Here is a 288,358-nt window from a genome sequence, read left to right as displayed (position 1 = left end):
TCTGCAGGTACTCTGAAACTGCATGAAAAAATTTCAGCACTGTTCTGCTAACCTTTCGGTCGCACTTATGCTAAGCTTATATACACTCCCAGAGGGCGGCGGCTTAGCGTTTGCACTGCTGCTAAAAGCAGCTAGCGAGCGATCAACTCGGAATGAGGGCCATCGTATGGTTCCCTGAGGTTTCAATACTAGCACACGTTTTTGTGCACAGAAATGTCTTTATTGTTCATAATTTGTATCTAAGGCGGTGAGGGTTTTACTCCTCAGTCATATATGCTCCTGGACATTGTCTCTTTTTCTTTCTTTTTTTAACCAGCTGAACTGCATAGTTTTTCTTATGACTACAACTCTGATGCAATATTAATGTGCATCCTAACTGCTGCACAGTTGCTGATTTGTAGGAATTGGGTGAAAGCCAGAACGGTCTGGACTCCGGAATGTTGGGTCGGACCAGCTCCCTACACGGACCTTTGCCACTGTGGAGCTCTCTGTGCCCATCCCCATGTATGTGACAGCAGAGCCGGCCATAGGCATAGGCAAACTAGGCAATTGCCTAGGGCATTTGATATGCCTAGGGGCATCAGCAGCTTCTGCTGATTAAAATGATATGCGGCATGCCTATATTCTGTGTGTAGCATTTCTTATGCAGATACAGCCACAGTCTCACACAATGGGGTAAATTTACTAAGATTCGTAATTTTCCGTTTGAGGTCAAAGTTCAATCACGAATGACATCGAAAGTGTAAATATGCAACTTTTTGAATTTAGGGGGTCATTCCGAGTTGTTCGCTCTGTAAAAATCTTCGCATCGCAGCGATTTTCCGCTTAATGCGCACGCGCAATGTTCGCACTGCGACTGCGCCAAGTAAATTTGCTATGCAGTTAGGAATTTTACTCACGGCTTTTTCATCGTTCTGGCGATCGTAATGTGATTGACAGGAAATGGGTGTTACTGGGCGGAAACAGGCCGTTTTATGGGCGTGTGGGAAAAAACGCTACCGTTTCCGGAAAAAACGCAGGAGTGGCCGGAGAAACGGAGGAGTGTCTGGGCGAACGCTGGGTGTGTTTGTGACGTCAAACCAGGAACGACAAGCACTGAACTGATCGCAGATGCCGAGTAAGTCTGAAGCTACTCAGAAACTGCTACGAGGTGTGTAATCGCAATATTGCGAATACATCGTTCGCAATTTTAAGATGCTAAGATTCACTCCCAGTAGGCGGCGGCTTAGCGTGAGCAAATCTGCTAAAATACGCTTGCGAGCGAACAACTCGGAATGACCCCCTTAGTACGACTAATTTACTAAGCTGCCGTATTCTGCATTTTCGGTTTTACCGATGTCGATGTCATTCGTTTTTTTGGCAGTGTTTTACGTGAGTGACTTGTAAAACACTGCCGACTTTAATACAATGAATCTCGGCCGGATCTGAGAGATCCGTGCTGGGCTTCATTGTGCACTTAAAAAAAAAAAAAACATCAGTGTTAAATTTAAAAAAAAAATGCGTGGGGTCCCCCCTCCTAAGCAAAACCAGCCTCGGGCTCTTTGAGCCGGTCCTGGTTGCAAAAATATGGGGGGGGAAATGGTAGAGGTTCCCCCATATTTCAACAACCAGCACCGGGCTCTGCGCCTGGTTCTGGTTCCAAAAATACGGGGGACAAAAAGCGTAGGGGTCCCCCGTATTTCTGAAACCGGGCTCCACTAGCCAGATACATAATGCCACAGCCGGGGGACACTTTTATATAGCTCCCGGCGGCCCTGGCATTACATAACCAACTAGTCACCCCTGGCCGGGGTACCCTGGAGGAGTGGGGACCCCTTCAATCAAGGGGTCCCCCCCCTCCAGCCACCCAAGGACCAGGGGTGAAGCCCGAGGCTGTCCCCCCCATCCATGGGCTGCGGATGGGAGGCTGATAGCCGTTGTGTAAAAAAATGAATATTGTTTTTAGTAGCAGTACTACAAGTCCCAGCAAGCCTCCCCCGCAAGCTGGTACTTGGAGAACCACAAGTACCAGCATGCGGAGGAAAACCGGGCCCGCTGGTACCTGTAGTACTACTACTAAAAAAATACCCCAATAAAAACATAAGACACACACCTTAAAAAGTATAACTTTAATACATACATACACACCTCCATATACACATACTTACCTTATGTTCACACGAGGGTCGGTCCTCTTCTCCATGTAGAATCCATGGTGTACCTGTGGAAAAAATTATACTCACATACTCCAGTGTAGAAGCCTCTTCTTCTTTTAATCCAGTTGTAATCCAGGTACTTGTCAAAATAAAAAAACGGACACCCGACCTCGCACTGAAAGGGGCCCCATGTTTTCACATGGGACCCCTTTCCCCGAATGCCAGAAACCCCCTCTGACTGATGTCTAAGAGGGTTTCTTCAGCCAATCAGGGAGCGCCACGTTGTGGCACCCTCCTGATCGGCTGTGTGCTCCTGTACTGTATGACAGGCGGCACACGGCAGTGTTACAATGTAGCGCCTATGCGCTCCATTATAACCAATGGTGGGAACTTTGTGGTCAGCGGGTGACCGAAAGTAACCTCACCGCTGACCACAAAGTTCCCTCCATTGGTTACAATGGAGCGCATAGGCGCTACATTGTAACACTGCCGTGTGCCGCCTGTCATACAGTACAGGAGCACACAGCCAATCAGGAGGGTGCCACAACGTGGCGCTCCCTGATTGGCTGAAGAAACCCTCTTAGACATAAGTCAGAGGGGGTTTCTGGCATTCGGGGAAAGGGGTCCCATGTGAAAACATGGGGCCCCTTTCAGTGCAAGGTCGGGTGTCCGTTTTTTTATTTTGACAAGTACCTGGATTACAAATGGATTACAAGAAGAAGAGGCTTCTACACTGGAGTATGTGAGTATAATTTTTTCCACAGGTACACCATGGATTCTACATGGAGAAGAGGACTGACCCTCGTGTGAACATAAGGTAAGTATGTGTATATGGAGGTGTGTATGTATGTATTAAAGTTATACTTTCAAGGTGTGTGTCTTATGTTTTTATTGGGGTATTTTTTTAGTAGTAGTACTACAGGTACCAGCGGGCCCGGTTTTCCTCCGCATGCTGGTACTTGTGGTTCTCCAAGTACCAGCTTGCGGGGAGGCTTGCTGGGACTTGTAGTACTGCTACTAAAAACAATATTCATTTTTTTTACACAACGGCTATCAGCCTCCCATCCGCAAGCCCATGGATGGGGGGGACAGCCTCGGGCTTCACCCCTGGTCCTTGGGTGGCTGGAGGGGGGGACCCCTTGATTGAAGGGGTCCCCACTCCTCCAGGGTACCCCGGCCAGTGGTGACTAGTTGGTTATATAATGCCAGGGCCGCCGGGAGCTATATAAAAGTGTCCCCCGGCTGTGGCATTATGTATCTGGCTAGTGGAGCCCGGTGCTGGTTTCAGAAATACGGGGGACCCCTACGCTTTTTGTCCCCCGTATTTTTGGAACCAGGACCAGGCGCAGAGCCCGGTGCTGGTTGTTGAAATATGGGGGAACCTCTATCATTTTTCCCCCCATATTTTTGCAACCAGGACCGGCTCAAAGAGCCTGAGGCTGGTTTTGCTTAGGAGGGGGGACCCCACGCAATTTATTTTCAAAAAATACACACTTTCCCATCCCCTTCCCACTGATAAACATGCACGGATCTCATGGATCCCTGCATGCCTATCCAAACACGGGATAAAAAAGCAGGTCTGGTTTTTTTTAGCACTTTTTTTACTAATTGTATTTCTGCACGGCGGTGTTTGGCTATTGTCGGCAGTGTTTGTGATTTGCACTTTTTAGTAAATTACCGATTTCTACCAAATTGCAGGCGTATTTGACCGATGGTGTATTGATTCGTGATTTTTTCCTAGGACTTCCAAAATATTACGAATGCCCTCATCACTGCCGAGATTTTTGCTTAGTAAATTACCGAAATGACACTTTGAAGAAAAAACGGCATCTCGGTCAAAATCGGGACCTTAGTAAATATACCCCAATATATAGGCATGCTGCATATCATTTTAATCAGCAGAATCTGCTTGTGCATCCTAGCCACATAGCAATGCAAATAAGATGCATTTTCATAAAAAAAGGCGCCCGACGTTAGCATTGAGGCAAGATTTCTGAGGACACATCTGTATCCAAGCAGAGGCAGAGGTCAGAGTGTTAGTGGCAGTGTGAGTGCTGTGTGCATGTGAGTGGGTTGGTTGTACAGTAGTGTTCGGAATATGTGTAAGGAGCATTATGTGTGTTATGTAAAAATGCATTAATAATGTGCAACATATGTGTAAGGGGCACTATGTGTGTCATTATGTGTATAAGGGCATTAATAATGTGCGGCATATGTGTAACAGGGTACTACTGTATGTGTGTCATTATGTGTATAGGGGCACTAATAATGTGCAGCAAATGTGTAGGGGGCACTATGTGTGTCATTATGTGTATATGGGCATTAATAATGTATGTAAGGGACATTATGTGTAAAAGGGCATTAATAAAGATTGTCATAATGTGTAAGGCGCATTATGTTTATAAGGACATTAATAATGTGCAAGGGGCATTACTGTGTGGAATTATGTGTATAAATGCATTACTAATGTGTGGCATTATGTGTATAAGGTGCTCTACTATGTGGCGCTGCGTATAGAAAGGGCACTACTGTGTCGTCTAATATGACTAAAGAGCAATAGGGTGTGGTGTAATGTGAATAAGGAGCAACTCAGTGTGATGTAATGTGAATAAGGGGATCTACTGTGAGGAGTAATGTTTATAAGGTAAAGTAATACTACTGTGGGATGTAATATGAATTATGGACACTATCGCATGATCAAATGTGAATACAGTTGCAGTACTGTGTGTTGTAATTGGAATTGGGGTTACTATTGTGTGGCCATGCCCCTTGCCAGCAAAAACACACCAATTTTTGGGCTGTGCGCCAAATGTGCGAACTGTTCCTATTTAAAATATAGGGGGTACAAACACAAAAATAAGGACTGCTATGGTTGAGGGGTGATGGTGCTGGGAAAGAGGTGCACTGTCAGAGGCGGAACCAGCGGTGGTGCTAGGGGGCACCAGCCAAAATCTTGCCTAGGGCATCATATTGGTTAGGGCCGGCTCTGTGTGACAGTAGTCACACAACAAATGGTGCAGGGAGATATGCTCCACAGCGGCCGAGGTTGCTGCAGGTAGCTGGTCTGGGCTGGAGTTCGGACCATGGCTTTCACCTTATACCTGTTTCTCTTACGTCCTTGAGGATTCTGGGGTCCATTTAGTACCATGGGGTATAGACGGGTCCTTTGGGAGCCACTAGCACTTTAAGAGTTTACTGGTGTGGGCTGGCTCCTCCCTCTATGCCCCTCCTACCAGACTCAGTTTAGAAAATGTGCCCGGAGGAGCCAGTCACAGCTAGGGGAGTTCCTAGGAGTTTTTCTAGTTCTAAGAGTTGTTAGGTACAGGAAGGCCGCTGGCAACATCCTCCCTGCTTCGTGGGACTTAGGTGGGGAGTAGGAACCAACTATTGAAGTTAATGGTTCTCTATCTCCGCTGACAGGACACTGAGCTCCTGAGGGTGCTGATCGCAAGCCCACGAGGCGACCGCTCACTCCAGCAGCACGGCCGCCATCCCCTAACAGAGCCAGAAGAAAGAAGAGTGGTATGTACAGCCCCGGCGGCCTGGTTAGCGGGGTCGCCGGCAGGAATGGCGGCACAAGGGTGGGAGTGCAGCTCTGACAGGCTGCGCTCCATTATGGCTCAGCAACATGCATATGTAGATGTTGCTGAGGGGCGTCCTCGGCCAGCGCGATCACACTAAGACTGGTAAATATAGCTAACAGGGGCTAATCCCGCTATTAGCATCAAAGACCTCAGCCCAGTATAATCTAATTGTGTGGGAAGCCGCGCGCCATTAGAGGGGGCGGTGCTTCTCCTCAGAGCGGATCCAGCACTCACCAGCGTCATTTTCTCCCTGCAGATCACTGAAGCAGGACGCTGACAGGGAGCGCTGACCCCCACATAACTCCAGTTATTCTCTGTGGTACCAGGGTGTTATAGACAAGGGGGGAGAGTGCAGAGGCAGAACTCTGGGAGGCAACGGAGTCAGCTGCCGCCGGGCTCCTGCTTTGAAGGGGGGCACCTATACTCCTGTTACATGTGTTCAGCGACATTAATCAATTAAGTTAAATGACAGCAGCCGGTATCTCTTCGGTAGCCGACTTCCCCACTAGTCACTACACTTTACAAATCACACCCTCTTTATTATAGATACACCGAAAGCAGACAACTTACTGATGAAGCTATTTGCCCCTATAAAGGAAGCATGAGAATTCTAACTATATGAAGTTATTTCTCAGACAATTACAAGTAACTTCATATACTGTAGTTAGAATTCTCATACTTCCTATGCAAGAGCAGATATCTCCATCAGTAAGGTGCATGTTTCCAGTGTAATAGGTTGTGGGTTCTAATTAGAGATGTGCACCGGAAATTTTTCGGGTTTTGTGTTTTGGTTTTGGATTCGGTTCTGCGGCCGTGTTTTGGATTCGGACGCGTTTTGCCAAAACCTCCCTGAAAATCTTTTGTCGGATTTGGGTGTGTTTTGGATTCGGGTGTTTTTTTACAAAAAACCCTCAAAAACAGCTTAAATCATAGAATTTGGGGGTCATTTTGATCCCATAGTATTATTGACCTCAATAACCATAATTTCCACAAATTTTCAGTCTATTCTGAACACCTCACACCTCACAATATTATTTTTAGTCCTAAAATTTGCACCGAGGTCGCTGGATGGCTAAGCTAAGCGACACAAGTGGCCGACACAAACACCTGGCCCATCTAGGAGTGGCACTGCAGTGTCAGGCAGGATGGCACTTCAAAAAAATTGTCCCCAAACAGCACATGATGCAAAGAAAAAAAGAGGCACACCAAGGTCGCTGTGTGACTAAACTAAGCGACACAAGTGGCCGACACAAACACCTGGCCCATCTAGGAGTGGCACTGCAGTTTCAGACAGGATGGCATTTCAAAAAAATAGTCCCCAAACAGCACATGATGCAAAGAAAAAAAGAGGCGCACCAAGGTCGCTGTGTGACTAAGCTAAGCGACACAAGTGGCCGATACAAACACCTGGCCCATCTAGGAGTGGCACTGCAGTGTCAGACAGGATGGCACTTCAAAAAAATTGTCCCCAATCAGCACATGATGCAAAGAAAAAAAAGAGGCGCACCAAGGTCGCTGTGTGACTAAGCTAAGCGACACAAGTGGCCGACACAAACACCTGGCCCATCTAGGAGTGGCACTGCAGTGTCAGACAGGATGGCACTTAAAAAAATAGTCCCCAAACAGCACATGATGCAAAGAAAAATGAAAGAAAAAAGAGGTGCAAGATGGAATTGTCCTTGGGCCCTCCCACCCACCCTTATGTTGTATAAACAGGACATGCACACTTTAACGAACCCATCATTTCAACGACAGGGTCTGCCACACGACTGTGACTGAAATGACTGGTTGGTTTGGGCCCCCACCAAAAAAGAAGCAATCAATCTCTCCTTGCACAAACTGGCTCTACAGAGGCAAGATGTCCACCTCATCATCATCCTCCGATTCCTCACCCCTTTCACTGTGTACATCCCCCTAGAAACATAGAAACATAGAATTTGTCGGCAGATAAGAACCACTTGGCCCATCTAGTCTGCCCCTTTTTTTTTTTTTTATATTATTTTTATCTCTAACCTTATTTGATCCTTATTTCTTTGTAAGGATATCCTTATGTCTATCCCATGCATGTTTAAATTGCTCTACTGTCTTAGCCTCTACCACCTCTGATGGGAGGCTATTCCACTTGTCCACTACCCTTTCTGTAAAATAATTTTTCCGCAAATTTCCCCTGAACCTCCCCCCCCCCCTCCAGTCTCAGTGCATGTCCTCGTGTCCTATTGCTTCTCTTCATTTGGAGAATGTTTCCCTCCTGGACTTTGTTAAAACCCTTGATATATTTGAAAGTTTCTATCATGTCCCCCCTTTCCCTTCTCTGCTCCAAACTATACATATTGAGATTTCTTAGTCTTTCTGGGTATGTTTTGTGATGTAGGCCATGCACCATTTTAGTTGCCCTCCTTTGTACAGTTTCTAATGTATTAATATCCTTTTGAAGATATGGCCTCCAGAACTGAATACAGTATTCTAGATGAGGCCGTACCAATGACCTATACAGTGGCATTATTACTTCTTTCTTTCTGCTGCTGATTCCTCTCCCTCATTGCCTTGTTACATTGCTTACCTGCCTTTAAGTCATCTGAAATAGTGACTCCTAGATCCCTTTCCTCCTCAGTAGTTTCCAGTATAGTGCCATTAATACTGTATTTAGCTTTAGGATTTTTGAGACCCAAGTGCATGATTTTGCATTTTTTGGCATTAAACTGTAATTGCCAGACTTTTGACCATTCCTCTAGTCTACCTAGATCCTCAATCATTTGTTTTACCCCACCTGGTGTGTCTACCCTGTTGCATACCTTTGTGTCATCTGCAAAAAGGCATACTTTCCCTTTAATGCCATTTGCAATGTCACCAATAAAGATATTAAAAAGCACTGGTCCAAGGGGGTCATTCCGAGTTGATCGCTCGCAAGGCGATTTTAGCAGAGTTGCTCACGCTAAGCCGCCGCCTACTGGGAGTGAATCTTAGCATCTTAAAATTGCGAACGATGTATTCGCAATATTGCGATTACACACCTCGTAGCAGTTTCTGAGTAGCTTCAGACTTACTCGGCATCTGCGATCAGTTCAGTGCTTGTCGTTCCTGGTTTGACGTCACAAACACTCCCAGCGTTCGCCCAGACACTCCCCCGTTTCTCCGGCCACTCCTGCGTTTTTTCCGGAAACGGTAGCGTTTTTTCCCACACGCCCATAAAACGGCCTGTTTCCGCCCAGTAACACCCATTTCCTGTCAATCACATTACGATCGCCAGACCGATGAAAAAGCCGTGAGTAAAATTCCTACGTGCATAGCAAATTTACTTGGCGCAGTCGCAGTGCGAACATTGCGCATGCGCATTAAGCGGAAAATCGCTGCGATGCAAAGATTTTTACCGAGCGAACAACTCGGAATGAGGGCCCAAGTACAGATCCCTGGGATACTCCACTGGTAACATTTCCCTCCTGTGAATGCACTCCATTTACCACAACTCTCTGTTTTTTATCCTTCAACCAAGATCTTATCCATTCAATAATCCTAATATCCAATCCCAAACTTTCAAGTTTATTTAGCAGTCTGCGATGTGGAACTGTGTCAAAAGCCTTACTAAAGTCTAGATAAGCTATATCCATGGCTCCACCTTTATCCATCACTTTAGTCACACAATCAAAAAAGTCAATAAGATTTGTTTGACATGATCTCCCCCCAGTGAATCCATGCTGTTTGGGATCCAGTAAATTGCCGGATTTGAAATAATCTACAACTCTTTCTTTTAAGAGTGTTTCCATCAATTTCCCTACTACTGATGTAAGACTCACTGGTCTGTAGTTGTTTGCCTCTTCCTTGCTTCCACTTTTGTGCAGTGGGACTACGTTTGCTCTTTTCCAGTCCCCTGGAATTACTCCTGTAGCTAATGACTGGTTGAATAATTCTGTCAATGGTGCTACCAGCACCTCTTTAAGTTCTTTTAGTATCCTTGGATGTATCCCATCTGGCCCCATAGATTTGTCCACTTTCAGCTTTGAGAGTTCTGTTAGGACCTTCTCCTCTGTAAATGTACTTGTTTCATATTCCTGAATATCCCTGCAACTTAACTGTGGCCCCTTCCCCTCTCTTTCAGTAGTAAATACTGAGCAAAAATAATCATTAAGATGATCTGCTATTAAATTGTCTCCTTCAACAAGACTCCCAGTGTCCGTCTTTAGTTTTATAATTCCGCCTTTTGTTTTTCTCCTTTCGCTTATATACCTAAAAAAAGTTTTGCCTCCTTTACCCACTGACTGGGCCATTTTCTCCTCAGCTTGTGCCTTTGCACATCTGATTACCTTCTTTGTCTCCTTCTGTCTAACAAGATATATCTTTTTGTCTTCATTATTTTGTGTCTGCTTATATTTCCTAAAAGCCATCTTTTTTGCTCTCACAATATTTGCTACTTCTTTTGCAAACCACACTGGCTTCCTTTTCCTTGTGTTTTTCCTAACAGTTTTGATACAAATTATTAATTCGTCCCCACTGGAATCCACCATCTCAGATCCCTGTGTACTTTCTGGAGGCAATTGCTGGTGAATGTCTCCACGGAGGAATTGATTATAATTCATTTTGATGAACATCATCTTCTCCACATTTATTGGAAGTAACCTCGTACACCGATTGCTGACAAGGTGAGCGGCTGCACTAAACACTCTTTCGGAGTACACACTGGAGAGGGGCAACTTAGGTAGAATAAAGCCAATTTGTGCAAGGGCCTCCAAATTGCCTCTTTTTCCTGCCAGTATACGTACGGACTGTCTGACGTGCCTACTTGGATGCGGTCACTCATATAATCCTCCACCATTCTTTCAATGGTGACAGAATCATATGCAGTGACAGTAGACGACATGTCAGTAATCGTTGGCAGGTCCTTCAGTCCGGACCAGATGTCAGCACTCGCTCCAGACTGCTCTGCATCACTGCCAGCGGGTGGGCTCGGAATTCTTGGCCTTTTCCTCGCACCCCCAGTTGCGGGAGAATGTGAAGGAGGAGCTGTTGACGGGTCACGTTCCGCTTGACTTGACAATTTTCTCACCAGCAGGTCTTTGAACCTCTGCAGACTTGTGTCTGCTGGAAAGAGAGATACAACGTAGGTTTTAAATCTAGGATCGAGCACGGTGGCCAAAATGTAGTGCTCTGATTTCAACAGATTGACCACCCGTGAATCCTGGTTAAGCGAATTAAGGGCTCCATCCACAAGTCCCACATGCCTAGTGGAATGGCTCTGTTTTAGCTCCTCCTTCAATGTCTCCAGCTTCTTCTGCAAAAGCCTGATGAGGGGAATGACCTGACTCAGGCTGGCAGTATCTGAACTGACTTCACGTGTGGCAAGTTCAAAGGGTTGCAGAACCTTGCACAACGTTGAAATCATTCTCCACTGCGCTTGAGTCAGGTGCATTCCCCTTCCTTTGCCTATATCGTGGGCAGATGTATAGGCTTGAATGGCCTTTTGCTGCTCCTCCATCCTCTGAAGCATATAGAGGGTTGAATTCCACCTCGTTACCACCTCTTGCTTCAGATGATGGCAGGGCAGGTTCAGGACTGTTTGCTGGTGCTCCAGTCTTCGGCACGCGTTGGCTGAATGCCGAAAGTGGCCCGCAATTCTTCGGGCCACCGACAGCATCTCTTGCACGCCCCTGACGTTTTTTAAATAATTCTGCACCACCAAATTCAATGTATGTGCAAAACATGGGACGTGCTGGAATTTGCCCAGATGTAATGCACGCACAATATTGGTGGCGTTGTCCGATGTCACAAATCCCCAGGAGAGTCCAATTGGGGTAAGCCATTCTGCGATGATGTTCCTCAGTTTCCATAAGAGGTTGTCAGCTGTGTGCCTCTTATGTAAAGCGGTGATACAATGCGTAGCCTGCCTAGGTACGAGTTGGCATTTGCGAGATGCTGCTACTGGTGCCGCCGCTGCTGTTCGTGCTGCGGGAGACAATACATCTACCCAGTGGGCTGTCACAGTCATATAGTCCTGAGTCTTCCCTGCTCCACTTGTCCACATGTCCGTGGTTAAGTGGACATTGGGTACAACTGCATTTTTTAGGACACTGGTGACTCTTTTTCTGACGTCTGTGTACATTTTCGGTATCGCCTGCCTAGAGAAATGGAACCTAGATGGTATTTGGTACCGGGGACACAGTACCTCAACCAAGTCTCTAGTTGCCTGTGAATTAACGGTGGATACCGGACACACGTTTCTCACCACCCAGGCTGACAAGACCTGAGTTATCCGCTTTGCAGCAGCATGACTGCTGTGATATTTCATCTTCTTCGCAAAGGACTGTTGGACAGTCAATTGCTTACTGGAAGTAGTACAAGTGGTCTTCCGACTTCCCCTCTGGGATGACGATCGACTCCCAGCAGCAACAACAGCAGCGCCAGCAGCAGTAGGCGTTACACTCAAGGATGCATCGGAGGAATCCCAGGCAGGAGAGCACTCGTCAGACATGCCAGTGACATGGCCTGCAGGACTATTGGCTTTCCTGTGTAAGGTGGAAATTGACACTGAGGGAGTTGGTGGTGTGGTTTGCAGGAGCTTGGTTACAAGAGGAAGGGATTTAGTGGTCAGTGGACTGCTTCCGCTGTCATCCAAAGTTTTTGAACTTGTCACTGACTTCTGATGAATGCGGTCCAGGTGACGTATAAGGGAGGATGTTCCTAGGTGGTTAACGTCCTTACCCCTACTTATTACAGGTTGACAAAGGCAACACCCGGCTTGACACCTGTTGTCCGCATTTGTGTTGAAATAATTCCACACCGAAGAGGTGATTTTTTTTGTATTTTGTATTTTTGTATTTTTTGCATGTCAATGGCCATATTCGTCCCACGGACAACAGGTGTCTCCCCGGGTGCCTGACTTAAACAAACCACCTCACCATCAGAATCCTCCTTGTCAATTTCCTCCCCAGCGCCAGCAACACCCATATCCTCATCCTGGTGTACTTCAACAGTGACATCTTCAATTTGACTATCAGGAACTGGACTGCGGGTGCTCCTTCCAGCACTTGCAGGGGGCGTGCAAATGGTGGAAGGCGCAAGCTCTTCCCGTCCAGTGTTGGGAAGGTCAGGCATCGCAACCGACACAATTGGACTCTCCTTGGGGATTTGTGATTTAGAAGAACGCACAGTTCTTTGCTGTGCTTTTGCCAACTTAAGTCTTTTCATTTTTCTAGCGAGAGGATGAGTGCTTCCATCCTCATGTGAATCTGAACCACTAGCCATGAACATAGGCCAGGGCCTCAGCCGTTCCTTGCCACTCCATGTCATAAATGGCATATTGGCAAGTTTACGCTTCTCATCAGACGCTTTCAATTTTGATTTTTGGGTCATTTTACTGAACTTTTGTTTTTTGGATTTTACATGCTCTCTACTATGACATTGGGCATCGGCCTTGGCAGACGACGTTGATGGCATTTCATCGTCTCGGCCATGACTAGTGGCAGCAGCTTCAGCACGAGGTGGAAGTGGATCTTGATCTTTCCCTATTTTAACCTCCACATTTTTATTCTCCATTTTTTAATGTGTGGAATTATATGCCAGTATCAATAGCAATGGCCTACTACTATATATACTGCGCACAACTGAAATGCACCACAGGTATGGATGGATAGTATACTTGACGACACAGAGGTAGGTAGAGCAGTGGCCTTCCGTACCGTACTGCTATATATACTGGTGGTCACTGTCAGCAAACTGCAAAACTAAAATGCACCACAGGTATAGAATCTAGATGGATAGTATACTTGACGACACAGAGGTAGGTAGAGCAGTGGCCTTCCGTACTGTACTGCTATATATACTGGTGGTCACTGTCAGCAAACTGCAAAACTAAAATGCACCACAGGTATAGAATCTAGATGGATAGTATACTTGACGACACAGAGGTAGGTAGAGCAGTGGCCTTCCGTACCGTACTGCTATATATACTCGTGGTCACTGTCAGCAAACTGCAAAACTAAAATGCACCACAGGTATAGAATCTAGATGGATAGTATACTTGACGACGCAGAGGTAGGTAGAGCAGTGGCCTTCCGTACCGTACTGCTATATATACTGGTGGTCACTGTCAGCAAACTGCAAAACTAAAATGCACCACAAGTATAGAATCTAGATGGATAGTATACTTGACGACACAGAAGTAGGTAGAGCAGTGGCCTTCCGTACCGTACTGCTATATATACTGGTGGTCACTGTCAGCAAACTGCAAAACTAAAATGCACCACAGGTATAGAATCTAGATGGATAGTATACTTGACGACACAGAGGTAGGTAGAGCAGTGGCCTTCCGTACCGTACTGCTATATATACTGGTGGTCACTGTCAGCAAACTGCAAAACTAAAATGCACCACAGGTATAGAATCTAGATGGATAGTATACTTGACGACACAGAGGTAGGTAGAGCAGTGGCCTTCCGTACCGTACTGCTATATATACTGGTGGTCACTGTCAGCAAAACTCTGCACTGTACTCCTCTTATATAATATTATACTGGTGGTCCCCAGTCCCCACAATAAAGCAGCACACTGAGCACAGATATGGAGTGTTTTTCAGGCAGACAACGTATACTGGTGGTCACTGTCAGCAAAACTCTGCACTGTACTCCTGCTATATAATACAGCTGCTCCCCAGTCCCCACAATTAAGCAGTGTGAGCACAGATATATGCAGCACACTGAGCACAGATATGGAGCGTTTTTCAGGCAGAGAACGGATAAAACTGGTGGTCACTGATCAGCAAAACTCTGCACTGTACTCCTCCTATATAATACAGCTGCTCCTCAGTCCCCACAATTAAGCAATAAGCACAAATATTTGCAGCAACATTAATAAACGGAGAGGACGCCAGCCACGTCCTCTCCCTAACATTTCCAATGCACGAGTGAAAATGGCGGGGACGCGCGGCTCCTTATATGGAATCCGAATCTCGCGAGAATCCGACAGCGGGATGATGACGTTCGGGCGCGCTCGGGTTAACCGAGCCATACGGGAGAATCCGAGTCTGCCTCGGACCCGTGTAAAAAGGGTGAAGTTCGGGGGGGTTCGGTTTCCGAGGAACCGAACCCGCTCATCACTAGTTCTAATATGTCACTTGCAAATTAATTGTCAGAGAAATAGTCAGCATTGTGAGTGACTGAGCAGACCTTCGTAGTGTGTGGCTGGACCCATACATAGATCTGCCTAGTTGCAACGGTTTTGTAGGCTTGCTATGCAGGAGCAAATATGTGTGTATATGTGTGTGTATATATATATATATATATATATATATATATATGGGGCACCAATATTTTTCTTGCCTCCGGGCAAGTGGGACAAACTTACGCCACTGGGAGAGTGTAGTTAGTACTAATTAACCTATTAAGGTTAGTTAGTCAGAGCCGGTCTTTTCTCATAATAACTGCCCACAGGGGCGTTGTGTGGCTGGCTCCTTATACTCTGTGACTCTCTGAAGGTACTCTGGGGGAAACTGTGTCTGACATTTTCCTGTATGTGTGTGTAAGTGTATATAGCCACATTACCATGTCTAAGGGCTCTGTGTCATGTGCTGCAGAGTGTGTATCTTCTCCTGAGGAGTCTATTCCATGTACTCAGAACTGCAATGTGATTTCCCAGCCTTCTGAATCCGAATCCCCATGGGTGGATTCTTTAAGGGGAATGATATCCCAGATTTCATCAAGGATGTCACATAATGAGAAAGAGACGCAGTTTTTGAGAAAATCTGTAGAGGGGTTGCAGCATTCAGCTCCCACTACTTCCTCAAATACCTACATATCCGAAAAAACGTACACTTGCACAGATAATGCAAGTTGACACTGATACCGACTCTGATACAGGAGACGGTGATGGGGATATGCAGGGGGGTGATGCATCCCTTGCTCAAGGGGTGCAGCTAATGATTGAAGCCATTAGAGATGTTTTACATATTTCTGAGAAGGTACCTGAACAAGTAGAGGAATCTTATTTTCTGCTGCAGGGTACACTGGGCTCCACAGGGAATGACATTGGGTGTAGAGTAGGATCTTGATCCGAGGCACCAACAGGCTCAAAGCTTTGACTGTTCCCAGAATGCATAGCGCCGCCTCCTCTATAATCCCGCCTCCGTGCACAGGAGCTCAGTTTTGTAGTTGGTGCCATGCAGTAAGCAGGCATACAACGGGGGGCTGCTCCAGCAGCCCTGAGCAGAAGCTTTTAAAGAAAACTGAAGACTTCAAGGGCTGCAGCAGAGACACTGACTGTGTTAGATGTCAGTCAGACATCTCCTGCTGCAGCTCCATCACCTCCCCCAGCGGCGCTGTACACTCCCGCACCCTGGTTGCCGGGTGCCTACAGCGGAGGCTCCGATTTTCTTCCAAATTAGTCACACCCACGACCGCTGTTCTCCTGGATCACGTGGCTGCACGCAGGGAGGAGGTAAGTGGGTCCCCCCGGCGGGACCCGCTGTAAATCGCGATCCCGTGTGGCTGGTGGGAGGCGGGCCGCGCATGCTGGCATGGACACTGTGGCAGTACAGGGACCCGCACTAGACCACCAGGGCATGGGTACAGGTCGGTTTTATCTCATAAAACTGTTTATTTAAGCCCCCTGTACCCGGTGGTGAAGTCCAGCAGGGGGATAAGGCTTTGACCTGTAGCCCCTCCCCCAGCCCCAGGGCGCCATTTAGTGTAAATGTTCCCACCCTGGAGCTGCATATCTCTCTATCCCTCACTCCCTGTCAGCGTTTGGGCGCCATTAGGACAAGCTGAGCTGATCCTGGGACTGTTTGGGCAAATCCTCCTCTGTAAAGTCGCCTGCCTGTCAGCGCTGTTCATTTTACAGGACACTTAATTATTCTACATGTCTGCTGACAGTGTTCGTTAAGAAAATGTGCATTTAGTCAGTGTTATTTAGTACAAGTACCCTGTGATATACATACAGTCTTTACTGTGCATGTGCAGTTTTATTGCATGTCATAATTTCTGCATTGTACAATTTGTGACTCTGTGTGTGTGCATATAGCTGCTGTGTGACCTCCATTTCGTGTATCTCACTCAGATTGCTATCCCTATATTCTATAACCTGAGGGGGCTAGGTGCGTCAGATTTATCATTTAATATAGGTAGTTCACAGGATATACTCAGTGCGTATTTTACTCTGTGATTTTTAGTCACCAAGGGGGTAATTCTGAGTTGATCGCAGCAGCAAGTTTGTTAGCAATTGGGCAAAACCATGTGCACTGCAGGGGGGGCAGATATAACATTTGCAGAGAGAGTTAGATTTGGGTGGGTTATTTTGTTTCTGTGCAGGGTAAATACTGGCTGCTTTATTTTTACACTGCAATTTAGATTTCAGTTTGAACACACCCCACCCAGATCTGACTCTCTCTGCACATGTTATATCTGCCCCTCCTGCAGTGCACATGGTTTTGCCCAACTACTAACAAATTTACTGCTGCGATCAACTCAGAATTAGGCCCCATATACCTCTAGAATTCCCTGTTTGTGCTGAAATACACTGCACAGGGGGTTCTTGTCGGGTACTGTGCTGCTGATATTGTACAGTGTTGCCTTGCATTGAGCTTTTGACTATGTCAGCTACAAAGGGCAACGGTGCTGGGGCTGATCCCACACTGACACCTTGATAAAGACCATACTGGTTGAAACGCGTTGGTGTTTCCTCCGGCCCAGAACTCGGTGAAGGTAAAAGCTTAATAGGGGAAGCTTCTGTATTACCCCTATTCGCCTATTATTGTGCCTTCCACCGAAGGTCACTTAGGGTACGCATGCTAAGTCTTTTAATTGTAAACGTGTTTAAATAAACTTTTATAAGTCTGCACTATGATTCCCCAATATTTGTCTTTCATGTACCACTGCTTGAGGACAGAGACAAAGAATTGAAAAACGGTTGGGTTGACTGAATTCAAGTTTTATCACGTTTACTGTTTGGTTGGAGGACCCAGGACGAGGCCAGATAAGAGAATCTACATTTGACTGTTAAAATTAATTTTATTGGGACATTGCTTCAAACTATTGGCCTGATCTTCTATATTCAAAGATCTGCTAAAGGATTGACTGTAGTATATATATATATATATATTTTTGAACTTTAACCGTCTCTGAAATTGATCCACTGAGACTGTTCTTTCATACCCATTCTGAACGCTAAACATAGATGGTTTTTTTTCATTTACTGACATCTAATAGAGTGTCTTATACCCTTGATCAGTGCGCAGGAATTGTGTTTTTTGTGTTTATATTGTGTCTTAGTGATTGGTGCGAGTCACGTTTAATTTCTGCAGCCAGACTTTAAGCAAGGAGCGCAGTTGATTATTCATTTTTTGCACACACTGCACAGGGGGTTCTTGTCGGGTACTGTGCTGCTGATATTGTACAGTGTTGCCTTGCATTGAGCTTTTGACTATGTCAGCTACAAAGGGCAACGGTGCTGGGGCTGATCCCACACTGCGTGGTGTTGACGCTGCAGACACATTTGAGGATGACATAGCAGCTGAGGGTTCAGGTTCTGGGGGTTCCTTACCCCCCAGTGGGACTGTAGCAATGAGGGTTCCAAATGACCCACCTTGGGCTACCTTCTCCACGCTATTGAATACGCTGGTAACTAGAATAACGCCCCCTATGGGACCTCCTGTGCCGGTACAACCGCTTATGGTCCCCGCGGTTAACCCGCCGTGGGCAGATCAACTGTCCAATCAGTTACAGCAATTGAACCAATCACTGACTACTCAGAAGTCTAACCCTCGCCCGCCTAAGACCAAGGGGTCCTCTAAGCAGGCTATTACTTCTTCACAATCCACCAACGTCACAGATTCTGATCCCGATGCTTCTGATGGGGAAGCTGTTTCACAGATGGATGTTCCTGACTTGTTGGAGGCTATCAGGCTCATTCTTCAAGTTGATGATGACCCGGAGCCTGATGCTGCTCCTAAGAAACCGGACAGGTTTAAATGTCAGAAAGTGGTTAAACAAGTTTTACCTCACTCTGACCATTTAGTCAACATATGTCAGGAGTCCTGGGGAAATCCAGGAAAGAAATTCACGTCTCACAAGAAGATGTTGGCTCGCTACCCCCTCGCTGCGGAGCTAAGTAAAACTTGGGAAACACCCCCGCCAGTGGATTCGCAGGTGGCGCGGCTGTTGGTATCCTCAGCTCTGCCTGTAACTACAGTCACGTCTCATAGAGAGAGCCGACGGATAAGCATGTGGAGGGTTGTTTAAAGGCAATTTACACCCTAACTGGTGCTGCGCATAGGCCCACCATTGCAGCGACATGGGCTGCAGAAGCTGTGGAAGCATGGGCTCAGGAGCTGGAGGCGGAGTTGCCTTCCAACGCTTCTGATCATGCTAGACAGTGCTTATCATATATTGTCACAGCGTCTCATTACATTAAGGAGGCAGCTTCTGATGCCGGTATTCTGGCGGCCAAGGCTTCTACTACGTCCATTTTGGCTCGCCGGATTCTCTGGTTACGGTCCTGGTCAGTGGACATGGACTCTAAGAAAACCCTAGAGTTACTCCCTTTTAAGGGAGATATTCTTTTCGGAGAAGACCTCAACAAGATAGTGGCTGACTTAACTTCTGCTAAAACAGCATGTCTGCCTAGTACTGCTCCTTCGGTGCCGAAGGCTAAGAGTACTCCATTTCGCTCCTTTCGTCCTTCAGGGAAAGCAAAAGGTCAGGCGTACCCGAAACAGGTTCGCACTTCCAAACCCAATAAGCCCAAACTCAAACGGGCCTGGGCTGTCCGTCAGCCTGCTTCCAAAACTGACAAGCCTGCCGCATCACGGGGCGGGCCTCCCTCTAGGGGATCCCAGGGTGGGGGGCCGACTTCTAGGGTATACCCAGGAATAATTGAAGACCACTTCCGATGCCTGAGTATGGGAAGTCGTCACTCGAGGTTACGCCGTTTCCTTCAACAATCGTCCCCCTCATCGATTTTGCCTGACAGACGTCACTTCGGATCAGTTGAAGGCAAAAACTCTTCATTCGGTGGTACAGCCCCTCCTGGACACAGGAGTGGTAGTACAGGTGCCTCTGGCTCAGAGAGGCAAGGGGTACTATTCACCACTGTTCCTAGTCCCGAAACTGAAAGGGTCCTCCCGGCCCATTCTCAACCTCAAGTCCTTGAACAAATTTGTGAGGGTCTCCAAGTTTCGTATGGAAACTCTTCGCTCTATTGTTCTAGCCTTGGAACCTGGGGATTATATGGTCTCCCTGGACATACAGGATGCTTACCTGCATATTCCCATTGCAGTGTCGCATCAGCAGTATCTGAGGTTTGCGGTTGGCAACCTCCATTACCAATTTCGGCGTTACCTTTTGGTTTGACCACGGCTCCGCGAGTCTTCACCAAGGTCATGGCGGTAATGATGGCTGTGCTCCGTCGTCAAGTGGTCAGGATCCTACTGTACCTGGACAACTTGATGATCCTGCCAAATTCCCCAGAAATTCTCCTACGCCATCTGGATCTGACTATCCAGTTTATGCAAGCCCACGGGTGGCTCATCAACTGGAAGAAATCTTCCCTGGTCCCTGCTCACCTGGGGGTGTTGTTGGACAATCACAACCAGCGGTTGTTCTTGTCTCAGGAGAAAGTCCTGAAGTTTCAGGACAGGATTCGATGCTTCCTATCTCGTCCGCAAGTGTCGATACATTCGGCAATGCAAGTGCTAGGTCTCAGATTGGCTTTGACGGCGTGGCTCTTGAAGCTGCCGTCTTAAGAGCCAAAGGATTTTCTGAGGCGGTCATTCAAACCATGTTGAAGGCCCGGAAACCGGCTTCTGCTCGGATTTACCATAGGGTCTGGAATTCTTACTTTGCTTGGTGCACATCTAACAATCATCATACTTACAAGTTTAGCACGGCCAAACTTTTGGACTTTCTACAACAGGGCCTGGACTTGGGCCTTCATCTGGCCTCCATCAAGGTTCATATTTCTTCCTTGTCGGTTTGGTTCCAGAGAAAAATTGCAACTTTGCCTGATGTTCATACATTTACTCAGGGTGTGTTGCGGATTCAACCTCCTTACGTCCTGCCGGTGGCTCCTTGGGACTTGTCGGTGGTTCTGGAGGCGTCGCAAGGGTCTTCGTTTGAGCCTCTTGAATCGGCAGACCTTAAGTGGCTTTCTCTTAAGGTGTTGTTTCTGCTGGCTATTGCCTCTGCCAGACGGGTGTCGGATTTGGGTGCTTTGTCCTGTAAGTCACCATATCTGATTTTTCACCGTGACCGGGCGGTTCTTAGAACACGTCCCGGGTACCTACCTAAGGTGGTATCTTCTTTCCACCTTAATCAGGAGATTGTGGTTCCGGCCTTTGCCTCTCCTGAATTATCTTCCAAAGAGCGGTCTTTGGATGTGGTACGGGCTCTCTGTATTTATGTGAAGAGGACAGGTCCTATCAGGAAGTCTGATTCTCTCTTTGTACTGTTTGGTTTTCACAAACGTGGCTGTCCTGCTCAGAAGCAGACCATAGCCAGATGGATTAGAATGGTGATTGCACATGCTTATGTACAGGCTGGTCGTCCAGCTCCTGCTACTATTAAGGCCCATTCTACTCAGTCGGTTGGACCTTCTTGGGCGGTCCGCCGTGATGCGACCCTTGAACAATTGTGCAAGGCGGCTACGTGGTCCTCAGTGAACACATTCATAAGGTTCTATGCCTTCGATACATCGGCCTCCCAGGATGCTTCCTTAGGACGCTGGTTTCTTGTGCCCACTACATTGCGTCCCCTCCCATGAGGAACTGCTTTAGGACATCCCTGATGTTATTCCCTGTGGAATACCAGTGTACCCCGCTGCAGAAAAGGTTTTTGTGCCCGCTACAGTGCATCCCCTCCCCTCTGCGAGGGACACTGGGCTCCACAGGGCGCCCACCCTGACGCACTTAGCTTCTTTGGGTTGGTATAACATTAGCGACTGACACTTTCTCCTGTCGTGAGAATGTGGTGTATGTGGCTACTAACAGTTGTCGTCTCTTTTGCCTGCTACTGCATTGGACTGGTTAACAAAAACTGAGCTCCTGTGCACGGAGGCGGGGTTATAGAGGAGGTGGCGCTATGCATTCTGGGAACAGTCAAAGCTTTGAGCCTGTTGGTGCCTCGGATCAAGATCCTACTCTACACCCAATGTCATTCCCTGTGGAGCCCAATGTACCTCGCAGAAAGAGATTTAACAACGGTAAGTTCTTACCATAAATCTCGTTTTACAGAAAATAGGAAATCCTTGCTTACCTTCCCTGCTTCTAAGGAGTTAAACTCTTTATATGAAAAATCCTGGGAAAACCGAGAGAAAAAATTCCAGATCCCTAAAAGAATTCTCATTGCTTTCCCATTCCCTGAAGAGGATAGAAAGAAGTGGGAAAACTCACCTATAGTAGACAATTCTGTATCTAGGTTGTCTAAAAAGGTGGTTTTACCTGTCCGTGGTTCAACCACCTTAAAAGAGCCGGCTGACCGCAAGATTGAGACTACGCTCAAATCACTATACACTGCTACAGGTGTGGCTTTAAGGCCCACTATGGCTTGTTTGTAGATTTCTAAAGCCATAGTAAAGTGGTCAGGCACATTACTAGAGGATTTAAATACAGAGGGAAGTGCAGAGGGTGTTTCTACAGGTAGAGAAAGCGTTGGTGATCCAATCAATGGTACGGGATGTCCTGAAGCCAGCCCGGGTATCGGTTCATCAGTGCATTCGCCTTCTGGGGAAGATGGTAGCCTCCTACGAGGCTCTTCGGTACGGTAGATTCCATGCGAGGTCCTTCCAACTGGATCTCCTAGACAAATGGTCGGGATCACATCTTCACATGCACCAGCGGATACGCCTGTCGCCGAAAGCCAGAATTTCACTCCTCTGGTGGTTGCAAACTTCTCACCTACTCGAGGGCCGCAAGTTCGGGATTCAGAATTGGATCCTTCTAACCACGGGTGCAAGTCTCAGAGGTTGGGGAGTGGTCACCCAAGGGGAAAACTTCCAAGGAAAGTGGTCAAGTCTGGAATCCATCCTTCCGATAAACATTCTGGAGCAGGCCATTCAGGTTCAGTCGGACAATGTAACGGCAGTGTCCTACATAAACCGACAGGGTGGAATGAAGAGCAGAGCGGCAATGTCAGAGGTAACAAGAATCCTCCTCTGGGCAGAAAAGTACGCGGTGGCACTATCAGCAATCTTCATTCCGGGAGTGGACAACTAGGAAGCGGACACCCGGAGGTGTTCACAGAGGTGACAAGCTGATGGGGTGTACCTCAGGTAGACATGATGGCCTCACGCCTCAACAAGAAGCTTCGGAGGTACTGTTCCAGGTCGATAGACCCACAGGCAGTGGCGGTGGATGCACTGGTAACTCCGTGGGTGTTCCAGTCAGTGTATGTGTTCCTTCCACTCATCCCAAGGATTATCAAACTGATAAAAAGAACAAGAGTTCAGGCGATCCTCATTGCTTCAGACTGGCCAAGGAGGGCTTGGTACGCGGATCTTCTGGAATTACTGCTGGAGGATCCAAGGCCTCTTCCTCTTCGCGAGGATCTTCTGCAACAGGCGCCGTTCGCCTATCAAGACTTACCGTGGCTATGTTTGACGGCATGGAGGTTGAGCGCCAGATCTTAGCTCGGAAGGGTATTCCGAAAAAGGTCATTCCTACGCTGATACAAGCTAGGAAGAGGTTTACGTCTAAACATTACCATCGGATTTGGATAAAATATGTGTCTTGGTGTGGATCCAAGAAGTTTCCTACAGTGGAGTTTCAACTGGGACGGTTTCTCCTTTATCTGCAAGAAGGTCTGGATGTGGGCCTATGCTTGGGCTCCATAAAGGTCCAGATTTCGGCCTTATCCATTTTCTTCCAGGAACAATTGGCTGCCCTCCCTGAGGTTCAGACATTCTAGAAAGGGGTTCTGCACATCCAACCCCCTTTGTGCCTCCTACGGCACCTTGGGATCTTAATGTGGTGCTGCAGTTCCTGCAATCGGATTGGTTGGAACCTTTACAGGAGGTGGACGTCACGTTTCTTACTTGGAAGGCGGTCACACTGTTGGCATAGGCATCTGCTAGACGTGTGTCAGAATTGGGGGCATTGTCATGCAAGAGCCCCTACTTGATTTTCCATGAAGATAGAGCTGAGCTCAGAACGCGTCAGCAATTTCTTCCGAAGGTTGTGTCAGCTTTTCATATCAACCAACCTATTGTGGTGCCAGTTGCTACTGTCTCCTCAATTACCTCAAAGTCCTTGGATGTGGTGATGGCTTTGAAAATTTATGTGAAGAGAACTTCTCGTCACAGGAAATCGGACGCTTTGTTTGTCCTTTATGATCCCAACAAGGTTGGGTGTCCTGCTTCTAAGCAGATGATTTCTCGTTGGATCAGGTTTACTATCCAGCATGCTTATTCGACGGCAGGCTTGCCATGTCCCCACTCTACTCGTAAAGTGGGTTCTTCCTGGGCGACTGCCCGGGGTGTCTCGGCTTTACAGCTTTGCCGAGCAGCTACTTGGTCTGGGTTGAACACGTTTGCTAAGTTCTACAAGTTCGATACTTTGGCCTCTGAGGACCTAAAGTTTGGTCATTCTGTTCTGCAGGAACCTCAGCACTCTCCCTCCCGTACTGGGAGCTTTGGTACATCCCCATGGTACAAAATGGACCACAGCATCCTCTAGGACATAAGAGAAAATAGGATTTTAATTACCTACCGGTAAATCCTTTTCTCGTAGTCCGCAGAGGATGCTGGGTGCCCGTCCAGTGCTTCGTATTCCTGCATTGTTACTTGGTTCAGTGTTGTTGTTTCAGCCGTTGCTGAATTGTTCCAAGTTGGTTAGCTTGGCTTTCCTTTTTGTTATGTGTGAGCTGGTGTGAATCTCACCACTATCTGTGTGTTTCCTTCTTTCGAGGTTTGTCCGTCTCCTCGGGCACAGTTTCTAGACTGATTCTGGTAGGAAGGGCATAGAGGGAGGAGCCAGCCCACACTATTAAACTCTTAAAGTGCCAGTGGCTCCCAAAGGACCCCTCTATACCCCATGGTACTAAATGGACCCCAGCATCCCCTGCGGACTACGAGAAAAGGATTTACCGGTAGGTAATTAAAATCCTATTTTATGCATTATGTTCTGCAAAGTTCTGTACAGTAACATAAGTCATCTTTTCTTGTTTTGTTCATACTGTTTTTGTATTTTGTAAGATGTGGCAGACCCTTTGTGGTGCCATATAAAAAAAGGATAATAGTAATGGGTGTGTGTGTGTGAATACAGCTGTAGAGTGCTAAAGTGACTTACTCTCCTGCAACTTACCATTGTTCTACAAGTGTAGCAAGGCGCACATTGGGGGTAATTCAGTCCTGATTGCTGCTGTGCGTTTTCACACAGCGGGCAATCAGATATGAACTGCGTATGCACCGCAATGCGCCGGCGCATCAGTGCCTAGCAACGGGATGGAGCAAAAAAAAACGATTGCACAGGCAATCGCAAGGTGATTGACAGGAAGTGGTCGTTTGTGGATGTCAACTGACCGTTATGCAGGAGTGTCTGGAAAAACGCAGGCTGGCTCAGGTGTTTGGAAGGAGGGTGTCTGACGTTAGCTCTGGCTACGATCACCAGGAATACAACGCAGCGGCCGAGTAAGTCCTGGGCTGCGCAGAGACTGCACAAACTAATGTTTGTGCAGCTCCGCTAAAGAAGTGAATGCACACTTGCACAGACTTTACACCTCCCCCTGTAAGTGTCGACTATCTGATCACAGGGCTGCCTAAAATGCACCCTAGCATTCAGGTCTGAATTACCCCTACTATGCGGTAGGTGCTGATAAACGCTACGATCCGACAAAGCAATTATTGGATTGGTGCGCATACATACACACTGAGCAATTTCTTGCTCTCTTGAACAGGATCGGTCAGATCGGGTGTGCAGCTAATAAGATGCGACCTTCCAATCGGACCGTTTGCAGCCGTTTATTGGCTAACATCGTTCCTGCACACACATCTATCCTTGCAAAAAATTATTCACAGATTTCTGCAGCGGGTTATACTGGTTTCCACAGGGAATAACATCGGGGGTTGTAGAGTTGGATCTTGATCCAAGGCACCAACAGGCTAAAGCTTTGATTGTTCCCAGGATTTACTGCACCGCCTCCTCTATAGCTCCGCCTCCAGGCACTGGAGCTCAGTTTGTAAGTTGGTGCCTGCAGTGCAGGCAGCTAACAGGAGGGGGGCTGCGCTAGGCAACCCTATTAAGAGCTTTTTAAGAAAAAAGAAGACTTAAAGGGCCACAGCACAGGCACTAGATGCTGTGTATGTCATGCTGACATTCTGTGCTGCGGCTCCATCCCCTCCCCCAGCGGCGCTGCATACTCCTGCACCCTGGTTGCCGGGTACTTGCAGCGGAGGTGCTCCGGTCATCAGGCACATATCACCGCTGCTGCTCTAATGGATCGCGTGGCCACACTTCAGGGAGGAAGTAAGAGGGTCCCCCAGGTGGGACCCACTGAAATTGCGATCCGGTCGCGGTCCCAGGAGAAGGGCCGCACTGCTGGCATGGACACTGTGGCCATGCAGGGACCCCACTATATCCACCAGGGCAGGGTGGATTTACTAAAATCCGTTTACTATAGGCTCCATAGTACCCGGTGGTGAAGTCCAGCAGAGGGGATTAGGCGCTGACCTGTAGCCCCTCCCCCAGCTCCAGGCGCCATCTACAGCAAGTGTTCCTGCCCTGGTGATGCATCTCTCTCTCTCCCTCAATCCCTGTCAGCGTTTGGGCGCCACTACACAGAGCTGCGCTGATTCTGGGACTGCTGGGCTCTGTCTCCTCTGTAAAGCCACCTGCCTCATCAGCGCTGTGCATTTACAGGACACTTAAGTAATCTACATGTCGTTTAGACCATGTTAGTTAAGAACAAGTGCATTACTACAGGAATATTTAGTACAAGTATTCTGTGATATACATCCAGTATTTACTGTGCATTGTTATATATGTATACATACATAGCTTTACGTAGTATTGCTAGTCCAGTGCTGACCTGGGGTAGCCGACCTGTCCCGACGTGATGGGGTCCTGCACCCCGGACCCATACCTAGTATTCAGGACCCCCAATGATGGAGAAGCCTTGTCGATCGGCCTGGGGGCTTAACCCTATATCTGCAGATATACGCAACTAAGATCTCCGTATTATCTGATTATTATGTAGTATTATTACTCACTCGGTGTGCATTAGGGAACACAAATTGTTTTTTCTTCCACAGAATTACCCCTCCCTTTTAGCACCTGAGTGAAATTACAATCTGATTGAGCAGCTCACCATCATATGTGCATTGTACTTAGAGAGGCATGGATGGGTCAGCATTAGGAGGGATTGCTGACTCCAGAGTGCCATTGGAGAAGCCAGGGGTGTCTCCAGGTAAGCTGGCTCTCAGATACTGTAGGAGCCATTATCATGTGGCCTTACACTGGGAATTTAGACCCAGACATATGTGTAATTATTTATGGGGTGGGTGTGGGGTGCGGTGGCCCCTGTGTCGGTATGGCTGGGCGGCTTCAGGTCAGCACACCCTAACACTTTATTAACACTTATGATTTCCCCTATCACTTTGTATATAATTTTGTATTATTTTAATCACACCACTTACATAGCACTTCTGTGCTTCTTATTAACCCTTATTAATTTTCACCTGTGTGCTGACCTGGGGTAGCCGACCTGTGCCGACGTGATGGGGTCCTGCACCCCAGACCCATACCTAGTATTAGGGACCCCCAGTGACGGAGAAGCCTTGTCGATCAGCCTGGGGGCTTAACCCTATATCTGCAGATATACGCAACTAAGATCTCCGTATTATCTGATTATTATGTAGTATTATTATTTTTCACTCAGTGTGCATTAGGGAACACAAATTGTTTTTTCTTCCACAGAATTACCCCTCCCCTTTAGCACCTAAGTGAAATTACAATCTGATTGAGCAGCTCACCATCATATGTGCAGTTTTATTGTTGTTTGTAATAATTTCTGCATTGTACATGTGACTGTGTGTGCCTATAGCTGCCGTGTGGTTCCTATTCCGTGTATCTCACACATATTGCTATCCCTATTTCTCATACATCCTAGAGGATGCTGGGGACACCATTAGAACCATGGGGTGTAGACGGGATCCGCAGGAGACATGGGCACTTTAAGACTTTGAAAGGGTGTGTACTGTTCAAGTACAATCAGACAACGCCACCACGGTGGTGTACATAAATCATCAAGGCGGCACTCGAAGCTGCTTGGCAATGATGGAAGTGTCAAAAATTATTCAATGGGTGGAACGCCATCTGCCAGCAATATCGGCAGTGTTTATTATGGGGGTCCTCTACTGGGAAGCGGACTTCCTCAGTCATAAGGACGTACACGCCGGGGAGTGGAGTCTTCATCTGGAGGTCTTCCAACTCCTTCTGGACAGGTGGGGTCTACCAGATGTAGACCTGATGGCGTCTCGTCACAATCACAAGGTTCCAGTTTTCGGAGCAAGGACAAGGGATCCTCAAGCAGCGTTCATGGACGCACTGACAATTCCATGGATCTTTCGGCTGCCATACGTGTTCCCTCCAGTGTCACTCCTGCCCAGGGTACTACGGAATTTCAAGCAAGAAGGAGGAATACTGCTTCTAGTCACTCCAGCGTGGCCGAGACGGCATTGGTTCTCAGACCTGCAAAGTCTCTCGATCGAGCGTCCTCTTCTACTTCCTCAATGTCCAGACCTCCTCGTTCAGGGCCCTTGTGTTTACCAGGACCTGGCAAGACTGGCTTTGACGGCGTGGCTCTTGAAGCTTCACTTCTGAGGGCCAAAGGATTTTCTGAGGCAGTTATTCAAACTATGTTGAAGGCCCGCAAACCGGTTTCTGCACGGATTTATTTTAGGGTCTGGAATTCTTACTTCACCTGGGGTGCTGCTAAGAATTACGATGCATACAAGTTTAGTACTTCCAAACTTCTGGCTTTTTTGCAACAAGGCCTGGATTTAGGACTTCGCCTGGCCTCCCTCATGGTTCACATTTCTGCCTTGTCGTTGTGGTTTCAGTGAAAAATTGTATCTATTCCTGATGTTAATACATTCACTCAAGGCGTACTACAGATTCAGCCTCCCTATGTCCCTCCTGTGGCTCCATGGGATTTGTCTGTTGTCCTTAATGCCCTTCAAGAGTCTCCGTTTGAACCTCTTGAGTATGTGGACCTTAAATGCCTTACACTTAAGGTAATTTTTCTGTGGGCTATTGCCTCTGCTAGGAGGGTGTCTGACTTAGGCGCTTTGTCCTGTCGTCCACCCTTTCTGATTTTTCACCGTGACCGGGCAGTTCTTAGAACTAGCCCTGGTTATCTACCTAAGGTGGTGTCATATTTCCACCTTAACCAAGAGATTGTGGTTCCGGCCTTTATCACTCCTGGTTTGTCCTCCAAAGAGCGGTCTTTGGATGTGGTACAGGCTCTCTGTATGTATGTAGAAAGGACTGCCTCTATCAGGAGATCAGATTCTATTTTTGTACTTTTTGGTTTTCACAAACGTGGCTGGCCTGTGAATAAGCACACCTTGGCCAGATGGATTACAATGGTGATTGCACAAGCTTATGCGCAGGCTGGACTCCCAGCTCCTGCTGCTATCAAGGCCCATCCTACTTGGTCTGTTGGAACTTCTTGGGCGGTCCACCGTGATGCGTCCGCTGAACAATTGTGCAAGGCGGCTACGTGGTCCTCAGTGAACACATTCATCAGGTTCTATGCCTTTGATACTTCCGCCTCCCAGGATGCTTCCCTTGGACGCTGGTTTCTTGTGCCCACTACATTGCGTCCCCTCCCATGAGGAACTGCTTTAGGACATCCCCGATTTATTCCCTGTGGAATACCAGTGTACCCCGCTGCAGAAAAGGAGATTTATGGTAAGACTTACCATTGTTAAATCTGTTTCTGCGAGGTACACTGGTTTCCACAGGGCGCCCACCCTGACACACTTAGCTTCTTTGGGTTTGTATGGCATTAGCCGCTAGTCCCTTCTCCTGTCGTGAGAATGTGGGTCTATGTGACTAACATCTACCGTCTCTCTTACCTGCTACTGCATTGGAATGGTTAAAAAACCTGAGCTCCAGTGCCTGGAGGCGGGGCTATAGAGGAGGCAGTGCAGTGCATCCTGGGAACAGTCAAAGCTTTAGCCTCTTGGTGTCTTGGATCAAGAGCCAACTGTACACCCCCCGATGTTATTCCCTGTGGAAACCAGTGTAACTCGCAGAAAGAGATTTAACAATGGTAAGTCTTACCATAAATCTTCTTTTTTACAGACAGTATTTTTGTGAATTTGTATGCTCTTATGGTAAAGCTTCAAACTCCTAATTCATTATTTGTCTGCAGACTAAAGAAAAAACTAAAAATGTTGCTTGCTCCAGGTTTACCTATAGGACCCTATTCAGAACGTTAAATCGTTAAATTGAGAAAATGCAATCCGTGCAATTAGTTAACAACTACGCATGCGCACCATTTGCATTGCTTGTGTTTACCCGCGTATTGCAATTATTTCTGCAAACGCATTGTGCTTCAAAGCAATCACATTTTGATTGACAGGAAGACAGCGTTTAGGGGAGGAAACATGTCGTTTTGTAGGTGTTTTTGTAAATACGCAGGTGCGGCAAGGAGTTTTTCGGGTGGGTCTCTGATGTCAGCGATGATAACTTTAAGCCTCTTGTGTATGTCAAATTGTGGACGACCTTGCCTGGTGCCTGGTGCAGATGGAAAAACTCGTTGATGTTCCGGTATTTGCGTATGGTGATGTGTTCGTATTGCGATGCATTTGCAATTTCTGCAATGGACGTTTTTTATTTGTGGTCGGGAACTATTTGGGTAAGGCTGCAGGAAGGCAGGGTTAGGCTTAGGCTGCGGGGGGCAGAAGATTAGGGCTAGGCTGTGGGAAAGGAGAGTTAGGGGGAGGGAGGGGATAAGGTTAGAATACTTACCCTACAACTGTCAGAAAGCCGGCATTGGTCTTCTGAACACCAGCATTCTCAGTCCCAGGATCCTGTACCCAACCCGCCCTAACAATTGACTTTCAAGTGCTTGGACATCCCAGTGAGCACTGTTGAGATCAATTGTGAGGAAATGAAAGCTGCATCATGCCACCCAGACACTGCCTAGTCTCAAGTAAAAAATATACAGAAAATGTGAAGGCACTTATTAGATCTAAAGGTCCATACACACTTAACGATATAATGAGCGACGTCGCTCATTTTCCCCCTCCTTGAGCGACGTCGCTCATTTTATCGTTAAGTGTGTATGCCGCCAGCGACGACCGATGCGCGGCCCCGCGGGTCGGCAACGATCATCGCTGTCGGTAGGGCATGCATGAAGGATGTGGACTGTCGTCCACGACCTTCATGCAGGGCTGGCGGGGGCGTGACGTCACTGAGCGATATGAGCGGTCATATCGCTCAGTGCGTACAGGCGGCCGCCGACCGGCCGGCCCGGGAGGGGGAGACGTTAGACGATGTCGCTCACAGAGCGACATTGTCTAATGTGTATGGGCCTTAATGCTTTAATCAAATCTAAATCTAAATTTAAATGAAATCAAAATATTACCAACTAACCCTCATGAATCAAAACACAGACATCAGCTTTACAGGCTCTGAGAAAGGAAGAGGTGAGGGGGGGGGGGGGGGGGAGAGCGGGGGGACTCACTTTACTGCCTGTCACAGCCTGTCAGTTTACGCTGCCCAAAGCACTCTACTCTGAGGAAGGAATCGGAGGAGGTGAGGAGGGAGCGGAGGAGTCACGTGATGCCGGCGCTCTCAGATGACGGGCTCTGAGATGACGGCAAAGCAGCAGCAGCAGACAGGACCCGCCGCTACCCGCACCCGATAACTGCTGCCTCTCCCACCCAGTGCGCTCCCACCCAGCGCATTGAGAGCGCTCCATAAGGTCTTTATTGCTCTATTCGGACCATAAGACGCATGTACTTTTCCCCCCACATTTTTGGGGAGAAAAAGTGCGTCTTATGGTCCGAAAAATACGGTAACACTATTTGTTTGTAATCAATTTTACTTACATTATTAAATGTAAACACATAAAATCAACAAGACACATATGTGCGTATAAATAATACCCCTTTCAGACATGCTCCAAATTCCCGGGATTTTTCACATGAACGTGCATCATCCCGGGAATTTGGCATGTGTGAAAGGTCCCAACACGTCCCGAGTTGCCGACCCTGCAATTGACCAGGGTTTTTCCCGGGACTGAGACAACCCGGCTTAGGTCTGAAAGGTGCAACCCGGCAATTTGCTCTCGGCTTGCACCTACACACCTCTGATTGGCGCTAGACTGGAAGGGGCGGAGCTGTCTGGAGGGGGCGTGCGCCGGCTGCTGTTGTCCGTGCTGCAGTGTAGTTGAGCAGCCGGCGCAGCTAACAGAGGCGGGCTGTTGTGGTGAGAGTGTGTGTGTGTGTGTGTGTATGAATTTGGCATGTGTGTGTGTATATCACATGTATGTGTGTGTTTGAGTGTGACATGTGTATGTGTAAGACGTGTGTGTGTGTGTGTGTGTGTGTGTGTGTGTAACATGTATGAGTGTGACGTGTGTGTGTGTGTGTGTGTGTGTGTGTGTGTGTGTGTGTGTGTGTGTGTGTGTGTGTGACATGAGAGTAGCCTGGTCTGCCCTGGCTGTCAGGGCAATCCAGGCTTATGTCTGAAAGGGGTCGACTCGGGAATTTCCCAGGTCTCAGGTTAAGTGTGAAAGGGGGTCCCAGCAAAAACCCGGGATTTTTCATAGGTGAAAATCCCGGGTCTGAAGCAGGGAAATTCCCGGGTCCTATGTCTGAAAGGGGTATTAGAATAAATCTTAAAATTTCACCAGATTGGGTAAAAGATTCCCCTAAAGACAATCATAAATAAATCAATAAACCACTAAACTTTGGTCTATTACAGAGAATATAGGAAAACCAAATATAACATACAGTGATGCTTGAAAGTTTGTGAACCGTTCAGAATTTTCTATATTTCTGCTGAAATTTGGCTTAAAACTACCTCAGATTTGATGTCTTCTCTCTTCTGTAGCTCTTTGCTTGCTCTCTGTTGATGAACTGCCCACTCCCTACTCATGCTGCCTAATAAAAGGTGCAGCGTGGGGGTAAAGCTTGGTTGTGAGGATGCTTCTCTTGCGGCCAGCTGCAAATGCCAAATGCCGTATTTTCATTGGCTGCTCTTTAATTTGTAAGGATTCAAGCTTCCCGATGCCGGAAGACAATGCATTCTTACCAGACTTGCAAAGGATATTTTGATAGAAAAAAAATTCATAAAAGTTTTAAGGCATACCATCTCATAAATAAATATGTCAGGTGGCACAAATTTGCATGTGAATATTCCTATTTGGTGGGCCGGACATTACCTACATAAGGCCCCACAAAAAATATTTGGGTGGAGGCACTGAAACACAGTAAGAGGGTATGAAGGTATTATGTCTAATAAAATGCACTTCATTATCTCTAGGACACCAGGTAAAGGGGTGTTACATTAGTGAGATACAAAGACATACTGGGGGAGATAAACCTTAGAGCAGTGGTCTCCAACCTTAATTGGGGTGTGAGCTACTCAAGAAACCTCCTGAGGAGCTGCTAAAGTTTTTTTTTGTTTGTTTTTTTATTGTGTACTAATGGTTACATTAGTACATCAATGATAATGGTTTTTGGCACTCCCTCAGTGTTAAGACTGGACTTGTGTCCAGTGACGTAGCTATAAACTTTGCACCCTCCTGCCAAAAAAGGTTCTGGCGCCCCTCCCATTGCTATATTAAAAGTAAAGAATCAGTGCGTGCCATGGGCATGCGTGTTCCAAAAAGAGGGTGTGGCCTTTGCAAGGGATGTGGTATTGCAGTAAATGACTACCTTATACCTCAGATTTGCAACCTGCACCCCAGATATTGGTCACAACAGGAAAAAAAATCCTGATTCATGCCTGTTACATTATTTGTAATTTTTCCTCCTTATGGTAATGCCGTTACACATTATGCTACAAACCGAAATGCCCGTGACACATACCACATACCTTAATGCCACTTACACAATATGCCACACACCGTAATACCCGTTACACATTATGCCACACACCACAGTGCTTTTGACACTTTATTCCACATACTGTAACGCACATGACACATTATACCACACACCGCAATGCCCATTATACATTATGCCACACACTGTAATGCCCATTACACATTATATCACACACCGCAATGCCCGTGATATAGTATGCCACACATCGTAATGCCCATTACACATTATATCAATATGCTTATTGCCAGGGGTCTTGTTGCCGGTGGTGTAATGTTCGTTGCCATGGTGCAATGCTCTGCGTGTCATGCTTGTTGCCAGGGGTGTAATGCTCTGCATGTCATGCTTGTTGATAGGGGTGTAATGCTCTGCGTGTCATGCTTGTTGTCAAGGGTTTTGTTGCCAGGGGTATAATGCTTGTTACAGGGGTGCAATGCTCTGCGTATCATGCTGGTTGCCAGGGGTGTAATGCTCTGCGTGTCATGCTTGTTGCCAGGGGTGTAATGCTCTGTGTGTCATGCACATTGCCAGGGTGTAGTGCTCTGCGTGTCATGATTGTTTCCAGGGTTGTAATCTGCGTGTCGTGCTCGTTGCCAGGGGTGTAATGCTTTGCGTGTCATGCTCATTGCTAAGGGTGTAATGCTCTGCATGTCATGCTTGTTGTCAGGGGTCTTGTTGCCAGGGATGTAATGCTCATTACAGGGGTGTAATGGAAGTGCCAGGAGCGCTAGCGCTGAGTGCTCCCAGCACTTCTGGGTAGCTATATCGCTGTGCTGCCTGACAGACGCTAGAGGTCAAGTACGACCTCTAGTGTCTGTCTTCTCCATGACAGAGGAGTGCTACGGACTGGCAGGGCGGAGTCAATTATGATTCCCCCTGAAGTTGGGCAGCGGCAGCAGCCAGTACGGGTCGAGCGACCGGGATTGCGGCTGCAAGCTACCCATCGCTCGAGAGCGACGGGTTGGCGACCGCTGCCTTAGAGAGAGATAAAGTTCCAGCCAATCAGCTCCTAACGGCCATGCTTGCTCCGCCAAATAACTGGCCCACTAATAGATTAAGTACAGATTACGTCAGTGCATGGTCTGGAACATGACCCATAAGGGAGTAGGAAGGGCCCACAGAAATTGGGGCCCATTGAGAATTCCCTTGCTCCCCTGTGGGCAAGTGCAACCCTGCACATGCGCATAGAACTGAGAGAGAACAACACCCAGTATGCAGAAACTTGGCATCAGGAGAAAAGATGAAGTCCAGGATTACCTAAAAGGACATAAAAGCTTTTCTGATTGTTCCTAATTGGACCTTCTAATTTTTCTAATTGTTTATGGACTTTTAGGGCGGGATTCAAATCTTTTATTGCCCCCGATCTCCCGTCTAAAGTGACAGTAGATCGCAGGGCGATATTCTATGGCCCCGTTATCACGCTGATCGCGCCCATAAGAGACGGGTTTAGCCGCGTAAAGCATCTAAACCCGACTAAAGTCATGCGCGCGATCGTGAAAAGCCCCGTTTGGGCGTCCAAACGGGTCACTTTTCGTGCATTTCAGCTCACCACCCCAGGGGGTGGTGATCTGAAATGCTGATATTGCGCCCATCGACAATAACATTTGAATACTGCCAGCGGGCGCGATGGGGGCGGGAGTGAAGCTGCAAGATTTGAATCCCGCCCTAAATGTGGATACTGCAAAGATACGAGGGGGTACCCAAAAGAAACTAGGAATCATGTTCTAGAGCAGGGGTGTCAAACTCAAATTCATCGGGGGCCGCATCAGCAGTTTGGTCCCCATCAAAGGGCCGGTTGTATCTGTAGGTCTATCCAAAATTTACCGCTCCACCTGCCTTATATGTGCCCAGCCATCTGCCCCCTTTTAAAGTGCCCAGCCATGTGCCCCCTTTTATAGTGCCCAGCCATGTGCCCCCTTTTATAATGCACAGGTCCCCATTTTACACATTGCGGCAGGCACAGGTCCCCATTTTACACATTGCGGCAGGCACAGGTCCCCATTTTACACATTGCGGCAGGCACAGGTCCCCATTTTACACATAGCGGCAGGTACAGGTCCCCATTTTACACATTGTGGCAGGCACAGGTCCCCATTTTACACATAGCGGCAGGTACAGGTCCCCATTTTACACATTGTGGCAGGCACAGGTCCCCATTTTACACATTGTGGCAGGCACAGGTCCCCATTTTACACATAGCGGCAGGTACAGGTCCCCATTTTACACATTGTGGCAGGCACAGGTCCCCATTTTACACATAGCGGCAGGTACAGGTCCCCATTTTACACATTGTGGCAGGCACAGGTCCCCATTTTACACATTGTGGCAGGCACAGGTCCCCATTTTACACATTGTGGCAGGCACAGGTCCCCATTTTACACATAGCGGCAGGTACAGGTCCCCATTTTACACATTGTGGCAGGCACAGGTCCCCATTTTACACATTGTGGCAGGCACAGGTCCCCATTTTACACATTGTGGCAGGCACAGGTCCCCATTTTACACATAGCGGCAGGTACAGGTCCCCATTTTACACATTGTGGCAGGCACAGGTCCCCATTTTACACATAGCGGCAGGTACAGGTCCCCATTTTACACATTGTGGCAGGCACAGGTCCCCATTTTACACATTGTGGCAGGCACAGGTCCCCATTTTACACATTGTGGCAGGCACAGGTCCCCATTTTACACATTGTGGCAGGCACAGGTCCCCATTTTACACATTGTGGCAGGCACAGGTCCCCATTTTACACATTGTGGCAGGCACAGGTCCCCATTTTACACATTGCGGCAGGTGGTGGAAGGAGGGAGAGAGAGAGAAAGAGAGGAAGGGAGAGGGCTGACTTACATTTGAAGCGGTTCTCGCCGCTCTTCAGCCGCCTCTCCCTCCTTGTCTGCGCGGCTCCCTTCTCCCTCCTCCGACGGGGTTTCGTTGAATGACGTGTTTGCGCCGTGATGTCACGACGCAATCGCGTCATTCCGCGAAACCCCGCCCCCCCCGAGCTGGGCACTCGGGAGAAGGGGGTTTCATGGCGGCGGCACCGCGGGCCATCAGACGAGGTCTGGCGGGCCGGATTTGGCCCGCGGGCCTTGTCTTTGACACCCCTGTTCTAGGGGGTGGGGTGCTTGTAGTATGGGCTTCTGCCGCTAGGTGAATGTTTGTGGAACCCATCTGAGCCAGTTACCCCGCTGATGTTGTGGGGAAAGGTAGTGTTTGACTGCAGTGATTATTTTTCTCAATGAGTTATTCACTCTTTCACCTATTTTTGTGATGTCTACTTTAAAAGTAGAATATAAGGAGGAAAAATTACAAATAATGTAAGGGGAATAAATCAGGAATGAAAATATAGTGTTATGGATTGTTTGAGGAAGGAGGGCCCCAAATCGGTGTCTTGCTTAGGGCCCCATTAGATCTAAATCCGCCTCTAGTGCTCGGGAAAGGAGGATTCCGTTATTGTGGCACAAGGGGGGTCATACCAGATATTGAAAGCAAAGGTTCACATACTTTTGCCACACACATATGTGATATTGGATCATTTTCCTCAATAAAAAAAATGAGCACATCTAATTTTTTTGTCCTATTTGTTTGATTTGGTTCTTTTTATCTACATTTAGGACTGTGAAAATCTGAGATAGTTTTAGGCCAAATTTCAGCAGAGATATAGAAAATTCTGGAGAGTTCACAAACTTTCGAGCACCACTGTATTGTGATCCTTAAGAATAACTGGTTGCTAGATCAATGCCAGTCAATGTTAGTTGTTTAGTGACATAAAGTGCATGAAGTGACAAACCATATGCTCACCATTGCTGTTAGTAGGCACAAGGGGCTCAGGGGCTAATTCAGAGGTAGATCGAGACGCGGTTGCGTCTATTGGTGGCTGCCCATCTGCGACTTTATGCAAATAGCGCTACAAAGTCTTCCCTGGTGTACATCTATGCGTCTCAATGTGCAAGTACTGAGATACCCAGGGGTAAATTTACTAAGAATCATATAGATCAAACATTGGTGATATCGATAAGACACGGGTACTTTTTTAAAACTAAAACAGGGGAATTTACTATGTTCCCATGTTTTAGTTATTCATGTCTTCTGATGGTTCATTTGCTTGTGTTTGGCTGGCCGGATTTTTCCAGGCAGCCAAACACTCCCATTCATGAAGACTGCACAGATCAGTAAGAATTGTGCAGGCTTTTCTGTGTAAATCTGTAAAAAAAAAAGAGTTAAAAAAATAGATTCCCCCACCCCCCATAAGTATAACCAGCCCCCCGCTCTTTGAGCCAGCCCTGGTTCAAATGAAAAATTCAAGAGGTCCCCCCTGTATTTAAAGAACCAGCACTGGGCTCATGGATTGGTCCTGGCTCCAAAGATATGGGGGAGAGGGGGGGGGGGGGGGAGTGGAGACGTAGGGCTTCCCCGTATTTTTTAAACCAGCACTGGGCTCCACTAGTCAGGGAAGTAATGCCACAGCCAGGGGACGCGCTTATATTGGTCCTGGTGGCTGTAGCATTACACCCCCCACCCACAGCTAATAGGCCATGGCTGAGGATTCCTGGGCAAATGTCAACCCCCCAATAAAGGACCCCCCCCCCCCCCCCTCCAGGGCACCCAAGCCAAGGGCTGAAACCAGAGGCTATCCTCAACACTTTTGGGCAGTGCGACTGCGTGCTGAGTTGATAACAATTCAGGTGTAAAAAATAGAATTAATATTGTCTTTTACAAGTGGAGCTACAGATCCCAGCAAGCCTCCCCAGTCTGCTTTGCTTTTGCTAGACATGAGTTTTTATAAGTGTACACGCACAATATGGTAATTGCAGAGTGTAACTGGAGCAGTTTGTGACAGAGAACCTTCACGAATACAATGTAATGTGTGGCAGAGTAAGCCAAAACACACCAAGATTCAAGGGTCACTTAATATGAGTGAAAGTACAGGGAAAGCAATTAGAATGTACAGTGAGAAACAAAGAAAAGTTCAAGTAGCAGCACTAGCATAAGTCACATACAATGCAGAAGTACATTTTTAACTGCAATGGGCACTGACATCAACTACTCAGCCATGTGAAGAAGGCTCGTAGGAGTCAGTGCTGTATACAACAGTGAGGAAAGGTATACAGGAAGACTAAGCTCAACACTCCTGGACACCTGCATAACCAAGCGACTCTGAAGGAGGATGAGGGAGAAGCAGCCCAGGGGGGTTAAGATCGCAGTGGAATGGCGCCCTGGGCTAGGGGAGGGGCTGCTGGGGAAGTGCTGACCTCCCCTGTGCTGACTTCAACCACCAGTACTCCTGACCTGTAAAGGGTCCCCAGTGCCCATATATATTTATACCCTGGTGGTCTAGTGCATCCACAGGGTGCGCCATGGACCAGGAGCATGTCAGCAGTACAGGTCCATCTCCCAGGACCAACAGCATAAGGACTGTGCAATGTGTGTGTCCCGCAAGTAGGAACCCACCTTACCTGTCCCCCTATGCGTCTGGTGCATTTCCTTGGGTGTCCCCCATGCCTCCGGCAGTATGCCAGGGGTGCCGCCAAAATCACCGACACACTCATGGTGTTGCAGCCCGGAGGGGTTGTAGGAGCATCAACGATGGCGTTCCTTGAACTGCCAGTCACTGAATGCTCAAAAAAGAAAAATCCAAAGCTTGGGCTCCATTGCTGTAGCCCCTGTACAGTGGTGACCAGCTCCTGCTGGCACAGAAAAAAACTGCCAGAGCATGGGGGCAGAGTATTAAGCGAGAGAGGAGCCCAGTGCATCTTGGGTGGCTTACAAGCTTAAGCTGTTTGGTGCCAGTCCTGGTCTCCCCCAGCCATATCCAAGGTATTCTCTTTGGAGACCATGGACCCCAAAGAAGAAATATGGCATCTAAATTGTTTGGCATATGGAACAATTTGATAGATTTCTACTTGGTACTAATTAAGGAACCTGGAAGACAATCTCCAAATCCAATCCTGACTTGTCAATGATTCTATCAGGTTTGGGTGGCTGGTCGGTACCCTTGTGGCTCTGCTATTCTTTCCTCATCAAAGTGATGGAACAACTTAACAGTAATGTCAGCGCCGGTGGCTGTACATGTCCGAACGGATCAACACTAGAATTGCTCCATCTGGCGCCATCTAGTGGCCGCTGACATGCAAGACACTGGAATTCCCCCCCATAGAGGTGAGGAGCAGTGTTAGCCTTTCATTATATAGGAAATTCTGTACCCTGATCACAATGTTATCTGCCCAGCAACTCAATCATAATATTTACAATGTTAACTTTAAATGCTCTTGTATTTAATCTCTTATTGATCTGCTGTACCGCTATGGCTCATTATTTATAAAAAAATCTGTTTAAACAAAAAAAAAAAAAAAAAAAAGGGAAAACCCTCTTATAAATGAATTGTATAATTATATATATAAAATATAGTTAGACTTGGCCAAAAGAGGTCTCCTTTGCGAGGAGGTGACAAAGGCCAGACTGGAGTGGGTTAATTAAAGGAAGCTGGTAAAGCTGTTATAGACAAAAAATGTATAGGTCAAAGGGAGGAGAGAGATTGGGCCAGATGTACTAAGCTTGAAAAGTGATAAATATCACTGTGATAAAGCACCAGCCAATCGGCTTCTAACTGTCATTTTTCACACACAGCCTGTGACATGGCAGTTAGGAGCCGATTGGCTGGTGCTTTATCACAGTGATATTTATCACTTTTCAGGCTTAGTACATCTCCCCCATTGTGAGGTGGGTAAAGGGAGAAGCATTTACAATGGATGAGAGGAGCATGTATAAAGGAATAGTGGAAGATGTCTGCACATAGAAAGTTGAAAAGGTGGGCAAGGTGGAGGAAGGCAATGGGAGAGAGGAATTGGAGAAGGTAAAATGGATAGGGTCAAGGGAACAGTTAGAGGGTGGATAGGATGAGAGAAGGGCAAGGACCTCATTCTCCTGGAACCCTGTCCTCTCCATTGGCACCCAGTCTTTAGGCACTATGGTCTCTCTTCCCTGGGATCCTGTCCCTTGACACTCACTTCCGGCCTGACATCCTTACCCCATCCATGGAACCCTCCACTCTCTCCCCTGGATCCCTTCACTTGTAACCTTGTGCCCTGAATTCTGTGTCCTGGGAATCATTTCAGGTCCACTGACATATTCCCACACCCTGTGGCCCTCTGTTCCCTCAAGTGAGATTTTGTCGCCCAACTCTCCCCTCTCATGTGACATTCTCTCCTCCATTGGTATTACGTTTATTAACACCATCCATTTTCTCTTTTAAAATAAAACTAAATAAATAAAATAAACATCAAATTATTTAAAGTTTTCATTTTGTATTATATATTTATTCATTAATATTGAAAAACACTGATTTTTTTGCATGTGAAAACAAATCCCAGAAATAATAAACACCAAAAATCTCCAGAAAAGAAACACTGAAAATTGGAAACACTACTCATAACAAACTGCAGTAAGTTCTCTATCAGTGTCTTTGTTGCCGTGTATATCTATCTATAAGGCCTCTGCATTATCACCGTTATCAGCAATATCTTCCTACAAGATTGGTTTCAAATAGCATTTTTCATATAGACATAATTCTCCATCAATCTTTTCTGCCATCCCAAACCCTTTAAAATTCACTGCTTTGAACTTAGTTTAGTTAATGCCCTCTATATCATAATCCAAGTGCAACAGCATTAGTTATAGCTCCCCCTAGCATTTGTGACCGTAAATGTTATAATTAATTCTCAGAATCTTTATCTGTCGCGTAGTTATCATTATACCTTCCAATGCCTCCCTCATTTTTCTTCAGTTAGGCCCTAATTCCGAGTTGATCGCTCGCTAGCTATTTTTTGCAGAGCAGCGATCAGATAGTCGCCGCCCACGGGGGAGTGTATTTTAGCTTTGCAAGTGTGTGAACGCTTGTGCAGCCGAGTGGGACAAAAACGTTTTTAGCAGTTTCTGAGTAGGTTAGCCCTTGCGATCACTTCAGCCTGTCCGATCCCGGAATTGACGTCAGACACCCGCCCTGCAAATGCTTGGACACGCCTGCGTTTTCCCTACCATTCCCAGAAAATAGTCAGTTGACACCCATAAACGCCCTCTTCCTGTCAATCTCCTTGCGATCGGTTGTGCGAATGGATCCGTCGCTAGAAGCCTTGCACAGAAACAATGCTGTTTGGACCCGTACGACGCGCGTTCGCATTGCGGTGCATACACCTGCGCAGTAGTAGCCTGATCGCTGCGCTGTGAAAATCTGCAGCGTGCAATCAACTCGGAATGACCCCCTTCATCCCTTTCCCAGTTCCTACTGTAGCATTAAATCTCCTCCAGCCTTTTCCCCAGCACAGCTGCACCCTTCCTGACTGAGCTACAGCTGTCACTATTGCAGAGTCTGAAGCTGTGAGAAACAACCAAGACCTTCCTTCCTACACCAACACGTCTCAGTTAGTTTGTGAGGACTTTCCGTCTGCCCTACCTTTGTAATAATCACGGATATGCACCACAACAGCCGGGACCTGCCCAGTACCCATTCCCACTAACAATCTACTAGAACCACAAGATGCTGAACATTAAGTTCATATATACATTGTAGTCTAATGGTCCCTTTCTTCCACCTGATGCTCACAGCAGCCTAATAATGTATAGATGCACACAGTATAGTTGCATCAGATGAGAGGGAAGCAGGGCCTTTCTTACAGCTGATGGTACAGTGCACTACTAGTAGCCAGCGACGTGACTCTTGAAGAATACAGCATAGTGGCTTCAGTGAAAAGTGTCAGAAATTATAATAGCTGTCAGTGTCAACCTCATAAAATCCTGTAACTAGTGGCACCTGGGCACTTCATGCCACTTTCTCCCTCCCTTCCTGGGCACAGTAAAGGAAGCCACAGTACATTGCAGATTATTGCACATCCCAAGCTTACATCAAAAACAGTTATTACAATATTAAAATTAAAACATGATGAATAACAGTTTGAAACTTTGTAATGTAAGTACTGTGCTGTGTGTGGCATTGAATTCAAAGTGCACCGGCTCCTTTGGACCCCATCTATACCCCCATTGTACTAAGGGGGTCATTCAGACCTGATCGCTCGCTAGGGGTTTTTTGCACTGCTGTGAGCAGATAGTCGCTGCCTATAGGGGAGTGTATTTTTGCTTTGCAAGTGTGCGAACGCATGTGCAGCCGAGCTGTACAAAAAAGTTTTGCGCAGTTCCTGAGTAGCCCAGGACTTACACATCCACTGCGATCACTTCAGCCTATCCGGGGCCGGAATTGACGTCAGGCACCCGCCCTGCAAATGCTTGGACACGCCTGCGTTTTTCCAAACACTCCCAGAAAACGGTCAGTTGACACCCACAAACGCCCTCTTCCTGTCAGTCTCCTTGTAATCGGCTGTGCGAATGGATTCTTTGTACAATCCATCGCCCCCAGCAACGATCCGCTTTGTAGCCGTACGACGCACCTGCGCATTGCGGTGCATACGCATGCGCAGTTCTGACCTGATCGTAGCGCAGCGAAAAATCCTAGTGTGCGATCAGGTCTGAGTGACCCCCTTAGTGACCCCAGTATCCCTTATGGATGACAGAGAAAAAGTTATAACAGATATGTTAGTCCATCTGCAATTGACGGATCAGATATGAATTAAAGGCATAGACTAAGAGCATCACCTTATCAGCTGATATCCTACCTAGGAGACCTCCATCCAGGTTTTCCCTGCTCCTAACAATCTGCCTTCTTTGCTATGGCCTTGTAGAGGTGTAGGAAAGCAGGGTATACAATGCAACAGTAACAGAACCACTGTATACATAAGAAAGGCCTCAGCCGGCGACTAGATTACTCCAGCCCAGTGCTCTGGGTGTCTGCAAGTTGCATTTATATAACCCTGAATCCGGCCTGCTAATTACAGGAATAACACTATACATATGTTCAGACTTAGGGGTTTATTTACTGAGTGTTGTGTTCTAAAACCCGGCACTTATGATCATGTTTATGCCCATAATTTAAAAGGACAATGATTTTACTGTGACATGGCAGTTAGGAACTGATTGGCTGGTACTTTATCTCCATCCAAGGCTTAGTAAATAGACCCCTTAGTAAATAAACCCCCAAGTTTGGTGGACATCTCTCCAGTGTATGCATATCCTGTATATATACTGATTCAACCAGTCCATGTTTACTATACATGGCTTAGTATGCATGTGCACTGTTGAGATTTGCCGTCATTAAGTGATTCGATTTTAAATAGTAGAATACGCTGGTTTCAAACCAGTGCAGTGTATTAGTAAATGTGTTGATATGTCGCAGCATTGAGGGACTCCTAGATCCTGATAAATGGGGCCACACTGGTGACTACAATATAGAGCCCATTCTGAAGAACTGTATATCCATATAATGATAGGAAAGTAATTTCTGATGGCAATTGCACAATGCAGAGCCTATTCTGGTGGTTAGCATATACATTAAAATGTTTGCAGCTAGAAAAGTGCAATACTCCCAGCTGCTCGCCTGCTCTCGCAGTAACAGGCAGAAGTGAAGGGTAAATGCTATTCCCATCACATGAGAGCGATTACGATAAAAAAATGTCAATCAGCGCTTAAATTCTCTTTTGTGACAGCGGCACTTCAGGCTAATGTGTTAAAACTGACCTTGATTTTTAAATATTCTCAAAATTATTGAGAATGTTGCTTTTATTTTATTTTATGACTATACTGTATGTTATTATTAGTATGCAATGATAAATGAGCCATAGGGCAAGGTTGGAACACCATTGGGTTACTGGTTTAGCTTGAATTCAAGAATGCATGGGGCAAATGCTGTTGTTAGGGCTTAGATCTAAAATATAATAAACATAAAGAAAAACAACTAACAAAACCCCCCACAAATAGATTGTACCTGTATCAGATGCTATCTGGAGTCTAGTGATACAGGGTAATTGCAGTGGAATGATGTGAGATGGCCAATACAGGTTGAGTATCCCTTATCCAAAATGCTTGGGACCAGAAGTATTTTGGATATCAGATTTTTCCATATTTTGGAATAATTGTATACCATAATGAGATATCATGGTGATGGGACCGAAGTCTAAGCACAAAATGTATTTATGTTTCATATACACCTTATACACACAGCCTGAAGATCATTTAATACAATATTTTTAATAACTTTGTGTATTAAGCAAAGTTTGTGTACATTGAGACATCAGAAAACAAAGGTTTCACTATCTCAGTCTGACTCAAATAAATCGGTATTTTGGAATATTTGGATATGGGATACTCAACCTGTATTTTTAAAATGTTATGGGAGTGCTGTTCTTGCAATATGTAGCTGTAGGACAGCTGGCTATACGGTGCAGCAGCTGTGGTGTCAGTGTTATAGCTCCATGTCTGTGGAGGCCAGAGTTCAGCACTATAAAATATGGAGTAGTTCATGGTAGGTGGACATTGGACATCAATGAAATTAGGCTGCAGCCTGAGGCATCACATTTAATTGAGAAGCCTCGTTTGTTTTATTTTTCCTTTTCACTTTATTATCAACCACCAGGTATGACAGACAGAGGTTTATAAAGTATACATTGAATTTAGGGTATTAAGTCAAAATGCCTGCAGCAGTGTCACCTATAAATATAACCCTGTATTTGATGAACACAAACAATAGCATTGTTAGATTTCAGAATTTCCATAGTTTTTCAAGACAATTTCGTATTTCCACAAGGCCTGTGTAATGATTAATAAGTGGGCACATATTGGTTAATAATGGTTCATACGCACAAGGGGGTCCTCAATATAATGGCCAGCTGTTGTCTATATCCCCTGGTGTTGCAGCAATTACTGTATGCACTCAGCATTTCATATGTAGAACAGGCAGACAGGGCATGCTGGAATATTTAGTTCTACAAAAGCTGAAATAGTGAAAGAATTCTTCAGTAAAACTAATGTAACATCATAGGCAAGATTTTACCACCAAGGTTAGTATTCAATTTATTGGCTGCTCTATCTGGGGATAAATGTGAAAAGACTGACAAGCACAATAAGGAAAGAGTCACATGTCACACTGACTTTGTTTTTATTGGCTATAGAGCTGTGATCATGGTGCAGGGAAGAGGAGGGACTGGGGGAGAGCACAGCATTGCAGTGGGTCAGGCCTCCCCCTGTACCATATTAACTCTTTCACACACAAAGCTCAACCTATCCCCTAACTAGCAGGGACATCTTCTGGTTCCACAGCCGGCAGCGAGTGGGTTAATTGTGCACAAAGTCCTACTGGCCGGGTCCAAAGATCTGTATGCAGACATTATTAGAAAACCTTACTTTACTTCCATTCCCCATATTGCTAGCTGTGCAGGGCAGGAATTCGGAATACCAGAGAGACTAAACGAAAACAGGGTTGATTGACATCCTATTATTAGAACAGACTCAACTGCTGTAATTCTACCTAAAGCAGAGTAAAGTCTTGACTGCAGATTATTAGGACATGATCAGACAGCACTAAGTATCTATATCAGAGATTTCCTGGATGAAAGTCATCAGAGAAGGATGAGTTCATGATAAATTGTTAACCCTTTTGTTGCTGGAGTCCTCTGTAGCGCGTTAAGGGATTACGTTCAGAGGACACGTTAGTAATTCAAATCACAAATTCCTTAGTAGAGCAGATAAAATGGACCCTGCAGATGCCACATGCATTCACGCATTGCTAGGCATGCTTCTCAGAAGAGGAGCTTTGGGGTGATGCAGAAGAAGGAAGTGTCTTATTGTTCTCTTCACTCTTAAGAGACGTCATTCTGCTCACTGAAAGGATAACAAGTCTTTCTCTCTCTTTCAGGGAATGATGTCAGAATGATTTCAGATGTCCCTTGCCGGTTTAAGGTTTTGCAGCTGGCGTGTGGTGTAGGATCAGGGAAGGGAGAGGCAGTCCTTATTTTATGAGACAGAGACAGGGAGATGTATGGGAGGATTTGCATCCAAAATCCAAGGTCAAGATTGCTAGAGGATGACAAAAAGAAGTATTAATATGTATATATATATATACATATATATATATACATATATATTTATATATCCTTTTTATACAGATTCAGAACTAGACTTTCTCGTTAATAGGCATGATCTCACCTGTTCTTTCTCTCCAGGTTCCTCAGGAGAAGGCTCTGTCTCACAGTACACCACTGCCTTGGTGACCAGCATATCTGGGTGTTGCAACTTTGCTTCCTTTATAGCCATGGCTAGAGCCTACAGTGCAAGAAAACAGGCAAACATTAGGTCAGTAGCAGTCATGACATAATTGCTACTGGAGGTCTGGAGTGTAAAGCTGTGTGCCCTGCTCTCCACTAACGTCTGGTAATCTCCCGTTTACTATTATTAGTTTTTATTAGGCATCATGAAGTGTACTCAGCGCTGTACACGAGGTAGACATAAATATAGGTACAGCAAACAGCATAAATGCAAAGGACAACAGTAAACAATCGCATGATTACAAAGCATGAATAAAAACATTTCAATAAAACAATAGACGGGGCTAAATGGAATAATCTGCGAGCTGCCGGAAGTGCAGGACTTTGCGCGAGTCTGCCGGTATCTTTAAAGCAGCAATCGTTACAAGACAAAACCAGGTTGAATTTTGCCTTGTAAATATGGGCTAACATGCACAAAGTCCCACAGCTCTGGCTGCTCGCAGGCTATTACATTTAGCTCTGGGAATGAGAAGTACAGGGGAAGGGATACACATGGATTGTCAACAGTAATGCTGTCAACAACATTTTGTAGACCGAAGAGGGCCGACACAGTTGTTATGCTACTTGAGGTATTTCTAACATGTGTAACAAACGTGTTTAAAGTTATAATGCCAACACAGTTAAAATGCTTTAAATAATATTACAACCATGTCAACAATCTCCCGTCGACATAATGATGAGGTCAAGATAAGGGGGGAAGGAAACTCACTGTAGCTAGAATCAGCAAGCAGTGGTAAATGGTACAGTAGCTGGAAAGCTCTCACTGATCCTGTACCCACTGTATGTGCAAGAGCACTGAGCATGTCTAGCCTGTCACTATCACCCCCCATCACTCCTTGTCTGCCCTATCCTTAACTCTGCCCCCTGCTCCCACCTCTATCCTTCTCCCCTAGTCTCCTACATTTCCTCCTCTCCCCTCCTTTGTCTCCCATCCACTCCACTGCCTCACTTCCACTCCTCCCCTGACACCCCACTTTCATTCACCTCTACCCTACCTTGGGCCCAATCGTCCACCACTCTGCCCTGCTCCCTCCCTCCCCCCACCTACCTCACCTCATACCCCTCTGTACCACACTATACTCCCTCCATGCTCAACTGCTGCAGAGTCCCTTCCTAGTCCAGCAGACAGCACCCTCACTACACCCTCTGTATCTCTGTCTTCTAAAGCCATCTCACCTCATTGCTACAGCAACCCTGATAATCTCATTCACATCACTCCCTCAGACTCTATCCCTCTCTCCTGTGCCCTCTGGAATGCCAGATATGTCTGTAATACCCCTTTCACACTGCCCTTGCCGGATCCCACCCGGGAATTGGAAACGGGTCCTTCCCGGGTGGGATCTGGCATTGGACGCTGCTGCTGGCTTCCCTGACCTGGCAATATGCCAGGCGAGTTGCCATAGCGGCGGGGGGCGGGGCCGGCAGCGGAGGTGGAGGCGGAGCTTGGAGATGAGATTATCTCCGCGCCGCCTCTCTCTGTTGTAGTGAATGGGTACCGGGTCGTATCGACCCGGGAGCCCGTTTACGCTGCCATTGACCCGGTATTCAACCCGGGAATAAAACTGCTTTATTCCTGAGTTGAATTGCCGGGTCAGGCGACCCGGGATTTCGGCTATGCCCCTTTCACACCGCACGCTGACCCGTGTCGAGCCGGCAATATGCCAGGTCGATACTGGGTTATTTGTGCAGTGTGAAAGGGGTATTATGAACTGGTCCCCATCCATGACCTTTTCATCTCAAATTCCTTGCATCTCCTAGCCATCACTGAAACTTGGATTACCCCCCTCTGACACAGTTTCTCCCGCAGCTCTCTCTGCAGGGGGTCTCACATCCCCCCCCCCCCCCCCCCTCGACCTGGGGGTCGCCACGGTGGTGGTGTTGGGCTCCTACTACCCTCAAGCTACTCATACCACCAGAACCATCCCTTACATTCTCTAAATTTGAGGTCCATGCCATACGCCTCTTCCAACCTTTTCATCTTCGAGTAGCTGTAATTTACCGCCCCTCTGGCATGCCCTCCAAATTCATTTACAACTTTGCTTCCTGGCTTCCTCACTTCCTCTCTTCTGACATTCCCTCCATTATCCTAGGTGATTTCAACATCTTTATCGATAACCCCACAAAATCATCTGCCTCTAAACTCCTTAACTTCACCTCTTCTCTTGGTCTCTCCCAGTGGACCTCCTCCCCCTCCCATGTGAGTGGAAGCTCACTGGATCTGGTTTTCACTCACCGCTGTGATCTTTCTGATTTCTCTAACTCCCTGTTCCCCCTCTCTGACCATCACCTGTTCACTTTTAACCTATCTCTATCTGCTTCTCCATCTTTACCACCTAAGACTACCATCACTAAGTGTAACATTGAGGCTATTGACACCACTTCCCTATCTTCCCTGTTTGACTCACTGCTCTCTCCTATTCTCTCTCTTTCCTGCCCTAAACAAGCTACTTCCCTTTACAATGCATCCCTTACCTCTGATCTTGACTCTGTCGCCCCACCAACCACTATTCACCCTCGCAGATCGACAGCTCAACACAGGCAAACCAAATGCACCAGATATCTGCAAAAATGCTCACGTACTGCTGAGCGACAATGGAGGAAATCACGCAATAAGGCCGACTTCCTCCACTACAAATTTATGCTCTCATCCTACTTTGCTGCCCTTACCCTCTCTGAACAATCTTACTTCAAATACCTCATCTCCTCCCAATCCTCAAACCCCAGGCGCCTCTTTGCCACTGTCAACTCGCTCCTCTGCCCACCCCCACCTCAACTCCCCTCTACACTTTCTGCTCTTGACTTTGCCACCTACTTCACATCCAAAATTGACTCCATTCGTCAGGACGTAACATCCCACCAGAACCTGAGCAACCCCCCATCTCCATTTCTCAAACCCCCCTCTCCTTCCCTCCTACCAACTGACATCTTTCTTCCCTGTATCTGGAGAGGAAGTCATGGTCCTCATCCGGCCCTCACTCCCCTCCACCTCCCCACTCGACCCTATTCCCTCCCGCCTTCTCCGCTTCCTCTCTTCTTCTGCCTGTTCCCATCTTGCCCAGCTATTCACTCTCTCACTCTCATCAGGCACTGTCCCTTCTGCCTTCAAGCATGCACTTGTCTCCCCTATTCTTAAAAAACCTACCCTTGATCCAACCAATCTTTCCAACTACCGACCCATCTCTCTTCTCCCTTTTGTCTACAACCGCCTGTCTTTCTTTCTTCCCACTCACTGCTTGACCCTTTCCAGTCTGGTTTCCATCCTCAGCACTCCACTGAAACTGCCCTCACAAAAGTCTACAATGACCTCCTTGCTGCTAAATCCAGGGACCACTACTCTCTGCTTATTCTCCTTGATCTCTCTGCTGCTTTTGACACTGGAGACCACCCTCTCCTCCTGCAAATCCTTTACTCCCTTGGATTGCGTGTTACCTCTCTCCTGGCTGTCCTCCTACCTTTCTGACTGTTCCTTCTCTGTCTCCTCTCATGACTTCACCTCCTCCCCACTTCCTCTATCAGTAGGAGTCCCCCAAGGTTCTGTTCTTGGGCCTCTCCTTTTCTCTCTCTACACATCCTCATTAGGTGAGCTCATTAGCTCTTTTGACTTAAAATATCATCTCTACGCTGACGATACTCAAATCTACCTTTCCTCCCCTGACCTCTCCCCTGCTCTCCTCACTCGTATCTCCAACTGTCTCTCTCCTGTCTCCTCCTGGATGTCCCAGCGCTTTCTTAAACTTAATATGTCTAAGACTGAGCTGATCATCTTCCCTCCCTCCCGCATAACCTCACCTCCCACAATTTCATTATCCATTGATGGTACAACTATCTCCTCTAGCCCCCAAGTGCGATTTCTTTTTTTTTCTTTTTTTTTAATTCAATCATTTTTATTGGTTTTTCACTTTACAGTTAAACAATACAACAAAACTACTAAACATACAGTGTTCCATATAAGGGAATGCGCAGATTCCCATCCAAAAAGTTTCAATCACAGCGTGTAAGATGTGCAGGCTCCACTCATGCATATACATTTATAAATCAGGAGAAGTGACATATAAGGAGATACCTTAGTCAGCTATAATAATCATATATATCTCAAAAACTAATCAACCACCTCTATTCGTACAACACATAACCTCCAACCCGGGCAAGTGGGTGGCCGGCCGCGGCCCCATGGGCGATACTCGAGAGGGAAAACGACGCCATCAGTACAGACCCACCCACACACCTCCACACAATCCCCATGGTACATGGCCCATCCCTCCATCCCATCAACATATTGGTCACATTGTGGCAAGTAATCAGTCACTATGGTTTGTTGAATTAGGAGAGCTGAGCCATCTGCCCCATAGGTTGTGATACTTTTTCCTTGCTTTTCTAGCCATGTATACATATTTTTCGTGAGCAGCTGTTTCATTAACAAGCGAAACCCATGACTGTACTGTGGGAGCATCCTTAGCCAACCATAATCTAGCGACACACACCTTGGCTAAAGCACACAGATTAATCAGATATCATCTGCTAGGAGCATCCAGGGTCTCTTCCTCCAAAGCCGACAACACACATACCACCGGAGTACACACATCCAATGGAATACCAGTCGACACCATAATACTAATAACACCAGACCAAAACACTGCCATCCTGGGGCAAAGCCAAACAATGTGCCAAAAATCAGCATCCAGACTGCCACATTTAGGACATCTGGTAGTATGAGTACCGCCCATGCGGGCCAATCTCACTGGTGTCATGTACACTCTATGTATAATAAACAATTGGATTTGCTGATATCTAGTGGTGGTGGTAGATAACCGTGGGGAGCAAAGAGCATTCTCCCATACCTCGTCAGAAATTGTTCCCAGGTCCGATTCCCATTTATTTCTAAGAGAGGATAATGGGTCAGAGTAGTGAGACCGGAGCATATTTGTATAAATACTGGATACCAAATGCCCGTTACCCAGATTCTGTAAGAGCAACTTGACTGGGGAGGCCAGAATCTTCGGAGGGGTATTAGAAAACTGTACATTAATCGCATGTCTCAGTTGCAAATAACGATAAAAATAAGAGGAGGGTAAATTATAGTCCTGTTGGAGCTGCTGGAAAGATTTCAATATATCGCCATTATACAATTGCCCCAGGGATGTAACCCCCCACCTACCCCACACCGCCCTAGTATGCAGCGAGGCCAGTTCTGGGAGACCAAGGACATTATCTAACGGAGTGTCTGGGTCTATACCCTGGCCCAGCAATATATTATGTACCCGCTTCCACACAAGAGTGGCCTGCCTTATTATAGGGACCTCAGACAATTTAGCGTTCCCACAGAGTAACAACTGCAACGGCGTGCCATCAGGATACTCCTGCAGAAACATTTGTGAGTGTAAGGTGAGTCTGTCGGAGTCAGACATCCACTCCCAAATATGCGCCAACTGCGATGCATAATAGTAGAATTTAAAGACAGGGAGGGCCAGTCCTCCTGACAGTCTTGGTCTAGACAGGGTGTCAATCTTCAACCGTGCTCTTCTGCTAGCCCAAATCAAGGAAGATAGTAGGCTGTCAATTTGCCTGAATATTTTTAAGCCAATATATATAGGTGATTGCTGAAGTACATAGAGGAGCTTAGGGAGGTACACCATTTTCACTAAGTTGACCCTACCAGTAATAGTCAGAGGCAAAGCCCCCCAAACTTTAATTTTGGAGCGGAGAAAAACAATCTGCGGCGTAATATTAAGAGAAACATAAGTACAAGGGTCATTCGATACCCAAATACCCAGATACTTAAAGGAGTCTACCCACTTAAGCGGGATATGGATCAATGGGACTACCGGGATTGGACCCTTAAGTGGAGTGATGTTGGATTTATCCCAATTAATTTTGAGCCCAGAGAATTGTCCATGGGTGTTGATCATATCCAGAATTACTGGCATAGAGGAGACATAATCCTGAACAAATAGCAGGAGATCATCAGCATATAATGCTATTCTATCTTCTCTTGCGCCCACCTTAATACCCATAATATCGGGACTAGCTCTAATCAAACATGCCAATGGTTCAATAGCGATGGCGAACAATGTGGGGGAGAGCGGGCAACCCTGTCTCGTTCCCCTGGACAAGGGGAAGGAATGTGATACGTATCCATTCACCGAGACCCTGGCCATGGGCAGAGAATAAAGCAATCTAACATATTTGATAAAATTGGGACCCATGCCAAATCTACTCATGGTTTCCCACAAGAAGGCCCACTCCACCGAATCAAAGGCCTTTGCGGCATCTAAGGAGGCTACAACAGAAGAGCAGGCCTCCCCATGAGAAACCTGAAAATGGGTGAACAAGCGCCTTAAATTAACAGCAGTGGACTTACCAGGCATAAAGCCTGTTTGGTCCGGGTGAATGATTTGGGTTATAACCCGATTGAGTCTAGAAGCCAGGACCTTGGCCAGGATTTTAATATCCGTGGGTAGCAGAGAGATAGGTCGATATGACTCAACCCTCTTGGGGTCCTTATCTGGCTTGGGAATCACTATAATCAATGCCTCCGCCATAGAAGGGGGAAGCCTATTTTGCTCAAATATAGTATTAAATAGAGTAAGCAACTGAGGGGCGAAAAATCTAACGTGCTTCTTATACAGCTCCGACGGGATACCATCAAGGCCAGAGGCCTTGCCATCTGGAGATGCGGTGATCGCAGCCTCTACCTCCTCCAACGACAGAGGAGCGTCAAGAAGGGCTCTATCCTCACTGGAGATACAGGGCAACTGGATTCGATCCAAGTAATTACACAATTCTATGGGGGAACATGTTAGTGTGGAGCTATATAACGCTTGATAATATGATACAAATTCCGTGACAATTTGGGGGGTGCGGTCTAATACCGTCCCGGCCGAGTTCACAACCTCCAGTACCGTATGAGAGGAACGGTCCCCCTTTGCAAGATTAGCCAAATAAGAGCCCGGTCTATCCCCTGTAGCGTATTGAACATGCGAGGAGAATAGAAGCCTGTGCTGGGTTTTCCCCCATAGATACTCCTTCCATTCTTTCTGAGCATGGAGCCAGTCTAATTTAGAGTTGTCCAAGCCATCCTGTATGTATATCATCTCAGAAGCAGTAACCCGAGCCTCCAGCTCAGCCTCATGTTTCTTAAAGGAGGATTTAAGACTACCCACTCTTTTGATCAAAGTCCCTCTCATGAAAGCTTTAAAGGTATCCCACAATAAGGAGATGTCGGTAGTGTCCGCATGTGAATTAAAAAATTCTAGCCAGTTAGCTTCCAATTCGGATCCCGCACCCATATGCGTGAGCCAGAAGGGGTTAAATTTCCATACTGCTTGGCCCCTCTGAGAGCTTAAGTCAATATGTACCGATACAGGGGAGTGGTCCGAAATACCCCTAGTCTCATATTTAACACCATGTATCATAGGCAGGAGCTCCCGAGTGAGGAGAGCCAAGTCTATCCTAGAGAAGGAAGTGTGGGAATGTGAGAAACATGAGTATTGCCTCAGGTCAGGATATTTCAATCTCCAGGGATCGACCAAGCCCAGCTCAGAGACAGTATCTGCAAATGGAGACCGCTTCGGCTGGGGGTTGGAGGGTGCCATGGATAACCTATCCAGTTCATGGTTTAAGACATTGTTAAAGTCCCCCTACATATGACAGCCACCCCCGGGGACGCAGCCATGAAGGTAGACACCTTTTTAAGAACGTCAGGCGAGTAAGGTGGGGGCACATACACAGCTAGCAACAGTAAAGGAACGGAGTTGATTTTACATTTTAGAAACACATATCTCCCCCACTGATCTGTTTGTACACCATCAAGCAAGAAAGGAACAGACTTTCTAATCAGAATCGACACTCCCCGGGATGCCGAGGTATGCGTGGAATGGAAAGCCCACCCCACCCACGGCTTTTTAAGGGACAGAAGTCTAGTGCTTACCAAGTGGGTCTCCATTAAACAGATTACATCTGATGCATATTGTTTGATCTGCCTAAGTACCAAGGAACGCTTGATTTTGTCATTGATCCCCCTCACATTCCAGGACAGTAACCTGACCAGAGCCATAACAGAGCATTTTTAACGATGAAGCAGATGACCCGCGACCAGCCACCCCCAGCACATATCCACTCACCCATACCCGTGTGCAGCTGCAAAGGAAGCACATCTGAAACAAACACACTGCATATCAGAGAATAAAAACAAAACAATACTTTCGTAACATAACCCCCACCCCCACCCCGTATACCACTAAAAACTTGCAGCATACCTGATTCCCTAACAAACAACTCTCCCAAAAAGCGAACACTAACAACTAAGGCAAGAAATACCCTTACACATTTTATAAAGTCAAATAAAACAAAAGAGAGACCCAAAAAGGGGGGCCAAGAATTCAATGACCTTGCGGCAGGAGTAACCTCCAGCTAAACTCATGTCCCCCCTAGGGCCGTCAGAACAGCCCCATCTAAAGAACCACTTAGAACCATACTTCGGGACAGGGATATACCCAGGCAGGCCTGAGAGTAATCTATAGAGCTGAACAGGATGCTAGTTCAGGGCAATATGAGGCAGATATAAGGGCATAAGTAAGCACCGTAACATATTAGTGAAAGTAGAATAACAGTTTTAAAGATATCCCAGCATTTACCCCTACACAATGAGCACACATCCCTCCCAGAAATCCAATGCTTGGGTTCAGTCAGCGGCCATCGCCCGCCGTGCCGGAAAGTCTCTGTCCAGCCACACCGAAGCCTCACGAGGAGTCAAGAAGAATTTAGTTTCTCCATCCGAAACCACCCGCAGTTTAGACGGAAAGAGCATGGCATAGGGGATGTTCAGGTCACGCAGCCTGCGTTTCACAGGGACGAACTGAGCTCTATCTTTTTGCACGTCAATTGCGAAATCCGGAAAAACTGAAATCGGAGAACCGTTCCACTTGAGGGGGCCCCTAGTGCGGGCCAATTTCAGAATCACATCCCTATCCCGGTAATGAAGCAGCTTGGCAATGAACGTACGGGGGGGTGCCCCTGGAGGTAAAGGACGCATCGGAACTCTGTGAGCGCGTTCCACCGCAAAATGTGGGGTGAATTCCTCCGCTCCAAACACGTCCAACAGCCACTTCTCAAGAAATTTTTCAGGGGCGGCACCCTCCTCTTTCTCAGGGAGGCCGACGAAGCGCACGTTGTTCCGCCTCAATCTCCCCTCCATATCGATCATCTTTTTGTTTACCTCCAACATCTGCGACTCCAGGGCAGAAGTACGTCTGCCGATTGGCGTAATCGTGTCTTCCAACGTGGATACGCGCGTCTCAACTTCACCGACTCTCTCTCGCACCCGCTGAAGGTCTTGATGAATAATGGATAAGTCCGCTTGGACCTGACCGATCCTATCGGCCAAGCGGACTTCGCTGGCTGTGACCGCATCCAGCACCTTTTGCAATGCCGCATCCGTAGCCTCCGCAGAAGAGGAGCCAGCCGACGGAGAGGGCGGCGATGAGGCGACTGTAACTCCCCCCCCTGTTGGGACCGTGTCGGAGGGTTTCTAGCAAATTTCTCTAACTTCGCCGCAGCCGCGGCAGATTGATGTGGTTTAACCATTGCAGCCAAGCCGGTAATAGAGAGCCAGAAATTATAGTATATCAGAACTGTCCAGGTGCTACGTGTGTAACTGTGAAGTATATCAGAACTGCCCAGCTGCCGCCTATGGACACATAGTATATCAAAACTGTCCAGTGGATGTGTATGGAGAGGGCAGTATAGCAAATCTGTCCAGGGACAGCCTGTCTAAATGCTGCCCGGAAGCATCTGCTTGAGGGCCAACAGGATAATGTATAAATTTTTATTTATTCCCCCCCCCCCCCACACTGTGTCCAGTATATATCAATAAACCATAGGGGCAGCCCAGCCAAGGAGTCACTATTAGTTTATATATAGTCAGTGCAGGGAGATCTGTAGACACAGATGCTCCCACACGTCTCCCTCCAAGGCCAGCTCCGTCCTCCCAGCAGTGTGACCCAGCAGTGTAAGTGCCTCTCCGGAGGCAGACAGGGGAGTAGAGCAGAAGCCGCAGTGGTGATCAAGTGCGATTTCTTGGCGTAATCCTTGACTCCTCACTCTCCTTCAAACCACACATTCAGTACCTCTCAAAAACCTGCCATTTCCATCTCAAAAACATCTCCAGGATCAGACCCTTTCTCACCCAGGATGCTACTAAGACCCTCATCCACTCACTGGTCATCTCCAGATTGGACTACTGCAATCTCCTCTGATCTGGCCTCCCTCAAAAATGCCTCTCTCCACTTCAATCTATCCTCAATGCTGCTGCCCGTCTCATCTTCCTCACCAAAAGCACTACATCCACATCCCCTCTCTTGCAGGACCTTCACTGGCTGCCCTTCCCATTCAGAATCCAATTCAAGCTTCTCACACTCACCTACAAAGCCCTCACCCACTCTTCTCCCTCTTACATCTCTGACCTTATCTCTCTTTACATTCCCACTGTTATGTTTTCTGTACTTGGGACGAAGTTTAGCAGTTACCCCTAAGAAGCCCTGACTCCGTTATCCCACCCGCGTGGTTAGTCTACGCCTGCAAGACTATGTTTTCTTGGGCCCACGGCAGCCGCGTTTGAAGGGCGGATTAAGTCTGCCCAACTCCGATGCCCCCCGGTCTTAATTGGAGACAAGGCGTAAACTGAGATGGGGCGAGAACAAGGGGACCTCTAACTAAATAAAACACAGAGCTAGGGGCTACTATAGAACTAAAACAAAACGTATGTGCGGCACGGCCGCCAATGGAAAAAGAGAACAAAGGTAATTCTGTCCACACCCTACACGGCACCGTCGTGTACCGGGGAGGACAGCTAGGGCGGAAAACCTCCGCAAAAGCACCATCAACAAGTATAACGAAAATACTACGGCCTAGGCCGCAAAACACGGCAAAAGCCGCTACTCACAACACCGGAGGGAACAACCGCAGGTGCACAAGAACCCCGAGATCACAGACACAGGTTTCTACCGACTGGAGGGCTGGAAGGACTCCAAAGACAGGCTTCCGAACACCAGGACACAGGACCACTGGAACCAGGTAGACCAGATCACAGAACACCGAACAGGGAATTCTCCAGAGCAGGAACAGCTCACAGGAAGATATCACCGGCGTCTGTGTAAGGCACTGAGGGAGAATATAACAGGTATCTGCACCAATAGCTGCAGAGAACCTATGTCACACTCGCTGCGCTGCGGCTGCCGCGCTTACCGTTCCGGGTGCGCTGGGTCTCCCGGCGGTCGTCGCCCCCGGTGGGCTCCGGGTCGTCGCGTCTTGCTGGCGCTGCCTCCGGTGGGTTCCCGGGGTGTGGGCGCCGCCATTGCGCCCGGCTGCGCCCGGCATCCACAAGAGTGTGGTGAGCGGGTGACGTCATCGGCCCCTTCCGCCAATCGGGAGAGGGCGGGAAGTTCAAAGGCAGACGCCGTACAGAGCCCTGGCGCCTGAGTATCGTCTTTTCCAATGATCACCAGTGCTAGCAGCGTTCAGCGTGTTCTCAAGCTGAACGTCTTCTGTGTTCCAGCACTGCAGAGTATCTTTCAGTGGGACATTCCCTGTGCTACCAGCGTTACAGAGTATCTCTCAGTGGGACATTCCCTGTGCTACCAGCGTTACAGAGTATCTCTCAGTGGGACATTCCCTGTGGTACCAGCGTTACAGTGTATCATTCAGTGGAACCTTCCCAGTGCTACCAGCATTACAGTGTATCACTCAGTGGAACCTTCCCTGTGCTACCAGCGTTACAGTGTATCACTCAGTGGGACATTCTCTGCGTTACCAGCGTTACAGTGTATCTCTCAGAGGGACACCTCCTGTGCTTCCAGTATTACAGGGTATCCCTAAGTGGAACGCCTCCCAAACTTCCAGAGTTACACTGAATCTCAAATCCTCATTTATTTCTTCAGCATCACTCACAAGTTCTTCATTCTTCTGTGTGCTTCAACATCGTTCTCAAATCCTCATTAATTTCTTCAACATCGCTCACAAGTTCTTCATTCTTCTGTGTGCTTCAACATCATTCTCAAATCTTCATTCATTTCTTCAGCATCGCTCACAAGTTATTCATTCTTCTGTGTACTTCAGCATTGCCCCCAAGCCTTGACCACAACTAATTCTTTAGCATTACACGTTGGTTACAACGGCTAAGTTCTGCATGAGGAAAACCTACATCCGGCCATCCCTGCTCCGGCCCAGCTGTGGTTCCTCTTCCCTATCATCGGAAGAACCCCCGAGTTCTCAACACTCCCAACCCAGGTCAGTGACAGTATACTCAGGCCACATGGACCGGGGGATCGGAACCCAGAGTCAAGCGCCATCCAAAACTTGGCTTCCCGAGTTCAGAGTCAGGAGGCGGCACAGAGCCAGGTGATGCAGTATCTCCAGGAATTATCCGGCCGGCTGGATCAAATTCAGGCTTCCCTGGCTTCAGTAGTTCCGGCTTCTGCTCCAGTACCCGCTCCAGTAGTCGTTTCCAGTAATGTTCAATCCTCGTCTGGAACCAGGTCACGCCTTCAGCTTCCCACTCCCTCTCGCTATAATGGGAATCCAAAGAATTGCCATGGTTTTCTCAACCAATGCGAGGTGCATTTTGAACTTCTCTCACACAATTTCCCCACGGATCGGTCCAAAGTGACATACATTATTTCCTTGCTTGAAGGTTCAGCGTTGGATTGGGTGTCTCCATTGTGGGAACGATCTGACCCATTGGTTTCCAGTTACACTAATTTCATCGCGTCATTCCAAAGGATTTTTGATGAGCCCGGCAGAACGACCGCTGCTTCCTCGGACCTGCTCCGAGTCCGTCAAGGCTCCCGTTCTGTGGGACAGTATGTGGTTCACTTTCAGACCATTGCCTCAGAACTACGCTGGTATAATGATGCTCTCAGGGCCGCTTTCTGGTACGGGCTCTCTGACCGTCTGAAGGACGAGCTGGTCACTAGGGATCTGCCGGATCCTTTAGAAGAGTTGATCTCACTCTGTGTCAAGGTGGATCTTCGCATGCAGGAACGAGGTGGCGAATGTAGTCGGTCAGATCGATCCAGATTCTGGCTTCTCCCGCCTAAGCAAACAGTTACCCCGAATCCAGACGAACCCATGCAAATCAACTGATCCCGGCTGTCCCCGGAGGAACGACAGCGCCGTTGTGAGGGTAAACTCTGCCTCTACTGTGGAGCCGCGGATCACTTTATCAAGTTCTGCAAGTTCCGTCCGGGAAACGGGCAGGCCTAGCTTGTTCCGGAGGACTCAAGTTAGGGGTTACATCTAAATCTTCTCCGACAGTGGATTGTTTACTCTCCGTGTCTCTGTTTTTCTGAGTCTATAGCCAAACCTGTTAAGGCCCTGCTGGACTCTGGGGCTGCAGGAAATTTTGTTTCTCTTTCTTGTGTTCAGAGTCTGGGTTTACAGTTACAGTCTGTCAAACGACCTATAACGTTGACTGCCATCAATGGTACCAAAATATCTAATGGTCTTATTACAAGTCGCACAGAGCCAATCAAGCTGCAGGTCGGAGCTCTGCATCAAGAACATTTGGAGTTTCTAGTAATTCCGGAGATGCCTCACGATCTTGTTCTTGGTCTACCTTGGCTTAAAATTCACAACCCTCATGTCGACTGGAAGTCGTCACAAATATTGTCCTGGAGTTCGTTTTGTCACTCTAGTTGTCTCACTCCTGTTTACCCGCTCCGTGCATCTTCCAAGTCGGATGAGGAGCTCATTCCGGAGGCCTATCGGGAGTTCACAGATGTGTTCTCGGAACAGGCGGCCGATCAGTTACCACCCCATAGACCCTGGGACTGTCCCATTGAGCTTATCCCAGGGAAAATGCCACCCCGGGGACGCACATATCCCTTGTCATTACCCGAGACCCAAGCTATGTCGGACTATATCAAATCTAATCTACTGAAAGGATTCATCGCCCCTCTACCTCCTCGGCTGGAGCAGGTTTCTTTTTCGTGAAGAAGAAGGACGGGGGGTTAAGACCATATATTGATTATCGTGGCTTAAACGATATCACCGTTAAGAACAAATACCCTTTGCCGCTAATTACTGAGCTATTTGATAGGGTTCGTGGAGCCCACGTCTTCACTAAGCTCGACTTAAGAGGAGCCTATAATCTGATACGTGTCACGATCCGGGTATCTGGACGCCATTTCTTACCTATCAGATGCCTTCTAAGGCTGGCTCAGCGCTCCAGGACCGGATCCCATCTGTCATCCTGATGTGCACATTCCCGCATCCTCTCCTGTCTCTCTGGACGCAGTCACAGTAACGCCTTATACATCTGGCATGGCGTCTCCCGCGGCCTCCGCCGCCGTCCCTGAGCTTCTGCATTCAGAGTGGCGATTACGTCAGCCGCGGCCTCCGCTGTGTCCGCGTGGTCGGATGTGCATCTGTCAGCCTGACGTCTCCTGTCTCCGGTGGCCGGCGCCGCCATTACTGTTTTCCAGACCACATGGATTACAATCCAAACTTCCCTCCAAGTGTCTGCATGGGCGCAGCCATCTTGAATTCTGTCAGCTGATCTTTCCTACCAATCCGTTGTCAGTATTATTAATTTGCATAATTGCCTAGCCAATGCCTTCCTTGCTGCAGGTATAAATAGGTTGTGCCTGAGCAAGGAAGGCGTCAGTGCTTTGGTTGTCAAACCTAGTTCCAGTTTGTCTCTTTACTGTGATTGTCTTCCAGGTTCCAGCTCCTGTCTCCAGACTTCTGCTATAGAGACCAGCACCAGCATTCCATCTGCGGTGTAGCCTGACTCTCCGATCCATTCTGGACTCACCTGTTTCCAGCTACAACATCACCTGCTTCCAGCTCAGCTTCCAGCAGTGTACAGCTTCTCTTAAAGGGCCGGTGTCCTTTCTGCAGTTTACCACTCTCCACCGGTATTATTATTTCTCCGCTCTCAAATTCTACATTTCATCTATATTGCATCGCTCTCAAGCTTTATTTATTATTTAACTGGTTCCAGCCAGTATCCACTCCGTGCCAACACCTGTCTGGTTCTAACCAGTACCCACAGCAGCATTTTATCTACAGCAGTCCAGCTTTCCCTGGAACACCAGCTGGTACGACCCTGGGCTTTCCTCATTGCTACAGTTGAGCCTGGTAAGGACTTTCCAACTTGCAGATAATAAGAACTGTCTCATACCACCAGAGCTCTGTGGCCCCTGCCACCCTGTAGTACCCAGGAACTGTATTATTATTTCTCTGCTGATTTTTATGTTACTTTTTACTGCTACTGTGATGCATGGAGTTTGTCATAAATAAATATCATTGACTTTTACTCAAGTTGTCGTGGTCACGCCTTCGGGCGGTTTCTCTTCATGTTACTTACATGTCCAGGGGTCTGATACAACCTCCCAGGTTCCGGTACATCTCAGCCCCTACAACTGAGGCTGCCTTCCGTCAGCTCAGGCCCTCAGTTGTGACAGTAAGCACTGACCTAATGAATCCAGCCGGAGACCAGGATCAAGCGGCCAGGCCGATGCAAGAACTGGCAGCCCGACTAGAACATCAGGAGGCTGCACAGGGCCACATCATCCGCTGTCTCCAGGATCTCTCTATTCGGCTGGATGGGATTCAGACAACTCTCCGTGGATCAGGCGCATCTGGGGCGTCAACCACAGTGACTCCAACTATAACCCCACCCACCTTACCCGTTTCTGCTCCACGTCTTCATCTTCCAACGCCAGCAAAATTTGACGGATCTCCAAGATTCTGCAGGGGATTTCTTAACCAGTGTGAGATTCAGTTTGAGCTACAACCTGGCAATTTTCCCAGTGACCGTACAAAAATTGCCTACATCATCTCACTTCTCAGTGGCTCAGCCCTTGACTGGGCATCACCGTTATGGGAGAGGTCCGACACCCTGCTATCTTCTTACACTGCATTCGTGTCAACATTCAGGCGCATCTTCGACGAGCCAGGCCGGGTAACTTCAGCTTCGTCTGAGATTCTCCGTTTACGCCAGGGATCACATACTGTAGCACAATATCTTATACAGTTCCAGATCCTGGCATCTGAACTGGCATGGAACGACGAGGCCCTGTATGCTGCATTCTGGCATGGTTTATCCGAGCGTATTAAAGATGAGTTAGCTACCAGAGACTTACCCTCCAAGTTAGATGAGCTAATCTCACTTTGTACAAAAGTTGACTTACGTTTCAGAGAGAGAGCAACTGAGCGTGGAAGATCATCTGCTCCAAAATCTTCTGCTCCTCCTCCTCGCCAACTGTCACCAACTAAAGATGAACCCATGCAAATTGGCCGTTCCCGTTTAACTCCTGCTGAGCGCCGAAGACGTCTCTCTGAGTCTCTCTGTCTGTATTGTGCAGCTCCGTCTCACACTATTAATGCCTGTCCCAAACGTCCGGGAAAACTCCAAATCCTAGCTCGCCAAGGAGAGGGCCGGCTAGGAGTAATGATCTCCTCTCCATCTCCTCAAGATTGTAATCTCCCAGTCTCGCTTCAAGTTGCTCAACGTTATCAGAACGTCATTGCCCTCCTGGATTCCGGAGCAGCTGGGAACTTTATTACCGAAGCCTATGTTAAACGGTGGTCCCTACCCACCGAGAGACTTCCTTCCTCCTTTTCCTTAACTGCCGTGGATGGCAGTAAAATTTTTGATACAGTTATTGCTCTAAGGACTCTACCAGTTCGTCTGAGAGTGGGAGTTCTTCATTCCGAACTTATTTCACTTTTAGTGATTCCAAGAGCCACACATCCTGTGGTCCTGGGCCTTCCATGGCTCCGTCTTCACAATCCTACAATTGATTGGACGACTACGCAAATTCTGGCATGGGGTCCCTCCTGTGCTGAGACATGTTTGTTTAAAGTGTTGCCTGTCTGTTCTTCCTCCCCCAGGTCGTCTGATGTTCCACCTCCTCCATATCAAGATTTCACGGATGTGTTCAGTAAAGCTTCTGCTGATATCCTTCCTCCTCATAGAGAATGGGACTGCCCGATTGATCTCGTTCCAGGGAAGGTTCCACCTCGAGGCCGAACTTATCCGTTGTCTCTGCCTGAGACGCATTCTATGGAGGAATACATTAAAGAGAACCTAGCAAAGGGGTTCATTCGACCTTCTTCTTCTCCAGCCGGCGCAGGCTTCTTTTTTGTAAAAAAGAAAGATGGTGGTCTGCGGCCGTGCATCGACTACAGAGGTTTGAACGACATTACCATCAAGAACCGCTATCCTTTACCCCTGATTACTGAGCTCTTTGACAGAGTTAGCGGAGCTACCATCTTTACAAAGCTGGACCTGAGAGGTGCATACAATCTCATCCGGATCCGTGAGGGTGACGAGTGGAAGACCGCATTTAACACCCGTGACGGACATTATGAGTACCTCGTCATGCCCTTCGGATTGAGCAATGCTCCAGCTGTCTTCCAGCATTTCGTCAATGAGATTTTCAGAGACATTCTATACCGTCATGTCGTGGTCTATCTAGATGATATCCTCATTTTTGCCAACAATTTAGAGGAACATCGTTTTTGGGTAAAAGAGGTTCTGTCCCGTCTCCGTGTCAATCATCTCTATTGCAAATTAGAGAAATGCGTCTTTGAAGTCAAGTCCATTCCGTTTCTAGGGTACATTGTGTCCGGTTCCGGACTAGAGATGGATCCTGAGAAACTACAAGCAATCCAGAATTGGCCGGTACCCTTAACCCTCAAAGGGGTCCAGAGGTTCTTAGGGTTCGCCAATTATTACCGAAAGTTTATACGAGACTTTTCCACCATTGTGGCGCCTATTACTGCTTTCACCAAGAAGGGTGCTAACCCGTCCAAGTGGTCTGAAGAAGCCATGCAAGCTTTTCATCTTTTAAAACAGAGGTTCATCTCTGCGCCTGTCCTGAAACAGCCTGACATCGACTCTCCTTTCATCCTAGAGGTGGATGCCTCCTCCGTTGGAGTAGGAGCGGTGTTATCTCAGAGGGCTAAAGATGGCCATTTACATCCTTGCAGTTTCTTCTCACGGAAGTTCTCCCCAGCGGAGCGCAACTATGCCATTGGCGACCAGGAGTTGCTAGCCATCAAGCTCGCTCTAGAGGAGTGGAGATATCTGTTGGAGGGAGCTTCTCATTCAATCACCATCCTTACAGACCACAAGAACCTTCTATATCTGAAAGGCGCACAATGTCTCAACCCTCGTCAGGCCAGATGGGCACTTTTCTTTTCCAGGTTCGACTTTAAACTCCAGTTCTGTCCGGGCTCTCAGAATCGCAAGGCCGATGCCCTTTCCCGCTCATGGGAGCAAGAAAATGAGTCAGAGTCTTCAGACAAGCATCCTATTATAAATCCGTTGGCATTCTCCACGGTAGGGATGGACTCTACGCCCCCATCAGGGAAAAGTTTTGTGAAGCCGACACTAAGGAAGAAGCTCATGCATTGGGCCCATGCTTCCCGCTTTGCCGGACATACAGGTATCCAAAAAACCCTGGAGTTTATCTCTAGGTCCTATTGGTGGCCAACTCTGAAAAAGGACGTTTTGGAGTTTATTGCATCTTGCCCAAAGTGTGCTCAACATAAAGTATCCCGCCAGTCGCCTGCGGGGCAACTGGTTCCACTATCTGTTCCCCGTCGACCATGGACCCATTTGTCGATGGATTTTATTACAGATTTGCCCATGTGCAACAAGTTTAATACCATCTGGGTGGTAGTTGACCGGTTCACCAAGATGGCACACTTCATTCCTCTCACCGGTCTTCCGTCAGCTTCCAAGTTGGCTCAAATATTCATACAAGAGATCTTCCGACTCCACGGTCTTCCTGAAGAAATCATCTCAGATCGAGGAGTTCAATTCACAGCCAAATTCTGGCGAAGTTTATGTCAAGTCCTCCAAGTCAAGCTAAAGTTTTCCACGGCTTACCATCCTCAGACCAATGGTCAAACTGAGAGGGTGAATCAGGACTTTGAGGCCTTCCTCCGCATCTATGTGTCCTCCTCTCAAGATGACTGGGTTCAATTACTTCCTTGGGCCGAGTTCTGTCATAACAACCAGTATCATTCTTCATCTTCTTCAACACCATTCTTCACCAACTTTGGATTCCACCCTAAAGTCCCTGAGTTCCAACCGCTTCCAGCAACTTCTGTTCCCGCAGTGGATATCACCTTGCATCAGTTTGCCAATATCTGGAAGAGCGTACGATCAGCTCTGCTCAAGGCATCGTTCAGGTACAAGAAGTTTGCGGATAAGAAGCGTCGAGCAGTTCCTGCTCTCAAGGTGGGTGATCGGGTATGGTTATCCACGAAGAATTTGAGGTTAAGAGTTCCCAGTATGAAGTTTGCACCTCGCTACATCGGTCCTTTTAAAATTGATCAAGTCATCAATCCTGTTGCTTACAGACTCCAGTTGCCTCCCTTCTTAAAAATACCCAGGACATTCCATGTTTCCCTGTTGAAACCGCTAATCTTGAATCGGTTTCATTCCTCACTTCCTCCAACTCCGAAAGTCCAAACTCAACGAGGCGTTGAGTATGAAGTAGCCAAGATCCTGGACTCACGTCACCGTTACGGTCAACTTCAGTATCTTATTGACTGGAAGGGTTATGGCCCTGAGGAACGTTCTTGGACCAATGCTTCTGATGTCCATGCTCCTGCCTTGGTCCGGAGATTCCATTCCAAGTTTCCTCAAAAGCCAAAGAAGTGTCCTGGGGCCACTCCTAAAGGGGGGGGTGCTGTCACGATCCGGGTATCTGGACGCCATTTCTTACCTATCAGATGCCTTCTAAGGCTGGCTCAGCGCTCCAGGACCGGATCCCATCTGTCATCCTGATGTGCACATTCCCGCATCCTCTCCTGTCTCTCTGGACGCAGTCACAGTAACGCCTTATACATCTGGCATGGCGTCTCCCGCGGCCTCCGCCGCCGTCCCTGAGCTTCTGCATTCAGAGTGGCGATTACGTCAGCCGCGGCCTCCGCTGTGTCCGCGTGGTCGGATGTGCATCTGTCAGCCTGACGTCTCCTGTCTCCGGTGGCCGGCGCCGCCATTACTGTTTTCCAGACCACATGGATTACAATCCAAACTTCCCTCCAAGTGTCTGCATGGGCGCAGCCATCTTGGATTCTGTCAGCTGATCTTTCCTACCAATCCGTTGTCAGTATTATTAATTTGCATAATTGCCTAGCCAATGCCTTCCTTGCTGCAGGTATAAATAGGTTGTGCCTGAGCAAGGAAGGCGTCAGTGCTTTGGTTGTCAAACCTAGTTCCAGTTTGTCTCTTTACTGTGATTGTCTTCCAGGTTCCAGCTCCTGTCTCCAGACTTCTGCTATAGAGACCAGCACCAGCATTCCATCTGCGGTGTAGCCTGACTCTCCGATCCATTCTGGACTCACCTGTTTCCAGCTACAACATCACCTGCTTCCAGCTTAGCTTCCAGCAGTGTACAGCTTCTCTTAAAGGGCCGGTGTCCTTTCTGCAGTTTACCACTCTCCACCAGTATTATTATTTCTCCGCTCTCAAATTCTACATTTCATCTATATTGCATCGCTCTCAAGCTTTATTTATTATTTAACTGGTTCCAGCCAGTATCCACTCCGTGCCAACACCTGTCTGGTTCTAACCAGTACCCACAGCAGCATTTTATCTACAGCAGTCCAGCTTTCCCTGGAACACCAGCTGGTACGACCCTGGGCTTTCCTCATTGCTACAGTTGAGCCTGGTAAGGACTTTCCAACTTGCAGATAATAAGAACTGTCTCATACCACCAGAGCTCTGTGGCCCCTGCCACCCTGTAGTACCCAGGAACTGTATTATTATTTCTCTGCTGATTTTTATGTTACTTTTTACTGCTACTGTGATGCATGGAGTTTGTCATAAATAAATATCATTGACTTTTACTCAAGCTGTCGTGGTCACGCCTTCGGGCGGTTTCTCTTCATGTTACTTACATGTCCAGGGGTCTGATACAACCTCCCAGGTTCCGGTACATCTCAGCCCCTACAACTGAGGCTGCCTTCCGTCAGCTCAGGCCCTCAGTTGTGACAATACGTATCCGACAGGGGGACGAATGGAAGACAGCCTTCAATACCAGGGACGGGAATTACGAATATCTGGTAATGCCGTTTGGCCTCAGCAATGCCCCTGCCGTTTTTCAGGGATATGTAAATGAAATCTTCCGAGATATGTTATACCAAAGTGTAGTGGTGTACTTGGATGACATTCTGATATTTTCTAAGAATCTTGCAGAGCACAGAGTACAGGTCAAAGAAGTACTTCTTCGCTTACGAAGGAATCGTCTCTACGGCAAGATTTCCAAATGTATCTTTGAGGTCCCTTCGATTCCGTTCCTCGGTTATGTCATCTCGGGTACGAAGCTTCGCATGGATCCGGAAAAACTCACTGCCATTCGGGACTGGACTCAGCCTCTCTCCTTGAAAGCGGTACAAAGATTCCTGGGCTTTGCAAATTACTACCGGAAATTAATTAAGGGATTTTCTACCATCGTTGCACCCATTACTGCCCTAACCAAAAAGGGGTCTGACCCAAGTCTCTGGTCTTCCGAAGCTGTAGAAGCGTTTGCCCGGTTGAAATCAGCCTTTATGTCTGCTCCGGTACTCCAACAACCGAATTTCTCAAAACCATTCTTCTTGGAAGTCGATGCTTCCTCAGTAGGCATCGGTGCCATCCTTTCACAGTTCTCTTCTGATGGGAAGTTACATCCATGTGGTTTCCATTCTCGTAAGTTCTCTCCTGCTGAACGAAACTACACCATTGGAGATCAGGAACTTTTAGCAATAAAATCTGCCCTAGAAGAATGGAGGTACTTATTGGAAGGTGCTAAACACCTAATTACTATTTACACCGATCACAAGAACTTGTTGTATATCAAGACGGCCCAGTGCTTGAATCCCCGTCAAGCTAGATGGGCGCTCTTCTTCACTCGGTTCTCGTTCGTTATTAAGTACCGGGCCGGGACTCTTAACGCTAAGGCTTATGCTCTGTCTCGTTCTTTAACGGCCTCGGATGAGGAGAATTCCTTTGAAAAGAGTTTAATTCTCAGTCCAGTCTCTATTTCAGCAGCTCCCACCTCTCTGGGTCCTCCTCCTGGGAGAATGTCTGTACCAGTTGAATTTCGACCAAAGTTACTGCAGTGGGCTCATATCTCCAAGTTTTCCGGTCATCCTGGAGTTCAAAAAATGTGTGAATTTCTACGAAGGTCATATTGGTGGGACACCATGAAGAAGGATATACAAGATTATGTCAATTCATGTCCTCAATGTGCTCAGCACAAAACTCTTCGTCTGCCTCCTGCTGGGTTGCTTCATCCACTGTCCATTCCTAAGAAACCCTGGACCCATATTTCTATGGACTTTATTACCGAATTACCCCTCTCCAAGGGTTACAATACCATCTGGGTGATTATTGACCGCTTTTCAAAAATGGCACATTTTGTTCCGTTGACCGGTTTACCAACGGCTCCCAAGTTGGCTTTACTATTTATTCGTGAACACTTCCGCCTGCACGGGTTACCTCAGGAGATATTCTCTGGTCGAGGGGTACAGTTCACTGCAAGATTTTGGAGGGCCCTCTGCTCAGCCTTACGAATAAAACTCAAGTTCTCATCTGCTTACCATCCACAAACCAATGGGCAAACTGAACGTGTCAATCAAGATTTAGAGACTTTTCTCCGCGTTTATCTCTCTCCGTCACAGGACGATTGGGTGGAACTGTTACCCTGGGCCGAGTTTGCCCATAATCATCTGTACCACTCTTCCACTGGTGAGTCCCCATTCTTCATCAATTACGGATTCTATCCACGAGTCCCAGAATTACCAATTTTTCCTTCGGAGGATGTTCCTGCTGCAGCTTCCACTCTCCGGCACTTCAGTCAAATCTGGAGTAGGGTTCATGCTAATCTCAAGAAAATCTCTGGCCGCTACAAATTCTTTGCGGATAGAAAACGGCGAGCAGCTCCTCAATACAAAGTTGGTGACAGGGTATGGCTCTCTACCCGCAATCTTCGTTTAAGAGTACACGCTATGAAGTTTGCTCCGAGGTTCATCGGTCCTTACCCTGTTGTCTGCAAATTGGGATTGCCTTCCCACTTTCGGGTATCAAATTCTTTCCATGTTTCTCTCCTTCGTCCCCTCATTTTAAATCGGTTTCATTCGGAGTCTCCTAGCCCAACCTCGGTAGAGACTGAAGCTGGAACAGAATTTGAAATCAAAACTATTCTTGACTCTCGTTATCTTCACAAGAATTTACAGTATCTGGTAGAATGGAAAGGTTATGGTCCTGAGGAGAGGAGCTGGGTCAAAGCTTCTGAAGTCACTGCTCCCCGACTAGTCCGGATCTTTCATTCTAAATATCCAACGAAACCAGGAAAGTGTCCAGGGGCCACTCCTAGAGGAGGGGGTACTGTCACACTCGCGGCGCTGCGGCTGCCGCGTTTACCGCTCCGGGTGCGCTGGGTCTCACGGCGGTCGTCGCCCCCGGTGGGCTCCGGGTCGTCGCGTTTTGCTGGCGCTGCCTCCAGCGGGTTCCCGGGGTGTGGGCGCCGTCATTGCGCCCGGCATCAACGAGAGCTTGGTGAGCGGGTGACGTCATCGGCCCCTTCCGCCAATCGGGAGAGGGCGGGAAGTTCAAAGGCAGACGCCGTACAGAGCCCCGGCGCCTGAGTATCGTCTTTTCCAATGATCACCAGTGCTAGCAGCGTTCAGCGTGTTCTCAAGCTGAACGTCTTCTGTGTTCCAGCATTGCAGAGTATCTTTCAGTGGGACATTCCCTGTGCTACCAGCGTTACAGTGTATCACTCAGTGGAACCTTCCCTGTGCTACCAGCGTTACAGTGTATCACTCAGTGGGACATTCTCTGCGTTACCAGCGTTACAGTGTATCTCTCAGAGGGACACCTCCTGTGCTTCCAGTATTACAGGGTATCCCTAAGTGGAACGCCTACCAAACTGAATCTCAAATCCTCATTTATTTCTTCAGCATCACTCACAAGTTCTGCATTCTTCTGTGTGCTTCAACATCGTTCTCAAATCCTCATTCATTTCTTCAACATCGCTCACAAGTTATTCATTCTTCTGTGTGCTTCAACATCGTTCTCAAATCCTCATTCATTTCTTCAACATCGCTCACAAGTTCTTCATTCTTCTGTGTGTTTCAACATCGTTCTCAAATCTTCATTCATTTCTTCAACATCACTCACAAGTTCTTCATTCTTCTGTGTACTTCAGTATCGCCCCCAAGCCTTGGCCACAACTAATTCTTTAGCATTACACATCGGTTACAACGGCTAAGTTCTGCATGAGGAAAACCTACATCCGGCCATCCCTGCTCCGGCCCAGCTGTGGTTCCTCTTCCCTATCATCGGAAGTACCCCCGAGTTCTCAACACTCCCAACCCAGGTCAGTGACAACCTAATTTTAAGTGACTTTGGCAACTGTAGCCAAAAGGCCACTAGATTGACTTTTTTGACAATAAGGAATGGTCCAATAAATCTGGGTCCCAATCTAGCCGAGGGTTGTCGGAGCTTGATGTTGCGGGTTGACAACCACACCTTATCTCCTACCTTAAATGTGCATGGGCGTCGGAACTTATCAGAAAAAAAATTCTCCCGGAAAGCAGCTTTCTTAAGAGCAAGGTGTACCTTCCTCCAAATAACTCTGAGACGGGAGGTTAAGGTCAAAGAAGAAGCTGGATAATGAGGAGTAAAGGAACTGGCGAAAGCCCAGGACCGAAAAGAATGGAGACTCCTTGGTGGATGAATGGCAAAAGTTATTGTAGGCAAACTCGGCCAGAGGAAGCAAATCTGACCAATCGTTCTGAAGTTTGGCAGTATAAAGACGTAAATATTGTTTTAGTGACTGATTCACACGTTCAGTCTGCCCGTTAGACTGTGGATGGTATCCAGATGTTAAACAGAGTTTCATGTTTAACGAGGCACAAAAACGCTTCCAAAAACGGACAATAAACTGTGGTCCCCGGTCTTAGACTATATCCACGGGTAAACCATGAAGCCTGAAGACATGGCGGAGGAACAGAACTGCCAAAACTTGAGTGGAGGGTAATCGGGGTAAAGCAATGAAGTGGGCCATTTTCCTAAAACAGTCTACAACTACCCAAATCACCTGAAACCCGGATGAAAGAGGAAGATCCACCACGAAATCCATGGAAATGTGTGACCATGGCCTGAGTGGAATTGCAAGAGGCATGAGTTGCCCGACCGGCAAGGATCGGGACACTTTGTGCTTAGCACAATCTTGACAGGAAAGGACAAATTCCCTAACATCCTTAGAAAGATTAGGCCACCACACCGAGCGAGAGATTAACTCCAAGGTTTTAGCAATACCAGGATGGCCAGCAACCTTACTATCATGAAACTCTGTGAGGACACTGCCTCTCAAGAACGAAGAGACAACCAACAGGAGTATTACTGGGAGCCTGCTGCTGAACCTGGACAAGTTGTGTGAACAAATCCTGTGTGAGGCCGGCCCGGATGACGGATGTTGAAACAATGGGAGTTGCGGAAGAGTGGTTATTGTGAGCCGGAAGAAAACAACGTGACAGGGCATCGGCCTTGGTGTTCTTAGCACCGAGCCTGTAGGTGATGATGAATTGAATTGTGTAAAAAACAGTGCCCAACGCGCCTGCCGAGCATTAAGCCGTTTTGCTGATTCAATATACTGTAGATTCTTGTGGTCAGTGAATACCGTAATGGTATGCTTAGCTCCTTCAAGCCAGTGCCTCCATTCCTCAAAAGCCCATTTGACTGCCAGCAATTCTCGATTACCAACATCATAGTTGGATTCAGCATAGGAGAATTTCCTGGACATGAAGGCACAAGGGTGTAACACCAGAGACTTGGGGTCTTCCTGAGAAAGAATGGCTCCCACTCCAACCTCTGAGGCGTCCACCTCGACAATAAAGGGAAGATCAGGGTTGGGGTGTCTGAGAACTGGAGCTGAGACAAAGGCCTGTTTTAGAGCCCGGAAGGCAGACTTGGCTTGAGGCGACCAGTTGGAAGGATCAGCTCCTTTTCTTGTTAACGCCACAATAGGAGCAACTAAATCGGAAAAGGCATGAATAAAACGTCTATAATAACTAGCAAAACCCAAAAATCGCTGGATAGCCTTCAAGTTAGTGGGTTGCGCCCAACTTAGGATAGCCTGGAGTTTCTTAGGTCCCATAAAAAACCCTTTAGGAGAAATAATATACCCTAAAAAGGACACCTCAGTGATGTGGAAATCACATTTCTCCAATTTAGCGTACAAATGGTTCTCCCGTAACCTTTGAAGCACTTGCCATACATGGACAACATGCTGTTCAGGAGACTCTGAGTAAATTAAAATGTCGTCCAAATAAACGACCATGAACTTCCCCAGAAAGTCGCGGATGACGTCGTTAATAAGATCCTGAAACACTGCAGGAGTGCATCACAAGATATTCGTAATGTCCGGACTGAGTACTGAAAGCCGTCTTCCACTCATCCCCAGATCTTATTCGGATGAGGTTGTATGCGCCTCTGAGATCGATTTTAGAGAAAATAACCGCAGTGCGGAGCTGATCAAACAACACCGAAATCAACGGCAAGGGGTAGGTAGGTGTTTTTAATAGAAATGTTATTCAAGGCCCGATAGTCTATGCACGGTCTTAGAGTTCCGTCTTTTTTTTTCAACAAAAAAACCCCCTGCACTTAACGGAGATTTCGAGGGCCTAGTAAAACCTTCTTCAGGCTTTCCTGCACATAATCATCCATGGCCTTAGTCTCGGGGCCAGATAGTGCATAAAGTCTCCCTTTTGGCAGAGTGGCACCAGGGATAAGGTCAATTGTGCAATCATATAACCGGTGGGGCGGCAGGATATCAGCGTTACCCTTAGAGAAAACATCAGCAAAATCCTGATATGCCGAAGGTATGAGTTCCGGAGTGACAGCCGCGACCCGGACTGGACGATAAATACATCCTTTAACACAGAAGGAACCCCACCGGGAAATTTCCCCAGACCGCCAATCTATGGTGGGATTATGAAGGGCAAGCCAGGGGTGACCTAAGACGACAGGCACAGCCGGACAATGGGTGAGAAAAAACTCAATTTTTTCGAAATGTAATGCCCCCACTGTCAATTGTACTGGGGCGGTCCGATGGGTTATAACCCCATTAGAGAGTGGACCACCGTATAGTCCGTGCATAGTGATAGGTCTATCCAATTGAAGCTGCGGAACCCCCAGAGCCTGAGCCCAAGCAAGATCTATAAAGTTCCCGGCAGCTCCGCTATCAATGAAGGCTGAAACAAATGAACTGAGACTTCCTGAAGACATTTTTACAGGAACTGACAAGGAATCATTTGAGGAGATTAACTGCAGACCCAAGTGAACCCCCTCACAATTCACTTGGTCAGAGCGTTTCCCTGTTTATTTGGGCAGTTACGCGCAACATGTCCCTTGCCACTACATTATAATTTAGCCTTCTGGCTCTCTCTTCTGGGGACAGCCAGGAGAGACCCACTTGCATGGGCTCCTCCACGTCCTCAGGGAGAGCATACACACATGGACTAGACCTGAAATTAGCCCCTCTTTCAGCCCTCCGCTCTCGGAGATGGCGATCAATCTTGATAGCAAGCTCCATGAGCTTATCTAAAGTCTCCGGAGCTGGGTACTGAATGAGACTATCCTTGATTACTTCTGACAGACCGAGGCGAAACTGACTGCGCAGGGCAGGATCATTCCAGCCACAGTCGTTTGACCAACGGCGAAACTCTGTACAATACGCCTCAGCTGGATTTTTACCCTGTTTAAGTGCACGTAGGTGGCTCTGAGCCAACGCTTTGCCTATCTGGGTCACCATATAAAAGACCTAATGACTTATAGGCATCTACTGTTAGCAAGGCTGCATCATCGGATTTCAACCCAAAAGCCCAGGTTTGTGGATCGCCTTGAAGCAAAGACATCACAATGCCCACCCGCTGAGACTCTGTACCTGAGGACCGGGGCCTTAACCAAAAATAAAGTTTACAGCCTTCCTTAAAGTTAAAGAAATCTTTTCGGTTACCCGAAAAGCGGTCAGGAAGGTGCATCTTAGGCTCAGGAATCATACCTGGGGAGGCTCTTAAAAGATCTTCCTGCGACCTCACCCGAAGGGTAAGATCCTGCACCATCTGAGTGAGTTCCTGAATCTGATTGGCCAAAAGCTGGGTGAGATTCTGTCCTAGTACTGCCGGATTCATGAGGACAGAATTTCAAGGCCACCCTGGTTTGAATATCAGACTTAGTTTTTTTTTGTTTTAGGCCCGTGATAATGTTATGTTTTCTGTACTTGGGACGAAGTTCAGCAGTTACCCCTAAGAAGCCCTGACTCTGTTGTCCCACCCGCGTCGTCAGTCTACGCCTGCAAGACTATGTTTTCTTGGGCCCACGGCAGCCGCGTTTGAAGGGCGGATTAAGTCTGCCCAACTCCGATGCCCCCCGGTCTTAATTGGAGACAAGGCGTAAACTGAGATGGGGCGAGAACAAGGGGACCTCTAACTAAATAAAACACAGAGCTAGGGGCTACTACAGAACTAAAACAAAACGTATGTGCGGCACGGCCGCCAATGGAAAAAGAGAGCAAAGGTAATTCTGTCCACACCCTACACGGCACCGTCGTGTACCGGGGAGGACAGCTAGGGAGGAAAACCTCCGCAAAAGCACCAACAACAAGTATAACGAAAATACTACGGCCTAGGCTGCAAAACACGGCAAAAGCCGCTACTCACAACACCGGGGAGAACAACCGCAGGTGCACGAGAACCCCGAGATCACAGACACAGGTTTCTACCGACTGGAGGGCTGGAAGGACTCCAAAGACAGGCTTCCGAACACCAGGACACAGGACCACTGGAACCAGGTAGACCAGATCACAGAACACCGAACAGGGAATTCTCCAGAGCAGGAACAGCTCACAGAAAGCTATCACCGGCGTCTGTGTAAGGCACTGAGGGAGAAAATAACAGGTATCTGCACCAATAGCCGCAGAGTACCTGATAATTTCGTGCAGCTGCCCTGCTGCGCGACCACACGTTATCATTTAATTATATGGCAACGGGGAACGCGGTCCGCCTGTGGCGTCCCCGTTGCCAAGGACCCGGTGGCTCAGTGCGCACAGCGTCCTGGCGTTGCCAGGCGTCGTGCGGGGAGCAGGAGGAGGCGCGGTGGACGTGACGCGCCGGGACCGTTGCTTAGCAACGGTCGGGCGCTGGCGAGAGCCGCCGCGCCTAACACCCACCCGTCCTCTTCGCTCTGCTAATGCACGCCATCTTTCCTGCCAACTGATTAACTCCTCCTACCTACAAGATTTTGCACGTGCTGCTCCCTATCTCTGGAATGCTCTACCTCTCCCCATCCGATTCTCCACCTCTCTACAAAACTTCAAACGGGCTCTCAAGACCCATTTCTTCACCAAACCCATCCAACTCTCCTCCTAACCCTCTTGTCTATGCTCACTGTCTACCCCTCCTGTGTCACTCCGGTCTGTTAGCCCCTCACCTTTTAGATTGTAAGCTTGCAAGAGCAGGGACTTCTTTCCTCATGTGCCTTTCCTTTTCTTACTTACACTAGCTTATACTCCATACTCCCTTTGATGGCACCTAACCCCGGGTTTTCTATACCTGTCCTATATTGTCCTATATTGTCTTGTACTGTAAGTGATGTTTTTTTGTTTGCTCATTTGATTATGTACTGTGTAATGGGCGCTGCGGATCCCTTGTGGCGCCATATAAATAAAGGATAATAATAATAATAATAATAATGGTGAGGACAGTGCAACAGGAAGAACAAGAAGGAAGAGTGTCCTGCCCGACAGCTTTCATTCTAAAGGAGGAATGATATACTATGTTATACTCTGTGCATTGTGAAGTGACACACTGTAGTATTACCTGCTCTTGATCCACATCTTCGTCCCCAGTAATAATGATCCTCTTCTCTATTCTGGTTTCAGAGAATCCACCTTTCACTGTCTGTACATGGCCAGTAGGTGGAGTGGAGTTGAAATTGGAGGAATAAGTCACAGCAAATGAGAGGGGAAAGGCAAGTAAAATATAAATTGCAAGTACGATTTCACATAAAACAGATATAGATAATGCAATTGCAGATGTAAAGTACCACTGCACTTTTCTGTATGACTCTCAGGGGGATGCAGTTAATATACTGGCTGTCAGGATCCTGGCATTCAGGAGATCGATGCCGGAATCCTGAGAGCTGGTAAAATGCCGCCAGCCGGAATCCTGACAAATGAAGGGTCCACGCCACCAACCGAGTGGGAATATAAATTGGCCCGAAGTGCGACTTACTGACTCGCTGCTGGTATAGTGGCCGACGGCATCCCGTCTGCCGGGATATCATATGTATTCCCTCTCAGGATCTCTTATTAGTATGTATGTATGGATATATGCAAAACAATACTCTTCATGGTAAGACACAAGTCTTAGATCCGAGGGGGTCATTCTGACCTGATCACTCGCTGTGCAGCGATCAGGTCAGAACTGCGCATGCGCCGATGCATGGCTAACAGCCGACGGCTGTCGTTGCCTAGCAATCGCCTCTGCATGATTGACAGGCAGAGGTGGTCGCTGGGCGGGAGGGGGCGGCATGGCTGTGTTTGGCCGCCGTTTTGTGGGCACGGTCCAGCCAACGCAGGTGTGAATGGGCCGTGCGGTGGGGCGGGCTGCAGCGGCTGCGTGACGTCACACGCAGCCGCTGCGACCCGGGCAGCGACAAGTAACTCCCGGCCAGCCGCAGGAGGTGTGCTGGCTGGGAGTTACTCTTCAAGTACAAAAGCATCTCCGCTGTACGATGCTTTTGTACTTGTGCGGGGGAAGGGGGCGGCCTGACATGCAAGGTGGACTAGCCCTGTGCTGGGCGCCCCCCGCATGTCAGTGTAAGTGATCGTACCTGTGCTAAATTTAGCACAGCTACGAACAGGTCGGAATGACCCCCTGAGTTCTCTATAGCTGTATAATTAAAATTTGCTGTACAATTGTACTGTAATAGTGTTCATAGTATAGTGACTAAACATCCTCACCTTGGTCACATGAGTAGTTGTGGAGGAGGACAATGTTTCTGATGTGGCTGCATGGCTGATATTTGCAGTGTAGGAAACCTGAAGAAAGAGTGTAATATTTCATTTTCTTTATTTTTACAGGTATCTGCTGAATCTAAATGAAATACTTTAGATGAACAGACGGGTCTATTTTAAAACTCACGTGTTGGGTGCGAGAGACATCAGCTTGTAGCGGCTCACCAGATGATGCTGCACGTGCTAGCTCCTCACCCACCGTGCCTGTCGCACTCTGCTCAGCCTGGAACACAGCACAACAATGACTGCAGGCAGCCTATTTACAGGATACATGTGCACCCTGCACCAACTACAGGTGATCTACACTCCAACATGTACTGTATAAAAGCTACTGCAACTAAGCCCACAATCATTAGCTTTGGAGCTTTACAAAACTGATAACTCTTCTTTCATACATAACAGTTTTATTGTACTATAACATAGGAGCCATTGTGTCAAATTAATCACATACTTGTCTAAGAGGGAGCTATAACTGGTCTGCTCTTCCATTGTCGCCCCTGGTCACCAGTGGAAACTTTAATGAGTTAATTTTATTTATAATGTATCAACATACAATAATGACACGAAGCATAAGGTAAAGGTCATTTCAAAGCACAAAGCAACTGAGGCTCCTTGGCGTTGATGCCCAATTACATTGTGTATAGGATTACCTAGGAGCAGGATTTTGCGCTGGCCAATGGTAGGAGTTGGGCAGAAAAACACCATTCCTGGGAAAGTACAAAAGTGGCCAACAAACTGCTCACAGGTAACTGCTCTCTACTCATCCTCATTGAACCTCTTGCCACGTTTGATATAATGAACCATCCTCTTCACCTTAACACTCTGCACTCTCTAGGCCAGGCCTGGACAACCTGTGGCTCTCCAGCTGTTGTGGAACTACACGTCCCAGCATGCCCTGCCACAGTTTTAGCATTCCCTAATAACAAAACTGTGGCAGGGCATGCTGGGATTTGTAGTTTCACAACAGCTGGAAAGCCACAAGTTGGCCAGGCCTGCTCTAGGCCTACATAGCACTGTTCTCTCCTGGTTCACCTCTTGCCTCTCCTAATGCCTTTTAAGTGTCTCTACACGTCCTCTGATCTACTCTCCCAACCCATTGGGGTCGCTGAAGGCTCTGCTACGCCCTAGATTTTATACCTTTATACCTTTACTCATGGTGAACTAATATTTTCCTTCAAACTCCACTACTAGCTTTTTATAAAATAACATGCAAAAGTACATCTCCTGCTATTGATTGTTGGAGAGGCAGTTGATAAAGCAAGATAAAAGCTGCCGAAACGTCAACATGTCCAAAAATAGGATTTAATTACCTACCGGTAAATCCTTTTCTCGTAGTCCGCAGAACTTAGCAGACCTGATCAAGTAGCTGCTCGGCAGAGTTGTAAAGCCGAGACACCCCGGGCAGCCTCCCAGTAAGAACCCACCGACCTAGTAGAGTTGGGTTGTACTTTAGGAACCGGCAATCCTGCCGATGAAAAAGCATGATGGATAGTAAGCATGATCCAGCTAGCAATAGAATGCTTTGAAGCAGGGCACCCAATTTTCTTGGGATCATAGAGAACAAACAGTGAGTCAGCTTTCCTGTGACGAGCTGTCCGCTTTACGTAGCCCTCACAACATCCAAGCACTTTGAGGTAGAAGAGGTGTCAGTAAGCACCGGAACCACGATAGGTTGGCTGATATGAAACGCAGACACCACCTTAGGAAAAAATTGCTGACGAGTTCTGAGTTCAGCTCTATCTTCATGAAAAATCAAATAGGGGCTATTGTGAGACAACGCCCCCAGTTTGGACACACGCCTTGCAGAAGCTAATGCCAATAGTGTAACGGTCTTCCACATAAGAAACTTTACATCAACCTCCTGTAAAGGATCAAACCATTCCGATTGTAGGAACTGCAACACCACGTTCGGATCCCAAGGTGCCGTGGGAGGCACAAAGGGCGGTTGGATGTGCAGAACCCCCTTCAAGAACGTCTGAACCTCAAGAAAATGGATAAGGCCAAAATCTGGACCTTCACAGAGCCCAAACATAGGCCTACATCCACACCCGACTGTAGAAAAAGGAAAAAATGTCCCAGTTGAAATTCCACTGCAGGAAATTTCCTGTTTTCACACCACGAGACATATTTTTTCCAAATACGGTGGTAATGTTTAGACATTACCCCTTTCCGGGCTTGGATCAGGGTTGGAATAACTCTGTCCGGAATGCCTTTCCGGGCTAGAATTTGACGCTCAACTTCCTTGCCGTCAAACGTAGCCGGGGTAAGTCATGATAGATGAATGGCCCCTGTTGTAGAAGATCTTCTTGAAGAGGCAGAGGTCACGGGTCCTCCAGGAGCATCTCCAGTAGATCCGCGTACCAGGCCTTTCTTGGCCAATCCGAAGCAATGAGAATTGCTTGAACCTTTTCCCTTTTTATTCTTTTGAGAATTCTTGGGATCAGTGGAAGAGGTGGAAACACGTAAACCATTTGGTAGACCCATTGAGTCACCAGAGCTTCCACCGCCACTGCTTGCGGGTCCCTCGGCCTGGAACAATACCGTTTTAGCTTCTTGTTGAGACGAGAGGCCATTATGTCTATCTGTGGAATTCCCCGCCGACGTGTTAAGGACTCGAACACCAGCAGGTGATGGCCCCACTCCCCCGGGTGGAGGTCGTGTCTGCTGAGGAAGTCCGCTTCCCAGTTGTCTACTCCCAGAATGAAGATTGCCGACAGCGCCACCACGTGTCTTTCTGCCCAGAGGAGAATTCTTGTTACCTCTGACATTGCTGCTCTGCTCTTCGTTTTCCGCCCTGTCGGTTTATGTACGTTACTGCTGTCACATTGTCCGACTGAACCTGAATGGCGTGATTTTGAAGAAAATGCGATGCAAGTAGCAGGGCGTTATATATGGCCCTTAGTTCCAGAATGTTGATCGGAAGAATGGTTTCCTAACTTGACCATTTCTGCTGCGGTGTATACTGGGCTCCACAAGGATTGGACAATGGGGTGTAGAGTAGGATCTTGATCCGAGGCACCAACAGGCTCAAAGCTTTGACTGTTCCCAGTATGCATAGCGCCGCCTCCTATATCACCCCGCCTCCCTGCACAGGAGCTCAGTTTTGTAAGTTGGTGCTGCAGTAAGCAGACACTTAACAGAGGGGCTGCTCCAAACAGCCCTAAGAAAAGCTTTTTATGAGGTAAAAAGTGAAGACTTCAAGGGCAGCAGCGGTGGTAAATGTCTTGTGACATTCACTGCTGCAGCTCCAGCTCTCCCCAGCGGCGCTGTACACTCCCGAGCCCTGGTTGCCGGGTACCTACAGCGGAGGCTCCGGTTTTCTTCACGGTAGACACACACGGCTGGGGCTCTCCAGGATCGCGTGGCCGCGCATCGGGAGGTGGTAAGTGGGTCCCGCTTGCGGGACCCGGTCTTCATCGCGATACGGCGCGGTCAGTGGGAGGCGGGCCGCGCGCGCTGGCGGTGGACACTGTGGATACAGGTGATCCCACTAGATCACCAGGGCATGGTGCAGGTCAGGTTTTCTCTCTAAACCAATTTTTATATCGCCCACAGTACCCGGTGGTTTTGCCAGCAGACGGGATAAGGCTTTGACCTGAAGCCCCTCCCCCAGCCCCAGGGCGCCATTTCTAGCAAGTGTTCCCGTCCTGGAGCTGCATCTCTGTCTTTTCCTCACTCCCTGTCAGTGTCTGCGGCGCCATTATTCTTCAGCTCACTGTTCCTGGGACTGCTTGGGCAAATCCTCCTATGTAAAGCCGCCTGGTTGTCAGTGCTGTGACTTTACATGACACTTAAGTATTCTACGTGCCTTTATTAGTCAGTGTTAGTAAGAAAGAGTGCATTTAGTCAGGGTTTCCTAGTACAATTACCCTGTGATATACATCCAGTTCTTACTGTGTACTGTTATATCTATTGTTATATAGCTGTGTAAGCTAGTCCAGTGCAGTATTATTGTCAGTAATAACCTCTGCATTGTATGAACTGTGACTATCTGTGTGTGCATTTGATAGCTGAGTGTTGTCCATTCGTGTCTTTCACTCAACTTGCTATCCCTATATTCTATAACCTGAGGGGGCTTGGTGCGTCAGGTTTTATCTAATATAGGATTTTCACAAAGATATACTGTATTACGTATTTTTCTCTGTGATTTAGTCACCATATCTCTCCTTTATCTCTGCTAGTGCTGACTACACTGTGCAGGGGTTTGGGTTTAGAGATATAGTGCTGCTGATAATTGTACTGTGTTACCTCATACTGCAAGTTATATCATGTCTGCTTCTGAGGGTAACGGTTCTGGGGCTGAACACACTGCCGGTGTTGCTGAAGCCACAGACCCATATGAGGAGAATATAGCAGCTGTGGGCTCTGGTTCTGGGGGCTCCTTGCCCCCCAGTGGGACTGTGGCAACGGAGGCACATACTGACCCACCGTGGGCCGCTTTTTCCACGCTTCTGCATACGCTAGTTCATAAACTAACACCCCCTATGGGACCCCCAATGCCGGTACAACCGTATGTGGTCCGTGCAGCTAAACCGCCGTGGGCGGACAATTTATCTGCTCAGTTAAAGAAGGTGAACCAGTCCCTGACTACTAAAAAGTCTGACCATCGCTCGCCTAAGTCCAAGGGGTCCTCTAAGCGAGCGCTTGTCTCCTCACAATCCACTGCTGTCACTGACACCTCGTCTGATGAACATGGCACGTATACTGACCCCACAGGTTCTGACTCAGATACGGCTGATGGGTAGGGTAGTTCACATGTGGATGTTCCTGATCTTGTGGAGGCTATTAAGTTAATTGTACAGATTATGGATGATCCCGAGCCATCCGTCCCTCCTAAGAAACCAGATAGGTTCAAGCGTCAGAAGGTGGTTAAACAAGTTTTACCTCACTCTGACCACCTAGTGGATATACGTCAGGAACCCTGGGAAAACCCGGGTACGAAGTTTGTGCCTCACAAAAAGATGCTGGTTCGCTATCCCCTCGCGCCAGAGCTGTCTAAGAATTGGGAAACCCCTCCTCCAGTGGACTCACATGTGGCTAGGATGGTGGTTTCCTCAGCTCTGCCTGTCACTACCGTCACGTCTCTAAAAGAGCCTACGGATAAGCGTGTGGAGGGTTATCTGAAAGCGATTTACACCCTCACGGGTGCTGCGCAAAAGCCCACTATTGCAGCTACATGGGCTGCCGAGGCTATTGAAGAGTGGGCCTTGGAGTTAGATACTGAAATCTCCTCTGACCATGCTAGACAATGCTTGTCATATATTGTTACAGCTTCTCGCTATATTAAAGAGGCGGCTTCGGATGCCGGTATCCTAGCAGCCAAGGCCTCTACTACGTCAGTCCTGGCTCGCCGGATATTGTGGCTGAGATCCTGGTCTGTGGATCTGGACTCTAGAAAAACCCTGGAGGTACTCCCTTTCAAGGGAAATATTCTGTTTGGGGAGGACTTAAATAAGATAGTGGCTGACTTGGCTACTGCCAAAACTGCCTGTCTACCAAATACCGCTCCTTCTGTGTCGAAGGCTAAAGGTACGTCCTTTCGCCCCTCAGGTAAAGCAAAAGGTCAGGCGTACCACAAGCAGGCCCGCACTTCCAAACCTGGTAAGCCGAAGCCCAAAAGAGCCTGGGCTACCCGTCAGCCAGCTTCCAAGACCGATAAGCCTGCCGCATGACAGGGCGGGCCTCCCCCTGGGGGATCCCAGGGTGGGGGGCCGGCTTCTAGGGTATACCCAGGAATGGTTGAAGACCACTTCAGATACCTGGGTACGGGAAGTCGTCACTCGAGGTTACGCCATAGCCTTCAAAAACCGACCCCCTCATCGATTTTGCCAGACAGACGTCCCTTCGGACCAGACAAAGGCAAACACTTTGCATTCGGTGGTACAGACCCTCCTGGATACAGGAGTTGTAGTACAGGTGCCTCTTGCTCAGAAGGGCCGGGGGTACTATTCTCCGCTGTTTCTAGTCCCGAAACCAAATGGGTCCACCCGGCCCATTCTCACCTCAACGCATTGAACAGGTTTGTGAAGGTTTCCAAGTTCCGTATGGAAACCCTTCGCTCTATAGTTCTGGCCTTGGAACCTGGGGACTACATGGTCTCCCTGGATATACAGGATGCTTACCTGCATATTCCTATAGCAGCGTCACATCAGCGATACCTGAGGTTCGCTATTGGCAACCTTCATTACCAGTTTCGGGCGTTACCTTTTGGTTTAACAACGGCTCCGCGAGTCTTCACCAAAGTAATGGCGGTGATGACGGTGGTACTCCACCTTCAAGGGGTCAGGATACTGCCGTACCTGGACGACTTGTTAATCCTGGCAAATTCCCCAGAACTTCTCCTGTGTCATCTGGATATGATGGTCCGGTTTCTACAAGCCCACGGGTTGCTCATCAACTGGAAGAAATCCTCCCTGGTCCCTGCTCAGAGCATGGTGCACCTGGGAGCGCTATTGGACACTCACAACCAGCGGTTGTTCTTGTCTCAGGAGAAAGTCCTGAAGCTTCAGGACAGGATTCGTTGCTTCCTTTCTCGTCCGCAAGTGTCGATACATTTGGCGATGCAGGTGCTGGGCCTCATGGTCTCAGCATTCGACATGGTGGAGTATGCTCAATTCCATTCTCGCCCCCTCCAGAGGCTGATTCTAGCCAAGTGGGATGGCCTGCCTCATCGGATCACGTCTCACATGATCTCATTGACTCCGGAGGTCCGTCTGTCGCTACTTTGGTGGCTCCGGGACCAACAGTTGTTCAGGGGCCGTCCCTTCTGGATATCCAACTGGGTCCTGTTGACGACAGATGCCAGTCTAAGAGGTTGGGGCACGGTGCTGGAGCAACACTCACTTCAGGGTCGGTGGACCAAGGAGGAGTCTCTCCTCTCGATCAACATTCTGGAATTGCGGGCGGTCTTCAATGCGTTGAACCTGGCCCAGCATTTAATTCAGAACCGTCCTGTTCAAATACAGTCGGACAACGCCACCACAGTGGCTTACATAAATCATCAAGGCGGCACTCGAAGCCGCCTTGCAATGAAGGAAGTCTCACGGATTCTACGTTGGGCGAAACGCCATCTACCGGCCATATCGGCAATATTCATTCCGGGAGTCCTGAATTGGGAAGCAGACTTTCTCAGTCGTCAGGACGTGCATGCCGGCGAGTGGAGCCTCCATCCAGAAGTGTTTCAACTCCTAGTGGAAAAGTGGGGTCTTCCAGAGGTAGATCTGATGGCGTCTCGACACAATCACAAGGTTCCGGTCTTCGGAGCAAGAACAAGGGATCCTCAAGCAGCATTCGTGGATGCGCTGGCGGTGCCGTGGAGGTTTCGGCTGCAGTACGTGTTCCCTCCGGTGTCACTCCTGCCCAGGGTAATTCGGATGTTCAAGCAAGAAAAAGGAAATCTGCTTCTCATAGCTCCGGTGTGGCCCAGACGGCACTGGTTCTCAGACCTGCAAGGCCTATCGTCAGAGCGTCCACTTCTGCTTCCACAACGCCCAGACCTCCTCGTTCAGGGCCCCTGTGTCTACCAGGACCTAGCCCGGCTGTCTTTGACTGCGTGGCTCTTGAAGCTTCCGTCTTGAGGGCTAAGGGTTTTTCTGAAGAGGTCATTAAAACTATGTTGTGGGCCTGGAAACCGGCTTCTGCTCGGATTTACTATAGGGTCTGGCATTCCTACTTTGTTTGGTGCGCATCTAATAATTATGACGCTTCCAATTTTAGTACAGCCAAACTTTTGGCTTTTCTGCAGCAGGGCCTAGATTTAGGCCTGCGTCTGGCCTCCCTCAAGGTTCATATTTCTGCCTTGTCGGTGTGGTTTCAGAGAAAAATTGCGACTTTACCTGATGTTCATACTTTCACTCAGGGTGTGTTGCGTATCCAACCTCCCTATGTCCCGCCTGTGGCTCCTTTGGACTTGTTGGTGGTTTTGGAGGCGTTGCAGGAGCCTCCGTTTGAACCCCTGGGTTCAGCTGACCTTAGGTGGCTTTCCCTTAAGGTTGTGTTCTTGCTGGCTATTGCCTTTGCTAGAAGAGTGTCGGATCTGGGTGCCTTGTCTTGTAGTTCCCCATATCTGATTTTTCACCGTGACCGGGCGGTTCTTAGGACTCGTCCCGGATATTTACCTAAGGTGGTTTCTTTGTTCCACCTTAATCAGGAGATTGTGGTTCCGGCCCTTGTCTCTCCTGATTTGTCTCCCAAAGAGCGGTCTTTGGATGTGGTACGGGCTCTCCGTATCTATGTGAAGAGAACTGCTTCTATTCGAAAATCTGAATCTCTCTTTGTTTTGTTTGGATTTCACAAACGTGGCTGGCCTGCTCACAAGCAGTCCCTGGCCAGATGGATTAGAATGGTGATTGCACATGCTTATATGAAGGCTGGTCTGTCAGCTCCTGCTCACATTACGGCCCATTCTACTCGGTCTGTTGGACCTTCTTGAGCGGCCCAACGTGGTGCGACCCTTGAACAATTGTGCAAGGCGGCTGCGTGGTCCTCAGGAAACACGTTCATAAGGTTCTATGCCTTCGATACTGCCGCTTCCCAGGATGCTTCCTTTGTACCTCGCAGAAAGAGATTTAACAAAGGTAAGTTCTTACCATAAATCTCGTTTTTTCTTGGAACTGTTCCCCCTGGGTGACTGCTCCCCAACCTCCGAGACTTGCGTATGTGGTTAGCAGAACCCAATTTTGAATCCCAAACCTTCGACCCTCAGTCAGGTGAGAAGTCTGAAGCCACCACAGAAGAGAAATCCTGGCATTTGGTGACAGACGTATCCTCTGGTGCATGTAAAGATACGATCCGGACCATTTGTCCAGCAGATCCAGCTGGAAGGGCCTCGCATGAAACCTTCCATACTGCAGAGCCTCGTAAGAGGAGACCATCTTCCCCAGAAGGCGAATGCATAGATGCACTGACATCCGGGCTGGTTTTAGGACATCCCACACCATCGACAGGATTACCAATGCCTTTTCCAATGGAAGGAATACCTTCTGTTCCTCCGTATCCAGTATCATCCCCAGAAACGGAAGCCTCCGTGTTGGTTCCAGGTGGAATTTTGGTAAGTTCAGAATTCATCCGTGATCCTGAAGTAGTTGGGTTGAGAGGGCAATGCTGTCCAACAACCTCTCCCTGGAAGGCGCTTTTATCAGCAGGTCGTCCAGGTACGGTATTATGTTCACTCTCTACTTGCGAAGGAGAAACATCATCTCTGCCATTACCTTGGTGAATACCCTTGGTGCCGTGGAGAGGCCAAATGGCAGGGCCTGAAACTGGTAGTGACAGTCCTGTAGTGCAAACCTTAGATAAGCCTGATGAGTTGGCCAAATCGGAATATGAAGGTACGCATCCTTGATGTCCAGAGACACCAGGAATTCCCCCTCCTCCAGACTTAAGATCACCGCTCTCAGAGACTCCATCTTGAACTTGAACACCCTTAAATACGGGTTCAGTGATTTGAGGTTTAAAATGGGCCTTACCGAACCGTCCGGTTTCGGTACCACAAACAGGTTGGAATAATAACCCTTGTTTTGTAGTTGAAGTGGAACTGGGACTTTGACCTGAGTCTGTACCAATTTTTGAATTGCTGCCTGTAAAGTCATACTTGCTTCCCGAGAAGCTGGTAAGCCTGATTTGAAGAATCTGTGAGGTGGGAGTTCCTGAAACTCCAGTCTGTATCCCTGCGTGAAAAGGTCTGTGAAACAGGGATCCTGGCAAGATGTTGCCCAAACGTGACTGAAATAATGTAACCGAGCTCCCACCTGCCTGTCTTCCAGGCAGTGCTGAAGGCTTTGAGGAAGCAGACCCGGAGGTCTGTTCCTGAGAACCTGCAGCTGCTGGCTTTCTGGGTTTACCTCTATTACCTTTGAAGGCTGTAGAAGAACCTTTGGATCTGCCTTTGAATTTCGCTGTCTGAAAGGACTGCAGAGTTGGAGCAGAGTAGGTTTTCCTAGCTGGGGGTGCTGCGGAAGGAAGGTACGTAGACATACCCGCTATAGCCTTGGATAGCCACTTATCTAGTTCATCTGCAAAAAGGGCCTAACCTGTGAATGGTAGGTTTTCCACGCCTTTTCTGGAATCCGCATCTGCAGTCCACTGGCGTAGCCACAAGCCACTGCGTGCTGACACTGCCATGGCAGTGGTGCGTGCGTTGAGCAAACCAATTTCCTTTATGGCCTCCACCATAAAGTTAGCAGAGTCTTGAATATGCTGCAGGAGTAAAACTATCTCCCCCCTGGGTAAGATATCCAATCCGTCAATTAGGTTACCTGACCACTTTGCAGTGGCTTTAGTGATCTATGCGCAAGCAATAGTGGGTCTCTGGGCCACCCCAGCAGCAGTGTATAACGATTTGAGAGTATTCTCAATCTTGCGGTCAGCTGTGTCCTTTAAGGATGCTGCTCCAGGAACAGGTAAGACTATCTTACGTGACAACCTAGATACTGATGCGTCCACTATCGGCGGGTTTTCCCATTTCTTTTTATCATCCAGAGGAAAGGGAAAGGATGTAATTAACCTTTTAGGGATCTGACATTTTTTGGCAGGGTTAGCCCAAGTTTCTTCAAACAGGGCATTCAATTCCTTTGATGCAGGAAAAGTAACTTTGGCCCTCATTCCGAGTTGATCGGTCGCAAGGCGAATTTAGCAGAGTTACACACGCTAAGCCGCCGCCTACTGGGAGTGAATCTTAGCTTCTTAAAATTGCGACCGATGTATTCGCAATATTGCGATTACTAACTACTTAGCAGTTTCAGAGTAGCTCCAGACTTACTCTGCCTGTGCGATCAGTTCAGTGCTTGTCGTTCCTGGTTGACGTCACAAACACACCCAGCGTTCGCCCAGGCACTCCCACCGTTTCTCCAGCCACTCCTGCGTTTTTTCCGGAAACGGTAGCGTTTTCAGCCACACGCCCCTGAAACGCCGTGTTTCCGCCCAGTAACACCCATTTCCTGTCAATCACATTACGATCGCCGGAGCGAAGAAAAAGCCGTGAGTAAAAATACTTTCTTCATAGTAAAGTTACTTGGCGCAGTCGCAGTGCGAACTTTGCGCATGCGTACTAAGCGGATTTTCACTGCGATGCGATGAAAAAGAACGAGCGAACAACTCGGAATGAGGGCCTTAGGATTTCTTTTTTACATTAAAATAACATTCCTCCTCTACCTCCGCCGTCTTGTCAGGAATGTGCAGGACATTTCTGATAGCCTCCATCAGGGCCTGTATTCCTTGTGACAGGACCGCATCCCCCCCACTCGCATCCACTTCACCCTCCTCTGGATCTGATGTATCGTCATCAGTATCATCCTGCATGAGCCGGGCCAGAGAACACTTTTGTGGGCAAATGGCGGGGGTTTGAGGCGCTGGTATGAGAACTAAATCTTTATTCATCAGGTCATCCATAGACTGTCTTAAGAATTGCGTCTCTTTCTCATTATGGGATAATTTAGTAGAAATATTAGATATCATCCCTTTAATGGAAGCTAACCATGGGGGTTCTGCCCCACTAGCCTGAGAATGTGCACTATCCTGAGTACAGGGTAATGAGTCTCCGGGGGAAGAAAGACACTCAGCTGTGCAGGAAACACAGTCCCTGGACATGGTAACGTGAAGGGACACACACACACACACACGCACAGACAGAAGGTGAAAACACAGTTTAATGCACACAGAGCCCTCGTGGGGGACACAGAAATTGGAGCCAGCCACACAGCACCCTTGTAGCCAAGTAAAACTTAGCTGGATCGCCACACTAAGTCCCTTAATAGGGCTTAGTATACTACAACACTCCCCCCCTTCTAAGACCCCCTGGTACCACTGAGGAGACGTGGAGTCTTTGTGGAGGAGCTGTGCTTCCCTGTGATTCCTGTTAGTGTAAGCTGCAGAGCGAAAATGGCGCTGGTGATATGCTGGATCCGCTCATAGTGAAGCCCGCCCCCTTAGTGGTGCTCAGCTTCCCGCCTTTTTATACTGGCCTGAGGTAATTTTTATTCCCAACAGAGGGTTAAAAAGCCTTGTTAGGTATGTTAGCCAGTGTGGGTAATCAGTGATGGCTCAGCGCACCCCTCACAGCAGGACACACATCTGTGTATGTCCTCTGAGCCCCCTGGAGCACAGCCTGCACTCAGAGCTGCGCTCCTACCCTTGTGCCGCCATTCCCGCCGGCGACCCGCTAACCGGGATGCCAGTGCTGTACTCACTACTCTCTATCTTCTGGCTCTGTTAGGGGTGGCGGCGTGCTGCGGGAGGGTACGCTCGCCGTGGTGGGGCTTGCGAATGACTCCCTCAGGAGCTCAGTGTCCTGTCAGTGGAGAAACGGGACCAATAACTCTTTAGGAAGTTGGGCCGTTCTCCCCCCTAAGTCCCACGAAGCAGGCAGTCTGGTGCCAATCAGACCTGCCTGAAAACAACAAACATAAAATAAATGCAGAAAACTCTTCAGGAGCTTCCCTAAGCGTGACTGGCTCCTCCGGGCACATTTTCTAAACTGGGTCTGGTGAGAGGGGCATAGATGGAGGAGCCAGTGCGCACTATTGAATTCTTAAAGTGCCCAAAGCTCCTAGTGGACCTGTCTATACCCCATGGTACTAATGTGGACCCCAGTAACCTCTAGGACGTAAGAGAAATAGCGCTTATCATCTTGAAATTAAAAAAAGAGGGAACATTTTAGGGGCATTTCTTGCTGTGCAGATGGAAGAATGGATATGCTCACTTTGGATGAGAAATGCCTGTGACCATTACCCTTTGCAGTATTCGTCTATACAGATTTTCTGCACACGGGCCTGAGTCAGATGTGGTTGGAGGGACCATCACTGCTGCTTACTTGGAAGCAGCAGCTATGCTCAGATATAGTAATGCAGCAGGAGGAGTCTGGTATAAGTAGACGCCTTCTGCATGCATTTGTGATCCAGTGTTGTGTCTGAGGACCCAGTATCGGATCACCTGCAGCTCCATCAGGTGGCTGAGTGACCCATGGGGTCACACCATCCGGCCACAGCACTTCCTTCTAGAAGGCCGGGAAATCTCCACCAGAAGACAGAAACCCTGGCGTCGGCACTCCCACAAAATGAAGGCGACACGCCTCCGTTATGAGAAAGGGCTGCCTTCGCCACCCCCTCCTCACCCCCAAACATCTGAAGACTGTCAGTCTTCTGACATCTGCAGCCATAGTGCATCTGAAGACATAGGACCCATACGCAAAGTACTGAACATTGGTACTTCGTGTCCTATGTGCCGGATACGTTGAGACCTAAATCAGGCACACAGCTTGGTGCCCTTCTTGTAGTTTGCAGTGACATCTCCTAGTGGAGACTTGGCTTGCACCTTAATGTATGAGGAGGCATCTAGGTACATGGGTGAAAAATCAAGCATAAACTATACATGCTAAAAACTTATTGACTGTTGTGCTGGATGCATTTACAATTAAAACAAATGGTTTGATATGTTGCACCCAATTACATTCTGTAGGTGGACAACCACTTTAAGATGAGATTTCTAATGTTTTATAACACTTTAAAAGAATTCTCCACCTAAAATAACCAATGTGCTGCCTGTGCAGGTGGTGGTGGAACGGAAGATACTACTTCAGTACAATGAGCCTGATGTACAGTATGCTTGTAAGTAAAGCAAAAAAGTAAGCAACTGACCAAAATCATGATGAACTGCAGGTGGGGCAGATGTAACATGTGCAGAGAGATTTGGGAAGGGCGTGTTCAAACTGGAATCTAAATTGCAGTGTAAAAACAAAGCTGTCCAGTATTTGTGGGCTACACGCAAAAGCAGCCAGTATTTACACTGCACAGAAAAAGTATACCCACCCAAATCTAAATCTCTCTGCACGTTACATCTGCCCCACCTGCAGTGCAAAATGGTTTTGCCCAGTTGCTTGCTTTTTTACTTTACTTACAAGCATGAATCTGGCCCTATGTACTGCTCACAGGAAGAACATAGATTTCTTAATATCTATAAGTGGTGAAACCGCTATGACAGCGGATCACAGCAGAGAGTAATCACACCTGCACTGGAGTTACTGTCGGAGAGGTTGCAGTTTGGCTGCTGACAACATCCTTCTTCCCATCCACCTGACCAAAAAAAAAAAGAGAGAGATTTGTGTGAAATAGAAATAAACAAAACGCTTCATTATAAGCTAGGCTCATAAACTGTATATACTGTATGTCTTTATATTCATTTAAGCAAACTAGATAAACGAGTGTATTTCATTTATTCTGTGTACTTTTCTGAAAGACTAGAGCAGTAAGCTATAGATTGTAAGCTTTTGAGCAGAGTCGTCTTACCTCTCTGTCTGTCTGTCTGTTATAACCCAGTCTCTATTTATTATGATTTTGTTCCCAATTGTACACCACTACGGAATATACCGGTGCTATACAAATAACTGTTAATAAATAATAACAAATAAGCAGGGATATCTTTACACCAATGCTGTCGGCAGAATGAAATACCTTTCTGAGGTGAAAAGTCTGTTGTGCTCCTGCTTGACCCTGGTATAGCTTCCTAGTCCTACTAGTCACCCATGAAGGGCCCAGACAACAATATCTTGGTGTATGGAACTCCACTGATCCTACCTGTTCTATACCTGAAATATTTGTCAGCTTTATGCTCAGTTTGATGCCGTCACTTAAGGCCCATACACACTTGAGGATAAAATGAGCGACGTCGTTCATTTAAGCCCTCATCAACGACGTCGCTCATTATATCGTCAAGTGTTTATGCATCCGACGACCACCAATGCGCGGCCCCGCGGGACCCTCGCTTATCTGTGGAGCATGTATGCTCAATTTTCACTATGGTCGTTACCGACCAGAGACGTCGTTGAATGTTTATGGTGTGAACGACCAACGACCAAGCCACTGTTCACCAGCCCTGTTCCCAGCTCATTATTTTAATAAACTGTTCAGCTTGGATGCTTCAACGATGAATGGTCTTTGGTCGTTGGTAGTGTGTATGCTCATGTCGTTTGCTCAGCTGTTCAGGGGAAGTTCAAGGGAAGTCGTTAACGACGGTCGTTAACGACGTGTGCATCGTCAAGTGTGTATGGGCCTTTAGGCTTAGACATTGATCTTCCTGTCCCTGTTGATTTATTTTATTTAAAATAAAGCTATTGCCCAGCTATTTCTACTTCTTGCATAGCTCCAAACAGTGGCAATGATCAACCAGTCTGTTGAGCTAGGCATTTAATGTCAGCTCCCAGACACGCAAACTGTAAAATATAGTGTTATACTTGAAGTCTATATTCCTAATTTTGGAAGCAGAACTGGGGTAACTAGGGAGTCCCACAGAAATCATCATGGCACTACCTGCAAAAAGGGTAGAGCAGCCGTATATAGGGGCTAATTCAGACCTGGACGCAGCCGCGCGTTCGCACGCAGTGGCCGCCTCTAGGAGGTTTGCGCACACGCACAGGCACGACCTTACACATTGTGTGATTGACAGCAGCAGCCGTGGGAAGGGGGGGGGGAGGAGTGGCGGTGGCAGGGGCACGTTTATCCCGAATAGAGCAGGGCCAGTACTGTTTTTTGGGTGGCTGCAAGACATCACACGTAGCCGGTCCGATAAAAAAAAAATTACAGCCAACCGCCTGACAGCCCGGGGTCAACCTTAGTTCCGATGCATCCACTATCTAATTGCCGACGCATCAGGATGGCCGCCTCACACATGCTGGGCAGCCTTGGCCTGTGCTGGGAACCCCAGCGATCTGCGTTCATCTCTGAATATGGTCCACAATCTGCATACCAAAAACAATTATAAATAATCTATTATCACCAAGGAGCAAGAGAGACTTGAAGCAGGTTTTTGACAGTAAAAAAAAATAAGTAAATACATAAAACAAATAGAAAAAAAATGTTGAAATTGCCCATCTCCTGACAATTTACCCGACAAAACATTAAAATAGTGAGAATGTCAATTTACTAAGTGGAGGGCGTAATCTATAAACTATGTACTTTCTTGTTATTTGATGTGTAGTTTGTGTACTAAGCAATTTATTAAAGGTAAAAATAAGATTTTAAACCTACCGGTAAATCTTTTTCTCCTAGTCCGTAGAGGATGCTGGGGACTCCATAAGGACCATGGGGTATAGACGGGCTCCGCAGGAGACATGGGCACCTAAAAGAACTTTCTAGTATGGTGTGCACTGGCTCCTCCCTCTATGCCCCTCCTCCAGACCTCAGTTAGAGAACTGTGCCCAGAGGAGATGGACAATACGAGGAAAGGATTTTGTTAATCTAAGGGCAAGATTCATACCAGCCCACACCAATCATACCATATAACCTGGAATACACATAACCAGTTAACAGTATGAACAAACAACAGTATCGGTCCAAGACCGATTCTAACTGTAACATAACCCTTATGTAAGCAATAACTATATACAAGTCTTGCAGATTTTCCGCACTGGGACGGGCGCCCAGCATCCTCTACGGACTAGGAGAAAAAGATTTACCGGTAGGTTTAAAATCTTATTTTCTCTTACGTCCTAGAGGATGCTGGGGACTCCGTAAGGACCATGGGGTTTATACCAAAGCTCCCAATCGGGCGGGAGAGTGCGGATGACTCTGCAGTACCGACTGAGCAAATGCTAGGTCCTCATCAGCCAGGGTATCAAACTTGTAGAATTTAGCAAAAGTGTTTGACCCCGACCAAGTTGCTGCTCGGCAAAGCTGTAATGCCGAGACGCCCCGGGCAGCCGCCCAAGAAGAGCCCACCTTCCTAGTGGAATGGGCCTTTACTGAATGCGGTAACGGCAATCCAGCCGTAACATAAGCCTGCTGAATCATGTTACAGATCCAGCGAGCAATAGTCTGCTTCGAAGCAGGCGCGCCAATCTTGTTGGCAGCATACAGGACAAACAATGCATCTGTTTTCCTAATTCTAGCCGTCCTGGCTACATACATTTTTAAGGCCCTGATTACATCCAGGGACATGGAATCCTCCAAGTCACTCGTAGCCACAGGCACCACAATAGGTTGGTTCATATGAAATTAAGACACCACCTTGGATAAAAATTGAGGACGAGTCCTCAGTTCCGCTCTATCCACATGAAAAATCAAGTAAGGGCTCTTGTAAGACAAGGCCTCCAATTCTGACACACGCCTCGCAGATGCCAAGGCTAACAACATGACCACCTTCCAGGTGAGAAATTTTAACTCCACCGTTTTAAGGGGTTCAAACCAGTGTGATTTAAGGAACTGCAACACCACGTTCAGGTCCCATGGTGCCACTGGGGGCACAAAAGGAGGCTGGATGTGCAGTACTCCTTGTACAAAAGTCTGGACTTCTGGAAGAAAAGCCAATTCCTTCTGAAAGAATATTGACAAAGCCGAAATCTGTACTTTAACAGAGCCTAACTTTAGGCCCATATCCACTCCTGTCTGTAGGAAGTGGAGAAAACGACCCAGATGGAAATCTTCCGTAGGAGCATTCTTGGTTTCACACCAAGAGACATATTTCCGCCAGATACGGTGATAATGTTTTGACGTCACCTCCTTCCTAGCCTTTATTAGAGTAGGTATGACCTCCTCCGGAATACCCTTCTCCGGTAGGATCCGGCGTTCAACCGCCATGCCGTCAAACGTAACCGCGGTAAGTCTTGGAACAGACAGGGCCTCTGCTGTAACAGGTCCTCTCTTAGAGGAAGAGGCCAAGGATCTTCTGTGAGCATCTCCTGAAAATCTGAGTACCAGGCCCTTCGAGGCCAGTCTGGAACAATGAGTATTGTCTGTACTCTTTTTCGTCTTATGATCCTCAACACTTTTGTGATGAGAGGAAGTGGAGGAAACACATAGACCGACTGGAACACCCATGGCGTTACCAGAGCGTCTACTGCTATTGCCTGAGGGTCCCGGGACCTGGCACAATACCTCCAAAGCTTCTTGTTGAGGCGTGACACCATCATGTCTATTTGAGGAACTCCCCAGAGACCCGTTATCACTGCAAAGACTTCTTGATGAAGTCCCCACTCTCCTAGATGGAGATCGTGTCTGCTGAGGAAGTCTGCTTCCCAGTTGTCCATTCCCGGAATGAAGACAGCTGACAGAGCGCTTACGTGATTTTCCGCCCAGCGAAGAATCCTGGTGGCTTCCGCCATCGCGACTCTGCTTCTTGTCCCGCCTTGGCGGTTCACATGAGCTACTGCTGTGACATTGTCTGATTGAATCAGAACTGGTAGGTTGCGAAGATTCTCCGCTTGTCGAAGGCCGTTGTATATGGCCCTTAGCTCCAACACGTTGATGTGTAGACAGGACTCCTGGTCTGACCATAGTCCCTGAAAATTTCTTCCTTGGGTGACTGCTCCCCATCCTCGGAGGCTCGCGTCCGTGGTTACCAGGATCCAGTCCTGAATGCCGAACCTGCGACCCTCTAGAAGGTGAGCACTTTGTAGCCACCATAGAAGAGACACCCTGGCCCTGGGGGACAGTGTTATTTTTTGATGTAATTGTAGATGGGACCCGGACCATTTGTCCAGAAGATCCCATTGAAACATCCTTGCATGGAACCTGCCGAAGGGAATGGCCTCGTAAGTTGCCACCATTTTCCCCAGAACCCGAGTGCATTGATGAGCTGACACTCTTTTCGGCTTTAGTAGTTCTCGGACCATGTTCTGGAGGTCCTGGACTTTTTCCAACGGGAGGAAAACTTTCTTTTGTTCCGTGTCCAGTATCATGCCTAGGAACGGTAGTCGAGTTGTCGGAACCAACTGTGACTTTGGTAGATTGAGAATCCACCCATGTTGTTGAAGCACTCTCTGAGAGAGTGACACGTTCTCCAGTAATTGCTCTCTTGATCTCGCTTTTATCAGGAGATCATCCAAGTATGGGATAATTGTGACTCCTCGCTTGCGCAGGATCACCATCATTTCCGCCATTATCTTGGTGAAAATCCTCGGGCCGTGGCAGCCCAAACGGCAACGTCTGAAACTGATAATGACAATCCTGTACCGCGAATCTCAGGTACTACTGATGAGAGGGATATATGGGGACATGAAGGTAAGCATCCTTTATGTCCAGTGACACCATAAAATCCCCCCTTCCAGGCAGGCTATCACCGCTCGGAGCGATTCCATCTTGAATTTGAATCTTTTCAGGTACAAGTTCAGGGATTTTAGGTTTAAAATGGGCCTTACCGAACCATCCGGCTTCGGAACCACAAATAGGGTTGAATAATACCCTTTTCCCTGTTGGCTCAGAGGAACCCTGATAATCACTCGCTGCTGACACAGCATTTGAATTGCAGCTAGCACTACTTCCCGCTCTGGGGTAGAAGCTGGTAAGGCCGACTTGAAAAATCGGCGTGGGGGCACCTCTTCGAATTCCAGCTTGTAGCCCTGGGAGACTATTTCTATCACCCAAGGGTCCACGTCTGACTGAACCCAGACTTGGCTGAATAGTCGAAGGCGTGCCCCCACCTGTGCGGACTCCCGCAGGGGAGCCCCAGCGTCATGCGGTAGACTTAGCGGAAGCCGGGGAGGACTTCTGCTCTTGGGAACCAGCCGCAGCAGGTGTCCTCTTGCCTCTACCCTTACCTCTGGCGAGGAAAGAGGAGCCCCGACCTCTTCTGGATCTATGCGACCGAAAGGACTGCATCTGATATTGTGGGGTTTTCTTTTGCTGTTGGGGAACAAAAGCTAAAAAGGTCGACTTACCCGCGGTAGCTGTAGAGATCAGGTCCGCGAGGCCGTCCCCAAACAATACATCACCTTTGTAAGGTAAAACCTCCATATGCCTTTTTGAGTCTGCATCCCCCGTCTATTGGCGGATCCATAAGGCTCTTCTTGCCGAAATAGCCCTAGCATTGGCTCTTGAACCCAGTAAACCAATGTCTCTTTGAGCGTCCCTCATATATAAGACTGCGTCCTTAATATGAGCTAATGTTAAGAAAATTGTATCCCTATCTAGGGTATCAAGGTCAGCTGACAGTGTATCCGTCCAAGCTGCTACTGCACTACATACCCATGCCGACGCAATTGCCGGTCTAAGCAAAGTACCAGTATGAGTGTAGATAGACTTTAGTGTAGTCTCTTGCCTGCGGTCCGCAGGATCCTTGAGGGCCGCTGTGTCAGGAGACGGTAGCGCCACCTTCTTGGAAAGGCGTGTTAAGGCTTTGTCCACTGTGGGAGAGGATTCCCAATGTACCCTGTCCTGTATAGGGAAAGGGTACGTCATAAGAACCCTTTTGGGAATCTGCAGTTTCTTATCTGGAGTTTCCCATGCTTTCACATAACTCATTAATTTCATGGGAAGGAGGAAAGTTTATAACTTCTTTCTTTCCCTTAAACATGTGTATCCTCGTGTCGGGCACCGAGGGCTCATCAGTGATATGTAACACATCTTTTATTGCAATAATCATGCACTGAATACTTTTTGTCACCCTGGGGTGCAATCTTGCTTCATCATAGTCAACACTGGAATCAGAGTCCTTGTCGGTATCTGTGTCCCTTATTTGTGAGAAGGGACTTTTCTGAGACCCCGACGGGTCCTGTGAGTCGGTATAATCCGTAGATTGATTACCTGCCGACGCACTGGACTCTGCTTTGTCCAGTCTTTTATGCAGTGAAGCTACACTAGCATTTAACATATGCCACATAGCCATCCAATCCTGAGTCGGCACCGCCGACTGAGACACACCACTCATCTGTTCCACCTCCTCTTTGGATAAGCCTTCCGTTTCAGACATGCCGACACACGTACCGACACCCCACACACACTGGGATATAACTATAAGGGGACAATTCCCTAAAGAAGGCCCTTTGGAGAGACAGAGAGAGAGTATGCCAGCACACACCAGCACCAACTGACCCAGGAAAAAAAAAAACCAGATAGTGCTTTTATATATATAAATGTATATAGATTTCCCCACTCACTGCGCCTTAATTATGTGCCCCCCTCTCTTTTTTTCAGCCCTCTGATGCTCAGCAGGGGAGAGTCCGGGGAGCCAGCGTTCTCTGCAGCCTCTGTGGAGAAAATGGCGCTGGTTAGTGCTGAGGGATCAAGCTCCGCCCCCTCGCGTGGCGGGCTTCGGTCCCGCTCGTGAATTTGAAAAAAATGGCGGGGATCCGTAGTTTACTGCATCCGCAGCCTAACTACATACTTTTTTGCCTAAAACGAGGTTTATTGCTGCCCAGGGTGCCCCCCCTGCGCCCTGCACCCATCAGTGCCATGTGTGTGTGTAAGTGTCGGAGCAATGGCGCGCAGCTTCCTGCTGCGCGCTTACCTCATGAAGATCTTAAGTCTTCTGCCGCCTGATGTCTTCTTTTGTCTGACATACTCACCCGGCTTCTTTTTTCCGGCATCTGTGAGGAGGATGGCGGCGCGGCTCCAGGACGAACCCCAGGGTGAGACCTGTGTTCCGACTCCCTCTGGAGCTAATGGTGTCCAGTAGCCTAAGAAGCAGAGCCCTTAACTCTTAAGAAGTGGGTCTGCTTCTCTCTCCTCAGTCCCACGATGCAGGGAGTCTGTTGCCAGCAGAGCTCCCTGAAAATAAAAAACCTAACAAAATTCTTTTTACAGAAAACTCAGGAGAGCTCCCTGTAATGCACCCTATCTCCTCTGGGCACAAGATCTAACTGAGGTCTGGAGGAGGGGCATAGAGGGAGGAGCCAGTGCACACCATACTAGAAAGTTCTTTTAGGTGCCCATGTCTCCTGCGGAGCCCCTCTATACCCCATGGTCCTTACGGAGTCCCCAGCATCCTCTAGGACGTAAGAGAAAAGTTCATATCAGATAGCAAGAAATGCTAGGTCTCAAACCGCAGTTTGTAGAACTTAGGGGGTCATTCAGATCTGATCGCTGGTGTGCATTTTCGCACAGGAGGTGATCAGATCTGAACTGTGCATGCGTATGCACCGTACTGCGCCGGTGCGTCGCACGGCTGCAAAGGGGATCGCAGGTCAGTGACGGGATTGTGTGAAGGATCCATTCGCACAGGCGTTCGCAAGGAGATTGACAGGAAGAGGCCGTTTGTGGGTGGCAACTTTCTGGGAGTGTTCGGAAAAACACAGGCAGGCTCAAGCGTTTTCAGGGAGGGTGTCTGACGTCCAATCCGGCCCCGAACAGCCTGATGTGATCGCAGCGGCTGAGTAAGTCCTGGCCTGCACAAAATCAGTTTGTACAGCTCTGCTAAATATGCGATCGCACACTTGCACAGCGAAAATACACTACCCCTATAGGCGGCGACTATCTGACTGCAGGACTGCAAAAATCGCTGCTCAGTGATCAGATCTGAATTGGGCCATATGGCTAAGGCCACACATAGCGGCCAAGCGGGTCCGGCTTGGCCGGGAGGGGGGTTCTTTGTTCACACGGATCCTGTTGTGCACGGATCCTGTCCCGCAGAACAGGATCCGGCCAGTGACACACAGGATTTCAATGTAACACAGGCGGTCATTCCGAGGTGATCGCTCGCTAGCAGTCTTTAGCAGCCGTGCAAACACATTGCCGCCGCCCACTGGGGAGTGTATTTTTGCTTTGCAGAAGAATCTTTTTGGGCAAAACAAGACCAGCCCTGTAGTTACTCTTCGTGTGCGTTGATTCTAACGACGGTGGGACGGCTTTTGACGCATTTTTCTAAGCACTCCCTAAAAACAGTCGGTTGACACCCAGAAACGCCCACTTCATGTCAATCTTCCTACGTTCTGCCGTGCGACTGAAAGCTTAGCTAGAACCTGTGCAAAACCATTGCAAAACCTGTGCAAAAACGTTGTACCCGTACGTCGCGCGTGCGCATTGCGGTGCATACGCATGCGCAGAAATGCTGTTTTTTAGCCTGATTGCTGCGCTGTGAACAACGGCAGCTAGCGATCAACTCGGAATGACCCCCACAATGCGGCACAGCCGCACTGTATGAACACATACATTGAAATGTATGTGTTCACACTGAAATTCCGTTGTCCTGCCGTCCAGTTCAACCGCAGCATGCTGCGGTCGGACCCAGCAGCGGCGGGACTGCTGCACATGTGCACTCTCCTTCCGGCCAAGCGGGTCCCGCTAAACGGGACCCACTTGGCCACTATGTGTGGCCGTAGCCCAACTGTGATACAAACTGTTCCAATTGTACAGCAGTTTGCCAAGCCACATGACAAACTGCTGCTGAACAGTCAATAAACAGATGGCTTCCAAGGAGCACACACTACATAATGACACAAGCTCTGTTGAGCCCGGCTAGTAAATCAGTAGCTTCCAATTATGATTATGTGGTCAAAGGAAGAATGACAACTTAGGTTATGTTTTTATTGGGATAAAAATTCCTAATCCTCGATGGGCTCCACTGCTTGAGGGCCCACCACCTCCTCTAGTGGTCAGGTTACTGACTGTGCACTTCAATGATATACTGTTACTCTATTAGAGGGTCAGATACCTGGTAGAGCAGAACTACTGATGAACATGGCTGCTTGGTTCGCTTCTATAGAAATTAAACCAAGATTCACCCTCCTGCCAATCAAATTCTGTGGTCATGACACAACCCTGTCCTCTCCTCTTGTTTTCTGTCGGCTTCATTTCTCTATTTTTGCCTTTTACGCAACTGTGTTTTATTGTCTTGGACATGTACTATTGACTTTTTGCTATTACCTGTCAATAACATTTTTTGAAAAACATATCAGCACAGTTCCTGCCAGTGACTGGAATCAAATTGTGGCTCTCCATTCATTCACTAACCTATTATGTCATCCCAGTGGTAAGAGCTTAGATAGTTGAATATGTAATATAATGACATGTATTTCACTTTTATTAGACCTAATACAGTTCTCATTGACTTTAAACACTGGCTGGTTAGTACCTGGGTCCCCTATCACACGTACAGTGCACTAATGTGGTATACAGAAGTAGCCATGCTCATCTTTGCTGCGATGTAGCATGCTGCAATACATCTTGCTGCATGGAGTGTGAGGCTGCGAATAGTCGCAGCCTGGCACGCCATGCAGCATGCCATGATGCAACATGCCGCATCGCAGTGAGATGTGCATGGCTACATCTGTATATAGGCAGGATCACCATTATGTGCTTAATTATTATATGTTACAGTATACTCAGTGGTGTCACTGGGGTCGGTGTCACTCAGTTCTCCAAGTAGACCCAGCGTGTGTGTCCAAAAAGGAGGCATGGTCTCAAAAGGAAGGGGCATGGTCTTCTGACACGCCCCTATTTTGAACACACTGGGGGCATGCCTAGCACTCCTGGAGTTGCTGGGTTGCCCCCAGAGATTCTCTCAACACTGGAATCTGTTGTTGAAAGATATTATCACGTCACTGTGAAGGAGCAGGCATTTTGGTGTCACCATCTTAGATGGTGACACCTGCTGTGGTCTGCACCCCCTTAGTGATACCAATGATTATACTGCATTCCTAGTACTACGGTGTACTCATTAAAGTGCATTTCTATATTCATTTCTAAAGAGTTAATGACCATTTACTCTCTAATGATTAGCCAAGCCTCTGTGGTGACTGGCCACACCCCTGTGGTAGCTGGCCACACCCTCAGACCCAGCACCATAATAGGACTTCACAGCGCCATTTGAAATACCCGCACTCCCTGAGCGCATGGCATCATAAAGCGGTACCTTAGGGGGTGGGTTGGTTGGCAGCACCACGACTGAAGCAGCGACGCGCTGACCTAAGAACATGCATGGCCGGAGCATCCAATGTAGGGTCTTAGGACCTGCAATGGTGCCGTAAGAACCCCTAGTTACAACCCTGCCTTAACCCTTTTGTTATGGAGGGCAAGTGGTGCACGTCTTCCAGATATACAGCTAGACTTCGGAGGACAAGCACCACTTGTCCTCCACAGCGAGGGGCTGCATTACAATTTTTTATTTTACCAAAGTCACTTTTGTTCCTGGGTGGTGAATGGGAGGTGGCCTGAAGTGAATGAAAAAATAGTCTGTCTCATGGGCATGTAATGGGAGTGTTGCAGGTGTGTCAGTGAAAGCAACGTTCCAAGATGCCCAGCCACTACCACAGAGACCATACTCAGAGAAACGTCACCTGCCATAGGACTGTCGATGGTGGCGTGATGGTACACCGATGGTGGCGAGCCAAGAATCACCAGCGTTGTTACTGTGTGCACAGACGCTGACAAGCAGGAGGCGTCTACTTATATCAGATACCTCCTGCTACATTACCATATTAGAGCTTCCATGTAAGCAGCAGCAATGGCACCTCCGACCACATCTGAATCAGGCCCCATATTACTTGTACTTACTGAAGAGCAAGATATTATAGAATGAGTCGTAAAGCTCCTTCCACCTACAGAACCTTTTCAAGGGCTACACGTTAAGATAAATGACATAGTAAGTTAATGATGACAAATATATAAATGCATGTTATATTTTCTACCTGGTATCCAATCACATGGATTTTCTTTCCTATACTGTAATACTAGTTTTGCATCCTGGCACTAAAAGCCTTCTTAGTGGTTACTACTAATGTGACAGGGTAGAATGTTGTTACCTGAGTGGTTTGCGTTGTGGTGATCTGTATTTGCGTAATGTTCTCTCCATCCGTCCTGCTTGCTGTAGTCACACTGGTGGTGACCTCTTTCTGCACTGGCTTCAGCTGTGACTGTAATGATGGAAAATTGTTACTAGAAATACTGCGTAGTAGGTGACTATTTAGGTGTGCCAGGCACAGGACAACACTTTATGAGCATATATACATTTTAAGGACACATGTAGTAGCTATGACCATGCACAGGATGAATAAATGACGTTCAATACCATGATGACAAAAATACAATGTACATTCACATGCTACAAATACTCTTGATGTCATGTGGCAGACACATGACATGATTCAGAGCAATGGCCACACACAATGGATGTTGCTAACATGCATATCGGAAGTAACATACTGTATAACGTGGTGACATGCAGTATGAGGTCACAAGCTGAGAACATTATACACACAAACACAGCAGTGGATAAAACATATGCAGATGTCCATAGATACAGCATTTCTAAATAAATGTAATTGAATATATCATGCATTTTCCAGCACCTCCAATGCAACGATGGCACAGGTGATATATTCACTGGTCAGAATTACAACATGGATAAGGGTACGTGTGGATGCTCATTCCCATGCTGTAACTGTGTACCTCCGCTGTCTCCACCTCTGTTGTCTCCTCTTCCAGCCTGTCGTCCTCATGTGCATTCTGGGGAGCTGTTGCAGGATTATTTTCAGGTGTACCGCCGGACCCATCTCCCTGGTCTCTGTGCAACTCGGGTAGGCTGCGGGTGAAGTCTTCAAAGCCTACGTTGGAGTGGTAATCTCCAATGACAGTGAAGTCCACCTCTGCTTCTAGGCTGGATGTAGAGCTGACTGTTATGCTTGAGCACTTCCTCTCAATGCTCAGCTGGTTTTCTTTTAGAAGCCCTGCACTTTGTTCCTCCTCGCCTCCTGTCCGTCCTTCCTCTGCTTCCCTGCTGCTCACTCTCTAAGAGAATTCAAAAAGCCATGATAGGGAAAAGTCGCAGTGAGACAAACTTGAAAGAGGTGGATGGCATGATGCGTTCAGATGGGTTTGTGACTTTGCCCTTCCAAAACAATTTGGAATAATACTTCATACACAGGGCTAGCAGTAAGGAAAATGCACCATATTTGTTTCATGTAAACAAGAAATCTGGCAAGCACATATCCAACTACAACAAGACATCTACTGGCCAACACGAGGATCTTTTCCACTACAGTGACATTTGATGTCTTGTCCACCGAAGAGTAAAGAATAGGTTTTAGTGTACAGTAAAACATGATCAGCAGATCACCACTTGCTTACTATGTCAGATGAGGATCATAAGATAATTACAGTCTATATTTGGAATCCTATACTAAGTAGACACATACTAATGTATCCCATCATGGAGAGTTGACTTTTTAGAACTCATTTCAGTAGACAAGTTGGAGGGATAAATATGAGAGCTCTTTACTATTAACCTTTTTATTCAATTAGTTTTATTTACGAATCAATATGTACAGTAATGACTGCAGTGTATTCACGGCAATTTCATAGATCATGTTCTAGATTTACACAGACATAGACTGGTCTAAATCCCACCAAGTCAGTGAACGGCATTGTGCGAGCAGAATCAGGGCAGGATATGGCCCTGACCTGAAAAAGGACAATCCCGGATTTCCTATAACCCTGGTCCGGCAGGGAGACATCTTTGAGGGCAGATGGGATATCCCTTTCCTCCCAGGATGTTGGTTCGAGAGGTTGACTCTAGAGTAGGAAAGAAGGGTTAGAGCAGTGGTTCTCAACCTCGGTCCTCACGTACCCCCAACAGTTCATGTTTTCCAGGTCTCCTCACAGGATTGCAAGTGAAATAATTAGCTCCACCTGTGGGTCTTTTATAATGTGTCAGTGAGTATTGAGTACACCTGTTCAACTGCTAGGTGACCTGGAAAACATGAACTGTTGGGGGTACTTGAGGACCGAGGTTGAGAACCACTGGGTTAGAGTAAAAGATTCCCAAGGGGCAGACAGCAAGACCTGCAGCACGATGCATGAGACTGATGCTGTGCAGTACAGCATCAAAGCGAGGCCAGAGTGGACCCAGATTCACTAAGCTGTATTAAATTAATGCCAAAGTTCCACATTGGACAGTGTATTCTGCTCTTTTGTCCACAGCTGGTCAGGAAAGGAAAGGAAAGGATGGGAAGAGATAAACTGTGAAAAAAGGGAAAAGAGGGTAAAATGAGGGAGGACATTAAAGGAAAATATTAACATAAATGAATGAAGACAATAAAGAGAAAGACAAGTTGACAACACAATCATGTAATTCTCCATGTGGATCAAGTTGGCCATTATGCCGCTGAGGCTTTTAAAAACATAGTACATACAGTACTATTCCCAGGCTTAATGCAGCCCAGTGAATCAGTGTCCAGATGTGCAGCACAAAAGCAAGAAATCAGCAGCCTCAGTGCAGTGAGTAGGGAGGAGGTGGGATGGAGATTAGTAACCCCTTCATTTCCAGGAGCAAAACACAAGGCTTTTCAATCCACTCATGTATTTAACATGGGGTATGAACTGCAGGCTACCTGCCAAGCATGGATTTTCCCAGTCGAATAAGAAATAGCTGTAGGAGCCAATGAATCACTGTAATGTCACTGAAAACGCCTGATTCCTGGAGAGAGGGAGATGTATTTTAGTGGTGCTACCAGTTTAGTTAAGAAGAGGATGGGGTTGTACCTCTCTCTTTAGCCCTCCTCCAGCTCTCCCTCCCGTCTCCTCTTTTGCTTCCATGCGTTTCGGGCTGATATTTGGGGACGGGGTATTTTAAGCCAGACGGTACTCCAGCGTGAAGCAGATGGTGGGAGAGGATTGGCACAGACAGGCAGACAGATCCCATTATGACACCATGCCCCTCCGTATACACATACAGTGGCCCGGCGTGCTAGCCAAACCACAACACGCCATCGCTAAGCAGATTTGGTGTCATTTTCCCTCCCCCCTTACAAACATGCTGCTCAGGACTGGGCACAGTTACCGCCACATCTGTGAGTGTTATTTCACAGCCAGAATCCGGAGAAGACAGGTCCCCAGGAGTGTCAGTTGTGGATTCAGCTGGACTGATATTTCCTTCCTGATAAGGGGAAGCATGATGCCTCGGATTCGGTTGGAGAAGAATTCGTTCACTCTGGTTACTATCTGCAGCTAACTCCTGATGACCCCGCTCCCTGGGAATGGTCACTGGTAATGGTATAATTGTTGGTAGCATAAAATGAAGCACTGGTGGACCCCAATCTTCCAATGGTAAATCATCTGTGCCCCTTTCAGCTGTCATTTGTACACTTGAAGACAGTGGTTCACTTGGCAATCGAGACGTTCCAGCCTCTTCATCACTATCTGTGCTTGTTGCTTGGCCTTCTTCTATCATTTCTTCAATGTGGTCATCTGGCATCAGAATATCAGTTGTGACATATTCCCGTAACATTTTCTTTGCTGTTTCATCCCGCTGGCTCTCGTCTTTTCTGTCATTATATATAACAGTATGTGATAACCCATGTTTTTGATGGGATAATGCAGCGATGTTCATATCCTCTGGGATTTCTGCTTTCTCAAGCTGTTGGTATCCAGAACTCTCACACCATATTAAAGGCTTCTGTTGCTCATCCCACTGGACCTCATTGTGCCACTCACCTTCTGTATCATCAGCACTGTCTTCAGCTTCTTCTTCTTCTTCACACACAATGACACGCCTGCTGTCCCCAAACGCTACAAAGGTTCTGCTCATGTCATGAGATCTTTCTGATGATTCAAATGCCACTACTCCTCTCCCTATCTTCTTCATGGAGAGTTCTTCTCCTCCTATTTCCTTTATTACTGTTGGATCTGATGCTTCTCCCTTGCTCCGGGCATGGCCTTGTTTTACATTCTCCAACTTGATTGCCCATTCTCTGTTGTCCTCGGCAGGTGCACCATCTGGTGCTGTCCTTGCTCTGTTTTCCACTTTATCCCATTCGCTGGTCACCATCACCAGGCGTTCCTCCCTTTGCGTTAACCTGATTCTTCTCTCCATTCCTTTTTTCACTACCACTGCTTTCTCGCTACCTCGCTCTTCTGTTAGGTCCACGATTTCTCTTTCCTCCCTATCAGTTTGAAGCTGGTCTTTTTGGAGGTGATCTTCCTTTGTGGGGCACATATCATGTCCAGAAATTTGGACAGTCTGGTGTTTTGGCACTTCTTCAAATGATGTATAAGAGTTTTCGGCTGTCCTCTCTATAAAAACCCACTGCTCCATGCCCTGCATGGTAACCAGAGCAAGATGGATTAGCAGCGGACGTACAGTGAGAGTAAGAATGGTCATTATATTACATCTCTCTCCTGTTTTCCTGAACTGGAGATGCTTTGAAAGCAAGATTTGTATACACTGTATGCTAATTACACTACACAGAGAATACTTCTTATCATATTATCTAAGTATAACTGACTATGCTTACTAATGGAGTCTCTATACGTGTATAATAGATGTACAGCACTTTAAAGATATAGGGGGAGATGTACTAAGCAGTGATAAAAGTGGAGAGGTGAGCCAGTGGAGAAGTTGCCCATGGCAACCAATCATCATTGAAGTAACATTTAGAATTTGCATACTATGAAAGTATACAGAGCAGCTGATTGGTTGCCGTGGGCAACTTCTCCACTGGCTTACATATCCATTTTTATAACTGCTTAGTACAACTCCCTCATAGAGGGGCAGATGTACTAAGCCTCGGAGAGTGATAAAGTGGAGAGAAATAAACTACCAACCAATCAGCTCCTAACTGCCATGTAACAGGCTGTGTTTACAAAATGGCAGTTAGGAGCTGACTGGTTGGTAGTTTATCTCACTCCACTTTATCACTCTCCAAGGTTTAGTACATCTCCCCCAGAGCATCTAAGCACTGATAAGTAATGACAACATTGCTCTTTCTTTTAATGGGTCTTATTTACAAAGAAACTATAAACAAAATGTAAATAGCATTTTGAGAGGAATTCACTCAGATTAAAAACAACAACAAAAAACTATTTTTTAGTAACATTACAGCACTGGTGCACACAGGAAAGAAATACTATTGTAATATTTGTGTCCCAGCATCATGGACACCCTATATATATCCTGCGTCGAACCTGGTCTTACTGCGGCTGAGCTGAGACCTGGTAGTCGTCAGTGAGCTCAGTCTGACAGCAAATCAGAATAAATAAAGAAATAATCTGTCTGATCACTGCTAGATTGTCCCCATACAGCTGAGGAGCTGAGTCTCAGCAGGAAGGTAAAAACATGCATGGGGATGTGTTGTTACAGAGATAATAAGTGGAATGTGTTACTACAGAGGTGACAGAGGGGAATGTGTTGCTACAGGGGAAAGTACTATTAGAAAGGGGCTGTGTGGAATGCATTGCTACAGAGGCGATGTGTTGAATGTATTACTATAAAGATGATGTGTAGAACGTGCTATTACAGATGTGACGGTGCACGTGCTACTACACAGGTAATACGTTGTACTACACAGATGACATATGCAATGTGTTTCCACAGAGATGACAAAAAGCTGAGGGGCGATGTTTCTACAGAGGTGACATATGGAATGTGTTTCCAAAGTGGTGACGGAGAACTGAGGAGGGGGGGGGTACTACAGGTGTGACATATGTAATGTGTTGTTACAGAGATCGGGAGGGGAAGGGGGGGGGGGATATTACTATAGAGGTAGTTTGTAGAATGTGCTACCATAGAGAGAATGAGTGGGATGTGTTGCTTCACAGGTAATGGGTGGAATGTGTTACTATAGAGGTGACGGGTAGAAATTGTTACTTCAGAGGTGAGGTGTGGGATTTGCTATTAAAGAAGTGATGGGTGGAATGTTTTATTACAAAGGTGATTGTGGAATGTATTATTACAGAAGAGAATGCGGTGCGGTGTGGTTGGTGCATACTAAGGTGATGTGAGAATTTTTTTTTCACCAGAGGTGAGGGAGGTTAATGTGGTAATATTACTATAGACACAATGAAGAATGTGCATCATGGGAGGGGTGGGAATGTGTTACAATAGATGTAATGGAGAATGTGTGTCGGAGGAAGTATGAGTGGGGGAATGTGTTACTGTAGACACAATGGAAATGTATGTCGGGGGTGAGTGGGGTAATGTGTTACTATAGACATGATGGAGAATGTGCGTCATGGGAAGGGTGGGAATGGGAATGTGTTACAATAGATGTGATGGAGAATGCGTGTCAGGGGAGGGGTGAGAGGGGGAATGTGTTACTATAGACACGATGGAGAATATGTGTTGGGGGGGTGAGTGGGAGAATGTGTTACTATAGACATGATGGAGAATGTGCGTCGGGTGGGGGGGGGGGGTAATGTGTTACTACTATAGACACGATGGAGATTGTGTGGCGGGGGGGGGGGTGAGTGGGGGAATGTTTTACTATAGACACGAAGGAAAATGTGTGTAAAGGAAGGGGTGAGTGGGGGAATGTGTTACTATAGACACAATGGAGAACGTGCGTCGGGGGGGGGGGGGGGGTGAGAGGGGAATGTGTTACTATAGACACAAAGGAGAACGTGCGTCGGAGGGGGGGGGGGTGAGTGGGGAATGTGTTACTATAGACACAATGGAGAACGTGCGTGGGGGGGGGGGTGAGGGGGTAATGTGTTACTATAGACACAATGGAGAACGTGCGTCGGGGGGGGTGAGTGGGGAATGTGTTACTATAGACACAATGGAGAACGTGCGTCGGGGGGGGGGGGGGGTGAGTGGGGATTGTGTTACTATAGACACAATGGAGAACGTGCGTCGGGGGGGTGAGAGGGGGAATGTGTTACTGTAGACTGGATGTAGAATGTGTGTCAGGGGAGGGGTGAGGGGGGAATGTGTTACTGTAGACGTGATGGAGAATGTGCATCAGGGGAGGGATGAGTGGGAGAATGTATTACTATAGACACAAAGGAGAATGTGCGTCGGGAGGGGAGGGGTGAGAGGGGGAATGTGTTACTGTAGACGTGATGGAGAATGTTTGTCAGGGGAGGGGTAAGTGGGTGAATGTGTTACTGTAGACGTGATGGAGAATGTGCATCAGGGGAGGGATGAGTGGGAGAATGTATTACTATAGACACAATAGAGAATGTGCTTCGGGAGGGGAGGGGTGAGAGGGGGAATGTGTTACTGTAGACGTGATGGAGAATGTTTGTCAGGGAAGGGGTAAGTGGGTGAATGTGTTACTGTAGATGCGATGGAGGAAAATATGTGTCAGGGGACCATCAAAAATTAGGAAATTTGCTGTCAGTAATTTCATAACACAAATCTACACATACAGTAACAATGGTATCAAATCTCTCACAAACTGTAATTATTTTCAGGAAATCCAAAGAGATTCAGGTAGAGGATTTTAGGATATGTGGTTTTAAACAACACATACATTTTGAACAGAGGTATAAATAAGTGACTTTTATGCTTGTCAATTGAAAAAATTAAAGTTGATGTGTTCTATTTTTGCTATACACTACTTTGAGAAAAATAAATTGTTTAACGCCATTAGCGAGTAATACATTTTCTAATCACATATATGGTGGGAGTGTTTTTTTGTGTGTGTGTGGGGGGGGGGGTTAGGTAAAAATGAGATGCCACCAGATTTATACCTCAATTTTTAGCTCAGTCTAAGGTCATACCTACTAAATATTGGTCATGTCTAAGTAAGTTACTGTATTAATCAGCCTGTTCAACCATCACACTGTCTGCATCCACTGTATGTGTAGGCAACAGGTGTACTTAATTTGAAAACTTTAAATAGCTCCACTGAATATGCAGTTGTATCATGCACAGTACTGTACCACAATTACCTGCTTATTTGCTTTGACAAAACAATATCATACACTGGTCCTGATTCATGTTTGTAAGTAAAGCAAAAAATCACAAAACTGGGCAAAACAATGTTGCACTGCAGGTGGGGCAGATATAACATGTGCAGAGAGAGTTAGATTTGGTGGGGTGTGTTCAAACTGAAATCTAAATTACAGTGTAAAAATAAAGCTGTCCAACATTTGTGGGCTACATGAAAATGCAGCCAGTATTTACCTTGTACAGAAAAAATATACAAGTATTTGCGCCCCTTGTTTTATTTTTGCTTTACTTACAAACATGTTATGTGCAATGAACAGGTAGTTAATCTGAAGTAACTGGCCCAGAAAACAAGGATCCCCTACACAACAATAACTAAAAAAAAATGTTAACTGTCCTCAGTTATCCCAGAAAGGAACTCATCTAATATATGAAAAAGTAGCCTTAGAAACCCAGCAAGAATCATACAGACGATAAGACAGTGGAAAGGCCTTGACAGGGATGTATGCGTATATACAGACTTTATCACACATTCTATTATCTTTTCTTCTAGAACTGAATATTCTGTGCATTTCCAAATGTAAATAATAGATTAAGATGATGGCTAAAAAAGTAAGGTGAGGCACCTCAGGGGACGAGGCCAAGCTTTTCTCCGTGAAAACATCCGAATCCTGTACAGTGGCAGCATCAGGTTCCTCCTCTTCTCCTTTTCCAGTCTCATCTGTGTCCTGCTCAAGACAGATCAAAGGCAAAATGGAAATCTAAGTGACAATATGGCACATGTACAAGTTCCAAAGAAACATGTATACAATGATATTAATATTATTAATATTATTATTATTAAGGACATTGTACCTACAATTAGACATAAAATATAGTGCAGGCAGTGCCCTTAACACTGGAAATTAGAAGTATGGGATCACTGAGCATCAGGTGAATGTAAAAGAAGGACTTTAAACAGATAACCAATGTTGGTAGTAGAAAATTCGGTGGAACCCCAAGCTCTAGCTATGAAGCCAGATGCACCTCTTTTGTTTGGCTAGTTGTTTCTTTAGCATTTCTCGTTCCGATCTCACTGCATATTAAATCTGGTAACTTATACAATACCTTTAACATTAGAAAACTTGGATGGAGACTTGCAACCAGACATGTTTCATTCTGGCGGGTATCTGGTGACTTCAAGGCCATTCACATTCTGTTACTTCCAGGAGATTTGTAACTTGCCACAAAAATGCTGGAATTGTGCCAGTGTCTGTTAAACAACTCCAGTGTACATTTTCAGAAAGGGACATATTACATGTGAGCTGATAGAAAGCACACAGTAGATGCTAAATCCTAGTGGGCTAAAGGACATCTGATGTCAGGGGGAGTAGCAAAGTCAATAGGATAGCACTTTCACTATCCATGTCAACAACTATTCCCTTTAGTAACCTTGCGGCGAGCGAGGTGAGCCCACAACAGTACATTTTGGGTCCCAGGTGCTGACCTTGCTCCTCTCCCTTCTTGTGGTGGGTGACGTGGTAATGATGCCAGAGGTCCTTTAGCCTTGTAGAATTTAGCCATAACCGAAGCAAAACTACTTTAGATGCCATGGGGCTCACGCTGAGTACACAATACTTGGCTGATAGGCAGCGCTTACCCAATCAGTCGTGTACCCAGCTTAAGCCAAATCCAACTCAGAATGGCACCTCCTGCCTGCTTGTGGGGCCAGTAAATCTGCATTGGAAGACACAGACATTGGTCTCCCCATTCCCAGTAAATGGGGGCCGACGCCATCCCCCCAACCCCAATCAGCAGCAGCAGGTCAATCCTGCTTCAGCTTGGGGGCACTGTGTGCGATCTCACAGGACTCGTTCAGCACATGTGCAGCCCCACAAACATCGGAGATGGTTTACGTACTTTTCAAATGTTTGTGGGTCTGCGGATCTCTGAATCAAGCCCCCAGATCAATAACAGCCATTAAACATGGCCTACAATTTGTGCATGAGCCCAAAAATATCCAGGCCATAAATGGAGTATAGAGGAGAGCATCCCTGGAGAAGCGTGATCTAAGCAACAGACATCATTAAGTCATTGTGCCAAGACACTAACAAGGATACAACAAAATATAGTATGTGGAATCTTCAGACCAAAGCAAACTGAGATGGTTACAGGGGAAAAGGCTCAATTTCCACTTATTCAGTCTAATCAAGACACAGCGAGCTGCTGCTGAGATCTTCGGAAGAGTTACAACCCTTAGGTAAACTCTTTGATAAATCTCTGGGGAAACTAAGAGGAGTAGAAATGTGATCAAGCTGAATTAAGATGTTCCAGACAGAACCTTCAGAAGAAAAGTCTCTCTGGGGTCCTAGATTAATCAAGCAATTGCACAATCTCTCTACCTAGAAGGATAACTGCAGTGTATATTTTAACATTCTGGACATGTTCTAGGAAAAAAATTCTAGTAACCTTAGATATTTTAAAAAAGACACTGAATGATAAAATGTGTCTGCAACATGCCCGGGTACACTGCTATGGTTCACAAAACCCATTTACATAATGTTTTTATGCAACTTTCTAAATGCCCTTTGGGATCCATCTATTTTTCTTTAAAATACTAGTAGTCATTTTTCATGGCGGAAAGCAGCTTCTGTGAAAGAAAAACTCTCGGAAGTGTTTAGGTGATATTTACTTTTAATTCCATTTAAGGCTATGGGTACGTGTTTAGATGGGCTTTAACTAGCATTTAAAAAATGTGGCTGAATCTGAAACGTACAGGAAAAATTACTTATTACTAACACACAACAAGTAACTTGCTTATACAGATGTGTACTCATACATCGAGCCTCAATACGCCACCCAGCGTGAGATGCCTGGCACCAGGGCCCTGGCAGGTACCGAGCAACTCTGCTAGCATTGGGCGTTTTTTAGAAACGAAAAAGATCTGTGTACAAGTGCGCTATCAACAGCAGCTGGTAGAGGGGTGGTCTAAATCCCAAATCGTAATATGATAAATAGATATGGAAGTATACCAGCGCTGGCTGTATTAGTCAATACAAGACTTTTACATTTATGAATATACACATTTATTATCACAATGTAAAATAAATAAATATTATTAAAAGAAACAATAGTATCACAAGTAAATAGGTAAGGTACCAATATTGGTCGGCCACCAGTCGCCCAATAGTCCACTTAATCTGGCTATGAATCTCACTTGAGATTTGTTGGAAAGTCACAATATTAAATAGCAGATGAATATTCCAGGTCAAGAGCTTGGATTACTATTACCAATACTGTTCGTTGGAAAGAGTAGTCATCCCCTTAATGATCAGCTGGGATGTCCTTTAAATGCTGGTGGGGTGTCCAAACTACTGAGGCAATGATGACTGGTTGGGAGAAGGCAATCTCCTGGCTGCTAGCATTTAGCAGGGTATTAATGAGACCCTTCTGACATTGCATACATGCTCCTGATGAAGCTGGATACACTATACACCAGCGAAACGCGTTGAGCCTGATGCCACCTGTGCCCTAACAAAAGGATTATTCCTTATCTCTGCCACTAATTTGGAATCATCACCCCACTTGGAATTATGTCACTGGCACTACCAACAGCAACAGTCAGCATTTAATGGACTTTCCAGTTGACCAGCCAGGAAATTGCCTTCTTCCAACCAGTCATCATTGTCTCAGTAGTTTGGACACCCCACCAGCATTTAAAGGACATCACAGCTGATCATTAAGGGGATGACTACTCTTTCCAACGAACACTACTGGTAATATTAATTCAAGTTCTTGACCTGGAATATTAATCTGCTATTTAATATTGTGACTTTCCAACAAATCTCAAGTGAGATTCCTAGCCGTATTAAGTGGACTATTGGGCGACTAGTAGCCGACCAGTATTGGTACCTTACCTATTTACTTGTGATACTATTGTTTCTTTTAATAATATTTATTTATTTTACATTGTGATAATAAATGTGTATATTCATAAATTTAAAAAGTCTTGTACTTGAATTACAGACCAGTGATGGTGTGCGGAATCTTGGTGTTGTCCTGGATGGTGACTTGACACTTAAACATCAGATATCAGCCACAATCAAATCCTCATTCTTTCACCTAAGGAACATAGCCAGAATCAAGCACTTAATTCCCTCAGATGATCTGCCAAAAGTCATACATGCATTTGTATCATCTCGATTAAACTACTGTAATGCCCTCTCCCAGCAAAAGAATTGCACCGCTTGCAGCTGGTGCAAAACACAGCTGCCAGGCTGTTAACCAACCAGCCCCGTTCTAGCCACATAACACCCATCCTCTACTCCCTTCACTGGCTGCCTGTAAGATGGCGAATCATCTTCAAGATTGGCTTACTGAGTTTCAAAGCACTACATGACCAGGGCCCAAGGTACATGAAGCAGCTTCTGACCCCATACTGCCCCACTCGATTACTGCGATCTGTAGATGAAGGACTTTTAGCAGTACCTAGAATCTCCCGTAATTCATCTGGGGGTCGAGCTTTTAGTCATGCGGCTCTGACTCTATGGAACTCACTTCCCAGCACAGTGCGAAAACCCAACTATAGAATCCTTCAAAAGTAGACTCAAGACTTTCCTGTTTACTCAAGCATTTCCATAATGTCCCTTTTAGTATCTTCATGCTTCTGTATTTTATGAAAATGTACTTCATTATTTTCTGTACTATATTATGCTATGTATCTGTTAAGCGCCTTGAGTCCTATTGGAGAAAGAGCGCTATATAAATTAAATAATTATTATTATTATTGTACTGAATAATACAGCCAGTATTGGGAGTTTATTGTACTGCAGAAAATGCATATACAGATTCAGAGACTCAGCTGCACACAGATATACAAGTTCTGCAAATAATTCAGCACAGTCTCCTGATGCATCCTACCCACATCGCATTGCGACTAAGGGGGGTATTCAATTGAAGTCGGAAACTGCCATCTTGTCGGAAAGATGTCAGTTTCCGACTGTTTTAGGTCGGAAGGGGTTTCGACCTATTCAATGCTGCCCCCTTTTTTCCGACTAGTCGGGAAATCGGACTTGTCGTAAACTTGTCGGAAAGCACGCGGAGCCGTCGATCCACGTGTATTGTTGGAAGCACGGCCAAACCCGACAGGTTTTAGCCCTGTTTCCGACAATGTCAATCCGACTTTAAAAAAAGTCGGATTGGCATTGTTGGGAACAGGCCAAACCTGTCGGGTTTGGTCGGGTATTGAATACTCACATTAATTGAATACACCCCTAAGAAGCATTTTCTGCAAAAAAAAGACACAAAAGAGTTGCAGAGTCTTAGGGGACCTGGCACGCTGAGAGAGGCTGTAAAGTGTGACCGCAGCAATGATGTATGAGGACACATCTGTAGAGGGCTAATTAACACTTAGGGGTATATTTACTGTGCACCACTTTTCATAGCTGCTGCATCTTCTCTGGTTTCCACTGCTAGTTTTAAAGGGGCAATTATATTCAACACAAACCAGGTGAGTACTGTATTAAATGCTGTATTAAATGTAAATACCCCTTTAAATCCAGTAACCAAAACTGTTTAAGACGCAGCAGCGCTACATAATAAATTTACCCCTGAATATTTTCATACACCAGCTCACCACATGGCAGATCATAAATCAATATATAAAGTGACAAATACACAGAACAAGGCCTCTGTAAAGACAAATCCAATTTCCCCTTGTTATATTCCAAATGGAAGGAAATAAGAAATCTAATTCTATGGTAACCTCTCTACCATGTATTTTATTGCTTTCATAAGTAGCAGAATACAGATCCTGAAAGATGCTTATGCTGTGCTATTTACCCGGCTGCCGTCTAGCATTATATTCCACTTAAAACACAGCAATGTTATTTATAAACCAAAAAAGTGTAGGTCACGGATCAAATACCGCTTTGAAATGTTAAATACCTATAGTTGCATGCAAAACATAAGTTTATGTATAGATGCCAACGACCCCAGGGTGCAACATTTTTGTATCCATTAAAGGAAAGAGCTGGGGTAATCTAGGATGTTCCCTGCACTCATGCACCTTGTATTGAGGTCACATACAGAAATTAGAAATCATTTTGCAGAATCAGATCAGAGATTCAAGGTGTAAGGAGGGACATTTACAGGGGTACTCCCTGGATAGAAGAACAGTGTAGAACCTACAAAAGCAATGAAAATGTACATACTTCTCACTAATGAGTGAGACGGGGCTTATATTTTCAATGAGACACCTTATCATCGTCAAGGCACGTCTTGTATCACACAGACCCTTTATAATACTACAAGACCTCAAGCTCTTTGTATCTTTGTTTGGCTGCAACCAGCCTAGGCTACAATGATAGCGCTAATTACACTTTTGGGGGCTGGGGAAACATGAGATTTTTTTTTAATTATTACTATTATTTATCTTATAAACAGCCAAACACACAGGAATAGGACAAGTTTCCCACACATCGCATGCAGTATGGCTATCTCAGCCTCCAAACCATCGACTATTATATTCCAGCCCAAATTAGAAAATTGTGACCACTAGCTGCTGTGGTGCTATTAGGGCATCATTATCCGTCCATCCATACCAACTAACAACTGATGGCTACCCAATTGCATACTGAGATTTGATGTTACATTTATTTAAAATCTACTAATTTTACATCCAAATCATAGCACACATGGGCATATTTATACTGTTACTTCAACAATGTCATATATGCCGCAAGCAAACTGTTTAGTGGTGTTCTTCACAGACCTCTAGTTTAGAAGATGAAGAGGTAGGGGAGGAGGGTAGCCTCTTCTCCCGCCCGCGTTCTCTGTGTACCAGTTTGCTGTTTGGCTGTTTCAGGGTTCTTTTCAGCTCATTAATACTGGCTTGATGCTTCAGCAGGACATCCTCTGACTTGTCCAAAAACTGGAGGGATATAACAAAATGCAGTCAGTACCCAAAATGTAGCCCCTTCACTCCACTACATGCGATAGACCTCTCTAGTGGTGAAGGGGTTCATGTAGTTATAGAACTTGTGACTATGCAGAGTTTCTGCAGTCATATCTGTTACTGATCTTCTAATACATGGGTAAAGGTGTATTAAGAAGGGAAGATATTTGCCGGACAGATGCTCAGGTAGATGGGTAATAACGATTGTAGTTGGTGAGGAGAGGGTTGGGTAAGGTTATGGCATGGTGACTATGAGTACTATGGAAGACATCTAAAAATAAGCAGTGTGAAACATGTTAGGTAAGTAACTAGGTAGGTATGTTAGGTAAGTAACTAGGTAGGTAATGTGTTATAATGTACTTTAGTATATTAGTCTTTTTTATGGATGAACAGCAGATGTATTCAGTAGCTTTAAAATTTAGTGAACCTAATAGAGAACAATCCACAGAAGAGCAGAAATAACATAAGAATCATACGATTAAATTGATGGGGCAAGCTAATTGGGGATGTAGTTCCGTACTGTGCCCCTAGCTGTGGCTGCTATGATGTTGATGAAATCAATAGCTGAGCTGGCGGTTGGTCCTGTCATTTCATCCAGTAAGCAAATCAGTATGTCGTAATACAAGCAGTCATAGTGGCAGCAGAATCAGTAGCAAGGGGAGTCTGTACTGTATTTCAGAGGTTATGCTCGCATGTTGTTAATGCTGGCACTTTGTAGCCTGGCTTTCTACATTTCAGATAAGAAGGGTCCCTTTATAGGGCAAGCTTTGCATCTGACATTAGTGTCACACATTCTAGCGATATCCAGACTATTGGTTGACAAAGAAAAGGTCGACAGCCAATAGGTCGACCACTAATTGTCGACATTCATTAGGTCAACATGGTCAAAAGATCAACATGGACACGTAAAAGGTTGACAGTGCTTGTGGTCGACAGGTCCAAATGGGTGATATGACAATGGCTGAAACTACTTTTTAAGGGTATTTTGCATGTTTCATACTTTACCATCCACGCGGAGTATGATAGGGAATAGTAACCCTCGCTCGCCATGCAAAGGGACGCGGTACTCTAATTGGGGTTCCCTATGCTCTGATGGAGAAAACAACATCAAAAAAATACAAAAATGTTGTGTTGACCTTTTTTTTGCGTCGACCGAATGACATTGTCGACCTTTTCCATGTCGACCATATAGGGTCGACATACTGACTGTCAACCTAATTAGGGTCGACCTAAGGATCTGCACCCTAGCTATAAGGACAGCGTGTAACAGTAATGTGGCAGACTACTACCACTGAGGCCGGCATAGACACATGACTGCTTGAGAATGCCTTGCTTAAACTGTCTGTTTAACATATGGAATAAAGTATTCACTACAGTAAATTGCATGAATATCAGAATTAGCAGAGATGTTACTTCTAAAGCACAAGGCTATAAACTTTTATACAGGTCACAGAAATTCCTGGTGACCTCTTATGCAGATGTGTCCTCAATACGCCATGCAGCACGAGATGCCTGGTGTGAGTGAGCCGCCAGGTTCCATCTGACTATGCTAACATCTGGCGTCAATGCAACTAAGAGGCACAAAGAGACTGTGCCGATTAATTTCATACATGACACTGGTATGTTGTGTGTGACCAAGTCTGTATACAGAGCAGAACAGAACTTGGAAGTGGAAAAATACTGCGGCTGATACATTGTAGCACTTTGTGACTCACGCACAGATATACAATTGTCATATATCAAATTAATCAGCACATGCTCCTCATGGGTTGTCTTCACATTGTGTTGTGACTATGACGCACTGGGCGGGATGTAATGCCACCCGAGTTTGGCGGCCGTGCGGTATGCGTTTTTTTAAAGGGGCAATCACTTACAAGGCAAAACCATGCCTCGTAAGTGATTGCCCCTTTTAAAAAGTCAGAATTCGGCCTGCATCCCGCATGGCCACCGAACTCGGGCGGCATTACATACCGCCCATTGTCGGCAATAAAAGACGCCCGACGCTAGAAGATTCTTACACAACCAAGAGGGGCTGTTTGGTGTGACTGCTGCAAAGATGTATGAGGACATACTGTATCTGTAGTCATAATACTTTACAATGTGTGCATTATCCCATATACCAAACATTTTCTTAATAACAACTCCGATTATAAGCAACAAAGTCAGCACTCACTGTTTACACAAACATTATTTACAGGAGTTAATACATATTAATATCACTTGTAAGATATGTATTAAGAAGTAATAACAGAAATGTAAAGTTTAAATTACAGTGATACGCAGTATAAAGGTTGTGAAGATAGGGAAATAAGTGTCTCTCAACTACAATTCCTTGTATTGTCCAAATACATTACTGGAGCTGCATAGAAAAGGATGAAGAGCACACTTTACCTACCAATAACAGATTACTATAAAGCATCAACTTCACAACGCGTATCTAGTATAGTTAAGGTTAGTCATTAACTTTGTCAGTGCTAATCAAATTTTTTCAGATTTATGGTCAAAGACCAAAATTTGTTGGAAATGTCTATGAATGTTTAATGAGTCTGTGGGCAACTATCCAGCCCATATGCCACATCCTAATATACAGTGTTTAATGAGTTTCTAACATACATTTATGGTAGATTGTTCATATACCAGTCGCTAAGTTCTTTAGTAGTGTGTTTAAACCTTCATGATTATATATGTGGTTGGGAAAGGGGGTAATAGGTTGATAGGATGTATGATCATTTTTAGGAGAGGGTTCCATGGAGAAAAGGTTGGTATTGAGGTACATTGGTTGGTACAGGAGGAACTACAGTAGTTGGATGCTAGGTTTTGGGAAAGGTAGGTGGGAGCCAGGATAGGTAGATGAATGTTCGGTTATAGGTGGGTACCTCCTTATGCCGGGGAGTGCTCTCTTGCTCCGACTGGTTGCAATAGGCAAGAAACAGAAGCAAGCGAGTGAGTGTGAGAAACACAGCAGTACATACATACATGGATACAAGGAACAATAGATCAGCACTAACTACGCACGGAATCTAACGTCTGTTGACAGAAAATGGATTATAGCACAAAAGGTGGCTCACGTATTCATTTATACAGGGACATATGTGTACATATGAACATACATATGTATAAACAAGTAGGCAACAAAAACATTATATTGTTTTATAATAAACTAGCAACAAAATATATATGAAAATCCTGCCTAAAAACCTGCATATACAGTAAACCTGCCTAACACATCACATAAATATCCCTTTCCTGAACATACATATATGGAAGGCACAATACTAGTATACTATGATACACAAGAACCTAAGTACATATAAATATACGTATACATAATCCCAACATAGTTATACATTATTGTGCTGTTTAATATTAGCTGGCCCGACCTCCTAATCCCATATACACTGAGCTACTTCTAGCGCAGTGTGTACGGGGCTCATAGGGGGCCAAGCCGGAGACACAGCACTCAGCTGATCGGAAATGTTTCCCCAATCAGCTGAGTGATCAAAAAGGTGTGTACTCAGCATTAGAGAGACAGAGTGGAGGTAATGGACTGGATAAATAATTGTAAAGCAAACAATACTCACTAGTATTGCGGCACAACATGTTAACTGTAAGGGAGTGGCATAGTTTAAGTTTGCTGTGGATCCCAAGTTGGCTATAGAAAGGACATGTCTGATTGGCCTCCACAAGCTATAGCACCTTTGTGTTATATATATATAGGTTTTTATATTAAATAAGACCCCATACATTAATGTATTTATGCACAAATCTTTCTTTAGACATATCCTTAACATCCAAACATAGAGGTAACTAATTTCCACTGTTCTTGACATATTCATGAGAAAATCAATTCTGAGGTAAATATATCAGTGTAATTAAATATAAAATAAAAGTCTGTTAAAGAAAAAAACACTACACTGCTAGATTCTATTCTTTTTTAATTACAAACTCATTTCTAAATACCTCACCACCTGAGGGGGAATATAACCCTTTCGGTCGCCACAGGGCCCGAAGCGTGGCGAGCGCAGCAAGCCCGCGAGGGGACACGCTGCTCTTGCCGCCAGTATCCCGGCTGTCGGGATCGCGGGGTTGGTCTCCTGACTGCCGGGATATCATACTGAATCCAGCACATGAAATCAGCTTGCTTTAGCAAATACAAGTAAACATTTCAGTATAACATGAAGCCATAATTCTACAAAACTACAGGACTTAACAGGAAGTAACTCAGGGGCAGATGTATTAACCTGGAGAAGACATAAGGAAGTGATAAACCAGTGATATGTGCAAGGTGATAAAGGCACCAGCCAATCAGCTCCAATATGTATATTAACAGTTAGGATCTGATTGGCTGGTGCCTTTATCACCTTGCACATATCACTGGTTTATCACTTCCTTATGCCTTCTCCAGGTTAATACATCTGCCCCTTTGAGTTGGTAAGTAAACTATAGCAGTGGAAAGAAAAGCTAAGGGACAGATTTACGAAGTACCGTTTACTTGCAAGTCGCTTCTCGGCAAGTAAGACTTGGAAATTTATATTTGCAATTAATATAAATGTTTTTTTACATTTGCAGATCAAACCCATCGAGAAGCCACCACTTCACAAATCTATCTCTAAAGTTTTATTTAGCACCATGGTGCAAATGTGCTATATATCCATACAGTAATCAGCAATTGCCTTTCAGAGATTTAGGGGGAAATTTTATTTTAATTAGCTGCGGTAATTTATCGCAGGCTAATTGATCCCTGGGGCTATTCACAAGTGAGTCCGCCTGCAGCACTTATCGGAGATTCTTTTCTTTTTTTACACGTCTGAACTGATGTGAAAAAAATCCCTGATAATTAGGTGGCTAATGTGTGTCGCAACCCTGTTAACACACAAATCTGTGAACTTTTGACAGATTCTGTGTGTTAATGCCCGTTAACAAGTTAGGTTAAGAGTCATTAACAGGGGCTCAAGTTGAAAAAGGGCAGGAATTGAATAGCGCTAGGCGTTAAAGCCCGAAGCTACCACCTGTTTTCATCCGCAGTAACTGAATTTACCCCACAGTGTTAGAATAGTATAGAAAGAGATTGAGTAATACATATTACTGCATATTTGTAACAAATATCACCTACAAAATAATGCATCTTAAAAGTTACAAGTGACTCTGTTTATTGCTTTTTCTTTGTTGAATTTTTTGGTTCTAGCTGATTTATTATTATCATTAATTTATATAGCGTCACCACTTTACAGGTCACTAATCAGAGAATATTATTCCTCACATCAGTCTGTCCTCCAATAAAGCTTACAGACCAAATTACCTAATATACAAGTGCACGCACACATACCATACCTCCCAACCATCCCGATTTTGTCGGGACAGTTCCTCTTTTTGGGCACTGTCTTGTCATTCCACCCACGAGTTGGTGGATGGGCAGGTTGGGGGATGGGTGGCATATCACCTCTCACCCGCTGCTCTGCTTAGCAGTTGGCAGAGTAAGAGGTGAATAGATGCTATGCGCGTGGCGTCTGTTCATTGGAGAAAGGGACTGGGGATATGCCCACAGCTCCGGAAGTGCTGTACATGCCCCCAGTGTGGTGAATATGGGGGGTTTCACTCACAGTGCTGGCGTTTCCCACGATTTGCCCTGCCCCCTATCCTTGCACACATTCAGGTTCATGTTTTGACAGAATCCAAGTAACCTACTAGTGTTGGTGTGTTGGGAGCAAAGCCATGCAAACAGGAGAAGACCATGCACACAGAAAGGGCCCTGACTGCAAATTAAACTGATTGTGATTTCTATATAAACTGACAATTAATCTGAATGATACAACACTATCAGAAACCACAGCATGCAGGCAGACGGCACCACACCTTAAGCTCCTTGATTTTGGTTGGAGTGGTCACTTCCTCCCCCTCTTCCTCTCCTTCTTGACGAGTAGTTTCATAGTGTTCTGCTGTAGACTCGTGATTCTCATTTACAGCAGCTTGCCTTGAAAATCCTGGAGGAAATAGTGGGTGTATGAAAAGAACATGAGGCAAGAGAATATTTTAGAATATTTAATGAATATACATATTCCTTTATGCAGCTGTATGTTGGAACCAGTTCTGTAAGAAAAAGCCATTATCTCACTATGCGCCTGATTCAGGAGTGACGCAGAAGCACAGTAGCTCTTGTGTAAATAGCCACCTCCTGCATGCTTCTCTGATCTGCTACTTTGTCCAACAGGCGTAACATCGGATCACTTGCATGACCATCGCTCATCTGAGTAACCCTCAGAGTAAACAGGATGGACAGGCTGTTCAGACTTCCAGGGCCAGTAAATTGCAGACAATGGTTACGGCACTCCCAGAAAACAGGGAGAGCAGTCGTACACTGCAATGTTTTCACCTACATACTATGAGCCCTTATGTATCAATGACAAGCTATTATATGTTAATGACTCTTTTACATCAGATAATAAAACACTTGACCCCATTTAGTAATTTATTTAATCATTGGTCCTTTTTCTGGAAAACTTTCAATGATTATGGGGTCTATTTATGAAGCAGTGAAAAGTGTGAGAAATAAGCCAGTGGAAAAGTTGCCCATGGCAACCAATCAGCTGCTATGTATAATTTTATAGAATGCACTTTTTAAATGTTACCTTAACACTGACTGGGTGCCATGGGCAACTCTTCCACTGGCTCACTTCTCCACACTTTTCACTGCTTCATGAATAGGCCCCTATGTGCTATAAAACTACACCTTTCACATACCTCCTTCGAGGCTCTCGGACAGTGTGTACCGTTTGCTGGCAGAGCGCTTGAAGTTGGGAGCTGGGCGGTCTATCAAGGCGCTTGCCTGCTGGGTCTGTGCCTGTGTGCGTCCACTATATCGGAATTTAGAGCCCATCACTAGGAAGCCTTTGGGAGCAGGCTCTGGGGAAACCAGCCTGGAAAATAGAGACAAGAGCTTAGTCTTCTTTACACTCAGCATAGCATTGTCTTTACATGGAAATAATTTGGCAGTATTATTGTAGAAGCCCCCGTCCTCCTACACAGCTTTGTCATTGTATTCTGGCTTACTCTGATATCCCTATACTTGCTCCATATTTGGCACTGTAATATGCTGACAGTGATTATTAATCAAAAAGAGGACAATTGGTCACCTAGGGCCAGATGCATCATCGCTTGGAAAGTGATAGAATGGAGAGTGAAAAAGTACCAGCCAATCAGCTTCCTAACTGCCATGTCACATGCTGTGTTTGAAAAATGGCAGTTGGGAGCTGATTGGCTAGTACTTTTTAACTCTCTATTTTAACCCTTTCCAAGCGATGATGCATCTAGCCCATACTGTTGAGTCCTTTTCTCTAAAGCAGGCTGTGGTACACTGGACCATGGTTATTGCAGGCTGGGGATGGCGTTTAGCACCTAACAACTGTAATTCTACGCTCCCCCCCCCCCCCCCCCCCGCAACCCCATAATGCCTGTACCTCTTTCAGAGGTAAATGTATTATAGCGGCACGATATAACAGTTCCTGCTTAGTCTGATTACCGAGGCGAGGCAGGAAGGGAGATCGACAAGCTGTATGAACATCTTGTCCGCCGAAGCGGGGTAGCGAAAGCTCCCCCCCTCCGGCGATGTCCCCCTGAGTTCACAGCGCGTCAGCTGTGTCTCCTTCCCAGCCGGCTCCCTTTGCGCATGTATGGGATCTAGCTACTCCCGCGAGATCTCCAGCGCTGTCAGGAGCCGGCACCCGCCACAGGCAGAAACAGCTCTGTCACTACTGTGGTGTATGGGCATCACCACCTGCAGCGGTTGAAATCGACAGCTGCAAGTGTCGGAACGGTCAGCAATGCTGACCGTTCATACATTGGCCGTGCATATCGGCCTGCTATCTTTTAGATAGCAGCGCTGATATGGACAGAGGCGCATAGCGCCCGTCACTGTGCCCTCGCCGCAGCCTTCATACATGGGGGAGAAGCGTTAGAGTGCGCTAATACCGCTTCCCCCACCTATATCGCCCTTTCATACATTTACACATCAAAGAGTCCGGTAAGGAGTAGCAGTAATCGGACGGTCAAGAACCCAAACCCCGCAAGACTGAGCATGAGGGAGGAAACACAGTGTCCCACAGCTTGCTGCAGAGAAACGGATTCAATGGTAAGTGACCAAAAATCCTCTTTTCTCTGTCAGAAAGACCTGTGGGACACTGGACCATGGGACGTTCAACAGGGAAGGGAACGCTCAGGCTGCCTGACGGAGAACTGTACGGCCAAACTGTAACTAATGAAGCCCTAAAAATCATGCCCTTACTACAAGGCACTTAAAAAGAAACTGGCATTACGGAGTTGCAGGGAAGGAGCTTATTTTTAAAGTTACAGTTGTTAAGTGCCAAACTCCACCCCAGCCTGCAATCCCATGGTCCAGTGTCCCCCAGCCTTGCTGACAGAGAAAAAAGTTTTTACTGAAAAAAAACATGGATTAAGCACAACAGTGTCTAAAATGTTATGTGTGTTATGTGAAACTGTGGTCTATGGGCCTAATTCTGACCCGATCGTAGCTGCAACTTTGTTAGCAGATGGGCAAAACCATGGGGGGTCATTCTGACCCGTTCGCATGCTGCTGTTTTTCACAGCGGTGCGAACGGGTCGGTTCTGTGCATGCGCAGCGACCACATTGCACAGGCGCGTCATTGCCCGGCGACGGTCATCGCCGGGTAGCGTCGCTGCTAGCAAAGAAAGCAGTCGCAGCAGTGAACGCAAGAAGATTGACAGGAGGAAGGCGTTCCGGGGCGTCAACTCACCGTTTTCTGGGCGTAAAGATCCGAACGCAGGCGTGTCAAGGCGTTTGGAGGGTGGATGTCTGACATCAATTCCGGGACCTGCAATGCTGGATTCATCGCACAGGGTAAGTAAGTCTAACCCTGGTCTTGTTTTACACAAAACTTTTTTTGCCTAGCAGGGATGCACAAGTGATCGCAGCCTTGCTATGCAAAAAAACACTCTCCCATAGGCGGCGTCTAGTTGATCGCACGAGCAGCAAAAAGTTGCTACGTGAGATCAACTCGGAATGACCCCCCATGTGCACTGCAGGTGGGGCCGATATAACATGTGCAGAGAGAGTTAGATTTGGGTGGGTTATTTAGTTTCTGTGCAGGGTAAATACTGGCTGCTTTACTTTTACACTGCAATTTAGATTTCAGATTGAAGACACCCCACCCAACTCTAACTCTCTCTGCACATGTTATATCTGCGTGAGGCTAAAGTGCGAAAAAATCCCATGTGTTTTTTGATCCTTAGGTGTACGTAGATTAATTGACAGGATGAGAACGTTTGGGGGTGGAAACTGGCTGTTTTCTGTGAGTGGGGGGCGTTCCCAAGCACTTTCAGGGAGGGTGTGTGACGTCAGCTCCAGCATGATCAGCCTGTTTGTATTGCACTGTAGGAGTAAGTTCTGGGCTACGCACAGACAGCACAGAATGGAAAAACTATTCGATGGTGAGTGAGTTGCGAATAGATTTGCAGCTGGCTGGCGTTTGCAAAGCTTTTTGCGCGACATACGCAGACTTGCACGGGGATTTACACTCTCGCTGGGCGGCTACTAGGGAGGCCAATCCCGGGCCATTTTTTTCAATCCCGGGATTCCTGGGATCCTGGGATTGACCTGTCCACCTTCAATTTATGTATGTGGGGGAGGGGGTTAGTAGGGTACCAAGTTCAAAATAAATAAATAAATAACCTACTCACTAATGAGTAGAGGGGTCTCCAAGGTCCACAGGTAGCGTCAGGCAGTGAGAGTCCCTTACTGCCCAGCTCAGCGCTGCCCAGGGAGAGAGACTGCCGGGGGGTAAGGAGGTGAGGCTGCCCGGCTTCAGAGAGCAGCACCTGAGCCAGGTGCTCAGAACTGCTCGTGGACACTGGAGAGAGACTGCTTTAGAAGGCAGCGTCTGAGCCTGGTGCTCAGCGCTGCCCAAGGAGAGAGACTGCGGGGAAAAGGAGGTGAGGCTGCCCGGCTTCAGAGAGCAGTGTCTGAGCCGGGTGCTCAGCGCTGCTAGTGGAGACTAAAGAGAGACTGCCGGTGGGGGAAGGAGGCAATGCTGCACTGCTTTAGAAGGCAGCTTATGAGCTGAGTGCTCAGCGCTGCCCCAGGAGAGAAGCTGCCGGGGGAAGAGGGGTGGGGAACTGCGTATGCGCAGTGTAATCCCGCCGATCCCGGGATTGGCCTCCCTAGCGGCGAATATGCGATTGCAAACCTCTGCAAATTCACAGAGGTGCGATCAGGTCTGAATTAGGCCCACGGTTGCAGCTGCCGACATAATATCAATGGCTGACACGACTTTGCGCTTAAATACGTACGGTCCACCGAATTAGTTGAATGGATACTTGCGTTAGTATAAAGTAGTGTTACAGCAGCTCAGAATCAGCCCCAATCTGTACAAATATTTCAGCAATTTGTGCTTTGTCCGCTTTCCTTATAATTCTATGGGGCCTAGTTATTAATGTATAAAGATAAGTATGGTTTTCTAAAACATTATTTCTGAGTCCTTCATAATAAGGGTTAAGTGTTGGATAACCTCTGTTATCGCCCTCACCATTTCTGCAGCAAACAGCTTGCAGATGGCGCTATCTTATCTGCTCTGTTACTTCCAGCATTTTGTCAGCTACAAGTTACAGATTTTACACTTAGGGGGTTATTCAGCGCGGATTGCAAATTCTGCTAAACAGCAAAACGCTGCTGCCACCCCCGTTTTCTCCGAGCTGCCCCCGCAACAGTATTCCACCACCTCCACTCGCCCCGCGAATGCCTCTACCTGTAAATCAGATAGAGGCATTCGCAGCCAATGCAATGCCATCCCATTAGCCAGCCCGCGCACGTGTTGAAAGGGACTTGCACGTGCACAATGGCTCCACAAATGTGGATATTGCGGTCGCATCACTTAGACATGAATAACCCCCTTCATGTGGCGGGATATAATTTTCATATAAAAATAAGAATAAATAATAATAATATATTTGTTGCATTTTTATATTTTTTCAGTTTAAGAGGAATAGCTCCTGCCATTGATTATAAATGATAGTGATCAACAAGTTATATATTAAAGGCACAAGATAAAAAAGCAAGATAGATTTGTTTATCTCTGGTACAGGACCCCCAAAAGATGACAAGAGCCCTTTAAGTGAGAATTGCATCTTTTTTTTATTTATTTTACGGATTTTTTTTATTTTTATTATTTTTTGTAATTGTCTATGTTATTTTTAGGTTGCTGAATCAGAAACATTTTACTTTATATTCATTAGTATACATTTTTACTAGAGTGTTATTTATTGGCAAACATTATTCATATTTACGACAGTGAGGAGAGTGAAAGATTGAACACCCCAGTTACTGTATAAAGAGACAATATATTCTAGATAAAAGTATTACTTTACTATTGAACAATGTCTCTATTATTGATATCTCATGAAAATAAGTAATTAGCAAAATTCCTATTTTTAAACATTGTTTATTAGATTTACCTTTAATTTAGTGCCCTCAATTACTTAAGTTTTGCATGTTTGTTTGGGTATATGATACAGCTATCATATCATCTTTTGGGGGACAGTAGTCCAGCACCAGAGATAAACAAATCTATCTTGCTGTATACTCTGGCACTATTTGGGAAGTCCCTATTTTCCTGACCAGCAAGATGCATATCCAGTTTAAAATATTTTGGTACTCATTCTAGGGTCAAAAACATCCCAGAGTCTAGTATGTGGCCAACGAGCCGGGTGGTTGGCATGTCTCCTGGTTCTTCTCTAATGCTAGCGGTACATGAACACCTCCATCTTGATTCTTATCAGCTGATACTCCATTGCTGCTGCTCTGGGATCAGCTGACTCTAGCTGCTATCAGGACAGAGGGTGCCCTATTTTAGGTCACTCTGGAGTACAGACCAGTTCAAACACCCAAAATGCAGAGAAATGCCTTTGATACACATCAAGAAGCAGTTCTCTCTGCATTTTTAATTTAGACCCGTTATCTCAGCTTATTACATGGACCCCTTGGTCCACTACACTGGCAGTTTCTGTTTAAGGACACACAGGCTGATGCCATCCTCAGTGGCGCTCAATTCCAACCATCCTCTGTGACGGAACTTCCATATATGCACAAAATCGGTAAGCCACTCCTAACATCGTTCAAGTGTGTACCATACTTTAAGTTTGTATACTGTTTCAATTGATTATATAAATCCTACATTATTTTATTATGGCAAGAAAACAAACCTATGGCCAACTATGGAGGTGCTACTGCACCTGCATTTAGGGGTCGAAACAGCATATCGGCAAGTCATGTATATTGTGCAGGGTCCATCGTGTACATTTGGGGGGTATTGAAGAGTTGAGTAATTACACTTGTAATGCCTGCATGGAGAAGAACGTGGCTATTTGCCCCCCGTGTGCCAAGTTGCATCTATGCGACAGCACAAACCCTATCCATACACTGGGTTTCATAAGTCATAATCATTATCAGGGTGCATTTGTACCAGCCCTATCCTTGGTGGGATCCATCTAAATACAGATGTGTCTTCATGTAAGCACAACTAAACTTTGCCTACTCCCCTCTCAGGATTAGTTGTCTCTCTAGTAAGCAATTCAGTGTAATACAAGAAACTGACCCTCTTAAGCCAACAGTTTGTTAGCAGCTTTGTGGCCCGCCAGTAGAATTAAGTCAATGAGTTCTTGCGCAAGTTCAGCAATACTGGTAAGGAAAAAGAGGGGCTCTCTTTGGTAGATTTAAGATGTGGGTCGAGAAGAGATTGTGGCAAAATGTGACATGTATTATAGTAACTGTTAGTGTTATTTTCTTGTTGCACAATGTTGCAGAACATTTTTCGAAATTAACAACTAAAGGATAGTAGTAAGATTCCACTTTTAACTTACACTCACCTAAAGAACGTGTGGTGTTCTATGCAAACCTTCCACAAACGCTTTGCGGCTCGGTGATTGGGTAGCTTGAACCCGATGGTGCTCTCAAACTGTTCATACTAAAACACAGGCATAAGGAACAATGCAGAAAAACATCACCGGACGCAAGTAAATGTAAAAGTGATATCACACTGAGACCACCTATAAATACAACATGTCTCTCCCACCCTACCTTCTATTATAGTCTTCACCTCTACGTTGGGTATGCAGTCACTAATTCACAAGAATGTCAACCATTATGATGTCAATATGGTTAAAAATGTTAACATTATAAATGTTGTCATGGGCACAAACTCGACATATGAAAATGACGGCACTGATGTTAGGGTCAGGCTTAGGGGTTAGGCTTACCTTTAACAGACATTGCTGACATATTATCAGTGTTGGCATGGTGAATGTCGACATGCTTAATATGTCAACATGTTCACTGTCTATATTATGAACTTCGACACTACATGCCCATTCCTTCTGTATTCCCTTGTTCTCCCCCCTCAAGTTCTTTCCCCTGTTCTTCTCATTTCCGTATTTTTCCCATACTCTCCATCTTTAGTACCCTTTCCTCCACCAGCATCCACTACCTACCTTTACTGCAGCACTGGTATCACACCCTTTTCTTCCAGCAGCTCCATTACCTACCTTTCTTCCACCCCTGTATCAACACCACATTCCTCCTAAACACCCCTTTATTCCAGCCCTAGCAATCAACTACATTGCCTCAGTGACATTAACGGACTTTCAAGCTGTGGAATGCGTGATGGTTGCGCACATCCTCGCATGTGCTGGCTACTATGTATTGTGCCTCTATCCAGCCAGTGCATTTTTACAAGATCTGTAAGTGTATTCTACACTGATGGTGGGTGGGGGAATAGATCTATGTCTCTGTCTATGGTGTACCCGGAACCTTTCACATAAAGCTGCCAGTGAGAGAGGGGTAACCAGCGCACTAACCTGCCTCCATGCCCCCCACCTTCCCCACTCTTACTGCATATGTGGCTGACAGACTTTCAGCACGGTAATAGATTCTACTTACTTCCCCCGGCCGAATCTTAATGTAGAAGTTGCTCCTTTTGTAAGAAATCTTCAAGATTTTGGGCCAAGCAAATCGGTTTATTCGCAATCGGTCTCTGTAGATCAGTAGTCCATTGGCGCAAACTCCCAGCATTATATCTATTCCTTCAGAATCCTGCAGAACAAAAGACATTATAGGTGGCTCATGCGGTGTATATACAGGCTTTTGCATGTACTGTATCTCACAAATACCGAACAGTTGTAATTTTACGCTGCAATCTAGATTGGATTTTGGACATGCCTCTCAAATCTAAATTTCTGCACATTTTAAACCTGCCCCAAGGTGCACATATATTGCCTCTCTAGGCTCCTATGGCTGTGGCCACCAACTCATGCTACTGTCAGTTATGTTACCCAACCTCTATTATGTACACCCCATCAGTATTTAAAGGCTAACTCCATATTTTCTTTAAGTTGGATCTCTGCACGATTCACATGAAGATACAAACACAATCTATCGGTAAATCACAAATGAATCTCAAATGAATACATATGAGTAATGCGGACATACTGGATACTGTATGGAACATGCATGCCAAATTCGACAAAAGGCCTAAACAAGCGCAGGGGAAATTTGTTCCTTCCAGGAGATGGTTGAAGAATTCAGCAGAGATATGAATCACAAATGTTAGTAACTAACTTAATGAAATGTTTAATCTTAGACCATACATCTGTTATCATTTTTTAACTATTCCACTATATATGTTCTTTAGAGCTACGGAATATGTGTGCGCTATATAAATAACTGGTAATAATAAATCATATCTAAAATGATCCAACATAAGAGCATATGTGGTGTTTCTGAAATTGCAGATTTTATTGTATTTTTTTGTTACTGTTTTAGTTGCAAATGCAACCTAGTGTAGGGCACAACTACCACCAACTCAGCAATAGCCCCATTGTCTGCAATATAAACTTTGGTGTGGTGGATGAGGAGGTGATTCCAAAGAAGGGGGCAAAATATCAATTGCAACGGAATATACTGCGCTATATAAGAACGAAGAAGGAAGAAGGAGGAAGGAGGAAGAAGGAGAAGAAGAAGAAGAAGAAGAAAACTGATACACATCTTTATCCTGACACAGAGGACTAAGAGATCTGTTCTGTTAATCTTTCAATCATTTAGGTCAAGGACAACCCATTACAACCTCAAGCTAAAGGAGGGAAGGGGTTAGGCATTCATATAGTTTTCTTGCATGATGAGTGGGAAAAGACAAAGAGATTCCCAGGGAGCGATTCCTAGTTTATAAAAGTGGAAAACATGGCCATTTTGAAAATATGTATTTGGAAGTAGGAGCCGGGATTGGTTATAATGAAATCCAGACAGGGTACACAGAAGTGCAACATATTTCTGTAATCTGATGTTCCTGACAGTGTCAAACAAGCCTCATACCAGGGAGGGATATTATTATACCAGGGGGGTAGACTGTGGGTGAGTCAGAGAATAATCGGAAGGTTTTGCAGGATTGGTGGCAAATGCATCAGCAGAATAGAATTGGGTGATCTTTCAAACTCTGCTCTTGTGGAATTCAGATTAGGTTAGAGACAGAATATTTACCCAGAATTTGGAACCAGGGAGCAAATGCATCGGCACTGAGAATACGTTTTGCCATCTTATTACAAGGTTTACGACTAGCACAGATAAAATGGAAGATCAATTTATGTAAACATGCAGCTGGGATCTTGATGGGTAATATTTGAAAGAAGTAGCGAAGGCAAGTTAGTACATTCACCTTTATTAGAGACATGACCAATCCATGAAATATAGAACTTACTCAACTTAGAAAGCTCCCAGATTTAATGGTTTCTAAGACTGGTGGAAAATTAGAACAACGCGGGTAATTTAGAGTTTGAAGAAAAATTCAGACTTAAAATGCGTCCTGCAAAAATGCCACCTTTACATGAGTATTTTTCACCTATTGTATTATATATACTGACGTCTGGGGAGGATTTAGTGCTTAGTGCGCCCCTAGGCACAACAATATTGGCTATCCTGCCAACCAATTTTATTATTTTCATTGTTTCATTGTAAGCACTCATTTTGGCGATTGGCTGTTTAGTATAATAATACTAAAACTAATTGGCTGTTTAGACCTAATTGGCTGTTTAGACCTAATAATAAAACACATGCCTAATGGGAAATTCACCAATGACTCAAGGCACCATTCATCAACATCAACTTAGTCATGATGAATAGCGTTGTAATGCATAAAACATATAAAAAAATATGTAGTAAATGAATTAACAAAAGCAGTTAGTGCTCAAAGCCTGGGTTGTCTTCTGTGGATAATACAGTGTTATGAAGTTAGCATTTCCATATGTGGCACTACTGATCTCGGCAAGCTTGGGCAGCCATGCTTGGGTATGCTGGTACTTGTAGATCAATAAGTACCAGCATAATCATGGCTGTCAGAGCAAGCTGGGTTTTTCCAGAGCCTCAACTATTTACTTTGGTTCTTTAAATTTAACAACTTTGGGTGCATGATATGTCAAAGACAGGAGTTGATTTTCCCATGAAAAGAGCAGCAAAACTATTTACAGATACAGCATTCAACAACAGAGGGCTGAGTACTTGAGAAGATTACTTTTAGAGAAAAGCTATGTGGGAGAGAATGAATGGAGACCAGGGTAAGGATAAAAGTGGAGTAAGACTTTAAATAAGATCTTTTTTTAACCTGACAGTTGTGTACCCTAACCAAAGCACTCCACTACCCCCAGAAAAAGGTAAGCATAAAATATGCAATGGATATTGCATTATGAAGTGCCAGTAGGAAACTAATAGGTAGCCTGGTGACCCTAAATTCTCTCAGTAATTGCATTTGGCTTTAGTACCATAACTAAGGGTTATATTCAATTCAAGTCAGATCCTTTCCGACAAGCATTGTCGGAAAGGATCCGATAAATTACTATTCAATGAACGTTCTCGACAATGTCATTCCGACATTTTTTAAAGTCGGAATGATTGTCGGAAACGGGGCACTGCCTGCACATGTGTGTGTGTGCACCATGGAGAAAGCGCTGCTGTGAGAGGAGTGATAGTCCCCAGGACACCGGGCAGCAGCCAGAGAGGAACAGGTGGGGAGGGCAGCAGGCAGTGTGGGGGTGGGGGGATGCAGCGGGGACAGACCTGTGACCCAGCACACAGCTGCCCTAGTACCCACGGAGAAGTGGCGGCGGCACGGAGTGCAGCAGGGCATACAGGAGCCCCACACACCCCCAGCACTGGCCGCTGCTCTGGCGCTAGTCTCAGAGACCATGAGGCGATGGCATTGCTACAGCTGTGTGTCCGGCATCGCCCGTCCCGGGGTGAGGGAGTGAGTGGGGGCTGATGATGCCGCTGTAGGAAGCTCCCAGTGCGGCAGGGTGGATGGAGGAGGCGGCGGCAATGTCAATCCGACTTTTTTAAAAGTCGGATTGACGTTATCAGAAACGGGGCTAAAACCTGTCGGGTTTAGCCCCGCTTCCGACAATACACACGGCTCGGTGGCTTCAGCGTGTATTCCCGACTAGGCGGAAAAAACATCCCCCTAATAAATCTGTCAGAAGCTGCTGTCTTTCCGACAAGACGGCAGCTTCCGACACTTATTGAATATACCCCTATGTCTGGATCTGGTGAGCATGAGCGTAGCTATAGAGAGTGCAACTGCTATGGGGCCCAGAGGCTTAAGCGGCCCAACACTCCTGCACCTAGGTCGTATAGCTGTATACTAAATTCCCAGAATTGCCCACTAAGCAGCCTGCTGCCCGGAATGAAAGGAGTGACTCATCAGCGCTTTTAGCTGTGTCTCGCTCTCAGCAAAGCTCTACTCTGACATGATATGCACTTCCATTGCACTCTCACAGGCACAGATCAGGTAATCACTGAGTATGGCACTTTTGGAGAGTTGTCCTTGATTACAGTCTTTGTGAAGTGATCCTGGGGGTGGGGATTGAGCTCCAAGACTAGACTTATCCCAGAATGGGACAGCATGCTGAAAGAATTTCTCCACTCAACGTGGACTTTCCAGCATTAAGAAGTATCACCCACACATACATTTAGATACATGTTAAAGAACCTTCTCCACCATCATTTACCTTGGCATGGTGCAGATCCACTCCGTACATTGACAGCTTCTTGGCATTTTCTAAAAAATGAATTTCTGCCTCAGCTGGAGTCATCCCCCTGTTGACAAAAAATAAAAATACACACATTCATATGTACCATCATGTATTAAGGTAGATATATATAAATTCACTAATACTTTCTGTGTCTTTTACTGCATGTACATGACCATCTCCATAGCAGAATCTAGAATCTCTATATGTGCTATACTATTCTTTTCTGATAATGCTGTATTATCCAGACAGCTCCAACCAGTTAGATATATGGACTTTGGGGCAGATGTATTAAGCCTGGAGAAGGGATAAAGTAGTGATAAAGCAGTGATAAGTGCAAGGTGATAACACACCAGCCAATCAGCTCCTAACTGTCATTTTTCAAATCCGTAATGATTTGCTGGTGCGTTATCACCTTGTGCTTATCTCTGGTTTATCACTGCTTTATTCCTTCTCCAGGTTAATACATCTGTCCCAAGGCATATTTCACAAGCTTTCCCCATTACCATCAGGAGCCTCACATCACTACTCTGCTGCATACCAGACTGAGGAGATGTATGAAGCAGTGAAAAAAGTGGAAAAGTGAGCCAGTGGAGAGATTGACCATGGCAACCAATCAGCTGCTACCTATAATTTTACAGAATACACTTGATACTTCAAAGCTGATTAGTTGCCATGCACAACTTCTCCTCTGGCTCACTTCTCCAGTCTTTTCACTACTTCATACATCTCCCCCAATACTCATGATAAAATATACTACTGTGGAACACCATGTCTATATCCGCCCAAATCACGCTTATTTTACAGATCCCAAACTCTGGCATTTTGGCAGGCATGCTTGCTGAGGTACCTGTACTGTGGATTTCATTATATATCCATTACCCTCCACACATCACCACACTTCCACTGACATATGTAGCACAGTCCTTACTACCATAACAAGATCATGACACTCATCTCCTGCTGCTGTGTTTTGATTGGTTATGAGTTGTTTTACTCCTGCCCACAGTATGGAAGAGCAGGAGAATAATACTAAATAACATACAGGTGCTCTTACTATATTCAAAATTGAATATTGAAAAACAGAAAGGAAAATGACAAACATCTGCTATTCAGTGACTTAAGTCATAAACAGACATGAACCCCATTCACTTTCTCTTATAGTCAGTATAAGGGGCATTGCTGTACAACTTAATCAAGAATATGTGTTTTTCTCAAACTGCAAGTTTTTATAGGATTTTATGTGCAATGTCACAATCATGAGATTTACTGAAGCAAATCTGCACATCAAGTTTATTGAAACAAAACCGCAAACGTCTCAACCACATTTGCGGTTTCAGGACACTGCTGGGATACAAACTATCCAAAGTAGTAAGTGGCAGTGTGCAAACTGCTGCTTAATAGTAAAGAAGCATTCTGTAACAGCCCAGCCCACTCAGTATCCTATGGGAATGAAAATATTATCAGGACCTTGCACCTAGATAGTAGACCCAATGTGCACTAGAACTGGGACCCTTTTTGTAGCCATGCCCATTGGGGATGATTAAGCCCCGGCCATTGGAGATAATAGGCCTGATTCTAAGTCAGACAGATTTCTCCTTATGGATACAAATCTATGAATTTTTGCGTACATACAATCAATTCTAGGTCAGATGGATCTCTGCGTGAAATGTGCCGAAACTGGGAAGTAACTGTGTGGCAACACGCAAGAGATCTATCTCATGGGAGTGTCATGGCTGTGTAGCTAAGGCTCTGTGCGAGTCATACATACAGCGAAGGGAATTATGAAGGATCTCTTGCACCTAGCATGGGCCTGGTATAACTGCCGGTAATAATGATCATGGTTACGGCAGCTTGCATAAAATCAGTGAGTGACCAAGTGGCCTGATTGCAGACGCACGGGCTTCCGTGGCTTCACGCAAAAACAGTTACTTTGTGTCTGATTTGGAATCAGGCTCATTGCGTACTTTTACAAGCACCAGTATGCAATAAAACTCATGAGCTGTTAGAGCAAGCAATTGTAGAGTCACAAAACTTGACACTATGGGGGAAATGTAATAGGGTCCGAGTTTGCCGGAGGTCCGGAATTTCAGCCATGAATGCCTATATTTTTAAAGCGGCAATCAATTACAAGGCAACACCAACCTGGTTTTGGCTTGTAAATGATTGGTGCTTCTAAAATACGGGAATTCTTGGCCGATATACTGGACTTCCGGCAAACTCGGACCCTATTACATTTCCCCCTATATCTGGTCATTTGTACCCTGGCAGCCAGTGTAAAGGTAGAGATAGGTCACACACACTATTAATAACCTTGGTGTAAAAGTAGCTGCCATTTTTTACATGTTACACTGAACTATTAGAATTGGTAGTAAGATAGAAATATCCCGAGTGAAGCTTTCCATAATGACACAATTGATAAACACATTTAATTGTTAAGTGCCTCTTCTGCAGTTGCTAAATATGATGTGCAGAAAGGGGAGACTAACAATCTGCACATTGGGGGTCATTCCGAGTTGTTCGCTCGTTGCCGATTTTCGCTATATTGCGATTAGTCGCTTACTGCGCATGCGCAAAGGTTCGCAGAGCGCCGCATGAGCTTAGTTATTTTACACAAAAGTTAGGTATTTTACTCACGGCATAACAATGTTTTTTCATTGTTCTGGTGATTGTACTGTGATTGACAGGAAGTGGGTGTTTCTGGGTGGAAACTTGCCGTTTTCTGGGCGTGTGCGAAAAAACGCTGGCGTTTCTGGGAAAAACGCGGGAGTGTCTGAAGAAACGGGGGAGTGTCTGGGCGAACGCTGGGTGTGTTTGTGACGTCAAACCAGGAACGAAACTGGCTGAACTGATCGCAATGGCTGAGTAAGTCTGGAGCTACTCAGAAACTGCTAAGAAATTTCTATTCGCAATTCTGCTAATCTTTCGTTCGCAATTCTGCTAAGCTAAGATACACTCCCAGAGGGCGGCAGCTTAGCGTATACAATGCTGCTAAAAGCAGCTAGCGAGCGGCGAACAACTCGGAATGAGGGCCATTGTTAATATGAAAAGTAGGGGACTATTGGCAAAGTAGAACTATGAATACTATGGGGTATATTTACTAATGTTAGATTTTGCATTAGATTTTCAGGACAATTTAAACAGACTGAAATTTAATCAAATCAAGATTCTTTTTCACTGTCTAAATCGTTCATTTACTAACATTCGATTTTGAAATAGATTTTTAAATCAAATTCAACGTGTCGATTTTGACTAGCAGCTTCTTGTTCGGTTTTAGATGTCCATTTCAAACATAAAATCACCTATAAAATCGAATGAAATAGAACAAACACGTCCTTTTGTATTGTATTGTATTTTGTGGTGGGGCGCCTGCACTGGTTTGCATACATCTTCTGTGCATGTGCAGAACAAGGGCCTGCGTCACTGCACACAGTGCCCCCTAAGCTGCAGCCTGTCCCCTTTTAGGGGTGGGGAGTCCAAAGACGCAGTAGCGATGTGAACTGCGTCCAACTCTGAATGAGGGGTGAAGTATGGCTGACCGGCGGTCTCCTGACCGCCGGTCAGCTTACCGACGCCGGGATCCCGGCAGCATACCGCCGCCGGGATCCCGGCGGGGAGGGGGCGAGTGCAGCAAGCCCCTTGCGGGCTCGCTGCGCTCGCCACGCTGCGCTCGCCACGCTGCGCTCGCCACGCTGCGGGCTCGGTGGCGACCTGTGGTCGCCACGGGTTCTATTACCACTCTATGGGTGTCGTGGATACCCACGAGTGGAAATAGACCCTGTTGGTCTGCATGCCGACCATCGGGATACTGAGCCGGCGGGATGGTGGAGGAGGTCATGTGACTGTCGGTCAGCAGACCGCCGGTCACATGAATACCACCCCCGAATGAGGCCCAAATTCCTACAACTGCAGGGTACCACATGTTTGGGTCCCTTTTCATTAGAGATGTGCACAAATCCTCAAATGTCTGTTGATTTCTTTTTAAAATTGATAAAAACAAATAAAATCATGTAATTTGGACCTGTCACATACAGTAGAGCCTTCACAGTACTATTAATATCTGGCATGATTTAATGAGGAAAGCTATGGCGACTGCATCTGCAATTGTGCACGCTGAGGATGTACGGAACTATAAAAAAAAACATCTGCCCTGAATAGTACAGCAACGCTCAGTGGAGCAACTGCAAAGGCATATTCCCAGCGCACTCTCACATCCTTCGATAATAGCCAGTAGTATTAAATCAGCCTGAACAGATGCCAAAGGCACGCTTCCTGAGTACGAATTTGCAGGCGAAACCAGCGACACGCCCCAAAGACAGCAGCGACATGCCTACAATTGTATCCCCACTCCCCCGTAAACTACCACAAATGGTGCCTGACTGTCAATCACTCTGCATAAAGGTCTGCGCTATTATACTTTGGCGCATGAGCAGTGTGAAGCATATGCATGTGTGCATTTGACCAATAATTTCTCATTTCCAAAATCATCGACTTTTATAGGCATCATAATGAAAGTTAATGGAATAGAATGTTGTTTAGTAGCTAAAATCACCTGTCTGCTACTAGTCTATTATTTTGGGGATTTGTATGTCAATTTTGTGTTTGATTTTCTTCAATTTTCAAAGTAAATCATGGGATCCTTTATTCGTCTTTGTAAAATTACCGATGTTTTGCCAATATTCGATTTTGAACAGGATTTGGTTTTATATTAGATTTTATATCCAAATTTGCCGTTAGTAAATTGAAAAATCAAATGAAAATTGAATACAAATACACAAATAAAAAACAAAACAGAACATTAGTAAATATACCTCTATATGTTTATAACGTGATCTGGTCAGCTGTAGTAAGAAATAAAAGTGACGTGCACCCCTGTAGTCATGGTTTTTGCTTGAATTCAATTTCTCTAAATGACATTAAGTGCACATGTGTTCATGGCAGCTTGCTATAGTACAGAGAGGAGCTTGCTCGCCCAAATAATCCCTTCCCAATGCTGTTACCTGTATGTTTTGTGCAGTTCCATCACTCGCTCTTCCAGTTCTCTCGTCTGATTGGGAGAGAAACGAAGTTCACTCACATAATTCCCATGATTCTCCTCAGGGTCATAGTCACCAAGCTCAGCTTGTACTGTATATGAACCTAGTAGGGCATGAGTGACAAAAGAACAGGGTAGACGCCCACTGATGATGTCAGCACGCAGCTGTAGGCATAAATAATACCTGAGATAATGAGAAAAAATTATGGAAAAGTCAAAAACCTCATCAAGAAAGGAATTTAAATAATAATATTAATACATTTAAAGTGGGATAAAACCCTCTACATTAAAACACTTATCTGAAGACTATTTATGCATGTGAGTGTAATAGATACTGCATCTATGGGCCTAATTCAGGTTGGACCACAATAATTACGTTCACCCCACGGGCGTATGCGAGGGTCCTGGCCTGCGCATGCGCCCGCATTTAATGTGGGTGCCCCACAGTATTTGCGAACGCCTCTGCCTGATTGACAAGGGCGTCTCTGCCTGATTGACACCGGGCGACAATGCTCTGTTTCCAAGGCGGAGATGGAGCGTTGCGGGGGCTTCCAAAAAGGGGCATGTTGTCAGCATTTTTGGGGTGGCTGCGTGTCATCACAAGCAGACGCCCCGATCTTAAAAATGGCGGCGAGCCTCCTGCTGTTGCAGCCAGGCTGCGCCGGCAGAAGGCTTCCATAATTTCTGCCGGCTATATATCGCACTGCGATGGGCACCCACCGGGAGTGGATGGAGGCCGCTCCCACTCGGCGGTGACGTGCCCATCATGTGATTACCATGCGATCTATTGCATGATCGCATGGTAATCACTTTGGCAGTTCAGGTCACAAGTGTATGGGCAGTGTATGGGCAGCATAATTTAGAGCAACTGCACAGACAAATCTTGAGCTGTGACTCCTGCGTGGTTTCACTCTGAGGGGGAGATGTATGAAGCAGTGAAAAGAGTGAAGAAGTGAGCCTGTGGCAACAAATCGGCTTTAAACTAAAATTTATCAAGTGCATTCTATAAAATTATATGTAGCAGCTGACTGGTTGCCATGGGCAATTTCTCCACTGGCTCATTTCTCCACTCTTTTCACTGCTTCAGACATCTCCCCCTGAGTTCTGAAATTGCTAAAAAAAATTACGGTACACACTGGAAACACCTTGCAGTTAATGGCCGGAACAGGTTATAAGTATCCAAGTGGATTGGAGCATATAAAACGCAAAGAGTGACAGACCCAAATAGGATTTTTTATTTATTTAATGACAACACTTAAAAATGTATATTGCAGGCTTCCCTCTCCCTTACTGAATAAGAAATATTCTTTATTAGCGTAAAACAAATGTGCTCTCCAGTGTAATACCACTTTTAAAACACTGTTGCAGCAGCTTTAGGGGTTTTGTACACATGGGCATGTTTTCACTGTGTGTGACCAATCGCACACACACAGGCATCATTAACAACCTTAAATTTATACCAAGGCCAGAGCACACCCAACTCAGATCCCTCCAGGAGGCAGAGTTTTAGACTTTTAGGTGGCCATTTTAATCACACTTCGTGACTACACATCCACACCATGTCCTTATTGTACTTTGGCTGCGACTGCACGTCTACTACCCACCACTGTGCACCTCTTGCCCACAACTGCATGGCCCATTTCAGCTTGGCCACAGCCCCTTAGTCATACACAATTACAAGTCACATTTGCGACAGAAAAAAAGATGCAGATCATGAAAAAGTTTACATGCACAATAAGTAAATGCAACTTAAGGGGGGTATCCAAGGGGTGGATTTAGGGGTGAGTGCACCCCTAGGCACAACTGTAACAGCTGCCCCCGCCTGCCTAACTTTAATTTTAATGATTGGTTATATGCCCTCATTTAATGATAGTCAATTTAATGGAATAATAAAAAAAAGCCCGTAACTATGACATTTTAATTATGTATACATATTTACTAAGTAGGACAGCTTACAGGGGCAGTATGTGCATGTCCTACCTGTTTGCTCTCCATTCAAGATGGCATATGGTACAGTGGAAATATTTTGCAGTTACTGGTACTTTTTGGACTGACAGTACCGCCCCCAAACATATCTATCACTCTCCAAGCCTTAGTACACTCTCTAAGGCTTAGTACATCTCTCCAATAGGGATGTATTATGTTTACTGAGCAATGGGAAAAAAATCCTTTGCTTCCATTGGAAGTCACCTTTAATACACTGCACTACAGTGCACCACGAATGAACTCAAGAAAAGACTCCATAAAGTAAATGTGTGGCTCCATTTAAGGAAAGGCGGAAACGTTTTTACGGGGAGCACTGTGGAAAAGTGGAAATGTCACATCAAAGTCCAACCTCCGATCACTTTTGTACCACACCTTTCAAATAATTAAATGTTTACCTTTTTCTCTTAAAATACTGCACAGTTTTTATTATTTTGATTGAGTGCATCTCTAAATCAATTTTCCTGGCAAAAGTTAGTGGAGATGGGGTCTATCTGGGATGTAGTTAATTTCCCGGGAGGTCGGGATCCCGGCGTTCAGGATACCGATGCCGAAATCCCGACAGCCAATATGCCGACAGCACTAGCCATGATTATTCCCACTTGTGGGTGTCCATGGCACCCATAGAGTGGGAATAGATCCCGTGGCGAGCGCAGCGAGCCCACAATGGAACTCGTAGTGCTCACCCCGGTGTCGGCATACTGGCGAACGGTATGCCGGTGTCGGTATTATTTATTTATTATTTATTAACAGTTTCTTATATAGCGCAGCATATTCCGTTGCGCTTTACAATTAGAACAGTAATAGAACAACTGGGTAAAAACAGACAGACATAGAGGTAGGAAGGCAGCCGGCATCCCGTCCGCTGGGATTTCATATCCAACCTGTCTATCCTAGTCCCATACTTTTAATAGGAAGCAATAAAAATAATCCTTCAGCAAATAAATGCATTTGTGGATGAACTACAAGTAATGTAATAAACGTCATGAATAAAACTGCCACCTGTAAAAAAAACAACACCATGTACAGCTAAAAATAAATAAATACGAAAGGTGTGAAGCCTGTGGCCACTGAGGTCAGCTGCAATAACCACTCTTACACAAAATGCAGAGAATGGAAGGGGGGAAAAACTCTAACAGGATGACAATACTTTTAATTGCAACTTCCGGTAACACCCTGCAACAGAATGAGTCAGACCAAGACTCACTGCTGAATTTACTAGGCGAAAACCAAAAGCAACTCCAACTAAGCCTTACTGTATATTTGGTAGGACCAGAGCCAGGGGTTTGGCTTGCTCACCTCTTTGCAACTAGTCTCTCACCAATTTCTACATTCTCTTCTCCTGATATTCCTACACCACATTTTACCAAACTAACAAACCCTAGAAATAGCTCCTAATAAAGTAGCTCCTACTACTCTTCACACTCCATATTGACTTCGATGTCAGCCATGGCACACTAAAATTCATGTTCTATTGGACTGCTCTTTTGTATCCTGCTTCAGTGTGTCTCTTTCTTCTTAAATAGGTTTGGGGTTCTCTTTCTTCTGAATGTTTCACCTCCAGTGGGTGAGGACACATTTTGCGCCATTGTGTAGTGACGGGCAAGGTAATGCCTCTTCCTTCACATGAAAGAAAAGTGGAATCCAGGAGGATAGGTCCACAAAGAAGGCCAGTGTGTGGATTGGAGACTGCATTGCAACTTGCTTCGATGAAGTAATAAAATATGTGGCATTATACCTGATGAGTCAAGCTTGATAATCAGGAATTTGATTTTTATGAATCTAGGATTGTACAGGTGTTTTCCTGTCCTTAAGCATTTAGGCAGCTTCCAACAGAACATGTATCCAAATGGGTGTGGATCATCAAATCAACAGTATCTAGGTCGACAATGTTTAGGTCGACCACTATTGGTCGACAGTGACTAGGTTGACAGGGATGGAAGGTCGACAGGGTATCTAGGTCGACATGTGGTAGGTTGACAGGTCAAAAGGTCGACATGAGGGGGGGGTTTGTGGGGGTTTTTTGTGTCGTTGTCGTCGTAGAGTGACCGGGAACCCCAATTAGTGCACCGTGTCCCCTCGCATGGCTCGCTTCGCTCGCCATGCTTCGGGCAAGGTGCCTCGCTTCGCTCGCCACAGATTACCGATCCAATCGTAGTCCACGTGGATCATTAAGTATGAAAAAGTTTAAAAAAAAGATTATTTTTTTTAAAAACTCATGTCGACCTTTTGACCTGTTGACCTAGCACATGTCGACCTATAAACCCTGTCGATCTTCCATCCCTGTCGACCTATAGTGGTCGACCTAAACATTGTCGACCTTCAGACCGGATCCCATCCAAATACCAATGCAAATATGGGGCCTAATTCTGAGTTGATCGCAGCAGCAAATTTGTTAGCAGTTGGCCAAAACCATGTGCACTGCAGGAGGGGCAGATACAACATGTGCAGAGAGAGTTAGATGTGGGTGGGGTGTATTCAAAGTGAAATCTAAATTGCAGTGTAAAAATAAAGCAGCCAGTATTTACCCTGCACAGAAACAATATAACCCAGCCAAATCTAACTCACTCTGCAAATGTTATATCTCCCCCCCCCCCCCCCCCTACAGTGCACATGGGGGGTCATTCTGAGTTGATCGCAGCAGCAAGCTTGTTAGCAATTGGGCAAAACCATGTGTACTGGAGGAGGAGCAGATGATGTTTCCTGCAAATAAAAGTCTGCCCATATACTTTAACAATGCAATATTAAATGACATATTTTCTTCTGTTATGTGGCTTAACAGACAGGCATTTAGCTCTAATAAGAGCATAGGTGCACAGTAACGAAGCATCACAATGTATCCAGCTAGTGAGAAAGTGTGACTGCAGCTCTAAGCACTGGATAAAGCACAAAAGCGAGTGAGGGTGTGTGAGGTCACCGTGTCTCCTAGCAACAGATGTATGTTTTTAGCATATACATAGAAAATACAAAAATTTTGTTTGTATCTGAGTTAGTTAGACTATAGTTAGGCATTATTACATCCATCAATCATAACCCTTGGAAGCTCCCAATTTCACAAATATAACATAAATAAGTACACCTACAGCCAGAGACGATTCCTGCATAAGTTGATCTATCCTCCGCCCCGGATTACATTAGCCTGTTTATGTGACATTACATTAGCCTGTTTATGTGACCTTTTGGTTTTTTTGTACAAAAGATGGTCACATAAACAGGCTAATGCAAGGGACCCCATACCAGTATCCTAAAGTCTCTTGGGGACTTTGCAGGCTATGGGGTCTATTTACTTAGTGTCAGAATTTACGAAAAGTAAAATCTGCACTTTTCGACTTTTTTAGGTCGACTCTGGACCTTTTCAATTCCAATGCCATTTTTCCGACTTGTCGAAAAAATAGGATTTTGGTACTTACCGGTAAATCCTTTTCTCCTAGTCCGTAGAGGATGCTGGAGACTCCAAAAGGTCCATGGGGTATAGACGGGATCCGCAGGAGCTTGGGCACACTGAAAAGACTTAACACTGGGTGTGAACTGGCTCCTCCCTCTATGCCCCTCCTCCAGACCTCAGTTACAGGAATTGTGCCCAGGAGAGACGGACATTTCGAGGAAAGGATTTTTGTGTAAACTAAGGGCTACAAACATACCAGCCCACACCACAAACATACCGTACAACCGGAGTAACAGTAAACCAGAGAACAGTATGAATTTACAACAGTAACAAGCTGAAAACCAGGAATACACAAACCGTGTATAAACCAAGTGAACCAACAAGAATACACTGCAAGTAATAGTCCGCACTGGGATGGGCGCCCAGCATCCTCTATGGACTAGGAGAAAAGGATTTACCGGTAAGTACCAAAATCCTATTTTCCCTTACATCCTAGAGGATGCAGGGGACTCCAAAAGGCCCATGGGGTTTATACCAAAGCTCCAGATCGGGCGGGAGAGTGCGGACGACTCTGCAGCACAGACTGAGCAAACGCAAGGTCCTCATCAGCCAGGGTATCAAACTTATAGAACTTAGCAAAAGTGTTTGAACCGTACCAGCTGGCCGCTCGGCGAAGCTGTAAAGCCGAGACGCCTCGGGCAGCCGCCCAAGACGAGCCCACCTTTCTGGTAGAATGGGCTTTCACTGACCTCGGCACCGGTAGCCCGGCCGAAGAATGAGCCTGCTGAATCGTACTACAAATCCAGCGTGCAATAGTCCGTTTTGAAGCAGGATGACCAATCTTGTTAGAAGCATACAGGACAAACAGCGCCTCAGTTTTCCTGGCACCAGCCGTCCGGGCGACGTAGATCTTCAAAGCCCTCACCACATCCAGAGACTTTGGAACTGCCACAGCATCCGTAGGCACCGGCACCACAATAGGTTGGTTAATGTGAAACGAAGACACCACCTTCGGTAAAAATTGTTGACGAGTCCTCAATTCTGCCCTATCTAAATGAAAAATCAAGTACGAGCTCTTATGAGATAAGGCCGCCAACTCAGACACTCGCCTGGCAGACGCCAGTGCCAACAGCATGACTACCTTCCAGGTGAGAAATTTCAACTCAACCTTTCGCAAAGGTTCAAACCAGGAAGACATGAGAAACTGTAAGACCACGTCAAGATCCCATGGAGCCACAGGAGGCACAAACGGAGGATTGATATGCAATACTCCTTTCACAAACGTCTGAACCTCTGGGAGGACAGCTAACCCCTTTTGAAAGAAAATAGACAATGCCGAAATCTGCACTTTGATGGAGCCCAATTTCAGGCCTGCATCTACACCTGCCTGCAAAAAGTGAAGAAAACGACCCAAATTAAAAACTTCCGCAGGAGCCAATTTAGTCTCACACCAGGAAACATACTTCTTCCAAATACGGTGATAATGTTTCGCCGTAACCTCCTTCCTAGCCTTAATGAGAGTAGGAATGACCTCCCCGGGAATACCCTTACGAGCTAAGATCTGGCGCTCAACTTCCATGCCGTCAAACGCAGCCGCGGTAAGTCTGGAAACACGCATGGACCCTGCAACAACAGGTCCTCTCTTAGAGGAAGCGGCCAAGGATCTTCCACCAGTAATTCCTGAAGATCCGGATACCAGGCCCTTCTTGGCCAATCTGGGATGACGAGAATCGCTTGAACCCTTGCTCGACGAATGATCCCCAGTACCTTTGGAATGAGAGGAAGTGGAGGGAACACATACACCGACTTGAACACCCACGGAGACACCAGGGCGTCCACCGTACTGGCTTGGGGGTCTCTTGACCTGGAACAATACCTCGGGAGCTTCTTGTTGAGACGAGACGCCATCATGTCAATAAACGGAATTCCCCAATGCTTCGTCACCTCCGCAAAAACCTCTTGGTGAAGAGCCCACTCTCCCGGATGGAGATCGTGTCTGCTGAGGAAATCCGCTTCCCAGTTGTCCACTCCCGGTAGGAAGACTGCTGACAGGGCGCTCACGTGTTGTTCCGCCCAGCGAAGGACTCTTGTGGCCTCCGCCATTGCCGCTCTGCTCCTTGTTCCGCCTTGACGGTTTATATGAGCCACCGCTGTGATGTTGTCTGACTGTACCAGTACAGATCGACCCTGAAGAAGGCTTCTTGCTTGTAGCAGGCCGTTGTAAATGGCTTTTAACTCGAGAACATTTATGTGGAGACACGCTTCCTGGAGCGACCATCTCCCCTGGAAGTTTCTGCCCTGGGTGACTGCACCCCAGCCCCGGAGACTTGCATCTGTTGTCAGAAGTACCCAGTTCAGGACACCGAACCGGCGTCCTTCTAGGAGGTGAGAACTTTGTAGCCACCACAGGAGAGAAATTCTGGCTCTAGGAGATAGACTTATCTTCCGGTGCATGTGCAGGTGAGACCCGGACCATTTGCTCAGCAAGTCCCACTGAAACACCCGGGCATGAAACCTGCCAAACGGAATGGCTTCGTACGCCGCAACCATTTTCCCCAGAACCCGAGTACAGTGATGGATGGACACACTCTTCAGCCTCAGAAGTTCCCTGACCATCGACTGCAGTTCTAGAGCTTTTTCTTCTGGAAGAAACACTCTCCGTAACTCCGTGTCCAGAATCATGCCCAGAAAAGACAGCCGAGTGGTCGGAATCAACTGAGATTTCGGCAAATTTAACACCCAACCGTGCTGTCGCAGCACCGACAGCACCAAATTTACACTCCTTAGCAACCGTTCCTTGGACCTCGCCTTTATCAGGAGATCGTCCAAGTACGGGATAATTGTAACCCCTTGCTTGCGAAGGAGAACCATAATATCTGCCATGACCTTGGTGAAAATCCTCGGGGCCGTGGAAAGCCCAAACGGCAACGTCTGAAATTGGTAACGAGAATCCTGTATCGCAAACCTGAGGAAGGCCTGATGTGAAGGAAATATCGGGACGTGTAAGTAGGCATCCTTTATGTCGACTGACGCCAGAAAATCCCATCTTGAACTTGAAAACTTTCAAGTATGGATTGAGGGATTTTAGATTCAGAATCGGCCTGACCGAACCGTCCGTCTTCGGCACAACAAATAGACTCGAGTAGAACCCCTCCCCCCGTTGTGATGGGGGAACGGGAACAATGACCCTCTGTTGACACAATTTTTGTATCGCTGCCAGCACCAGCTCCCTGTCCGGAAGAGACACTGGTAAGGCCAAAATTAAAAATCGGTGAGGGGGCACCTCCCGAAACTCCAGTTTGTATACCTGAGACACAATCTCTAGGACCCAAGGATCCAGGTCTGATTAAATCCAGACCTGACTGAAGAATCGCAGACGGCCCCCCACTGGTCCGAACTCCCCCAGGGAAGCCCCAGCGTCATGAGGTGGACTTGGTAGAGGCAGGGGAGGACTTTTGGTCCTGGGCGCCCGACACGGCAGGCGACTTCCTTCCCCTTCCTTTACCCTTAGAAGCGAGTGTCACGATCCGGGTATCTGGACGCCATTACTTACCCTTCAGATGCCTCCTAAGGCTGGCTCAGCGTTCCAGGACCGGATCCCGCTGTTCCTGAGTTTCCACATGCAGAATGTCAGAGTGGTGATTTCATCAGCCGCGGCCTCCGCTGTGCCCGCGTGGTTAAATGTGCGCTTGTCAGTCTGGCGTCTCCTGTCTCCTGTGGCCGGCGTCGCCATTACTGTTTCAATTCTCACATGGATTACAAACCAAACTTCCCTCCAAGTGTCTGCATGGGCGCAGCCATCTTGGATTTTGTCATCTGATCATTTCCACCAATCTGCTGTCTGTATTGTTGATTTGCATAATTGCCTAGCCAACCCCTTCCTTGCTGCAGGTATAAGTATGCTGTGCCTGAGCAAGGAAGGCGTCAGTGCTTTGGTTGTCTAACCTAGTTCCAGTTTGTCTCTCTCCTGTGGTTGTCTTCCAGGTTCCAGCTCCTGTCTCCAGACTTCTGCTATAGAGACCCGCACCAGCATTCCATCTGCGGTGTAGCCTGACTCTCCGATCCATTCTGGACTCACCTGTTTCCAGCTACAACAATCACCTGCTTCCAGCCCAGCTTCCAGCAGTGTACAGCTTCTTTTAAAGGGCCGGTGTCCTTTTCTGCAGTTTACCACTCTCCACCGGTATTATTATTTCACCGCTCTCAAACAATCACCTGCTTCCAGCCCAGCTTCCAGCAGTGTATAGCTTCTCTTAAAGGGCCGGTGTCCTTTTCTGCAGTTTACCACTCTCCACCGGTATTATTATTTCACCGCTCTCAAACTCCAAACTTCATTATTATTTCATCGCTCTCAAGTTCGTTTATTATTTAACTGGTTCCAGCCAGTATCCACTCCGTACCAACAACAGTCTGGTTCCAGCCAGTATCCACAGCAGCCGTTTTACCTTCAGCAGCCCAGCCTTTCCTGGAACATCAGCTGGTACGATCCTGGGTTCTCTCCATTGCTACAGTCAGGCCTGGTAAGGACTTTCCAACTAGAAGATTATAAGAACTGTCTCACACTACCAGTGCCTGTGGCCCTTGCCACCCTGTAGTACCCAGGAATTGTATTTATCCTCTGTTGACTTTTATGTTTCCTTTTACTGCTGCTGTGTTACGGAGTTTGTCATAATAAACATCATTGACTTTTATCCTGGTTGTCGTGGTCACGCCTTCGGGCAGTTATTCTACATGTTACTTACATGTCTAGGGGTCTGATACAACCTCCCAGGTTCCGTTACATCTCAGCCCCTACAACTGAGGCTGCCTCCCGTCAGCTCAGGCCCTCAGTTGTGACAGTAAGCACTGACCTAATGAATCCAGCCAGAGACCAGGATCAAGCGGCCAGGCCGATGCAAGAACTGGCAGCCCGACTTGAACATCAGGAGGCTGCACAGGGCCACATCATCCGCTGTCTCCAGGATCTCTCTACACGGCTGGATGGGATTCAAACGACCCTCCGTGGACCTGGCACGTCCGGTGCGTCCACTACAGTAACACCAGCTGTAACCCCACCCACCTTACCCATTTCCAGTCCACATCTTCATCTTCCAACGCCAGCAAAATTTGATGGATCTCCAAGGTTCTGCAGGGGATTTCTCAATCAATGTGAAATCCACTTTGAGCTTCTGCCTGGCAATTTCTTCAGTGACCGTACCAAAATTGCCTATATCATCTCCCTTCTCAGTGGCTCAGCCCTTGACTGGGCATCACCTTTATGGGAGAAGTCTGATCCCCTGCTATCCTCCTATACTGACTTTGTAGCTACATTCAGGCGCATCTTCGACGAGCCAGGCCGGATAACATCTGCTTCATCTGAGATTCTCCGTTTACGCCAGGGAACACGTACTGTGGGACAGTATCTTATACAGTTTAAAATCCTGGCATCCGAACTGGCATGGAACGACGAGGCCCTGTATGCTGCATTCTGGCATGGCTTATCAGAACGCATCAAGGATGAGTTAGCTACCAGAGACTTGCCCTCTAAGTTGGATGAGCTAATTTCTCTTTGCACGAAGGTTGATCTACGTTTCAGAGAGAGAGCAACCGAGCGAGGAAGATCATCTACTCCTAAATCTTCTGCTCCTCCTCCTCGTCAACCATCTCCATCCAAGGATGAGCCTATGCAAATTAGTCGTTCCCGTCTATCTCCCGCTGAGCGCCGAAGACGTCTCTCTGAGTCTCTCTGTCTCTACTGTGCAGCTCCGTCGCACACTATCTATGCCTGTCCCAAACATCCGGGAAACTCCAGATCCTAGCTCGCCAAGGAGAGGGCCGGCTAGGAGTAATGATCTCCTCTCCATCTCCTCATGACTGTAACCTCCCAGTGTCGCTCCAAATTGCTCAACGTTACAGGAACGTCATTGCCCTCCTTGATTCCGGAGCAGCTGGGAATTTCATAACCGAAGCTTATGTTAAACGGTGGTCCCTACCCACCGAGAGACTGTTCTCGTCCATCTCTTTGACTGCCGTGGATGGCAGCAAGATTTTTGACGCAGTCATTTCCTTAAGGACTCTTCCAGTTCGTCTGAGAGTGGGAGTTCTTCATTCTGAGTATATTTCTTTTTTAGTGATTCCAAGAGCCACACATCCAGTGGTTTTAGGCCTTCCATGGCTCCGTCTCCACAACCCATCAATTGACTGGACGACTACGCAAATACTGGCATGGGGTCCCTCCTGTGCTGAGACTTGTTTAGCCAAAGTTCTTCCTGTTTGTTCTTCCTTCCCCAGGTCATCTGATGTTCCGCCTCCTCCATATCAAGACTTCACGGACGTGTTCAGTAAAGCCTCTGCTGATATCCTTCCTCCTCATAGAGAATGGGACTGCCCAATCGACCTCATTCCAGGGAAGGTTCCACCGCGAGGCCGAACTTATCCGTTGTCTCTGCCTGAGACACACTCCATGGAAGAGTACATCAAAGAGAACCTGGCGAAGGGTTTCATCCGACCATCTTCTTCTCCAGCCGGCGCAGGCTTCTTCTTCGTTAAGAAGAAAGATGGTGGTCTGCGTCCGTGCATCGACTACAGAGGTCTGAACGACATTACCGTCAAGAACCGATACCCTTTACCCCTGATTACCGAGCTCTTTGATAGAGTTAGTGGTGCAACTATTTTCACAAAGCTGGACTTGAGGGGTGCCTACAATCTCATCCGAATCCGTGAGGGTGACGAGTGGAAGACCGCCTTTAACACCCGTGACGGACATTATGAGTACCTCGTCATGCCCTTCGGATTGAGCAACGCTCCAGCAGTCTTCCAGCACTTCGTGAATGAGATTTTCAGGGACATCTTGTACCGCCATGTCGTGGTTTATCTAGACGACATCCTCATCTTTGCTAATAATCTCGAAGATCATCGTTTCTGGGTAAAAGAGGTTCTTTCCCGTCTCCGTGTCAATCACCTCTATTGTAAATTGGAGAAGTGTGTGTTTGAAGTTAAAACCATTCCGTTTCTAGGTTACATTGTGTCCAGTTCCGGACTAGAGATGGATCCTGAGAAACTCCAAGCAATCCAGAATTGGCCTATACCCTTAAGCCTCAAAGGGGTCCAGAGGTTCTTAGGGTTCGCCAATTATTATAGAAAATTTATACAAGACTTTTCCACCATCGTGGCGCCTATCACTGCATTAACCAAGAAAGGTGCTAATCCGTCCAAGTGGTCCGAGGAAGCTACACAGGCCTTTCACCTTCTGAAGCAACGGTTCATCTCTGCACCAGTTCTGAAACAGCCCGACACCGACTCTCCTTTTATCTTAGAGGTAGATGCCTCCTCCGTTGGAGTAGGAGCAGTGTTATCCCAGAGGGCCAAAGATGGACATCTACATCCTTGCAGTTTCTTCTCCCGGAAGTTCTCCCCAGCTGAGCGCAACTATGCCATTGGCGATCAGGAGTTGCTAGCCATCAAGCTCGCTCTGGAGGAGTGGAGATACCTGTTGGAGGGAGCTTCCCACTCAATCACCATACTTACCGACCACAAAAATCTTTTATATCTCAAAGGCGCACAATGTCTGAATCCTCGTCAGGCCAGATGGGCACTTTTCTTCTCTAGGTTTGACTTTAAACTCCAGTTCTGTCCGGGTTCTCAGAATCGTAAGGCCGATGCCCTTTCCCGCTCATGGGAGCAAGAAAATGAGTCCGAGTCTGCAGACAAGCATCCTATTATTAATCCGTTGGCATTCTCCACGGTAGGGATGGACTCTACGCCTCCACCAGGGAAAAGTTTTGTTAAGCCAGTTCTAAGGAAGAAGCTCATGCATTGGGCCCATGCTTCCCGTTTTGCTGGACATACAGGCATTCAGAAAACCCTTGAATTTATTTCTAGGTCCTACTGGTGGCCAACTCTGAAGAAGGACGTTATGGAATTTATTGCCTCCTGCCCAAAGTGTGCCCAACACAAAGTCTCCCGCCAGTCGCCTGCGGGGCAACTGGTTCCATTATCTGTTCCCCGTCGACCTTGGACCCATTTGTCGATGGACTTTGTTTCCGATCTACCTATCTGCAACAAGTTTAATACCATCTGGGTGGTAGTTGACCGGTTCACCAAGATGGCACATTTCATCCCTCTCACCGGTCTTCCGTCAGCTTCCAAGTTGGCTCAAGTGTTTATACAAGAGATCTTCCGACTTCACGGTCTTCCTGAAGAGATCATCTCGGATCGTGGAGTACAATTTGTAGCCAAATTTTGGCGAAGTTTGTGTCAAGCCCTCCAAGTCAAGTTAAAGTTTTCCACGGCTTACCATCCTCAGACCAATGGTCAAACCGAGAGGGTGAATCAGGACTTGGAGGCCTTCCTCCGTATATATGTGTCTTCCTCTCAAGATGACTGGGTTCAACTCCTTCCTTGGGCCGAGTTCAGCCACAACAATCAATACCATTCCTCATCTTCTTCTACACCATTCTTCATTAATTATGGATTCCACCCTAAAGTCCCAGAATTCCAACCGCTTCCCGCAACTTCTGTTCCAGCAGTGGATGTCACCTTGCGTCAGTTTTCAAATAACTGGAGGAACATCCGCACAGCCCTGCTTAAAGCCTCATTCAGGTATAAGAAGTTTGCCGATAGGAAGCGTAGAGCGGTTCCTGCTCTCAAGGTGGGTGATCGTGTGTGGCTGTCCACGAAGAATTTGAGGTTGAGAGTTCCCAGCATGAAATTTGCACCTCGCTACATCGGACCCTTCAAGATTGAACAAGTCATCAATCCTGTTGCCTACAGGTTACAGTTACCATCCTTCTTGAAAATACCCAGGACATTTCATGTTTCTTTGTTGAAACCGCTGATCCTGAATCGGTTTCATTCCGCACTTCCTCCAGCTCCCAAAGTTCAGACTCAACGGGGAGTCGAGTACGAGGTGGCCAAGATTTTGGACTCACGTTTCCGTTACGGTCAGTTACAATACCTCATTGACTGGAAGGGCTATGGTCCTGAAGAACGCTCTTGGACCAATGCCTCAGACGTCCATGCTCCTGCCTTGGTCCGAAATTTCCACGCAAAGTTTCCTTTAAAGCCTAAGAAGTGTCCTGGGGCCACTCCTAAAGGGGGGGGTGCTGTCACGATCCGGGTATCTGGACGCCATTACTTACCCTTCAGATGCCTCCTAAGGCTGGCTCAGCGTTCCAGGACCGGATCCCGCTGTTCCTGAGTTTCCACATGCAGAATGTCAGAGTGGTGATTTCATCAGCCGCGGCCTCCGCTGTGCCCGCGTGGTTAAATGTGCGCTTGTCAGTCTGGCGTCTCCTGTCTCCTGTGGCCGGCGTCGCCATTACTGTTTCAATTCTCACATGGATTACAAACCAAACTTCCCTCCAAGAGTCTGCATGGGCGCAGCCATCTTGGATTTTGTCATCTGATCATTTCCACCAATCTGCTGTCTGTATTGTTGATTTGCATAATTGCCTAGCCAACCCCTTCCTTGCTGCAGGTATAAGTATGCTGTGCCTGAGCAAGGAAGGCGTCAGTGCTTTGGTTGTCTAACCTAGTTCCAGTTTGTCTCTCTCCTGTGGTTGTCTTCCAGGTTCCAGCTCCTGTCTCCAGACTTCTGCTATAGAGACCCGCACCAGCATTCCATCTGCGGTGTAGCCTGACTCTCCGATCCATTCTGGACTCACCTGTTTCCAGCTACAACAATCACCTGCTTCCAGCCCAGCTTCCAGCAGTGTACAGCTTCTCTTAAAGGGCCGGTGTCCTTTTCTGCAGTTTACCACTCTCCACCGGTATTATTATTTCACCGCTCTCAAACAATCACCTGCTTCCAGCCCAGCTTCCAGCAGTGTATAGCTTCTCTTAAAGGGCCGGTGTCCTTTTCTGCAGTTTACCACTCTCCACCGGTATTATTATTTCACCGCTCTCAAACTCCAAACTTCATTATTATTTCATCGCTCTCAAGTTCGTTTATTATTTAACTGGTTCCAGCCAGTATCCACTCCGTACCAACAACAGTCTGGTTCCAGCCAGTATCCACAGCAGCCGTTTTACCTTCAGCAGCCCAGCCTTTCCTGGAACATCAGCTGGTACGATCCTGGGTTCTCTCCATTGCTACAGTCAGGCCTGGTAAGGACTTTCCAACTAGAAGATTATAAGAACTGTCTCACACTACCAGTGCCTGTGGCCCTTGCCACCCTGTAGTACCCAGGAATTGTATTTATCCTCTGTTGACTTTTATGTTTCCTTTTACTGCTGCTGTGTTACGGAGTTTGTCATAATAAACATCATTGACTTTTATCCTGGTTGTCGTGGTCACGCCTTCGGGCAGTTATTCTACATGTTACTTACATGTCTAGGGGTCTGATACAACCTCCCAGGTTCCGTTACATCTCAGCCCCTACAACTGAGGCTGCCTCCCGTCAGCTCAGGCCCTCAGTTGTGACAGCGAGGAAGGATGAACCTTTTCCACGCCTGTATTTATTAAGACGAAAGGACTGCATCTGCTGATGTGGTGCCTTTTTGTGTTGTGTGGGAACATAGGGAAGAAAAGAGGACTTACCCGCCGTCGCGGTAGAGACTAGGTCCGCCAAGCCGTCCCCAAACAAGACATTACCTTTGAAGGGTAAAGCTTTCATAGCTCTCTTGGAGTCGGCATCCGCATTCCATTGATGGATTCAGAACGCCCTCCTTGCCGATATTGACATGGCATTGGCTCTTGATCCCAAGAGACAAACATCCCTCGCCGCATCCTTCAGGTAATCTGCAGCGTCCTTGATATAACCAAGAGTCAAAAGAACATTATCTTTATCAAGGGTATCCATATCATTAGCTAAATTCTCAGCCCATTTAGCAATAGCACTACTCACCCACACCGACGCCACCGCAGGTCTGAGCAATGCACCCGAATTAGCGAAAATGGACTTCAGAGACTTCTCCAGCTTGCGATCCGCCGGATCCTTGAGAGCTGCCGTGTCAGGAGACGGAAGCGCCACTTTCTTAGACAAACGAGATAAAGCTTTGTCAACATTTGGAGACGACTCCCATTTTTCCCTGTCGTCAGAGGGGAAAGGATACGCCATGTAAATCCTCTTGGGAATCTGCCACCTCTTATCCGGCGACTCCCAAGCCTTTTCACAAAGAGTATTCGTTTCATGAGAGGGGGGGGACTTCACCTCAGGTTTTTTTCCCTTTGAACAAGCAAATCCTTGTTTCCTGCACCGCCGGTTCATCAGAAATGTGTAAAACATCTTTTATAGCCACAATCATGTATTGAATACTCTTCACTAACCATGGATGCAAAGCAGCCTCAGTGAAATCGACCTCGGAATCAGAGTCCGTGTCGGTATCAGTATTTTCCACTTGAGTAAATGGCCGCTTTTGCGAACCCGATGGGGTCTGCACCTGAGACAAAGCCTCCTCTATGGACTTTTTCCACACCTGCGTCTGTGACTCAGACTTATCCAACCTCTTTGATAAAGAAGCTACATTCGTATTGATTGTACTGAGCAATGTGAGTAAATCAGGTGTCGGCTGACAGGCCCAAATCAAGACCCGCATCCGCTCCCCCGACAACCTCCTCCGGTGAATAACATTCAGCCTCAGACATGCCAACACGTTTAATCGACACACAGACACACACACAGAATGTCTCAGCTAGGGGACAGGCCCACAATGAAGCCCAGATAGAGGACACAGAGGGAGTATGCCAGCTCACACCCCAGCGCCCTAATATCCCGTCAAGGGATATATTTCACCAGCGCTGCTTAAACTATAATAAAAATGCACCACCACTTCGCCCCCCCCCCCCTTCGAATAGCTCCCCGTTACTTGAGAGGAGCCGTGGAGGTCCCGGGCCAGCATCTCCTTCAGCCGCGTGTGGAGGAGGAAAATGGTGCTGTGAGCCGCGCGGCTAAGCTCCGCCCCTTCCAGCGCGCTTCAGCCTGCCAGAATTGAAAATCCGAAAATGCCGGCGGGGGTCTGCTACACGGTGCCGAAGCACCGAAAAGGCTTCTGCCGGCTCCCGGACCCCACTAACATGCTGCCCAGGGCGCCCCCCCAGCGCCCTGCACCCTGTGAGTGCCGTCAGTGATAGTGTGTGGGAGTATGGAGTGCAGCGTTACCGCTGCGCTGTACCTGGTTACTGAAGTCTTCAGCCGTCCTGAAGTCTTTTGTTCTTCTCATACTCACCCGGACTTCTTTCTTCTGGCTTCAATGAGGGGGGTGACGGCGTGGCTCCGGGAACAAGCAGCTAGGCGCAGCAAGTGATCGAACCCTCTGGAGCTAATGGTGTCCAGTAGCCGAGAAGCAGAGCCCTTAAACTAAGAAGAAGTAGGTCCTGCTTCTCTCCCCTCAGTCCCACGATGCAGGGAGCCTGTAGCCAGCAGGTTTCCCTGAAAATAAAAAACCTAACAAAAGTATTTTCCAGAGAAACTCAGGAGAGCTCCCCTAGTGAGTGTCCAGTCAGTCCAGGTCACAAAGTCTAACTGAGGTCTGGAGGAGGGGCATAGAGGGAGGAGCCAGTTCACACCCAGTGTTAAGTCTTTTCAGTGTACCCAAGCTCCTGCGGATCCCGTCTATACCCCATGGTCCTTTTGGAGTCCCCAGCATCCTCTAGGACGTAAGAGAAATATGTGGATCTGCGGATTATCCGCGGATCCACGTTTTTTGTTGAATGCCAATTCGACTTTAAAAAAAGCCGGATGCGACACTAATTGAATATACCCATTTACCTACTGTACATGTATTGCTAATTACATAAACAGAGATGTACAGGGTTATCCAGACAGGCTCTCCCAGACACTCACATAAATAGACATAAACACACTAACAGAGGGAAGTTGTATCTATGGATGACGTTTTGCCAGTTTGGTGGCTTTTCCCACATATGTTTTATGATATTTTCTAAAACTAGAAATAAGCATATGCAAACCTTTGTATTTACAAGTCTGAAAGTCCATATAGTATAACTAATGATAACGCAAACCACTTTGACAAAAATCAGTAGTTAATACTGTATATTACCAATCCTTTTATGATCTAAGTTTATAGAACCCCTAAAAAAACAACACGATTTATATACAGTGCCAGAAAAGAAAAATGTTCCAGTTTACCGATACGTTCAAGACACCCTTGAGGGAGTACCATCTTGAAATGTCTAGCTAGCGCCACAGTCAATGTCAGGCCACACAGTAATTCTATGACCACATTATGCTTCACACCTTGTAATATCCTCTGTGAGTTGTGCTGGATCAGGAGGATAAAACTTCACTGTGAAGCCAAATGTCCAGGGACCACCTGAAGAAACAATGAGAGTAAATAAGAGGAGGGGGCTAGGACGAACAATTAGAGAAGGAGTAATAAACGATAGATGGACAGATGGAAAGGAAAATGTTATAAGGGGAAAGAAAAAAAAATGTGGTGGTGCAAAATCAAACAGTTATCCAAGACACAAGGAGAGACAGTGTGAAAAAGACACTGTCATCTGTGAGTTACACACTCACTTCTGATCTGTTTTTTTATTTCCTTGGAGGGATCCAGCCAATTCTGTAAAACCAAAGTAGCAAGGTTAGTATAAAAGAATCACACAGCTGCTTGCAGTTTGGTGTTATTGGCAAATCTAAGCAGTCACTGCTTGGAGAATCTTGGTATAAGATGGCCAAACACATGCAGATTTGGTTAATGTAGTACTTTCATTTGGCTCACTATTGCACATGCTGACAGATCAAACCTAGGCCCTCATTCCGAGTTGTTCGCTCATTATTTTCCTTCGCATCGGTGCGATTTTCCGCTAACTGCGCATGCGCAATGTTCGCACTGCGGCTGCGCCAAGTAAATTTGCTAAGAAGTTTGGTATTTTACACACGGCATTACGAGGTTTTTTCTTCGTTCTGCTGATCGTAGTGTGATTGACAGGAAGTGGGTGTTTCTGGGCGGAAACTGGCCGTTTTATGGGAGTGTGTGAAAAAACGCTGCCGTTTCTGGGAAAAACGCGGGAGTGGCTGGAGAAACGGGGGAGTGTCTGGGCGAACGCTGGGTGTGTTTGTGACGTCAAACCAGGAACGACAAGCACTGAACTGATCGCACTGGAAGAGTAAGTCTCGAGCTACTCAGAAACTGCAAAGAAATTTTTTTTCCGCAATATTGCAAATACTTCGTTCGCAATTCTGCTAAGCTAAGATTCACTCCCAGAGGGCGGCGGCTTAGCGTGTGCACTGCTGCGAAAAGCGGCTAGGGAGCGAACAACTCGGAATGAGGGCCCTAATCCATTCAGATGTTGGATTCGAAATTAGTGAACTGATGACCAATCATCAGCAGGTGTCATCAGCTGACCCAGAAGCGAATGGAAGAGTAGAGGACCCAGAGGCTAAATTTGATCCAGTCGTTCAGTAAGAGCACCAGTTGGTGGACACAGCATAAGCAAAATAAGATTTTACTTACCGGTAAATCTATTTCTCGTAGTCCGTAGAGGATGCTGGGACTCCGTAAGGACCATGGAGAATAGACGGGCTCCGCAGGAGATAGGGCACTTTAAGAAAGCTTTGGACTCTGGGTGTGCACTGGCTCCTCCCTCTATGCCCCTCCTCCAGACCTCAGTTAGGGAAACTGTGCCCAGAGGAGATGGACAGTACAAGGAAGGATTTTTGTAAATCTAAGGGCGAGATCCATACCAGCCACACCAATCACACCGTATAACTTGTCATACACTACCTAGTCAACAGTATGAACAACAACATAGCCTTGGTTCAACCAATAAACTATAACATAACCGTTATGTAAGCAACAACTATATACAAGTCTTGCAGAAGAAGTCCGCACTTGGGACGGGCGCCCAGCATCCTCTACGGACTACGAGAAATAGATTTACCGGTAAGTAAAATCTTATTTTCTCTAACGTCCTTGAGGATGCTGGGACTCCGTAAGGACCATGGGGATTATACCAAAGCTCCCAAACGGGCGGGAGAGTGCGGATGACTCTGCAGCACTGATTGAGCAAACATGAGGTCCTCCTCAGCCAGGGTATCAAACTTGTAGAACTTTGCAAAGGTGTTTGAACCCGACCAAGTAGCAGCTCGGCACAATTGCAATGCCGAGACCCCTCGGGCAGCCGCCCAAGAAGAGCCCACTTTCCTAGTGGAATGGGCCTTAACCGATTTAGGCAATGGAAAACCTGCCGTAGAATGCGCCTGCTGAATCGTATTACAGATCCAGCGAGCAATAGTCTGCTTTGAAGCAGGAGCGCCAACCTTGTTGGCCGCATACAGAACAAACAGAGCTTCAGTCTTCCTGATTCTAGCCATTCTGGTCACATAAATCTTCAAAGCCCTGACCACGTCCAGGGACTCGGAATCCTCCAAGCCCCGTGTAGCCACAGGCACGACAATAGGTTGGTTTACATGAAAAGATGAGACCACTTTTGGCAGAAAGTGAGGACGAGTCCTCAACTCTGCCCTATCCACGTGAAAAACCAAGTATGGGCTTTTATGTGATAAAGCCGCCAATTCTGAAACCAGTCTTGCCGAAGCCAATGCCAACAACATGACCACTTTCCACGTGAGGTATTTCAACTCCACAGTTTTGAGTGGTTCAAACCAAGGTGACTTGAGGAAACGTAACACCACGTTAAGATCCCAAGGCGCCACCGGAGGCACAAAGGGAGGCTGAATATGCAGCACACCCTTCACAAAAGTCTGTACTTCAGGAAGAGAGGCTAATTCTCTTTGAAAGAAAATGGATAAGGCCGAAATTTGGACCTTTATGGACCCGAATTTTAGGCCCAAAGTCACTCCTGTTTGAAGGAAGTGAAGTAGACGGCCCAAATGGAACTCCTCCGCAGGAGCAGCTCTGGCCTCACACCAAGAAACATATTTTCGCCATATACGGTGATAATGTTTTAACGTCACGTCTTTCCTAGCCTTGATCAGGGTAGAAATGACCTCCTCCGGAATCCCTTTTTCCGCTAGGATCCGGCGTTCAACCGCCATGCCGTCAAACGCAGCCGCGGTAAGTCTTGGAACAGACAGGGCCCCTGCCGCAGCAGGTCCTGCCTTAGAGGAAGAGGCCACGGATCTTCTGTGAGCAACTCTTACAGCTCCGGATGCCAAGTCCTCCGTGGCCAATCTGGAACAATGAGGATTGTTCTGACCCTGCTTATTCTTATTATTCTCAACACTTTGGGTATGAGAGGAAGAGGAGGAAACACATAGACTGATCTGAACACCCAAGGTGTCACCAGAGCGTCCACCGCTACCGCCTGAGGGTCCCTTGACCTGGCGCAATACCGCTTTAGCTTTTTGTTGAGACGGGATGCCATCATGTCTATTTGAGGCAGTCCCCACCGACCCGTGATCTGTGCGAAGACTTCTTGATGAAGTCCCCACTCTCTCGGATGCAGGTCGTGCCTGCTGAGGAAGTCCGCCTCCCAGTTGTCCACCCCCGGGATGAAGACTTCCGCCCAGCGTAGAATCCTGGTCGCTTCTGCCATGGCCACTCTGCTCCTCATTCCGCCTTGGCGGTTTATATGAGCCACTGCCGTGACATTGTCTGACTGAATCAGAACCGTTTTTCCCCGAAGCAATTCCTCCGCTTGACGCAGGGCGTTGTATATGGCCCTCAACTCCAGGACGTTGATGTGGAGACAAGTCTCTAGATTTGACCAGAGACCTTGGAAATTTCTTCCCAGTGTGACTGCTCCCCAGCCTCGGAGGCTTGCATCAGTGGTCACCAGGACCCAGTCCTGAATGCCGAACCTGCGACCCTATAGTAGGTGAGCACTGTGCAGCCACCACAGGAGAGATACCCTGGTCCTGGGAGACAGGGTGATCCTTCGATGCATTTGTAAATGGGACCCGGACCACTTGTCCAAGAGGTCCCATTGAAAAGTCCTCGCATGGAACCTGCCGAAGGGATGGCCTCGTATGAAGCCACCATCTTCCCCAGGACCCGCGTGCAATGATGCACTGAACCCTGTTTTGGTTTTAATAGGTTCCTGACCAGGGCTATGCGCTCCTGAACCTTTTCGACCGGAAGAAAAACCTTTTTCTGGTCTGTGTCTAGAATCAGGCCCAAAAAAGTTAGACGCGTTGTAGGGACTAGCTGGGACTTCGGTATATTGAGAATCCAGCCGTGTAACTGCAACGTCTTCATGGACAGAGACACGCTGTCCAGCAACTTCTCCCGAGATCTCGCCTTTATGAGGAGATCGTCCAAGTATGGGATAATTGTGACCCCCTGCCTGCGCAGGAGCACCATCATTTCCGCCATTACCTTGGTGAAAATTCTCGGGGCCGTGGAGAGCCCAAACGGCAACGTCTGAAATTGGTAGTGACAGTCCTGCACTGCAAATCTCAGGAACGCCTGATGAGGGGGGAATACCGGAACATGAAGGTAAGCATCCTTTATGTACAGGGACACCATCCAACCCCCCCCCCCCCTCCAGGCTGGCGATGACCGCCCTGAGTGATCCATTTTGAACTTGAACCTCTTCAAGTACAGGTTCAAGGATTTTAGGTTTAAAATGGGTCTGACCGAACCGTCCGGTTTCGGGACCACAAACAGGGTTGAGTAATATCCCTCTCCTTGCTGGAGATGAGGAACTGTGACAATCACCTGTTGAATATACAATTTTTGGATTGCTGCCAACACTAGCTCCCTCTCTGACGGGGAAGCCGGCAGAGCCGACTTGAAAAACCGGCGAGGAGGCAAGTCTTCGAATTCCAGCCTGTATCCTTGAGAAACAATCTCTAATGCCCAGGGATCCACCTGCGAGTGAACCCAGACGTGGCTGAAAAACCGAAGACGAGCCCCCACTAGATCTGCCTCCCCCCGGGAAGCCCCAGCGTCATGCAGTGGACTTTGCAGACGCAGGGGAGGACTTCTCCTCTTGGGATCTAGCTGTGTGCAGCTTCTTTCCCCTGCCTTTCCCTCTGGCAACAAAGGACGATCCCCGTACCTTTTTGTTTCTATTGGAACGAAAGGACTGCATTTGATAATGAGGTGCCTTTTTTGTATGCTGCGGGGGGACATAAGGTAAGAAATTCGACTTACCAGCCGTAGCAGTAGAGACAAGGTCCGAGAGGCCGTCTCCAAACAACTCCTCCCCTTTGTAAGGCAAGGACTCCATATGCCGCTTTGAATCGGCGTCTCCCGTCCACTGTCGGGTCCACAAGAGCCGCCTAGCAGAAATAGACATAGCATTTATTCTGGAGCTTAATAAACAAATGTCTCTCTGAGCATCTTTCATATACAAGGCAGCATCTCTGATATGCTCTATGGTCATTTGAATGGCATCCCTATCTAAGGTGTCAATCTCCGTAGATAAGGAATCTGCCCATGCCACAACCGCACTACAAACCCAGGCCGACGCCATAGCCGGTCTAACAATAGTACCTGAATGAGTGTAAATGTGCTTCATGGTAATTTCCTGCCTGCGATCAGCAGGATCCTTGAGGGAAGCCGTATCCTGAGAAGGCAGTGCCACCTTTTTGGACAAGCGTGTCAGCGCCTTGTCTACTTTAGGCGAAGATTCCCATCGTATATTATCCGTTTCTGGAAAAGAATACGCCATAAGAATCCTTTTGGGAACTTGTGGTCTCCTATCCGGAGATTCCCAAGCCTTTTCGCACAATTCACTCAGTTCAAATGAGGACGGAAAGGTGACTTCAGGCTTTTTCACATGTGTACCCTCGTGTCAGGGACAGGGGGTTCCTCAGTAATATGCAAAACCTCTTTAATGGCAATAATCATGTACCGAATACCTTTTGCCACCCTCGGCTGTAATTTTGCATCTTCATAGTCGACACTAGAGTCAGTATCTGTGTCGGTATCTGTGTCATCGATCTGGGATATGGTGCGCTTCTGAGACCCCGAAGGGCCTGGCGCCACAGGGACAGGTATGGACTGGCTACCTGACTGATCCCTAGCTTCAGCCTTGTCTAACCTTTTATGCAATAGATTGACATTTGCATTCAAGACATTCAGCATATCCACCCATTCCGGTGTCGGTGTTGCCGACGGCGACATGACATTCAAGCACTCCCCCTCCACATTAAGCGAGCCTTCCTCGTCAAACATGTCGACACACGCGTACCGACACACTTCACACACACAGGGAACCTCTTTTCTGAAGACAGTATCCCCTTCAAGGCCCTTTGGAGAGACAGAGAGAGAGTATGCCAGCACACACCCCAGCGCAATGACCCTGGAGACCAACACAAAATGTTTTTCCTGCAGCCGCGCTGTATAATGTGTTATCCGCCAATTATGTGCCCCCCCCCCCCCTCTCTTTTAAACACCCCTTCACCGTGTGTAAGCAGGGGAGAGTCCGGGGAGCTTCCTCTCAGCGGTGCTGTGGAGAGAAAATGGCGCTGGTGAGTGCTGAGGGAGAAGCCCCGCCCCCTCGGCGGCGGGCTTCTGTCCCGCTCAAACTTACTAAAATATGGCGGGGGCTCTTTTATATACATGTACAGTGCCCACCTGTACATGTATATTGTCTTTTGCCATAATAGAGGTGTTATATTGCTGCCCAGGGCGCCCCCCCTGCGCCCTGCACCCTTACAGTGACCAGAGTATGTGAGGTGTATGGGAGCAATGACGCACAGCTGCAGTGCTGTGCGTTACCTCAGTGCAGCTGAAGGCTTCTGCCGCCTGACGTCTTCTGATTTCGGTTCTTCTGGCTCTGTGAGGAGAACGGCTGCGCGGCTCTGGGGGTGGACGCCCAGTAAGAACCTGTGTTCATCCCCTCTGGAGCTAATGGTGTCCGTCCAGTAGCCAAGGAAGCAGAGCCTATCTTAGACAATAAGTTCTGCCCCTCTCTCCTCAGTCCCTCGATGCAGGGAGCCTGTTGCCAGCAGTGCTCCCTGTAAAAGAGTAGAAAAAAATCCAAACAAAAATGCTTCTAGGCAGAGAACTCAGGAGAGCTCTCTGCAGTGCACCCATCCTGCTCTGGGCACAGTGTAAAACTGAGGTCTGGAGGAGGGGCATAGAGGGAGGAGCCAGTGCACACCCAGAGTCCAAAGCTTTCTTAAAGTGTCCTATCTCCTGCGGAGCCCGTCTATTCCCCATGGTCCTTACGGAGTCCCAGCATCCTCAAGGACGTTAGAGAAAAATATGATATATCACTATAGAAACATATAAGGCCCACTTGTGCCATGTAGTCTGCCCTAAACACATGTACATGAACACACTTACAAACTACGGTTAATTTTATATTGTTCGGAGCCAAGAAACCTACCAGTATATTTTTGGAATGTGGAAGGAAACCCATGCGATCACGCTGAGGCTATGCAAACTCCCTACAGTTGGAACCATGGTGGGAATTGAACCCATGACCTCAGTGCGGCAGTAATGCTAACCATTACACCATTCATACTGCCCTACTGTTTCTACTGTCTCTGTACATAGTTCCACCTTTGGTCCAGTTTTTTAACACAATTTACTAATTCTCCATTCATACCGATCATAGATGATCTGTTTAAATTGCGCTCATCATCCGGTGAACACGGTTAAGTACAACGTGTAACGGCACATGTCACACTGACCAAAAGTATGAAAACATAGGATTAGGTTTAGTTATTTGGGGTCCAGTCTACTGCTATATGCAGTTACAACGATCTCTGAAAAAGATGATCCGGACATTAACACAGCATTGTCTGCGAGTGGGTTGAAAGTTTATAGAACAGTCCACACATTGGTAAAGCCACCTCTAAAATGTGGTGACCCTGGCAGTAGTACATCCTGGCATTAATACAATTACTTGCAGGGGGTGGGTACTGGCATAGTTCAGTAATCAGTAGGATGATAAATCTTGGCATTTGGGATCATACCATTAGTGCAACCACATCTGAAGAGATCCTGACATCAGTAGTCGATTGTGGTAGGATTACCTTCTGACTGTCGGAGTCACAGAATGTCAGACCAAAGTAATCTTTCTCTAGGAGATTGAGGTGTTCACACACTGTATCAAACAGGACCTGCCCCCTGGCATGTTTCTGAAACACAGAGAAGACGCCAGGTAAAAGTACTATCACATGCATTTCCATATTGACGGTTAAGATATTGAAGGCTTAGGGATACATTTACCAAAGCGGAGTGGAGTTGTTGCCCATCGCAACCAATCAGATTTTAGCTATCATTTTTCTATTGCATTCTAGAAATTGGTAGCCAGAATCTGATTGGTTGCTATGGGCAACACCAACACTTGTCTGTTTTAGAAGCTTTAGTAAATATACCCCTTTGTCTTATAAGTGTAATGCCTCTCTCTGGTATTTGCATATTGAGGTAAATAATGTTTTAAAGTGAAAATGTCACAAGGGTTCCTACATGGAACAATTTCCTACATATGAACTACAAGTAGATTCGTTACTGCATAATATTCTCCTTTTCTCCAGTTTCCTCAGTCATTTCCCATGCCTCTCACCTCCACCTCACACTCGTAGTGCGAAGAGTCCAGCAGTGTCACCCTGCAGAGTGCACTTTTGGGTTTCTTGGAAAGTTTCTGTGGTGATCTCTGAGTATGGGAAGGTGTTGTTCTGTCTGGCGCTGCATCAAGCCTCTCGTCATCCTAGGGTTCACATTGAGATAGAAATGGTCTAATGAAACCTTCAGGTGACAGTAGAACCAACAGTGGGCATAAAGATTCTGTACAGTAACCTTGTAGTTTAAAAATCAACAATGCTGTAATAACAGTCTGCAATGAACAGTTGACCACTGTGACAAATATAAATACAAAAAGGAAGACAAGACTGTAACATAATTAGGAACCTGCTGATAACAGTTGTGACAATTAAGGTCAACAAGTATAAATGGCTGAAGCAAACAACTGTGACCCACTTTCCATCAGGTGGATTCCTTTATTGTGCATTGCTTCATCCGCAAATCATTCATGGAGCAAAATGGTACTTTATGCATGAGCCCAAACAGGGAAGATTAATAAGGACGTGTAAAGTCCAGTTTGTGGGCAAGTGTGTTATTATATAGTTGTTGAAGTTTTAAAAATGGATTTTGCCCCAACGTTTATACAGAATGCAGTTCACTCGTTCCCAGTGAGAACATTTCTGCACAAATATGTACTTATCTATTTACTACTCTAGAACATACAGTTGAGATCTGATTTTATACTCACTTCTACAGGTCTTCGTGAATTCTCATTAGCTCCTGGCCGGTCCACGTTATTAGCAGGTGTTTGTGGGGTGTCAGTTGGGAGTAGCGCAGGATTATGTACTCCATCTTGGGCAGGTCCATCTGGTCCAGAATTGAGTTCAGTTTCAGCCCCCACCTCTGTGGTCATAATGACTCCTCAAACTATTGCAGGCTGGGAAAAAGGGAAAAGTTGATCATTTATTAATCACTGTACATAATGTATAGAACTCATGCTGAGCCAGTTACCAGTTGTCAGTCATATGATAGTAGTTTTCACACCAGTCCTCATCCACCAGTGGCAGAGTATCTGAGCATCCTTGTTTAAATTTAAATGGGTTATAATTATAACTACCTTATATTCATTCTCCATGTTCTGAGCATGTCCTATATTGTCTCTTACCCCAAGTTTACACATAAAAATATGTTTACACCCACACAGATGTCTCTGCATGGCTGACTGGGGGTGTGAAGGGAGAGGAGCCCCCTCCCTTTTGGCCTGATTAATGCATACTGCAGTCAGAGCATCACAGGACTGTGTGAGGCCCGTCACCTCCTATACACACGGTACAGTGTACAAGCCTCTGCACCACCCTCCCCCATTAGCTCTTTCTGCTTCCCCCATCCTTCTTCATTCACCTTCTCGTTCTTATCATCCCACCTCCCCCTCTTCTGTCTTTCTACCAATTCTTTACTCCTTCTTTCTTATCTCTGCTCACTACATCTCTGCCCCACTGTGTCACTTGCTGCATGGGAAGATGACATTCTGGCCAAAGCAAGCAGGGTGTGAGGTAAGAGAGTGGACACTACTTACACCACGACACAGATCAGGCCAGTATAAGGCAGCTGTGACAGGAGAAGGAATTACTGTGACAACAGTGTAATAAAATAAATCCTCAAAGAGCTCCTCTAAATGTAATGATGCCAGATTTAAAAAAATAAAAAATAAAATATTGTTGCAAAAGATTAACCCCTACCACAGTTGTTGCTCAGCCTCCTATATGACTTCATTTTATACCCGGCTGTATATTTCTATGGATAATAGAAGCCACAGAAAACTGTATAGCAATCATATGAAAGCACTTTGCAGGAGAAAAATGTGTTTATACAGGACAAAGAACTCTCAGTTCACCTCAAATTGCTACACCGCCGACGCTGGTAGTTCAGAGCCCCCCACTGAGCATGGATGAATTTCTTATATGAAAGGCACCAGGTTACTATTTACCTGTAAAACTTTAAACTGACTTTTGGTAGTTTTTAACCTTTTACTGTGCTGCCTACACTGCTTGCATACCAACGCCGCTTATAATACATGATGAATGCTGTAGTGATTACATCAGTAACTACCAATTACAAGGGATAAATACATATAGTCCACCTGGTGGCTGGCTATTATTTTGTTTGTTAGGTTTCATAGGATTTATGACCTCGGAGACTTATGCAACATACCTGCAAAAACTTTCATTAATCACAGGGGTTTTGAATTCTGCACAAATGCTTAAATACAGGTCATTGAGAATTTTTCATCCAAGCAAGGCATTGGAATGTTTCCAGGGCAAGAATGATCATATTCAACCACAACATTAAAGTTCAAAGGGCTAGTCCAACCATAGACGGTCAGGGCATTACAAAGTTCACAGACCTAGACCAGAAAGGAGCCTATCAGAGCACTGTAAAGTGCACGGTACAGTACAGTAACCAATAGCCAAACAGAGCATTGCAAATATCAAAGGGCAAGACTAACCAGTAGCTATTTAGAATATTACAAAGTTCCATATGGTTAGACCAAATAGTATACAATCAGAGCATTACAAAGTTCATAATGCTTGACCAACCAGTCTAGATTAACCCCTCCCTTACATGCATCTGTGCTGGGCCAATAAATTGACTGAGCATCGTCCACTCTGTGTATCACTTTTCTGAGAGGCATGTGTGAGAACAGTTGCTGGAGGATATAATGATCTTGGTAGTGCCATATTGGAGGATAGATTGGCTCTCAATGTAGAAATACATAAATATATGACCAGTGGCGTAACTAGAAATTTTTCTCCCCCAAGCCAAAAAATTCTTCGGCGCCCCCCCCACCCTTCATGCTCCATAATAGGGAGCAAGAAAGGGATAAATATGCGCGCGCCTTCGGTGCGCGCAACAAAAAAGGGGCGTGGTTTCGTTGGAATGGGCGTGGTTTCGCATAAAGGGGCGTGTCATTGCAGGAAAAGACTACCTTATACCCCAGTTTTGCAACCTGCACGCCCATACGTTGGCCACCACAGGAAAGAAAAATAATCCTGATTCATGCCCCTTACATTATTTGTAATTTTTCCTCCTTATAGTAATGCCCAGTATACATTATGCCACATACTGCAATGGCCCTTAGACATTATGCCGCACACAATAATGCACATGACACAATATGCACACACTGTAATGCCCCAGACACATTATGCCACACACCGTAATGCCTGTGACACATTATGCCACACACCGTAATGCCTGTGACACATTATGACAGGAATCGCAATGCCCGTTATACATTATGCTACACACTGCAATGCCCGATACATTATAGCACATACAATGTCTGTGACACATTATGACACACACCGCAATGTCCGTGATACATTATGCCACACACTGCAATGCCCGATACATTATAGCACATACAATGCCTGTGACACATTATGCCACACACTGCAATGACCTTGAGACATTATACCACAATGCCCGTGATATAGTATACCATACACCGTAATGCCTGTGACACATACCGCAATGACCTGCCCGTTATACCCTATGCCACACACCGCAATGCCCGTTATGTATTATGCCACACTGCAATGACCCTGAGACATTATACCACATACCACAATGCCCGTGATATAGTATACCACACACCGTAATGCCTGACACATTATGACACATACCGCAATGTCCGTGATACATTATGCCACACACTGCAATGACCCTGAGACATTATACCACATATCACAATGCCCGCGATATAGTATACCATACACCGTAATGCCTGTGACACATTATGACACACACCGCAATGTCCGTGATACATTATGCCACACACCGTAATGCCCATTACACATTAAGTCCTACAGTAAGGCTTCTAATTACTTTTCAATTACCTGCTCGTTGTCAGGGGTTTCATGCACTGGGTGTCATGCTCGTTGCCAGGGGTTTCATGCTCTTGGTTCCATGCACGGTGCCAGGGGTTTTCATGCTCAGGGTGTCATGCTCGTTGCCAGGGGTTTCATGCACTGGGTGTCATGCTCGTTGCCAGGTGTTTCATGCACTGGGTGTCATGCTCGTTGCCAGGTATTTCATGCACTGGGTGTCATGCTCGTTGCTAGGAGGTAGTCCTTGTTGCTAGGGCTGTGCTCCCAGTGCCACATATGTCCCCAGTGCCAGATATTCCCCCACGGTGCCAGGTACTCACATGCCCCAGTGCCAAATATAGCCCCTCCCCCATGTGCCAGGTACACATATACCCCCCCAGTGCCACATATGCCCCCAGTGCCAGATATTCCCCCCCAGTGCCACATATGCCCCCAGTGCCAGATATGCCCTCAGTGCCATATATTCCCCCCAGTGCCAAATATGCCCCCAGTGCCAGATATGCCCCCAGTGCCGGATATTCCCCCCCAGTGCCACATATGCCCCCAGTGCCAGATATTCCCCCCCAGTGCCAGATATGCCCCCAGTGCCACATATGACCCTAGTGCCAGATATTCCCCCCCAGTGCCACATATGCCCCCAGTGCCAGATATTCCCCCCAAAGCCAGATATCCCCCCCATGCCATATATGCCCCCAGTGCCAGATATTCCCCCCCAGTGCCATATATGCCCCCAGTGCCAGATATTCCCCCCCAGTGCCATATACCCCCCCAGTGCCATATATGCCCCCAGTGCCAGATATTCCCCCCAGTGCCAGATATTCCCCCCCAGTGCCAGATATTCCCCCCCAGTGCGATATTCCCCCCAGTGCCAGATATTCCCCCCAGTGCCATATATGTCTCCAGTGCCAGATATTTCTTCCCACCCCACCCCCCGCCGCCGCTGCCGCTTTTTGGAGGGACACGGAGGGCACAGCTCGCCTCTCCTGTGTCCCTCCTGCTGCATCATCTCCGGCGACCGCGGGTCTAATAGGGGGAAGTGCCGGTTCGTGAGCCAATTAGAGCTCACGGACGGCACTTCCCCCTATTAGACCCGCGGCCGCCGGAGATGATGCAGGAGGGACACAGGGAGGCGCTGTGCCCTCCGTGTCCCTCCAAAAAGCGGCGGAGGGAAGGAGACCACAGACTGACATGCGGACGCTCGTCCGCATGTCAGTCTGCTGTAAATCAGTAGCGCCCCCGCAGCCCCTCGCCCCCAAGCCACCGCGAGGACTGCGGGGGCAGTAGTGACGCCACTGTATATGACCCAAAGTGGTGCAATTATGTAGTGTAGGACCACCAGAGCAGAGACACCTTGACGTGGTTAGTGGCTTACCATATGTCTGCAAATGTATGTAACTGAGATCTCTGCATTTTATTATCATGTAGGGTGCAAGTTTCTTTTGCTGCCAAATTGCAGTGTGATGGGGAATTTTTTTTTTTTTTTGTCTAGATAAACCAGTAGTCAATCAGAACATTCAAACTTTCACAGGGCTAGACCTTTTTTCAAAAATGTGTATAAAGCTTTTGCAAGTACAGTATCATAAAAATAGGCCAAGGTTTTTGGTTTCAACCGTTCTTGAGACAGTTCTACCACTTTTAAAACTATTTTTTAAGGAAATTTGCAGTTGAACTTTTTTTGACATTCAGAAGTTTTTGAGATATGTTAAGTTTAAATTACAATTACTTATTGCATTTAATATAGTTTTCACTTTATTTACATATTTTAACTCTATTCGAAATTGCATGGAAACCAATATGATTCTTTGCTAGAACACCAAAAATACCACTGTCACTGAAAGTTAGTTCAGAAATGCCTAGCCCTCAAGTCTACGCATTTGCATGCTTAGCATGAAGCCACAGTTTAAAGTTTAAAAATAATCCTTCTGTCACCTCTCGTTTTAATATATTTTCTTTAACATAAATTTAAATTTCAGATCCATTATCCAGAGTAAACAAACATAAAAATAAAAAGAATAAAGTCTGCAAATTCGTCTCTGTCAACAACTCATTTTGAAGTCCCCTTATTATCTAAGGCTAAGACGTACAGTAGAAAGTTCTGTCTTTGGCTTCCCCTTTGAATTGCCACATAAAAGCAGCACTTATCGCTACAGGATGAGCTGTACGTTAATTTCAAAGTCCTGATGAAGTCCTGATGACAAAACGCGTTGGTGGAATGGTTTGTGCTTTAAAACCTTCTTTATTATGTATATGATTGTGCTTTTGGACAGCGCTTAGAAATGAACATATTATAGTTCATGCTGTGGTCATAAGTGCTGCTTTTACATATATCTGCTACTTTTTTGCAATATTTGAGGATATGAAGATTACTACACCGTGAAAGCACTTTCTTTCTTTGTTTCAATGTATTCATGATGGCCAGTACACTAGGAAGGTTACCAACCTGTGAAATAAATTAGCAATCGACAGCTACTCCTGCCTTTAGCAGGTTGCCTAGGCACGTAACATTTTATAACAAGAAACAAACCATTGACAAGAGGTCCATTTATTCTACAGCTTTAGGTGGCATATGCACATTTAGCAGACAATGGTAATATTTGGGACTGTACTGGACATACATGATTATGTTGTGGAATCATGTTACTTGGGAGAAGGCAGACAGTATACCAGTTTAAATCTCATGATTTAACTTGTTGCAAAAACTTTTTTTTTTTTAATTACATCCAAACTTATTATCAAGGAGGCAAAATCTGTGTTAATTTAGAACTAATATTCTAAACAATGATCCACCTAAACCATAGTCCCAGACATTAGCGATAAATCTAGAGGTCATTTTCGTGACACATGTCATTTTCACTTTAGCAGTATATGCGTCCATTAAGTTTTTTGGGGGAATTCAATTGTGTTGGCTGTCTAATAATCCCATCTAAACGGGACTGTTTAGACGCTCCAAACAATTGTCACTATTCAATTGTTGTTTAGCCGCACATGCATATCGCACATATTGCGCCCAAATTGACAGTGTTTAGCCATGCAAAACGGCTAAACCAATCTAAATTCCTGCTTTGGGCATCCAACTTAGATGACTTAGCGCACATTTCTCCTTGCACCTCAGGAGGCTGCGAGAAAAAATTTCATCCCCGTGGCTACTGGGCGTATAAACAATTTAATTGCTCCGTTCTGCGCCCCCTAGTCGTAGGCGTGGAGTAAAACAATTGAATCAGCACCAACGTGTTTCCATCAAAGCATAATTATCTTTAGACTTGTAATGCATGAGGCACTGGTGCCAGATTTATCATTGGCATATATAACTGATGTTGACAATCATTGACATAGCAGTTGTACATTTTGACACCAGAATTGTAAAGGCCGGCCACGTATGTGCCACTCTAGCCCCCCAATCTGAGATCCAAGTGACAGGATTGCTGCGCAATCTGATCACACACATGACCACTATGGTATACATATCCATATACATGGAATATTGGCCCTCATTCCGAGTTGTTCGCTCGGTATTTTTCATCGCATCGCAGTGAAAATCCGCTTAGTACGCATGCGCAATGTTCGCACTGCGACTGCGCCAAGTAACTTTACTATGAAGAAAGTATTTTTACTCACGGCTTTTTCTTCGCTCCGGCGATCGTAATGTGATTGACAGGAAATGGGTGTTACTGGGCGGATACACGGCGTTTCAGGGGCGTGTGGCTGAAAACGCTACCGTTTCCGGAAAAAACGCAGGAGTGGCCGGGGAAACGGTGGGAGTGCCTGGGCGAACGCTGGGTGTGTTTGTGACGTCAACCAGGAACGACAAGCACTGAAATGATCGCACAGGCAGAGTAAGTCTGGAGCTACTCTGAAACTGCTAACTCGTTTGTAATCGCAATATTGCGCGTACGTCGGTCGCAATTTTAAGAAGCTAAGATTCACTCCCAGTAGGCGGCGGCTTAGCGTGTGTAACTCTGCTACATTCGCCTTGCGAGCGAACAACTCGGAATGAGGGCCCTTAGCTAAGATCTAACTGTTCATTGCATTTGCAAAGCAGTGACATTGCTTCCAGCTTCACTGCAGCTTAATAATTCAGTCAGAAGGTGACCACAGAAGGCTTATCTCTTGCAGTTACTGGAGAGCTGTGTATGTAAATGTATGCAATAATTATGATGACATCAGTAACACTATTATTAACAGTTATTTATAAAGTGCAAACACATTCTGCAGCTACAGTACCTTGCAACTTCTGATTAGCTTGTTGCATATTGACCTCTCCAGCTATTAGTATTTTACAATCTCAATTGGACTTTGTGACGTGTGATTTGCAGGTTTTAAATTTAAATGAAAATAATTTGGTTTCATTGTATTTTTAAAAGAGCATAAGCTGTTCATAATCTGAAGTTATATATCACCAAGTTATCCTATTGTATTTTCTCAGTCTAGAATTTAATATCACACCTCTCCCCAACACACCAAAACACAGTAGTGTTTATTCTCCCCCAGCAGATACAGTATGGTAGAGGTTCCCAAACTCCGCTATTACAGTTCAAGTTTTAAGGATATCCATGCTTGAGCACAGCTGCCTTAATTAGTACCTCAGTCAATTTGATTTAACCGTCTGGACTCAAGCATAGATATCCTTAAAACCTGGGGGTATATTTACAAAGAATCATATTTGTGTCGATTTGGTGGGAGTTTCATCTCGAATTGTATCAGTCCTTTTTTTTGCAACTTTTTGAATAAATTGCAAGTAATTTACTAAGCTGTCGAGTTTTCTTCTTTTGTATTTTCCGATGTCGCTGTGTATTCGTATTCGTAATGATGGGAACTTTGCCGTCGGCGGATAACCGCAAAGTTAATTGGGGTCACCTACAAGAGTGCCTGGAGGGGGGGACCCCTTGATTTAAGGGGTCCCCACTCCTCCAGGAAACCCCGACCAGGGGTGACAAGTTGGGGGGGGGGGGGGGTAATGCCACGGCCGCAGGGACCAGTATAAAAGTGTCCCCCGGCTGTGGCATTATCGCTCTGGCTAGTGGAGCCCGGTGCTGGTTTAAAAAATACGGGGGACGCCTACGTCTTTTGTCCCCCGTATTTTTTAAACCAGGACCGGACGCAGAGCCCGGTGCTGGTTGTTTAAATATGGGGGGACTCCAGTCATTTTTCCCCCTGTATTTTTACAACCAGGACCGGCTCAGAGAGCCCGAGGCTGGTTATGCTTAGGAGGGGGGACCCCGCACAAATTTTTTCGGTGATTTTTAACCCTTTCACACCCTTCCCACAGATAAGCATGCACGGACCTCACTGATCCATGCATGCCTATCAGAATACGGATAAAAAACACCAGGTCTATTTGAAAACTGCTTTTTTTTTTACGATTTGTAACATTTCCCGGCAGTGTTTGGCTATTGACGGCAGTGATTGTGAATACGAATTCTTAGTAAATTACAGAGTTGTATAAAATAACAGGCGTGTTTGACCGATGGTGTACTCATTCGTATTTGTGAACTCTGCCGCTAAAACAAATACGAATGTCCTCATCACTGCCGAGATTTCTGTTTAGTAAATTCCCGAGATGACACTTTGAAGAAAAAAAAAACTCGGTCAAAATCGTGAGCTTAGTAAATATACCCCTGGGACTGTAATTTCGTAATTATAAAAAATCATCTGAAGCCAACCCTGATGCTCAATTTTACTGCTTTTTAACATTTGGATTTACATCAATTAAACTTGATAGGCTAAATGTTATAGCCTCCACATTGCGGGAGGTGCGGGACTTTCTGCGAGTCTGCCTGTTGTTTTAAAGCAGCAATCATTTACAAGACAAAACCCAGCTTTAAAAAAACAGGGCAGACTCGCAAAAAGTGTAGGCTTTTACATTTAGCCCTATATATTTTTCTCTAAATACACCTAAATCTTTGAGGAGCTGTTCTCTTCTTCTGTCAGTTATCAATATGAACATTCACAGCCATTTTATAACACACTGCATAGTGCATACATAGTTGGACTACCCCAAGTTTTAAGTCCCAAGTTTTAAAGATGTGTCCCTTTAATTTTTTTAAGTACTTTGTAATATCTTTTTTTTTCAGTACTGCCTGGTGCATGCCAGTGATTTGGAAAGAAGTGGACCCTTACTTTAGTCAAGTATTATATTCGTGGCTGGTACACTCAGAATTGCTACTGCCTGACTATTTGGTATGGCTGTGCTGTGAGTAATCAGTCTCTGCTGAGTAAAATGGTACTCAGGGCCTAATTCAAGGTTGATTGCAGAACAACATTTTCCTCTAATGAGCAAAACCATGGGGGTAATTCCAAGTTGATCGCAGCAGGAATTTTGTTAGCAATTGGGCAAAACCATGGCCCTCATTCCGAGTTGATCGGTCGCAAGGCGAATTTAGCAGAGTTACACACGCTAAGCCGCCGCCTACTGGGAGTGAATCTTAGCTTCTTAAAATTGCGACCGATGTATGCGCAATATTGCGATTACTAACTACTTAGCAGTTTCTGAGTAGCTCCAGACTTACTCTGCCTGTGCGATCAGTTCAGTGCTTGTCGTTCCTGGTTGACGTCACAAACACACCCAGCGTTCGCCCAGGCACTCCCACCGTTTCCCCGGCCACTCCTGCGTTTTTTCCGGAAACGGTAGCGTTTTCAGCCACACGCCCCTGAAACGCCGTGTTTCCGCCCAGTAACACCCATTTCCTGTCAATCACATTACGATCGCCGGAGCGAAGAAAAAGCCGTGAGTAAAATTACTTTCTTCATAGTAAAGTTACTTGGCGCAGTCGCAGTGCGAACATTGCGCATGCGTACTAAGCGGATTTTCACTGCGATGCGATGAAAAATACCGAGCGAACAACTCGGAATGAGGGCCCATGTGCACTGCAGGGGAGGCAGATTTAACATGTGCGGAGAGAGTTAGATTTAGGTGGGGTGTGTTCAATCTGCAATCTAATTTGCAGTGTAAAAATAAAGCAGCCAGTATTTACCCTGCACAGAAACAAAATAACCCACCCAAATCTAACTCTCTCTGCACATGTTATATCTGCCACCCCCGCAGTGCACATGGTTTTGCCCAACTGCTAACAAAATTCCTGCTGCGATCAACTTGGAATTACCCCCTATGTGTACTGCAGGGAGGGCAGATATAACATGTGCAGAGAGAGTTAGATTTGGTGGGGTGTGTTCAAACTGAAATCTAAATTGCAGTGTAAAAATAAAGCAACCAGTATTTACCCTGCACAGTCAGTGCCAAATTAAGGTCCACATAGGCCTGGAGCTGAAATTTATAAAGGGCCTATTGTGTGCCGCCACCGGGCGTGTGATCGCCGCACAGAAGTTCTCCCTGTGTGTCCAGGGTGGTGTGGTGGCATACTACATCACTGCACTACAGTACCTCCCCACATTACATATCTTCACTATACTACATCTCTGCACTATATCACTCCTACATCTCTGCACAACATGCCTGCACTATATCACTTCGCTACCCCCCCACCCTACATCCCAGCACTATACATACCCAAACTACCTCCCAACACTACACCTCTATACTATATTCCTGAACCACCTCCCTATACTACATCTCATCACTATACCACTACGCTACCACTCCACACTACATCTCTGTACCATATCACTGCACTACCACCCCACACTACATCACTCTGCTACATCCTCACACTACATCTCTGCACCATCTCACTGCACTACCATCTCACACTACATTGCTACGCTACCGTCCCACGCCTCATCTCTGCACCATATCACTGCACTACCAACCCACACTACATCGCTACGCTACCTCCTCACACCACATCTCCGCACTACAGTATATCACTGCACTACTTACCCATACTACACCTCCGCACTATATCACTGGACTTACCACCCCACACTACATCACTACGCTACCACCCCACACTACACCTCAACACTATACTACACTACCTCCCAACACTACATCACTATGCTACCTTCCCACACTACATCTCAGCACTATGGGGTCTATTTACTAAGCCTGGGATGGAGATAAAGTCGACGGAGATAACGTCTCAGCTAATCGGCTCCTAACTGCCATTTCACAGGCTGGGTTTGAAAAATGACAGTTAGTAGCTGATTGGCTGGTACTTTATCTCCATCCAAGACTTAGTAAATAGACCCCTATATCTCAGCACTAACTCTCCACTCTACATCACTACACTCTCTCCCTCACACTGCATAATTGCACTACTTCACCACAATACATCACTATACACAACACGCCACTGCCTCCCCACAAAATTTTTATTTTTATCTTTGCTCTGGTCTTTGCGTGCAGAGCAGCTCTGGAGGAGAAGTTTACAGTGACGCAATCCAGGTAGCATAAGGGGTAAGAAGGGGTGGGCCCCTGAGGATGGGGATGGGAGGGACTACTTTGGGTGTCTGCTTACTCACTACAGTGCATCAACCCATGGGTGGCTGACTTTTAAGCCCCATACACACTAAACAATATGACCAATGAACGATATTGGTGAATGATTTCCCTTCAGCTTCCAAACATACTTGATAAAAGACATTGTGCATACACACTGAATGATTTTTCAAACGATATGAACGATGAACGATATTGCTAGCATCGTCATGGACACTAATGGTGGCTAATTTAAATAATGGGCTGGCATTACAGAGTGGCTATTATGATGAATATCGTTCATATCGTCCATGGCTCATCGTTCACCGCGTACACACTGAACGATATACACTTTTACGTGAAAGATATAGGCAACATTTAACTGCAAGTTCAGAAGACTGAAACCCTAGCTGATGAAGGGCGTGGGCGCGCATCGTTCATTGGATACACACTGGACTATATTGTGAACGATATCGCTCATAAAGCTCACAAGGACTGATATAGTTCACAATATCTTCTAGTGTGTATGGGCCTTTAGGCATGTGCACATGCCTATTCTCAATTCCCAATCTATACCAGCCTCCTGGGGGCCCCGGGCCACTGATGACTGTCACTCTGTGCCCATGTAAAGTGACTTTTTGTGGAGCAGCTCCCAAAATTTCCCCAACAATAAAAACAGTGCTCTGTACCTGCTGGATACTGTGTTGGGTACAGTGCGGAATATATTGGGACACACAGTTAAATATTGAGTCAGTTACAGTGTGGGTCACACAGTGTGGGTCAGGTACAGTGCAGGACGGATACAGTGCAGGTTAAAGAGCGGGTCGGATACATTGCAGTAAGCAGAGCCGGCGCTTCCATTAGGCAGCTGCCTATTGGCGTCAGCACATGAAGGACGGCTCTGCGTGCACCAAAATAAAAAAAAAGTAGTGAGGCACCCGCTCTCTAGTCATTTGCAGGAGCTGTTCCCTTCTCCCCCTGCTGCGTCGCTCGCCCCCCCTTCCCCATGAACAGGGGTGGCACCTTCACTCAGGGCAGAAGGGGCTTCCCCCAACACTGGCGACCCATCCCCAGCACATCCTGACTGGCGGCGGCGATGTGGGCTGATTATCCTGTGGATCTGCACGCTGCTGTCTCCCTGCACGGTGCTTGTAGCAGAGGCACTGCGGACATGTTGCCCGAACAAGAGCACCTCTACCTGCTCTACCAAGCCCTGATGCCGGCACCAGGAAACAGACCAAGGTGAGTGAGCGGGAGACGGGAGACGGGAGAGCAGAGAGCAGAAAGGGAGAGAGGAGGCAGGCTGTTCCATTAGGAGGCTTCCCCTGTGTCCGGCTCCTATCTCTCTCTGTCCTGACAGAGGCCCACGTTTTAGAGATCCCCAGTTTGCTATCACCGCTGATACGCCTGACACTGGCTCCTAACCCTGTGCGTTAAAACTGTGGAGTGCGGATTGCACCCAGTGACTTTGTGCTGCCCTGTGCAAGGTGTCCATCGACGTCCCAAGTCACTGTGTGACTGTGTGTCCCATAATTATAGGTACCGCCAGCCTAACCCTCTCCTCCACTTCTACAGCCTTTCTCCAACCTCCCCCCATTGCCTACACTAACCTCCCCTCCCGCAGCCTAACCCTAACCCTCCCCTCCCCGCAGCCTAACCCTAACCTCCCCTCCCTGCAGCCTAACCTCCCCTCCCCGCAGCCTAACCCTAACCTCCCCTCCCTGCAGCCTAACCCTAACCTCCCCTCCCCGCAACCTAACCCTTATCTCCCCTCCCATAGCCTAACCCTAATCTCCCCTCCCTGCAGCTTAACCTCTCATCCCATAGCCTAACCCTAACCTCCCCTCCCTGCAGCCTAACCTCCCCTCCCTGCAGTCTAACCCTAATCTCCCCTCCCTGCAGCCTAACCATAACCTCCCCTTCCTGCAGCCTAACCCTAACCTCACCGCAGCCTAGCCCTAACCTCCCCCCCGCATTCTAACCCTAACCTCCCCTCACCGCAGCCTAACCCTAACCCCCCCCGCATTCTAACCCTAACCTCCTCTCACTGCAGCCTAACCCTAACCTCCCCTCCCCGCAACCTAACCCTAACGTCCCCTCCCTGTAGCCTAACTCTAACCTCCCCAAGTGCTTGTCCCTAACCTCTTTCCCTGCAGCCTAACCCTAACCTCCCCTCCCATAGCCTAAATGGCCCAGTCCAGAATTAGGTAGAGGAAGAAGATCGCCACGCAGAAAGCACTGCCGAGCACCGTGATCTGCCGGCTCAGCTTCACGATCCTTGTCAGCACCAGCACAAATCTGCTGACACCGCAGCCCAGGTCACACTGACAAGCTCTCCCCGAACGTGCACATAGTAACACCTGATATAAATTGTAAAGCGGCGCAGTGTGCGATGGTGAGCAGGTAGGGGAGGCTGTAGGTCTCAGGCGGCGATTGGATGAGATCTCTGCTAGCGGTGACAGACACCGAGAAATGTTACTGGCTGCACAGCATATCCTGCAGCACCTGCACATTTTTAAAAACAGGGTCACAAAATGCCTGTAGTGCATGTTTTGTGATTACTGAATCTCTCACATCACATGCTTGCCTTCCTTTCTAATCTCTTACATAGAGTATTTATCTTTATTTACTTACTTCTTTTCTAACATACCTTAATCACTTACTTTACTGTCTGTCTGTACATTACTCTTCTTTACCTGTACTCATGTCTTACCTACATTCCTTCTTTATTCTCCCTCCCTTGCTACTTCTCTCTCCTTACCTTTTCCTGCCTCAGTATTGCATGTGACAACAAGACTGCAGCAGTGCTGGCCCCACCCCTTTCACGATGTCATGAAATGGGCGGGGCTTGCAGTACGAGGAGGAAGTGCTGCATAGCCCTAAGCCCAGCCACTGGGAGAATGGAGAACCAGCACGGGCTGCAGCATCAGTGGTACAAGCTGTGCTGGGTTCTGTTACCAAACGCTGCCTGATCGGAGCTAAGCTCCGATCGCGGCAGCAATCCAGTGAAGAGGTGAGTGCAGGCCACTGTGGGGACATAGCAATGCAGACAGTGTTTCTTTCCTGTAAACACTGGCTGCTTTGCAGGGAAGCCTGTGGGCCTATTTTCAATGGGGGGCCTGGAGCTGCAGCTCCATCCGCCCCATTGTTAATCCGGCCCTGTGCACAGTAACAATATAACCCATCCAAATCTAACTCTCTCTGCATTTGTTATATCTGACACACCTGCAGTGCACATGGTTTTGCCCATTAGAGGAAAATGTTGTTTTGCAATCAACCTTGAATTAGGCCCTCAGAAAAGAGATTTGTGGGATAAGAGAGGAGCTAGATTCTCTGAAAGAAACAGGACTACTTACAGATATAGCCGCACCCATTGTTACAGCGATGAGTACCCACTTGCACATGCATCGCGACAATGTCATGCTGCCCCCTAGGTAATGCACTGTCTATGGGCCGCGAATGTGAATATACGCATGTGCCCTTAAACGTGCACACTTTCCTGGGAAGTCTAGTCGCGGGTGTGAATAACCACACAATAGATGAGAGTGGCTACATCTGTAACTTGCTGCTTTGCTTAAAAAAACTGGTAATAGACTGTTTTTTAAAGTAGTGTCAGGTGATAGAACATTTGTCAAAACGTGATTAAGAGGTAGACGCCATGGCTGCATCTTTTAGCGGCCACCCGTGTTCCTTTATTCAAATGCAGCTACGCAGCCCTTCCTTTAGTGTACATCTGTGCGTATGAATGTGCAAGGACTGGGGCACACACTTTGAGCACCTACAGTATATATGCTGTAAAAATTGCCTGGAATGTAGAAGCTTGCAGCAGCTCTATGTTATGTGCACATTTTCCGCCTGCAATTTGAACGAAGAAGCATCTGCGGGCCTGATTCACAGATGAACGCGACTGCATTTGCAGCTGTGAATTCGTATGCAGCACCTGTGTGAAAATATGCAAATGTCGATACGTCCGGCAACGACTTTGCAAATTCCAGTGGCTGTGCACAAAGACGTTGCATTCGTCGCAGATCAGTCGATTATCAGAGTTCTAAGTATCCCCAGGGTCGTGCAGCATGACCGCAGGTGCGGACCCACTATAACTGCACATGGCATCAAAGCCACAAGCAGTATCACCCCCTCCCCCAAAATGGTCACGTCACACCTGCGCTTTAACTGCCACTTCCATGTTACCTCCCCCAAACAGTCCCCCATTGTCAATCACTTTGCCAATAAATTCTCTCTGCGACCGCCGATGCAATACTATCTCAGCTGCAAAACAATTGGGTTTGCAAACATCTGCGAATTAGGCCCTGTGTATGCAAACAGCTTAGCGACACACTGGCGACACTGCCATGAAACACCCATAAGATGGACCATTTTGTGCATCTTTAAAGCCACATCCCAGAAACACCCTGCACTTTTCCAAGACATTCTCAATCATTACTGCTCCATAGTGCGTACAGTCGGGATCCTGAACGCCGGGATCCCAACAGGTGGTATACTGACCACATCCCCCTAGATGAGCTGCTATGTCTGCTATGTAATAATCTGGCCACACATTTCTTCTAATAAGTAGCCCCTCTTCATACAAAGGGCTGGATTTACTGAGCAGCAGTTGAAACTCAGCCGTTTGGATGCCAAAATTTATATTAGCAATATAGTATATTCAAAACCAGGCATGCTTTATATGTAATATTATTATCATTTTATTTTTCTAGGTCCAAACCGCCAAGATTTGGTAGCTTTGCTTTCATTAGTTCATATAATAAATCTGCATGTGAATCTATTATCCACAATAGATGCGCTTCCACCTTTACTCTACTTTCCATGTGTTCCATAGCATAAATATACTATTGATATTATTTTATGTCCAATCTTTTCGTGCACTATCCTCTTTTACAGACAGTTGTATTGCAAATTGCAACATTTTGACAGAAAATGATGTTTCTGTTACCTGTTTCACATTCATTCATTACAGCTCTGTAGTTTCACTAGTTGCTTTTGTCAGAACCCAAGTACTGGGAGCCCACGTCATTTAAACCGACCTTAATGATCATGTTGCAAAACTAGTGTGTACTACTAATAACTGTTCCCATTAATCACCATGCACAAAGATAGGCTTTGTTGAATAATAATAATTCACTGCTTGTCTCCTGCTAAATCACAAGGTAGAGGTAAGTGTAACTCCTACCATGACCCTAAAAGACACTGTATAGGACTTTGGGGAGTGGTAGGTAGAAGGACCTACACTGGGTGTAGAGTAGACACAGCCACTGGATAGTGCTTTACCAAAGAACATATCTGATACTAGCCGGTGCCTCCCCAGCCATTAACCTCACCGCACCTCACTGCTAGGTGATGAGGATGGGAGCAAAATAATAAACATATTGTAAACTGAAAGATGCAAACTGTGTTTCACTCAGGGGCCCATTTATTAATAATCACATTTGCAATGCGATCTGGGTGCAATATTAGTGTCCAAAATCACATTGTAATATGAGATTATACCGCTGGAATGTCTGAAGAGGCACACGCAGGGAACAGATGCGATGTGTTCACTTCAGTTCCGGGACTCCTGTGCATGGGCGGTCTGCTGACCACACATGAGCGGCTGCCATTGCTGAAGAGGGTTCTGGGTGAACCCTCTGCCAGATACTTTTGCGATCTGTAGCCCATTGGCTTCATCGGGCTAATGCTGTCTTCAATGACGTTAGCAGCGGAGCCACTCTCTGGAATGCAACTACTCCCTTTTTTAGTTTATTTATTTAGTCTCTGCAAGCTATAGAAATTTACATATGTAACATTCTGTGTGACTTCAACCAGTACAGCAGTAAGGTGTACAGTGCTGCGTTGAGAGCAATAACCAATGTTGTGATATCTGTTGTAGACGCAGGAGGTGTGGTTTTAAAATGTATTACCCCTTCCCTCAGATCCACGCTCTTCATACCTTTTATGAAATATAATCATGACTTTTATGCGCAACTGAAAATGGTGCGCTTCGTGAGCTGTTGGCATGCCCCTAATCCAGAGGCGTCACTCACTCTAATTACACTCGGTGCGGCCGCTGCTGCGAAGGTGGCGTGGATTCACAGGGTGGGTGGAGCTTCATGTGAGGGCGGGGCTATACATCCCAAACCCATTTTCGTCACTCTGGGGTCTGGGAGATGCGGCCTGCCCCCGGAGACTGGTGTACTTGCTATGCTGGCTTCTACAGGGTGAGAGGAGCCGGGTTACTGCACGTAATGTTACAGTGCAGCACCCGGCTCCTGTCACTGAGCAGGAGCTGCCACTTTGGTGTCACCTCTCGGTGGGTGACACCCAGGTGCGGACAGCACCCCCCCACGTGACGCCACTGCTCCAATCCCTCTCTCCATGGAATAGACACTGCACCCAGGGGCACGGAATCTATTCACCGGTTGCTCTGCAAAGCAGAGAAGCTGGGGGGAGGGGGTATTTCAACCTCCCCCACCGTGGGACACTGTGGCCTGCGGGTGGAACAGTGGTACAGTGCTTGAAAAGCGGGACTGTCCCACCAAAATCGCGAGGCAAGCTTTTAATTGCAGTATATTTCCATGGTCCAACTCCACCGCATGTCAATCAGAAATGATTGTATCCTACTATTATAATGATTTTCAAGCTAGCATGCCAGCAAAATGGCACTTTTTGGGCTGGTCATTCCAATACATACTTACCGACTTCTGGGCTGCTCTCTCCGGGAGAGAGCAGCCCGTCGGCTCAGCAGGGGGGGCTGGCAGTCAGGTGACGCGCAAGGGGGGCGGGCCGGAGGCGGAACGGGGGCGGGCCAGAGGCGGAACGGGGCGGGCCGGGCGTGGCTTCTGGATCGCGTCATTTAATCCACGCCCCCCGCTGTGTAATGCCGCGATTACCGGCATTATACAGCAGGGGGCGTGGTTACGATGACGCGATTCAACAAGAATCGCGTCATCGCCTGCCCGGACCGCCCACTTTACTCGTTAAGTGGGCGGCGGGCAGGGGGTGACCCTCGTAAATCGGGAGACTTGCCTGCTCTTCCGGGGGGCCGGGAGGGTCGCCCGTTTTTCGGGAGCCTCCCGGCCATTCCGGGAGGGTAGGCAAGTATGTTCCAATAGTAATATCAGTAATAATTATGCACAAATTATAACTTTTATTTTAAGACTTTCCAGAAAATAGCATCAGTTTGCTTATTTCTCCTCACAAAACTATCTACCAAAAATGACCACTGACATTACAAAACAGTGAATTAATAGCAAATGTGTGTGTGTGTGTGTGTGTGTGTGTGTGTGTGTGTGTGTGTGTGTGTGTGTGTGTGTGTGTGTCTATATATATATATATATATATATAAAAGTATTCATGCTAGACTGTTTTAGCAGGGCGCCGCGCCCTGCCCGATTTTTTAAGGGCAAAATCCTCCCTGCCCTTTCTATGGCGCCCTGCTAAAACAGCCATCCACTTCCTGCCCTCCCAGCGGCATCCATTCACGCTGCGGGAGAGAGCTTGGGGGAAGCCAAGCACCTCTGTAGGTGCTGGGCACACCCCCAACAGTGACGCCGCTGGCCGCCAACGCCCCCTGTAGTAACGTCTGTGGGCCGCACCGCCCACTTAAATGACGATGAATGGCCATGCCTCCTATTTTGCATGGCCATGCCCCCTTTTCGGGCAAGCCCCCTTTTCCAAATCTAAAGGCCCATACACACTGGGCGATTTTGAGCTGAAAGCAGCTCACTTTTGGTGTGTTGAGCCGCCCGCTGATGCGCACTCCCGCTTCACCGCTGGCGGCCGCCGTTCATCTACTGGTATTACCAGTAGATGAACGGCGGGGTGAGCGGCTTTCCATAGCGTCCTGCTATTGAAAGCCGTTCACCCCCGCTGACATCAATGGGCAGCGGGGAAAAGCGCTCAGTGTGTATGCACTGAGCGCTTTTCAGCCCAGCGATGTCAGCGATCATCGCTGTGCATACACGCTGGGCAAAAACGCACAGTGTGTATGCACCTTTACTCTCTCCGCAAATGTTATACCCGCCACACCTGCAGTGCACATGGTTTTGCCCAACTGCTAACAAATTTGCTGCTGCGATCAACTCTGAATTACCCCCGATAACCACTAAGAAGCCATATCATTTGAAAGAGGAGACGAGGGTGCCAATGAGTTGAGGGTACTCTTGGATATGTGGGTGCCAGGAGAGAGAGAGCAAGAGAAAGATCACAGTAAATATTTCCTTACATTAATTTTATTTGCACACTTGTAGCAATTAACAAAACAAAGAAAAGAAAAATAGAAAATAGAAAAAAAGCGGAAATGTTACAGAACATAAATGAAAACAAAAGCCACATTCTATTTACAATGGAAAGTTACACACTATAGTTATCATAGACATAACATTGGTTATAGTAACAATTTACTATTGTACGTAAAATAATGGAACATACGATGTGAACTCAAGGACAGGTTAGTGATTTCATTAGCACAAGACTGATCGATCAAAGAACATTTGTTCCTCCTGTAGTAAAAATACACTATTATTTAAAAACTGGCAAACTTATAATATTATAATATTTAAGGAAAGAATTTCCCTCATACCAGGTTCAAGGCCAGCAGGGCACTTTCATTGCTATAGCTTAATGCGTGATTGTGAAGAAACAGAACAGGATTTTTTTCATCCAAATGGAACACAGCTCAATAGACAGTAGGTGTAGGAATTTCCAAAATGGGTCTGATTTGGAAGCTATAGGTGCAGTTTGGAGGGAGATCAGGGGTTTGATCTATTTAATTTCATATCAGGAATGCTGTAAAGTTTTGTAACTCTACCAACACCTCAATATAGAAAATGTCTAAAAAGTTTGTAAAAGTTTTGTTGTTTGCCTAAAGCTGTTTAATGTGTTGATCCAAAGTCACTTAAATTTTAGTGTTATAAATATGTGTGATTGGCAGATGCGCATAGTTTAAGCCATAGGCGCATTACTATCATTTGGCATAGCAAATAACCGACTTTTACACAGCTATGAGTGTATACACCCGTGCCTTACATTGATAAGCATTAATCATAACAGGACGAGGTTATGTGACCGGCGGTCACAATACCTCCACCAGGATCCCGCACGCTCAATAGCCCGCTGGTTGACATGCCAACCAACAGGGACTATTCCCACTTGTGGGTGTCCACTGTCCACGACACCCATAGAGTGAGAACAGGACCTGTGGCGAGCGCAGAGAGCCGCCGAGCCCCCCTGCCGAGACCGAAACCCAACCCATCATATAGTGGGACTGTTTATCCATTGTAATCAATGTGTTCCATTTAATTTTACAATACACATATTTTAAAAAATACATGTGTTTATTTGTATTCTCTGTATGTAATCTAAACCAAGCTGTATTAATCAGTATTGTCATCAGTAGCAGCATTCAGTGGTGCATACAATAAAGTAAGTGCATTTCTGTAGTGTGATGCTTACAACAGCAACTCAACAGTTCCTGAAATGAAGATACAAAGGATCTGCAGCCTTAATGGACTGGTCTTCTGGTGTATTGCTTTTAGAAAATGCCATGTTAAGCCACCATCAAGGATCATACGTAATAATATAATATGTTTAAAAAGGTTAGATAACATTGATGAGACATCTCATAGGTAACACTGCCCTGGAACCACTGCTATTATCACAACAGAAAAGGTTGGATGCACTGACTGAAATGACAGTAGCTCCTGATTGGACAAGTGCTGCAGCCTTACAGCCAATCACAAGCCATCTTTAATTTTCTGCCATGGCATCAAGACATGGAGCTTTTGGACAGGGCTCCTGTAGTTCCCCTGCTGTATTGTCACCTACAACATTCTGTCAAACACCACTGCAGAATATATTAATATCATTTAACTATGTAGCTTCAAACTCGCCTTTTACAATACAATCTCAAACAGATGTCAATCTCTTAAGTGTACGGCAACTTGCCTTCCTGAGCCTGTACTGCTTTGCGTTGTCACATAACTGGCCTATTGTAAAGATGGCTGATTATTTTCCTCCACAGGCACAGCTGTCAGATTATAAAATAAATACAAAGTGCTCTAAAATAGTAATAAATATAAGCCATGGTGGTTAAAAAATATATAACAATTTATTATACTGCATAAAAATCTAAAAATCAACAGTTTATGTATCCTACAGAATTATGCTTTAATTGATATAAATGCAATTAATATCCACATACTTGCGTGTAAAAAAAAACCCAAAACACAGAGATTACATTATAATGGACTTTGGGCCTTATTCAGGTTTGTTAGCAAACCAAAAAAGTACACTAATGACCAAAACCATGTTACACTGCAGATGGGGCAGATATAACATGTGCAGAGAGAGGTAGATTTGGGTGGGGTGTGTTCAAACTGAAATCTAAATTGCAGTGAAAAAATAAAGCAGACAGTTATTACCCTGCACAGAAACAATATAACACACTCAAATCTAACTCTCTCTGTACATGTTATATCTGCCACACCTGCAGTGCACATGGTTTTGCCCATTAGTGTGCTTTTTTGTTTTGCTAACAAACCTGAATAACCCCCTTATTAATAAAAACTGAGAAATTAAATAATTTCAACACATTAAAAAAATGAATAGATGTCAACAAAATTTCCAACTGATACGTAACAATTACAAACAAATTGCTCTTCACCAGTTCAAACAACTATGAATGCTGTACTACAAGTCAGAGACGCCCACAATATGGCTGCCGGAAGATAATCCTCCAACCCCCCTACACCTCCAGATCCTCCACCCGTGCCAATCACTGCTGGTGATCAGGCCATCCAGCGATACCCCCCTCCCCCACCACACTCTCTGCAGCCGACAAGTGAAATGTAAGCCTAGCGCTGTCTCCACTAAATACCTTGCAGCTGCAGAAAGGAACAGCCACCAGTAACATGTAAGATCTGTGCAACACTCCACTGAATACCTTGCAGCTGCAGAAAGGAACAGCCACCAGTAACATGTAAGATCAGCACTACTCCCACTGTATACCCGGCCGCTGCAGAGAGGAACAGCCACCAGTAACATGTAAGATCAGCACTACTCCCACTGAATACCCGGCAGCTACAGAGAGGAACAGCCACCAGGAACATGTAAGATCAGCGCTACTCCCACTGAATACCCGGCAGCTACAGAGAGGAACAGCCACCAGGAACATGTAAGATCAGCGCTACTCCCACTGAATACCCTGCAGCTACAGAGAGGAACAGCCACCAGGAACATGTAAGATCAGCGCTACACCCACTGAATACCCTGCAGCTACAGAGAGGAACAGCCACCAGGAACATGTAAGATCAGCGCTACTCCCACTGAATACCCTGCAGCTACAGAGAGGAACAGCCACCAGGAACATGTAAGATCAGCGCTACTCCCACTGAATACCATGCGGCTACAGAGAGGAACAGCCACCAGGAACATGTAAGATCAGCGTTGCCCCCACTGTATACCCTGCAGCTGCAGAGAGGAACAGCTGCCAGGAACATGTAAGATCAGCACTACTCCCACTGAATACCCTGCAGCTATGGAGAGGAACAGCCACCAGGAACATGTAAGATCAGCGCTACATCCACTGTATACCCTGCAGCTATAGAGAGGAACAGCCACCAGTGACATGTAAGATCAGCGCTACTCCCACTGAATACCCTGAGGCTGCAGAGAGGAACAGCCACCAGTAACATGTAAGATCAGTGTTGCCCCCACTGTATACCCTGCAGCTGCAGAGAGGAACAGCCACCAGGAACATGTAAGATCAGCACTACTCCCACTGAATACCCTGCGGCTGCAGAGAGGAACAGCCACCAGGAACATGTAAGATCAGCACTACTCCCACTGAATACTCTGCGGCTGCAGAGAGGAACAGCCACCCGGAACATGTAAGTTCAGCGCTGCCCCCACTGTATACCCTGCAGCTGCAGAGAGGAACAACCACCAGGAACATGTAAGATCAGTGTTGCCCCCACTGTATACCCTGCAGCTGCAGAGAGGAACAGCCACCAGGAACATGTAAGATCAGCACTACTCCCACTGAATACTCTGCGGCTGCAGAGAGGAACAGCCACCCGGAACATGTAAGTTCAGCGCTGCCCCCACTGTATACCCTGCAGCTGCAGAGAGGAACAACCACCAGGAACATGTAAGATCAGCGTTGCCCCCACTGTATACCCTGCAGCTGCAGAGAGGAACAACCACCAGGAACATGTAAGATCAGCACTACTCCCATTGAATACCCTGCGGCTGCAGAGAGGAACAGCCACCAGGAACATGTAAGATCAGCGCTACTCCCACTATACCCGGCCGCTGCAGAGAGGAACAGCCACCAGGAACATGTAAGATCAGCGCTACTCCCACTATACCCGGCCGCTGCAGAGAGGAACAGCCACCAGTAACATGTAAGATCTGTGCAACACTCCACTGAATACCTGAGAAAGAGAAACAGCCACCAGGAACATGTAAGATCAGCGTTGCCCCCACTGTATACCCGGTGGCTGCAGAGAGGAACAGCCACCAGTAACATGTAAGATCAGCACTACTCCCACTGAATACCCGGCAGCTACAGAGAGGAACAGCCACCAGGAACATGTAAGATCAGCGCTACTCCCACTGAATACCCTGCAGCTACAGAGAGGAACAGCCACCAGGAACATGTAAGATCAGCACTACTCCCACTGAATACCCGGCAGCTACAGAGAGGAACAGCCACCAGGAACATGTAAGATCAGCGTTGCCCCCACTGTATACCCGGTGGCTGCAGAGAGGAACAGCCACCAGTAACATGTAAGATCAGCGCTACTCCAACTGAATACCCGGCAGCTACAGAGAGGAACAGCCACCAGGAACATGTAAGATCAGCGCTACTCCCACTGAATACCCTGCAGCTACAGAGAGGAACAGCCACCAGGAACATGTAAGATCAGCACTACTCCCACTGAATACCCGGCAGCTACAGAGAGGAACAGCCACCAGGAACATGTAAGATCAGCACTACTCCCACTGAATACCCGGCAGCTACAGAGAGGAACAGCCACCAGGAACATGTAAGATCAGCGCTACTCCCACTGAATACCCTGCAGCTACAGAGAGGAACAGCCACCAGGAACATGTAAGATCAGCGTTGCCCCCACTGTATACCCTGCAGCTGCAGAGAGGAACAGACGCCAGGAACATGTAAGATCAGCACTACTCCCACTGAATACCCTGCGGCTGCAGAGAGGAACAGCCACCAGGAACATGTAAGATCAGCACTACTCCCACTGAATACCCGGCAGCTACAGAGAGGAACAGCCACCAGGAACATGTAAGATCAGCACTACTCCCACTGAATACCCTGCAGCTACAGAGAGGAACAGCCACCAGGAACATGTAAGATCAGCGCTACTCCCACTGAATACCCTGCAGCTACAGAGAGGAACAGCCACCAGGAACATGTAAGATCAGCGTTGCCCCCACTGTATACCCTGCAGCTGCAGAGAGGAACAGCCACAGGAACATGTAAGATCAGCGCTACTCCCACTGTATACCCTGCAGCTATAGAGAGGAACAGTCACCAGTGACATGTAAGATCAGCGCTACTCCCACTGAATACCCTGCAGCTATAGAGAGGAACAGCCACCAGGAACATGTAAGATCAGCACTACTCCCACTGAATACCCTGCAGCTATAGAGAGGAACAGCCACCAGGAACATGTAAGATCAGCACTACTCCCACTGAATACCCTGCAGCTATAGAGAGGAACAGCCACCAGGAACATGTAAGATCAGCGCTACTCCCACTGTATACCCTGCAGCTATAGAGAGGAACAGTCACCAGTGACATGTAAGATCAGCGCTACTCCCACTGAATACCCTGCAGCTGCAGAGAGGAACAGCCACCAGGAACATGTAAGATCAGCGCTACTCCCACTGAATACCCTGCAGCTGCAGAGAGGAACAGCCACCAGGAACATGTAAGATCAGCGCTACTCCCACTGTATACCCTGCAGCTATAGAGAGGAACAGCCACCAGTGACATGTAAGATCAGCGCTACTCCCACTGAATACCCTGCGGCTGCAGAGAGGAACAGCCACCAGTAACATGTAAGATCAGTGTTGCCCCCACTGTATACCCTGCAGCTGCAGAGAGGAACAGCCACCAGGAACATGTAAGATCAGCACTACTCCCACTGAATACCCTGCAGCTGCAGAGAGGAACAGCCACCAGGAACATGTAAGATCAGCGCTACTCCCACTGTATACCCTGCAGCTATAGAGAGGAACAGCCACCAGTGACATGTAAGATCAGCGCTACTCCCACTGAATACCCTGCGGCTGCAGAGAGGAACAGCCACCAGTAACATGTAAGATCAGTGTTGCCCCCACTGTATACCCTGCAGCTGCAGAGAGGAACAGCCACCAGGAACATGTAAGATCAGCACTACTCCCACTGAATACCCTGCGGCTGCAGAGAGGAACAGCCACCCGGAACATGTAAGTTCAGCGCTGCCCCCACTGTATACCCTGCAGCTGCAGAGAGGAACAGCCACCAGGAACATGTAAGATCAGCACTACTCCCACTGAATACCCTGCGGCTGCAGAGAGGAACAGCCACCAGGAACATGTAAGATCAGCGCTACTCCCACTGAATACCCTGCGGCTGCAGAGAGGAACAGCCACCAGTAACATGTAAGATCAGTGTTGCCCCCACTGTATACCCTGCAGCTGCAGAGAGGAACAGCCACCAGGAACATGTAAGATCAGCACTACTCCCACTGAATACCCTGCGGCTGCAGAGAGGAACAGCCACCAGTAACATGTAAGATCAGTGTTGCCCCCACTGTATACCCTGCAGCTGCAGAGAGGAACAGCCACCAGGAACATGTAAGATCAGCACTACTCCCACTGAATACCCTGCGGCTGCAGAGAGGAACAGCCACTCGGAACATGTAAGTTCAGCGCTGCCCCCACTGTATACCCTGCAGCTGCAGAGAGGAACAGCCACCAGGAACATGTAAGATCAGCACTACTCCCACTGAATACCCTGCAGCTGCAGAGAGGAACAGCCACCAGGAACATGTAAGATCAGCGCTACTCCCACTGAATACCCTGCAGCTACAGAGAGGAACAGCCACCAGGAACATGTAAGATCAGCGCTACTCCCACTGAATACCCTGCAGCTACAGAGAGGAACAGCCACCAGGAACATGTAAGATCAGCATTGCCCCCACTGTATACCCTGCAGCTGCAGAGAGGAACAGACGCCAGGAACATGTAAGATCAGCACTACTCCCACTGAATACCCTGCAGCTATAGAGAGGAACAGCCACCAGGAACATGTAAGATCAGCGCTACTCCCACTGAATACCCTGCGGCTGCAGAGAGGAACAGCCACCAGGAACATGTAAGATCAGCGCTACTCCCACTGTATACCCTGCAGCTATAGAGAGGAACAGTCACCAGTGACATGTAAGATCAGCGCTACTCCCACTGAATACCCTGCGGCTGCAGAGAGGAACAGCCACCAGTAACATGTAAGATCAGTGTTGCCCCCACTGTATACCCTGCAGCTGCAGAGAGGAACAGCCACCAGGAACATGTAAGATCAGCACTACTCCCACTGAATACCCTGCGGCTGCAGAGAGGAACAGCCACCCGGAACATGTAAGTTCAGCGCTGCCCCCACTGTATACCCTGCAGCTGCAGAGAGGAACAGCCACCAGGAACATGTAAGATCAGCACTACTCCCACTGAATACCCTGCGGCTGCAGAGAGGAACAGCCACCAGGAACATGTAAGATCAGCGCTACTCCCACTGAATACCCTGCGGCTGCAGAGAGGAACAGCCACCAGTAACATGTAAGATCAGTGTTGCCCCCACTGTATACCCTGCAGCTGCAGAGAGGAACAGCCACCAGGAACATGTAAGATCAGCACTACTCCCACTGAATACCCTGCGGCTGCAGAGAGGAACAGCCACCAGTAACATGTAAGATCAGTGTTGCCCCCACTGTATACCCTGCAGCTGCAGAGAGGAACAGCCACCAGGAACATGTAAGATCAGCACTACTCCCACTGAATACCCTGCGGCTGCAGAGAGGAACAGCCACTCGGAACATGTAAGTTCAGCGCTGCCCCCACTGTATACCCTGCAGCTGCAGAGAGGAACAGCCACCAGGAACATGTAAGATCAGCACTACTCCCACTGAATACCCTGCAGCTGCAGAGAGGAACAGCCACCAGGAACATGTAAGATCAGCGCTACTCCCACTGAATACCCTGCAGCTACAGAGAGGAACAGCCACCAGGAACATGTAAGATCAGCGCTACTCCCACTGAATACCCTGCAGCTACAGAGAGGAACAGCCACCAGGAACATGTAAGATCAGCATTGCCCCCACTGTATACCCTGCAGCTGCAGAGAGGAACAGACGCCAGGAACATGTAAGATCAGCACTACTCCCACTGAATACCCTGCAGCTATAGAGAGGAACAGCCACCAGGAACATGTAAGATCAGCGCTACTCCCACTGAATACCCTGCGGCTGCAGAGAGGAACAGCCACCAGGAACATGTAAGATCAGCGCTACTCCCACTGTATACCCTGCAGCTATAGAGAGGAACAGTCACCAGTGACATGTAAGATCAGCGCTACTCCCACTGAATACCCTGCGGCTGCAGAGAGGAACAGCCACCAGTAACATGTAAGATCAGTGTTGCCCCCACTGTATACCCTGCAGCTGCAGAGAGGAACAGCCACAGGAACATGTAAGATCAGCACTACTCCCACTGAATACCCTGCGGCTGCAGAGAGGAACAGCCACCAGGAACATGTAAGATCAGCGCTACTCCCACTGTATACCCTGCAGCTATAGAGAGGAACAGCCACCAGTGACATGTAAGATCAGCGCTACTCCCACTGAATACCCTGCGGCTGCAGAGAGGAACAGCCACCAGTAACATGTAAGATCAGTGTTGCCCCCACTGTATACCCTGCAGCTGCAGAGAGGAACAGCCACCAGGAACATGTAAGATCAGCACTACTCCCACTGAATACCCTGCGGCTGCAGAGAGGAACAGCCACCAGGAACATGTAAGTTCAGCGCTGCCCCCACTGTATACCCTGCAGCTGCAGAGAGGAACAGCCACAGGAACATGTAAGATCAGCACTACTCCCACTGAATACCCTGCGGCTGCAGAGAGGAACAGCCACCCGGAACATGTAAGTTCAGCGCTGCCCCCACTGTATACCCTGCAGCTGCAGAGAGGAACAGCCACCAGGAACATGTAAGATCAGCGCTACTCCCACTGAATACCCTGCGGCTGCAGAGAGGAACAGCCACCAGGAACATGTAAGATCAGCGCTACTCCCACTGAATACCCTGCGGCTGCAGAGAGGAACAGCCACCAGGAACATGTAAGATCAGCATTGCCCCCACTGTATACCCTGCAGCTGCAACCACCAGGAACATGTAAGATCAGCGCTACTCCCACTGAATACCCTGCGGCTGCAGAGAGGAACAGCCACCAGGAACATGTAAGATCAGCGCTACTCCCACTGTATACCCGGCAGCTGCAGAGAGGAACAGCCACCAGTAACATGTAAGATCTGTGCAGCACTCCACTGAATACCTGAGAAAGAGAAACAGCCACCAGGAACATGTAAGATCAGCGTTGCCCCCACTGTATACCCGGTGGCTGCAGAGAGGAACAGCCACCAGTAACATGTAAGATCAGCGCTACTCCCACTGAATACCCGGCAGCTACAGAGAGGAACAGCCACCAGGAACATGTAAGATCAGCGCTACTCCCACTGAATACCCTGCGGCTACAGAGAGGAACAGCCACCAGGAACATGTAAGATCAGCGCTACTCCCACTGAATACCCTGCGGCTACAGAGAGGAACAGCCACCAGGAACATTTAAGATCAGCGTTGCCCCCACTGTATACCCTGCAGCTGCAGAGAGGAACAGCTGCCAGGAACATGTAAGATCAGCACTACTCCCACTGAATACCCTGCAGCTATAGAGAGGAACAGCCACCAGGAACATGTAAGATCAGCGCTACTCCCACTGAATACCCTGCGGCTGCAGAGAGGAACAGACACCCGGAACATGTAAGTTCAGCGCTGCCCCCACTGTATACCCTGCAGCTGCAGAGAGGAACAGCCACCAGTAACATGTAAGATCAGCGCTACCCCCACTGAATACCCTGCGGCTGCAGAGAGGAACAGCCCTTTAGGACTTTAGCCCTTAATATAACCATATAAAAATATATATCACTGTTCTATTGGTCTGTGCTGGGGAATATATTATCATGCATATATTATTTGGAGTAAATGTTATTATGAATCTACATGCAATATACTGTAAAACTATTCTACATTACTGTAAGGGATGATCAGAGAGGCTCAATCAGGTGCGCTTGTTCTTGCTGCTGCTGCTGTTGTTATCTTTTGCCATATGCAATTGCGATTATATGCTAATATGAGCAGAAGCTAACCTGAGCATCATATTATTCCGACGGCTAAATATTGTTGGTACATCGGTACCATCATCGCAAGTCGGGTCATATTGGAGAGTCTTGATCTTGAGTACCTCTGAAGACGTGTAGGCTGAGCTGCTCTCCTCAGACACTGAGGGCTCTCTAGTAGCAAGTAAGATCACAACTACTAATTTAAGCATGCCCAGAAAATGCCATCTCAATGGCCATGACACGCCTGTGTTTACCCGACCACTCCCCCGTTACCACCCACAAGCGCTGTCTTCCTGTCACTCACTTTGCTAATAATTCCTCGGTGCGACTGCAGTTGCAACTGACTCACTGTGCATGCGCACTGCGGCTCAGATGCATGCACAGTAAGAAAAAATTGACCGATGTGCGTACAATAGCCGTTTTGCGACCGCACCTGAATGAGGCTCCGAGTCAAGAGTTCCTATCACTTGAAGAGCCTTTATGATGTAAGTGTTCACAATCTTATTCTAATTTAGGGGTCTTTGTATTAAGTCTTGGAGAGAGATAAAGTGTACGTAGATAAAGTACCAGCCAAGCAGCTCCTAACCACCATGTTACAGGCTGTGTTTGAAACATGATAGTTAGGAGCTGGTTGGTCGGTACTTTGGGGTAGATGAATGAACATACAGGCTGCGGCCATTTTTTGCAAGGACCCGTTTCACCTCCATATAGCGGTGAAGTTTATCTAGATACCAGCCACATGTATTATTACAGCTGTTGCCATTGCGGGAGAGCGTTAAATCACCTGTGGCAACTGCTGCTTTGTAGAAAAAAAAAACTTTATTGTGTTTGAATGCGCACAGTGCCTAGATTTATTTGATAATTGCCATTTAAATCTATTCCATTCTGTATGAAAATGCAGAATGGAATAGAAACAGAAATGGACAATTGCTGCTCCAGTCACTTCAAGGGGGGAGATGTACTAAGCCTTGAAAAGTGACACATTTCACGGTGATAAAGTATCAGCCAATCAGCTCCTAACTGACATGTTACAGGCTTGGTTTGAAAAATGACAGTTATGAGATGGTTGGCTGGTACTTTATCACTGTGAAATTTATCACTTTTCAAGGCACAGTACATCTCCCCCCTTGTGAGATACTACAGGTGATGCACTGTTGTAATAAAGGAATATAGGCCCTCATTCCGAGTTGTTCGCTCGGTATTTTTCATCGCATCGCAATGAAAATCCGCTTAGTACGCATGCGCAATGTTCGCACTGCGACTGCGCCAAGTAACTTTGCTATGTAGAAAGTAATTTTACTCACGGCTTTTTCATCGCTCCGGCGATCGTAATGTGATTGACAGGAAATGGGTGTTACTGGGCGGAAACACGGCGTTTTAGGGGCGTGTGGCTGAAAACGCTACCGTTTCCGGAAAAAACGCAGGAGTGGCCGGAGAAACAATGGGAGTGCCTGGGCGAACGCTGGGTGTGTTTGTGACGTCAACCAGGAACGACAAGCACTGAACTGATCGCACAGGCAGAGTAAGTCTGAAGCTACTCCAAAACTGCTACGAGGTTTGTGATCGCAATATTGCGATTACTTCGGTCGCACTTTTAAGAAGCTAAGATACACTCCCAGTAGGCGGCGGCTTAGCGTGTGTAACTCTGCTACATTCGCATTGCGACCGATCAACTCGGAATGAGGGCCATAATGCATTCGAACTGAGTACACATCACGTGACCAGGGTGCAGAGGACAGAGGGCCTAATTCAGACCTGATTGCTGCTGTGCGTTTTCGCACAGCGGGCAATCGGGTCTGAACTGCACATGCGTATGCACCGCAATGCGCAGGTGCGTCGGTCTGCAGCATCAGGGAGCGCCGGGCAGCGACGGGATGGGGCGAACAAAGCGATTGCACGGGCGATCGCAAGGTGACTGACAGGAAGAGGCCGTTTGTGGGTGGCAACTGCAGGAGGATCCAGGCGTTTGGAAGGAGGGTTTCTGACGTCAACTCTGGCCCCGATCATCGCAGTGGCTGAGTAAGTCCTGGGCTGTGCAGAGACTGCACAAACATTTGTTTGTGCAGCACTCAGCACATGCGATCGCACACCTGCACAGCAATTACCTCCTCCCCCTGTAGGCGGCGACTACACACCCTAGCGATCAGGTCTGAATTACCCCCATAGTTACAAAGTCTTAAATGGCAACTGGGAACGCAAGGGATAGTATAATAAAGTTACGGGAACAGGTTACATGACTGGGACAAAACCAACAGAGATTGATGTTTCCATGCTGACTGATGATGTCCCAACACACTGACCGTTGCCAGTTCTCTCCATAAGCTGGTAATTTGCCATCATTACACCCATACACAGATTGACTATTGATGTGACAATTGTATCAATTGTTTTATCCGTTTTTTAATATATGTCGAATGTGATGTATTAAATTGTCTGTACATACAGTATCCATTTTTTTATTTCCAGTCTATTACTGCCCGCATCTCGCTAAGGCATTCACTGTAGTTTTTAAGTGATATAGGAAAAAGCGGATAACACTAGATGGAATAGAGGATATCATAACATCTTCTTTGGTTAAATAGCGCTGGTGGAGCGGTATTCCAGGTTGTATGTATGCATTGTGTTGGTGGAGCAGTGGAGACTCTCTTTTTGGAATACACACCGCTAGCTGCTTTTTAAAGTGCACTGTCTTATACTTACATTTTTTTTGTGCAACTGTAAGAGCCGACACCAGGACCAGTGCTGTGCACCGGGAAATAACAGCCGCAGCTGTCGAAATCAATAGCTGCAGCTGTCAGAATGATCAGTTCATTAGCAATGCCGATAATGACGGAGGTGCATAGCGCCCCCGGTATTTACCGTGATCACTCCTGCCTTACATGGGGGAGAAGCGGTATCAGCGCACAGAACATATGTCTAGTATTGTGGCTATGATTTGTGCTCTAAAAGCTGTCCCCAGCATCCAAGTGTGTGTCTATTGGATTATTCATGTGAGGGAACCCAGTCTAGCACTTACATTTTCTCTTATTTCTCCTTAATATTAAACCTGGAACTTTCACCCTCCTGTTGTACAACAAGACCCCTAGTTACAGTATTCCTTCTCCCAAGAAGCAAAGTTCATTCCTTGGACTTCCTTAAAGGAATACTGGCCCTCATTCCGAGTTGATCGCTCGCTAGCTGCTTTTAGCCGCCGCCCTCTGGGAGTGTATCTTAGCTTAGCAGAAGTGCGAACGAAAGGTTAGCAGAAGTGCTCGAAAAAATGTTCATGCCGTTTCTGAGTAGCTCCAAACCTACTCCTACCTTGCGATCACTGCAGGCAGTTTAGTTCCTGCTTTGACGTCACAAACATGCGTTCGGCCAGCCACCCCCCGTTTCCCCAGGCACGCCTGCGTTTTTACCTGACACGCCTGCGTTTTTTAGCACACTCCCAGAAAACGCTCGGTTACCACCCAGAAACACCCACTTCCTGTCAATCACTCACCGATCCGCAGAGCGACTGAAAAGCGTCGCTCGACCTTGTGTAAAATTGCATAGTTTTGTGTGAAAGTACTTTGCGAGTGCGTACTGCGGCCCGTACGCATGCGCAGAAATGCCGATTTTTAGCCTGATTGCTATGCTGTGAACAATGGCGATCAACTCGGAATGACCCCCACTATCAGAATTGTATAATTGACATTTATGATTAGAAGTATAGGCCTGATAGATAGTTATTTATTTTTTATTTATGTATTTATTTTATTAATATAATTCACACAAAAGAGTGTAACTTTGTACTGTATTGTTGACAGAGCTACAGTATATTGGCTTTTGCGGCTGAATGGCTTGTTTTGTCACTGTACTGCGAACAATAGGTACTTGTTGTTATCACAAACTTGCCTATATAATTTTGGTAGTTGGAGATCAGCCACGTGAGACTGAACCAAGATATGTCATAAAATTAGATCTTATTTCCCTTTTAGAAAATGCACAAACACAAGAATAACGCTTTGGAAAAGCATTGTAGAGCCACACAGTCATCCGTGGTAACATTCATGCCTCGTGCCCTTTCGGTAGAAATGTCCTTAAGGATGACCACACATACACACAAGAGCTTTCACTTAATATGTTCCAGTCAAATAGCCCTGCATAGATATCAACTGTTTGTTATGATGTGCTGTAGAATGATATACAGGACAAGGATTACCATGAGAAAATGGTATCTATATCTGCATCAATTCCTCTCTATGGTGTGCTATTTTGTGTATGTGGGCAAGACCTTATTGTAGAGCCTGTATAGAGAGGAGAATCTAGGCTTAGATTCATTTATTACTATTGCGTAAATGTATGAAGCAGTGATAAAAGCAGAGAAGTGAGCCAGTGGAGAAGTTGCCCATGGCAACCAATCATCTGCTCTGTATAATTTTATAGTATGCACATTATAAATGTTACTTCAATACTGATTGGTTGCCATGGGCAACTTCTCCACTGGCTCACTTCTCCACTCTTATCACTGCTTCATACATTTACCCCTATGGGAGCCATCTGTATGATCCCTCAGGAGCACAGTGGATCAGTCACCTCTGCATACAGTAAACTTCACTTACAAAGTGCAGTGGCTGAGTGGCATAAAATACCTTGGGTTAGAATTGATGCCCATAGAATGCTCACATCAAAAGCCAAACATCCCAGTCATTTCTAACCATCCCTTTAGTACTCCTTTAACATGGCAAAAATAACCCGGTATCGACCCTGCATATTGCCGCGTCGACACGGTTCAGTGTGTGATGTGAAAGGGGCCTTGGAGAATTCCCAGGTCGCCTGACCCGGTATTTCAACCTTGGTAATAAGAAGGGTTATTCCCGGGTCAGTGGCACTGTAAACGGGTTCCCAAGTCGATGCAACCCGGGACCCATTTACTACATAGGGAGAGGCGGCGCGGAGATGAGCTCATCTCCCAGCGCCGCCTCCACCCCCACTGTCGGCTCCACCCCCCACCGCTATGGCAACAGGCCCGGCATATTGCCGGGTTGGGAAGCCAGCGCTGAGGCTTCAATGCCGGATCCCACCCGGGAAGGACCCGTTTCCAATTCCCGGGTGGGATACGCCATTGGAGATGTGAAAGGGTTATCACTGAATTATACGTTTGCATTTTCTCCTAAAATACTGCTTGGTTTAATTAATAAAAAGGGCGAGCAGACATTTTTGTATGTTCAAAGCTTATGTGCCTAGAAATACACAGTTGTAGCTTAATACCCAATAAAAAGACTTTGCATTGAACAAGGTATAAATTACTAAATGTTGCAGCTCCCAGAAATGATTTGGCTGATCACTTATCAACTACCAAAATACATAAGGAATAAAGCAATAGCAAAATACATAAGCTTGCAGCAGCTTTGCAAATGCAATCCATGGCAATGCAAATGTAGTAGGAGGAGGTGCGACCATCTGTGACGGCAGGCTGAGTAAGCCTGAGCTTACTCAGGCTTGCTATCGCAGTGTGGCTTGAGGGGCCAAGGAAACTGCATCTGGGACGCAGTCTTTGGCCTCGCTACTCCCGGAACACCTGCTGCCCCCGCGCCTCCCTCCGAACGCCTCTGCCTTTCAATCAGGCAGAGGCATTCGCATTTTAGTGCTGCGACCGCAGGACCTGCTCTGCACATGCGCAGAATGGGTCCGACTTATGCGCAGTTTCACGACCATCGGTAAACTGCAGGGAGGATTGCATTTACTGAATTAGTGCGATTCCGGCAAGACAGTTGCTAGATTTAAAGCGGAAATCGGTTTTAAGGTAAAACAAAGCTGGTTTTTCCTTAAAGACCGTAAATCTAGTGAGCTTTTTGTCAGGACCCGCAAATTGGAGCCTATAACATTTAGGTCATTATATGGGATCCAATCTTAAAAATGTAAATCTTTTTTATAGAGCAAAAGTGCCACTACGAATGTATCTTTTCCACGCCTCTAAATCATTTCAATGATTTCTCTCCGCAAAATAAAATCTAATTTCTGTTCTGCTAGGTGTGTGAAATCTGTACTTCTTCACAAACAACTCCCATGGGACAGTGCAACCGTATGCACCGCCGCAAATACAGCCATCTTGTTCTACAAGGCAAACACCACATCTGTTTCTAAATGAGGCCCACTGACTCCAAATCAATGAAAGACAATATAATCAACTTTATTGTTGAGTAACATTTACAGTAAGCATAGTGTACAGTGTTTGCACAAACTGACTTTTTGCATGAACTTTTGCACAAAGGGCCTAATTCTTGATTGTAAGGAATTGAACTGCTGCAAGTAAGCGTCTGCAATTCCGTGTGATTAAGATACAATCACGACCATCGCAATGGTTTTAGGCACTGGTCATCCTGCATAAGCTAAAGCTTACGGAGGCTGGCCATCGAATCGGGATATCCGGGTCCAGTAACGCCATTACAACTGGAATTGTGAAACAAAGTGCAGCCACACTAGTATTTCCTACAATATTTTACATATGCTTTGAAATAATCATCGTATTTATGAACATGCACAAGAATCTAAATAACGATTTACATTTAATTGCATAATGGTGCAGAACACAACAGAGGAGACAATAATTTGGAAAGAGCAGCAAGAATATATTGGGCATTAAACAGGGTTAAGTGGAACAGGAGTAACAGCAAACAGGCTAAAACTGTCATATGAAACAATAGGAGGCGAGATCTAGGTAGAAGTTCCTGTATGCCACTGGTCATGTTGAAACGAATAGACAATTATAAAAGAGATGTTTAGATGACACACAGAGCTGTCAGTGTAATAGTTATGAAGTACTTACAGCTCCCGTACTCCACTGGGCTCGTCTCAGGGCTGCAGGAAAACAACAGGAAACATTATTAGTTACCACATACTTCTATTAATACAAGCTCTTAGCTGCACAGCTATACCTTACCATTGCAGAAAGGTACTGACTGAGGCAGCTGAATATTAGAGATCACATGTCAGACTATAATGTGGGGAAGGAGACCCCTGGGAATGAAGGGGTGAGTTCTACCAATACACAGCAAAACCAGGGGAGTGTACAGGAACTAGAGAGAGCAATCCTCAAACAGGTTTTGGTGGGCGGTGCTGCTGACAGTAACAAGTCAGCACCACCTGCACTTGCCGAAATATTACCTGTATAACCTCCCAACCCCACCCCCACAGCGACCTTCACATATCTGTGACACACACAACCAAGCAACAATACTTCACCTGTTCATATACCTGTTTCATAAAGCAACACAACATACGTTAGGCTGACCTTCACCTTCACACTCTTCACCTGTTAACAAACCTGTTCAAAATACAGTTCTCTGTCCAGATCAGTAATTCCTGAAATGCGTATACACACATCATTTACACAGCTAGCACTAATATAATGCCAAAACTGTAAGACTGACAATGACAATACCATTGTGTGTTACATGCTGTAATGTGTAGATTTGCACGCTACATGGTGATTATTTCACATGTATGTTTGTAGTACTGTGCACCGAGACTATTTCCCATACAATCATGCACTGTTTTTATCATTCTGGGACTGACTCTCAAAACCTGTACATGCTGGCCAATACACAGCAGAACTATCTGCTTATCATGTTTCATTCATATCAGGAGTAAGCATTTGTGTTATCACAGGTCACTGCTTGCTCTTCTAAGTGGATAATGTAGAATTGAATGCAGGTTGGACACACTAAGAAAAATGTAGATATTGGAATGTATGCACAGTGAGGCTAATTCAGATGTGGGGCGAGATGTAATGGCGTCCGAGATCGCCTAAGGTGCGGCCGATCTCAGACTTTTTTTTAAAGGGCAATCACTTAAAAGGCCTGGCTGTTTTACATCCTGCTGGTGGTTGATGTTGTTATCACTGCTGCTTCCTTGGAAGCATAGGCGTGCGCAGGGGGGGTGCCTGGTGCACACAGGCACCCCCTAATGTCCGGCACCCCGATCTCACGTGCCTTATGCAGCGATCGCCAAGCAGGCTGATTACTGTCCCCTCTGCGTTGCACCCTCTTAGGACTGCATTCCTGACCGGACGCCTGGTTAATCAAGGGTGCCACTGCCACCGGCTTTCAAACTCCCGGCTCCACCTCCATGTACAAAAACAGGGTGATGTGACGTGATGACGTCATGCTGCTCACACGCCCACCCGTCACACGCCCACCTCTCTCCTTCTATTCTATGCCAACGCTAGCCACTGATGATGAGCAGCATGCAGCCAGCATTCAATACTGGCAGGCGGTCGACAGCAGCATTGACGCGTCACTCGTTTTTCCAGCAGCAGTACTAGTCTGCGACTGTCCGTGTCAGTGAGTTACTGAAGCTTGCAGGTGAAAGAGAGAGGAGCTAGACCAGGCTGAGGAGGAGCAGTGTAATTGCAGTGAGTGCCATCAGGGGTGTTTGTTTGGTGCACACCCACTGGCGTATCTATAATGGGTGCAGTGTGTGTGGTGCATATGGGCTCCTGGGTCCAGAGGGGGCCCACACTGCACCCATTTCTGCTATACTCACCTTTCCGGCATCCATCGGCGACTGTGTGTGGGCCCCCTCCTCTCCTGTAGCCGTCACCGTCGCTGCTAGCGCTCTCAGCGCTGAGACTCTGGCACAGTGCCAGAGTTTACAGTGCATGCGCAGGATTCCGTAAAAATGGCGTGGCGGCCATTGTTCGGAGTCCCGCGCATGCGCTGCAGACTCTGGCACTGTGCGAGCGATAGCAGTGGCAGTGACGGCTACAGGAGAGGAGGGGGCCCACACACAGAGTCTGCACACAGGTCACCTCCTCTCTAGAAACGCCGCTGTGCACACCCCAACATCTAAAAATGCATCTGCATTATTAGGACTGGTACAAAGGTGGATATTTTATATTGCGTTGGCCATCAATAGATGGTGCTAGACACGCCCAAAAGGCGGTGCTAGACACACCCCTCCAACAGTGCACCCCCTAATAAAATGTGCTGCGCACGCCTATGCTTGGAAGCAGCATGATAGGGCTGTACGGTGATGCAGCAGGAGGCGTCTATTGCAAGCATAGTGATCCGACCTGCATCGGCTCTCTCTCCCACCCATCGCAGAGGCCATGAAATCTCCATCCTACGATGGAGATCCCCGGCCTCTTTCCACCTCCTAAACGGCGGTGACACACCTCCGTTTTCACAAACGGAGGCTGTCACCGCCCACTCCCCGCATGGCAGCAGACTGTCATCACTGACAGTCTGTAGCCTTCCTGCTTCCAATGTCGCAGGATCCGTTCGCGCATGCACAGAACAGGTCCTCTGCGCAAAGTACTGAACATCAATACTTTGCACATGATATCGCAGGTGCAACCACACCTGAATGACCACCAGTAGACCTGATTTAGATGTGGTGGGAGTTTTTATCACTGCTGCTTCCTTGGAAGAGTTGTATGGTAATGCAGTAGTAGGCATCTATTACAAGCAGACGCCTGCTGCTGCAGTAGGATGCAGCATAGGATCTCTCACGTACCATCAGGCAGCTTACGGCACCCATGGTACCACAAAAGCCATCTGTCACAGAGGCCAGGATATCTCCGTCCTACGAACGAGATCCCTGGCCTCTTCCATCCACCTAAATGGCGGTGACACACCTCTGTTTTCACAAATGATGGTCGTTGCCGCCCCTCCTCGCCCTCCAGAACAGCAGTAAAATGTCATTCACTGACAGTCTGCCGCAGTCCTGTTACCTTCATCGCAGGACCCGTCTGCAAAGTACCGATAACTGCAGTTGCTACTATATAACACCCCAGAGATATGCATTGATGCGGCTGCCCCACACCTTTGCATATGGTTGCTTATCCAGCATCATTATCAATGTGCATTTTCACCAACCCTGTTCCTGGTGCAATAGATCAGTCTGAATATAGGTGTTTCTAAGAGGTGAGGATATTGCATCATATGACTGCGGGGGAGCAAGATATTAGTTTTCTATGTATGATACGAGGATGGTATTGTGTAGTGGTCAAGAGAATGCTCCCTGTATTGTGTGGTAGTTAGGAGGATGCTCCCTGTACTGTGTGGCAGCTACAAGGATGCTCGCTGCAGTCACTCGAATCAAATACATTTTTCATTGATTTGTTGCTGATAGGAACATAAACATGGGTGGGGTGTGGGTGTACGTATGTGTGTGGGGAGAGCCCTAGAAGTGCATTAGCCTAGGGCAGCCATAACCCTTAATTGGGTTCTATGTATCTTCATGTATGAACACCTCTGCCTGCAATTCTGCTGCCATGACCTTGCTAAACTAGCTTACATGCGAATGCCTCGCTACCACCCAGTACAGCTCAGCACAGCCATGCTTGACTCTGGAGTGAAAACATGAACACAACGCTGACTTGTGCGTCAGCCACAGTATGTGCAGCATATGCCACCCACTTTGAGAGACATCTTAGTGCTTAGAAAGTTTTTGACTCTCTAATTTTCTGCATGTGACCTTAAATGTTCAGATCTTAATCTCTGTCATTAAAATAGAGAAAGATAACCCAATAATCAAATATAATGGCACTGTTCCCTAATTTCCTTCACTCGCTTATATTATCATCTCTCCCCCAATGCCAACAGTGGCATCAAACCTTTGGGTTCAACTGGCGCTGCTTATCTCTGTATTATGACTGCCCATGCAGCAGTGCTTATAAACCTAATGGCCCCCATACGTTACCGTCCGCGATGCCCTGATTTCTCGACCTGCCTTCACCGCTGATCCGCGATCAGCACTGATGATCCGGGATCCATTGGGGAATTGGGGAAATTAAACATGTTAAAAATGCCAGATTCCGACCAAAAACGGTTGGGTTCAGATGGTCAGAATTTTTAAACATGTTTACTATTCCTGATCCCCCTACCCAAGATAATCTCAGATGTATGGGGGCCATTAGTTGTAGTACATGTAGTATAAACATTACAGTATTCTATGATATTTTGTACTGTAATGGCCCCCATACGACGGCTGGGTCGGGAATCGGGAATATTAAACATGTTTAAAAATCCCGATCACCACATCCTGTTCATTTTCAGTCAGGATCGACATTTGTAACATGGTTAATTTCCCTGATTCCCGACATATTGCCGGTCATCGATGGCCACCGATCAGTAGATTTGGTCAGAGAATCGGCAGTGCCAGCAAGTTGATGAATCGGGGCATTGCAGCCAGTGATGTATGGGGGGCCATTAGTCTCTTTTTTCTCTTGTTTTGTTTATATTGTTTCTGGATCAAAGTGATCCAACATTCACACCCGCACACTTTCAGGAAAAAGTATGTGCGTGTGTAGAATTCAGTAACCGGTGTAAACCCCTTGAGCAGGAATCACTTTTGCAGTCATTTTTTATCAATTCCACAGATCACATTGTGATTGTAGAACAAATGCAAGCAGAGCTGGTCATTCACACTAATACCCCTTTTCCACTGACATGAAAATCCTGTGTTTTTCACACGAATGCGCACCTACCCGGGATTTTTGAAGTAAAAAATCCCAGATAAAGTGAGCTGCAGTGGAAACAGCTCTTAACCGGGATTTTCAACCTGGGAATTTCCAAAAAGCTGTTAATTGGTCCCTCCTGGGCGCTGGCAGCTGATGTCATCGTCCAGGGACCAGAGATGCTGGGAGAGGCTGTTTTCATGCTGGTCGCTGTTGGGAGAGCTGGGCACACAGGCTACAATTTGGCACAGGGCACAGGTGACGGAGCACAGATAGGGCTTTGGAGAGGCTGATTTTACATGCTGGTCGCTGTTGGGGGAGCTGGGCACACACAGGCTACAGATTGGGCGCTGGACACAGGTGACAGAGCACAGAGAGGGCGACAAAGGACATTTTTGTTATGACAACACAGGTTTTATTGTGCTTTCCCAGATTTTCCCTTATTCAGTAGAAATGGTGTCAACTCTGGAAAAACCTGGGAATACAGTGCAGTGGAAACGGGGACACTGGAGAGTGAGACCAGGTATAATGCCGGGTAAAAAATCCGGGTCAGACCCAAGCTTTTGGTGGAAAAGCAGTATAAGATGTCTGCATCAATATTGGTCTGTTGGCCCAATATTGCAGCATGAGTAGCTTACAATGATACAGATATTGGAAGAAATCCTGCAGGATCAGCCCATATGTGGATACCATAAAGCTGGCTATAAACACTACAATTGAAGTGTCTGATTGGCCTATGGTACACATACACTGGTTGAGATCAATGGATAGACTGGTTTTCTATACAGGTTGAGTATCCCATATCCAAATATCCGAAATACGGAATATTCCGAAATACGGACTTTTTTGAGTGAGAGTGAGATAGTGAAACTTTTGTTTTTTGATGGCTCAATGTACACAAACCTTGTTTAATACACAAAGTTATAAAAAATATTGTATTAAATGACCTTCAGGTTGTGTGTATAAGGTGTATAAGAAACATAAATGAATTGTGTGAATGTACACACACTTTGTTTAATGCACAAAGTTATAAAAAATATTGGCTAAAATGACCTTCATGCTGTGTGTATAAGGTGTATATGTAACATAAATACATTCTGTGCTTAGACCTGGGTCCCATCGCCATGATATCTCATTACGGTATGCAGTTATTCCAAAATACGGAAAAATCCGATATCCAAAATACCTCTGGTCCCAAGCCTTTTGGATAAGGGATACTCAACCTGTATTGCAATATGAAATCTAGGGGGTCATTCCGAGTTGTTCGCTCTGTATTTTTTTTCGCATCGCAGCGATTTTCCGCTCAGTGCGCATGCGCAATGTCCGCAGTGCGACTGCGCCAAGTAAATTTGCTATGCAGTTAGGAATTTTACTCACGGCTTTTTCATCGTTCTGGTGATCGTAGTGTGATTGACAGGAAGTGGGTGTTACTGGGCGGAAACTGGCCGTTTTATGGGTGTGTGCGGAAAAACGCTACCGTTTCTGTGAAAACCGCGGGAGTGAGTGGAGAAACGGAGGAGTGTCTGGGCGAACACTGGGTGTGTTTGTGACGTCAAACCAGGAACGACAAGCACTGAACTGATCGCAGATGCCGAGTAAGTCTGGAGCTACTCAGAAACTGCTAAGAGAGGTGTAATCGCAATATTGCGAATACGTCGTTCGCAATTTTAAGAAGCTAAGATTCACTCCCAGTAGGCGGCGGCTTAGCGTGAGTAAATCTGCTAAAAGCAGCTTGCGAGCGAACAACTCGGAATGAGGGCCCTAATTCGGTCACACAATATAGTGGTGGGTCAGGTCATTCATACTGACCACCACATCCTATTGTGTGAGACTATCTTATGTACATTATACTAACTTACTAACTTACAGTTTCTTATGTATTATTATTATTATTATATTTTATTTATAAGGCGCCACAAGTGTTTCGCCGCGCCGTACAAAGGACAGCACAGGGAGACAAAACTTAGCATTACAGTAAATAAATAACAAAACTAGAGTACAGGTAACAAGGAGCACCACACATTCTCAAGACATAATACAGCTAAGATGTAAGTAGTGAGGGAGTGATCATCGTACTACTAGTGGCTGGTGCCCATAGATGGTGAGCCTTTACCAGCAGGAGAAAAAGCGGGTAAAGAAGATAGTCGCTGAGTAGGGGAGAGCTGCGAGTGAAATGTGTCGAGAAGGGGGCTTAGATAACAAGAGGAAAGAGGGCCCTGCTCTGAAGAGCTAACAATCTAGTGGGAAGGGTTGACAGACCGATGACATGAGGTGCAAGCAAGCGGGAGGTAGCCTGATGGCAGTATGCAATGTATGTATAAAAGGTTATATAAGGTTATATAAAGTTTCAGTTTATATGTATAGATTTGGGGGGCTTAATTGTAAACTGCCATAATGTATAACACCAACTAATATTAGAATACTCTATATAATAAATACAATGTTAGATTTCAAAGACAAACTGCAGTATTGACACAAAGGTAAATACTAACACAAAGTGATTATGTGTATCAGGCCTGGCCAACTAGTAATCCTCCAATGGAATGTCCCAATAATACTAGAAAACGTCCGTACTCTCCATCAATTACATTTTCTTAACATGATTATTCAGTATGTATTAATAACATTACATATATTACAGATGCAACAAATATTGATTATGGATTTGGACAACGCTTAAGTTTTTTATTGAGACTCAGGTTCAGCAAATCCTTAGGTTTCAGCCAAGAAAATGTGAATCTTTGTTTCCTGAGACTTTAGTGAATAGAACACAGAACTGTTGCTTCCTAGCAGAAGCACAACTAATGCCAATACAGCCCATGTGGCTGAGGTAGGGCAAGCTGTAGGGCAGACATGGTGATGCTGGATCTTCTTCACGGAGCTGAATGCGCCAACAGCCTGTAGGCTGACCATACTATCCTTTTAAAATCGGACACTAATGAATTACACAGGTTCTGTGGCTGGCTGACTTCAAGTCTGTATGTCACCTGGGTTTAATCAGCCCCAGAACCTGTGTAATTTATGAGTGTACCAGTTTAAAGGGATATTATGGTCCCTACAACAGGGCATCACTGCGCATGTGTTTGCATACTCAGAGCAGAGCTACTCAGTATCTCAGGAAACAGTATATCAGCAAGCCCAAGTGGGAGAAACGCGTGTAGCCACCCCACAAGAAAATAATATTTTTGCTATGGGGCACTGTGGATCTGTTACGCCCTTGTTTCCAGGGGGGGGGGGGGGGAATAATGATACAAACAATCTTTAGGTCCCTGCTGCTTATTTTTTTTGAAATACAAATTATTGGCAAGATTCTGGGGCAGATGTATTAAGCCTGGAGAAGTGATAAAGAAGTGATAAGTGAAAGGTTATAACGCACCAGCCAATCAGCTCCTAACTGTCATTTTTCAAACCAGTAATGATTGGCTGGTGTGTTATCACCTGGCACTTATCACTGCTTTATCACTTCTCCAGGCTTAATACATATGTTCCTCTGTTTGATATGTTTAACAGGTTTTGCTTTTGCCTGAATCCCAAAATATGAATTCACATATATACATACAGTCATGAGCAGCACTGCGATATGTGCAGTATAACCTAGCAGTCACGCAATAGGAGCTATCCATGTTCTAAATCTGATTATCATCTGCTGTGGCAAAACTTAAAGCTTTACGATTTATTTCATAAAAGACAAAGGGTTATTCTTGATATGGCTACACGAACCACTGTATATTTAACAATCTAGACACACTTGTTGATCTCTGTAAGCACCAGAAGAGGTGGGACAGGGCAAAAGTGAAGGCATTCAAGCTTTGCAAGGTAATTAAAGCCTTTTTCCTTCAATGGCATTCAGATCGCACATTCTAGTTACGCAAGACTAACAAAGCTCATAATTTGGAGCAATTAAAGCAATGTACTTAAATGACAAAAGCAATACAAAAATACCATAAACTGTGATATATGAAGCCTAGATGTCCCTTCTGGGACGTGTGTTGAGGTAAATGGCTCATGGAGGCAATGGCTAGTACCAGTGCCAGATTTGCAAACTGAGAGCGGGACGTAATGCCACCTGAGGTCGGCTGGCGTGTGGATGTTTTTTTAAAGGGGCAATCATTTACAAGGCATGGTTTTGCCTTGTAAGTGATTGCCCCTTTAAAAAAAAAAAAGTGTTGCGTTTGGCTGAAATCCCACACGTTGGCCAAACTCGGGCGGCATCACATCCAGCCCTATATATCAGGGGCATTATACACAATTACAGCAGTATATACATGTGGGAATTATACACAGGTGCAGCAGTATATACATATGGGCATTATACACAGGTGCAGCAGTATATACATGTAGGCATTATACACAGGTACAGCAGTATATACATGTGGGCATTATACACAGGTGCAGCAGTATATACATGTGGGCATTATACACAGGTACAGCAGTATATACATGTGGGCATTATACACAGGTGCAACAGTATATACATGTGGGCATTATACACAGGTGCAGCAGTATATACATGTGGGCATTATACACAGGTGCAGCAGTATATACATGTGGGCATTATACACAGGTGCAGCAGTATATACATGTAGGCATTATACACAGGTACAGCAGTATATACATGTGGGCATTATACACAGGTGCAGCAGTATATACATGTGGGCATTATACACAGGTACAGCAGTATATACATGTGGGCATTATACACAGGTGCAACAGTATATACATGTGGGCATTATACACAGGTGCAGCAGTATGTACATGTGGGCATTATACACAGGTGCAGCAGTATATACATGTGGGCATTATTCACAGGTGCAGCAGTATATACATGTGGGCCTTATACACAGGTACAGCAGTATAGACATGTGTGCATTATACACAGGTGCAGCAGTATATACATGTGGGCATTATACACAGGTGCAGCAGTATATACATGTGGGCATTATACACAGGTGCAGCAGTATATACATGTGGGCATTATACACAGGTACAGCAGTATATACATGTGGGCATTATATACAGGTGCAGCAGTATATACATGTGGGCATTATACACAGGTGCAGCAGTATATACATGTGGGCATTATACACAGGTACAGCAGTATATACATGTGGGCATTATACACAGGTGCAGCAGTATATACTGCTGGAAATTTGGTGAGTTTTGTTCAGAGACATGTGGAAAAGATAGGCAGGCGAGGCACTGCCTCACCTGCCATAGACTTTTCACTCCAGAGTTTTAACTATATGTGATTAGAATAATACAAAGAAGATATTTATAATATATTTATATTTTTCATATACTTTATATTTGCAAAACTCTGGCGCATACGTTAATATGACAGGAATGGCTCTGCCTCACCCCACCGCAAGTCACTGTGCAAGTCACTGTGTCCCTTAACTTTCACAAGTCCACTTACAGCTAGGTCAAACAAACAATACACACAGTGGCATCTCCATGAAACCATGCATAACAAAAGGAAGGAAGTTGTAAGTAGCTTATGAGTTGGAATGGGAAATATCAATAACATTGCACTGAGACTTTCATTTACATCTTACATTTAGCAGCATGGGTACCACATTTCAATGGTAGGAGAGGAAATGGAAGATTCAAATTGCCCACTCTGGAGGTACACAGAGAATGAAGCTCCTGAAATTAAATGACATGGGGAAATGTACAGCATGCAATAGCAAAGTCTATGGTAAAAATTATATAAGACCACAAAAATATATGTCTTTTATTATAGGCTAAGGGACATATTAAATAGGGGGTGAATTTTAGAAAACGCAGGTTTTTTTTCACAGCCACAAGGTTTTTGCTATTCAACTGAAGAGAAAATCAAGCAAGATAATTTTTGTTATCTCCTGGACTTCCACAGGTGAGTCTGAGAGCCCTGTAATGTTTGAGACCCATGTCAGTGTGTGTGAGACCCCTTGTCAGTGTGTGAGACCACCAGTGTGTTGGTGTGTACACACGGTGAAACATTTTCTTACGATTTTGTCTATATAGTCAAAATCGTAAGAAAAGTTGGTGCAAATCGCAAGGTGAAAGTCACCTTGCGATCCCGATTCGATGCCAATGTGCGGTCGGCATCGCAAGCCTAGATAGACTGTGCAGGCAAGTAAATTTTTACTATCTCTATAGAAGAGACACTTATCCAAAATCGCACATAGGGGGTAATTCCAAGTTGATCGCAGCAGGATATTTTTTAGCAGTTGGGCAAAACCATGTGCACTGCAGGGGAGGCAGATATAACGTGAAGAGAGTTAGATTTGGGTGAGTTATTTTGTTTCTGTGCAGGGTAAATACTGGCTGCTTTATTTTTACACTGCAATTTAGATTGCAGATTGAACTCACCACACCCAAATCTATCTCTCTCTGCACATGTTATATCTGCCCCTCCTGCAGTGCACATGGTTTTGCCCAACTGCTAACAGAAATCCTGCTGCGATCAACTCAGAATTACCCCTATAGTCAGTATGCAAGCACCAGTGCCGTAACTAGGCATTTTAGCGCTGTGTGCAAGAAACGACATTGGCGCCCCCCCCCATGTAAGATAGGGGCAGTGCGCGCCACAGGCGCGCGAAAAATATATAGGGGCGTGGCTTCATGGGGAAGGGGCATGGCCACAAAATAATAGCAATTCATACTACGGTGCACAGTAGTCTCCGTTATTCAAATTACGCTGCACAGTAGCGCCACTACACCAGGTAGAGTCCCTTTTATACATTACAGCAGACAGCGTCCCCCTTTTTACACATTACAGCAGACAGCCCCCCTCTTTACACATTACAGCAGACAGTCCCCCTTTTTACACATTGCGGCAGCCAGTCCCCCTTTTTACACATTACGGCAGTCAGTCCCCCTTTTTACACATTGCGGCAGCCAGGCCCCCTTTTTACACATTACGGCAGCCAGTCCCCCTTTTTACATATTACGGCAGACGGTGTCCTCCTTTTTACACACTGCGGCAGCCAGTCCCCGTTTTTACACATTACGGCAGCCAGTCCCCCTTTTTACACATTGCGGCAGCCAGTCCCCCTTTTTTACACATTGCGGCAGCCAGGCCCCCTTTATACACATTGCGGCAGCCAGGCCCCCTTTTTACACATTGCGGCAGCCAGTCCCCCTTTTTACACATTGCGGCAGCCAGGCCCCCTTTTTACACATTATGGCAGACGGTGTCCCCCTGAGAGAGAGAAAGAAAGAGAGAGAGAGAGAGAGAGAGATACTTACCATCTCCCCGCTGGCAGTCAGACTCCTCGTGCAGCGCCCTCGGTGCAGGCATCGGACAAGGAGGAGGAGGGAGGGGGACTGGAGCCGCAGCAGTGCTATGTCATTGGCAGTAAGCGCCGTTGCAGCAGTCCCCTCTCCTTCCGTATTGGCTGCCCGGCGCTGCTGTGGATGCTGGGATGGCGGAACCGCATCCCAGCATCCACAGCAGCGCCGGGCAGCCAATACGGAAGGAGAGGGGGCTGCTGCAGCGGCGCTTACTACCAATGAAATAGCGCTACTGCGGCTCCAGTCCCCCTCCCTCCTCCTCCTTCTCCGCTGCCTGGCGCTGCAGCTCTCCTCCACAGCGCAGCGGCGGCGCACGGCACACAGCAGAGGTGGCATGTAATGAGTCAATTTGACTCATTACATGCCGCTGGCCGTGCGCCCTCAGGGCAACTGCGCTGTGTGCCAGGCCCACTTAGCACACACGTAGTTACGGCCCTGGCAAGCACACTCATTATGTGCTTGCAATGCCGACCTAGCCCCTGTCGCATAGTGAGAACTGGGCATAGCCCGAATCTCACCGTGTGTATGGGCCTTGTGTGGGATCCCGTCAGTCATTGTCAGTCACATGCAGAGGCGTCGGAATGGGAGGGGGCAAGGGGGCAGCAGGCGCGGGTGAGGGGGAGCGCTTACCCCCAGATCCCCTCAGGCAACCCCTCCTTTAAAAAGTTTGCTGACGAATCTTGCTATGCCCATATACTGTCCTAGCCGGCTCTTCACTGATGCATTACTGCCGGCTGATCGGCAACTCAGATTACTGGGAGGAGGCAAGGCCATGCTGAGCCTGCTGGGACATCCCCGCCTCCTCCCAGTAATTCATCTATGAAGAGCCGGCTAGGACAGGACATGGGGCATACCAGGCTGCGGCAGCAGACTGTTTTTACAGGAGGAGTCGCCCGGAGGTAAGTGCTCACCTGCACTGGGGGGGGGGGGGGAGTGGGGTGATGAGGTTTGGGGGGGGGAGTACCAAAATGTAATTTTTTTTCTATGTATCCCCCCAACCTCAAAACATTCCAGCGCCCCTGGTCACATGTGTGTGAGACCTGTCAGGTGTGTGTCCCCCACCAGTCACTGTCAGCAGTGTGGAGCATGCAGCAGCCAGTAGAGGAATGCCGTGAGTGCTCCGTGGCTGCATCCCCCACCCTCCCTCCTCACCCTTGTGGTGTTGGGTCCCAAAAAAATGTTGTTACTAATTTTTATAAAAAATTTAATACCATGGGTTTCGGGACTGCGCATTTATGCAGAAACACAAAATGTATCATGAGGACCACGTAAGTTTTTGCAACCAAAATCCTGCACCCAATTGAACATACTCCTTAAAGTCTGTCTAGTACAGGTGTAGCAAGAGCCCAGTCCCTACACTCAAATTTCGCACTGGCTGCTGGACACAGCCTCTCACCTCTCCCAGTGAACTAGCAGGCCACTCATACTTGCCAATATTTGGGCTATCAGCCAGGGGGACATGCAGGGGGTAATGTACAGCAATCATGTGCAGATGTAGCCAGGTACTATACATTCAATTTGTAATGCGGCTGCTTCACACCAAGCCGATCGCAAAAACTATACCCATGAATGGGCGCGTGCATGCAAATGCATGCACCTGCTCATAGAAGATGCATGGTGTGGCCGCTGGGTGCGAACAATCTCACCATGACGTTTTCTGGTATGGTGAGGCGGACTCGCAATGTGTGCGCATGTGTGGCGGAATCACGGGTTCAATTAACCTGGCTACAGCTGTAATTTTGGGGCCACAAATAACACAATTCAGCGCAAATTTTGTCATCAAGTTGCCTGGACCACCCACTTCACTCGAGAGTGAGCGGCAGCAGACATGTAAGACAGATCCGATTCTTACGTACAGCATGCAATGTAATGATGGGCACCTCAGAGCTTGTCAGTCATAGATTCAGTGGGGCAGATTCAATTGTTGCTGGCACCTCCTGCTGGGCGTCCATGCTAATCAGCATCTATCGGAGCTATTCAATTGTTTCTCTGATAGATGCCTATTAGCTACGTCAGTCACATTTGTTATATACTGTAGTCCGTAGTTTGGACGCCCAAAGCACCCCAAACCAGGACTTTAGATGCCCAGTCAAGTGCTTTAGATGGCTTAAGCCTCTTTGCGTGGCTAAACCTGGAACTGTCAGGCACGTAAACTACTAAAGGGCGTCTATCGGAGAAACAGTTGAATAGCTCTGATAGACTACCATTAGCATAGACGCCCAGCAGGGGATACCAGCAACAACTGAATTGGCCCCAGTGAATTAAAGCATACTGCCTGGCTGGCCTCTGGTATTAACAGAGCATGTGCAATTTATCACTGTCTGCCACCTGCCCATTGTTTAAGCAAGGGACAACTGCAAAGTGTGACTGTTGTTTTTTATTGTGTAAGCAGGGGAAGTCTGCAAAGGTGTGACTGTTGCTATTTATGTTTTTGTAATACCCCTTCGCACACAGGTCGCACACAAGGATTTTGTACACACGTCCAACCTGGCTGTGACCGCGCAGTGACTTCTTTCAGACTGGCGGCTTCATATCATCTCCAAGTGCAGGCTGATCGGCAACTCACATTTAACCAGTGTTCAACCCTGCTCAGTACCTGGGTTGAAATGACGGGTCGCTTGACCTGGGTTATTTCAACTGGACCCTTTCAGACTGAGCAAAAACCTGGGTAGCTGAGAGTTCATGTGCAATAACCTGGGTTATTGTTGGCAGTCTGAAAGGGGTATAAGATACATATAAAGATGTCCTGACGGGGTTATTCATATACACTGTATAATTTGACTTTGGGTTACATATGAACATGTATATTTATTTTAGATCCTTGGAGTCCTACTACTCTAAGTGCCCTGGGCTCCCTAAAGCCATAATCCAGCTCTGCATTCACCAGACTAGCACAAACACTGGAAAATAGAAAAAGGTACTGTAATGGGGGGTATACACAGAGAAATCCGTGCTTAATTTCTAAGCAATCTGACTAGGGTGCTTAGAAATGAAGCACAGATCTCTCAGTGTGTGTGCCCCATAGCGATAGCGATGTGCGGCCCTGCGCGTCGTATCGCTGATACTAGATTGGGCACAATCTAGTTACATTGCCCACTTCACCGCTAGGTGAAATGAGCGTTCCCCCCGTTAACCCCACAGCATTGTAGAATTTAAGAACACTTTATGACAGAGCTTCCCAAACTCTTCCACTGCAGTCCAGGTTTTAAGGACATCCATTCTTGAGCACAGGTGACTTAATTAGTACCTCGTTCAATTTAATTTAATGATCTGGGCTCAAGCATGGATATCCTTAAAACCTGGACTGGAATGGTTGTTGTTTAGGAAACTCTGCTTTATGAGTTTGTCTGGTGCATGCTCAATGAGTCTACCACACACTTCCTGCCTGTGGCCAATCACCTGCATTCTGCGGGTATATTAATCGGGTAATCCATTGCATAAACTATGAATTATTATACCAATATTTTGCAGCCATGACTTTCTCACTACCGACTCATGGCTCTTAGTTCCCCAGCATGTCCAAATGGTTGGTTTATGCTGCGTACACACTGGGACGATAGATCTTCCGTCCGGCTGATCCACAAACCTAGCTGAGGATTAGTAAATGCATGCAAAGGCCCAATGTGTCATACCTGACCTCATAACTGTTACTGCCTAGTTGTGATATCAGTCACCGCAGAGACGTGTGGTCAGGTGGAGGAGGTGAGGCAGAGCCTTTTCGTGTCATACTAACGCATATCTCCCAACATGACCCTCTCCAGGAGGGACAGAATGCTCTGCTCTTGGACTTCCCTCTTAATTTCTGATTGCCATCACCTGTGCTGAAATACCTTTCTTATCCATTAACCTGATCAAAGCAGGTGATGGCAGGTGATGGCAATCATACATTAAGAGGGAAGTCCAGAAGCAGAGCATTTTGTCCCTCCTGAAGAGGGTCATGTTGGGAGGTATGCTAACGTAAAAGCCACAGTTTTGACTATATAGAGCAGTGATTTTGAACCTTTTTTAATTAGCGGCACATCAAACATGATTTAAATTGCCAAGGCACACCATCAGTTCTGCACAACCCCCCCCCCCCCCCCCCCCACCAAAAAAAAACAACAACCCAGAAACAACACAACTGGGAAAATAAAACAACCCGATATTGGCCCCCAAGGAGAAAAACACACACATACACATTGGGGCCCTACAGTAATTAAACAAATGCACTGGCCCCCATTAAACACATTATCCACCACAGTAATTCCGAACATTGGGGGTCATTCCGACCCGATCGCTCGCTGTAGTTTGTTGCAGAACAGCGATCAGGTCGGAACTGCGCATGGCAGTCGTCGGTGCCCAGCGATCGCCTCTGAGACAGAGGCGGTCGCTGGGCGGGAGGGGGCTGAACGGCGGCGTTAAGCCGCCATTTAGGGGGAGCGGTCCGGCCAACACAGGCGTGGCCGGACAGTTGGGGGGGCGGGCCACAGAAGCTGCGTGACGTGTCACGCAGCCGCTGCGGCCAGCGGGAGCGACAAGTAACTCCCGGCCAGCCGCAGGAGCCGCGCTGGCCGGGAGTTACTCCTCAAATACAAAGGCATCGCCGCTGTGCGATGCTTTTGTATTTGTGCAGGGAGGCCGGCACTGACATGCGGGGGCGTGCTAGTCCTGTGCTGGGCGTCCCCCCGCATGTCTGAGTTTACGATCGTAGCTGTGCTAAACTTAGCACAGCTACGATCAACTCGGAATTACCCCCATTGGCCCTCATTCCGAGTTGATCGCTAGCTGCTTTCGGTCGCAGCACGGAGATTAGTTGAAAAAACGGCATTTCTGTGCATGCGTACGGGCCGCGGGCCGCAGTATGCACGTGCAAAGTATTTTCACACAAAACTATGCCGTTTTACACAAGGCTGAGCGACGCTTTTCTGTCGCTGTATTGATCGGTGAGTGATTGACAGGAAGTGGGTGTTTCTGGGTGGTAACTGTCCGTTTTCCGGGAGTGTGCTAAAAAACGCAGGCGTGTCAGGTAGAAACGCAGGCGTGCCTGGGGAAACGGGGGAGTGGTTGGCCAAACGCAGGGCGTGTTTGTGACGTCAAAGCAGGAACTAAACTGACTGAAGTGATCGCAAGGTAGGAGTAAGTTTCGAGCTGCTCAGAAACTGCATGAAATTTTTTACGCGCAGTTCTGCTAACCTTTCGGTCGCACTTCTGCAAAGCTAAGATACACTCCCAGAGGGCGGCGGCCTAGCGTTTGCACTGCTGCTAAAAGCAGCTAGCGAGCGATTAACTCAGAATGAGGGCCATTGCCCCCCACAGTAATGCCACCACAAATTGCCCCCTATGGTAATGCCACAGAACACTGTCCCCAGTAGCGGATCTTGCCACGGGCAAGCAGGACTTTTGCCCGGGGCGCCGCCTTCCGCACCAGGGCAAGATCCGCTGCTGCTGTGCCCCCCGCTGCCCCCCGCTGCCGCTGTCCGCTGTGAAGGGAAACTAGAGTCTAGTTTCCCTTCGTGGAGAGGACCTTTGCTGTGCGGTGCGCGAAGACGTCATCGCGCACCGCACATTAAAGGACCTCTCCACGAAGGGCTTCACAGCGGGCAGCGGGGGGCACATTTCAGAGCGCTACAGTAGTCTTTACAGGGGGCGTAAATGACCACGCCCCCTGTACGAAGCCACGCCCCCCCCATTGCCGCCCGGGGCGCGCAAAACCCCAGAACCGGCCCTGACTGTCCCCCTAGTAATGCCAGCACACAGCCCCCCCACAGTAATGCCAGCACAGTCCCCCATAGTAATGCCAGCACACAGTACCACATAGTAATGCCAGCACACAGCCCCCCACAGTAATGCCAGCACACAGTCCCCCATAGTAATGCCAGCACACAGTCTCACATAGTAATGCCAGCACACAGTCCCCCATAGTAATGCCGGCACACTGTCCCCCATAGTAATGCCAGCACACAGCCCCCACAGTAATGCCAGCACACAGCCCCCCCCCCCCCCCAGTAATGCCAGCACACAGTCCCCCACAGTAATGCCAGCACACAGTCTCACATAGTAATGCCAGCACACAGTCCCCCATAGTAATGCCGGCACACTGTCCCCCATAGTAATGCCAGCACACAGCCCCCCCCCCCAGTAATGCCAGCACACAGTCCCCCATAGTAATGCCAGCACACAGCCCCCACAGTAATGCCAGCACACAGCCCCCCCCCCCAGTAATGCCAGCACACAGTCCCCCACAGTAATGCCAGCACACAGTACCCCATAGTAATGCCAGCACACAGTCGCACATAGTAATGCCAGCACATAGTCCCACATAGTAATGCCAGCACACAGTCCCCCATAGCAATGCCAGCACACAGTCCCCAATAGTAATACCAGCACACAGTCCCCCATAGTAATGCCACACTATCCTGTGACTGTAAAAATCTTTAAATCTCAGTGGTGGGAGCAGTGAGGAGTGCTGAGAACGAAGGAGCGCTGAGAATCAGCACGGATCAGTAGCGTGCGGGCGAGCACTCCAGGTGGGAAGGCAACGTGGTGTTAGCGTGACCTATGAGTCACGCCGCATCTGCAAAGGTCACAGGCTGGGCCGCAGGAGTGCCCAGCGCTAGCCGATCTCGTTAGTGATGACTGCGGCAGCCGGGCAGCGGGCATCTCTGGCGGCTGTGCGGCACACTTGAGAACCGCTGGCGGCACGCGGCACAGCGGTTGGGAATCACTGATATAGAGTATATGAAAAATACAAAGCTTAAACAAAATATTAGAAAATAGGAATTTAATACCTACCGGTAATTCCTTTTCTCTTAATCCGTAGTAGATACTGGGGTATTGTACTTTAGTACCATGGGGTATAGATCGGGTCCACTGGGGCCTTGGCACTTTAAAACTTTTAGTGTGTGTATGTGTGGTGCTGGCTCCTCCCCTCTATGCCCCTCCTACCAGACTCAGTCTAGGAAAACTGTGCCCGAGGAGACGGGACATAATCTGAGAGAAGTATAATATAACAGCAGTGCGGCAACAAGCCAACACACAACCAGAAACGAAAGGAAGGCGCTAACCAGAACAGATGATAGCAACCCAATCAAACCTCGATAGCACAGCTATCCCAACAACATAATGGGACCACAACACCGGTCCAACCCAATACTTACACAGGTAAGCAGGAACGAAGCACTGAGGCGGGCGCCCAGTATCCACTATGGACTAGGAGAAAAGGAATTACCGGTAGGCATTAAATTCCTATTTTCTCTTACGTCCTAGTGGATACTGGGGTCTTGTACTTTAGTACCTTGGGGAAGTCCCAAAGCTCCCAAATGGGTGGGAGAGTGCTGAGAGTCCTGCAAAACCGCCTGACCAAACTGAAGGTCCTCCTTGGCCAAGGTATCAAACCTATAGAATTTGACAAACGTGTTCGAACCAGACCAAGTTGCATCTCGGCACTATTGTAGGGCCGAAACACCTCAGGCAGCTGCCCAGGAAGAGCCCACAGACCTCGTCGAGTGGGCTTGAATAGATGTCGGCAAAGGCAGAGCCACCGAAGTATAGGCCTGTTGAATGGTCAACTGAAGCCAACGAGCAATAGATTGCTTAGAAGCTGGCCGACCAATCTTGGAGGCATCATAAAGGACAAACAGCGAGTCAGATTTCCGATGACGGGACGTCCTTTTGATATACATCTTTAGAGCCCTGGCCACATCCAAGGACTCAGGACCATCGGAAGCATCAGACAACACTGGAAACACAATAGTCTGATTCACATGAAAAGCCGACACCACCTTTTGCAAAAACGGCTCTGTCTTCATGAAAAATCAAATAAGGCCTCTTACAAGCTAAGGCCCCTAATTCAGAGACACACCTGGCAGATGCCAAGGCCAATAGCATCACTTTTTTCCAGGTGAGAAATTTTAACTCCACCCTATTCAAGGCTTCAAACCAATCCGATTGGAGAAAGGACAGAACCACATTGAGGAGCCGCGGGAGGCACAAAGGATGGTTGTATATGAAGAACACCCTTGAGGAAAGTCTGTACTTCAGGTAACACAGCAAGTTGTTTCTAGAAGAAAATATAGAGCACTGAAATCTGGACTTTGATGGAGCCTAAACATAGGCACATATCCACTCCCTCTTGCAGGAAAAGTAGAAAACGACCAATTCTAAATTCCACGGGAGACACCTTTCTACTTTCACACCAGGAAACATACTTTTTCCAGATACGATGATAGCATTTCGACGTAACCATCTTCCTGGCCTGGACCATGGTGGAAATAACCCTGGAGGGAATACCTTTTCATGCTAGAATCTCCCTCTCAACTTCCAAGCTGTCAAATGTAGCCGCTGTAAGTCTGGAAAGATGAACGGACCTTGCTGAAGAAGATCTTCTTGGAGTGGCAGAGGCAGGGATCTTTCAGAGACATGGTCAGGAGATATGAGTACCACGGCCGCTGAGACCAATCTGGGGCAATTAGGATTGCTTGAACGCTTTCCCGTCTTAGTCTTTTGAGAACCCTTGGGATTAGCGGTAGCGTAGGGAACAGGTATAGAAACTGGTACATCCACAGTGTTGTCAGAGCATCAATTGCTACAGCCTGTGGATCCCTTGTTCTGGAACAGTAACGGCACAGCTTCTTGTTGAGACGAGAAGCCATCAGATCTATCTGCGGACAGCCCCACCAGAGAAGTAACTGTTGAAACACCTGGGGATGTAGGCCCAATTCCCCCAGATGGAAGTCGTGCCTGCTGAGGAAGTCTGCTTCCCAGTTGTCCACTCATGGAATGAAAATGGCTGAGAAAGCCCTTGCGTTGGCCTCCGCCCAGAGGAGGATTTTTGCCGCTCTACTTCTTGTTCCCCCTTGTCGGTTTATGTAAGCCACCGCTGTGGCATTGTCCGATTGAACCTGGATCGCCTGACCCTTCAGGAGAGGGGAGGCTTGTAGAAGAGCATTGTAAACCACGCTGAGATCCAGGATGTTTAACAGTAAAGCCGATTCCTGGACTGACCATAACCCTTGGAACTGGGCCCCTTGGATCACCGTTCCCCAACCCCAGAGGCTGGCATCCGTTGTCAGTAGAATCCACAAGTGGATATTGAAACTTCTGCCCTCTACCAGGTGAGGAATCTGAAGCCACTATGATAGAGAAATCCGGGCCTTTGGAGACAGGTTCACTTCCTGATGCATGTGCAGGTGAGAACCCGACTATTTGTCCTTCAGATCCAGTTGAAACGGCCGGGCATGAAACCTGCCGTATTGGACTGTCTCGTAAGCTGCCACCATCTTGCCCAGTAATCAGACGCAAAGATGTATAGACACCTTGCGAGGACTGAGGACTGAGCACTGAGCGGACCATAGCCTGAATAGTCAAGGCCTTGTCCATTGGGAGAAACACTGTTTGAGATACCATGTCCAGTATCATTCCCAGGAACTGAAGACGTTGGGTTGGTTCCAGGTGAGATTTCTTGAAATTGAGGATCCACTCATGATCTGTGAGTAGGTGGGTAGTCAGATCGATGCTGTGTAGCAGACGTTCCCTGGACACAGCCTTTATGAAGAGATCATCCAAGTAGGGGACTATGTTCACTCCCACCCTGCCCAGTTGTAGCATCATCTCTGCCATGACCTTCGTGAAGACCTTCGGAGCTGTGGATAATCCGAAGGGTAAGGCCTGAAACTGGAAATGGATGTCCAATATGGCGAACCTGAGGTAAGCCTGATGAGGGAGCCACATAGGAATGTGAAGGTAAGCATCCTTGACATCCAGAGACACCAGGAACTCCCCCTCCTCCAGAGCGGACACCGCCGTCCTCAGACACTCCATCTTGAATTTGAACACCCGCAGATACGGGTTGGGGGACTTCAGATTCAAGATGGGGTGCACCGAACCGCCTGGTTTGGGAATGACAAAAAGACTGGAGTTAAAACCCCTGGTGCATAACAGAGGAGGCACAGGAACCATCACGCCTGTCTGCAGAAGTTTTTGAATAGCCTCTTGTAAGGTAACTTTTGCTGCGGGTAAAGCTGGTAAGCTCGACTTGAAAAACCTGTGAGGAGGGAGCGTTCGGAATTCCAGCCGGTATCCATGGCAAATGAGGTTCCTCACCCAAGGATCCCGGCAGGAATCCGCCCACACATGAGCAAAGTGTTGAAGGCAAGCACCTACCTGAAAGTCGTTTTGCTGCTGGGGCCAACCGTCATGCGGAGGGTTTAGCGGCAGGGTATCCGGCGGTCTGGTCCAGGGAGACGGCAGGAGCAGCTTTATGGGACTTACCACAAAATCCTCTGGAGGTGGTGGAGCCCCCACAGCCCCTGCCTTTGAACCTTGCCACACGAAAGGACTGCAAGGAGGGTCCGGTGTAAGAACGTCCAGCAGGTGGCGCAGCCGACGGCAGGTAGGCAGACTTACCCGCCGTTGCTTGGGAGATCCACTTATTCAGTTCGTCTCCAAACAAGGCATCACCTGTAAAGGGAAGATTCCGTTTTGGAATCAGCGTCCGCCGCCCTTTGACGTAGCCAGAGCAGTAGTGCGGCCATTTATTTTACACAACTCCTTTATAGCCTCGCTCATAAAATTTGCAGCATCTTGTATGTGTTGCAGCAGAGTAACTACCTAATTTCAGGGGAGAGAGTCTAAACCATCAATAATGTTATCAGACCACCGCCCTGAAGATCCACCCACAAACAATTGTAGGGCGCTGTGCTGCACCAGCTGCCGTATATATTGCCTTGAGCATTGTCTCAATTTTACGGTCAGCTGGCTCCTTTAGGGATACCGCCCCAGAGACTGGCAGCACCAATTTTTGACAGTCTGGATACCGAGGTATCGACCGACGGTGGGTTGTCCCATATCTTCCTATCATCCGCTGGAAGTGGGAAGCTAGATAAAAACCTCTGAGGAATCTTAAAAAAATTTTTTATCAGGATTTAACCAAGCTTCCTTGGCCAGGGAGTTTAACTCCTTAGACACTGGAAAGGTAGCTGAACTCTTGGGTCTAACATTAAAATATATCTCCTCAACCGGCTCCGTTTCCGGATCCGGTATGTGAAGGACCTCCCTTACAGCAAAAATGAGGGCCTCCACCCCAGGGGACAGAAAACTGTCTTCGTCCAAATCATCATCATCATCATCATCCACATCTGGCTGATCAGAATCAGTATCAGTGTGGAAAACCTGTGGCAAGGAGCGTTTGTGTAAAGCCACTAGAGGGGGTTGTGAAGCCTTCTTGGAATTTGTTGCCCTAGCCACACAATCTATGGAGTGTTTTAACACCTGTCTCTCTCTCTCTCTTAGCTGCTGTTAGCTCAGACTTTACATTGTGAATCATGCTTTTAAAGCTATCCAACCAGTCAGGTGCCTGTGAGCTGGTTCCCAGAGGAGACAAGGAACATTGCTCGCACATGAGAGACCCCGCAGAAGATGGGGTAGAATTACAAGCATCACACATAACTAAGTCCTCAGACATGATACAGTACAAAAAAGAGCAGCTAAACTCCCCACTCCCCACACAGACCATAGAAAGCCCTTTGGAGTGGACCCAGCACACAGAACACAACAGCACAAAGTGTGTATGTAGTGTATATAATAACAGTGCAGCGGCGGTACCGCTGGCGCTCTCCCCCCTGGCTATGACCCCCTGGTACCAGTTCTGACAGCCTGTAACAGCGTGGGTCCTGGAGGAGCAGTGTGCCTGCAGACTTGATGATCATGCAGCAGCAAGGAAATGGCGCCTTCCCGCTGCTGGTACCGCTCCGGGAAGCCCCACCCCTCACAATGGTGCGCGGTCCCTTTCAATTTTATACTGGCAAAGGGTGTAAAACACTTTTTGTACTGTATACAGTCCACACAGAGCCTTACAGATTGTGAGCACTGCAGGGCTAGCAGCCCTGAGCCAGTTTATCCTCAGCAGGCACCGCAGCTCCGGGCCCGTGACCGTCGTGCGACCTGCCGCCATTCCGCACCGGGGACCCGCTAACTGGGACCCCAGTGTAAGACTCACCGCACCAGTATCTTCGGCATCTGTTAGAGGGTGGCGACTAGTTGCCGGCGTGGGCACACATACAAACGATGTGTGATCAGTACCTCAGGAGCTCAGTGTCCTGTCAGCTGGGATTACAAACCCAGGGCCGTAACTACGTGTGTGCAAAGTGGGCTTGGCACACAGCGCAGTTGCACTGAGGGCGCTTGGCCGGCGGCATGTAATGAGTCAAATTGACTCATTACATGCCTCTGAAGTCTGCGCCGTGCGCCGCCGCCGCGCTGCGGAGGAGAGCTACAGCGCCGGGCAGATGAGAAGGAGGAGGAGGGAGGGGGACTGGAGCCGCAGCAGCGCTATTTCATTGGTAGTAAGCGCCGCTGCAGCATCCCCCTCTCCTTCCGTATTGGCTGCCCGGCGCTGCTGTGGATGCTGGAATGCGGTTCCTCCATCCCAGCATCCACAGCAGCGCCGGGCAGCCAATACGGAAGGAGAGGGGGATGCTGCAGCGGCGCTTACTACCAATGAAATAGCGCTGCTGCGGCTCCAGTCCCCCTCCCTCCTCCTCCTTCTCACCTGCCTGCACCGAGGGAGCTGCACGAGGAGCCTGTCAGCGGGGAGATGGTAAGTATGTATCTCTCTTTCTCTCTCTCTCTCAGGAGGACACCGTCTGCCATAATGTGTAAAAAGGGGGCCTGGCTGCCGCAATGTGTAAAAAGGGGGACTGGCTGCCGCAATGTGTAAAAATGGGGCCTGGCTGCCGCAATGTGTAAAAAGGGGGACTGGCTGCCGCAATGTGTAAAAAGGGGGACTGGCTGCCGTAATGTGTAAAAAGGGGGACTGGCTGCCGCAATGTGTAAAAATGGGGACTGGCTGCCGCAATGTGTAAAAAGGGGGACTGGCTGCCGCAATGTGTAAAAAGGGGGACTGGCTGCCGCAATGTGTAAAAATGGGGACTGGCTGCCGCAATGTGTAAAAAGAGGGACTGGCTGCCGCAATGTGTAAAAATGGGGACTGGCTGCCGCAATGTGTAAAAAGGGGGAATGGCTGGCGCAATGTGTAAAAAGGGGGACTGGCTGGCGCAATGTGTAAAAAGGGGGCCTGGCTGCCGCAATGTGTAAAAAGGGGGACTGGCTGCCACAATGTGTAAAAATGGGGCCTGGCTGCCGTAATGTGTAAAAAGGAGGAATGGCTGCCGCAATGTGTAAAAAGGGGGACTGGCTGCCGCAATGTGTAAAAAGGGGGACTGGCTGCCGCATTGTGTAAAAAGGGGGACTGGCTGCCGCAATGTGTAAAAATGGGGACTGGCTGCCGCAATGTGTAAAAAGGGGGACTGGCTGCCGCAATGTGTAAAAAGGGGGACTGGCTGCCGTAATGTGTAAAAAGGGGGACTGGCTGCCGCAATGTGTATAAAGGAGGACACCGTCTGCCGTAATGTGTAAAAAAACGGGGACGCTGTCTGCTGTAATGTGTAAAAAGGGGACGCTGTCTGCCGTAATGTTAAAAAAGGGGACGCTGTCTGCTGTAATGTGTAAAAAAGGGGACGCTGTCTGCCGCAATGTGTGAAAAGGGGGACTGGCTGCCGCAATGTGTAAAAAGGGGGACTGTCTGCTGTAATGTGTAAAAAGGGGGACGCTGTCTGCTGTAATGTATAAAAGGGGCTCTACCTGGTGTAGTGGCGCTACTGTGCAGCGTAATTTGAATAATGTAGACTACTGTGCACCGTAGTATGAATTGCTATTATTTTGTGACCACGCCCCTTCCCCATGAAGCCACGCCCCTATATATTTTTTGCGCGCCTACGGCACGGACTGCCCCTATCTTACATGAGGGGGGGCGCCAATGTCGTTTCTTGCACACAGCGCTAAAATGCTTAGTTACGGCACTGTACAAACCATTAACCCTCAGGAGGTTGGTTTGATCCCCACTCTAAGTCCCACGAAGCAGGTAGTCTGTCTGCCAAGCAGTAATACCTGAAAATAATAAACTAAATGTAAAGAAAAAAATCTATGGAGCTCCAGAGAAGTGCACCAGGCTCCTTGGGCATATTTTTCTAAACTGAGTCTGGAAGGAGGGGCATAGTGCGGAGGAGCCAGCCCACACATACACACACTTCAAGTTTTAAATTACCAAGGCTCCAGTGAACCCGATCTATACCCCATGGTACTAAATTACAAGACCCCAGTATCCACTAGGATGTGAGAGAAATATCCTTTTTATATTATACAAATTATTTTTATAGACAAAACTCTGGAGTAAAATGTCTATGACAGGTGAGGCAATGCCTACCCGCCTATCTTTTCCACACATCTCTGATCAAAACCCACCAAATTTCCTGGAGTTTATACTGCTGCATCTTTGTATAATGCCCACATGAACCCTTTGGCTCATATATTGTGTGTAAATCTGGCTCTCGCGCTACCAGTGCCCCCTAAGCCATTTACCTCACCACATGTCCCTGACTCACCGGTGGTCTGCTGACCGCCCTTACACTCACACACCACGATGCACGGAAATATCTGCAGATATATCAGCCATCGGCTGTGCTGCACACCAGACGCAATATGTTGGTGAACAATGCAGCTTACAGACATATCGCTGGTACACACCCACCGACGAGACCACGATTTATCAGCCGTTCAATTGAACGGCCAATATATCGGTTAATTTGAAATCTGCTACTACACTACTTCTGTAAAAAATTCTACAACATCTATGAGATTCATAGGAATGGTGAAGATTCACAATTTAATATACTGTACTTTACGATTATTTTATCTTCATATGATACAATAAATCATCATTATGTCATAGTATCAAAGCACAGTGAGTCCAGTTGTCACAATAATGTGTGTATTTTGCATACTTATTATTTTAGAGATTTAATCATTCAGTTGTGCAAAAATGCTCAAGAGCAGAATATGACCTTGACTCGTTAGGCCAGACAGAGAAAATAGTAACTGTCACAGATAAGTAATGTACATTAAGTAGAGTGTTATAAAAACTTGAAAAAACATTCTGAAATATGCAAATAAAAACAAATCAGTAGGTGAAATACATTTTTCACTTAACGAAAGCCTTGCTGAAAGTGTGAGTAAATGCATACAGACCACCAGGGCCGTAACTAGGTGTGTGCCAGTGGTGCCTTGCACACAGCGCAACTGCACTGTGGGCACGGTATCCGGTCTCTAGGTCGACCACACTTAGGTCGACAGTCATTAGGTCGACCACTATTGGTCAACATGCATTAGGTCAATATGGTTTCTAGGTCGACATGGTCACTAGGTCGACATGACAAAATGTCGACATGAGTTTTTCACAATATTTTCAATTTTTTTAACTTTTTCAGACTTTACGATCCACGTGGACTACAATTGGGAACGGTAACCTTGCCCGAAGCATGGCGAGCAAAGCGAGCCATGCGAGGAGACACAGTCCACTAATTAAGGTTCCCGGTCACTCTACGAAGAAAACAACATATATTTTTTAAACACCTCATGTCGACCTTTTGTCATGTCGACCTTCCTCATGTCGACCTAATGCTTGTGTTGACCTATGTTGGGTGTAGACTTAGTCACAGTCAACCAATAGTAGTCGACCTAGACACTGTCGACCTAAGTGTGGTCGATCCTATGAACCACACCCGTGGGCACACTATCTGGCAGCACCACCCGCACGGCCGCTGCCCTCTCTCTCTCACTGCCTACTGCCTCCCGCCGCTGTCCGCTGCAGCACTGCCCTGCCAAGAAGCCGGAGCCACAGGCCGTTATTTAAGCCTCGCCCCTCTTGAATTTGGCCCCGCCTCTTCAAAGACCTACAAATCACGGGTTGTGCTCTTGTGCTGCTGTAACCTCAGACTGCCTCAGTCCCTCCACTGGCTGCTGCATCCTATTACTACAGCCCATTCCCTGGTCCTCTTCATGAGGCACTTGTAAGTGATATTATTCCAAAAATACTTATATCTGCCGTAATGTGTAAAAGGGGACTTTTCTGCTGTAATGTGTAAAAAGGGGGACTCTGCTGCCATAATGTGTAAAAAGGGGGACTCTGCTGCTGTAATGTGTAAAAAGGAGCTCTACCTGCTGTAATGTGTAAAAAGGGGGACTCTGCTGCCGTAATGTATAAAAAGTGGGTCTCTGCTGCTGTAATGTGTTAAAAAGGGGAGCGTCTGCTGCTGTAATGTGTAAAAATGTGGACTCTTCTGCCTTAATGTGTAAAAATAGGAACTCTGCTGACGTAATGTGTAAAAAAGGGGACTCTGCTGCCGTAATGTTTAAAAACGGAGACTCTGCTGCCGTAATGTGCAAAAAGGGGGACTCTGCTGCCGTAATGTGTAAAAAGGAGCTCTACCTGCCGTAATGTGTAAAAAGGGGGACTCTGCTGCCGTAATGTGTAAATAAGAGGCTCTACCTGACGTAATGTGTAGAAGAGGGTACTATGTTGCCATAATGTTTAAAAAGGGGATTTCTGCTGCCGTAATGTGTAAAAAGGGGGCTCTACCAGCCGTAATGTGTAAAAAGGGGGACTCTGCTGCCGTAATGTGTAAAAAGGGGGATTTTGCTGCCTTAATGTGTAAAAAAGGGGACTCTGCTGCCATAATGTGTAAAAAAGGGGAGTCTGCTGCTGTAATGTGTAAAAAGGGGCTCTGCTGCCGTAATGTGTAAAAAGGGAGCTCTACCTGCAGTAATGTGTAAAAAGGGGGAATCTGCTGCCTTGATGTTTAAAAAGGGGGACTCTCCTGTAATGTGTAAAAAGTGAGCTCTACCTGCAGTAATGTGTAAAAAGGGGACTCTGCTGTCGTAATGTTTAAAAAGAGGGACTCTGCAGCCATAATGTGTAAAAAGGGAGCTCTACCTGCTGTAATGTGTAAAAAGGGTGACTGCTGCTGTAATGTGTAAAAAGGGGGACTCTGCTGCTGTAATGTGTAAAAAGGGGGACTCTGCTGCCGTAATGTGTATAAAGGGGGTTCTACCTGCCGTAATGTGTAAAAAGGGGGACTTTGTTGCCGTAATGCGTAAAAAGGGGTTCTCTGCTGCCGTAATGTGTAAAAAAGGGGGCACTACCTGCCGTTATGTGTAAAAAGGGGGACTCTGGTGCCGTAATGCGTAAGAAGGGAACTTTGCTGCCGTAATGTGTAAAAAGGGGGATTTTGCTGCCGTAATGCGTAAAAAGGGGGACTCTGCTGCCATAATGTGTAAAAAGTAGGACTCTACCTGCCGCAATTTGTGTAAAAAGGGAGCTCTATCTGCCGTAATGTGTAAAAAGGGGTACTCTGCTGCCGTAAAGTGTAAAAAAGGGGACTCTGCTGCCGTAATGTGTAAAAAAGAGGACTCTGTTGCCGTAGTGTGCAAAAAGGGGGACTCTGCTCCCGTAGTGTGTAAAAAGGAGGACTCTACCTGACGTAATGTGTAAAAGGGAGCTCTGCCTGCCGTAATGAATAAAATAAGATTTTACTCACCGGTAAATCTATTTCTCGTAGTCCGTAGTGGATGCTGGGAACTCCGTAAGGACCATGGGGAATAGCGGCTCCGCAGGAGACTGGGCACAACTAAAGAAAGCTTTAGGTCACCTGGTGTGCACTGGCTCCTCCCACTATGACCCTCCTCCAAGCCTCAGTTAGGACACTGTGCCCGGACGAGCTGACATAATAAGGAAGGATTTTGAATCCCGGGTAAGACTCATACCAGCCACACCAATCACACCGTATAACTCGTGATACTATACCCAGTTAACAGTATGAATATAACTGAGCCTCTCAACAGATGGCTCAACAATAACCCTTTAGTTAGGCAATAACTATATACAAGTATTGCAGACAATCCGCACTTGGGATGGGCGCCCAGCATCCACTACTGACTACGAGAAATAGATTTACCGGTGAGTAAAATCTTATTTTCTCTGACGTCCTAGTGGATGCTGGGAACTCCGTAAGGACCATGGGGATTATACCAAAGCTCCCAAACGGGCGGGAGAGTGCGGATGACTCTGCAGCACCGAATGAGAGAACTCCAGGTCCTCCTCAGCCAGGGTATCAATTTTGTAGAATTTAGTAAACGTGTTTGCCCCTGACCAAGTTGCAGCTCGGCAAAGTTGGAAAGCCGAGACCCCTCGGGCAGCTGCCCAAGATGAGCCCACCTTCCTTGTGGAATGGGCTTTTACAGATTTTGGCTGCGGTAGTCCAGCCGCAGAATGCGCCAGCTGAATTGTGCTACAAATCCAGCAAGCAATAGTCTGCTTAGAAGCAGGAGCACCCAGTTTGCTGGGTGCATACAGGATAAACAGCGAGTCAGTTCTCCTGACTCTAGTCGTCCTGGAAACATAATTTTTCAAGGCCCTGACTACGTCCAGTAACTTGGAATCCTCCAAGTCCCTAGTAGCCGCAGGCACTACAATAGGTTGGTTCAAGTGAAAAGCTGATACCACCTTAGGGAGAAACTGGGGACGAGTCCTCAATTCTGCCCTATCCATATGGAAAATCAGATAAGGACTTTTATATGACAAAGCCGCCAATTCTGATACACGCCTGGCCGAAGCCAATGCCAATAACATGACCACTTTCCGCATGAGATATTTTAGATCCACGGTTTTTAGTGGCTCACACCAATGTGATTTTAAGAAACTAAACACCACGTTGAGAACCCAAAGTGCCACTGGAGGCACAACCGGGGGCTGAATATGCAGCACTCCTTTTACAATGTCTGAACTTCAGGTACTGAAGCTAGTTCTTTCTGGAAGAAAATCGACAGAGCCGAGATCTGTACCTTAATGGAGCCTAATTTTAGGCCCATAGACACTCCTGCTTGTAGGAAATGCAGAAATCGACCTAGTTGAAATTCCTCTGTTGGGGCCTTTTTTGGCCTCACACCAAGCAACATATTTTCGCCATATGCGGTGATAATGTTTTGCAGTTACATCTTTCCTGGCTTGAATCAGCGTAGGAATGACTTCCTCCGGAATGCCCTTTTCCTTTAGGATCCGGCGTTCAACCGCCATGCCGTCAAAACGTAGCCGCGGTAAGTCTTGGAACAGATAGGGCCCCTGCTGCCGCAGGTCCTGTCTGAGCGGCAGAGGCCATGGGTCCTCTGATATAATTTCTTGAAGTTCTGGGTACCAAGCTCTTCTTGGCCAATCCGGAACCACGAGTATCGTTCTTACTCCTCGCCTTCCTATTATTCTCAGTACCTTTCGTATGAGAGGCAGAGGGGGGAACACATAAACCGACTGGTACACCCACGGTGTTACCAGAGCGTCCACAGCTATCGCCTGAGGGTCCATTGACCTGGCGCAATATCTTTTATAGCTTTTTGTTGAGGCGGAACGCCATCATGTCCACCTGTTGCCTTTCCCAATGGTGTACAATCCTTTGGAAGACTTCTGGATGAAATCCCCACTCTCCCGGGTGGAGGTCGTGTCTGCTGAGAAGATCTTCTTCCCAGTCGTCCACTCCGGGAATGAACACTGCTGACAGTGTTAACACATGATTTTCCGCCCATCGGAGAATCCTTGTGGCTTCTGCCATCGCCATCCTGCTTCTTGTGCCGCCCCGTTGGTTTACATGGGCGACTGCCGTGATGTTGTCTGATTGGATCAGTACCGGCTGGTTTTGAAGCAGAGGCCTTGCCTGACTCAGGGCATTGTAAATGGCCCTCAGTTCCAGAATATTTATGATCCGGACCACTTGTCCAACAGGTCCCACTGAAAAGTTCCTGCATGGAACCTACCGAATGGGATTGCCTCGTAGGAAGCTACCATTTTTCCCAGGACTCGCGTGCAATGATGCACCGATACCTGTTTTGGCTTCAGGAGGTCTCTGACTAGAGATGACAGCTCCTTGGCTTTCTCCTCCGGGAGAAACATTTATTTCTGTTCTGTGTCCAGAACCATCCCCAGGAACAGTAGACGTGTCGTAGGAACCAGCTGTGACTTTGGACTGTTTAGAATCCAACCGTGCTGTTGTAGCACTTTCCAAAATAGTGCTACCCCGACTAGCAACTGCTCCTTGGACCTTGCCCTTATAAGGAGATTGTCCAAGTACGGGATAATTAAAACGCCCTTTTTTCGAAAGAGTATCATCATTTCGGCCATTACCTTGGTAAACACCCTCGGTGCCATGTACAGTCCAAACGGCAGTGTCTGGACTTGGTAATGGTAATCCTGTACCACAAATCTGAGGTACTCCTGGCGAGGATGGTAAATGGGGACATGCAGGTAAGCATCCTTGATGTCCCGGGATCCCATGTAATCCCCCTCGTCCAGGCTTGCAATAACCGCCCTGAGCGATTCCATCTTGAACTTGAATTTTTTTATGTATGTGTTCAAGGATTTTAAATATAAAATGGGTCACACCGAACCATGCGGTTTCGGTACCCCAAACCGTGTGGAATAGTAACCCCGTCCTTGTTGAAGTAGGGGCACCTTGAGTATTACCTGCTGGGAATACAGCTTATTAATTGCCTCTAGCGCAGCCTCCCTGCCTGAGGGAGTTGTCGGCAAGGCATATTTGAGGAAACGGCGGGGGGAAGACATCTCGAATTCCAGCATGTACCCCTGAAATACTACTTGAATGAAACAGGGATCCACCTGTGAGCGAGCCCACTGATCGCTGAAATTTTTGAGACGGCCCCCCACCGTACCTGGCTACACCTGTGGAGCCCCCGCGTCATGCTGTGGACTCAGAGGAAGCGAGAGAAGAATTTTGATTCTGGGAACAGGCTGACTGGTGCAGCTTTTTCCCTCTTCCCATGTCTCTGTACAGAAAGGAAGCGCCTTTGACCCGCTTGCTTTTCTGAAGCCGAAAGGACTGTACCTGATAATACAGTGCTTTCTTAGTCTGTGAGGAAACCTGAGGTAAAAATATTTCTTCCCAGCTGTTGCTGTGGATATGAGGTCTCAGAGACCATCCCCAAATAATTCCTCACCCTTATAAAGCATAATCTCTATGCGCCTTTTAAAGTCAGCATCACCTGTCCAGTGACAGGTCTCTAATACCCTCCTGACAGAATGGACATTACATTCATTTTGGATGCCAGCCGGCAAAATATCCCTCTGTGCATCCCTCATATATAAGACGACGTCTTTAATATGTTCTTATGTTTGACAGGGTCACCGACCACGCTGCAGCAGCACGATCTGCAGGTCTCAGTCTAGTACCTGAGTGTGTAAATACAGACTTCAGGATAGCCTCCTGCTTTTTATCAACAGGTACCTTCAAAGTGGCCGTTCCTAAAACGGCAGTGCCACCTTTTTTGACAACCGTGTGAGCGCCTTATCCACCCTAGGGGATATCTCCCAGCGTAACTTATCCTCTGGCGGGAAAGGGTACGCCATCAGTAACTTTTTAGAAATTACCAGTTTCTTATCGGGGGGAACCCACGCTTTTCACACACTTCATTCATTCATCTGATGGGGGAACAAAACACTGCCTGCTTTTTCTCCCCAAACATAAAACCCCTTTTATGTGGTACTTGGGTTAATGTCAGAAATGTGTAACACATTTTTCATTGCCGAGATCATGCAACGGACGTTCCTAGTGGATTGTGTATATGTCTCAACCTTGTCGACACTGGAGTCAGACTCCGTGTCGACATCTGTGTCTGCCATCTGAGTGAGCGGGCGTTTTTGAGCCCCTGATGGCCTTTGAGACGCCTGGGCAGGCGCGGACTGAGAAGCCGGCTGTCCCACAGCTGTTACGTCATCCACCCTTTTATGTAAGGAGTTGACACTGTCGGTTAATACCTTTCACCTAACCATCCACTCTGGTGTCGGCCCCACAGGGGGCGACATCACATTTATCGGCATCTGCTCCGTCACCATATAAGCCTCCTCATTAAACATGTCGACACAGCCGTACCGACACAGCGCACACACACAGGGAATGCTCTGACTGAGGACAGGACCCCACAAAGCCCTTTGGGGAGACAGAGAGAGAGTATGCCAGCACACACCAGAGCGCTATATAATGTGGGGATTAACACTATAGATGAGTGAAATTTCCCCAATAGCTGCTTGTATATATAACATACCTCCCAACTGTCCCGATTTTCGCGGGACAGTCCCGTTTTTTGGGGACTGTCCCGCTGTCCCACCCGCGGGCCGCAGTGTCCCGCGGTGGGGGGGGGGGCAGTTGGGAGGCTCTGTCACCCGCTGCCCTGCTTAGCAGAGCAGCGGTGAATAGACGCTGTGCGCATGCGCACAGCGTCTATTCAGTGCAGACGGAGGGATAGGGAGCATGCCAGCGGCTCACAGAGCGCTGGGCATGCCCCCTCAGTGACAAAAACGGGGGCGTGACTCGCGATCGCGGGTCCTCCCGCGAAACCAGGCCCCCTTTTCGTAGGCCACACCCCCTTTTCGGGAGCGCGCGCGGCTTCGCCGCGCGAGTGTCCCGCTTCCCAGGAGAAGAAAGTTGGGAGGTATGATATAATATTGCGCCTAAATTTAGTGCCCCCCCTCTCTTTTTAACCCTTTGAGCCTGAAAACTACAGGGGAGAGCCTGGGGAGCTTTCTTCCAGTTGCACTGTGAAGAGAAAATGGCGCCAGTGTGTCTGAGGGAGATAGCTCCGCCCCTTTTTCGCTGACTTTTCTCCCGCTTTTTTCTGGATTCTGGCAGGGGTATTTACCACATATATAGCCTCTGGGGCTATATATTGTGGTATTTTTGCCAGCCAAGGTGTTTTTATTGCTGCTCAGGGCGCCCCCCCCAAGCGCCCTGCACCCTCAGTGACCGGAGTGTGAAGTGTGTATGAGGAGCAATGGCGCACAGCTGCAGTGCTGTGCGCTACCTTGGTGAAGACTGATGTCTTCTGCCGCCGATTTTCCGGACCTCTTCTTGCTCCTGGCTCTGTAAGGGGGACGGCGGCGCGGCTCCGGGACCGAACACCAAGGACTGGGCCTGCGGTCGATCCCTCTGGAGCTAATGGTGTCCAGTAGCCTAAGAAGCCCAATCCGGCTGCAAGCAGGCGAGTTCGCTTCTTCTCCCCTTAGTCCCTCGCTGCAGTGAGCCTGTTGCCAGCAGGTCTCACTGAAAATAAAAAACCTAATTCTATACTTTCTTTCTAGAAGCTCAGGAGAGCCCCTAGTGTGCATCCAACCTCGGCCGGGCACAAAATCTAACTGAGGCTTGGAGGAGGGTCATAGTGGGAGGAGCCAGTGCACACCAGGTGACCTAAAGCTTTCTTTAGTTGTGCCCAGTCTCCTGCGGAGCCGCTATTCCTCATGGTCCTTACGGAGTTCCCAGCATCCACTAGGACGTCAGAGAAAATGGGGCTCTACCTGGCGTAATATGTGACAGAGGCTTTACTTGGCGTAATGTGCGACAGGGGCTCTACCTGGCATAATGTGTAAAAGAGGCTCTACCTGGTGTAATGTGTGTAAGTGGCGCTACCGTGCAGCGTAATTTGAATAACGGAGACTACTGTTCAGCATAATATGAATTGGTATTAATTTGTGGCCATGCCCCTTCCCCATGAAGTCACACCCCTATTTTTTGTTTGACGCGCACTGGCCCTATTTCAATTATAGGGGGGGACGCCAATGCTGTTTCTTGCACACATCGCTAAAATTTCTAGTTACAGCACTGCAGACCACCACCCCCACACACAAACACACACACCACCACCACCACCACCACACAGAAACACCTGCTAATATAACATGGATCTGTAATTTCTGTGTTCTTGCGTAGTAATCATCGGCAACACAAGTGCAGAGGGAAAACATCAGCCACTTGTTCCTGATGGCTTCCCTGTCCACCTCTGCATACATTATCACTAAGAAAACGTGTGCATGTATTCAAAACACACAACATCATATTTTCAGATCCATATATAACACTCAACTTAATAGATACATAGGGAACTGATTATGGCCCTCATTCCGAGTTGATCGCTCGCAAGGCGATTTTAGCAGAGTTACACACGCTAAGCCGCCGCCTACTGGGAGTGAATCTTAGCTTCTTAAAATTGCGACCGATGTATTCGCAATATTGCGATTACAAACTACTTAGCAGTTTCAGAGTAGCTTCAGACTTACTCGGCATCTGCGATCAGTTCAGTGCTTGTCGTTCCTGGTTTGACGTCATAAACACACCCAGCGTTCGCCCAGACACTCCTCCGTTTCTCCGGCCACTCCTGCGTTTTTTCCGGAAACGGTAGCGTTTTTAACCACACGCCCATGAAACGCCGTGTTTCCGCCCAGTAACACCCATTTCCTGTCAATCACATTACGATCGCCGGAGCGAAGAAAAAGCCGTGAGTAAAAATACTATCTTCATTGTTAAATTACTTGGCGCAGTCGCAGTGCGAATAATGCGCATGCGTACTAAGCGGAATTTCACTGCGATGCGATGAAATATACCGAGCGAACGACTCGGAATGAGGGCCTATATATTTATTTATTTGTATTTATATAATATCTGTAATCAACTACCAATGAATGGTCACAATCTAGGTATACCTATAAACCTCAGTGTTTAAAAGCCATATTGTAGCTGAAATATTCAGTTGAAATACTGACCTTTTTTGCTTCTGGCCATTAAATCTGAAGGAGGTTTGCAATGTCTTTCTGTGCATAGTTACAGTGCATCCAGAAAGTACCAAGGTATGCCAACCGGTGTGGTATGAGTTACCGGCGGCTGGGTCCCCAGCGGCCAACATACCGGCGCCGGGATCACGACCGCTGGTTTGCCGACAGCGGGGCGAGCGCAAATGAGCCCCTTGCGGGCTCGCCGCGCTCGCCACGCTGCGGGCGCGGTGGCACGCTATCTTTTCTCCCTCCAGGGGGGTCGCGAACCCCCAAGAGGGAGAAACGGTGTCAGTATGCCGGTTGTCGGGATTCCGGCGCCGGTATACTGTGCGCCGGGATCCCAACAACTGGTATACTGAATACCACCCCTGCCAACCTGTGGCATCATATTCAAAAACGCTTGAGGCTGTAATTGCTGCCAAAGGTGCATCAACAAAGGCTGTGAATACTTATGTACATGTGATTTCTTAGTTTTTTATTTTTAATAAATTTTCAAAAATCTAAAAAAAAAATGTTTTCACATTGTCATTATGGGGTATTGTGTGTTGAATTTTGAGGGGGAAAAAATTAATTTATTCCATTTTGGAATAAGGCTGTAACATAACAAAATGGAAAAAGTGAAGCACTGTGAAAACTTTCCGGATGCACTGTATGTAAGAACCCAACTGTATACTGAGCGTTCAATATCTGCAGTATGGCAAACAGTTATTAATTTACAGGTTCTTCTTTAGTCAAGAAAATTATATTTAACCTTTTTATAGCCCAGGGGTATGTTATACCTTTATAACTAGACCAGATTTTACAGTTGTGCAATGTGTTGATAAAACTGTGAAGAGTCATTTTTGAACTACTCATGCAGCAAATTAGAAATATATTGAAACATTACATTTTATTTTGAGTGCATTATGCAAAGAAAATAGGCACAATAGCCAAGCAATCTAAACAGGGGGGGACACCATACCTGTTTTCCCCCTGATTTGGGAGACCCCCACGCATTTTGGGGGAGCAAAGTACAGGTTCCAGATGGAAATTGTTGGTTTTCAAGTGCCAGCCGGCTGTAACAGGCCATGTTGGTGTCTGTAGTTCACAAAATTGACTTTTACTATGATTAACCTATTAATTAACCCTGCATCCACTGCCCTTGGGTACGGGGAAGAGCCATGGCGCATGCTTTTTTGCAGGTCCACCTTCTTTGAAGTCAACCCTGACCCTGGTATCAACAGGCCTGGGGCTGATTTGAGGCATGGTGCAGGGACCCCTTCTATGGTTCCGCTGGCTACACCCAAATCATGGGAGATTCCATGTTGGTGCCCTCAACCCCCCCCCCCCCCCCCCCCTCCCGGTTCGTCACTTTTTAACCTCAGAAGATAGAGTTGTCTTGGCTAAAAGAGACCTTACTTTATTTCAGAAGCTTTGTGTCTCTCCCCACTCCCCTTCCCACACAGTATCTGCCCTATACCAATTACTTATATAAACCAAGACTCCCCCATTCCACCATGGGCCAGAGCTTTGGAAAAAAACTTAGACCTTTCCCTCTCTGATCAAGAGTGGCAAATTATCTTTCTTAAAGCCCACTCAATTTTCGCCACTGCTAAAACACCCTGCAGTATTAGAATTTAATGCAATGGCAGACATCCTTCCTCACTTCATGCCATGTGCCCTTCAGTTTCCTGCTCCTGCTGGAGATGCCTCTCTGCTAAAAACTCCCTGTGACATATTTAGTGGGACTGCCCCCGATTATCAAAATACTGGTCTAATATTATCTCTATTTCCCAACAAATTTGAGGTATCCCTGCACCTACAGGTCCCGCATTTTGGCTACTCAACCACTCTCACATCCCTGTGGCGGAATATACGAAATCTCTACATCGCCATCTTAGTAATGCAGCGTGTTCCGTCATTCCTGTACTATGGAACCTCCCACATGCAAAGATTGATTCATTTACGTCAATGGAAGGCATTCTCAGCTCCTCTGCAGAAAAGTCCTCTGATTTCAGTAGTACCTGGCTCCCCCGGTTGAAATATAAGTCCTCAGAAGATTTAAAAAATGATGCCGTGTAACTTGTGATCCTTAGATGTTTGCTATTATCCTTTCCTTTGCGGGATGACCCCCCTTCCTCCAGACAAGGGTGACACAGTGAGCCAGGATCATGGCGCAGTGGGTTAGGATGAGAGCTGAAAGGCTTTGATATAGAAGTGGGCCTTGAGAACCGTTGAAGTTTTGCAGTCTGATAGGGAGAGGGAGAGAGTTCTAGTGGTAGGGAGCAGCACAGGCAAAATCTTGGGGGCAGGTGTATATCTAATATTGTACAATATACTATTTTATTGTTATTTTAAACTTTCTCAGGCCTGCATATAATTTGTGCAAAGTCTGAGATATTAAACATCAATTGACAAATTTATACCTGCATAAATAATACCATAACTAGTAATAACACCATTTCTCTTGTAACGTACAAATATATTTGAATATCCTATATAATAAAAGGCTAAGGCAGCTCCTCACCTCTGTTATGTGCACTGACGGCAACTAGAGGCTGCCCCACAGACCAAATGACTCACAGCTGAAAGTGAAAGTGATAGTACAGGGAGATGTTACAGCCTGCTGCTAGTTAATTAAAAATACTGATCTGACTGTTTCACACTTGCTGCATATGGAGAGAGTGTGCTGGGGATAGAGAGAGCGTGGGTAGGGGTGGGGATTTTTTGTTGTTGCAGTTGCCATTTATAACGAACTCCATTCGGGATACTGCCCTTATATACACTGCAACCGCTTCCTCTTCCATATTTTACACCCCCACCATATACTGCTCCTATATACATACTGCACCCCAATACCCCTCCATATAGTGCCCCCTATATACAGGGCACACCCCTTCTCCATATACTGCTCTAGCCATATACCGCATACTCTGCACCCCCTCCTCCATATACTATGCTGCAACCCCAGGTTACTTGCCAACCCAGGACTTGGCAACAAGTACCAGCAGTAACCAGGAAACAGATGCTGGAACCACCAGACGGCCCCGCAGAATTCAGAGCAGAGACACCGGGGACACATGTCGCCACTTACCGGCAAAGAGAAAAGCTGAATCAGTCCAGCAGGAAGGGGTGAGACCCTGTGTCGGGTGAGCAGTGCGGTGACTGGAAGAAGGAGGGGTCGGTGCTGGGGCTGTAGATGATGCGGGTGAGGAGGAGGCAGATAACTGGCTCAGCTGCTTTATATATACTCTGCGCTGGTGGAGGCGTAGGGGCCTGTGCTCGCCCCTCCCACACCCCGCACAGGCCATGCTCAGACCCCTGCAGCCAGGGCTGTTTCTAGCCAATTTGGCTCCCAGTGCGAGATTTAAAAATGCGCCCCCCCATGACATAAAAAATGTGCCCCCCCCACACACACCTAGATAAAAAAAAAACTTGTGCGCGCATCTGACAAGGGGGCGTGGCCTCATCTAAATGGGTGTGGCCTCGTCTGAAAAGACTACCTCACAATCCAGTTTTTGACCCTGCTCCAACAGATCACAACCACCACAGGAAAAAAAAAATCTACCATATTAAGCCCCACACAGTAATGCCCCCTGCACCATATTATGCCACACACCGCAATGCCCTTGATACATTAAATCCCCACACTACGGCAGGCAAGAGTCCCCATTTCACACATTACGGCAGGTGTCCCCATTTTACACATTGAGAGAAAGAGAATACTTACAGAGGCGATTACCGCTCTTCGGCCCGCCTCACCAGTCGCTCCTCTCGCTGGCCTTTCCCTCTTCCTAACTTGGATCCCCCTCCGTACTCCGCTCGGGGGGGGGGGAAAGTTTTGCGGAGTGACGGGGTTGCGTCGTGACGTAACGACGCAACTGCGTCATTCCGTGAAACTCCGCCCCCCCGAGCGGGTTACTAGGGGAGAAATAGGAGGGGGAAGCAGGGAGCCACAGTTAGTGCCGCGGCGGACGCCCAGTGCGGTTACACTGCTCGCCTGCCCCAAGAAACGGCCCTGCCTCCAGCCATATGCTGGTGGCTACTGGTGTCCTCTACCGCCAGACTGGCCATGAGCTGTGCAGGGACTGGTGATTTTACACATGCCAGTACTGGTGTATACAGTGCAGCATCATTATAGCCTGCTCATTACAGATATACAGCATCTATATATATTAAAGGCTAATGCTACACACACACACACACACACACACACACCTGCTCAGGAAGACAGAGCCCCAGCAGTTCCTGTGTGAGTAGCGACTGCCCCCTATAATCCAGCCCTGGTGTCCGTCATTTTGAAGGGCTTTTAATTTTAAATAGTATTTTAATCTTTGCATATGTTTTACAGTCTATTCCTCAGTTGGTTATATAGTGATAGCGTAATTAACACTGGAGTGTAAACATGCAAATGCAGTGCACGCTTACATTTTCCACACACAATATCACATAAACATACCACATGCCATTACAGGAAGTTACTTTGATAAAAATGTATATACTTTTAGTTGGAATATAACTCGCATGTGAACTTTATGCATCCTCGCGGAACTCTACACAACAGATAGTAGTAGGTCACTGCCCCTAAGAATGTAGACACTGAATATGAGACATTTATCTACTTAGATTAAATTTACAAATGTTACGCTAGAACATAAACATGCTCAGCATAATATCCAGTTACAAGTAAGAAAGCTATAGTTCATGAGTAAATGAAGCATGCCTAGGGACATGTACATATTTGATCATTATTTTGTTTGGGTGTGGATCATTGAATCTACACTAAATAGGTCTACAGTCAATAGGTCGACCACTAATGGTAGACATGCATTAGGTCGACAGGGTCAAAATGTCGACCGAGTCCGAAGATCAACACAGTATAGGTTGACATTAAAAAGGTCAACACAAAAAAGGTAGACACAATTTATTTATTTTATTTTTATTTTTTGGGGGGAGGGTGTTTTGTCACTTTTCTGCGACAAACAAGCTTCAATAGTGTACCACGTTCCTTTGCATGGCGAATGGCTTCAGAGAAGGTTACTATTCCTAATTGTAGTCCAAGGGATGGTAAAGTATGAAAAAGTTTAAAAAAAAAACTGGGTGAAAAAAACAGAAAAAAAACAAAACAAAAAACTTATGTTAACCAAATGTGTGGGACCCGGCATTGCGATCTGAAAGGGGTATTATTCATCAGTCCTTTTAGGAACTGCTCCTTCTTCATAGACTATACCTTCCAAGTTACCAATGTCACGAGATGGCCACAGACATCCCATATTCATGCTGCCCCGTATTCCACCCTTGCATTTCACCAACCTGCACTTGCACTCTTGGTTGCTATGATGTTGAAAAGGTACTTCCTATAGAGGGATTAAAGTGTATTAAATCTAATAATGAATAGTCCTATAGGACATTGGGGGCGGGATGTACTAAACGGAAAATGCGGTAAACTCCCTGTTTACCGCATTTTCCTGATGCACTAACTCCCGGCCAGCAGGACAGCGCCGCGGCGGGGTACGCCAGTACGTCCATAGAAGCCTATGGGCTTCTCTCCGCGGCGCTGTGTGCCCAGCATGCCCTGCGGCCGCCCCCGTCACCCCGCGCATGCGCAGACTGACTTCTGGGGCCGAATCCCGGAAGTCAGGCTGCCACTGCGCATCGCGGAGGACAGCTCTTATCGGAAGAGCTGTCCTCCGCAATGCTGATCGCATATGTTAGTACATATGCGATCAGCATCGTGGCGCAGGGAGGCGATGGGCGGCGATGTACATTAGTACATCCCGCCCTTTATTTCAAAATGCAAACTAAAAGCACAGGCATTTACTGAGGTAATATAAGCTATTTCTGTTGAAATAACTATAATACAAGATAATGACAGAACCAAAAAATAAAATGGAACAACATGAATAAATGTAAATAACTATACCAACAGTAGAAAATATAAATGTCAACACACAAGAGCACTTTCTGCATTTTAAACTAAACAAAACAACTACAGCATGTCTTGTAATAGTGATTTGTGAACTATATTTAATTTTGACCTGCTCAAAGGAAAGGTCGGGGAAAAGTATTTGAAAGAGGTACCCGTCTGTATAGCATAGAGACTAACCTTTAATTATTTCATTATTCTTAATTTTATTTTGGTTCATTATTGCTATATCTGCACATCTACGATCAAAAACTCTGACATGCGGGGGGACGCGAAACACAGGGCTAGTCCGCCTCCACTGGTACGCCTTACCACCCCACCACCATCACCACCACCACTTGTGCGACAGCATCGCACGGCAGCGATGCTTTTGCACACGGCGGGTAACTCCCTGCCTATGCACCGTGGACCGCACCAGCAACGGTCCATACAATCCTGCGTTGTCCGGACCAGGCCCCCCCAACAGTGTTCAAACGCCGCTGGAAAGCCCCCTCCCGCCCTGCGACAACCTCTGTCTATCAATCAGGCAGAGGCGATTGCACCAGTGAGATACTTTCGCATCTCACTCCGTGCGCAGTGCGGCCGCTGCGCGTGCGCACACAACATAGGTCTTCTTCACATGTCAGCTCTGAATTACAGTAGGCCCTTAGTTTCCACCAAAAGGTGTCAGGATGAGCCTCAGTGCCAATCATCCCACCGATTATCTAGTAAATGGGAAAGCCACGGCATTATGCTAAATTCGGGGATACAGTATATTTTGTCGGCATTCATCATGTCATCATGGGCATATTGTTAACAAGCTCAGAATGTCAACATTTTGACACTGATGAAATGTCAACATAATTATATTCTCGCCAAAAGTCCCTAGTGGTCTAGGGGTGACTTACCTAGTACTGTGAATCCAGCAGCTCCACTAGTGTCTTCCGGGTCCAGAAGTCAGCTGCTGAAGACTTCCGGCAGATTCAGCGGTAAGTATCCTAACCACTCCCACAGCTTAAGCCTAACCTTTCCCCTAGTGCCTAACTCTAACCCACCCCTCCCCTTCTGCAGCCTAACCCTAACTCTCCGCTGCTGTTCCATGTACAATGTCAGCTTTTCATATGTGGCCAATTCACATGTCGACATTGTAAACATGTTGTTATGTTCAATTACGACATTTTCCCTCTAAGTTTCCACGCCAATAATTTACCAGCTCTATTGCCTAGTGTATAATATTTTTGGTTTAAGGTGGAGACCGCTCTATGGACTTGTGAAAGGTACAGGCTATTAAGTTTCCTCTTCGCTTCAGCCAGGGACGCAAGAATGAGATCATCTGAGGGGGACTGTTTATGTTTAGTTTCTAAAGTCGTCACCGCCAACTCATAAGCCAACTGGACTTCCCGGTCACGGCGCGCTATATAAGCCGAAGCATGGATAGCGGCTCCTCTCAGGACTGCCTTAAGGGCACACCAGTGATTGGAAATAGAGGAATCGGTAGGACTATTGGTTTCCAGATAAGAAGATAAAGCCTCTCATAATATAGAGACTCCATCCTCATCTCTCAAAATGTAATCCCGCAACCTCCAAGGGCGAGGAGGGGAGTTGGATGGTTTGTATGACCAGGACCAGATTAAAGGTGCATGGTCGGACCACGAGATCGGCAATATTTTAATGGTAGGGATTGATTGCAATGTCCATTTATCCGTGAGGAGCAAATCGATCCTAGAGTAGGATCTATGCACTGCCGAATAAAACGTGTAGTCTCTGGCACCAATATTCCTGATTCTCCAAGCGTCATATAGATCGAATTCTGTCAGTAAATGTGAGGAGGAGGCTAGAGATTTGGCCGCGTTGGCAGATTGTTTATCGAGTTTCGAAGATTTATCTAAATGAAGGTCAGGAGCCAAGTTAAAATCACCCATAAGAAAAGTCGCACCTTTCCTAACACTATATAATTTTTGAAAAAAGGTTTTTAGAAACCGGGGTTGATTGGAATTAGGGGCATAGAGGGAGACTAAAGTAACATATCTAGTTCCCAACTTCCCCACTAGAATCAGATATCTGCCATTGCCATCCACCCACTTACCCTCCAATTGAAAGGGACACGATTTATGAAATAGAATAGCGACTCCATTTCTTTTAAACGGTCCACAAGAGACATAATGAGCTGGGTAATTGGTATTGGAGAATTGTGTAGGAGAGTGCAACAGAAAGTGTGATTCTTGTATAGCCACTACATCCGCCTTTTGGTCAGCAAAATATTTCAACGCCAAACTGTCACAACTGAGGGCCTGAGCTGACGGGAGGCAGCCTCAGTTGTAGGGGCTGAGATGTACCGGAACCTGGGAGGTTGTATCAGACCCCTGGACATGTAAGTAACATGAATAATAACTGCCCGAAGGCGTGACCACGACAACTTGGATAAAAGTCAATGATGTTTATTATGACAACTCCGCAACACAGCAGCAGTAAAAGAAAACGTAAAAGTCAGCAAAGAATAAATACAGTTCCTGGGTACTACAGGATGGCAGGAGCCACAGGGCACTGGTAGTGTGAGATAGTTCTTATGATCTTCTAGATGGAAAGTCCTTACCAGGCCCGACTGTAGCAATGGAGATAACCCAGGATTGTGCCAGCTGGTGTTCCAGGAAAAGCTGGGTTGCTGAAGATAAAACAGCTGCTGAGGATACTGGCTGGAACCAGACTGTTGTTAGCACGGAGTGGATACTGGCTGGAACCAGTTAAATAATAAATGAACTTGGGAGCGATGAAATATGAACTGAAATGTAGAATTTGAGAGCGGAGAAATAATAATACCGGTGGAGAGTGGTAAAGTGTAGAAAGGACACCGGCCCTTTAAGGGAAGCTGTACTCTGCTGGAAGCTGAGCTGGAAGCAGGTAATGTTGTAGCTGGAAACAGATGAATCCACAATGGATTGGAGAGTCAGGCTACACCGCAGGTGGAATGCTGGTGCGGGTCTCTATGGTGGAAGTCTTGAGACAGGAGCTGGAACCTGGAAGACAATCACAGGAGAGAGACAAACAGGAACTAGGTTTGACAACCAAAGCACTGACGCCTTCCTTGCTCAGGCACAGTGTATTTATACCTGCAGCAAGGAAGGGATTGGCTAGGCAATTATGCAGATTATCAATACTGAGAACAGATTGGTGGAAATGATCAGCTGACAGAATCCAAGATGGCTGCGCCCATGCAGACACTTGGAGGGAAGTTTGGTTTGTAATCCATGTGGTAATGAAAACAGTAATGGCGGCGCCGGCCACCGGAGACAGGAGGCGCCAGACTGACAGATGCACATCCAACCACGCGGACACAGCGGAGGCCGCGGCTGACGTAATCGCCACTCAGACACTCTGCATGCAGAAGTTCAGGGACGGCGGCGGAGGCCGCGGGAGACGCCATGCCAGGTGTAATATGGCGTTTACTGTGACAGCGTCCCAGAGTGACAGGAGAGGATACAGGAATGTACACATCAGGATAACAGATGGGATCCGGTCCTGGAGCGCTGAGCCAGCCTTAGGAGGCATCTGATGGGTAAGAAATGGCGTCCAGATACCCGGATCGTGACAGCACCCCCCCCTTTAGGAGTGGCCCCAGGACACTTCTTTGGCTTTTGAGGAAACTTGGAATGGAATCTCCGGACCAAGGCAGGAGCATGGACATCAGAAGCATTGGTCCATGAACGTTCCTCAGGACCATAACCCTTCCAGTCAATAAGATATTGTAGTTGACCGTAACGGTGACGTGAGTCCAGGATCTTGGCCACTTCATACTCAACGCCTCGTTGAGTTTGGACTTTCGGAGTTGGAGGAAGTGAGGAATGAAACCGATTCAAGATCAGCGGTTTCAACAGGGAAACATGGAATGTCCTGGGTATTTTTAAGAAGGGAGGCAACTGGAGTCTGTAAGCAACAGGATTGATGACTTGTTCAATATTGAAAGGACCGATATAGCGAGGTGCAAACTTCAAACTGGGAACTCTTAACCTCAAATTCTTCGTGGATAACCATACCCGATCACCCACCTTGAGAGCAGGAACTGCTCGACGCTTCTTATCCGCAAACTTCTTGTACCTGAACGATGCCTTGAGCAGAGCTGATCGTACGCTCTTCCAGATATTGGCAAACTGATGCAAGGTGATATCCACTGCGGGAACAGAAGTTGCTGGAAGCGGTTGGAACTCAGGGACTTTAGGGTGGAATCCAAAGTTAGTGAAGAATGGTGTTGAAGCAGATGAAGAATGATACTGGTTGTTATGACAGAACTCGGCCCAGGGAAGTAATTGAACCCAGTCATCTTGAGAGGAGGACACATAGATGCGGAGGAAGGCCTCCAAGTCCTGATTCACCCTCTCGGTTTGACCATTGGTCTGAGGATGGTAAGCCGTGGAAAACTTTAGCTTGACTTGGAGGACTTGACATAAACTTCGCCAGAATTTGGCTGTGAATTGAACTCCTCGATCTGAGATAATTTCTTCAGGAAGACCGTGGAGTCGGAAGATCTCTTGTATGAATACTTGAGCCAACTTGGAAGCTGACGGAAGACCGGTGAGAGGAATGAAGTGTGCCATCTTGGTGAACCGGTCAACTACCACCCAGATGGTATTGAACTTGTTGCACATGGGTAAATCTGTAATAAAATCCATCGACAAATGGGTCCAAGGTCGACGGGGAACAGATAGTGGAACCAGTTGCCCCGCAGGCGACTGGCGGGATACCTTATGTTGAGCACACTTTGGGCAAGATGCAATAAACTCCAAGACGTCCTTTTTCAGAGTTGGCCACCAATAGGACCTAGAGATAAACTCCAGGGTTTTTTGGATACCTGTATGTCCGGCAAAACGGGAAGCATGGGCCCAATGCATGAGCTTCTTCCTTAGCATCGGTTTCACAAAACTTTTCCCTGATGGGGGCGTAGAGTCCATCCCTACCGTGGAGAATGCCAACGGATTTATAATAGGATGCTTGTCTGAAGACTCTGACTCATTTTCTTGCTCCCATGAGCGGGAAAGGGCATCGGCCTTGCGATTCTGAGAGCCCGGACAGAACTGGAGTTTAAAGTCGAACCTGGAAAAGAAAAGTGCCCATCTGGCCTGACGAGGGTTGAGACATTGTGCGCCTTTCAGATATAAAAGGTTCTTGTGGTCTGTAAGTATGGTGATTGAATGAGAAGCTCCCTCCAACAGATACCTCCACTCTTCTAGAGCGAGCTTGATGGCTAGCAACTCCTGGTCGCCAATGGCATAGTTGCGCTCAGCTGGGGAGAACTTCCGGGAGAAGAAACTGCAAGGGTGTAAATGGCCATCTTTAGCCCTCTGAGATAACACCGCTCCTACTCCAACGGAGGAGGCATCCACCTCTAAGATGAAAGGAGAGTCGATGTCAGGCTGTTTCAGAACAGGCGCAGAGATGAACCTTTGTTTTAAAAGATGAAATGCTTGCATGGCTTCTTCAGACCACTTGGACGGGTTAGCACCCTTCTTAGTGAAAGCAGTAATAGGCGCCACAATGGTGGAAAAGTCTCGTATAAACTTTCGGTAATAGTTGGCGAACCCTAAGAACCTCTGGACCCCTTTGAGGGTTAAGGGTACCGGCCAATTTTGGATTGCTTGTAGTTTCTCAGGATCCATCTCTAGTCCGGAACCGGACACAATGTACCCTAGAAACGGAATGGACTTGACTTCAAAGACGCATTTTTCTAATTTGCAATAGAGATGATTGACACGGAGACGGGACAGAACCTCTTTAACCCAAAAACGATGTTCCTCTAAATCGTTGGCAAAAATGAGGATATCGTCTAGATAGACCACGACATGACGGTATAGAATGTCTCTGAAGATCTCATTGACAAAATGCTGGAAGACAGCTGGAGCATTGCTCAATCCGAAGGGCATGACGAGGTACTCATAATGTCCGTCACGGGTGTTAAAGGCGGTCTTCCACTCGTCACCCTCACGGATCCGGATGAGATTGTATGCACCTCTCAAGTCCAGCTTTGTAAAGATGGTAGCTCCGCTAACTCTGTCAAAGAGCTCAGTAATCAGGGGTAAAGGATAACGGTTCTTGATGGTAATGTCGTTCAAACCTCTGTAGTCGATGCACGGCCGCAGACCACCATCTTTCTTTTTTACAAAAAAGAAGCCTGCGCCGGCTGGAGAAGAAGAAGGTCGAATGAACCCCTTTGCTAGGTTCTCTTTAATATATTCCTCCATAGAATGCGTCTCAGGCAGAGACAACGGATAAGTTCGGCCTCGAGGTGGAACCTTCCCTGGAACGAGATCAATCGGGCAGTCCCATTCTCTATGAGGAGGAAGGATATCGGCAGAAGCTTTACTGAACACATCCGTGAAATCTTGATATGGAGGAGGTGGAACATCAGACGACCTGGGGGAGGAAGAACAGACAGGCAATACTTTAAACAAACATGTCTCAGCACAGGAGGAACCCCATGCCAGGATTTGCGTAGTCGTCCAATCAATTGTAGGATTGTGAAGACGGAGCCATGGAAGGCCCAGGACCACAGGATGTGTGGCTCTTGGAATCACTAAAAATAAGAATTTACTTACCGATAATTCTATTTCTCGGAGTCCGTAGTGGATGCTGGGGTTCCTGAAAGGACCATGGGGAATAGCGGCTCCGCAGGAGACAGGGCACAAAAAGTAAAGCTTTAGGATCAGGTGGTGTGCACTGGCTCCTCCCCCTATGACCCTCCTCCAAGCCAGTTAGGTACTGTGCCCGGACGAGCGTACACAATAAGGGAGGAATTTTGAATCCCGGGTAAGACTCATACCAGCCACACCAATCACACCGTACAACTTGTGATCTAAACCCAGTTAACAGTATGATAACAGCGGAGCCTCCGAAAAGATGGCTCACAACAATAATAACCCGATTTTTGTAACTATGTACAAGTATTGCAGATAATCCGCACTTGGGATGGGCGCCCAGCATCCACTACGGACTCCGAGAAATAGAATTATCGGTAAGTAAATTCTTATTTTCTCTATCGTCCTAGTGGATGCTGGGGTTCCTGAAAGGACCATGGGGATTATACCAAAGCTCCCAAACGGGCGGGAGAGTGCGGATGACTCTGCAGCACCGAATGAGAGAACTCCAGGTCCTCTTTTGCCAGGATATCAAATTTGTAGAATTTTACAAACGTGTTCTCCCCTGACCACGTAGCTGCTCGGCAGAGTTGTAATGCCGAGACCTCTCGGGCAGCCGCCCAAGATGAGCCCACCTTCCTTGTGGAATGGGCCTTAACCGATTTAGACTGTGGCAGGCCTGCCTCAGAATGTGCAAGTTGAATTGTGTTACAAATCCAACGAGCAATCGCCTGCTTAGAAGCAGGCGCACCCAACTTGTTGGGTGCATACAGTATAAACAGCGAGTCAGATTTTCTGACTCCAGCTGTCCTGGAACATATTTTCAGGGCCCTGACAACTCCTAGCAACTTGGAGTCCTCCAAGTCCCTAGTAGGTGCAAGGCACCACAATAAGCTGGTTCAGGTGAAACACTGACACCACCTTAGGGAGAGAACTGGGGACGAGTCCGCAGCTCTGCCCTGTCCGAATGGACAAACAGATATGGGCTTTTTTGAGAAAAAACCACCAATTTGACACTCGCCTGGTCCAGGCCAGGGCCAAGAGCATGGTCACTTTTTATGTGAGATGCTTCAAATCCACATATTTGACTGGTTTTAAACCAATGTGATTTGAGGAATCCCAGAACTACGTTGAGATCCCACAGTGCCACTGGAGGCACAAAAAAGGGGTTTGTATATGCAATACTCCCTTGACAAACTTCTGGACTTCAGGAACTGAAGCCAATTCTTTCTGGAAGAAAATTTACAGGGCCGAATTTGAACCTTAATGGACCCCAATTTGAGGCCCATAGACACTCCTGTTTTCAGGAAATGCAGGAAACGACCGAGTTGAAATTTCTTTGTGGGCCTTCCTGGCCTCACACCACGCAACATATTTTCGCCACACGTGGTGATAATGTTGTGCGGTCACCTCCTTTCTGGCTTTGACCAGGGTAGGAATGACCTCTTCCGGAATGCCTTTTTTCCCTTAGGATCCGGCTTTCCATCGCCATGCCGACAAACGCAGCTGCGGTAAGTCTTGGAACAGACATGGTACTTGCTGAAGCAAGTCCCTTCTTAGCGGCAGAGGCCATAAGACCTCTGTAAGCATCTCTTGAAGTTCCGGGTACCAAGTCCTTCTTGGCCAATCCGGAGCCATGAGTATAGTTCTTACTCCTCTACGTCTTATAATTCTCAGCACCTTAGGTATGAGAAGCAGAGGAGGGAACACATACACCGACTGGTACACCCACGGTGTTACCAGAACGTCCACATCTATTGCCTGAGGGTCTCTTGACCTGGCGCAATACCTGTCCCGTTTTTTGTTCAGACGGGACGCCATCATGTCCACCTTTGGTATTTCCCAACGGTTTACAATCATGTGGAAAAAACTTCTCAATGAAGTTTCCACTCTCCCGGGTGGAGGTCGTGCTGAGGAAGTCTGCTTCCCAGTTTCCATTCCCGGGATGAAAAACTGCTGACAGTGTTATCACATGATTTTCCGCCCAGCGAAAAGTCCTTGCAGTTTCTGCCATTGCCCTCCTGCTTCTTGTGTCGCCCTGTCTGTTTACGTGGGCGACTGCCATGATGTTTTTCCCACTGGATCAATACCGGCTGACCTTGAAGCAGAGGTCTTGCTAAGCTTAGAGCATTATAAATTTACCCTTAGCTCCAGTATATTTATGTGGAGAAAAGTCTCCATACTTGATCACACTCCCTGGAAATTTTTTCCTTGTGTGACTGCTCCCCAGCCTCTCAGGCTGGGCTCCGTGGTTACCAGCATCCAATCCTGAATGCCGAATCTGCTGCCCTCTAGAAGATGAGCACTCTATAACCACCACAGGAGAGACACCCTTGGATATTGGGTTATCCGCTGATGCATCTGAAGATGCGATCCGGACCATTTGTCCAGCAGATCCCACTGAAAAGTTCTTACGTGAAATCTGCCGAATGGAATTGCTTCGTAGGAAGCCACCATTTTTACCAGGACCCTTGTGCAATGATGCACTGTTTTTAGGAGGTTCCTGACTTGCTCGGATAACTCCCTGGCTTTCTCTTCCGGGAGAAACACCTTTTTCTGGACTGTGTCCAGAATCATCCCTAGGCACAGCAGACGTGTCGTCGGGATCAGCTGCGATTTTGGAATATTTAGAATCCACCCGTGCTGATTGTAGCAGTATCCGAGATAGTGCTACTCCGACCTCCAACTGTTCCCTGGACTATGCCCCTATCAGGAGATCGTCCAAGTAAGGGATAATTAAGACGCCTTTTCTTCGAAGAAGAATCATCAATTCGGCCATTACCTTGGTAAAGACCCCAGGGTGCCGTGGACAATCCAAACGGCAGCGTCTGAAACTGATAGTGACAGTTCTGCACCACGAACCTGAGGTACCCTTAGTGAGAAGGGCAAATTTTGGGACATAGAGGTAAGCATCCCTGATGTCCCGGGACACTATATAGTCCCCTTATTCCTGGTTCGTTATCACTGCTCTGAGTGACTTCATCTTAATTTGAACCTTTGTAAGTGTTCAAAAAAAATTTTTTAGAATAAGTCTCACCTAGCCTTCTGGCTTCAGTACCACAATATAGTGTGGAATAATACCCCTTTTCTGTAGTAGGAGGGGTAATTTAATTATCACCTGCTGGGAATACAGCTTGTGAATTTTTTCCCATACTACCTCCTTGTCGGAGGGAGACTTGGTAAAGCAGACTTCAGGAGCCTGCGAAGGGGAAACGTCTCGACATTCCCATCTGTACCCCCGGGATACTACTTGTAGGATCCAGGGGTCCTGTACGGTCTCAGCGCCATGCTGAGAACTTGTCAGACGCGGTGGAACGCTTCTGTTCCTGGGAATGGGCTGCCTGCTGCAGTCTTCTTCCCTTTCCTCTATCCCTGGGCAGATATGATCTTATAGGGACGAGAGGACTGAGGCTGAAAAGACGGTGTCTTTTTCTGCAAAGATGTGACTTAGGGTAAAAAACGGTGGATTTTCCAGCAGTTGCCGTGACCACCAGGTCCGATGGACCGACCCCAAACAAGTCCTCTTCCTGTATACGGCCATACTGTGCCGTTTGGAATCTGCATCACCTGACCACTGTCGTGTCCATAACATCTTCTGGCAGTTATGGACATCGCGTTTATTCATGATGCCAGAGTGCAAATATCCCTCTGTGCATCTCGCATATATAGAAATGCTCTATAGTCAATAAAATACTGTCCCTGTCAAGGGTATCAATATTTTTAGTCAGGGAATCCGACCAAGCCACCCTAGCTCTGCACATCCAGGCTGAGGCGATCGCTGGCCGCAGTATAACACCAGTATGTGTGTATATACTTTTTATTATATTTTCCAGCCTTGTCAGCTGGTCCTTGAGGACGGCCCTATCTATAGACGGTACCGCCACTTGTTTTGATAAGCGTGTGAGCGCCTTATCCACCTTAAAGGGTGTTTCCCAACGCGCCCTAACTTCTGGCGGGAAAGGGTATACCGCCCATAATTTTCTATCGGGGGGAACCCACGCATCATCACACACTTTATTTAATTTATCTGATTCAGGAAAAACTATGGTAGTTTTTTCACATCCCACATAATACCCTCTTTTGTGGTACTTGTAGTATCAGAAATACGTAACACCTCCTTCATTGCCTTTAACGTGTGGCCCTAATAAGGAATACGTTTGTTTATTCACCGTCGACACTGGATTCAGTGTCCCTTGTCGACCGACTAAAGTAAACGGGCGTTTTAAAACCCTTGACGGTGTTTTTGAGACGTCTGGACCGTACTAATTGTTTGTCGGCCGTCTCATGTCGTCAACCGACCTTGCAGCGTGTTGACATTATCACGTAATTTCCTAAATAAGCCATCCATTCCGGTGTCGACTCCCTAGAGAGTGACATCACCATTACAGGCAATTGCTCCGCCTCCTCACCAACATCGTCCTCCTACCTGTCGACACACACGTACCGACACACAGCACACACACAGGGAATGCTCTGATAGAGGACAGGACCCACTAGCCCTTTGGAGAGACAGAGGGAGAGTTTGCCAGCACACACCAAAACGCTATAATTATATAGGGACAACCTTATATAAGTGTTTTCCCTTATAGCATCTTAATATATATATAAGCATATCGCCAAATTAGTGCCCCCCCTCTCTGTTTTAACCCTGTTTCTGTAGTGCAGTGCAGGGGAGAGCCTGGGAGCCTTCCCTCCAGCCTTTCTGTGAGGGAAAATGGCGCTGTGTGCTGAGGAGATAGGCCCCCTTTTTCGGCGGCCTCGTCTCCCGCTCTTAACGGATTCTGGCAGGGGTTAAATATCTCCATATAGCCTCCGGAGGCTATATGTGAGGTATTTTTAGCCAAATTAGGTATTCATTTGCCTCCCAGGGCGCCCCCCTCCCAGCGCCCTGCACCCTCAGTGACTGCCGTGTGAAGTGTGCTGAGAGGAAAATGGCGCACAGCTGCAGTGCTGTGCGCTACCTTTAGAAGACTGAGGAGTCTTCTGCCGCCGATTCTGGACCTCTTCTTACTTCAGCATCTGCAAGGGGGCCGGCGGCAAGGCTCCGGTGACCATCCAGGCTGTACCTGTGATCGTCCCTCTGGAGCTGATGTCCAGTAGCCAAGAAGCCAATCCATCCTGCACGCAGGTGAGTTCACTTCTTCTCCCCTAAGTCCCTCGTTGCAGTGATCCTGTTGCCAGCAGGACTCACTGTAAAATAAAAAACCTAAGCTAAACTTTCCTAAGCAGCTCTTTAGGAGAGCCACCTAGATTGCACCCTTCTCGGCCGGGCACAAAAATCTAACTGGCTTGGAGGAGGGTCATAGGGGGAGGAGCCAGTGCACACCACCTGATCCTAAAGCTTTACTTTTTGTGCCCTGTCTCCTGCGGAGCCGCTATTCCCCATGGTCCTTTCAGGAACCCCAGCATCCACTAGGACGATAGAGAAAAAGAAATAAGTTCGGAATGAAGAACTCCCACTCTCAGACGAACTGGTAGAGTCCTTAAAGAAATAACTGCATCAAAAATTTTGCTGCCATCCACGGCAGTTAAAGAAATGGACGAAGGAAGTCTCTCGGTGGGTAGGGACCACCGTTTAACATAGGCTTCGGTAATAAAGTTCCCAGCTGCTCCGGAATCAAGGAGGGCAATGACGTTCCGATAACGTTGAGCAACTTGAAGCGAGACTGGGAGATTACAATCTTGAGGAGATGGAGAGGAGATCATTACTCCTAGCCGGCCCTCTCCTTGGCGAGCTAGGATTTGGAGTTTCCCGGACGTTTGGGACAGGCATTAATGGTGTGAGACGGAGCTGCACAATAGAGACAGAGAGACTCGGAGAGACGTCTTCGGCGCTCAGCAGGAGTTAAACGGGAACGGCCAAGTTGCATGGGCTCATCTTTAGATGGAGACAGTTGACGAGGAGGAGGAGCAGAAGATTTTGGAGCAGATGATCTTCCACGCTCAGTTGCTCTCTCTCTGAAACGTAAATCAACTTTCGTGCAGAGTGAGATTAGCTCATCTAACTTAGAAGGTAAGTCTCTGGTAGCTAACTCATCTTTAATACGCTCAGATAAGCCATGCCAGAATGCAGCATACAGGGCCTCGTCGTTCCATGCCAGTTCGGATGCCAGGATCTGGAACTGTATCAGATATTGTCCTACAGTACGTGACCCCTGGCGTAAACGGAGAATCTCGGATGAAGCTGAGGTTACCCGGCCTGGCTCGTCGAAGATGCGCCTGAATGTTGACACGAAGGCAGTGTAGGAAGATAGCAGGGTGTCGGACCTCTCCCATAACGGTGATGCCCAATCAAGGGCTGAGCCACTGAGAAGAGAAATAATGTAGGCAATTTTTGCATGGTCACTGGGAAAATTGCCAGGTTGTAGCTCAAACTGAATCTCACACTGGTTGAGAAATCCCCTGCAGAATCTAGGAGATCCGTCAAATTTTGCTGGCGTTGGAAGATGAAGACGTGGAGCAGAAATGGGTAAGGTGGGTGGGGTTATAGCTGGAGTCACTGTGGTTGACGCACCAGACGCGCCTGATCCACGGAGAGTTGTCTGAATCCCATCCAGCCGAGTAGAGAGATCCTGGAGACAGCGGATGATGTGGCCCTGTGCAGCCTCCTGATGTTCTAGTCGGGCTGCCAGTTCTTGCATCGGCCTGGCCGCTTGATCCTGGTCTCCGGCTGGATTCATTAGGTCAGTGCTTACTGTCACAACTGAGGGCCTGAGCTGACGGGAGGCAGCCTCAGTTGTAGGGGCTGAGATGTACCGGAACCTGGGAGGTTGTATCAGACCCCTGGACATGTAAGTAACATGAATAATAACTGCCCGAAGGCGTGACCACGACAACTTGGATAAAAGTCAATGATGTTTATTATGACAACTCCGCAACACAGCAGCAGTAAAAGAAAACGTAAAAGTCAGCAAAGAATAAATACAGTTCCTGGGTACTACAGGATGGCAGGAGCCACAGGGCACTGGTAGTGTGAGATAGTTCTTATGATCTTCTAGATGGAAAGTCCTTACCAGGCCCGACTGTAGCAATGGAGATAACCCAGGATTGTGCCAGCTGGTGTTCCAGGAAAAGCTGGGTTGCTGAAGATAAAACAGCTGCTGAGGATACTGGCTGGAACCAGACTGTTGTTAGCACGGAGTGGATACTGGCTGGAACCAGTTAAATAATAAATGAACTTGGGAGCGATGAAATATGAACTGAAATGTAGAATTTGAGAGCGGAGAAATAATAATACCGGTGGAGAGTGGTAAAGTGTAGAAAGGACACCGGCCCTTTAAGGGAAGCTGTACTCTGCTGGAAGCTGAGCTGGAAGCAGGTAATGTTGTAGCTGGAAACAGATGAATCCACAATGGATTGGAGAGTCAGGCTACACCGCAGGTGGAATGCTGGTGCGGGTCTCTATGGTGGAAGTCTTGAGACAGGAGCTGGAACCTGGAAGACAATCACAGGAGAGAGACAAACAGGAACTAGGTTTGACAACCAAAGCACTGACGCCTTCCTTGCTCAGGCACAGTGTATTTATACCTGCAGCAAGGAAGGGATTGGCTAGGCAATTATGCAGATTATCAATACTGAGAACAGATTGGTGGAAATGATCAGCTGACAGAATCCAAGATGGCTGCGCCCATGCAGACACTTGGAGGGAAGTTTGGTTTGTAATCCATGTGGTAATGAAAACAGTAATGGCGGCGCCGGCCACCGGAGACAGGAGGCGCCAGACTGACAGATGCACATCCAACCACGCGGACACAGCGGAGGCCGCGGCTGACGTAATCGCCACTCAGACACTCTGCATGCAGAAGTTCAGGGACGGCGGCGGAGGCCGCGGGAGACGCCATGCCAGGTGTAATATGGCGTTTACTGTGACAGCGTCCCAGAGTGACAGGAGAGGATACAGGAATGTACACATCAGGATAACAGATGGGATCCGGTCCTGGAGCGCTGAGCCAGCCTTAGGAGGCATCTGATGGGTAAGAAATGGCGTCCAGATACCCGGATCGTGACACAAACGCCTCTTGTGGGGTGAGTTGAGCCCTTTGACATTAAGACTTAAAAAAGTGGCCATGGGGGAGGGTGTGACATAGTGGTACATAGCACAGCAGAAAGCATCAGAAGCAATTGCGTCAAAGCACAATGCACATCGACATAGCTCTTCAAAAAAAAGGAAACAAAGTCAGCATCAATAAAGAAAAGGACATAAAAAAAGAAAACAGAACAAAAAACCAAACAGGGGGAAAAAACAGAAATAGCATCCATAGAGGAGCTAGAGACACCGTCACACGGGTATCGTGACGGGCAAATACGGGTGGGTGGAAGGTTGTCCAAAAATACTCACCGCCGTTTCCAAACCAGAGCATGAGCAGCAGCTAGTAATTAACAAAAAAAAAGAAAAGTAAAGTAAGGTCATCCCAAAATGAAAAGAAGGGGACACATGCATTGCAATTAAAACAAGAAATGAGAACGGTTCTATCTCGGCATAATATTGACGAGAACATTAGAATATAAGACAAATAACATAGCCTATAAGGCAATAATCAGGCAAACACAGATAAACCTGTAAAGAGAAAAAGCTAAACAATAGCTGTCTTATGAACATCACAAGGATAGCTTCAGCCCGGAACTAATGTCCGTTCTTGAGCGATTCTTTTCGGTGACGTAGCGGAGGGAGTGGGTTGCATATCAATAAGGATGTCCCATTTTTTCAAGATTTTAGGTCCATCCTCAGGGGTGTTGATAATAGTAGTAGTACCATTACGCAGTTCTATCAGCTTAGTAGGGAATCCCCATTTATATTGGACCGTAGCTTTCCTTAAGGCTGCTGTAATATCGGAAAATGACCGTCTTTTGGCCAGAGTCGCTGGGGACAGGTCCAAGAAAAGCTGAAGAGAATCTAGGCAAGTCGCAGTAGGTGAGGAGGGCATTGCTGCACGCAAGATCTTCTCTTTAATGTGAAAAAAGTGGACTCTGAGAAGGGTATCACGGGAGGCTTGAGCAGGTGCTTGTCTTGACTTCGGAAGTCTATGAATCCTGTCGATCAAAAGATCAGGAAGAGGAGCATCAGGTAACAACTTATGAAAGAGGTCAGTGGCGTAGTCATATAGGTCAGCATTAGAAACAGCATCAGGGATGCCTCTTATTTTGATGTTGTTCCTACGTGAGTGGTCCTCTAAATCCGTAGTTTTCTCGCTGATGTAGGAGACTTCCTCTAGGAGAGAGTCGTGAGCGGTGATCAGGTCATTGTGCGATGACCAACTCCTCCATCTTATGCTCAATATGGTCAGTCCTGGTACCAATTTCAGAGATGTCTGAGCGAAGAGATTGGATGTTAGATTTAAGCTCGGCCGAAATATCAGACTTGAAAGAGGCTAACAGGGAGTGAATAGAACGTAGCGTAACCGGACCGTCAAGGGAATCCATATCAACTGGTGCGGCGTTAGCCGAGTTGTACAGTGGTGATGAAGTAGTTTGAGACGGTTGAGCCGGGGTAGGTGAGGGAAGGGAAGAGCGGGGCTTAGCACCCGAGGAGGAGGGTCCAAAGAAATTCACTTGCGGAGCAGATTTAGACCCCTTCGTCTTCTTTGGAGGCATGTCGAGAAGGCCCAAGGGGGATTAGTAGATCATATAGGTGAGTGAAGGATGACCTTAGCAAATGGTTACTCAGGTAGGAAGCGACGGTGAGGCAGACATAATGTTAGAAGGACATATCCTCACGGTGAAGCCGCACCATAGGCACTGTGGTTGTTAGCAATGGTCGCAAACCAGCGTCATCCGGGAAGGTCAGATTATATGTATGAGAACAAAGTGGGGGCATGGGCGCTATGAGCCTTCCCCAGCTCCACACCTCAAAACTCCCAGCCTGGACCAGCCAGCAGCCAGGGTCTGCAATGTAGAGGCTCACGTACAACCAGGGAGGCACTGAGGAGTGTGTGATCTGAAGGCTATTTAGCTTACAAGGCCTGGTTTCCCCTACTCTGATATATAGGAGGTGTAACAAGCAGCAGCAGCTCTGCCTAGTTAAATTTTTCTTGCCACCTCCAAGATGGCCACCGTCACTGAGCCTCTGTACCAGCAGGAGGCAGCCCAGGGGTCCCCGCTCCCGGGGGATGATACTAGTCCCCCAGGCCACGCTGAGGCATCCACAGTGGGGGATTTATATGACGGACGAGCTGCTTACACAAGCGCGGCATCCGCGCTCCTCTCGCTGCCCCTACCAAGATGGCCGCCGGCACCGGACAGTCGCAGGCACCTCCGCGGCTCCACTCGGTGCTCGGCTCCCGGCTCCAGGGACTCGACCACTGCCTCTCGGCTCCCGGCAGCGGCTTGCAGAAGGGGTGAGTGTTGGCAGCGGGGGCCGCTCGCGTCCGTCCAGCTCACGGAGCCCTCAGGTGCCCGGCCGTGGGACGTCCGAAATTTAGGTCCCGGCTTTAGTATAGGTGGGAGGCCGCAACCTGCAGGAGCAGGAGAAACCTGCTCCCCGGCTCCGCAACTCTCCCCCTCCAGATAATAAGGCTCAGAGATGGGGCAGTAGAGCTTTGGGGTCTGTAAATCCCGGGTAGGCCGTCAATAAAGGGGTTAATGTGCCAGCAATAGCACGAGCTCCGCTGGGAAACGTCTTAGTCAGCTAGGCAGCAGGCCACACCCAATTACGACAGTGTGAACATCATAACTGTCAACATTGTGATGTCAAGATTTTGACTACATCCCCTAAATTGGCTGTCATGTTCCTAAAACATGTCATGTTGTAGAATTTCCTGACTGCTAATAGTCCCAGTCTAAGGGGGTCATTCAGATCTGATCTCTGCTGTGCGTTTTGAGTTTCACACAGCGGGTGATCAGGTCCAAACTGCGCATGTATATGCACCGCAATTCGCAGGTGCGTTGGACAGCTACAATGGGCTTCGCCGGTCAGCGACGGGATGGTGCAAAGGATCCATTCGCACAGGCGTACGCAAGTTGACAGGAACAGGGCGTTTGTGGGTGACAACTGACCGTTTACAGGGAGTGTCCGGAAAAATGCAGGCGTGTCCAAGCGTTTTGAGGGAGGGTGTCTGACGTCAGCTCCGGCCCCAATCAGCATGATTCAATCGCACTGGAAGAGTAAGTCCTGGGCTACACAAACTGATTTTTAGCAGCTCAACTAACACATAGGATCGCACACATGCACAGCGAAAATACACTCCCCCTGTAGGCGGTGACTATCTGATCGCAGGACAGCAAAAAACGTAGCCCAGCGATCAGATCTGAATTAGGCCCTAAGTGACTCATAAAAGGTACAGGTATTGGTTGATGAGGTTCAGTGCAAGATGTAGTTAATGAGCCCTAATACTGTACATCATTCCCAACTGTCCCGATTTAGGCTGTCTCTGCATTCCAATAGTAGCCACATGTAACCCAACTGCACGGAATTTGAGAGGAAAGTGATGTAATATGAATTATTAATATATGTCCACGGGGAACCTGCCAATGGTGCATGCAGCAAGCTGAGAGGGCAGGGGAAGATAGATGGGTACACTAAGGGAATATGGAATGTACTCAACATGGGAATTGCATTCCAAATTTTTGGGCGCAGCTTGTCCCAATATGTGGCAGGCCAATGCTGGGTGGCCTACCAACAGTTAAAGGTGGTCATTCCGAGTTGTACGCTAGCTGTTTTCGGTTGCTGCGCAGCGATCAGGCAAAAAAAGGCACTTCTGCGCATGCGTATGCTGCGCAATGCGCACGCGCGACGTACTTTCACAACAGCCGATGCAGTTTCACACAAGGTCTAGCGACGCTTTTCAGTCGCACTGCTGGCCGCAGAGTGATTGACAGGAAGTGGGTGTTTATGGGAGGTAACTGACCGTTTTCGGGGAGTATGTGTAATAATGCAGGCGTGTCAGATACAAACGCAGGCGTGCCTGGGGAAACGCAGGCGTGGCTGGCCGAATGCAGGGCGTGCTCGTGACGTCAAAACAGGAACTAAACAGTCTGAAGTGATCGCAAGCTAGGAGTAGGTCTCGAGCTGCTCAGAGACTGCACAATCTTTTTTTGTAGCAGCGCTGCGATCCTTTCGTTCGCACTTCTGCTAAGCTAAGATACACTACCAGAGGGCGGCGGCTTAGCGTTTGCACGGCTGCTAAAAGCAGCTAGCGAGCGAACAACTCGGAATGAGGGCCAAAATCCTATCGGGTCTGTCCCAGCTAATCAGGAAAATTGGGAGTTATGTGCTAATGTATCAATGGCTGACCAAAATGTCACTAACATCCAAGCAGCAAAAACACACAAGCTCAGGCTGTTTATAACTCACACAGGAGGTCACTGACCTGGAGAACAGGGATACTGACTGAAATCTGTTCTGTGTATAATACAGACACAAGCTGTTCTGTGTATATAACAGACTAAACGCACTACTCTGCATAAGATGGATACACACATTACTTATTGCATATAATACTCAGGGTCTGTAATAGGGTATAATGCATCACTACTGTAAATTACATCTATATGAATATTAGAATCCACGAAGGAGTTCCGGCAGCAGGCAAAGTGCTTTAAAACAGGTCATAGGATTCCAAGGTTACTGCTAATGTCCATAATAAATGACAATAGGAAGAAGCATTATTCCTTATACAGTAATGGACAGTTTTCCTAATGAACACTGAACTCCTCATGGTAACAGAACCCACCAATTATTAGCAATGACATCAGAACTTACTATTTCTAAACATAATATTTACAAGAATTGAAACATTTTAACATCATAATAAAGATACACACACTGATCAGTGTATAATACACTGATCTGTAGAAAATAAATGTAGCACCTTGGTCTTCCTAGTACTTCATGATCAGGAGACCACAGGTGCTGACTAAAAACGGGTCTACGCAAAATGGTGGCGCTCATGAAGGACTGCTCCAAGATGGTCCTGCAAAATTCCAATACGAGGATGCACTGCTTAGTCTAGGACGATTCAGAGGTAAGATAATGTCAGTGGATGCAGAGACTTTGCGGAGCTTGTAATGACAGGAAAAGGACAGGCAGAGGCTATTAAAGACCCTGCCTTGGCGCCAAATGGGGTCCCCTGGAGCTGCAGACAAAGTGCAGAGCCTGAAGATTGACGGCACTTACACAGACCATACTGCCGGGACATGGTGCCATTGTGCGGACACAGGGAGGTGCACCCTTGGTGCGGATACCAGCCATGGGCAGAGCAGCCTACACAGTTACAGAGAGCGGTGTGGAGCTGTTGTAGACACCTTCAGATACAATTATGCAAAAATGAGCATAATGTACTTGGCCTGTGATTGCACTTCCCTTCCAAGCCTTGTCTATCTTTCCAAAAACTTGATCTCACTATAGTAAAGGCCTAATGTAATGTCAATACAAAAACACAGATAAATAGAAGAAAGCTACAAATTTATTTGATTCCCATCAGGAAAGTTGGGAATCAAATAAATTATTGTGTTGCTCAAGGCTGCTACTGAAAATACAATTGTAGAGCTATTACTGAACCTCCATTATCAGAATATTGACCGTTTGCTCTATGGAAGGCTATGGTAACTCGGAGCATCTGCCAGGCTCAGCACTGCTTATACTGAAGCCACAGCATCTTTATTTGCAGAGGCTGAATAGTGCATGGAACATACTGCCTCAACTATAGTGATCTAATATATGATAAATATTAACTATAGGATATGAACAATAAAGCCATGCACTTCTAGCAGCTAAGTATTCCTGAATTTGTTTCTCATTAGACTACAAATACGTTGATCTTCTTATTTCAGAATAGTTCATCACTATTTCCTTTCAGGAGAAACTTAATTTGAGTATTACTGTATAAAACACATGTGGCAGATACATTCACACATTCTACATGTCTCATAGAGTAACGTCAAACTATCTTGACAGCTTTTCTGATGTGTAATGCAAATGAATATTGCTGTTTGTGCAATGTGCACATGATGTTACGTGTACTGTAAAGATATCATGTTTACATAACAAAATCATTGCTATTCATAAATTATAATATAGGTTCTGCACGCCTGAACTCTTCACACACCCTGATATGCCCCCTTGACGCCTTGACTACACAGGCTGAGACATGAACAGCACATCTGGTACCAACCAGTGAGCTACAATGAAACCTGCGTCCCGCCAAGAATTTACACACCCTTCAACCAAGGGTGGTTACTTGAATGCAGCAAAAACCTTTGGCCCATTATTTTTCCCATTTACATGGCTGATTTGGAGTGCACAAAAGCAGTGTCTATTGGCGGTCGACTTTATGCAAATGCCGCTACAGACTCCTTCCCTTGTGTACATCCATGCGGCCGAATGTGCAAGGATTGAGACACACACTTTTAGTTCAGAAGAACACAGTAATACTGACTGGTATATTCTTATATAACATTCTTATACACCTTATACTGAATCCTTATTGTTCGCACCATCAAAACTTGCAACAGCCCTACGGCAGGTGTAATTTCTCCATCTGACCTATGCTTGCTGCTTTCGCTGACAAGCCTGTGACACTCCCGTAACACGCCCACTGAGCGCACCATGTTTGGGTGCACCCCTAGCCACCTCCTACTTGCTGCTCATCACTTTTCCAATTTTTTTCTGATACTATCTGAGCTGAACGCAGAAGCACCTCTGTGCGAACACTCTGTGTAACGCATGCGCTATAGGGGTTGTCAGAGTTTTCATGCATGCACAGTTGCAAATAATTGCTTAACTATATGAACATTGGCATTTTGTGTGCAGATTGCGTGAGACTAAGGGCTCTATTCAGCAATTGCATTTCTACTAAAGTACCGCATTTTTTAAGTATTCCCGCTATTCAGCATAGGGTTAACAGATAAGATAATGCAATTATCTTCTCCGATAATACCCGTCTCGTACAATATCGCACTACTGCTCTCTACACTTTTCTACTGTTCAGCAAGCAGGAAAATGGCAAAAAAACTCCCTAAAAGAATACTTTCTATAACGCCATCTCAGAATGGCATTATATGAAGAAAATCGTTTACTAACACAAAAACTGCGAGGACAGAAGGACAGTTTCCCATTAGTCCCTGCAGGATGTTGAAACTCCCTCCACGGGTGCTGTATCCTCACTGGTTTATATCAACTTACACATAGTACCTGTTTATTTGCTATCATAGGGCCTAATTCAGACCTGATCGCTGTGCTGCAAATTACACTGTCCTGCGATCAGATCGTCGCCGCCCGGGGGAGGGGGGCGGGGGGTGTGTGTGAACATTTTCCCCATGCAAGTGTGCGAATGCATTTGTACGCTGTGCAAAAGTTCCCCTCAGTCAGCGGAGAGCCGCAAAACTGTTCGCATCACACTCACCATCTAATGTTTTTCTATTCTATGCAGTGTGTGCAGTCTGTGCGTAGCCCAATACTTACTCCTCCAGTGCAAAGCAATCAGGCTGATCGGGGCCGGAGCTGACGTCACACATCCACTCTGAAAATGCTTGGAAACGCCTGTGTTTTTGCTGACACTCCCAGAAAACACTCAGTTACCACCCACGAACGTTCTCTTCTTGTCAATCACCTTGCGAACACCCGTGCAATCAAACTTTTCGCAAATTAAAATTATTTATGGTCAAAACCAGTGCTGGTGGCTGTCAATCATAAAATACGTGTACAAACAGAAGGAAATCTTGTCCCTCACCGCACAAGTGACCCCAAGGAGTTTATATAAACATTAATTGTATATTTATTTCTAAATTTCTCAATAAAAAACTTTTGGCCTAGGGGTGCGTGAAAATGTTTTTGATACTCTAGGGTGCTGTGATTTAAAAAAGTTTTGGGACCACCGCACTAGCATATATTTATATGTATACATGTTGTTTTTATATATATATACATGTATATATATTCAAACATGTACACATAAAAATTAATCCTAGTGGATTTTGATAGTAAATAAACAGGTATGTTTGTTGATATAAACCAGGAGGAATACAGCGCCCATGTCTTCTCCCTGCGGCAGCCACACATCACACATGTGATGTAATGCTGCTCAACAGCTGGATCATTAGGCTGCGCATCAACAACTAGAAGTTGGAGCAAGTGCAGGACAAAATATAGGACTTCCAAAAACAATGCCACCAGAAACTTTGCAAGGACAGCGTGGTAATGCAACCACTGTTCCTGCAAAGTTTATTGGGAGAAATAATGAGATAAAAAAAAATATTTTGTCAATATTGTCCAAAACTATTCGGGACAATATGTACACTATTATTTAATAGAGCCCTAAGAGTTAAGAACAATGGGCCTAATTCAGACCTGATCGCAGCAGCAAAATTGTTATCTAATGGGCAAAACTGTGGGCCTAATTCAGAGTTGATTGCAGCAGCAAATTTGTTAGCAGTTGGGCAAAACCATGGGGGTCATTCTGACCCGTTCGCTCGCTGCTTTTTAACGCAGCAGAGCAAACGGGTCCTTACTGTGCATTCGCCAGTGCCGTAGTGCGCCGGCGCATGTCAGACGGCCGAACGCCGTAGCAGGGATGCGATCACCTCTGCCTGATTGACAGGCAGAGGCGATTGCTCGGCGGGAGGGGGCGGTACGGCGGCCGTTTTGTGGGTGCAGTCCGGCCAATGCTTGCGTGGCCGGACCGAACGGGGGGTGGGCCGCAGCGGCTGCGTGACGTCACACGCAGACGCTGCGGGCCGGGGAGCGATGAGTAGTTCCCGGCCAGCACGCTAAAGCTGAAGTGCAAAGCTAAAGCTTGAAGTGCAAAGGCATCGCTGCTGAGCGATGCCTTTGCACTTCTGCGGGGGGGGGTGGACTGACATGCGGGCCGGACTAGCCCTGTGCTGGGGTGGTCTTCAGTATGCCGAATGTCGGGATACCGGCGCACAGTATACCGGCGCCGGAATCCTGACACCCGGCATACCGACAGCTATTCTCCCTCGTGGGGGTCCACGACCCCCCTGGAGGGAGAATAAAATAGTGTGGCGCGCGTAGCGCGCCACCGTGCCCACAGCGCGGCGAGCGCAGCGAGCCCGCAAGGGGCTCCTTTGCGCTCGCCTCGCTGTTGGCATGCCGGCGGTCGGGCTCCCGGCGCCGGTATGCTGGTCGCCGGGAGCCCGAGCGCCGGCATACCGTACTACACCCCTGTGCTGGGCGTCCCCCCGCATGTCAGGGAAGATGATCGTAGCTGTGGTAAATTTAGCACAGCTACGATCAACTCGGAATGACCCCCCATGTGCACTGCAGGGGGGCAGATATAACATGTGCAGAGAGAGGTAGATTTGGGTGTGGTGTGTTCAAACTGAAATCTAAATTGCAGTGTAAAAATAAAGCAGCCAGTATTTACCCTGCACAGAAACAAAATAACCCACCCAAACTGAACTCTCTCTGCACATGTTATATCTGCCACACCTGCAGTCCACATGGGAATCATTCCGAGTTGATCACTAGCTGCCGTTGTTCGCAGCGCAGCGATCAGGCTAAAAATCTGCATTTCTGCGCATGCGTATGTACCGCAATGCGCAGGCGCGTTGTACAGGTTCAATGAGCATCGTGGGTTTGCACAGAGTCTAACGAACATTCCTGTCGCACGGCCGAACGCAGGAAGATTGACATGAAGTGGGCGTTTCTGGGTGTCAACTGACCGTTTTCAGGTAGTGCTTAGAAAAGCGCAGGCGTGGCTGGGCGTTCGTTGGGCGGGTGTGTGACGTCAAAAGGGCTGGTCTTGTTTTGCACAAAAAGATTTTGCAGGCGCTATGCTGCCCAAGCGTTCGCACTTCTGCAAAGCGAAAATACACTCCCCAGTGGGTGGCGACAATGCGTTTGCACGGCTGCTAAAAACTGCTAGCGAGCGATCAACTCGGAATGACCCCCAAGGTTTTTCTCATTAGAGAACAATTTTGCTGCTGCGATCAGGTCTGAATTAGGCCCACTGTGTGATTTGGGAAACAAAACATAGATGCTCCCAAATGTATAATTCCATAACTGGTTGCAAGAACTTGCTTTTCCAGAACCGTCACCTACTAAAGGCACACCTAAAGCATTTCTGTACGTATATTTACCATACCCCTTTTAGTCCTATTTTCCTGATAACTATTTAGTGGATCTATCCAAGTGTTATAATTATTTGGTACTATCCCATATACAGAGGGTTTTTCTTAGGACTGAAGATCTGTGGAATAATTAAAATATAATTTTCAATATGATATTATCATATTGTCAAAGGTTAAAAGAGTGTATAGTCAAGTAGCAACCAACAGGCCAAATAAATATTAGGTCACTATAGCATATTACCAGCAATAAAGTGATTGCCTTAGCAGTGTCTTTGCATCTTAGGAGACTGCTGAGGACTGAAATGAGAGCCACTAAACATGATTTACATTCTGAATTTATGGTGCATGCTGCACTAGTGAATTAGGTTGTGGGAAATGAACGAAACACACTAACACAGAGAGCAGCGATCACTATTGTGCTCCGTGAGCAATCTGCTTGGAATGCACTAGAGCAAATCACTGTTGGCACACAGGTATAGCCCTAACATCATGCTTGCCAACATCAGTTCTCACAATTTTAATATGCATGGAGTCACCCATTTCTGTGTTGGCATACCAAGGGGTGGGGGTATCTAAATGTCAGACTGCAGTTCTATTACAGCCCTCATAGGCTTCCGCTTGGGCATTATCTGAGCCTCTCTTTGATAACCACATGAAATAAATCCAACTGATGTACAATATCAGGTATGCAGCTCTGATCAAAGCCATTCGACGTAATTATCCTGTAAGTAAGGAAGCCAACAGTACTATTATGGCCATTTCAGGCACTGATGATTGCATAATTTATATGTAATACATGTATGTCTTATAAATAAGAGGACAGATATTAATTCTTGTTTTTTTATATAGCACCTTTATACGGCTCAATGCACTTTACATACTGTATTTTGAAAACTGAACATACTAGCAGCCTCAAAATATGACTCGGCCAGTATTATCAGTCCACTACCAACATTTTATACCAGCATATATGACTTGTAACCTTGGAATAGCCGCGCACACAAAATAACTTAAAGAAACCTTGGAAGTAAGGTTGCATACTCTAGAGGAGAGGTTGACAACATATCATATGCACAGCACTGGTGCAATGCCACTGGTGTTATAAAGGCAGTTTCTGGGAATACACCAGTGACAGCGAAAATTCATTAATGAAAACAAAAAAAATTGAATATGCTTTGAATAAGCATTTTTTGTCAAAGAACAATATTTTTTCTCTTTAATTATATAATTTTCTTAACATCAATTTCTACTTTTATAACGACTTTTTATTATAATTTTGATATTATAATTTTAATGTTACTTTTTTTTTTTTTTTTACTAAGTGGAACTGAAAGACCAAATCTGGTCTACCAGTTCCACATTAGACAACCGGCTAGCCTTCAGACTTTCCCTGCAAAGCGGTAACTTAGCTCTCTTTGGACAAAGGACCACACATTGGTTATATTTTAAATATGTATCAGCTAGGAAATTTTCTGAGCCAACCACTAAAGTCTAATATCACACCAAAGTCCCAGGTTTGACCTGGAATTTGGAACATGTCACAGCTCCGACATGGGTTATTCCCTGGTCGGCGCACAGTGGAACTGTTCTGCCGGCGCATGGAATCCGGTTCACCCTATGTTGTAAACAGGATCGTGATCAGATGACCTGGGTTTCCCATTCACACTGCCCCTTAACATGGGTCTTTCCTGGGACCAGCCCTGCAAGCTACCCAAGTTGGATTCCTGTGTCACTGTACCCAGTTTCGGGGACACTTTCACACCGAGCCGTGATAATAACCCGGGTCAAAGCTGCAGTGTGAAAGGGGTATATTAGATATCTCTGAAGAGCATAACTGACAGCTACAAAGACCTGTAGAGGCTGGAAAGTATCTCCTCAGATGTAAGAAACCTGACAGGATTCAAAAGCTCTGCAAACATCAGGAGAGTCCTGTGAGATTTTGAATGCCTGAATAATTTAAGAAGAGACTTATGATGTTTGGAAAGTGGTACATTGAAAAGGGCATTTAGGAACTGTTTGGACAAATAAGTTGAGATCACGGAAGTGAAGGAAGTATCATCTATGTTATGAATAGACATCAAGATGGTCGGACTGGATAAACAGACCTATGAGATTTGGGAAGATGAATAGATTTTGGAAGGTGTGTAGTAGATACAGCGAAGTGAAATAGGGAGTTTGAAAATGTCTTACTATATGAATAACCTAAAATAACTGTATGAAGTGAGGGTTTCTACCAGTGATAGGTGAAGAAGAAACCTATGATCTTGATTACTCTGGCAATATACTGACTGCCCTAGCCTCTTGGCAAGACCATAGGTTGGCTAGACCACTTTAAGATCTGGCCATAAACATATATACATATGTATGGCTAAACAGTATGAAGGAGATCCATAAATATAGTTGGATAACGCCCATTAAGAGTCAGAAATGGTCACTAACAGCCTGCATCTATGATTTGATGTACATTGAACTAACTGGCTGTCTTTTTGAGCCTGCATTAGCTGTAATTGTGACAAATAAGGTCTAAAAATGCTTAATTGCCAGTTCAAAAAGCAACATATTCTGTGAAAGTAGATACATCTGATGAATGGAAATCTGCATAAAGATAATAAATTATGACCAGTGAGGCCAGAAATGTAACGATGGAGAATACATACCATGCCCAGTTATGCAGAACTGTCATATTGAGTGGACACTAACTGATGGCAAATGTAAACTTGTTTAGAAACAACAAAACTCTTCCTCAGGAGTCCTGTAATTAGGCACAGCGCTTGCTTTTCTGGGACATGCGTGGGCTGTCATATTTTTGCCCAAAATTATGTTGTTGTTTTTTTTCATACTGGATTTAAAAATAATATGACTTGAGGAAACGTTGAAACCTGTGACTCTCTAGTAGTTGCGGCAACTGTTGCAGCATTCCACAGGGTGACAGGACATGCTGAAACCTCTAGTTCCATAATTACAGAACAGATTGTCTGGATTACAGCGTTCAATGATAATAATTCAGAATACAGGAGTTTCTGGCAAAAACTTAATGGAACCAACACAGCAACCAATCCAACTGCTTAAATGATGCGCATCTTGCCAGTTGTGCATCCATACAGTTACTGTTTCAGATTAAAGCATGACTACAGTTCATAACGCAACATTTTATTAAAACGGAACAGGAAGAGTAAACATTCATTTTGCTTTAAACTATAAAGATACTTCACAGCTTTCATTTTTTTTCCCAGCTCTTTAATTTTAGCTGCAACAATCTGTGCGATGAAATCTGTACAAACACATAGTATAAACTTGCCCCTTTAACCAGTTCCACTACCAGCAGCACACAGTATAGGCGGATGAGCAGTTTATCTTCTGTAAATGCTCTTTTATTTGCAGAGTGGAAAACTCAACAAAACACGCCAAGCAAGAATAGCAGATTACAAAGAGGCCTTTCAGTTGTTTTCTATCCTAAATATATATCTACACAACCACCCCACCCCCTTATCTTTTTATTATACCCACTCAGAAACACATCACTTGAACTTCAGTTGCTCCCCACCTCACCGCTAATGGCGCCTTTTACTGTCAAATATACATCATATAAAAATACAGAAAGGATTAATTTTGCTTAAGGGGATATTTAAATATGACTACATGTGTTTGGGCCTTGTGACCTCAGCTGCAGGCAGCACGGTCTGCAAAGTAAAAATGATCAAACAACAGATGCTATACTAACCTCTGACATGTCTCTCTGTCATAGTTATGCCCAGCAAGGAAAAGAAAATCACTAAATGGCTAATAATTATACAAGGATCTTTAGGCCGGTATGGTGTCATTTAATCATTAAAGGGCTTTTTCCCAGCTAATGAGACAAGACATTGCTAGTTTAGTTATATGTTGTTTTAAGAAAAGACAAAAAAAAAAAGATACATGTAGCTAGGATTTATGGGTATTTCTAGTAAATGGTGTTTTTTAAAGCGGCAATTTATTCCAGCACAACCCAAGATTATTAATAATATCATGTAAAGGGAGAAAATAAGATTAAAACAACGTCATATTGTGGGGGAATGGTAATGATCAATATTACTGTTGTAATATGAAAGGTTTTGCATTAATTAAACAACAGCTAATAGTATTAATTTGGTATCCGTTTGGATGGTCGACCATGTTAAGGTCGACAGTCATTAGGTCGATCACTATTGGTTGACATTGACATGGTTGATATGGACATATGGTCGACAGGTGAAAATGGTCACCACAGGACAGGTGGACACATGAAAAGGTCGACATGGTTTTTTCCCATTGATTTTTTACTTTCATACTTTACAATCCACGTGGACTACGACTGGGAACGGTAACCTGCATACAAGGGGACGCGGTGCACGAATTGGGGTTCCTGGTCATGTTACGGAAAAAAATTAAACAAAAAAACAGTAAAAAAAAAAAAAAGCTGTGTCGACCATTTCCACGTGTTGACTATTAGTCCATGTCGACCATGTCTATGCCGACCAATAGTGGTCAACCTAATGAATGTTGACCTTAACATGGTTGACCATTCATACCAGAACCTATTAATTTGACAGCCCACTTTACAACCACCAATACACATATAATAAATGCATAATTTTACATAATTCTAAAAAAATAGTATCAATATAGTAATATTATCAGTATACTTACTATGCAGCCCAAAGTCTTGGTTGAAGTAAGATTAGCACATACTATTACTATATTATTATTATTATTTTTTTTTCCAAAGACCATCTTTGGCATTATTGCTCAGTTTGATCAGATAGGTAAATGGCACTTGTGACAATGTATATGTGTAATTACAAAGGTAACTTGGAATATAAAAAATCATGAAGAATTGTAAGTAAAGTCACATTTTATTAATAAATGATTGCTAGTCCGTGTTATGCAACAAAATGATATTGAATGTGTCACACCCAGTGTGTACAAAGAATATCTCTCTCTAGAATGTAAAGGGAGTGGTTGGGAGATATCTGTAAATGTGTATTGGTCACTGTACAATAAGGCAAACATATGTATCTGTGTACAGGTGTGTAAAGTGTTTCCTATACATGTGTAGCTCTCCTTATGGGTGTAGACGCCGTCACACAAGCATGTGTAATCTAATTACTGTATGGTTAAGGTGTTTAAACTGGTTACCGATTAGCAAGAGAAGTGAAGCATTTGCTGAATCGGTTTATGTGTGAATTTCTGGACTTGTACCTATTGTGTTAGCATTACCATTGTACAGGAGGGAGTGTATGTGCATCTGCAGATAGGTAGGTGTGTGCATGTGTGTACACAGATGATCTCCGTACATAGTGGGGCGGAACAATATTACTGTGTGCTGATATGTTAAAATGGCAGACACAGATTAAAAATAAACCAGCAGAGATGCTATAAGAATACAGTAGCCACCATCAGGAGCACCCTGCAACTAGGTGACATGGACAGAGTGGAATCATGACAGCTCTGTGTGTGCATGCACTGCCGCCACGGACAGATGTGTGCTGCTGGATTATCTCATGGCTTGTGATGTGCACAATCCAGGGTGGTGGTTACATGGGGATCTGGGGATGGAACCAGACACAGTGTCTCCCAATATTTGAACATGTTGGGAACCAGAGAGGCCTGTGCAGTAAGGGGTTACGACATGACAGAGTGGCTTCTGCTCCATATATGACAGAGGTTGATTAACCCTTCACGCCCCATAGATAAAGCAGTCACTTACCTGTTAGCAGAGAGAGGGCTTTGGGTGGGATACCCTTCAACGAGCCATAGATCTCTTCTAATGCATCCTCCACAGGCAAAGCATTGCAAAATGTGCAATCGTAAAGTGGTAGATACGAGAAGGCAATTAAATCGTGCAGTGGCAATGTCTCCTGTGTGCCCTAATCCCTCTTGCTTAAAATTGAATAAAGAAGAATCTGTAATGCAGCGCAGGGAGATACTGCAAAAGGTAATGCTTGCAGAAGAGGTTGGGCAGTGCAGGAAAACAAGGAGGCTGGAGTACAGAGAGAGAGAGAGAGAGAGAAAGAAGAGAGGGAGGGTGAGAGAGAGAGTGAGAGAGAGAGAGAGAGAGAGAGAGAGGGAGGGAGACGGGAGGTTGGGCACAGGAGACACAGATCCAGCCTCCTGAGATGAAAAAAATTGGTTGTTACTTCTTTTTTTTTTCTGTATGTGTGCTAGAGTGCAATAGATAGGGGATGCCCCACCCCACCTAGTGTGTGTGTGTGTGTGTGTGTGTGTGTGTGTGTGTGTGTGTGTGTGTGTGTGTGTGTGTGTGTGTGTGTGTGTGTGTGTGTGTGTGTGTGTGTGTGATCACTGGTCTCTACGTTCTGTACTGCTGTGCTACTGTCCTCTAATGACAGAGACTGTCCCTTGCTGATTCATCCTGTTCCATGCCAAACACCAGCAGCATGAAGGGGTTAATAGCCTCATCTGGATTGCAGGGGCTCACAATGACTGCAATCAAGCTAATGGGCTCTGCAGCTGAACTGCTGGCATTCTAGGTTCAGCAGCGTCACTGTGTGCAGCAATGTTACCAATACTATCTGACTGTACATATGAGATATATTAAAGAGAGACCTACAAATGCTGTTGTTGGTCTCTGTTCAACTTCAGTCACCCCATCTGATTAGGAAAAATAAGGTACAGTACAATATAGATCCCTAATTCCCTGGGTGTAGGTGAACATCTTTACGTAGCAAATTATTTAACACACCAAGTGGATGCACATACTGTATGTCCTCCAAAATTGCTATGGAGGCATAGAGCATGATATAGTAATACAATCTGTGCTGTATCAGGAAGACCACACTGGGATTTAAGCAAAGGTCCTAGGCCTTACAATCTTATAACGTCTACTCAGTGGACATGTGCTCTACCTTTAACAGGCTACATGTGGTATACACACAACTGTCCCAGCAGCATTCTCACTGATAATCACACATTTCCTTATACAAACATGGAAATCTCTGACATCAGTGTATTCATTTCCTGCCTTGTGACTTTATCAGCAGGCTGTGTATTGAGGAGTATTCGCGTCAGCTGTGCGTGACAGTAGCTAGCAATCCAAAAAACGTATCTGGCCAATAGTTGTTATGTACCAGAAAATATTTTAATCAAACTTTTGAAAGAGCTAGAAGTATTGTGCACAGCACACCCATTGCATTACCACTGATATACACAAATTGAAAAAATATTATACTAGATGTATTTTATTTATTAATAGCTTCTTCTATAGCTCAGCAACTTGCGTTGTGCTTTACATATGAAAACAACAATCATAAAACAAAACTGGCCATTAACAAACAGTCATAGAGGTAGGAAGGACCTGCTCACAAGCTTACAATCTATAGGGAAATAGGCATTGATACACAAGGATAGATGCTATCTGTTGCATAATTGCCCAGGATAGATGCTATCTATTTGCAGATTGCAAAGGTTCTCGGTGGGCTGCATGATATGGTCACACAGCAGTGATGAACCATGGTCAGGAAGAAGGGAAAGTAAAGAAAGAGAAAATATGTGAGGATATGTGTGGACTGTACAGTGGGGATGTAATTGGATAGGAATGTATATGAAGGTTATGTGAGTGGTTCTGGAATTTGATAATCTTGTCTAAAGAGATAAGTTTTCAGGGAACACTTGAAGGTTTGGAGACTAGAGGAGAGTCTTATTGTGCGTGGTAGGGCATTCCATAGAGTGGGTGCAGCCCAAAGAAAGTCATGCAATTGTGAATAGGAGCAAGAAATGAGTGTGGATGAGAGTCATAGATCTTCTGAAGAGATCGGGTTGGGAGATATTTTGAGATAAGCAAAGAGATGTACATTGGTGTAGTTTTGTTGGGTTGGGAATGTCTGGTTACCATACCGATGCTGGGATCCCGGCTTTTAGATGCCCGGTGGGGGGGAGTGCAATAAAGCCCCTTGCAGGCTTGCTGCGCTCGCCACAGGTTGTATTCCCACTCTATGGGGAATAGTCTCTGTTAGTCGGCATGCTGACTGTCGGGACTGTAAGGGGGCGGGATTCCAGCATCAGTATTGTTAATGGCCTTGTGTGTGAGTAAAAGTATTTTATATTGAATACAGTAAAATACAGGTACCAATGGAGGGACTGACAGAGCGTATTTGGAGATGATGAACGTCTTGCGAGGAAGATTAGCCTCGCAGCTGCATTCAGAATGGATTGTAGTGGTGAGAGTCTCTTTTTGGTAAGACCAGTAAGGAGACTATTGCAATAATCAATGCAGGAGATAATGAGAGCATGGATTAGAGTTTTTGGAGTGTCTTGTGTAAGTATGGACGTATTTTGGATATGTTGTTCAGATGCATGTAACATGATTTTGAGACAGATCGAATGTGGGAAGCAAAGGACAGTTCAGAGGGGGTAATTCAGATCTGATTGCTGCTGTCAGAGTAAGGGATGATTTGAGTAAACCAAAGATAAATTATCGTAAATTACGTATATATTGGAGCAGGGCCGGTTCTAGCCCTTGTGGCACCCTGGGTGAAAATAGGGGCGTGGCTTCATAAAGGGGTGTGGTCAATGTGCCCCCAGTAGTATTGCCCCTGTTTGTGCCCCCAGTAGTATTGCTCCCGTTTGTGGCCCCAGTAGTATTGCCCCCATTTGTGCCGCTTTAAAAAAAAAAAAAAACTTACCATCCTCGCTCCTGATGCCCGACCGCTGCTGCCCTCCGTCTCTGGTCGCTGGCGCCGCTCCTCTGATCTATGGGAGAGACGTCATAACGTCTCTCCCATAGAACCGCATAGACACTAGAGGTCAATCATGACCCCTAGTGTCTAAGTGCCGCTCCCACAGTGCAGTGCGTACCGGCACCGCACAGCAGTACCGGCACCGGGGGAGGGGGGCACCACCAGTAGCGGGTCTTGCCATGGCGGCAGCGCCCTCCAGATGGCGGCGGCGCCCTCTGGAAGGCAGCACCCTGGGCAAACATCCCGTGTGCCCGTAGCAAGATCCGCTACTGTATTGGAGGTACTTTACATCAAATATAATTTACCATTTATTTGTTTAATTGTGTATATATTTAAGGGTTTTAGCAGACACCCATAAATATAATTTTTTAAACACAGCCTGTAACATGACAGTTAGGAACTTATTGGTTGGCACTTTAGCACTGTGCAATTTATCACTGTCCAAGGCTTAATAAATCTGGGCCTGAGTTTATTGTTTAATGACTAATAGTTACTGCCTACTATAACTATGGTGTGGTATAGGAAATCTACACTCATTAGGTCTACAGTCATTAGGTCGACACTGGAAAGGTCGACGAGTACAACAATGTTGACAAGGTCAAAAAGTCATCATGACAGTCGACATGCTTTTTTTGCATTTTTGGGTTTAGTGTTAGTTTTGTCATCTGGCTTCACCATTTGTAGACACGCTTTTGTTCACCACGCTTCGGGCACGGTGTCTCACTTCGCTGGCCACAACATTCCTAAAGGTCATGATTTGTGACATGGATAGTCAAGGAAGGAACAAGTCCAAAAACATGAAAAAAACAACAGAAAACATTTGTGGTCCATATGCGTGTCGACCATTGTCAAGTCAACCTTTCCTAATGTCGACCTTTTGTCCATGTATGTCAAACTTGTGTCTGTCGACCATATGGGGTTGACCTAATAACTGTCTACCTAATGTATGTCGACCTATAGTCCAGACTCCCTATAACTACCATCCTACTGCTATTAGCTGGTGACATTTCACCTAATCCAGGCCCCAAACACCTGCCCCACTTACATTCACCTGATTCACAGCAATACAGATATGAAGCTAACCTCATAAACATCACATGTCTCCCATCACCCTCCAAATGACTAAAATGTGGGTTATGGAATGCACGCTCTGTTTGTAACAAACTAACATCTGTTTATGAACTCTTCGTATCTAACAACTTCAACCTGGCTATTACAGAAACATGACTCACACAACCAGACACGGCCTCCTCTGCGGCACTGTCACAATGGTGGTCTCCATCTACCCATCACACTCTACGTAGACCTAGATGTCAACCGTGGCACTCTAAAGTAACAAGACACATACAAAAACTGTCACGTAAAGTTGAACGCCAGTGGCATAAATCTCGTATTCCAAGTGACTTCCTCACATATAAGACTGTCTACCATTAATGCTCTGGTGTCACGATCCGGGTATCTGGACGCCATTACTTACCCTTCAGATGCCTCCTAAGGCTGGCTCAGCGTTCCAGGACCGGATCCCGCTGTTCCTGAGTTTCCACATGCAGAATGTCAGAGTGGTGATTTCATCAGCCGCGGCCTCCGCTGTGCCCGCGTGGTTAAATGTGCGCTTGTCAGTCTGGCGTCTCCTGTCTCCTGTGGCCGACGTCGCCATTACTGTTTCAATTCTCACATGGATTACAAACCAAACTTCCCTCCAAGTGTCTGCATGGGCGCAGCCATCTTGGATTTTGTCATCTGATTATTTCCACCAATCTGCTGTCTGTATTGTTGATTTGCATAATTGCCTAGCCAACCCCTTCCTTGCTGCAGGTATAAGTATGCTGTGCCTGAGCAAGGAAGGCGTCAGTGCTTTGGTTGTCTAACCTAGTTCCAGTTTGTCTCTCTCCTGTGGTTGTCTTCCAGGTTCCAGCTCCTGTCTCCAGACTTCTGCTATAGAGACCCGCACCAGCATTCCATCTGCGGTGTAGCCTGACTCTCCGATCCATTCTGGACTCACCTATTTCACCGCTCTCAAACAATCACCTGCTTCCAGACCAGCTTCCAGCAGTGTATAGCTTCTCTTAAAGGGCCGGTGTCCTTTTCTGCAGTTTACCACTCTCCACCGGTATTATTATTTCACCGCTCTCAAACTCCAAACTTCATTATTATTTCATCGCTCTCAAGTTCGTTTATTATTTAACTGGTTCCAGCCAGTATCCACTCCGTACCAACAACAGTCTGGTTCCAGCCAGTATCCACAGCAGCCGTTTTACCTTCAGCAGCCCAGCCTTTCCTGGAACATCAGCTGGTACGATCCTGGGTTCTCTCCATTGCTACAGTCAGGCCTGGTAAGGACTTTCCAACTAGAAGATTACAAGAACTGTCTCACACTACCAGTGCCTGTGGCCCTTGCCACCCTGTAGTACCCAGGAATTGTATTTATCCTCTGTTGACTTTTATGTTTCCTTTTACTGCTGCTGTGTTACGGAGTTTGTCATAATAAACATCATTGACTTTTATCCTGGTTGTCGTGGTCACGCCTTCGGGCAGTTATTCTACATGTTACTTACATGTCTAGGGGTCTGATACAACCTCCCAGGTTCCGTTACATCTCAGCCCCTACAACTGAGGCTGCCTCCCGTCAGCTCAGGCCCTCAGTTGTGACAGTAAGCACTGACCTAATGAATCCAGCCGGAGACCAGGATCAAGCGGCCAGGCCGATGCAAGAACTGGCAGCCCGACTTGAACATCAGGAGGCTGCACAGGGCCACATCATCCGCTGTCTCCAGGATCTCTCTACACGGCTGGATGGGATTCAAACGACCCTCCGTGGACCTGGCACGTCCGGTGCGTCCACTACAGTAACACCAGCTGTAACCCCACCCACCTTACCCATTTCCAGTCCACATCTTCATCTTCCAACGCCAGCAAAATTTGATGGATCTCCAAGGTTCTGCAGGGGATTTCTCAATCAATGTGAAATCCACTTTGAGCTTCTACCTGGCAATTTCTTCAGTGACCGTACCAAAATTGCCTATATCATCTCCCTTCTCAGTGGCTCAGCCCTTGACTGGGCATCACCTTTATGGGAGAAGTCTGATCCCATGCTATCCTCCTATACTGACTTTGTAGCTACATTCAGGCGCATCTTCGACGAGCCAGGCCGGATAACATCTGCTTCATCTGAGATTCTCCGTTTACGCCAGGGAACACGTACTGTGGGACAGTATCTTATACAGTTTAAAATCCTGGCATCCGAACTGGCATGGAACGACGAGGCCCTGTATGCTGCATTCTGGCATGGCTTATCAGAACGCATCAAGGATGAGTTAGCTACCAGAGACTTGCCCTCTAAGTTGGATGAGCTAATTTCTCTTTGCACGAAGGTTGATCTACGTTTCAGAGAGAGAGCAACCGAGCGAGGAAGATCATCTACTCCTAAATCTTCTGCTCCTCCTCCTCGTCAACCATCTCCATCCAAGGATGAGCCTATGCAAATTAGTCGTTCCCGTCTATCTCCCGCTGAGCGCCGAAGACGTCTCTCTGAGTCTCTCTGTCTCTACTGTGCAGCTCCGTCGCACACTATCAATGCCTGTCCCAAACGTCCGGGAAACTCCAGATCCTAGCTCGCCAAGGAGAGGGCCGGCTAGGAGTAATGATCTCCTCTCCATCTCCTCATGACTGTAACCTCCCAGTGTCGCTCCAAATTGCTCAACGTTACAGGAACGTCATTGCCCTCCTTGATTCTGGAGCAGCTGGGAATTTCATAACCGAAGCTTATGTTAAACGGTGGTCCCTACCCACCGAGAGACTGTCCTCGTCCATCTCTTTGACTGCCGTGGATGGCAGCAAGATTTTTGACGCAGTCATTTCCTTAAGGACTCTTCCAGTTCGTCTGAGAGTGGGAGTTCTTCATTCTGAGTATATTTCTTTTTTAGTGATTCCAAGAGCCACACATCCAGTGGTTTTAGGCCTTCCATGGCTCCGTCTCCACAACCCATCAATTGACTGGACGACTACGCAAATACTGGCATGGGGTCCCTCCTGTGCTGAGACTTGTTTAGCCAAAGTTCTTCCTGTTTGTTCTTCCTTCCCCAGGTCATCTGATGTTCCGCCTCCTCCATATCAAGACTTCACGGACGTGTTCAGTAAAGCCTCTGCTGATATCCTTCCTCCTCATAGAGAATGGGACTGCCCAATCGACCTCATTCCAGGGAAGGTTCCACCGCGAGGCCGAACTTATCCGTTGTCTCTGCCTGAGACACACTCCATGGAAGAGTACATCAAACAGAACCTGGCGAAGGGTTTCATCCGACCATCTTCTTCTCCAGCCGGCGCAGGCTTCTTCTTCGTTAAGCAGAAAGACGGTGGTCTGCGTCTGTGCATCGACTACAGAGGTCTGAACGACATTACCGTCAAGAACCGATACCCTTTACCCCTGATTACCGAGCTCTTTGATAGAGTTAGTGGTGCAACTATTTTCACAAAGCTGGACTTGAGGGGTGCCTACAATCTCATCCGAATCCGTGAGGGTGACGAGTGGAAGACCGCCTTTAACACCCGTGACGGACATTATGAGTACCTCGTCATGCCCTTCGGATTGAGCAACGCTCCAGCAGTCTTCCAGCACTTCGTGAATGAGATTTTCAGGGACATCTTGTACCGCCATGTCGTGGTTTATCTAGACGACATCCTCATCTTTGCTAATAATCTCGAAGATCATCGTTTCTGGGTAAAAGAGGTTCTTTCCCGTCTCCGTGTCAATCACCTCTATTGTAAATTGGAGAAGTGTGTGTTTGAAGTTAAAACCATTCCGTTTCTAGGTTACATTGTGTCCGGTTCCGGACTAGAGATGGATCCTGAGAAACTCCAAGCAATCCAGAATTGGCCTATACCCTTAAGCCTCAAAGGGGTCCAGAGGTTCTTAGGGTTCGCCAATTATTATAGAAAATTTATACGAGACTTTTCCACCATCGTGGCGCCTATCACTGCATTAACCAAGAAAGGTGCTAATCCGTCCAAGTGGTCCGAGGAAGCTACACAGGCCTTTCACCTTCTGAAGCAACGGTTCATCTCTGCACCAGTTCTGAAACAGCCCGACACCGACTCTCCTTTTATCTTAGAGGTAGATGCCTCCTCCGTTGGAGTAGGAGCAGTGTTATCCCAGAGGGCCAAAGATGGACATCTACATCCTTGCAGTTTCTTCTCCCGGAAGTTCTCCCCGGCTGAGCGCAACTATGCCATTGGCGATCAGGAGTTGCTAGCCATCAAGCTCGCTCTGGAGGAGTGGAGATACCTGTTGGAGGGAGCTTCCCACTCAATCACCATACTTACCGACCACAAAAATCTTTTATATCTCAAAGGCGCACAATGTCTGAATCCTCGTCAGGCCAGATGGGCACTTTTCTTCTCTAGGTTTGACTTTAAACTCCAGTTCTGTCCGGGTTCTCAGAATCGTAAGGCCGATGCCCTTTCCCGCTCATGGGAGCAAGAAAATGAGTCCGAGTCTGCAGACAAGCATCCTATTATTAATCCGTTGGCATTCTCCACGGTAGGGATGGACTCTACGCCTCCACCAGGGAAAAGTTTTGTTAAGCCAGTTCTAAGGAAGAAGCTCATGCATTGGGCCCATGCTTCCCGTTTTGCTGGACATACAGGCATTCAGAAAACTCTTGAATTTATTTCTAGGTCCTACTGGTGGCCAACTCTGAAGAAGGACGTTATGGAATTTATTGCCTCCTGCCCAAAGTGTGCCCAACACAAAGTCTCCCGCCAGTCGCCTGCGGGGCAACTGGTTCCATTATCTGTTCCCCGTCGACCTTGGACCCATTTGTCGATGGACTTTGTTTCCGATCTACCTATCTGCAACAAGTTTAATACCATCTGGGTGGTAGTTGACCGGTTCACCAAGATGGCACATTTCATCCCTCTCACCGGTCTTCCGTCAGCTTCCAAGTTGGCTCAAGTGTTTATACAAGAGATCTTCCGACTTCACGGTCTTCCTGAAGAGATCATCTCGGATCGTGGAGTACAATTTGTAGCCAAATTTTGGCGAAGTTTGTGTCAAGCCCTCCAAGTCAAGTTAAAGTTTTCCACGGCTTACCATCCTCAGACCAATGGTCAAACCGAGAGGGTGAATCAGGACTTGGAGGCCTTCCTCCGTATATATGTGTCTTCCTCTCAAGATGACTGGGTTCAACTCCTTCCTTGGGCCGAGTTCAGCCACAACAATCAATACCATTCCTCATCTTCTTCTACACCATTCTTCATTAATTATGGATTCCACCCTAAAGTCCCAGAATTCCAACCGCTTCCCGCAACTTCTGTTCCAGCAGTGGATGTCACCTTGCGTCAGTTTTCAAATAACTGGAGGAACGTCCGCGCAGCCCTGCTTAAAGCCTCATTCAGGTATAAGAAGTTTGCCGATAGGAAGCGTAGAGCGGTTCCTGCTCTCAAGGTGGGTGATCGTGTGTGGCTGTCCACGAAGAATTTGAGGTTGAGAGTTCCCAGCATGAAATTTGCACCTCGCTACATCGGACCCTTCAAGATTGAACAAGTCATCAATCCTGTTGCCTACAGGTTACAGTTACCATCCTTCTTGAAAATACCCAGGACATTTCATGTTTCTTTGTTGAAACTGCTGATCCTGAATCGGTTTCATTCCGCACTTCCTCCAGCTCCCAAAGTTCAGACTCAACGGGGAGTCGAGTACGAGGTGGCCAAGATTTTGGACTCACGTTTCCGTTACGGTCAGTTACAATACCTCATTGACTGGAAGGGCTATGGTCCTGAAGAACGCTCTTGGACCAATGCCTCAGACGTCCATGCTCCTGCCTTGGTCCGAAATTTCCACGCAAAGTTTCCTTTAAAGCCTAAGAAGTGTCCTGGGGCCACTCCTAAAGGGGGGGGTGCTGTCACGATCCGGGTATCTGGACGCCATTACTTACCCTTCAGATGCCTCCTAAGGCTGGCTCAGCGTTCCAGGACCGGATCCCGCTGTTCCTGAGTTTCCACATGCAGAATGTCAGAGTGGTGATTTCATCAGCCGCGGCCTCCGCTGTGCCCGCGTGGTTAAATGTGCGCTTGTCAGTCTGGCGTCTCCTGTCTCCTGTGGCCGGCGTCGCCATTACTGTTTC

The 288,358-nt window shown here is 46.9% G+C and overlaps 1 protein-coding gene across 7 annotated transcripts; it reads right to left on the bottom strand.

Annotated features, from left to right (window-relative positions):
• Window positions 1–45,203: 45,203 nt before the first annotated feature.
• On the bottom strand, window positions 45,204–278,800 carry EPB41L1 (erythrocyte membrane protein band 4.1 like 1). Of its 7 annotated transcripts, none has more exons than XM_063960307.1 (26): window positions 278,252–278,799; window positions 205,614–205,645; window positions 168,851–169,039; window positions 168,146–168,289; window positions 167,553–167,717; window positions 160,233–160,275; window positions 159,951–160,026; window positions 141,370–141,588; window positions 136,349–136,436; window positions 132,240–132,392; window positions 131,171–131,268; window positions 125,018–125,193; window positions 124,133–124,260; window positions 121,156–121,188; window positions 118,097–118,255; window positions 111,972–112,073; window positions 106,516–107,772; window positions 105,138–105,248; window positions 104,127–104,465; window positions 103,481–103,591; window positions 92,040–92,105; window positions 78,167–78,262; window positions 77,986–78,063; window positions 76,841–76,921; window positions 46,836–46,952; window positions 45,204–46,706 (listed from the first exon to the last, which is right to left on the bottom strand). In XM_063960307.1, exons 3-26 carry the CDS (start codon window positions 169,013–169,015, stop codon window positions 46,698–46,700), a joined length of 4,014 nt encoding a protein of 1,337 aa, XP_063816377.1. In that variant the 5' UTR covers window positions 169,016–169,039; window positions 205,614–205,645; window positions 278,252–278,799; the 3' UTR covers window positions 45,204–46,697. The 7 variants fall into 7 exon arrangements, with proteins under 7 accessions (XP_063816377.1, XP_063816381.1, XP_063816378.1 ...); XM_063960311.1 differs by having other exon boundaries at window positions 167,613–167,717; XM_063960308.1 differs by lacking the exon at window positions 278,252–278,799 and adding an exon at window positions 205,728–205,853.
• Between the last annotated feature and the right edge of the window lie 9,558 nt (window positions 278,801–288,358).

The sequence above is a fragment of the Pseudophryne corroboree genome, chromosome 3 (genome assembly GCF_028390025.1).
Source record: "Pseudophryne corroboree isolate aPseCor3 chromosome 3, aPseCor3.hap2, whole genome shotgun sequence".
NCBI lineage: Eukaryota > Metazoa > Chordata > Amphibia > Anura > Myobatrachidae > Pseudophryne > Pseudophryne corroboree.
Note: the sequence above shows the minus strand (reverse complement) of the source record. Positions and strands in the feature narration are given on the sequence as shown.

Coding starts and splice junctions, on each gene's coding strand:
- EPB41L1 (XM_063960309.1), bottom strand. CDS start 169,015: ATGACCACAGAGGTGGGGGCTGAAACTGAACTCAATTCTGGACCAGAT. Junction 124,261..125,017: donor GTCCGAGAGCCTCGAAGGAG/GTATGTGAAAGG, acceptor TATTTCCTCCAG/GATTTTCAAGGCAAGCTGCT. Junction 107,773..111,971: donor GCTTGGCCTCGTCCCCTGAG/GTGCCTCACCTT, acceptor GTTACCATGCAG/GGCATGGAGCAGTGGGTTTT.